We start from the raw sequence: 288,358 nt of genomic DNA, 5'->3' as shown, positions 1-288,358 counted from the left end.
ATGTTTTGAGCTGTATATTTCTTATTTTCCATTGAGGAAGATATTGGTTCTCCTTATAGCATGATTGATTTAAGCCTGTAGCTGGGAAATAATCTTTGAATCACTAATCAACATCTGTAGCATCTGCATATTAATTTATTGTAATGATTTGGAGGTGAAGAAATGAACTTGTCCATTATATTTCACAGAAGGCACGGGCGGGTCTGGCGTATGAATATAAGTACATACGTGTAGAACAGAGAGTGGCTTTATCGCCATTTTCCACATTTGCACTTTCTCCGGCTGAAAGCTCCGTCAGTTGGCAGCTGTCCCTTTCAGCCTCAGACATAATCGTCCTCGGCAGAATTTGAGGCCTCAATCAAAGAGCGGCATGCACGACATGCGCCGTCAGAGGAGCACTATACGAGACAGATCTACATGAAACACCTGGGGACAGTCATTACAGCCGCGCAGCCTATCAGATGCTGAATCCCAGAAATACTCCCAAGAGGAGAGAGAGTTGTCCCAACAAGGCTGCAGATTGTGGAGGAAGGAGGGACGCTAGCAGATGGGTATGATTGATGGATTTTTGATAGGTGCTATTGTCAGATGTTGAATTTTTTGGGGAAGAGACAGGGTGTCAACTATTCACAACTAAATAAAATGCTGTAAAGGGGAACTACAGCGATTTCACACATCAAAGTGTGTTTTTTTTTTTTTGTGGCCTTTAACCTGCATTCTTTCTCCTCTAGTTGCAGAAGGAAGTCGGATTGTATAGAAGTCTATGAGAAAATGACTCTCCTTCTCTCGTGATTTATTCCCTCAGTAAACATTGTAAACATGAGTTTATGGTCTCAATCTCTAGTTTCAAGTCTTCTTCAATCCAGCATGATGTTCATTTAGTAAATGATGGTCCATTTAGAGTCAAATAGACCATAAAGCAGAGTATGCTTTAGGGAGGGGCTACGGCTACCAGAGCAATGTATCCTCATACAACGGTTAGTTTGATATCTTAAGAAAAGTTACTTCTCATTTCTGTGTGTTTTCCTACGAAAGCCAGCAACACGTGTCAATTTCTGGTCGTTACGTGCATACATTCTTTGAAAATAAACTGCCATCTTCACAAGAAACAACTCAGTTACGTTTAGGCAACGAACTTACTTAGTTAGGTTTAGAGAACGATTGTGAAATACTTCATGATTATGTGGATAATATACAATGTTATTTCCGGGCGGTATAGCAGCGATCTTACAGCTTAGAGAGCGCTCTTCATTTCCCATGTGAAACGAGAAAGTCAGTGCTGATTTATCGTCACGTAACTTGCGTAGTTATTTTAACCCAAACAACAATCTTTTCCTAATCCAAACTAAGTATTTCTCGATCTTTTCCTAAACACTAATTGAGTGGTTTCCTGTGAAGACGTATATATTTATATAAATATATATATATATATATATATATATATTATATATTTCATAGGAAAAACGCATGAAAAATGAGAAGGACGTTTTTGTACGATATCATTCAAACCGTTGTACGAGGATACTCTGACTGCAATGCTAAATTGGACCAGGCTACTAATATTTTTTAATTCCTAAAGTAACTTCTCTGTAATTAGCATTTTGAGATTATTTTGTATTACCTTTAAATACATCCTCTTGCAGATGTATTTATCATATGATACCATGTTAGATGTTATAAGTACTGTCAGTCAAGTCCAGAAGCTCCTCCAGATAATGGACGAGAGGTTTGTTTGCCAGCTGACTGTCAAAGCTCTGAAAAAGATTGAAGGACCTGCTGACTGAATCTTTTTTGTGAGTAGTTTCTGATGCATCTCTCAAGGCCAATGCATCCAGCTTGAATTTCTTATTTTGGTCAAAATGCCAATAATTTGTCAAATGTATAAATTATCTTGATCTCACTTGGAATTCAAGACAATAGAAGGTTTTAAACATCAGTAACTATACCAGACTGTGTCCTGCCTGTCCCTTTACAACCACTGAAACATGTGCTCACAATCACCTGTGAGGCCAAATAGTGTTGATAAAGTTGTTAGTGTCCTCGCAGCCGGAGAGAGCCAGCAGAAGGAAGTTGTTTTTTCCACCTGACAGTCACCTGAAAGAGTGTGTATCCTGATAAAGACGGAGGTTAGGCTGAGTTACGGCAGGGGAGGTTAAATAGAAATAAGACGGTTCCCTTCTCGTCTGAAATCAAAGCCGGGAAACACAGTCTGACTTTCAATTAACATCCCGGCTGCCCTCCCATCGCTCCACATTTGCATCACGGCACTCACCTTGCCGGCCTCACACACACACGGTTGTTTACGAGGAAGGAAATTGGCAACTGAAGTGTGACTTGGACTTTTTGGAGGACATCCTGTTGGGGAAATGATCAGACTGCCGTTTCAGCCATCACTCTAAAAATACCCCTCCTCCTCCTCCTCCTCCTCCTCCTCCTCGCTAAAGAAGCCCCAGGGCACGGCAGATGTCACAGCCCACAGAGAGAGGGTTCACTCAGGGGTTAAAAATGAAGAGAAGGGTCACATATGTTACTGGAAGTACACTCTGAGATTCCACGACAGTTTGTGTCCTCGAAATAAAGGGACGAAATGATCACAAGTGTGGGCATTTTATTTAGCTTTAGCAATCCAAATTCATATCGTTTACTGAACTTATGACCTAAATATTACAAGATGTCAATCCGTTTCGGTCTGATGGTAATGATTATTATCATTATCCATCAATCTGACAATTATTTTCTTGACTGATTTTTTTCTTTAAAATATCAGAAAATATTGACCAACCAACAGGATCTGGAGACAAAAGGATGATTGCTATATTTGCTTGAAAAACTTACCTAAAAATTAAATGAACTACCAAATTATTTGCAGATTCATCTTGTTTCCATCAACTTATTTCATTAACTGAAATGACTAAATACCCTCTAAAGCCGACAGGTGTTGCAACAATGTAATTAGAATAAAAAAAAAAAGGTTTATTCTCTTTTGAGAGTATATTTGCTGATTAAACTTTGAGGATGAAATTAAATCAGACCATGCGTGCAAATTGACATTCTAAAAGTGGTGAAGAGGAAACTCATATGGGATCCAAAATGCAAATGGTTCATCCTCTGGAGAGAATGTTTCGTTGTGAAGTAAATGTCATGGTTTTTTGCTGATGTTTTATATTCTATGTGTACAAGTGATTTTGTAAATATATATAGCCAATATTCCTTTTGGGTCAAAACAACTGTCTTTGTGTTTTGTTGTTGTTTGATCGGCAAATAAATCCGGTACATTGGCCTATTGTCTTTTTTTTCTTAATTGACACTGGGCTGGCCCAATCACATCTTTAAACCCCTTCTCCTTTGGGCTTCTTCATTACAGTAGTAACATCACATATGCACACAGAAAACATTGCCCAAATGATGAGACAAAACCAGGCGGAAACCTCAAGGTCTAAAAAGTGAAGCTAATATGGAAAAGCCTTAAAAACTTGCATTCTCTCTAATTTCCATCAGTGGGTGAGTCCTCTGGTTGTAAAGAAGTCTATGAGAAAATGACTCTACTTCTCTCTTGATTTATTCCCTCAGTAAACATTGTAAACATTAGTTTGTGGTTAGTGTCAAATAGATCATAAAGGAGAGTATACTTTAGGGCGGGGCTACTGTGATTGACAGGGTCACTGCAAGAGCTATGTCACTCCACCGCAGTCCAAATATGGTCACTTCCGTTCACTGGTTGCACAAAATCAAGATGGCGACCGCCAAAATCCAAGATGGTGATGGCCAAAATGCCGAACAAAGATACGGGAGGTGCAGAGATATTGCAGGCCAAAAAATAAAAACATCCCTGTACTTTCCAGATCCTTTGTCAGCGGCTTGCAGCATCTCTCAATCTCCTTTCTTGATGTGCACATGCACCAAGGAATGAGTTACTATAGTAACGGTCATCGTCGTCACCAGGTCAGTGTGTGATAATGACAAAGCGTCCAGTTCCATGTGGAAAAAAAACAAATCAATCTTTTTCCAAAATAGAAGGAAGGATAAAACTTTGTAGTGATGTCAATAAAGTTGAAATTACCACATAGAAAAGTGGGCCAGTCAGAGCCAATGAAAACAAAATAAAATATAAAATATAGGCACTAACCTGTATGAAAGATACAAATAAAGTTTGATTGATTGATTTTATTTTTGGCTGCAGAGACATTAAGAGGACTACAAAAGAAACCTATGTCAGAGCCCTGCGAGGCATTAAAGGTTGTAATTACCAAACTGAAGGAAAACAACTGGATAACCTGATTGTCTATTGATTCTGTATGTTCTGCTGTGAACAGATTTAGCATTGCCAGGGGCAGAACAAGCAAACAGACATAGCTAGAAGTCTGTGGTTACATGCACTAAAAACACAACTGCTAGCATATCATATCCGGCGTGCGTCTCTGTGGCACTGATTTAAAATAAATCAGTTGAAAAAAACTTGTTGTGTGCCCAATAAAATGTTCCTGTCTGTCCCTTTGGCTGCTACATAATAAGCCGTGTATTCACTCCAAATGCAGATACAACATACTCCACTATCAGCAGGACTTTGATGTGAAGGCTTGGGTCGTAATTTCAAAAGAACATTCTTCTCCTCTTAGATGTCAGAAGATGAAACATAAGCCCGGGCTATTTATGCTCCATTATTTATTGGTGCATGAATCTGGTCCAGAAGAAACAACATTTGTCTTGGCTGCAGCGGCCTCTTACTATCGGCTATTGATCTAAACCCTCGTTCCAGCCTGTGGAGGAGATCGGTGTGTACCCAACAAACAGGCTGGCTTTGTTTACAAATCAGATTGATCACATTGGTTTCTTTTTTCAGCTGCAGACAGAAGGCATCCTCTGGATTTGAAACGCAGAGGGAAGAACACAGAGCTCAGCAATATTTACCTTTTTTTTTTTTTTTTTTTTCCTGACCTGAAGAGGAGCCGGAGACGCAGATTGATTTTGTTTTTCGCTGCGAGGCTGTGTGATAAGCAGAGGGAAAATAATGAGCATTGTCTCATTAATGGATAGAGAATGCATTATGGGTCATACATTTCAGATGAATTATGCATAAGAAATAAACAGCCACCATGGCAGCCGGCTGTATATCATCAAAAGAGGCCAAATTATTTGGTAGTGAATGTTTTGATCGCGTCTTCTGTGCCTGAATGACACGTAGTGACACTTCATTTAAAGCACTGCATTGCAAAGTGTGGGGTTGTTCCTCTTGTGTTGGAGTGTGGAAGACGTTTTGTCACCATGATGTTACAGCTGTTTCCATAACAACCTTACACGAGGAATCAGCTGAGGGTTGCCTTTTACAGCTTCAATAATACCAACTATTTTCTTCTTCTTCTTCTTCTCTTCTTTTAATAAAAGCAGTATATTGTCATGCATGTATTTCATCGCTTTTAAAAGAGTTTTTTGATGCCAAAGATTAATATTGATTTGAATCATATCAATCATTGTGCACTGAATCTCAAAAACACATGCTGGCACCGATCCATCACACGACTACAAGATATGAAAGTCACCCAGACGATTGAGGTCAAAAGCCTGCAGCTTCCACTGTGTCCTATCATTCAGAGAGCCCAAAAGCCACACTAACAGACCATTAAAGAAATAAAAAAGCATAATGAGTTTACAAATTGATGGTGCTAGATTGAAAAACCCTGTGATAAAAAAAATCAAAATGTTTAATTTTCCATTAAGCGTGAATATGCTGCTTACAATTTGCCTGTTTGACCAAAGTGTTTGATGGTCAGTCATTTCCATTGGCCCTGCAGCTAGTGGGTGGTGCTGTGAAATAATAATTCCTGCAATTAATATGCAGAAAAAGTCCCACTTGTGACAAGCCAGAATTACAAGGAAGGAGTTCATCAAACAATACACTTGTTCCAGTCAGTCTAATAAAGGTTCACCCAGCTGCTCTCAACTATCTGGACCTTTAATAGCTCAGTTAATTGCCTTTTTCTGCACACAAAAAAGCCCATAATAGTCCGTGAAGCACCAGTTACAGTGGCGGGGTTAAAGTCCAGGAAATCCATTTCTGAATACGCCGAGGCTCAAACTGAGAGAAGCCGTCAGAGGCTCTTATTGTTATTAGCTTTTGGTTTTATCTATTTACTGAACGAGGAAACAAAAGGACTGTCCCAACTTGAGCTGAGTACGGTTTCTAATAAAATATATCTTTGTTTACTGCAGCAGCTGTTTCCCTTAACCTGAGTGGACTGTTGATTAATATTTACTTCTGTAAGAGAATCAATGCATTTAATAATTCATTTAAATGCCCTTTTGCCAAGAATTTTGGTGCAGACATTCATGATCCCCAGCGGATGACTTTTAATCATTTTGAAGATACCCTGACTTTCCCTCTTGTCTCAACATGAGGTCACAATTTCTATTGGCCAAAAACTAAAAGTAATCACAATAGATTTGAGTGAAAATTGCAGTTATGATCATGGTCCTCAGATGATCAACTCTACTAATATGTCCCTTCCTTAGGCAACAGCCATTGTTAATAGAGAGATATCAAGATATCTCTAAACATACAGGATGGATTATCATAATATTTGCAGAATAAAATCATGCTCCCCAAATGATGAACCATTTTACTTTAGGTGCCAAATCAATTTGTTTGTGTAGCACAACTGATATTTATATTTTTTAATGATGTCCACATTAGAATACGTTGATGAAATTGAATAATCTTTTGTATTTTAGACAGAAAAAAATACAACTTAAAGCACATCTCTAAATGCCTACTAGAAGATAAACCCTTTTGTTTTTTATATATTATTTCATATATATATATATATATATATATATATATATATATATATATATATCTCAGCAATGTATCCAAACTGTGATCAATAAGTTGCTTTATGGAAACAAATCTTATGAGGATTTTATGATAAAGTGTTTCTTTCTTTAAGACCATAAAAAATACATTGAAAACCTCACAATCTTGGTCTTCATGATCTTCCATACACATCTGATGTTTTCTAATTACTAAGGGTACTCAATATGCTTTGGTGCACTGGCACTCTTAAATTGGGATTTGACAGCACTGCAGGGACAAAGTCAGCCTTATGAAGACAAATGTTTTGACATTTTGCCAGTTTATCGTAGCTCGCATTAGCGTTGGAGGACAATGAAAGGACAACAGTGAAAAGAAAGAGGAAAGCCTTGATTTGATTGGTATTTGGAGGGAAATCTTTAATCAGTTTAACCACAAAACCTGACATAAATGGTTGAAAAACTGGATACATGACGTCAGTGTAACTCTTCACAATGTCAGATGTGGTTCCATCCTAGAAAATGATATCTTCCACAAAAGCAGAACTGGCTATGATGGCCTGCAGAGTGAATAAATCCCAACATCTTTTTCACTGCAGAAAACCGCAGCACTGCAGCAGAAAGTATCTAACTTAATGTGACACTTGTGATACAGACACATTGGAATGCAATATTCATACAAGCTGTGACTTATATTGTGAAGCATAATCTCATCGTCCCAGCTGAATTATAAAACTGTCACCCGCCGATTATTTGCTGACAGACAGTAGGTGAGTGTGTTGGTGCAGAGAGTGAGTTTCAGAGAGGAGCTCTTCAGCTGAGGAGGAGGAACACTGCTCATCGGTGCTAGCAACACTTCTGCTTTCTGGACCAGAGAGCTTTAGTCCATCAAATCCTGTTTACAAGACATTTTGAAGGACAGAGATAAGGGGTTCACTCTTTCTTGCCTAAAAAAGAAAAAGTGTCCTATGATACAGGTGGATTGGGTGGATTGTTTTAACGCTGTAAGTGCAACAAGATGAAATGTGCAGGTTGTTACTTGGACTCTGGTCAGAAATGTACAGCATTGCGAGATAAACGGTAATTTGTCCTCTATACGATGTACTATAAAAAAATAATTTGACTTTATAATAACACAATTAGTAGTTTCAGTCTACTCTGCCTAATTCTTAATATTTTTCTAGCAAAATATTCATTCATGTCAGTTTCAGAAAAATCAATGTTGCCGAAGCAACAAAAATAAAAAATACGTCTGTTTACACATCTCTTCTCACGTGATTGGTGTAGGATATTATATTGATGAACGTGCACGGCCGTTGTTCCCTCTCCAGCTGCTTGACTTTGCACAAAAGAAAGCTAAACTACAACAAAAATGTAAAATAATAGCAGAGTATTTACCCTGTAGCAAAAAGAAGTTGTAGGCATATCAAAAAAAAAAGTTAAATATGTTTTTTGTGAAATTACACGTGTTTTTGTTCTTTTGGTTACAACTAGTGTACGGAAAAAATGCCAGAGACACATATGTAGTGAATGTATGACAACCACAGAATCTCAGAACCAAGAATTTAAACACTCATATGTGTACTAATGTAACTGTATACCATCATTGACTGTTTATAGGAAGTGGACGTAGTCAGCGTGACGTCACCCATTTGTTTGGGGACTGCCGTTTTGAAGCCTCGAGCTGTCCAGGTTTCATCGTGGTTTTGGCCGCACTATCTTGTTTTTTTAGAACTGACACAAGAAGTCGGGCTCAGTACAACAGAACGCTAAAACAACAAAAACATTTTAAGACGACCAAAATGTTACAATAACCTTTAACAAACTTAAAACACTCTGTGAAAGGGTTAAATTTGTAAGACAAAAACACAGAAACTCTCGGAATGGACATCGCCATGTTCGAGACCGTTCAATCACTAGCCCCGCCCTAAAGCATACCCTGCTTTATGGTCTATTTGACTCTAAATGGACCATCATTTACTAAATGAACATCATGCTGTATTGAAGAAGACTTGAAACTAGAGATTGAGACCATAAACTCATGTTTACAATGTTTGCTGAGTGAATAAATCAAGAGAGAAGTAGAGTCATTTTCTCATAGACTTCTATACAACCAGAGGAGTCGCCCCCTGCTGGTCAGTAGAGAGAATGCAGGTTTAAAGCACTTTTCAGAGGGTGCTGCCTGATCCCAGTTGTGCAGTTGTCACTGTAAACACATCATCCTTTCTGTCTCCCGCTGACTGCATGAACCGCTTTCTCTGATTTTCTTCGTTTCCTTGTTACCGTTGCCCGGAGATTGAGCGCTGATTGCCTGTCCCCTGCTGTCCTGCAGCATGGGAGTGATCTGCAGGCGCGAGGACAGCAGGCCATTATTCAGTCTTTAGATGTGCTGCTTCTTATCAGTGCTCAGGGTTGACTGAGGCAGCTGCTCTTGTCAACATGCCAGCATCCGAGCGTCCTCTAGGGCAGGGTGGGGAGGGTGGGGGGGGACGGCAGGATTTGACGGGAACGCTTGACAAACCCCTCCAAGAAAAAACACGTACAAGTACACAGCAAGTGTTGTGCTCTTGAAAGTGCACACATGTAACCCCCCCCCAAACACATACACCTCTCTCCATCTGACATCATCACCCATCTCCCGCTCTCAGTGGGAGCCGATGTCAGCGTGGAGGAGGTGGAGGAGGTGTTTGACAGGTGACGGCTGCAGAATGAGGGTGACAATCTTTTGGTCACTTCAAACAGAGAAAAGATGAGTATCTAAAATGAAAAGCGCTTCCTGCCGTGTTTTTTCCTCTCTGTTTTTTTGGTCGTTTGCCAGGTTGGATTAAAAGATATTGGCTGTGATTCCAGTGGGTGTATTTAACCCGCAGTGATTTACTCTGTTGTGATGTCCTTTAGTCGCTTCTTAGTTTAAAACAACAAGAACAATCGAGTAAGTTCTTATCGAGTGTGATAATAGTGAGCGACCGAACAAGGTCAAGGCGGGGAAACCCACGGAGAAAGTGGAAAAACCATAGAATGTATATAAGAAGTGGACTAAACGTGACATCACCCGTTGGTTTGTGGGCTGCAGTTAGGAAGCCTAAAGTTTGATTTATTTCGGCATTTTGGATTACGGCCATATTGTTTGTTTTTGCAGCCAATGAACATACGTTACCATATTTGGAATGGGGAGGAGTGACAGAGACGCAGTATACGACTCTGATAGGGCAGCTGCCTGTAAATCACAGTAGCCCCGCCCTAAATCATACCCTGCTTTATGGTCTGTTTGACTCTAAACGGACCGTAATTTACTAAATGAACATCATGCTGTATTGAAGAAGACTTGAAACTAGAGATTGAGACCATAAACTCATGTTTACAATGTTTACTGAGGGAATAAATCAAGAGAGAAGTAGAGTCATTTTCTCATAGACTTCTATACAACCAGAGGAGTCGCCCCCTGATGGACATTAGAGAGAATGCAGGTTTAAGACACAAACGGAGACTGACGCCTGGGAAGAAACCTTGGTACATTTAGACAGAATAGAAACAAGAATATTTGTTTGTGGCTCTACACAATATCAAACTATTCCTACTCTGTTCAAGCTGTTGTTTTCTCATATTGCATAAGATTTGCCAGGAGCAACATATTTAGTGATGCATTGGTGCAACAACAATGGTTCGGAACATACTGAACCTGTGGATGTGAACATTTTTACATTTTGTTCATTTTTTTATTTTTACATCTCTGGATCACCATTGGAATCATTTGGGCCAGCTGAATACAGACGCCATTCTCAACAAAATAAAGGAGGTTATAAACTTTTTTGAGCAGTCTAAAAATGTAAGTATTCGTTTCACACCAATCTCACCAACAAATATCAATGTTTATTGGCGCTCCACTATCTCTGATTGTGGCGCAAGACAACATGTCAGGCGGTAAAGTCAATAAATATATTTGATGATATATATTTAAAAATAAATTCCTGAATTTCTTAAAAAATCTCCTCTATTCACTAGTATTGGAGAGAAAGGGGGACAAACCAACATAGCTGGATTAAACTTGACTGCAGGCGAAAGGACGATCAAGATTTTTTTTTTTTCAATTTTCAGGTAGAAATCAAATTTGGGACAAACAGCAAGTCTGGAAGCAAAACCTGAGACCTTCTGCCTCCTCAGGTGGTCGACTCCTGACTAAAGTCTTTTCATCATCTACCTTTGAACCTCAGTTTCTGATTGAAACTGTTTCCAAATGATTCCATATATTCAGAAAATTGGAAATACTAAACCAGCCGGCTCAACGTTGTTTATAATGATGACGATTACCAGCAATACATTTCTTACTTCAACGTTCAAATTACTTTTATATCAGCCAGCAGGTAAAAATGATATTCTTCTGCTAAAATCGGCATCTGGAATCTTTGTTCCAGGGAGAATATGTAGAAAATGGTAACTGGAACAGCATGAGACTATTTAAGCCGAATATGATTTCCCTCTGCCATATACGCTACTCTCCAAATATACTGTGTTTATAAAAGTCCTGTGGGTGAATTAAAGCTGCTGATAGCAAGGAAATTACACATATTCTGGACAAAAAATCCCATTTAGGGTATTTGATTAGTTTCATTCTCTTGCAATTAAGTCCTTTTTGAGGAAAAATGAGGGGGTTTTTTTATTGGCTCACTGTCAAAAAACAACTGTCATGTGAGTATTTTCTGCAGTTTGTGGAAAACTATCTTATTAAAAACTCTAAATCGTATCATGAGCCTTTATGGCTGGCTTGTTTCTCAATTATTAACAAAAGTTTACCCCTACATGTGTATTTTTACCCCTCCATCTCCTCCTTTTCTTGGTGTATTATCATACTGTAACCGTATATTTATAAAAACCTCAGTGTTTATGTTTAATGCTGCAGGTTAATACAGAGGGACAGATGGACAGTCTCTTTTATGACCTTAATCCATCACATCTGTGTTGTAAAGTCTCAGAAAAGAATCATTAACATGGAGCCAAACATGAAACGCTGCACAAGAACTCTGCAGACCGTCTGCATGCAGGTGTGTTAAACATTCAGATTTTTTTTTTGTGGTTTGAGGAAATCTAAGCAGTGGGATCAAATTATTTCAGTCCTTCTGCAGGAAAATCATAAATAAGTCAAGTCTCTGACACGCAGAGAAATGTAGGAAATCAGAGGATCGCAGCAGAAATGGGGGAATGTTCTGAAATCACTGAGAGAACACCGAGTTTCTGCTTCATGATGATGATGATGTTCCTCTGAAGGTCTGTGAGACATTTTTAAGGAGGAAATACATGCTATGTGGAAGAATCGGGTGCAAATAAAATCTCCCAGTTGTTGGTCCAAATACTTGTCTTCAACATTTCCTCGTTAACACAAACAAAGCTGGCAATCGCTTCACTTTTTTCTCATCCTTCTTGTTTTTGTTGTTTTTCTACTCACTGAAAACATTTTTGACGTCGAATCAATTGTTATGATGCAAGTTTTCAGCCAGCATTGAAAACCTGTCTGGATTCACTGTCAGAAATGATTTTTAATTATTTCTGCTTCTACCTGCAACACTTTGTTTGTTTGTTTTTAAATCAGTTTCCTTCATGAGTTCCATGCATTTATTATCTGTTACTGCTTATCCTTTACAAGCCGGCGTACAACCTGGACTGTCTAAAGTTGTAATGTGTTAATGTTTTGTTTATTGTGGTGCCTCTAAGGAGCTAAAAATATTAAAAACACTCCTTTAATGTGCGATGATATATCGCAAAACCATAAAGAAAAAATGTAAACAATTGCAGAGTTTCCAGGGCGTTAACTTACCCTCCATTTTTTATCTTAAATTAAATTTTAATCTTTCTTTTGCTATTTTTGTATAACTTTTTATACTTTGAAGGTTTTTTAATATGTCTTAGTCAATCTTTGACCCTTGATAATATTGTGTTTGTGATACATTTCTATAAAATGTTAGTTTGGTTGGTGCTGCTTTTATTTTGTTGAGTTTGTTTTGGAGCTCTAGTCCTGCGACCGAGTTGTTTCAATACGTTGGTACCTGATAAAACATTGTTCTTTTCCTAATTATAATAAAGATAAAACATTCTTAAAGGTAACAATCTAGAGTGAATCAGAAATCCCTGCGTGTCTGTAAAGGCAAAAATTAAATGTACAGTGCAGTACAGACGTTGTCTTTTGGCCATGTTTTAATTGTTTTCTAAAAATGACAAAAAGTCAAAATGATTGAATAAAAACTGATTAATCTTTATTTACATAAAACCACAACTTGAACATAATAAATGGTCAACATGGACCTTTTGTCTCCACTTCACCTACCTCAGCTTTAATCGATACCCACGTGACCTAAAACATTTTCAAGTCCCTGTATGTATCACCGTCCTCTCCATCAGCGTATTTCACCGCGTTGACGTGGATATTTAAACCCGCCGAGGGTTTCATCGATCGATTTCCTCCAGCGTGAGTCACAGCCGGCTCCTAGTCAGGTGACTGTGGGTATTAACTGTGTCATTCACCAGTCATATATTCCTTCAGTCCGACAGAAGTTGGGGCCTAAAAATAGAAAGTACTCTTGTCAGAAAATCCAATCTAAAATTAAGCCCTGTTCAATCATACATAAGCCAAATTTCAAAGGAAGGCGTTTGAATAATGGAAGAAAAATGGGAAGCGGATTGTGTTTTACATCTGAGTTAACCCAGAATACAGCAGCCGCCTTCACTCTTTACATTTTGCATGCTGGGACACATAACTCTGCCTCTCATTCATCCGTTTGTCAATTCACACAAACATGTTGCAGCTCAACAGCGTTTCAAAACGCCACAAGAGGGGACTCTGAGGGTGGCGGTTATTCCTTTTATTATTTTATTTATTTTGTCTTCATCTCTCTTCGTCCTTTTTCAATTTCACTTCTCGCATGCCCGAGGAGGAAATATAACACCCAGGATGTCTATGATTCTTTATAGCATATTCTCAAATGTATGTGTGCAGGGTACAGTGTGCACAGGAAGGCTCTGAAAAATCATGTTTTTTCGCCTCTGAAAATGCAATTTCTCATGTCAGAAGGTGTAATGAAGCGGCAGGACGGAGACTCTGACTTCATTCAAATTAAATAAACATCAAACCAGCGACGTACAATCCTGACAACCTTGATTAGAACCTCAATATGTTAGAAAAAGGAGTTGTTTTCACTTGATGTTCTGCAGCTGAAACTGAATCACAACAATAAGAGTTTATTTAAAAAAAATGTTATTTTATCTCCTATAATAGTTATGATAACATGTCTGATTTTCTGAACATATTTCCTGGTCCATTGGAGATGTTTTCATGGACCTTGTAGCGTTTTATAATCTATTTATATATGCTGTAGATTCAGTGTACATAATACAGTATCTAATAGACCTGGTGCAGAATATTAACAGGCGTTATTGTTGTATTTTACATTATCCTGGTTTTTAGTTTTCAGTTTCTATTATTATGATTATTATGAGACAACGGGCCCAACCAGCTCTCCAGAGGAGCAAAAACACAGAGACTTGATAGTTGTTTAGCCTCTTTTGGTTGTTGTTTTATGTCTCTTTGAGGTTTGTTCTTCGCTTTGCTGTGATTTTGTGTTTTTTGGGGGTCTCTTTGTAGTTGTTTTGCCCCTTTTTGTAATTATTTTGAGTGTCTTTGCAGTTGTTTTGTTTCTCTTTGTGGGTTTTTTTGTCACTTTTTGGGACATTTTGTTTGTCATTTTGCTCCTTAATTCTACACACCTTGATTATTGCATCTCTTTGTGGTCATTTTGTTTTTCATTGTGGTTGTTCTACCTCTTATTCAACTTATGTTATGTGTCTTTGGGGTCTGTGCTTTGCTTTGCTTTTTTGTAGTTATTTGGCATCTCTTTGTAGTTGTTTTGTTTCTTTGTCGTCATTTTGTCATCTTCGTGGTGGGATTCACACTAAAGACACAGGCTTTAGAGTTATTTAGCCTCTTTTTGTGGTGTTAGACATATTTCATTTTTTTCTGTAGCTTTGTGGTTATTTTGCCCCCTTTTATAGTAATTCTTTGACTCTGCAGTATAGGCGTCTCATTGTGGACACATTGAGTCCCTTCGTGGTCAGTAGATGTAACACATATTGAGACAAATATGTGTAGTATATCCCCTTTTGTGTCTTTTCTTTGTTAGTTTGGTATCTCATTGTGGTTCTTTTTCCCCTTTGTGTAGTTAATTTGTGTGTCTTTGCTGTTGTTTTGAGTCTCTTTGTGGATTTTCGTGTCTCTTTGTGGTCATTGCTTTGACCCTTTTTGTTGTCATTTTGAGTCTCTTCATGGTGGGAGTCACACATACTGTAAGACACACAAACTTTATAGTTGTTAATCCCTTCTTTTTGTGGTCTTTCATATTTATTTGTGGTCGTTGCTTTGCTGCTTCTTGAAGTTATTTTGCATCTCTCTTTAGTTGTTTAATGTTTCTGTGTCAACATTTTGAGTATCTTTTTGTTTTTATGTTTGTGTCTCTTGTGGTCATTCTGTGTCGTTTTTTGCTTGTTTTGTGTGTCTTTGTGGTTGTTTTGCTCCTTTTTGTAGTTATTTATGTGTCTTTGCAGTTGATCACAGTTGATGTGTCTCTTTCTGCTCATTTTATGCCTCATTGTGGTTAATGTGTGTCTCTTTGTAGTAAGTTTGGATCCCTATAGTTGTTTTGTGTCTATTTGTAGTCTTTGTGTGTCTCTTTGCAGTCATTTTATGTTTCTTTGTGGTCATTTGGAGTCTCCTCGTGGTCGCTCAGTGTCTCATGATTGGCATTTTGGAGGTGAAGGCCAGGGGTGGCCATGACACTTTGGGGCCCTGTGCCTGAGCCCGGAGGGCCTGTTCAGTAAACCCATCCATGATGCACTCACAAGATGCCAGGAACTGTTTTCTGGTAAACACCCCTAACACACACACACACACACACACACACACACACACACACACACACACACACACACACACACACACACACACACACACACACACACACACACACACACACACACTGTGCAGCAGGACATGTCTCTGGCTCTCCGTCTGGCTCTCTGACAGCAGCATCTGTGAGAATCTGAGCGCTGCAGTGGATGACACTCGTCTCTGAACTGTCACGGGAGCAGATGGTTTATCAATTCAAAGCAAAAGAGGGAAAAATAGAGATTCACGCTTCAGAAAAGCAAACAAACAAACAAACCACTGAGCGATCAAAGTATCACCGGCCTTTGGATCCCTTTCCTCTTTGTGAAAAATGCATGAAAGGAAGACGATTTTATACATCCGGCAGTCTGGGAATCATACTTGGAATGTGAAGCCGTGTGTAGTGGGCAAATGTTTTATTCTCTTTCAGATTGATGGTTGGAATATTGCAATCGAGGGTATCTGCAGAGAAACACTTTAGCTTTTTTTCGTGTGTGCAGCATGGTGTTAGAGAAGAGCAGTAATGGAGGAGCTATTGAACAATAAAATCCATATTGACCTTAGTGGGGATTTAATGGGATAAAATAACAAGCCTGTTCAATGTAAAAACACACAAATGAGTGCTGGGTTTGTTTCCAAAGACAGTTTGAAAGTGAGCGTGTGATTTATAGGAACATTGTTATGGAGTTTATCCCTCCGGATCAATGTCTGGAGGACTAAACACAAACGACTGCCGGCTTTATATGTGAACGTATTCTGCCGGGCGTAACTGAAATGATAAATTTATTCCATGTGCTTCACATTTGCATCTCCAGTAATGAGTTTACAATCAGTCGGATCTAATGTGATATGTCACTCATGGCCATGCGGATTGTCACGGCGATTTGGAGTTTTTCCACGACCTGCCAAGACGAGAACGATGCCAATCCACACTTCAGAAATAATCTCCCATAATCCACATTTCAGCCTTACGATTTTTGGAAGCCTGACCGCTCCGAGTTTATCAGTCAGGTACTAACAAGCGCAGCTAAAGTCCTTCTTAAAGGTCAGCCGTCCGTTGAGAGGTGCAGACTTTCTGAATAATTCATCTCCACTGTCATCCTTTGGAAATTGAGAGCAGCAAATCAATTCCACATGCATGGCACCACTGTCTGTATTTACCGCCTCCATGTGTCAGGCAACATTTACTCTCTAATTAGTAGATAATCAACAAGTATTATGGATTTAACAAGGTGGAAGATCGTAGTGCAGAGTTTAGTTTCTGAAGACTGTTTTTTCAGATGATGAAGATACTTTTGACAGCATCTACAACGTTGGAAACAAGGTCAAAGTCAGTGCAAACATGATCAGTAGTGCTGCGTTTGAGTCTTTCGGGGATAAAGAGGAAAATCTTTCAGCTCTTAGACTGCTGACTGTAACGATGGTGCAGCGGTCGTTCAGCCGGATTTGATCGTTTTCCTTTCTCCTCCTCGTTCATCCCCAACGGTCTCGCTACCTTGTTGAAGAACAACAACATCAATATAGGACGTTGTTTTTTTATGTCCAAGACAAAGGTTCCTACAAATGTTTCTGCAGTATCTGTTCATGAAACTACCTTAAAGAACACATGAGAAGTAAGGTGTAGTTCACATTAGAGAAAGGCTGTGTTCAGAGAAAAAATGTCCATCTTAATTATTCAACTTTTATAAACAAATCCCACAGTTAAGCACAAGCACATGTTTGCCTTCAGCCTGCATACAGCATGGGTTTATAACTTTCAGGGCGCTACACAACTACTTGTAGTATAATGGCCGCTCCAACATTTTTTTCGGCAGCCTGATAAAATATATATCCCACAACATTTTAAGGAAAATTCGAGTGTCATGATATTGCATAACAGCTTTTGGCGTGTCATTTTACGCCTTATTGCTACCATGTTAGGCAACAAAACCACTGAGGTTTAGGAAAAACTTTATGGTTAGGTTTAAAATAAGTACTTAAACAAAGTAAAACACACGAATAGAAGTAAGAAGTATGGAGAACACGTCATAAACATCACTAACGTCACTTCAAAATATCACTTTGGGACACAACTCTGGTCTCTTGGTTGAAAGTCGTTTGACGGACTCACCATAGGTAGTCTTTCTTACTCTTTATATACTGCGTCACTTGAACTGAGGGTTGTATATTAACTCGTGTGCATTTACATTGCAGTCAGTAAAGACATATCGCAAGAATGGCGTTGCTATTGCTTTTGTTAATGACTTACAAATTATTACACCATTTGCCATATGGTTAGAACGTAGCCAATTCACTACAAGTGGTAGCGTATCTTAGCGATCTACTTGACATGTGTGGAACACGCCCTCAAAGCTGAGCCAAGATAAACACAGTCCACAGCAGCCCGTTGTACCCGTCCTTTTGGGAGTACGCCAAAGGCTTTATTGGCCATCTCACACTGTTTCTAAATTAGACTTTTAATTTATTGTTTATACCCCATTTTCTTCGTACAGCTCCTGTTGCACCTGCAAAGCCAGACCTCCATCTGAGGAGTGGAGATCTACCTTTCATTGCTCCTAATGAGGTTTGTCCTTGGGATGTAAATGTCTTTTACATTTCTATCTCTCTGAGCCTTCTATTATTTACCCAATCATTAAAATACATAAGGTGTCTGTTTGTTATATCAAGTTTCATGACGGACAAGTCAAAGTCAAGTCCCGGTTTTTATGACGACTTTCACATACCCAGCTCTGGATTCCAGCAGTGGTAAAACTGATTAACTTTTACTTTCTAAAAGCCTTCAAACATAATAATCCCTCCTACAATGACAGTTCCCACCAAAGTGTTGTACACATGAACAAAATGATCAGACTCTCTTTACCTCCTCAGCGAGCTCTCCACCCGTTTCCAGCATGTGCACTATTGTTCTTCTTCTTTTGTACTGAAATAACATTTGTATTGGAATGTACTTCTATTGGAGTTATTGAACAGGAGGCGGGCTGTCTGTTTACCTCCCAGTACTAGTAAACATTACTTATTCAAATGTGGTTGCCCTTAAAGACACAGACCAATAGAGGGATGGTTGAGAGAGCTAATAGATAAGAGAGAGAGAGAGAGAGAGTGTAAATGCATGCACACAAACAAAAAAGATAGTGTTTAAACACTATTCATATGGTGTAAATATTGTGATGAACAGGGATTCGCTCAAAATATCAGTGCTTTTTATTAGTTATTACATCACGCTTTACAAGCAGTAGAAACTCATTTGTGGATTTCTTTGCCTCTCAGGATTCATATAAACTCCACTTTTCTGTTAGTTGTATGCAGCTTGTGAGGAAGACTGCAGACACTACTCAGGGCTGAAGAAACATGCATCTCCTCTGAATTTATTGGTGAAAAAATATATGATAATTCAGCTTTTTTTACTTCCTGAAAGCATGTTAGAACATCATAATTCAAAGATAATGCAGTGAAAGACAGATCTCCTTTTAGAAAAGATATTAAAAAGCGATTATTTATTTAGTTTTATGGTTTATTATTGATATTACAAAAAGCAGCAATGTTTTTGAAAAAATATTTCATTTGTCTTTTTTATCCATTTTCAGATATTTTTATTTGATATAAAATGTTAACTTTTAATGTAATGTAGATTGTTTTATTTTTGTTGTATTTATCAAAGACTTTATCTTTGTCATTGTGTTGTGATATTACTCTTCTCACCTCTTTTATGCTTCAAGCATCATCCCAACAAAAGCTCTATTTGCTACTTAATATAAGTATTTTATGACTATTTGCAGCTGAAGTGACCCATTTTCCTCACAGCGATCATTAAAATTCATTAAACTTTCATTTCATCTGCCTCTAATTTAAGACACATGTGACAAATCACCTAGCAGTCCTGCCATATAGGCGTCACTACATCCTCTTGAGACGTATGAAAATCTGCTTTTCAAGCTCCATCCAGCTCCTGCATAGCAACCAGGCAGCCGGGCAGAGCCAATCAGAGGCTAGCAATCATCTTTTGGCCCTCGTGGGTGTCGTTATAAAGAGCCTGTCGTCACAGTGGAGGCAGAGGGATAATGGTGGGAGAGCTCTCCGTCGTGGCCTGTGGCAAACGGAGACATGATGCACAGAGGAGAGTGTCAGAGCTCCTGGTTACCTTGGGATGCCCTTGAAAATATCGTTGATGTCATTTTCCTCCCACACAACATCGGCTCCCTTTAGCCTCCCTCGTCTTCATTCTTCCTCGAGCAAAACACAGAGTCAAACGTACACAATGGACACACACACACACACACACACACACACCACACACACACACACACACACACACACACACACACACACACACACACACACACACACACACACACACAGAATACATCCGGTTCTCCGGTTTTATGCTCTTTCAAACTCACTAATGAATCAACACCAAACAGTTTATTTACGTTTTCAGTCCTGTCTGTCTGTTTGTTTACAGGTTTTCTAAAAAAAATACTCATATAAATTTGTTGAAAAGTCTGGCCAGAAAACCGAAGAATTGATTAGTCTTTGGTGCAGATAAACATTTTAAATCTTGTATAAATGTGTTCTACAACTGGTTGCAAAATTATTCCAGATGAAATAACTTTCATATAAACAACTAAAACTCTATGCACACATTGTGCGACTGCAAAAAAAACTGAAATCAGTTTTAAATTCTACAAAATGTGCAACAAGGCTGAGAATTTTTTTTAACTTCTTACGAGCGTTACAGATTTATCAGAACACACATTACTTCCTAATACTAGTGAAATATAGACCCATAAAAATGTTTTACACTGCTTATTTCTAGATCTCTTTCTTATAATTTCTCCGCTGCGGGACTAATAAAGGATTCTTTTATTTTATCTTATCTTATCTTATCTTATCTTATCTTAAAAGGCCTAAATAGTATATCTTATTTTGAGAAATCTTATCATTCCAAGTTTCACCTGTTACTTATTACAAGCAGAAAACACCCTGTATTCTTTTATCTTTATGCTTCTTTTTGTGCATTTTGTGTTTAGGTGCTACTACAGCAACATTTAAATGAAAGTTCTAACATTCTTAGTAAATAGTGAATTTAAATGAAGATCAAGATTCCAAATATTTTCTGTTATAACAGCTCTGTCAAAAGTTTGAGCTCTCTCAATGCTTCATGCTTGAAACTAACAGTGCTAACAGTGCAAACTACGGCAATGCATATATGCATCTATGGATTTATGTTTATGACTTAATATGTACAGATGTGCAGTGCTAATGAAAGTAATGCATATTTAAAATGTAGTGTTATTCTCTAGTGAAGAATGAAGGTAACAGTTGTTTGTTTAACATGACATACACCCTTTGTTTGTGTTGTTACAGCTGAATATGTTAACATATATCATTTTCTTAGCTTTAATTAATTCCCTAGTGAATACATTTTTACCTGAGCTGACAGTACGTGTGACAGTGTCATGCCGTGTTTAAAGATCACAAAATGAAAGATAATTGATAAAACAGTTTCTTTCACCTTTGCTGATTGTGCCGTTTATTTCTAAATCCAATCACCAATCAAACGTTGTGATGTTCAGACTTTAACAGATACCAGGGCTTTATTTTTTCGTTGTCCTGCTGTCATGTTGAAACTTCACCTGTTTTTTCTGGCATGCATCCATATAATTAATTGCCTTACAACCACTGAGAGCTGACCGCCGTCCCCTGGCAGCAGTAACTTCCTCATTGCTGAAAGTCTGAGCAGAACTGGACTTCACCTCCCCTCTCTCTCTCTCTCTCTCTCTCGGTCCCTCTCGCTCTGACGGCTCGCCTGATGAAGTTAACCTGAGGATTTAGGAGATAAATCAAGGCAGCTCGCTTGTCCACTTGATAACACCTCATACTCAGCAATTATCTGCGGAATCAGATTGGTCACCACAAAGTCTAGGGAGCCATAAATCTGCCGCACCGTCTGATCCCCCAGATATATCTGAGGGAAATGAGTACGGCGAGGAAGCTGCTGACTTGTCACTGTTTTTGTTTTAGTTTTTTTTTTTATTCCCCTCAGGAGAGAACAAAGAGAGGTTAAAGAGAGCAGGAAATGTTGACGGGAAATCATCTGAAATGTGAGATTTCAGGGTAAACACGATGCTGTGTAGGAGCAAAGAGCTGCTGAATATCAGGAAGAAATTGATAATAAAAAAAAATTATAGCAATAATAGTTATGTTCGGCTCCATACCAGAAGACTTAGATGACACAGATCTGAAGTAAATACTGTGGATACTTATGACAGCCAGGAAAATAATAACTGTGAACTAGGAGGATGCAAAACCAGAAAACATAAATCAGTGGTTTCAGAAACAGGTTCATGGGATGGAAAAACAACTTTTCAGTCTACAACTGAAAAATTATTATTTTTTTATATAAAGGTGGATTCGTGTTTGATTGTACCTCTAGGGGTTTAAACAATAAGAGATTGGTTGTTGCAACATAACTTTGATGTACTAGCAGGGGTACCATTACTATGTTCATCTCTAATGAATCCTGCACTGATACAAATGCATTTGTAAAACTCTGTTTCTTTTATTATTTTGCGTTTCATTTCTTATATTTTCTTTATTATATATTATTATTGATTATTTATTTAATTATACATATAATATATTTAATTATATATATATATGTATATTTATTTTCTCCCCTCTTAATATTCTTTTTGTTTACATTTGTATATGTGTATATCTGGGAAGGTATATGTATGGGTACACTGTTTGTATATATATTTTATTTGTATATATAAATATAAATTGTTTGTATATGTACGTGTATATATATTCAGATATGTATTCACTACTCGCCAAATTATTATTACTATTATTAATGCTATTATTTGTATCAAATGCATTGTCTATTGAGATTGTTCTGTTTTGTTATAAATGTAAAAATGCAAAGTAAAAAGCTGCTGAGTATGATTCTAAATAAGCAGATTACAAAAGAAACCACAGTGGGAATTAAATTTCCATGCTGATGACCTCCGAGAAAATAACTTTTGACACCTTCAGCTGCCTTAATTGAAACCAATTCCACTGCATCGCTGCTCGCCACAGCAAATTGGTTTCACTTAAGAGTGCTGACAATGGTACCAAGGCGTAAACCGGGATAAATATCCTTTACAAGGTGCTGCTGCAGTCAAATAACAGAGCACAACTGTAAGAAAATGTCAGTTTCCCCTTTTAGCCGTGCTGATCAGAAGTTCTTCAGATCTCCCATCAGCCCACGTCCCTTCATCTCAACGCCTGCCGCATAACCTTCATTTGAATCCCGACTCGTAGCCAGGCGCCTTCAAGTATCAGTCCAGCTCGGGCAGACTGGAGTTGTTTTTGTGCTCGGTGACAAAGTACTACCGGGGCCCACCTTCTCTATTTCACCGCCGCATGCTTCAGTGGTGCAGTTAGAGGTGATAAATGATTTATTTTCCTCTGCGTTCACCACAGTTGCTCAACTTTGCCCGAGCCGTTTGCACTCATAACGGCGTATGATTTATGTGGGAGAATTCAATTCTCTAACTTTGGGTCTTTTTTTTTTTCTTTTAATGCTCTGCTGCATGGAACCGACGACTTTGGCTACAGCAAAAAAACCAACAGTGAACACGTCGCTCCTCCTGAATAATGCAGCCGGGTCAATTTGACAGGAGCTGCCCTCTGATTTCTTTTTTTTATGACGAAGCTGCAGCCGCATCCCTCACGACAATCAGTGTGATTAGTGAGGTATTACGTTGCCATGGAGAGACGAATCATTCACAGCATTTTCTGAAAAATTGGATCAGCAGATTGGGCTACGTCGTTGTGACGAATCAAAAAAAATGAACGAGCAAAAAGTGTGGTGGGGATGATTAGAGTAATTTAGAGAATGGCAGAAAAGCGAGGTGACGTGTTCCCCGCTAATCTACCGGTAAAGGATCAGAGTCTCACCTCAGATGAACTCTAAGGACAACACAAAGGAATCATTTGTTCAGTTTGTCAAATAATTGAAGCTCTACAATATTTCTAGGCTGAAAATCAATCCCCCCACAAACACAAACAGTGTTGAACAGAATGCATTGACGGTCTTGCAGTTATTTGTACACAGGAAAAGTGTCAGTGGGGAAGTTTTCTCACCGACATTAACATGCGCCTATAGAAACATCTTAAGTAAGCACTTCCCTGCTCTATAGAGAGGCTAATGTTCCAGTGGCTTCTGTAGAAACATGGTGGCGCAACCAGGCAGCAAAACTCTGTTTAATAAATAAGAAGTTTCTTAAAACCTGCATTCTCTCTAATGTCCATCAGGGGGAGACTCCTCTGGTTGTATAGAAGTCTATGAGAAAATGACTCTACTTCTCTCTTGATTTATTCCCTCAGTAAACATTGTAAACATGAGTTTATGGTCTCAATCTCTAGTTTCAAGTCTTCTTCAATACAGCATGATGTTCATTTAGTAAATGATGGTCCAATTAGAGTCAAATAGACCATAAAGCAGAGTATATTTTAGGGCGGGGCTACTGTGATTGACAGGTCACTGCCGCTACCAGAGACGTACTCTGCTTCTCTATGTCAGTCCTCCTCAGTCCAAATATGATCACTTTCGTTCAGCAGAACATAGTGGACTCCGTGAAGAGGACCTACTCCTAGCTAACGGAAACACAACAGTGATTTAAGATCAATGAAAACATAGTTGTGAAAATACATTAAATCTGCTAATAGAACACCCAAAATGCTACACAGTGGCCCTTTTAATGCTAAACCAGTTTAGACAATTAATAGGAACTGAATCCTGGAGGGAGAAAAATGCAGACTGACGCTCTGTTATTTAGTGCTGAATGCTGAAATAATTAAAGACAGAAGAGTGTTATTAAATAACGATGAATAAGCTAAACAGTCTTGTAATTTCAAAAACATTAATTGCAGAGCTCTTGAGTTTGCTCATGCAGTCGGCCTAAATCTGCAACTAGACGTATTTCAGCTCCATTTTGCGGGCAGAATTTATATTATGATCCTGGTCACATGTTAAATCAGGTGAAACCTTGTATGAAAGACATTGTTTTGACCCAGTGAGTCGATCGATTTTGCTGGAAAACATTTTTCATGCAGCATTGAGATGAATATTTGTGCAGGTTTTGTCAGCATCACACTGATGTGATCCAGTTTGGAGTCTATTAAACTTCTGGACAACCAGCTCAGTATTCTGGTCCTCCTCCTCCTCCTCAGAGCCACACAGGACATCCTGCTGCAAGTTTCATCTCCCTGATACCAGTTCACATACCAGTACACACACACACACACACACACACACACACACACACACACACACACACACACACACACACACACACACACACACACACACACACACACACACACACACACACACACACACACACACACTCTCTCTGACGCAGCACAGTTTTGTGATTTCTCCTGATGCTGCTCAGATCTTGATGTTCTCTCCTTCTCCTCATTATGTACGACCCCTCCTCCCAGTTTGTCTGCACGCTGCCCTCCGCTGTCTGTCACGCAGCGTAATCATATTCACACAGTGGAAATCACATTACATATTTACTGCTTTCTGTGGAAGGGTTCAGGGCAGCGGCTGGACAAGACTAATGAATGCCTAACCATCAAGATGATGTCGTGAGAGGAGCGTTCCCGAAATATCCCTCAGCTCTGCTCCACCCGTCCTCCTGCTGCTTGTGCACAGTCAGGAAAAATCACAACACTGTCACTACAGGATTGTTTCTGTCCACCTTTGATGCTCAAAATGCTGATTATACCTTCAGAAGTTCTCAGCCTGACAGACTCTAATGTGACATTCAGTGTGAATTATTTTTATAAAGTGTAAAGCGTTAAAGCAGGATTTTATTATGTACTACATTCACACCCTAAAAGTAAATTAAGAAATGTGTTTTTTAAATGCTTGTTTGATTGTGCTGTTGATTCATGCTATTGTTTCATCATGAAGTGCACAAAAGAAATGGGGAGATAAACAAAAGGTATTAAATCTTTGGAGTTAAAAAAAACATTGCCTTCCCTTTTAGACATTTGATTAGAATCAGATTTATTGCTAAGTTGGTTTTCACAGACAAAGGGTATGCTTTGATGTGTTGCATAACATGAACATAAGAGAAATAAAAATGAACATAAAACATAAAAATAAATAAATATAGAAAATATAGAAGAAAATACAATAAAATGGGAAAATACTGAAATATAGAGAAGAGTAAAATACAATAAATCAGAAGAAAAAAAATACTATAAAAAAAATTGCCAGAGTTAAAGATATAAAATAGAATACAAATAAAAAAAACTATTAACTATTAAAAATATGTTATTTGTTTATTTATCTATTTATTTTTAATTGATAGCAGGTGTATTCCAAGGTCACAGATTGTTTAATGCTTTTCGTTGCATTGCGTGATTTCCCGTTGGTACATACAGTACTAGTTTTATAATATTTACTGTAAAACACATCTCGTCCTGCTGGTCTGTTTTGACACCCGTTCCTAATATGTAGGTGCCTTCATCAACAGCTCTTTGTACCTAAACAGCAAAAGGACATTTGTTGGTTGTTCCTTTAAAAAACGGTTCTAAAAACACCTCATCTGATCTGCCACCTTTAAGTTAAGTTGTGTTTACTTCGAGGCGACTAACCTGCTTAGTTAACGTTATGAACATTTCACCGTCCCGTTTAAAAAGAGGTCAACGTTGGTTCAGGAGCCGCGGTGACCTCCATCAAAGTCGTTCACACTTTGGCGACGCGACCAACCTCCTCCCTGGAGATGTTCTGCAACGGTATGACATCATGTGACTTCTGTCCTTGGTGCTCAGAGAAGGACATCCGTCACACTCGCCACTGCAAGAGGTCACATGTCAGAGAAAATGTTGAACAAAAACATGGTGTTTGTCAAGTTTTCCAACCTGTCCTCAACAGAAACTCGTTGTGTCTTTAGCATAAAAATAGCTGAATCAAACCGTATTAAATGCTTGTGGAAAAAAATATCAGTCGCTGACATCTTCAGAGTCACAGTTGCTGGATATCGGTTGAAACCAAAGTGTCACTGCAAAAACCCAGATCAATTAAGTCAGAAGGTCTTGGGTGTGAGCGGAGGGAGGGCTGAAGTGTGACGGGGTCAGAGTGATAACTAAAGCAGAGCTCACATCACCCCGACGACTTAAAGCACAGAGAATATTCATTAAACTCTCCACAATAAGAGGGAATTTAATCTGCCAATTTAATTACGAGGCCGGCGCACAGGAAGGCTTCGGTCTAGATTCTGTTTCCCCGAGAGATTCGCCCTCCATCGCCGGAGAGAGAGAGAGAGAGAGAGAGAGAGAGAGAGAGAGAGAGAGAGAGAGAGAGCAGCCATTTGACCAGCAGTGAACGGAGACTTGGCCTCGCTGCAAACACCAGAGACAGAATAATGAGTGACGGATGTGAAGAGAAGGAATGCAGCTCCACAGCAGCGTGGCCATTACTCCTCTGCTCGGCCTATTATGGTGAGAAAACAAGCAATATCCCCCAGACCGCAAATTAGGACACCAGAGAAAAGGGGAGTTATTGAGGATGGGAAATGATATTCCTGTGCGGGATGCGGTGTCAGTAATAGCTTTCAAATAGACCTTTTACAGCAAGGTTCAACCGGCTTCTCTTGGCTTCTTGTGTTTGTGGGATAAGAGGCGAGGCTGGCTCTGATTTGAGAATATGTAAACACGCGTATGACAAACAAATGAAGCAGCAGATGTCTGTCTTGTTAAGTCTCCTGCAAAGAAAAAGTAATAAAGGAAAGAAGAAGAAGAAGCAAGCGTGTTAAATGAAGCAATTTCACAACTCAGTGACGTTCTTTAAGCGCATCTTTACCATGAACTACACAGAGAAAAGACGAGCTGTATCATGATACTATAATATGCATCAGACTGATCCAGGTTGTGATCATAGCAGAAGATGCAAAAAATAAATCCCAGCGTGACCCTTCAGGGGCTCCGTAGGGAACAGATAAACGCTGCAGCAGCTCAGTGCAGCTTCTGTGTGATTATATGTGTTGAAACCGATGGAGCTGCTTTTCTCTGTCTAATTTCAGTTTAACTTTGGTCGTCGTTCTTACTGAGGACAAACTGTCCACAGACTGAAGAAGGAGTAAAGTTTGAATATTTACACCTTCTCAACATCTGGATAGAGACAGCGTGAGTTCTCTCCGGGTTCTCCGGCTTCCTCCATCAGTCCAAAGACATGCAGCTTAGGTTAATTGAAGACTCCAAATTGCCCGTAGGTGTGGATGTGAGCATGAATGGTTGTCTGTCTCTATGTGTGTCAGCCTTGAGATGCAGAGACATTTCTTCTTCATGTGCTGACTATTTCCTGCTCAAACTTAGACCTCGATCACAAACCCCTTACACGTCTCGACCCCAGCCGTCGGCCAGTCAGTTACTCCTTCTGGGCAGCCAAACTTTGTTCAAACACACTGATTCTAGTCAAATTCTAGTGGAGATCTCAAAGTTTCCAAAGATGCCACATATGTCAGGCTGAAAGAGGAATATTCGATGGAGTGGTGCAGCTGTAGAAACAGTCCAGGCCGGCCGTATCTCTCTGTGACACACATCTAACTGCATGGGGATGCGTTTTATTTTTTTCCACCTCCTCTCCTCTTCTTCTTCTTCTTCTTTTTGAACTCAGCTGCAATTTATCTCCAATGTGTCTGTCATATCCAGCCTCCAGGCTTCCCGTGCTTGGAGACAGTTCTGTGATTACACCGGACAGGCAATCCTGTGCGTGTGCCGGGCGGCTGATTGTGAGAGCCGAGAGGAAGACGTTGGAAGCAGAGGTGATTTACTTCAGTTGTCTGTGGATTTCCGTGGAAGTTGTTCTCTCGCTCGCTCATCTGGATCCGAGCGCTCTGCAGGAACCAAATCAGTGTTTCTAATCAACGGGCCTAAACAGCAACACACATGGCATTATATTAAATACACAGTGTCATTACAACTACAGCATCACCTGAGGAATGGAACACACTGTGGAGATGTAATGCTCGCTACATACCTGGAAACTTTGTGGTTCTTTTAGTCCCACCACTAGTGTGGCAATATTTATTGATGTGGTGTTATTTAAAGAGCACATTTAAAATATCCAAAGTGCTGTTAAAGAGGCATTTATAAGATGATGCTGTGTCCTTATTACACCCACAAATTAATTATTTTAATTGGAGACAAGCGTCAAGTACACTCAAACCATAAGCGACTAACCGAGATGGAAAAATATCAACTTTTTCAAATGCAAAAAGATCATCTCCACAAGACCTGCTCTGCACTTTCCGTCCAAGGACGTAATGGACGGTGTGTAGGTCAGCCAAACTGAAGGTGAAGAGAGACTGATTTCGTAAATTCTCTGGGCTCTATGAGCGATATAAAAAATATATAATGGAGACAATAATCATTTGTATAATGATTATTAGTTTCACCCCTATAAAAGTAACATCATTACCATCCCCAGAGAATCACTGCTTTGCCCTTTTTACACCTAAATTAGCATGTAATAGGCGATAGATTGTTGTACTTTAAACTGGTCTGTTATTTTTCTGTTGTTTCATGTTTGACTTCACGAAAACCCTAGAAAAAAAGCTACGGAATATTATGGTTATTTATTTATTTTTATATTTTTTTTTTATTTATAAATAATATTCATATACCTGTTGTATTTTTAACATGAGTCAAAAGGGGGGGAAATTTGCGTCTCCACCCAGATGTCATGTTTCCTTTACGGCCAATCGGAGCTGGATCGATACCATTTATTTCATTTCTCCTGGCACTGTAAACTGATTGTAACCCTTCCCACTGAAGACAAAAATCCACATGTTAGTCGGTTTTATTATAGAAAGGGGGTGTAGTTTAGTTTATACTAATACCAAGATTTTATTGTAATTTTGTTCAAACTTTTTTGCGAAAGCATCAAAATCAACGAGAGACGACTTGTCAAAATAAATCATCTACTCTTTCTTCTCTCTGTGTGAGAGGCTGGAGCATTAAGAGATGCAGAATGTTTCTATTTCAGCTCATTTTAAGTCTTCATCAAACCCAAGCAGGGAAACAGAGGAGCTAATGAGTTCAGATCCCAGGACGCTAATGCTTCAAACAACTGCATCACTGCTGTTGTGTCTCCAAGCTGTCGCCTCATGATATATACTTGTTTTCTGTTGATGGAGGGAGATTTAGACGACCTCCAGTCCGGTCTGCTGCTGCGACAACAAAGTTAAAGATCTTGTCCGGGGGTTACTCGTATAAATAGAACAACTGTGAGCTACTGGAGGGACATGAACGTCTCTGCTCGGACAAACTGAGGTTCATAAGGTCTCCCTCCACACTCACTGGAAATCTCCATAAATAATTAATAGTAAGAGAATCTATATCTGATTTGTCATGCAACTTTAAAAACAGAGTTTACAAAGTGCTTTGACGGACAAAGCAAAAAAATCAAGGCAATAAAACAACAGAAAGCTCAACAATGAGGCCCAAACCCGCATAAAACAGTACAATATTTAACATGATAAAACCAATCGATAGGATAGAAAGAACTAACAAATAAATCAAATACATGTAAAATAATATAGTAAAATAATTTAGTAAAACCACATAAAAGCCAGTCTGTAAAAATAGGTTTTCGGAAGTGATTTAAAATGATGAACTACCGGTCATCTCCAAGGATTAAACATGTGATTCCTCAATTTTAACAGCTAGAGACGAATCTTTGTTGCAGCTGCAAACAAGTAACCAAAAGAAGATCACGTCCGGCAGCAGAGAGACAAAACCACGTCTCTGTTCTGCCCCTTTGTCCGTCTCATCTCCCTGTTTTCTGGTTTGATTCTGTTTTTCTCGCTCGCTTCAGGGGCAAAAACAGAAACAACAACAACTTGGAGTGTAGCAATATCAAGGGTCTGCAATTTGATTTGGATCGTGAGGCAATGAGGCAGAACGATCATATTTATTCTGCAGGCTGTGCAGTGTGGAAACAGGAGGATTTTAATCAAATGCAATGAAACAGTTTTTTAGTTGTTTTTTTATGGCATGGCCTCTGGTCAGGAAAGAACAAATAGTGAGAGAAGGGGAAAAGAAAAACCACCAGTTTACTGTATGGAATTTAAACACTCTGTATTCTGAACCAAACGGCTTCTTCTTCCAACGCAGGAAACACGGCGGTGAAGTCTGTCCTGTGTCGAGCTGCCATGAGATGTTTAAGGAAACATTCTGCTGTCGATCAGCTCAGAAAGCTGCAGACGATTGATTCTGATTGTTTAACGTCTGGAGGCAAATTGTAGCCAATCAGAAGACAGAGTCCTGTGATGGTGGAGAGTCAACAAATCTGGACAAAAAACGCAAAGACGTGAAGGAACCCAAAATGGTCGGTTTGCTCAGGAAGGTGGGCGAATCTTGGCTTTGGCTCGACTGTTTTCAACACGATGGCCGGATGACAAACTCTCATTTTATAGCTAAACCTTAACTAAAGTTGTAAAGTTTCTGAAAACATATGAGGTGAGAAATGCAAATACAGAACCAGAATATAGACTGCCTAGTTCTACGAATCCTCATTTAATATCCTACAAAAAGTTACTATTTCTTGTGCATTTTCCTACAAAAGCCAACAACAAGAGTCAATTTACACTCGTTACATGAATACGTTCTTTTCAAAATAAACTTCCGTCTTCACAGGAAACTCAGTTAAGTTTAGGCAACAAAACCACTCAGTTAGTTTTTAGGAACAGATCATCGTTTCGGTTCAAATAAATCAGAAGAGTTAGTTTCCTCATGTGAAACGTCTTTTGGCTCAAACATCGCTGTTTGTTGGACCCGTCAACCTTCCCCCCGCCCGGTGTTTGATTCAGCGGCCTCTGTTCGTCCTCCTTCAACACTACGCCGAATATATACAAAAACATTTAATGGGAAATCTACAAATAATACAATACTATGACATTTTTTCACATTTCTAGACATACTGTACTACGACTATTTTAGACAAACTATACTGTGACTGTTTTTCACAAGATTTTTGGACTTATACTATACTATACTATGACTTTTACATTTTTGACATACTATACTATGACTTTTTTTTCTAAATATTTTAAAGGTATTACTACAAATGCTGCATGAGACAGTCTGCTTAGATTGACTGTTGGATCTGAGCTTTGTGAGCTCCCTGCTTTCTGATGGACGGACTTAATTTGCATAAAGTTGAGGTTGAGTTGTGATTATGCAAATGTCATACAGCGTATGGTCAGTCAACTCGCGGCCGGCTCTTGTGCTCTCCATAGAAAGTCCTCCTGTGACATGTTGACCTTTGTTATAGAGAACATGAACTCGCCTCCCGGCAGCAGAAACTATGTAAATATTGAGACAAGCCACATTTCACTGCTGCTTTGTGTGTTTCCTGCTTAAGACTATAAACATTTTTGGATATTTTACATTCATTTCTTTAAAAAAAAAATGTTGTTTTGAACACTGATATTTAATAATGACTTATTTATTCTTTTGTTTATTCATCATTATATTCACGCATTAAATTCTTATGCTTTTACAGATTTATTCTTCATCATGGCACAATTCATTTACACATATAAAAAAAAATCTAAGAAAAATACAAATTCATGGCAAAAACTCAAAATCTTACCAAATCACCTAACAAGTAACATTTCAGTGAGACATAGGGACTTGTTTTTAGAACATGCAATCCTTGAAAATTACTAAAACATTACTTGCTGTTTACATCCCATGCAGTACATTCAAAACAGCCTCTACGGCTCCTCATTGTTGTTCTCTGAACTTAAATGTTTTAGTAGCAGGTTTCTGTCTTTGAATAACGAAGTAGCAGAGTTGTGTTCAGAGGCCCTGTAAGGTGGAAAGATATTTTTGTAGTGGGAACAAAACCGTAACATATAGCGTACTCCTGCAGGTGGACGTTCACCTGTACTTCATCCAGTTTACTACACAATGAGAATACATCTTCAAGGATTCCCGGTGGCAGGTGTTTCCTCCTCGTGGTGTTTCTCAGACTGCTTTACTTTCCCCTTCTCTCTTAGTTTTTGCTTGTTATGTTTACTGCACTCAGCATATTTCCTGACGGTTTACTGTATATATATATATATATATATATATATATATATATATATATATATATATATATATATATAAGGTCGTCTCCAGTTCCACTGTGTTGCAAACAAAGAACATAAAGTCCTTGTTTGAGATCGGTGGCTTTGTTCCGTTGTGTCTGCGTTTTTTCCATCCAAACAGCGGCTGAAGTGCAAACAATCTGTGCATTGAGACGCAGTTTGTCTCCAGGCGTAAACCAAACTACTCAGGTTAAAGTCTTAAAAAATAAATATGTAGTCACTTTAACGAAAAGAAGACGTTGCAAAAAAACTTTCATAAAACAACAGCTTGTTTTCGCCTTATATTCCTGGACATCGTTTGAGGAGGAGGAAATGCTTCACAGGTTGCGTATAGTACAAGAGAGACGAACCAGAGTCGTCTAACTGCGGTTGCAGCAAATATTTATGTTTTCAATAATGTGACATGAGATTAAACGGGCTCCTCCGTCTGCATGCAGAAAATTGGGACGGTTTCCTGTTTGTCTAAATCCTCTAAAGCTTGGAGTCTCTTACAAACACAGTTTCTGAGCTCCACATAATCTCGTAGTTGTGGTTCTCGTGCTTGTTACTGCTGCTGCGTTTAAACAAGTGCAGCATCAGCAGCTTAAACAGGGATGTTTCCTCTGCAGATTTGTCACGTTTGATGTGGAGAGGTCAGATTCTGTGAATCAAGCAAACCAGTGGTAGCAGTTCACGTTTACATTAACACACACATTTTCTATGAGGAACTAACAACGTTGAATATGAAGATATCCCAAAACCTTAAAAACAAAACAATTTTCAAAGTAAACCCAGGAACGCTGACTTTATATGGCGATATAACATGAACATTTTCCATGCATCTATGCAACAATCTCTGCTTTGACCTCAGTTAACATTTTTCCTGTTCCCTACTTACATATGAAAATGTTCCCATACTTGTGAATTTCTTCTAAATCTTCTAAATCAAAATTTTTGCTCAAACCCACTGCTGAAACTCAACTGCAACTACTCAACTACTTGGGACCAAAAAGTACATGCCCAGAAATGAATGTATAATGCTGTAGAGGGGGGCTATATAGGCTCTTTGTGTACATAATTGGTATGTGCAGAATCCCCTCTGAATAAAAACCACAGTGAGTCGCTCTGCTGCACTAAAAGTTTCTGCAGCATATAGTAAATTTAAAACCAAGGACACAGCCAGGGATTTATGGAAAGGCTGAGATTCTATCACCTCGCTGTACGATGATAATAAGCCTCCACCGATTCATCACTACAGCCAGGAACGCTTACCTCAGCTAAAGTCTCCATTCAATAGAAACAGTCAGTTTTTTTTTTTTCATTCCTGATTCTCCCTCCTGATAAATCAAAACTTCCCCGGCTCTGAAACACTCGGCTTCCCCGAAGATTTGTGTCTTTTCAGACAACATCTGACTGGGTTTCATTCATTTGTATTGTAAACTGACATTTTCCATTCAGAAAAGAACACAAACAGCAAACTACGCTGTTCTGAATTTAATAAAAAAAGAGATGCGAATGCTGTTATCAGGCATTTGTCTTCATGCAGCGTGTTGGGTTTGTGAGAGCACACAACTTGTTCTGCTCAGTCACACGAGTGAAAGGTGAAGCCTGACAGATTAATGTTATATTAAATAAATAACTCAAAATCTCTTAATTTGTCAATGTGAATAACAGCAAGTCATCAAAAGGGCAAACAATCATGTAAATCCATCTATGAAATAGGACATTAGCCTGACAGTCAAAATGTACACCATGTAACTGAACAACGTATACCTCCATCGAAAAAGTTGTTTTGTTATTATCGTGCGTTTTCCTGCAAATGTCACGCAACATGACTGATCAGTGCCGGTCCGCTGTTTAGGCAACAAAAGATCGTGGGTTGGGTTAAAATAACTACAGAAGTGGAGTTACTTAAGTACGGAAGTTTTGTAACTAATATGTAAACATTGTAAAATTAACTACAGAAGTGGCGTTACTTAGATATATAGACGTTTTGTAATTAATAAGTCAAAGTTCTGGTTAAAAAAACAAAAAAGGGTGTTCCTTAAGTATTGAAATTATGTAACAAATAAGTAAACGTTATGATAAAAATAACTACATAAGTGAAGTTACTTTAGTACGTTTTTTATGTAACAAATAGGTCAATATTTAGGTTAAAATAACTACCGAAAAGGCATTACTTAAGTACAGAAGTTTTGTATCAAATAAGTCAACTTTTGGGTTGAAATAAGTGACTTTACTTTAATACAGAAGTTACATAACAAATAGGTTGACATTTACTTTTGGCTTCACACGAGACACAAACAGCGGTCTCCTGGATGAAAGTCCTGTATTTTTTTTTACCCATCCATCCACCCAAACCTCCTCCCTATGCAGAGTTTATCACTACTACCACCTGTCCTCGCTGGATTACATACAAAATGATTATGTAGGTTATATACGATTATAGTACGTTACATTTCATAGCTATAAGTACTAACCGGGTATAAAAACAGTTGAAAAAGTTGTGTATTACCATGAACTTTAAGGTGTCTTTAAAGCGTAGTGCCACAAAGAATTACATCTATGATCATCTTGAATATTCTTAACCTAAAATTTAATGATACAAATTTTATTGAATTCAATGAATTCCCAAACTGACATTTTTCTATTAAAACATAGATCTAAAAAAGTATTTTTAAAATTAAAGAACCTTCTGAAATCACTTCCTTATGTTCAGTATGTTTCAGTCATATATTGTTATATAGTGCCTTATATTTAACATTTATGAATTCTGATGTATCATAAATTAAATCATGGGCGAGTTAGAAGTAAAGATATCCACTTTAAATGTCATTTTTACTGTGATTTAGCAACAACCATCACCATTTTACTGTTTGGTTTTATAAAGCAGTTTTTTAAAGCCTTCCACGCTTCTGTTTTCACACTCGTTATCTCAAAACACTGGTTCACTAAATCCCTGTAGTAATCTGGTTTTGTCACAGCCTTTATTCTGAAAATGGTGTGTCAGATCACATTTGCAAACACACTCCAAAACAACTCGAGCACATTGTTGAATGATCCAGAACGCAGACATTTAATAAAGTGAGGATTGTTTTAGGTGCCTGACATCACGGCTGAGGTCTTCATCATTATCTCCTTAAATCAACCTCTCACATATGTCACCGTTAGAGGCAATAAGGTGAATCCATAATTTATCACCTCGCTGCATCTCCACACAGAAGCCACTGCAGAGATAGTTTTATCCCTTTTTTCTTTTCCCGCTCAGCAGTAGAGAGGTGCTGTCACTCACTTCACCGCTGATTAGCATTCGAGAAAGGATTCTTCCTCCAGGAGAGAAGAATTCAAGATCACAGCAGTCTTCTTTCAAAAAGATGGTAAAGGTTCCTCTAAAGACTATTTTCCAATTGGACGGAAAAAATACTAAGACATGCTAACATCTGGCTTTTATCTTTAGTGAGAAAGGTTACATTCTGCATTCATTCCCGGACAAATTAATGGAGTCGTCAACCAAATAAAGAGGGGTTTGGACAATTATTAATGTACAAATCATACCATTAATAGGAGTCCATTGAAGCCACCAGACTCCAGTCAAGGTAACTGTAATTTTGCCTCGCTGATCATCGAAACACACGGCAGAAACTAAATAAAATTAAACCATGTTGGTTAGTCTTCCACAGTTCCAACAATGACTACTTCTGGTTTGGTAGAAATAAATACTCCATGGACAGACACAGATTTTTACCTCGCTGATCGTTAAATTGAACTCTTTAATCAAACAAAATAAAACTCATCTGTCCCAACTCTGGTTTGTTCAAAAGAAAACCTTAATTCATCGAATTAGATGTGAATCAGTGGTTATATGCTCCCTTTCATTTAAACTCTAAACTTTAAATGTTCGAACAATCATCAACTCTGGTTTCAGACTTTGAAAGAGAAACTGAGAAGGAAACAGGTATAAAAAGAAATTAAACCACTGTAACATTTTCTAAACCTAGAAAACGCTAATATGTTTTCCTTAAAATGCAGAATTTACTGTCATATTCATTTTTAAATTGCATATAAAATACACAGACTGACAGCAGAGAAGTATATTATACTAGTTGTGCAACATAAACACTCATGGGACCCTTTGTATTTCCTGTTACAATGTTTGTTAATGCAGCTGACAGGAAGTAAAGTTGGACCAAAGTTGTTGCCTTAGCAACAGCATGGCAGGGTAAGAGTCCATAGTACTACTGGTTCAAGAAGTTTCTGTGGACGTTTTCATGCACGATGAATAACCACATTAAATAATATTTGCGGGAATAAAATCATTAAAGGACTTATTTATTCATATTTTACTCAACCCTGTCACATTGGGGCTCTAAGCAGGCAAAAGCTGACCACATGGCCAAAATGATAAAATGACAACAAATTAGCCATTTTAAAATAAATATATATATATAACTATGCTTTAAATTAACTTTGTTTATTGTAAATATATGTCCACTCATCTCTGGACTGAAGCAACACTTTAATAGGCTCATTTAGGCCTCTTAACTCTTGATAATGTCAAAACAGCTGTGTCATCCAATATAATAAGGAATAATTAATTAGTTCACAAAAAGAAAACATCTCTAGGCTAAATCAAACGCCTAAAATAAACATAGGATGAGACATGTTATCGTTTCAGTCAAGAATATCGTCTAGTACATTTTTGGTGAAGCTTAAACTTTACATCTACTGACGTTTTCCCCAGTTTTTCAAAAAAAGAAACATTTTGTAGATAAATCCTTTAGAAATATGTTGGAAACCTTCAAGATTTTCTCTGGGATAGAGTCTGTGTTTTCTTCTTACACGTGTCTTAAAATAGTTCCTTCTTGATGACGGAGTTCTGAATTTAACAAGGTTAAGCTCATGCACCTTTAGTCCTCGTTAGAGGGAGTTCATATATCAGCAGACTGACGCTGTAGTGGCTGACAGTCTGTGTTTAGTTGGAGTCACAGCAGTGAAACCAGACTCATTTAATCCGTGTGTGTGAAGATTGTCTCATAAACTGAGTGATGGAGGCTGAAGCTTTGTGTTCCCTCATGTCTTTAGTGACGTTCCTGCTAACAAGCCTGTCTACTGTTTAGCATTACGGATGTTTTCATTATATCATGTGGACTGATGGAAACTTTTGTTAAAATGCCCCCGATGACAGTTTTTACAGTAGTTTCTTTCTGCTGAGTCTCGTCTCAGTTTTTCCCTGTTGATCATCAGATGAACCTCGACAACAAGCGGAACGCTGGATTTAGTTTATTTTAAAAACACAATGAGGAAAGAACCAGAAAATACCTCCCATGTGACTCATTGTTGCCGGAGAGAACACAAAACTCAGGTGTTTCCTAATGAGTGCAGCAGGAAACAAATGCAGTTATCTGTCACGTTAATAACACACAATGACAGAGCAGACACTATTAAGAACTCTTTGATAAATGTGACTCAAAGCGTGCACTTTGCTTAACATTAAAAAATCTACTTTTTAAAAACATGAATTTCCCAGTCAGAGTTTAAAATAGGGCAGATTACCTGCAGTGATAGCGAACTGCTGCAGCTGGTGAGCTGACTGTTAGCTCCCAAAGCTTCTCAATATTTTCTTTCCACTGTTGTTTACTTCCTCCTGGTCTTTTGTTTATATATGCACACTGTTTTATTCAGCAAAAAGTTATTTAAGGGGGAAAATAAAGCTCTAAGAAGACAATAAGTCCACACAGTTTATTCAAAAGACTAATTTGACTTCTTAACTGTCTGCAAACCAAAATTGATGAATGGTGCAACACAGCTTATACCAAACAATTAGTTAATCAATCACTCCTTTCAAACTAATCAAATGCAATTCAAAGTGCTTTACAAATGATTGACATAAACAAAATTGGTGTTTAAAAAAAAGAAAATGAATAGAAGATGAAGAGACTAATGCACATTAAATAAAATAAAGTATGTTGGACTCTCCAGTTTGCACCTGTCCCACTCACCTGTTCCTCATTCCATAATTACCCCCCCACAGTATTCACACCAGACCGTCTGCAGCTGCTCTTTGCCAAATTGTCAGTGTGTCAAGAGCATTATCTTCCAAAAACTATTAAAAACACATCAATGAGCCTCACTGATCAGTGTAATGGTCCTTCATCACCAAGAACACACACACTGTTTATTTTGACTCAATCCCACACACACACACCGTCCTGCTGCCACAAATACTCACTAGAGCACCAAACGTGGATTAATCCGCCGCTGAAAGTAGACCCCAGTAAAAGCACTTTTTCCTCCTGTTTAAATAACATTTTCTAAAAACTACAGCTCAATAACTGAGCCTTTTTATCAAAAAGGAAACTATGAATTTATGGTTCAGTTTTAACAATCCTTCAGAAGGAACCAATGGGTTCCATTGTTGGAATTTGTTGACTTAAAATGACGAATTACACGCGTTATTGTTCTAAACAATGTCACATGCAGCAGGTGTAGCTGGTAAAACTTCCATTAAGCTGTGCCAGAAAGTTATTATGCACAAAAACACCCTTTTCCTTAATTCCACCTGTGCTTTTCCTGCTGTGACGATCTCAAAAAACATCTTTTGTTCTGCAGATGTTTTCTCTGTTTTCCCCCTTTCGCTCAGGATGGACAGACTGACATCTCTCTCTTCAGAGCGCCTGGATCGAGTGCAGATGGACTGAATGTTTTTTGATGTGCAATTTGCCATTATTCTGCTGCTGTCTGATTTCAGTTCAGAGATGTGTCTCTAGCTAATTGCTGCAAGCCAGCGGGCTGTCAGCGGCTGGCAGCTGTGTGCAGAAACGTCTTCATCCGGGTTTTCAAAGCACAGCAATTTACTGCAACCAAAATGCATCTTTTGTACTCCATTTTGTGTTACGTTCACCTGTGGTTTCTATAGGCTGTAACAAAAGCTGGTTGTGTTGCTCCATCACATTGATTTTCTACAGTTCAACTCGGAGTCAACATGGTGTGAAGACGTTTCACACATGATGCTCCGTCCTTCACACGTTTACTCAGAGATCCTGACTCTCCCGCAGGAATCTTTTCTGTGTGGGCTTAATGCACATTTCTTGTCCTGCTGTCTCTGTCGTCTATGTTCTCCAGAAAACGTACATGTATAAACATATATGAACAGAATGTATGATCACCTGTATGAAAGGTTCGACCCAAGGTTTGGTGCAGGTGGAAGAATTGGAAGTAAGAGACAACTGAGGCATAAATTAAAAGCTGTGTTTCAAATTGCATACTTTTTCTTTTTACTATAATACAAACTGCAATCAATTTTTTTGCAATCTGCTTTTTTTTTTGCAGCAGCAGCATTTTATTGCCTTCATTGATGGAGACAGACCTGAAACATTAACCACTAATTCATCATGACGTCCAAGTTATGTTTCCATAAATCCAATAATACATGTATACATAATATGCCACTACTTTGTTGTGTAGAAAGTCATTTGGAATGATACAAAAAAAATAGGTGAAATTGGGCTGCAAGTGCAGTTTAAGTGACAAATAATTACCTGAAAGGTCAAATTGGAATTGAAAAAGAGTCACTTAGGACCATTATAGATTTTTATAAAAAATTAATTAAAAGGTAAATGTGGAGATCAATAAATTGTAGCTGCTGAGTTGTTGCAAAAACGAAGACATGTTTCATTATAGGAGTGAGTCACTGTGGCCTGATTCAGCTTATATCACAACACATTTTATTAATTAGTACATGACTGACTCGCTGCAGCAGAGTCAATTTACTTCACAGACGTCTATGCACGATGCTCATTATTGTACCAATGCTTCAATAAATAGAATTAATCCTATATATGAGATCAGTGGGGTTTATTTTCAGTCAGTGCGCTTAAACAGGACATGTGACCTCAATGGATAATATCTGGAACCACTGAGATAAGTCAGAATGAAAGTAACTGTGAGGAACTTTTAACTGGTTCTGGATCAGTCTTGGTTTAGTCCTGATCCTCTATATGACCTCCATCAGTAAACGAGACCATCAGAGAGAAGATTGTCCGTTTCTATACAGTTATTCTTAAAGCTCGTCATCGGAGCCACCGGGTCGGATTCTGGTGAAATCAGATGACATCATGCAGGTTCACCAGAAACACTTTTAGGTCAGACTCCAGCAGAGACCAGTCCACGGTGGACAGACTCAGATCCGGCAGAGACCAGTCCACCGTGGACAGACCCAGATCCGGCTTCACTGCACCTTTCCACCTGCAGTCGGAGCTCCGGAGGGAGGAGGAGAGCTCAGCTCCCTGCAGCAGCAGCGTCTCCTCTTCCTCCTTCTCCTTTCTGCTCCTCTGGTCCCCGCTGGGAGTCAAGCTGCTGGAGACCCAGACCGTATTGCTGGACCTGCTGGAGTGAAGGGAGGCACGGGAGAACCAGAACCAGAATCAGGACTGAGCGGGGCAGACTGTCAGATAAACACTACCACTTTTGTCCACAGGGACGGCCAAAATGAACACTAAATGAAATTTCCTTCTAGCAACTTTAATGAGAGAAGTTTAATATCCATCCATCCATCCATCTTCCGTAACCGCTTATCCAGTTAAGGGTCGCGGGGGTGCTGGAGCCGATCCCAGCTGTCAATGGGCGAAGGCAGGGTACACCCTGGACAGCCTATCACAGGACAGACATATATAGAGAAACAACCATTCACGCTCACATCCACACCTATGGGCAATTTAGAGTCTTCAATGCACCTAAGCTGCATGTCTTTGGACTGTGGGAGGAAGCCGGAGAACCCGGAGAGAACCCACGCTGACACGGGGAGAACATGCAAACTCCACACAGAAGGTTGTCCAGCCCGGGAGTTGAACCCAGGCCCCTCTTGCTGTGAGGCGACAGTGCTAACCACTACACCACCGTGCAGCCCAGAAGTTTAATATGTTGAGCCAATAATATAGAGATCACTTAGTATATTCTGTTAAATTATCCAAGGCCTTTTTTCCTCCATCTGCAGCGAACGAGTGGCCGTAAGTGTGTTTAAGGAGGCAAAAGCGTTGTTCAAATTCATAATTCACATGTTTTTGTATCATAACAGACACTTTAAACACAAAGCAGCACCTCACCTTCCGGTCGAGCACCGTAAACTCCTCAGTTCTCCCCACAGAACAAAACCACACACCACATCTGTGTCACTCACACACTAAACACTGAGATTCTGGAGCAGCAGAAAAGGCATTAAAAAAAAAGAGAAGCTCAACCCAAGAAAAGCTGCTCTATAATCTTCTGTGGAGTGATATTCTGAGGAGAATTTCCCTGATCCACACACAAACTCTCATGGGAACTCTTATTACAGAAGTTTAAAAATAACGCATGTCAAGCATCTTTTTTACTGTCTCACTACGGCCTCCGTAATCCTCACTGAGTCCGAATGTCAAAATAATAAACAAACGAGAAAAAAATCAATGTGAGTTTAGGCTGCTCACCATGTAGAAACAAAGATTTCCAATGCTGCCTCTTCACTTTTCTCTGTCTTCTATGAAGCAGGTGTGATTTGTGATGTTTTTTTCTCGGGGGAAAGATTTTTACTTTATATACATTCATGTTCCTCTTTCAGACAGTCTGTTAATGGAGGAGAAAGAGAAAAGAGAGAGAGAGAGAGAGAGAGGCAGAACTAGATGGAATATTAATGCTTTGTGTCGCACCGCCTCTTCATTCCTTGAAGGAAAAGAAATAAAAAAAGCCATTTTCACAGTATTGTGGAAAAAAAGGTCTGACCCGGGTCTTTGATCTCAATTCTGCAGCAGATTGGTGTGTGTGTGTGTGTGTGTGTGTGTGTGTGTGTGTGTGTGTGTGTGTGTGTGTGTGTGTGTGTGTGTGTGTGTGTGTGTGTGTGTGTGTGTGTGTGTGTGTGTGTGTGTGTGTGTCCTGGATGAAGATCTAGATGCTGAAGGACAGGAATCCCCGTCAGATCTGCAGGGAAAGATTCTTCTGCCCACAAATTACCGACCCGTCCGTGTGACGGTGTTGGACTGTGACCTCCAATCTGATCGCCTCCTTTTTATTATTATGAATTATTTTTTCTGTCCCCTCAGATTATCTCACACTTTCATTCCTGCCAGAGCAGAACGGAGGAGCTGCTGCTCTCTGAATCAGCAGCCAGGCAGAAAATGCGAGGAGAGGCGATGCCGAGGCTGCATAATTGACTTTGGATGGCGGCTGGGAGGATTCAGGTGGAGGAGGAGGTGGAGGTGGAGGTGTATCTGATTGGTCTATGAGGAAATGACTCTACTTCTCTCTTGATTTATTCCCTCAGTAAACATTGTAAACATGAGTTTATGGTCTCAATCTCTAGTTTCAAGTCTTCTTCAATACAGCATGATGTTCATTTAGTAAATGATGGTCCATTTAGAGTCAAATAGACCAAAAAGCAGGGTATGCTTAAGGACGGGGCTACACACTGATTGACAGGTTGCTACCAGAGACGTATACGGCGTCTCTACGTCACTTCCTTTAATTAGTTGCGAAACAAACCAACATGGCGACGGCTGTTATCGAAGATGGCGACGGCAAAATCGCCAAAACAGGAGTCCGCAAACCAATGGATGACGTCACAATGACTACGTCCACTTCTTATACATACAGTCTATGTTTTTAACTATTTGAATTTCTTGTCACACTGGGCTTAGTTTTTATCATTGCAGTCCCAGAACTCAGCAGTTACTTTGGTGAGTACGATGTTAATATAACTTGTACAAATTATGGAACAAAATCACAAAAACAAAGCCCTACATTGTAAAAGTTTTTGCAATGCTTGACCCCAAAAAAGACTCTCGAGTCCAACAGCAAAAAAGCAGGTTGTGCCGCTCGCTGTGGTTCGTTGCTGGTTTAGTGATGATTACTATACAGAGGTGGCCTCGGTTGCAGCTAACAGCCTCCTTAAATGGACTCCAGGCTCAGGACCAATGCATCTTCATCTCACTCGTTCACACTCCAGAAGATAGGCTAATCGCCGGGCCACCGCTCGACCAGCTAATCTCCTAAAAAACTCACATTTACTGGCAGAGTTCTGGCACCTGTCTTATCTGAGGAGAGAGGAGGAGGAGGAGGAGGAGAGAGAGGAGGGATCATCTCAGAGTAGAAGTCGCCTTTGGCCCTGAATTTAGAGTAGAACCGCAGTTAATGCAGGAGAAATGCTGGAAAACAAGCCGGCGGTGAATGTTTTCTCCGAGGGGTTCTTCTTCTCTGTAATTTAAAGGTCGACGCCCAGGAATCAAAGTTCATTCATGACTGCAGATACCTTATGTGTCAAAATAAAAGCCTGCATAAATGAGGCACATTTACGATGTGTTAACGACCCCCCACGCTAAACCAATATCTTAAAATATCTCCTTGTGGTTTTAACAATCATACTCACCCGACCCCCTCTGATGGCAGAAATCCTCCGTTGTTGCAGTCAAAAGGAGGAGATTCCTGCAGCCAACGCTCCCTCAAGTGGCAACAATAAGTCACTCCTCATGAGCGTTATTACCATGTTGGCTGGTTTTACTCTCTCTGCTTTTAGGTCTAACTGGTGGATGTGAACTCTGGTGGCTCACTGAAGCCCCCATGTGGACTGAAATGGAAATATCTGAGGTCTCCGCTTTCTATTACACCTCAAGGATAGAAAAATGTTCCACAACCTGAATGGACACATATTTTACAAAATGATCGGAATCTAGAAAAGGTGCTACACCAGCCGTATAGATTTTTGTACAAAAAAGAAATATGGCATTTTCTTGCTTTCTATTAACTTGAAAGAAATACTACTCGTGGAGAAGATCAGCTGGTTTCAACAAAATACAAATGTGTGTTTAAGAGTCACATTAACTAAAGCTGCAAAAATTATTCAATTAATGGATCCATCAATCAAGAGAAAACTATTTTATAGTTTTTTATAGTCTGGAAAAACACATAAAACCCAGGTCTCACTGCAAAATACTGTTTTCACCCTCTCAAATATGAAAGTTCCTGCTTTTCTCTGTTTTAAATCATATCACTGAATATCTTTTGGGTTTTGGACTGAATTGAAGAAACTTTCTATGCTTTTAAGCTTTGTTTTCATTCTGAAACTGTTTTATCTAATTATTTGTTAAGCTGTTTTAACTTGAATTTAAAGCCAAACAACAACGGTTGCAAATTAACATAAGCTGCTGCTCCACCTTGTATAACAATGTTGATCTATACTGTTGTCCTTGCTACAGTAAATAGAGCCTCTTAAATCCTTTTTAAATGTACATTTATGGTTAAACATGTCTAGTGTGTGATGGACTTGATGACTATAAACTACAAACTGTGTGGTATCTTTTTATTCTGTTTAATGAAAAACAAACTAAATCTACAGCTCAGCTTTGTACACTGCAACGCAGGAAATATACAGGATTTATTTTCTTCAATGAAAACCACACGAGCCAAATGAAAAAAAAACTAATTTAAATAAAAAAAACTCATGATTCTCTCAGTTAAAAGTCTGTTTGTGTTTAAACAATGTTTTCGTCACTCTGTCTTCAGCTCGTCTTCATCCTCTTCGTCTCCTCGTTGTGCGTCCTCGTCTCCTCCTGGTCTCTCTTAGCACCTCGTCTCTCGTCGGTCGTCTCCTCCACGCTGTTCAGCTCAAAGCCGCCTCCTCTCGGGTTCCTCAGCTCCCTCCTCTCACGTCTCTCCTCCATCTCTCCGATCTCCTCGGCGAAAAGGGTTTTAAGAGCCGGGATGAGCCTGGGGAGGATTTTAAAGTCCCCAAACCCAATCTGAGCAAAGAGGAAATGGTTATTGTTAATGAATTATAACTCCTAAAAAGGAGAGAGGCTCATAAATACTGTGGTTCATCCAACAACTTCTGCTGAGACTTACATAAAAATGGAAGAATCAGATGTGAACTACAACAAAATAAAGCTCTTCAGGCTCATATTAACACATTCAGTGTGTGGAACTGTTGGCTTATGAACTTCTCTACTGTCTTAATTCTTCTTTTATTAAATCCTTTGTAGAACGATTCCCTCATATCTTGCACAATACTGTCATTTGTATTCTGTTTCTATCATTGATTTAAAAAGGCAACAATGAAAAACGCTATGGTTAAGTGACAACAACAATTCATATCTATATTGAATAAACAAAACATACTCAATTAAAGCCAATTATTGACCTTGGAACAAGAAAAATCCCAGCTCAAGGTCAATTTAGTAACTTTTTCCTGTGCTGTCAACCGCATCACTTGGCCTTCATCAACCACCTCAACAAATCAGCTGAAAGCTCAGGGTAAAAAAACAACTAGTAAATGTAACTTCAACTGGGATTGCTTTCCCAAATTAAAGTACTTTATATTCTTTTGGATGATTGTATTGTTTGCTAATTGATTTATGGCGCCTCATAGCCGCTGATTGGTTCAAATTAGTAAATTTATGCAGGTGAAATTGCGAAGCTTAAGAAAATGGAAGAGTGCATCCACAGTTTTTCATAAATATTGAATTCATTCATGTTCTTAGGTTGGGGATATAAATCCCAAAATGTGGATATTTAAATTCCTTATCATTTTAAGAGAGCAATTTTCCAGGAATTACTCGATTAAAAGAAAAAGTAATGTAAAAAAAAAGCATCTCAAGATTTGATACCAGCTTTTGATAGTTAGGCAAAGAACACATCCCATTCTCCTTAAAAAAAACCAACTTAAATGTATAAAAATCCAGCCCAAGTGTAGAACTACTGAAAACTTTTTAAAAATGGCGCCTTAAACGATGCATTCAGGTGCAATCGTATATACGATTATAAGAAAAAAAGGCTTCCCTATACAGCCATTTGTTTGTGTATGCAGTGCAGCAGCAAACGTCCCCCGTCGTGTGTCTTACCCTCATGTGGTCGAACGAGATCCCCACTCTGTCGTTGAAGTCCTCACTGAACAGAGGGATCTTGGCGTAGCGCTGGCTGAAGTGGTTCAGCATGATGAAGTCTGCGTTCATCCTCATGCCGATACCGATGGCCTGCGAGGTCGTGCTGTCAGGAAGAAAAACACAGAGATTCTATGATGACATCTCACTAAAGCCTGATTCTCAGTTTTATGGACATAAAATATGTTTTTGTGAAGACAGACTCTCACTCTGGCACCGTAAAATAATTGTGCAAAAAAAGAAAAATCAATATCAATATCTGTGGAGAGTGGAGATATTTAATAATGCACTCAGACATAAGTGCAACCTCAAACAGCCAATAAAGTGCTTTTATTTCATTAGATGTTCCTTACTGAATTAATTCACATAAAAGACAGTTTGGCGACTTGAGTTTATTCACCTGTGTCTTTTCTCCACAGCTTCCTCCTCCAGCCCGTCCTCCAGTGTCGCCTCGTGGATCAGCAGAGTTGCATTCTTTCCTGCAAAAAAACCCAAATAAACGATTCAATGCCCTGAATCACAGAGAAGCACTAACAGCCTCTTCCCGTCCCGCAGGAAATCAATCAGGTAGTCGGCGTAATCAAAAGAACCGGCACGCCCCGTTTTTGTCCGAGCGAGCCGATGCCATCTATAATGAACCGGCGTGGGATACACTCGCCGTCTCCTGTGGAAGATTTACTTGGACCGATTCCAGTCAAGCAATTTAAAAGGAGAGTCAATGAAGTGGGATCCCGCAGGAACCCTTTTAGAAGAGCCTGCCAGCTACGAGACTGATCGAAAGCATTAAGGAATATCTGATAAATTATTCAGATGCAGCTCCATGACCTTATGTGAAGCTCTGGGTTATTGAAAGCCTCCGCTCCATTTGCTCTGTGTAGATACACTGTCAGAGTTAAATGTGGAACTGACCGGTGTGTACGAAGTCGTCGCAGGGCATGGTGTCGCCGGAGAACGCCAGTTTCCAACCCGACCGGTGAGAGAAGCTGCAGGCGAAGGCGTTCTTACAGTGACGCACCATGCACGTCTGGAACTGAGACACACACACACACACACAGAGAATAATAATTAATATATATTTCAAAAGAAACTTCAATAACATAAGGATGAGACGTTTAAACACCTTCTCCAAATCGTTCTTCGTCAGCATCGCTTGGATGAACAACTTCGTTCTCTGCTTGGGCATTTCGGCGCCGTCGCACAGAACTTTGTTAGAGATGAAGCTGAAAAACACAGGATGGTAAAGACATCAAGACCAGAAAAATAAAGATCTGCAGCCATGTTGGCCGCCCATGTGTTGCTCAAACCGAAATTAACTTAATTAAAAAGGGACTATCTCTGTACACTCAGCGTGCTTTTCATTATGCTAACATGAGGACGAAGAAGCTGAAGGATTTCCATAGTGTCGATCTTAAGCAGGCCGGTTCTGAAACGTGAAGCCAAAGCTGAAGTGTCTTAAAACTGCATTCTCTCTAATGTCCATCAGGGGGCGACTCCTCTGGTTGTATAGAAGTCTATGAGAAAATGACTCTACTTCTCTCTTGATTTATTCCCTCAGTAAACATTGTAAACATGAGTTTATGGTCTCAATCTCTAGTTTCAAGTCTTCTTCAATACAGCATGATGTTCATTTAGTAAATGATGGTCCATTTAGAGTCAAATAGACCATAAAGGAGGAGTATGCTTTAGGGCGGGCCTACACAGTGATTGACAGGTCTCAACCAGAGACGTAAATTGTTGCAAAATAAATATATATAAATATATATATACACACACACACACACACACACACACATAGACTCTGAGCATAAATGTGGAGTTCACATACTTGATGTGGTTGAGGATCTCCTCGCAGTGATCGTGATACTGGTTGAGCCAGATCATAATCTGGAACGGAGCCACCAGGTAGACCGGGCTGAACGCCTTTCCTAAAGTTGCCTAGGAGACACAAATAATGACGTTATTTGTTTAATAAATAATTAATGCAAACATTAAATTACCAAAAGGTAGGACGGCGTATAAGAGTCATAACGGTTAGAAAGGGATGTCATATTCTGAGAAATTGAATTTGTAAATTCAGAGAAAAAAAAATCTAAATATACAAGAAATAAAAATTGTATTAAATATTAAGTTTGAGGGGGAAAAAAATTAATAAGTAATAAAATGTGTTTTTAAAGGTTTTTTTCTCGTAAATGTTTTCTAAAATATTACACCCCTCCCCCTATATCATTATTATTATTATGATCATCATTTTGTCCTACAGTGGCCCTAATATACCGTCATACCAGAGTAAACAATCGTGAAGGATTTACAAATTATTTTTCTTTACATACCAGTGCTCGTTTCCTCTGATACAGCAACATTAGTAGCCCCTGAGGAAAAAAATTAAAAATAACTGAAAATGATCTGCTATTTCACGTATTAAAACAAAACTTGGTCTCATCACATCGTGCACAGCTTCTTACCGTGTGGTGGTCGGCGTGCATGTGTGAGATGAAGACGGTGGAGATCTTGGACAGAGCGTCGTCCACGGCGTCTCCGTAGTGTCTGCAGAGCTGACCGAAGGTTCCCTCTCCACAGTCCAGCAGCAGAGACTGACTCGGGCTGCACCCAGACAACAAACAAACAAAAACAGAGTATTATTGTACTCATATGACAAAAAAGGTCCTGTTTGTGTGGGAAATATAGAAGAACGTTTTAAGTATCAGACGAGTTCAGGTTATTCTGGGGCTGATCAAAATGATAATCAAATTAAGATCCCAAATATTCATTGATTTTAGGGATAAAATCTTTTTAATACACTTTAAATTTCAACAATTTCAACATTCCTGCTAATTAACAAAACTTTGCATCAAAACAAGACCTTAAATAAGGTTCTTCTTCTTCACATGAATTCAGTGCATTTTATAATTATGTAATAAACAGAATATATCTCTTCTACTCCGAACTGCAGCCGCAACATTCAGGAACATTCTTACAAGCTGCAGCTGTAAGTTGCTCCTGCATCAGCATGATAACGCTCAAAAAATGAAGTCAGAACTTCTCTACCGCCCCCTGGTGGCTGGCTGCTTAATTTAAGAAGTGCTTGATTAGATATGCAAGAGATTTATACAAGCAGAGCCTTTTAAAAACGTCACTATCGCAGGTGATCATTATCATTTAATGGTGGGAAGCCAAAATCATGGACGCAATTAATATTCAAATTGTGTGGCCCTATGTTATTCCAGATGAGGAGAAAGAAAGTCATAAGATTTGTTCCTCATCTTATCTTCAACTAATATTTTGTGTAAAATGTTGCATTGGAAAGTGATCCAAATGAATAGTTAAATTAAATGAAAAATAAGTAAATTTAAAGTGATGATAAAACCAAGAACAAGCAATAAACTCCAGGTTGAGTAGTGCTGCAAACCAAAGTTTTATAATCAACTTTTCATTTAGTTTAGTTGGGACTAAACACACATTAAAAGCATTTTAAAAGTTCATCTTCCAGGGTTGAAAGCAGAGATCCATACCTGATGTTAACTAAAGTGCCACTGACGTTTCTGATCTTCATCGGTAGAGCTGATCCTGTTCCCAAGAAAACCACCTCCGGGTATTTCTCACCTTTCCCTGCAGCAGAAACAACAAAACTGTATTTCCACCATGATACATGCTCGTATACTTTTTCCTTCACACCACTGCAGGACCATCCACTTAAAAGTAAGAAACACTTTGTCAGGCTGTGAACTGAGAAAACATTCCCTCCAGAGGGGTTTTCAAAAAGAGGATAAAACTCACCAGAAAGTTCGGCGGCGTCAGTGGAGCAGATCTTCCTGCACTTGTCCACTTCTTCCAGAAAGTTTGGGACCTCAGAAGCCTCTTTCACAAACTCCTCGGTGTTGCAGGAAGGGATGGCATCTCTAACGAACGAGAAAACAAGAGTCAAGAAGACACACACCGCTGCCCCGAAACAAGAAAACAGGGATTATTTTCACAGCTGACCTTGATGCGCCGCTACAGAACTTGACAGAAACAGAGAAAAACCACTGACACTTTAAAGACGAGGTTAAAAAAAGAAGAGAGCGGCCGAGTGCAGTGGTGCGTTCCAGATTGTTTTCTGTGACGAGGCAGCTGCAGAGTAATGTTGGCTAAATTGGGGAGGAGGAGGATTGAAGGACAAACTAACCTTTGCCACTCCATTACGGGTCGGAGCTGGAACTTGAGAAGACACTCGGCTCTGACGTTTGGGACATCTAGTGCAGCCGGAGACTCCTGGGGAAAAAATAAAGACGCGTTTTTTTTTTTTTTTTTTATTGACCACGTTTGATTTATCACTCTGTGGAAATACAGCTTCTGAGAGATGCTGCAGTCGATACTGTGATAAAGGAAACATGAGATGAAGACATGGTAGAGGGGATGATTATAAAGTAATGTGATGAAATATTATATGTGTAAGATGACAGGAGATTTTGCTGTGAGGAAAACAAGCTACAGATATGTACCAAATATGTGAAATATTAATGTGATATAAACTTATTACACCTGCAACTACACCTGCAACTATCGATTTCTTTCATTTTCAATTAACAATACTTATTATTAATCAATTCATGTCGGGATAAAATGTAAAATGAAAATTGTAAAAAAAAAAAGTCCATTAAATCATTTGCAAATATCTTGTTTTGTATAAATAACTTTCTTTTGAAACTAAATTCTGAACTGAGCCATGTTGTTTTTTAAAAAGCAGATTTTTCAGAATGAAAAACCCAAAAATATTTATTGACAGAAAATGTGTGAAACAGTGAAAAGTAGTGCCCTTTTAGTTTAGATTCCTCTTCTCTCTTGCTCATCTTTAAAGGGGGATTCATTCCATTTTTTTTTTTATCTCTTCAAAAGTTTTCAGGTGCTGATGGTTTGTTTTAACGTCCTTTATATTTGTTTTATTAAACACAGATATTCATCTTCTTCCCTCTGCATTTCTAATGGGATGCTACATAAAACCTGATTAATGTTTGTGACTGGACAGATATAAAAAATGTGGTTAGTTTCCTGTTCTGCACATTTCCTCCAACATTCAATGATTTTTGGTGTTAAAGAGGGCCTTGTGTTCATTTTCCAGCCAACATTTCAATTGTGATGGCTTGAAATTTATTTTAAATGCTTCTTTGCGATCTTCTGTTTTCCTTTTCTCTTTGGTGTTTTCCATAGTTACATTTGATTCCTGTAGGATTTTATATAGTTTATAATTCTCGGTTCTCTGTTCTTCCATCTGCTCTTTCATGAGATAGCTCATTTGTAAATATTTAAAGAAATTATTGATATCTGTACTGAATTTAGTTGCTGATGTTTCAAATGAGTATCAGTGGTTTTGTGGATATACAGTAACCCCTTTACTGCCAATTCTTTTTTTGTCCATCTTATTAAAATTGCTCGCCCTCTCTTTAAAATGTGCGCATTTTTTGTCAATTTACAAATATATTTTGAAAATATCTCCAATTTATTCCTGTTTTTTTCCAAACCCATTACTTCTGTTGTGTCTTTGCATTTCCTTTAAAATTAAGAAAGGTAGAGCTCCAATCATTATTAGTGTTTCTATTAGTTTTCATTTAGTTCTTGTTTGTCCATTTTATTATTAGATCTAATTGAGTTTGCAGCACAAATAATGAGAAATACATAATAATACACTTGACACTTTAATAAAATACTTGTTTTAAACATACTCTTAATGTTTTGTTTATCATAATTTATTGTAAATTTTCATATTTTCTATTTTTAAATAATGTTTGTACTATTGTTTATTGTCACGCACCAATTACCAAGCCAAATTCCTTGTACGCATAAAATACTTAAACGATTTAGATTCTGATATGAAGAAAACTACAGAAAAGTTAAAGTTTATGTCCCGTAGAATCTTTAATTTAATTTAACGTGTAAAATCAGACATTTCACCATGTAGATATATTGAATTAACAGATATACGTTTTTTTGGGTATACCTTTGATTTGTAGGACTTGAGTTCAGGAAAGATGTCCGGGTGGATCACGTTCAGCTGGGCCTGAATCTTGTGACTCCTGACGTTGTGGAACGTAGAGACCTGTTCGTTCAGGATCAGGTGTTCTGTTGTGGACGGGAACCTGCAAACACACACACACGTACACACACACACACACACGTACACACACACAAACTCTCAGCCTTTTAAAATAAAAGCAGGAATCTCTATGGAGTCCGTTTTCAGAAGTGGGAGAACACAAACCTCTCCATCCACTGTTTGTATTGATCTGTTGACAGAACGGACTCTGGAGTCATGTGGACCACCAACGCAGCAGAGTCCTCCTCCTCTCCCGTTTGGTATCTAGAGATGAAACAACAAAGTCAACTTTAATACTTTTTATTACAGATAAAGAAACAAGTCTTTGAAATTAACGTCACAAGATTTATACAGAATTAGTGACTATATTATGGACAAAAACTTCATTTAATTGGGATGAACTCCTTTTGGGGAATTTTCTACATTTAAAATCCACAAACAATAAAACAAAACAAAGTGTAGCTGCTAGAAAAGCAATTACACTCCATCTATAGAAGACTGGTGTGATATTATTTATGAAATATTTACAATAGAAAGAATCAATTTCTTAATGAGGTTTTATTTGCCGCTTTTGTTTAAATTTGTTTCATTTATTTATTTTATTTTCCCTCAAATTAAACTTTGTTCTAGATTTGCATTGAAAACAAAAACTGGAAAGATGGATCATTCTGTCAAAGTACCGAACTCAAGAGGACTTGAAAAAATGTAACGTAAATCACAGTAAACTGAACTTTCTACCTTCTCAGCTGCTGATTGGTGCAAAGCGCTTCCACAAACTCCTCAGACGGACACTCGACGATGATAAACACTGGTCCTGGATCAGTGGGAGTACAAACCTGCTCCGGCCGGATCTACAAGACGAAGGACAGAAAAAACAAGTTCAGATCTGAAGCTTAAAAAACAAAAGCAGGTTAAATGAGACGGATCGTGTTTCTTCACTTCACCTCTTTGCCTTCGTACGTGACACTTTTCCCACTCTTCAAAGCCGCTATGAAAGGACCGATGGCTGCCGTGCCTCTGTGGAGAGAAATGTTTTATAATCGTTAGAATAGAGTTTATGAACTGCAGCTTTATAACAATGATCAAATCAAATAATGTTAAATAATGATAATACACATGCTGGTTCCAGCTTCTCCAATGTTATGTTATTTTGCTGCTTTTTTTCTGTTTTATATGATTAGAAATTCAATATTTTGGTTGTTTGAATACATAACTTGGGCTCTGAGACTTTGTGATTAAAAAAAATTCAAATAATAATACAAATTTTAATTTGTTGCAATTATATAATGGTTTATTCAGAAAGTAAGTCTTTAATAAACAATATGATAAAACAATTAAAAAAATAATAATAATAACAATATATAATATAAATTAAAACAGTCTTTAAATTTGACCATTTCCATCCCATATAATTAGGGGAATAAAGTTACAATGCACTTGTTCCACAGATAATCAATAATAATAATAATAATAATAATAATAATAATAATATATAGAGCTATAATTTGACCATTTGACTCGCATAAAATAAGGGAAAAAAGTCACGACGAAAGAAAAAAAACTGTTAAAACAAAAATAAAAAATATTATTATTATCTTAATAAGAATAACCAGACATTTATGTAACATATTGAATACGACAACTTTAGATTACTTTCTGAGCAGATAAAAAGGATACTACTTTTTATAAAGTTTGGTCTAAAGTATACTTTTTAGTTTGTATTGTGTGTTTTTTATTTTTGTTTATTTGGGTAAAAGGAAGTAATGACACATATGCATACATGTAAAAACATGTATGAATGTGATAAGAGTCAACTGATAGCTTGTGTAATAAAGTAAATCTGTGATAATGCAGCATATCAGACTTAATCTCATCCTGATCAACAGAAACTAAAGATCCACTCACACAGGCAAACCGAGCACTTTGGCTTGAGCCACTAAGAAGTTTCCTTTCTTTGGGTGAAGCTGTAAAAGGAGAGAAGAAAAAGAAGAAAGTGAGATACAAAGTGTGACATCACAAACAGAACTACAATGTTTTTACTAAAGTTTCCTACCTTGCATATGAAGGAAACCGCCAGAGAATTATCTCTAGTTGCTCTCCGTCTGTCAGCTGCAAGATATTAGAAAACAAACACTGAAAACACATTTAACACTTAATTACAGCTGAATGTTGTTCCTACGTTTCCACTGTGCAATGCATTGTGGGACAACAGCCTCCATCTACACCACTCTTAATTATTTGGGGATTTTAAACCTCTTTTTCAAATATTAAGTGACTTCAGACGTCTTATTATTTTAAATATAAGGATAATATAAGATAATCCTTTATTATTAAGTGATTTTAGACTTCTTTCAAATATTAAGTGATTTACTTTAAATATTAGGTGATTTGAGACTTTTTATTTAAAGTATTAGGTGATTTTAGATGTTTCATTTACACCTGACTTTGACTTTTTTTTAACAGCATGACATTTGTGATTTTGAGTGAAATGTTTTAACCATCTGATGGATTGATAGGAAGTTTGGTTTTGGACCCTCGTGTTCCCATCAGGATGAAATGTAATAACTTTAGTGTTTGAGAAAGAATCTCTTAACTCCTCGGAGTAGCAGAAAATATTCACAAACTGTGAAGATTCCCGCTTTTAGTTTGTGACTTATGCAAACTCCCCAAACTCACTTTGATCGTCTCTGTCTGTGTGGACGCCGTCTCTCCGGGGGGAGGGAGGACTACGAGAGGGGCTGCTTCCTCCCGACTTGGGGGAGAGTTTTCTGCCGTCACCCCTCAGATCAGCTTCGAGAGTGAAGACACAAAAGAGTCAGAAAACCAAAAGCTCTTTTAAAAAAAAAAAAAAAAAAATAAAAAAAAATTATATATATATATATATATATATATATATATTAGACTATAAAAAGACTCACCAAATATTGGCACTTGATCAACGGTCATCGTCTCGTCGGTGTACGACTCTTCAGTGTACGGTCGAACCGCTAGAAATATATGAAACAATCAACATCACATAAATGATACTGCACCAAAAGAAATTAAATGATAAATCAGCTCAGAACATTTAACTTACACAGCTTGATGTCTTCCAGCGGTCCAGAAAAAGTCTTGATGGCGTTCAGATAGTTCTCCTTTTAATTAAAAAAGAAGAAGAAAGGATGTTACATTAAAAACCAAACATAAAAGTATTTCATTTGTATATATAGTTTGGTTGAGTTTCTCACCAGCTGTGGTGGTCCAGAGAGGACACACTCTGGAACACCGGTGTCCTTCAGGGTCAATATCATCCCTGCAGAGGAAACATTTAAATATCCCCATAATGTATCGATTCTATTCATCAAAATCATCTTCAGTCGCTTCCAAAAATAAGACTGTGTGTAAAAACTTGCTTAATAAGTGTGGTTATATTGGAATTTGTACTAAAATCTATTAAAAACTGATTTTATGATATACTTATAAATCTGCTAATGTTTTATGCAATATGTCTAAATGCAGGAAGTGTTCTTTTAAACATAAACTGAAAACCAATCCAGCCAGGGTTTTGATAAGGATTTATTTTATTCATTTACTTTATTTCTATTTAAGTTGAAACATTTAATTCTTTTTTATTTATATATTTTGTTATTTTGTTAATTATATATTTTATTGTATAGTTAAGATATAAATCAGCTGCAAGAGTTCTAACCAGGACAAAAACATCCAACCATTTACCTCCAGTCTTCCATAATGATTTGATTTGTTACCTGTGGCTTTCAAAATACAATTCAAAAATCATCCTTTTTGTTTTAGAAAACATTGAATGGTCTGACTCCTCAGTAAATCTCAAAAAAGCTGTCAGTTTATAACCATTCTTTTGAGTTTAAAGTTTTCTTTAATCAACACATCGTATTTGTACAGTATGCTGGTTTTTATGTATCTATGTTTTTGTGTAAAGCACTCTGAACTTTTTTGTATGATGTGGGGCTGTACAAATACATTTGAATTTTTATATTTTTTACTTTTTTCATCAGACGAATGTTACTGACCTGATAAACCTCCCACATTCTCCCAGCTCAGTCTGGTCAGGAAGATGTTGTCCAGTCGAGCAGCTTTCAGTCTGTCAAAAGGAAAACATGAGGATATTAAAGTTCTCCGTCTTTGTCTATCAGACTGACTACAATTATAAAAAATATAAAACATATTTGATAAAAACCTTAAACCAGCTTACTTGTGCTCCTGCATGAGTCTCTGTGTTCCTTCACCACAGTTGAACAGATATCTGCAGCAGAGAGGAGGAGAGTTTGTCAGATGTATAAAACAACTGTTTGACATTATTACTGTTGGATAACAGCGTGATAAGTTAAGATTTAATTATTTTATGTAAAAACAGTGTTTCTTCTAAAACTACAGTTGCTTATAGGCCCTAAACATTTAGATTTTTGTTGTTGCACATGTGTGTCTACATTGCGAGGAAAATATCAAAACCCTAGATACAATTAATCTAAACCTCAGAGCAGCATTGACTAGAAGAATGCATTGTCCATTCAGGATTCTGTGTTTCTGATGATATATCTAACAAAACAAAACAAGCAAGCAAACGAAAGAACAAAGAAAATCCTATTTTTGCATCTCATGTTTTGGTAAAAAAAAACAAAGGCCGTCCCTGGTGCATGCTGGTCCTGTACCTGCCTACTCTTATATTAAGTATACTAAACAACAAAAAAATTAAACGAATGACTACAAAATGAAAGAGCTATCTAAATATATATATAAAAAAACTAATCTAGAATAGTTAAACAATACTACTTATGAATAAAATAACTAAATACTAGCATCAAATAAATAGCTCCTACAATATCTATATGCAACCCACCTGGACGGATCATAACAGTTAACCTTATATCTTATGACCCATACTGTTAATCTGATTGTATATATTTTGGATTTGCACCTTACTGTTATTTAATCATTGCACTCTGCACACTTTTTATTGCATCAGCTGCACAACAACGTCCCTCTGGATGAATAAGGCTGCATGCTATCTTACTGTCACACCCTGACATGGAGTACACTTGTGCATCACTGCAGCAAAGTGAGAAGTTAAACCACTGGAGGTCAGCAAAAACAAGATTCTCAGCTTCTCTTAAAGAAACCACATTTACTATATTGTTTTTAATACTAGTGACAAGTCATGCCATCTTTTCTTTAAAGAGCAGTACTTTAATTTTACCTGCAACACTTTGTACCTTAAATATGTATGTCACATGTGACTTTGGGAGGCTTACACAGCCCTGGTTTTCAAAGTAAAAGCATGGGCTACTGATGACTCGTCACACATGTGTGTATAGCTTACCTGTTGTACTCGGAGAAGACGTACAGTGACGCAGAATTGTCTCTGCTCCCAGCACCGACCACCTGCAGGTACACCGTGGACGGTCCGTGAACCTCCCCCCGTCTGCCCCGGTTCTCTTTGGTCTTCACCCGCCGCAGAGGCTCCTTCTGCTTGGCCTTCTTCGGACCCAGCGGCTGTCTCGTCTCCGGGGTGTTTGTGTTAAAAGTCGCCATTGTTCGGAGACACTGGAAAACAGTCCGGCGGAGAGGAGAATGACAGCTTGTGACAGCCGGAGGAGCAGCAGAGAGAGCTCTGCCTTGAATCAACAGAAGTGTAAAGGACCTGAGCTTCAAACGGACCGTATTCATAATAAATACGCGACAATGATTTAAATAACCAGCTCCAATTATTCAGTTAATGCTCGTTTATACATTTTTTTTTTTTAAAAAGAACAAGTTACCTAAAGATAGCTGGCTGCACATTCAGCAGGATTTTTTTTAGAGGTTGGTTAACACATGTGACACTTCTTCCGGCATCTAATGATGACGTTTTGCGACTCTTGACGCTCATTGGTGTTTGGAATTATTTACCGTGTCTGTGGACCAATCACAGCGGCGCTTTAAGAGAGGGAGGCGGGGATAACACCAATAGTTTATTGCTGTTGTTTAGGTTACTGCTATTGAGTTAGTTGTTTATAAACATTATATACTGTATGTAAGAAGATTAATATGCAAATTAACTAGTATATATTGTGTATAGTTTGTATACATATATATCATTATGCAACAATTTTAATGTGTTAATGTTCATATTTATATTAATATTATTGTGTACTTTTTATTTTGATGCTTTGGCAACATTAATTCTTTCTATGCCAATAAAGTCACATTGAATTAAGTGGAAAATGTTCAACTGCAGTACATTATTTTCAATTTGAAGCCATCAGGTGAAGGTTTCGGCCCATCACTTTTAGATTTAAAACATTTAAAAGGGAACTCACCCAATTTCAAAATACATACAGTTATTCCTATTGTCTAAGTAAGTCCAATGTGCTTTAAACAACAAAATAGATAATTAATTATGCAGCATCAAAGTTTAATCACATCCAAACAGATATAAAACACTCATTCTCTTAAAATTAGCATGCAAGATTTGGTGGCATCTAGTGGTGAGGTAGCAGACTGCAACCAACTGGAACTTCTTCCATGTGTCAAGCGTGTAGGGGAGCTACAGCGGCAGGCACAAAACATGAATGGCCTTTTCTCATCTCATTCTAAGCTAACAAAAACACAATTATTCTTAGTTTCCAGTGATTATACACAATTTAAATCAGATTTATTCATATTATATTCCTTTTTGCCAATAGAGCCCCCTTAAATGCTACACACTGACCCCTTTAAGTTCAACCCGTTCAAAGAACAGAGACACACACAAACACACTTTCCTTCCTCCTCCTTTATTCATATATCAGCATATAGTCCACTGTACAGCGAGGACGGGACAGCAGCCTCTCAGCACCGACTGGACTGCAGATCTAACAAGATTCGGACCACCGACACTTTTTTTTTTTTTTTTTTTTAAACTGCTTTATACCCAGAGAAGCAAAGTTCCATTAAGATACCAAACACGATGCTTTTCAGTTACGTACATGGAAGAGGTGGGACAATTCACAAAGAGCATGATTCCAGTATGTTGGAGAATTGTTTTGTTTTTTTTGGTGCTATAAATACAAGTTCCACGTTATTATTATTATTCTTTTTAAATCACTGTACTAACGACTGAGATGTGTCCTCGTTAAGATGAGTCAAGACCATATGATTGATTCAGTTTCTACTTTACTTACATGACTGTGCGTCCGTGTGTGTGTGTGTGTGTGTGTGTGTTTGTGAATAAGAGAGAAACAGAAGTGTTGCTATATTTATACAGACATGACTGAAATAAACACCACTTTTATTGCAAATGGTGTTTTTCTTTTCTTTTCTTTTTTAGGCTTTACAATTCTCTTTTTAACACTGCAATAAGGGGACCAAGCAAATTTACACAAGGATTCGTTTTGTTCACTTTCTTGTAGTTTTTTTTTTTTTTCTTTAAATGTATTTACTGTTGCAGACTGGTGAATAATTATTGGTGTGTTTCCGTCTCGTCCTGCTATCAGTCCATGTACATCGGGGAGCTGGGAGACGTCGGCATCTGATCCATGAGCCGGCACACGTAGCTGGCCACGTCGACCGAGCGCTCCTCGTACATCTGGATGAACGGATCTCTCTGGAGTGGACGAAGAGAAAAGTCGAGTTATAAAATCAATTCATATGCCAACAAATTAATACCAACTGAATGTAAGACAAATAAAAGGGTATTTTCTCATGTTTTTGTGTCCAAGAGACTACATTACATTACATTACAGTCATTTAGCAGACGCTTTTATCCAAAGAGACTTACAATCAGTAGTATATTACATATATTACATATATGACTAATTTGCAATTAAATAATTCTGTCACTTAGAATAACAACCTGAGCCTCACAGCGGCAAAAGCATGCACTTGTAGTGGACAAAAATAGTTGCACATATAAACTCATTATAATAATGGACCAGTTTCAAAAGTTGGTGTCCCCATTAGTAGATACAAAAAGATTAGAAAATAGGGTTGAAAAACACCAACGTTGCCCTTTAACTGCGTTTGAAACATCTTAAGCTGACACTTAATGAGTGTAAACAGAACTCACCAGTAGCTCTTTGTACTTTGGCCTTTTTGACTCGTCCTTTGTAAGGCTTGAGAGAGAATGAAAAATAAAAGTGTTAAGACGGTGGAAACTGCAGTTCAGCCATTTGTCCACCAGAGGGACAGCTGGAGTTTAGTCACCATAAAACAACTGGACACAGGTTTGATTTCATGACACATGAACATCATTTAAATTCATTTAAAGCAGATTTATTCCCAGCAGTGTTTCCTCACCACACGTTGACAAAGGAGATGAATTTGGGGGAGAAGCGCCTCTCCTCTGAGTTGCTGAGCTGCGGCGGGTCTCCTCTCACCACCTGGGTCAACTGGTCGAACACACTGTTCCACTTCGGGTAGGGGAACCTCCCAGTGGCCAGCTCGTACTGAAACACAGCACACAACATGGTCAGGAAAACTGCTTCTGCTTTATAACCACAAATCAGGTGTGAAGTAACAATAGAAGGACTCAAACACCAAATGAAATCACTTATCAAAGTGCATTTTCAAGCTTTTCCAGCAACTAACAGCTGTGGTGAATTACATATTTATATACAGTACATACATTTTACTGATTATTTCACTTCTTCATCACATTAAATCAGATGTTACTGTGCTGTAAACAACCAAAATAATGCAGCATTAAACGAGTTTCATGTTTCAAAATGTGCCACCTGTTTGTAAGTAGACCTGACATCCCATAATAACCAGGCAGAGCCAATATAAAACAATCAACCCTTATCAATTAAACGTGAAGAAAATATTGTGAAAGTCATGACACGTCAGTTAACGTGGTAAGAGCTCCTGATCTGCTTAAAGAGTGTTTTATAGTAAAGGAAATAAAGAGATGATCTTTATTTCCGTTACTATAAAACACTCTTTAAGCACTAACATCATTAAAAAAATATATACAAAAACATTAAACTTCTAGGGAAAAAAGCAAAGGTGCAATTTCTCTCAGCTAATTTCATGAAGTATTCATTCATAACTGAATGTGTAGTGTCACACTTTCATAAGAGAAACCATGCGATGTGCGTAAAAAAAACATGCAATATCAAAACGCAAATGTGAATCCTGAAAAATGAGGACAGTTAAATAAACACATCTGTATACCTTCTATGAATATATGAAGTTTATGTCATTTTTTTTAACCTTCAGTGTGAAGGTTCAGACTCACCAGTGTGATTCCCAAACTCCAAACGTCTGAGCGGACGTCGTAGCCCTGCCTGGACGCACTGGGGTCTATCCGCTCCGGCTGGAAAAGTCAAACAGGAAAAAGATTCTTGAGTTTCAAAACAAAAGTAGACGGAAAAGTACAATCCCTAGTGGATTTCAAAGAAAGATAGTGTGTTTTTTTTATATACAGACCACCAATATGTTATTGTTGCAGAAAAACGCTTTAAATCAACATTTACAGCAAGTTAGCATGAACATTATTACTGAAATGGTGCTTCAGACAGATTTTCAGTGCTCTAATGATACACGCAATAATGAGATTTATAACATATATTAAAATAATAAGAGAATAATAGTGGTGATATTCACTAGAAAGACAAAAGAATGAAAACATTTCCACCTATTAAGTAAAAGTAATATTTTAATGGATACCAACGCCAGGCGAATATTGAAAAGTAATACAGAATAAAATATTCTGTATGTAGGCTTAACGGGCAATGCATAACTATTTATTAAATATAATGGTTGCTTTTTATTGTCACATGTGAGAGTAAATCATTTGTGCTTCCAGTCTGCGGTGAGCTTTGTAAACCACCAGATGTCCCTGTGTGTATTGAAATCTTTTCTCAGCACTAAAGACAGACACTGCAGACATTCAGTGATACTTTCAGATTTTTTCAACTATCTTGCTTCCATCACGTTTTCTTTCAGACTAGAGGAAAGAAAACATCATAAATACGCAGTTAGGTGTTATTTTACTTCTTTGTCTATTTGTCTCTGTAGATTTCTTCTAAATTCACTAGATAATGCCTAATTTACATATTTAAACATAACATTTCACAAAACTTGTAATAGAAAAAAGAATCATCTTAATGTCAGTAATCAACTGGAGAAGTTTCATGTTAATATCCATAAGTTAATTTTGTTTCCCTATTCACCTGTGGTGTCTTCAAAATGTATGTCATTTTACAAAACATATCTTTAAAGGTCGTTTTCTCTAAATATTTTATTTCTCAGACTCTGATCCAGAAATCTCCACTTCAGTAGCTCTTACATACACCACACTTTACAGTTTCATTCCTCTCTATATTCTGAATGTCTTTACAGAGGGGTCTGTTCATACATCATTCATAAACTGATTTATACAACATTGTATTCCTAAAAACAAGGAGAAAATAGTTTATTGTGTGTTGACAGTATTTTATGATTTATGGAGTAACACAAAGAGATATCCGAATTCACCTCTGTAAAAAGCTTTTACTGTAATATGTTGACAAAATTAAACAAGAATTTTGAACCTAGCTTTATTCAATGTTCAGATTTATGTTCTGGGCATGAATGCAAATTAGCACATATTAAATAAGATAATAGCCTTATTTGCATATTGAAACATACAATTTCAGAAAGCGCGAAATACAAATGAATTAATGAATTATTGTAAGTCAAGTTTAATGGTGACATTAATTAGTTAAATATTAAATTCATCTGTAGTTTCTCCCAGTATTAGAGAGAAAGTCAGACTAGAAAACTCAAACACTTGGACAGTATGAAGCTGTTTGTAACCAACGCATCACGAATGAGCTGTGAACTGGAGTTTTATGACGTGAAAAGTGTTTTTAAAGCCCATGTGGGTACCTCAAATCTATATTTAATGTCAGTCTTTCAGTTCCAGACTCCACTAAAAGAAGGAAACAAAGTGTTCACAACCAAACTGGGTCAAAACCAATCCACCGCTCCTCAAACTCCCCCCCCGAAGAATACCGAGACAGCTCATCACCTCTGGGCATGTTTTCACCTGCTCGACGAGAACGCCATCGGCATCCGGCTCCGCACTGACTCACATTTTCACTCCCCCCATTTTTTAAAACATTGACGAAGTGGGATCGAAAAAGGCTGCAGAAAAAAACAAAAACCCATCTCTCCCGCTGCTGTGTGAGGAGAGAAAAAGGAAAAAGCACCTCTCTGGCCCATTTACAGGCCAGATTTAGATGCTGATGTCACCCAGCGGAGCCGGGACGGTCTCTGCTGCAGTGCATGATGGGGTTTTAACGGAACTGCAGTAGACTTGCTGCAGAGAGTCTCGCTCACATCTGCCAAAGACTGGAAGTGTTTAGTCTCCGCAAGCACAGCGAACAAATTAGGGGGATTAGAAGGCGTTTTTTTTTTATCATCAATTACCTTGTGAATGTTGAATACTTGTGAGTTCAGGCTTCTCAAATGTGAGGATTTGCCTCTTTTTGGTCTCTTATCAGTATAAACTTATTTTTATTTTTTTTTACACTCTGGGCTCTTGAGGCTTCTGATGAGTGTTTGTCCTCATTTTATACACTAAATAATGAATCAAAAATAATGCAAATGATCATTGTTTGCAGCCCAAAACAGCCAAACAACAACACAAAGATTTGTAAATAAGAGCTACTGGTCCTGTAAAATCTAAATTCCTCATGTTTCCTGAGCTAAAGAGTCATGTTGTGTATATTCTATCAAAACCACATATCCAAACAATCAAGTCGGGCTCCACCAGCTGTCCTGAGGTCAGTGTTTCTACGTCATTAAAACCTGCTGCAACCAGCAGCGTCGCGATCAAACACCTGGACGGAAGAACGAAACCAGAGCTGAGATTCCTGCCGTTGAGCTCACAGCCGTGGGAAGCTCTACGTCACCAACGAGGCTCCCTGCGTCTGTCTGTGTGTGTGTGTGTGTGTGTGTGTGTGTGTGTGTGTGTGTGTGTGTGTGTGTGCTGTGGGTTGCCGCTGGGGTCGTGATAGCGCCTCACCAAATTTAGAATGGAAACTGCTGTGGAGGAAGGAGGAAGGGGGATGAAACCCCACGACAGAAAAAGACCCGGAGTGATGACGACACGCTGAGATCACCTCTCTGAACCGACAAACATTCAGTGCACCTCAATTATGTTGTGTGTATTTACACACACACACACACACACACACACACACACACACACACAACACACACACACACACACACGGCGGCTGCAGCAGAGATAGTGAAACCAAACTGATCATTTCATAATTTCACTGTTGATGAATTTCATTCAGCTTCTAAAATGTGAGGATTTGCGGCTTTTTAGCATTTTATGCCTTTGTAATTAAATACATCTGGATGTTGGACAAAACTGGAATTTAATCAATGAATCTATTGATAATTAATATTATTATTAACCAATTTCATCTTTATTACACATCAAGTCTAACCGTCATGGCTCTTAAATTGAAAGAATAATGTATTCTGTGGCTCTGGAGGAGCTTTTTTAAAACCAGACAACATATTGATGACAACCCTGATGATGTCATCGTGATGTCATCAGGGTTATGTCGGTTAGGGCTCGGACATTTCCAATTTCTCTGGAGTACGAAGAATTTACCAGACACAGAAAGACTCTGATGAAAAGCCTCTGTCAAGTTGCACTGTGGGAAATGTAGGATCAACTGTTATGGGAGGCTGGCCCATATCAGGGACAACAAATCTGGATATTTCAACTCTGCTGCGGCAACTTTGACCATGATTTGTCTCTCACGAGCTCTAAACCAATATGGAAATCCTCCTTTAATCAAAACGATCATAGTTGCAGCCCTAAATAAAGACTGGAATAACTGGAAATATTCTCAAATAGCACCCGTCATGAATTCGGTTTCCATTTCCAGTGAAATATAAGTCAGTTGAAGGAATTTTCCTCCTCTTTTGAGTATCACATCAACAGAGGAGGTCCAAAAAAAACACAACTTGATGTTTTCCTTTTCTACCAGCTCTCAGACAAGTTTTTACTGATTCATCAGGATTTATCTTTTACACACACGTGCACACACCCACGCCCGCACCAACACATGCACGCACACACACGAAGTGTATGTGCTGTCTGCTGACGAAGAGAGGCCCTGATTCATGTCCATATCCTGTTTTACTGAATTATGGGATATAGACACAGAATACAGCTGCAGAGGGAACATTCAAGAGAGTCTCCTGCTTTGATCAAACCTCTACCACTGTCCTTTTGCACCACAAGATAACAAGTAAGATGATGAAACCGAGTTCTGTGTAGGTGTAACTCACTGCCATGTACGGCCTGCAGCCTGCATCTCTGGTTTTGGCGATGGAGTCCACCAGCTGTCCGCTGATGCCGAAGTCACACAGCTTGATGTTTCCGTTCCTGTCCAGGAGGATGTTTGACGGCTTAATGTCTGACGGGAGAGCGAGGAAGAAGAATGGTTGCGAGTGTTAAGAAACAGCTTAAGGTTGAACACGGTAAGGATGATACGATCAGGGCGTCGGCCTCACCTCTGTGTATTATTTTCAAGTTTTCTTTTAAGTGGTTAAGTGCCTTCACAGTCTGCGGAACACAAGAGAAGGTTTAGCAGCAGGAGTCATACAAATGTATCCTCTTTATAGGTTTTTAAAAAAGTGGGACAGAAGAACTTACAGCTAAAGTTATTTTCCCTAATATTTCCTCTGGAATCACGTCGTCTAATGAGCAATATACAAACTTGTAAAATTTGTCTAACGAGGTAGCCATAAGTTCCATACAAATCCAACAGTCGCCCTGAAACACACAAGAAGAGAAGTAGTGAGTTTGAGAGTTAACAGACCGAACACTTCTATAATAATAATAATAATAATAATAATAATAATAATAATAATAATGATAATGAGAATAAGTCAGGATGTCACCTCTCTGAACAGAGCGCCATAAAACTGGACGATGTACGGACAGTCGCTGCTTCTCATCACCACGTCCAGGTCCATCAGCAGCTGCTTCTGCTCCTTCTCGTCCACCGTTGACCGAATTCTCTGGAAGAAAACAAACGTACGAAACAATCAAGACATGCATAGTCGACCTAGAAATCTAAAACCGGGTTGTCCGTGTGTCGCAGAAAGGTAAAAATCACCTTGACCGCCATGATCTGGTTGCTCGGCTTGTGCACCATCTTATTGACGGAGCCGTACGCTCCTCGGCCGATCTCGCCCAGATCCTTGAGATCCTCGGCGGTGAAGTCCCAGTGCTGCTCCGGGGAGATCTTCAGCTTTCCCGACGACTCGATGCTGTGTGTCCTCAGCCTCTCTCTGACAGAAACAAGACAAGAGAACACATCTAAATGTAGGAGTTTTATTCTGCAGGAATGAGAAGTGGTAATAAAGTTTTACTCACATGTGCGGGTTTTGAAAGGGCGGCCCGGCCGTGTTCAGTGTGAATCTAGTCGTGGGTTTGATCGGAGGGTTGGCGAAGTTCAGCTTCAGGGCTTTGCGTTTACCTGAACAGGAAAAAATAAATAAAGGAAGAACATCAACGTGATCTAAAATGAAGCGGCTCGAGTTGAGGGTTGAGACCAAAAGGAAGAAACGCTCCCCACGTGAAAGGAAAACAACGAGAGAGAGGAAAACAACAAACCATGAAATGAGATAGAGGGAGTGAGGAGAAGAGTACATTTATACAGATTTACTCAAAAGCCATGGATGTCATGCTTTCAAAAAAAAAAACAAGGGGATAAGAAAATGCAACTTCTGCATCACCACATTTCAAATTTCCCAAAATATACTCACCTAGAAGCCTGGGATAAGTCTGGTGATATTCTTTATTTAATATCATTGTTGACAGTTCTCATAAAAAAACCAAAAGCAACAGCGAATGTATCTATTAAAGTATTATCTGGGTTTCTGTATCTTTTGTATCCAACATTCATTTAAAACTACACACTGTAGTTTATTTTGACACAAATCTTCCTGTTGCCACAAATACTCACTGGATCACCAAATGGGGATTAATCCGCCGCTGAAAATAGTCCCCAATAAAAGCACTATTTCCTCCTGCTTGTTTGATAATTACTGAGCTTTTTTTTTTTCTTTAATATGTGTGTGCAGTGCTTATTTATATTTATGACTTCAGGAGGAACCAGTGAGTCTTTAGTTTTGGTATTTTTATGGGACTTGTTAACAATAAGAAAAATGTAGAATAACACATTTTAACATGTATTTCTATCATACTTCTCATTACTCAGCATTTTGAGCTGGTCAGCCTTCAAAATAAGCTTTATATGCTAATTTCATTTACAGTCATTAAGGTCAAACGTACCACCTTAATGTTAAATTGATGGTATCGGGTTGTCTTTAAGAGTGGTCAATCCACTTTTACCTTTCTTTATTTCTTAATGCTTTTTTTTTTTTTAACATTTGAGAGACTTTTTGAATACTTACCACTATTAATCCTGCTACTAAATTTTCAATATGACTACGACAGTTAAAAATGTACATCATCTCAGTGTATAAGTTACCAAATCTCCTTAATATATCTGGAGTATATATATATTAGGAAATATAAACTGGAGTCTCCTGTTCAGCAGCAGCCAAACACTTTCAGCTATCGGTAAAATAAAACCACTTTCTTTATCCTAGATTTGATGCAGAAACAGAAACATAGCATGCTGCTAAACACACCTACACACACCTACACAAACACGCCAACCCACAGATGAACATAAAATAACAGGGAAAAAGAAAACACACTGACACACGACATGCTTCTCAAGGCCAACTGCTTTGATTTCACCTCCGATGGTAGAGCAGCCGCTCTACTCGGCCCCAAAAAACACCACAAGAATGCGAGCGCTTGGATTCCCGTCGGCTTGAATGCAAAACATCCCTCCAAATGACAACGTGTGTGTACCTTGTCCCGACAAGCAAGTGCTATGCTGAGGTGCACCCATGCCAAAAAAAAAAAAAAAAAAAAAAAAAAAAAAAAAAAGAGACAAACCGGTTGAAAACAAAAGTAATGTGACAACACCACAGGCACTACTTTTGCTTGTTAGTTTCACACTGAAAACCAGTAAGGTAGAGCTTCCATTATGGTATTTAATGGGGGGGGATTTGATTGATTAATGAAAACAGTGTTTATTTGGTTGGGGGAACTTTTCTATCACACTGAGGAGTGACAGACGGGGAAAAAACTGTTAAGAAGATCTTAAAATATCAATGGAAGCTCTGAATTTTAGGCTTGTGCCGATGAGAACAAATAAAACTCACCTGTTTTTTGCTTAAATCAGTAGGAATGAAGCTAAACTGCACTTTTTTAGGCCAAACATTAATGCTGCAGTTGATGTAAAAATAAACGTAGTGATTTATATAAACTTAAAAAAATCCATAAATGTCTGACAAGCTGCAGCGTTACTCCTCTTATCTGAGCTCGTCATGTTAAAGCACAGAGCCATCAGCTACCGGCACAAGCCTACGTGAACCCGTCAGAGGTCTGGACGTGGATTAGTTGAGAACAGCAGGACAGACTCCCCCCAAAACCAGACCGTCAGGCGGAAAACCAAATAAAAAAAGGGTGAGAACTGTTGGTGCTGAAGCAACAAAAAAAAAAAAAAAAAAAAAAAGGAGGTTTGGCTTACTTGGGGGAGCTCCAGAGAGGTTTATCTGAAACCCTACAGAGGTGAGAAGACAGCTTTTATTTTTCTTCACATTTCACCTTCCCGGCTCGTTACGTCGTCGTCACGAGACCGCTTTGTTAGTTGGACCCTAATGTTACTGCCCTCCTTCTAAAAAACACCTCCTGCCCCATAAAAAAAAAAAAAAAAAAAAAACAGGAATCCTGCTAGTTTCAGGGTTGACAAATAATCCCAGAAATTGGCCTTGCTTTGATGACACGTGGAGCTTTTCTATCACAGGTTGAATGCATCATCAGGAGGGTGATGCATCAGCATGCACACGCATTTACGAAACAACTACGAGTGTGTCAGTCAGTGTAAAAGGGCAAATGGAAGAGGTAAAATAATAGATGAAATAAAAAAAAAAAGAGTATGAATTACCATCACGAAAGACATATGACAGTTTATTAAACGTTTTCTCGGGACAGCTCACCATCATTCAGCATCATGTCAGGAGTTAGGAATCATTAGTTAGCAGCAGTAAGGTGAAAAAAGGTGACATTTGGTCAGAGAAATGTGAATTAAAGCACAGGATTTACACAACAGGGCTTCACACCAGCTAGCTGATTAATTATGATTATTACATCAATTAAATCAAATCAGTTAAAGCCTGGATTACTATTACTGTTAGGATTCATTACGGTGGCTTTACCTTCTTTATAAAGAGGGGTAGCAGGGATATGAAATCAACATGCATCTCTGTTATAAGTCAATTTATATTGATTAATTAAACCATTAGGTGACAGTTAAATCAGAAGATAAATCAACCAAAGTTCTAACTGTACAAACTATGTTTTACATCATCATTCAGGCGTGAACTAGAAGATAAGAACTTGATCACAATCACAGCCGGTTATGTTACTTTCTACGTATATTTTTCGCTTCCCAGCTCCTGTCATCTCGTATCGAGACTGAAAACTTTCAACTGGATTTCTAATCAAACTGCGCATTCTACTATATGAGGTCAATGAAGTGTGTAGCTACCTGTTTCACTCTGACATCTCCAGCAGGTGTTGGACTCTGAAAGTTAAAATGAGACATTGGTTCAACAAAAACACAGAGTTGTGATGAGCGTTTAGGTTTTGGTGTGTTGGGGAAGCAAGAGACTGTTTTTTGTTCACAAGCTCTGAAAAGCACAGAGCAGCTCGTGCACGACAGTGTTGCATCAATTAATAAGAACCCCATCAGACTTTACAATCAATGTAATGTATTAGTGCATATTGCCAACCTCATGCACCCAATGCAACATAACGTGATATGCTGTCTTATCTGTGAAGGGGTTTTAATAAATGAACAGGTAGTGCAATCCACTTTATTTAAATGGCTGTCAAGGAAGCTGCAGTTCAATTACATCAATGCGGAATTTTTGCTTTTTTTTTTTTTTTTTTTTTTTTTTTTTAAATGACATCTGCTGCAATAGATGCGATTCAGAATTGCCATTTTTTTTTTTTTTTTTTAACCCCCAGACCAAAAAAAAAAAAAAAAAGGGGAGAATTGAATGAAAATGAGATTGCATTTGTATTTATTTGCATTAAATGTGCTGACAGATGGGGAAAAACACTGGTTCTCTCCCTTGGGAATGTATTATTATTTTTTTCTTCTTCTTCTTCTTCTCCTCCCCAGTCCTGGGAGTAGCCTCCCACGGCTAGCCCTGCTACCATTAACCTTCACTGCAGCAGGATGGTTTCTGCCTCCTACCTCCCGTGCTGAGCTCTTACCCTGCATGCTGCTCATGGTGGTGATGTGCTGGGACTGGGACTGGTGGTGGTGGGACGCTGCGGATCCTGCGCTGCTGCTGCTGCTGCTGCTGTTGTGGCTGCTCTGTGTTGTTGAGTTGTTCGGACTGGGAGTCGCCATTGTTGTGTGTTTGAATTCCATCAGCAGCAAACCGGGGCTGCAATGCAGATACACGGAGAGCAACTTCACCCGTCCCCTCCCAGCCGCAGCGATCACACCGCACCGACGGCGACTTCAGGGGAAACACAACGAGTGGATGTTTTAAAATATGTTAAATTATGACGGATTTATGTGGTGTTTTTTAAGGTTTCGGGCAACGTTAACACAAACAAACATCCAGCTAAGGCTAAGGCTACTAGCCGAGAAGCTTTAAGACCCGCAATCAGCTGACCAAGTGACACTGACATGTCAACACCCACCGCGTCCCCGGAGCGAGCGGCAAGCTAGGGGAGGGTAGCCGAGGGGAGGCAGGAAGTGACGTGTGTTTGTTTCAAAATAAAATAAAGAACGTGTCCGTAAAGATGTATTTAGCGCCTTTAGTTTTACTTACCCTGAGCCTTCCACTTAGCACTTATTGTATTCGTGTTAGTTTGTTGCACTTATTGTATTCGTGTTAGTTTGTTTCTGCACTTATTGTATTCGTATTAGTTTGTTGCACTTATTGTATTCGTATTATTAGTTTGTTGCACTTATTGTATTCGTTTGTTGCACTTAGTTTGTTGCACTTATTGTATTTGTTTAGTCTGTTGCACTTATTGTTGTTAGTTTGTTGCACTTATTGTATTCGTATTATTTTTGTTGCACTTATTGTAGTTTGTTGCATTTATTGTATTCGTTATTATTAGTTTGTTGCACTTTTGTTTGTTGCACTTATTGTATTAGTTGTTTGTTGCACTTATTGTTTGTTGCAGTTTAGTCTGTTGCACTTTTTGTTTATTGTACTTATTGTATTCGTATTAGTTTGTTGCACTTATTGTATTCGTATTAGTTTGTTGCACTTATTGTATTCGTATTAGTTTGTTTCTGTACTTTTGCTCTGGTTTATGCTCTTAGATGCTTGTTTAAGAAAGGAGATGCACTTATGACTTCTGGTGACTAGTAGTTCTCTTGAATACCTTTGTTGAATACACTTATTGGAAGTCGCTTTGGATAAAAGCGTCTGCTAAATGACTGTAATGTAATGTAATGTAACTTAAAGGACATTTATTTAGAATGCCAATTTTTTTTTTTGTGTACAGTACCAGTCAAAAGTTTGGACACACTTTCTCATTCAACTACTTTGAAGAATGTAAAATATAAAACATATTCTGGTTTGTTTAGCATTTGTTTGTTTACCACATAATTCCATATGTGTTCCTTCATAGTTTGGATGTCTTCAATATTAATCTACAATGTAGAAAAAAATAAAAAAATAAAAATAAAGAAAAACCATTGAATGAGAAGGTGTGTCCAAACGTTTGTCTGGTACTGTATTTAATGGGGAAAAACTGTAATATTTTTGTAGGATTTTTCTGGAATGTCACTCACACACCGTTTTTTATACTGTAAATGCTTAATAAATATTGCATATTTTCATCATTGGGCCATCGGCTCAATCACCATTGTGTTACCTCCTTTCGCAATAGATTGTGAGTTAACAGGCATTTATTAAAATGAAAATATTTGAGAATGCGACTTTAAGTAAATGTAGTAGTACTACAGAGTACAAATACACTTTTACTTAAGTAAAAGTGTAAAAGTATTGTTGTTCACATATTCGTTAAAGTAGTAGTAGTAGTATCATTTGGACCATAAACCAAAAAATAAATAACTTAAAATGTATGTAACACTACAATACTTTTATAGATTTATTTTTCTTCTTTTTGTTTTCAGCCAAGTGACATTGCGTAATAATAATGAAATAAAACAATAAAAAAAATAAAACACATTTCTCATGTTTGGTATTATATTGATTGTCCATTAACCATTTATATCACAAGCCATAAACACACCTTCAAAGATTATTATTTTTTTTTTGTCAATAATGATTTTATTTTTTAAGGAACTATCGGAAGTTGTATCTCTGCCTCTTGGGTACCTTGACGTCACTGCGGAGAATGTGTGCTCGTTTTGTTCTACGGGGCAGCCGGGACGGAAAACCTCCAAGATTTAATCCAACGTAGTGCAATGAAACGAACCCTGCTGTTTGAGATCTTTTTTCACATTCTGTTAGAGAACATGTAATAAAACAGTATTTTCATTATATTACTGTATAACAGTGTTAGCTCTGACGTGTGTTGACAGTTATACAACCCAAAACACACAAATAAAAGAACACCCGCTTTAATTCAGCCGACTGTGGGCTTATATCTCCTCTAAAAGGAGCGTTTGTTCTCGTGTGGAGATAAGGACATTCACTAGGTTGTGAACTGTGGTTAATGTCCAAACATTTTTAGGTCAATATGCAGAAGTCGTAGTGAATATCAAACGCACTCCTCGCCGGTGTATCACACTAGAAGGAGACCTCCAGTGTGCTTGATTTGCTATGTATTCACGTCCCGCAGGCCCGGGCGGGGAGGTGAAAGGTTCCAAAACAGCAATGGGCGAAGTTTGTAAGTCATGGCTTTCTGTCATCTGGAGACTCTGCAACTTTTTCATGTCTTTCTTCTTCGCTCTTGCAACTTATGTCCAGGTGAGCTTTTACTTAATCATAAATATATCTGTATATATATATATATATATATATATATATATATATATATATATATATATATATATATACACACACACACACACACACAGATACATATATATATATATACAGATATATATCATTACTCATTAACTTAACATTGTGTGTTCTTACTTCAGATCAATGATCCAGACGCAGGGGTGTGGATGGTAAGTTTCAGCTATGTCACATATGATTTTGTCATTAATTTTCTGCATGTAATTTCCTATTAATTTATATATTTCTGTTGCAGGTTGGTTATGGAGTACCTGCAGTCCTGTGTGCATGCATTGGCTTTAAACCCCACGTGGCAGGTAGACAGATAACTCTGGATCTGAAGTGGTGTACTTGTTTAGTAAATGCATCACCTATTGAGAGTTAAACCCTTAATAAAAGAGGTTGAACTCAGTTACTTTCTAAGAATTTCCAGTTTGCATGTTCCTGTTTTCCACACTGAATGCCTCTTTTTTCCCCCTCCAGTGCTGACAGCGCCCCCACGTGGCTCCATCGTGGCGGTGCAGCTCAGTGCAAGAAGCTGCAGAGCATGATGAGAACATGTGTTTTATGTCCTCTTTGCAGAGACTTTGCCCTGGAGGCGCGTTGCTGATCTCCACGTGATGATCTCCAGCGCTGTTGTTGCCATGTTGGGATGGAGACTTTACAGAGAGCGAATCACAGAGATCCTCCAGCAGGAGGAGGGCAGGTAGACTCACACTGCTGGCCTGTTTGCTTAGAATAGAAGAGACTGCAGCACTGTGGTGATCTACAGTACCAGTCAAAAGTTAGGACACACCTTCTCATTCAACTACTTTGAAGAATGTAAAATATAAAACATATTCTGGTTTGTTGAGCATTTGTTTGTTTACTACATAATTCCATATGTGTTCCTTCATAGTTTGGATGTCTTCAATATTAATCTACAATGTAGGAAAAAAAAGTGTCCAAACTTTTGACTGGTACTGTAAGTATGCCAGATTTGTATTTTTTTTTTCATGTCAAAAAAATTACATTATGGGTACATTAAGAAAAAAAAAACATTTCTTTCATGTGATTTGTCCAAAGCCAAGGGAATATTTTGTCACCTCTACTCTCATGGCAATATGGCATTTCATAAATTGTTTTTTTTTAACTTAATTCTTTTTAAAGGTTATTCTTACTTTGCAGTCTATGTAAGATGTTAAGGATCAACTAATCATGATTTTTTTTCTAATCATGCAAAATGTTTAAAAATACGTTTTGAATGGTGTTAAAAGGGGAATTGTTACTTATTTTTATGTGTGCATAAGATTATACATAAAAAAATCTAATTGAATTGTAAGCAGAATTGATTCAGGTAAATTGATGAAGTGAAATTAATATAATCTTTCCTCCTTTTAGAGAATTTTCTGGTCTCATGTTGACGGCTGTTTGGCTTCTCCTGTGTCGCCACTCTGGAAGGTAAAATAATGATGTAACCAGATGTTTTTCAAATCTTTGTTTTGTATGTTTCTTTTGTTTTTATATCCAGTATGTGTTTTTTTCCCTAATCTTTACTCCACTCTTCTCCATCAGGGCTCCAGTCGGGATGCTCAGAGTCTCAACAGCTGCTGCCATCACAGTCTTCCCCTTTGTGGCCTGGCTTTACTACTACATCAATAAGGAGCTGAGATCAAACTGGCCTTCACATTGTCAAACTGCTATTTAGAAATCCACTTCTTACTCTCTTTTTGGACTGATTTAAATATTCCTTTTGTATTACGTTCTTTGACTGAAAATCCTGGACCAAGAATGCTGCTTAAGTAAAACCTTTTTATAGTATCATTAATTACAAACGTGTCAGCTTAATGGTGCCACTTAAAGAAGGAATATTATTTTTTTTCATCCAATGTTTACCTACATGTTGTGTCTTTTAAGTTCAATTTAATTTTGTTTGTTATATCATTTTTTATAATTTTTATATGAGACTCTATTACAACTATGATTTATTTTTTTGATCTTGGAGTGTCCAGACCTTGATGTTCTGTCAAATTAAATGTAATGTATAAATAATGTAAAATATTAAAAAAACAAGTGATATAATTTATATATTATTTATTATTTATATATGTTTTTTTATATAAAAAAAATTTCAATTTACAGTACCAGTCAAAAGTTTGGACACACCTTCTCATTCAATGGTTTTTCTTTATTTTTTTTTTTTTTTCGACATTGTAGATTAATATTGAAGACATCCAAACTATGAAGACACATATGGAATTATGTGGTAAACAAACAAATGCTCAACAAACCAGAATATGTTTTATATTTTAGATTCTTCAAAGTAGTTGAATGAGAAGGTGTGTCCAAACTTTTGACTGGTACTGTATTTATTTATAATTTATATTTATATATTAATATATTTTTTAATCTATTTATTTATTTTACAATGTTCTACACATTTTTCGCCCTCCAGGGGGCAGCAGAGAGCGCTATGACTAACCGGATGATAGAAGAAGATGTAAAACACGTCACTTCCTGTCTTAAGTAACAGCGACCTGTACGCTGATCTGAGACCAGCCTTTTCACTTTCGAATCAGCCATTCTTACTCAACACTAACATGTAGAACTGACTCCAGAACAGCAGTGTGTACGGCCCCATCTCCTCTTCACTTCTCACGTTTTGTAAACTTGTAACCGCTTCCTCGTTGGAGCAGCGGTTCTCTCAAGGTGCAAACATGGCCCTGAGTGTCTTATATCACGGACTGGGATGCCGGTTGTTTCACAGTAATGTTAAACTCCTGCAAAACGGGACCAGGACACTGAATGTGAGACTCTCGCACAGCCTTTCACGGAGAGAACCCGGAGTTCACTGCTACCTGGTAGGTCAAAGCTCGCCTTGGTGTCAGGTGTGTCCCCAGACTCCATTTGGGAAATTGGCAATTAAACGTCTCCACTTCCGCATCTTGTTTTCCCATCATGCAACAGGGCGTTAAATTAGCAAATATGTGAATGGAGTTTGTCACAACACCTTTATTTGTGTTTTATTACCAATTAAAGGCTATATATTGTAATGTAAGGCTTTTAACTCTAACCACATAGCTTACAAATACACTGTGCAATTATAGTTATAATAGTTTTCTATGTGTATATATAATATTTCAGTTATTGTGGATTCTTTACTGTTTTTATTGCTTATTTATAATACTTGTTTTTTTCCATCTTGTTTTTCTTTTATTATATCTCTTGTTTGCACTAAACCTATGCTGCTGTAATCCTGTAAATTTCCCCGCTGCGGGACTAATAAAGGATTATCTTATCTTATCTTATCTTATCTTCTCCTGTATGTTTGCTCATTAACAGGTGAACGCCAGTCAGCGGTACACCTGCAGAGCAGCTCAACAGCTTCATCAACACTCCTCGAGGACACTTTCCTCACTGCCTCCACCGCCTTCATCAGAAGAGAAGAAGAATAAGAAGTCTGGGGTGAGGTTAAGATGCAAAAGATTATGTTAAAGCTGCATCCCCCTCGGTGTAACATGACTTTACTCAAATCAAATGTGAATTAACTGAGAAGTAATGATTTCTGGTTTAAATGCAGCACCTGTAATGCTTCTGGTGCCTTGTTGTGCCAGTGTTATTGGGCTGAATGGTTGACAAAGACTAATGCAAATATTTTAAACTAAGGTTTTTTTGTGCTAACCTTGTATGCAATGCTTTCCTTGTATCACAATTAACTGTGCATGACTCCGAGGGTAAAACTTTAAGCACTTAATGCGACTCACATTAAGACAACAATGACATCGACTAATAGAAAGGTGAGACATTACAAACAATTCGAGCAGAGTATGTCTTTAAAGTTTCAAAATTCTCCCCCAAACATATTTAGGAAATAACAGCGTGTCAATGGAATGTTTTTGGAGTTCAATAAGACCATTTTCAAGGCCTTTAAAATATCATGAAACTTGTTAAATCTTCACTCATCCTCTTGTTTTATGACGACATTGAACACATGGGACCCATTTCACTTTTTAATAATGATTTAATATTAGACAATTACATGAAAAGCAGTCAGATTTCTTTCTGATGACAGACAGAATATTTACAGTTCATTCTAACGCATGAAATGAGATCATTGTAATCCATCAGAGTTTGTTAGAGAAGAGAATCTCTGAACATCTGGGAAGAACAGATCAAACTGATTGATTACCAGAGTTTAGCATAAATGTTCCATCCTTTTGAAATGTAAGGATTCCTCTATGATTTTTATTTTGTCATTGTCTCCTCTTTAAAGCCTGTTACATGGAAATCTTTAGCAATCACATTTGCTATCGGAGGAACTCTGCTCGCAGGGATGAAATATTTAAAGAAAGAAAAGGAAGAACGTAAGTATTTTACTACTTAAATCTGTAAAACAAGTGAAAAAATAATAGTTTTTCATTAAGATCAAGCTTTTCTGGTCTAAATCTTTATTTGTTGACTGTTTGCAGAGATTGAAAAGGAGCGGACCAAATCGATCGGCCGACCGGCGCTGGGCGGTCCGTTCTCGCTCATCGATCACAACAACAAGCCCACCAAGAGTGAGGACTTCCTGGGCCAGTGGGTCCTCATCTATTTTGGGTTTACTCACTGCCCTGACATCTGCCCGGATGAAATAGAGAAAATGATTGAAGTGGTGGATGAAATAGGTGATTAAAAACATCAGGAATTATGATAAACTACAGGGTTAATGTTGAGTATCCTCCTCTTCCTAAAACAGCATGTTCTTGTTTTGTTCCTCTCAGATAGAATAAAGTCTCTTCCAAACCTGACGCCGATCCTCATCACCATTGATCCTGACAGGGACACAACGGAGGCCATGGGTGCTTATGTGAAAGGTACAAAAACATCTTTTTTGTTTTCTATATATGGAGTAAGACGTGGTTTAACAATAAGGGGAAATGAGATCGACCTGTTTTTTATGAATTTTCACCAAAATACCGATCTGAGTTTTAGTGTCTAAAGATAATCATATGTACTGCAACTAAGACACCTTCTCCAAACCTCACTAACACTGTTATCCAACTGTAGCTAAGTGCTGAAGTAAGACTTGGAAATGTTGTAGTGCAAAGAGCAAAATCTGTAACATGGCAGTTATTTATTTCAGGCCTCCATCGAGCATCAAATGCAGAAGATTTCCCCATAGTTAAAACAAAATGTCAAATAACATTACCAGAAAACAGCATGCTGAAATTGCTGCATGTGATGAATTTTTCCTCTTTGACGCTGCCGCTCATTTTAAAAGTGATGAGACAATAAGAGTATACGATTTAATAAAAAAAAGTATCAAACAACTCTGTAAGGTGGCATTGTTTGTTTCCATCTCAAAGATAGAGCAATTTTTTAAAGTATTTCTGTCAAATTGATAATATTGTACATAATCTGATGAATATGAAAGAATAACAACAGAAAAGAAAATGATATGCCATTTCATGAACAATTATTTGCATTTCAATGTTAAAATTATTATTAAGAGATCCCAGTTTTGCCAGAAAAAAATTGACATTTTCATAGGAACTTATAATTTAAAAGAAAAACGTAAGAGTATATATGTTAATAAAATATATTATTTTTTATAATATATATAAACATACAAAAATGTATTGATTAGTTCAACTATTAAATTAATCCCTAACTATTTTGTGAAAAAATTATATTTTTTAAGAAAAAACAAAATTCAGAACTCAGATTTGATAGGACAATAAATTCTAATCGTTTCTTCACTCCTCTGTGACAGTAAACTGAATATTTCAGAAGACATTTGAGGACTTCATATTGGGTTTTGGGAAACACTGATCAACATTTTCTGACATTTTGAAGACCTAACTAAATAATCGATAAGTCAGGATTAGTTGCCTCCCTTATGCATGATATATGTTATGTCTGTTTCAGAGTTTTCACCAAAGCTGATCGGCCTGACGGGAACAAAGGATCAGATTGATCAGGTTTCCAGAGCCTACAGAGTTTATTACAGTCAGGGACCAAAGGACGAAGACAACGACTACATCGTGAGTTCAAACCTGCTAAGTTGTTTTTTAAACTACACATCATCAAATGCAGAGATGATATATATATATATATATATATATATATATATATATATATATATATAAAAAAAAAAAAAAGTCCACTTAGCCTGATTTCCTTTTCTTGCTGCGTTCAGGTCGATCACACCATCATCATGTACCTCGTTGCACCCGACGGAGAGTTTGCGGAGTATTTCGGACAAAACAAAAGAAGTGGGGAGATCAGCAGCTCGATAGCGTCACACATGAAGAAGTACAAGAAGGCAAAGGGAGCAGCAGCCAATTAAAAGACCCACTACGGACCGACAGGTTTAATCACTACTGACACTTCATATTGCTATTTATTCTGAACACGCTGTTGTACGAAATCTCTGCAGTAACATTCCTTTTAAACGAGTGATGTGCAGCAGAAAACAGATCAGATGTCTGGTTCTGTTCTCCATCGTACATACAGTTCACACTGCTGCCGAATTGACTTGATTTGAAAAAATGGCTTCAACAAGTGCCTCCTGCTTTAAAATAAATGTGCACAAATCAGCCCCAATAAGATCAATATCTCTGATTTATGATTCAAAGAATGAGGAAAAAATCTGGTTGTGAATGAAGTGATTTGATTTTGTGATAAAAATACAAAATATAACTATGCTTTGAATATTTTATTTGTGTTTGATTGACAACTTTTTTCCAAATGCATTAATGGCAAACTATTGATTAGGACCCACCGAAAGTATGTGTTGGATTTTAAAATGTGTTTCTCTGGAGAAAAACCACCAATTTTCATCCTTATTTTTTCACTTTTCTAAAAACGTTTGACATTCAAATATTTTATCTAGTGTTAAACTTTATCTCTGGAGAGATAATTCTGACTGAACAAATACAATGTAGGAGAAAAAGAGCTTTGAAGAGAGCAATAAAAAAAGAAATCGTGTTTAATGCTGTTAAAGGTGAAATTTGGAAACAAGAAATTGGATCTCCCAGGGAAACTCTTTTTACAGTCCAATAAGAAGAAACATCAAATGAGATATGGAAAATATAATTCCTTATTAAGGAAATCAATGCCCTAAAACTGTAACTATGAAACTGAGTTGCAGGAAGACGACCTGAACATTAAACCTCATATGTTACTGATATCATATCGTATAACACTGACACTGAAACTGCCTTCAGTGTCAGTATTGACGGGTTTATCAGTATTTCTCCATCCGTAAAAGATCAAATATCTAAAACATACAAATCCAGTGTTCACTTTTTAAGAGAATTTGGTGTTTGGTGTGAACATTTTGATGGTGAGTATTTGTTTGTATCGATAGGATGATATGGGATTTTGTGGTGGATTACAGTAAAATAGTTGATGGTACTGAATTTTCATGATTTGAAAAAAAGTTGTCTACCCCCCTATTATGTACAGAAGTGGAAAATAGAACCTGATTTAAAAATACCAAAAAACTGAAATGATCATTTAAGAAAGAACAGATTCACACAATTATTTCTTTATCCATCTTTATTTATTTATTATTTACAATTTCCTTATTTGGGTTTTTTGGGTTTTGTGAACTAAAAGTTATATCTGATGCAATAAACTTAGAAATGTCTTAACCAAATGGACGGTAAAGTGATTATTTTTTGTTTTAGTGCCATTTTCAGAGGAATATATCATGATTATTTTGACCAGAATGATTGTGATTGTAATCGTCCCGTAACTATTTGAATAAAAGAGTGAAAACATAGCCTTGACCACATTTTCCACTCTAGCTTTAAAAACATACAGTTTGATTCTGTTCTGATTCTGTTCTGAATTTCTTGTGTGGTTCATCCTCAGTGAAATACACAAAAAGTCTCAACCAGAAGCACCAGGTTCTACCATCTTTTTGTGAGGATTCCTGCAAAAATCCTTCTCCGTTGGACGGAATATTTAATGCAAAACGCTGCTATTTCAGCTTTTTAAGTGTTGACAGGAAGACCGAGCTCATCGTAGTGCGTAATTGCTTTCAGATGGAGGTTAACCTCTGATTGATGATATCATTAAAAGCCTCAATTTAATGGAGGAGGCGACTTCCAGTTATAGTTAAATGGAATTTGTTCCAATATTTAAGAGCTGCATTCAGAGCAACAGTACATTTATTCTGACCCAAACTTGCCAGCAGCCAGTATTGATTTATTAATATCTGTTCTGGCTGAACACCTGTCACGTTCCTTTTAGAAAGGGGATTAGAAAAGCAAACACAGCAGTTGTTTCAGCTCTCAGCAGCCAGACACCACCGGGATCAATCCTGTTAGAGAGACTCCAGCGTCACGCAGAGCGCTCAGAATGGAACAGATTCATTTACGGATTGATCATTTTGTTGTTTTTATTAACCCTAAAAACTTTATTCAATTTTATTCTAAGCCTTTAACCAGGAGAAGGCCTGTTTCAGACCACTAAATACACTAAAGCGGATGTAAGAACAAAACGTAGACTGTTATTTTCTGATTCATTTTAAAGTCAGAGTAGCTCTTGACTTTGAAATCCTAAGAAAAGTACAAGTGCAACTGGGACATACTACGTTGTCATGACATTTCATCTTGAACTCTGACCCTCTTGTTCATATAGCGGTTGCAGCCCGTTCATATAGCGGTTGACAGCAAATCAGGCTGTCGTTCTTGTTTCTCTTCTGCTGAGCAGAGGATTGGTGGTCAGAATATCCAGAAAAGTCCGCTGGCCCGCATTCTGCAAAATGCAACTGGTTGCAGTAGAACATCCTGGTATATACACATCCACAGTTTGATTTACAACTGTGGTGCAAATCTCCCGTTCATTTTTTATTTCGATGTTATTGTCAATAAAATAATTTACTTCTCACATAAAACACCTCTCAGTCACAGCTTCTGCTCTGTTTAATTTCTTTCGACTTGTAAACATAAATTTCCCCAGCAGAGAACGCAGGAAGTAAACTGCATTTAGATTGACAGGACGATTGATCTCCCACAGTCAGTGCTCTCGTGGGCCGATCAATCGCACCGTCAATCCAAATGTCGTTCTCTCTTTCTCTGTTTTTAGCAGTTTAGATTCAAACATGACACAGATCGGTGAAGAAGCCAGATTTAAACCCTGTGCAGGAAAACATGTATGTTTTTTGATTCACAGACAACAGACATGCTTAAACGTTTTTTATTTTTTGACACATTCGTCATGGGAGTGGTTCTCAGTAGCTTTACTCCCCAGCAAGTCCTTGTCTCCCCAGTTGACCCCCTAATCCTGTGCAGATGCACCCGTCCTCAGATCTATTTTCCCCCTCGACCTCTCTGCAGCACCACCAGCTCACGAGAGGATTTTCTTCCCTTTCTTGTCCCCTGACCCTTGTATTGACATCTCGCGGCCTCCTCGCTGTCAAACGTCCACGCAGACATTTGTTGTCGCGTGGGGAGGTGGCAGAGGCGGTTGGCGTGCTGTAAGTCTGTCTGCTCGGGCCGCGCTCGTCTGCCCGGAGCCAATTATAATCGCAGCTGTTGCCAGACCTTCAAGTGACATTAAGGGGCTATTAAATCAGCACCAATTAGAGCGTCTGTGATGCACTGCCAGACCAATACTACAGCTCTTTCCCCTCCTGAATACCACATCATTTCCTCTGCTATGAGGAGGAATTTAGAAAGTTTTTTTGTGTGCAAAAGTAAATAATTCCTTTTGTTGTTTTTAGTGTAGCTGTTGAGAAAGTGCTTTTTAAAGTGCCATAACAAGCAACAGTGAAAAAAAAATCGATTTGATTTTAATGCCTCAGAGATGTCAGGTATGGAAGGATGTGTAGATGTTCGTCATGGAGGTTTTACATTTTTGTAAGCAAGATAAATAAGATGCAGTAGTTGGATCGAGGCTTGATAGTAAGGCATTGCAGTGGTAAAGAGAGGAGAAATTAAAGGCTTTATATTATAGTATGTTCTTGTAGTATTTCTAAGTTAGATTAAATATTTTCCTCCAGAAATGTACTGCCATAAAGTTTGGAGACAGATAATTAAAAGATTGGTCTAAAATCGATGAAGCATTGGCCAGGATATCCAGATTTTTATTGATAAGTTTCAAAAGCAATCGATCCTACAGTTCCCATAATGCAGCATGACAGAGTTTTTGTTTGGGCCGAGGAACGCTCGATCATAACTAGTTCGTACGATGGGATCTTCAACAGATACTTTACTTATGGCAGATTTGATTTGCAGACAACAAAGACAATAGACAAACGTGATAAAGATTCTCCAATGAGGCTGCACAAAATCCCTAAAACCACTTAAATAACCTTAATAAATACGCATAGCCTCTATAGCATCTCCACAATGTAGCTCGGACTCGTCCATCCGTCTGGAATGTGCTAAATGTTGCCCGGCTGCCTTCAACCCAAAACCCCAAACAGACCCCAGCCATCAGCTCGGCTCTCCAGACAGACGACGCCCTAACGGACCTAATCTTCCCTGATCCCAGAAAATGAGTCCCACCATGTCGGGACCGTAAGCCCCCTAAAGCTGCCGACCTTAGCATTCATTGCTTTTTAAATGGACAGTCTGAAGGGGGTTACAATTGAAACCGTTGAAAAAAAGTGACACAATACAGCTAAACATAGACCGGTTCCAAATACAAAATGGACATACTTGATCTCCAAATATAGGAGAAGAAGGCGATGGGAGAACTTATAAAAGCTGCTAAAGTCTTGTTCAGTTGAGGGATGTCTGTCCTGTTCTTCTGAAACAGAAGAGAGCGGGAATCTTCATTTTGCTCTGCAGCATTCTGGTGAGTACGACGCCACAATTTTCTTTAATTCTGACCAATATCTGTTTGGTTTTAAATATATGTTGAATGCATTTTTATTTTCCCGCTCATGCAGCCAGGTTAAAAAATGAGCGATGCCGAGATGGAAATATTCGGGGTGGCCGCCCGTACCTCCGCAAATCAGAGCGGGAGAGGATCGCGGCGCAGAACACGCCGTTCGATGCCAAAACGACCATCTTTGTGCCCGACCCCAAGCAGGAGTACGTGAAGGGGAAAATCAGAAACCAAGATGGCGCCAAGGTCACCGTGGAGACAGAGGACGGGAAGGTGGGTCGACATTTAAACATCTCTTATTATGTCCTTGAATTGTATATTTTTACATTTTCTTGATAATGTATTGTTATTGTTTTTATATCGTATCTGGTTTAAAATAATTTTGAATATTAATTTTGTGTTCTCTATAATATTGTGAAGTTTTTATATTATATGTGAAGGCTTCAAATAAGCCCAGTGAGTTTTCCGCCTCTTCTTGCACTGCGATATGTGCGATATATTTTTTTAATCGTACAAACTAAACGAAAGATAAAAAACTATAATTCCCTCCTCAGCTCGTCATAGTCCACCTGGACGACATTCGCCCCATGAACCCTCCGAAGTTCGACAAGTTGGAGGACATGGCCCTGCTGACACACCTGCACGAACCGGCCGTGCTCTTTAACCTCAAGGAGCGCTACGCCGCCTGGATGATCTATGTAACTACAACCTCCAATCAAACATGGCGTCGTACTTAAAGTCATGATTTCTTCATCCTGGTGTTTTTTGGCCCCTCCTCCTCTCGTTGATTCACAGACCTACTCCGGGCTCTTCTGCGTGACCGTGAACCCATATAAGTGGCTTCCGGTCTACAACCCCGAGGTGGTGGCCGGGTACCGCGGGAAGAAACGTCAGGAGGCCCCCCCACACATCTTCGCCATCTCTGACAGCGGCTACCAGTACATGCTGACAGGTCCAGTCCAACCATCAGCACCGGACTAACTGGTTCTGTTATCGTCATGTGCACACTAATGATAAATAAAATATCATCAGACATTTTATAATTACCATTGTTAGTAAATGGTGAATTGATAGTTAATTCAACTTTAGTTATTTTACTTTTAACAAAAGATTAAATGACAATTTATTTATGTTATTCTTACAGTTTATGTTTCCACAAGTGATACAATTTAGTAATTATTTAAAAATGATATGAATTATTTGTTAATGGTTACCAAATGATTTGTACACCTTTAAGAGACATTACATTATGGTCCAGATATTTGTAACACTTAAATAATCCAGAAACTTATTTGGATGGCTTTTATAAAGTTGCACCTAATGATTATAATACTTAAATATTAATAATTATGTAATATAATTATTTGTTAATAATTACTAAATAAATAATAAAAAATATATGTTTTTGACACATAACAGTACGACTTGATCATTTCTTTTTACATTATTTTATTCCTGACTAAAACTACACCAAGTGTAACTTAAATTAGATAAAATATGATGAAATAACTACAATTCAAAGTTGGAATAAAAAACTGAAAATATATAAAAAATAAATACAGATTGATGCCCCAAATAAAAAAGAACTACACCAGTATCATTCCGTTTCTTTCCCTTTAACAGATCGAGAGAACCAGTCCATCCTGATCACGTAAGTGACACTTGTGATGTTGAAACTAAAGATCCTCAATTATTTTCCTGTCACTCATCTCGAGTTGTTCTTCTGTCAGCGGAGAATCTGGAGCCGGGAAAACGGTCAACACAAAGCGAGTCATCCAGTACTTTGCAACAATTGCATCACTCGGAGACTCGAGCAAGAAAGAACAACTTCCCAGCAAGATGCAGGTTCAGAGCGTTTATCTCACATCCTGACATTTATTGATTAGATATAAACCGTGTTGCTGGTTTTCACTCATGATTTGAGTTCACAGGGGAATCTGGAGGATCAAATCATCCAGGCCAACCCTCTGCTGGAGGCTTTCGGCAACGCCAAGACTGTGAGGAACGACAACTCCTCTAGATTTGTAAGTTCAAATTTGATTAATACAGAAGCTCAGAGCATTTAATTTAATTTTATTTTATTTCATTTTATTTTTTTAACCTTTATAATAATTTGATATCTGTTTTTAGGGAAAATTCATCCGCATCCACTTTGGAACAAAGGGGAAGTTGGCATCAGCTGATATTGAAACATGTAAGTTTGCTCACATCAGTGTCATCGATATTCCACTGCTATTTATATATATTATCTGACATATTCACTGCTATAAATATTAAAATCTGTTTGTACTTATTTATTTTCCTTAGACCTTTTGGAAAAATCCAGAGTGACCTTCCAGCTGCCGGCGGAGAGGAGTTATCACATCTTCTATCAGATCTTGTCAAACAAGAAGCCTGATTTAATAGGTGAATATGTACTTTTTAACCAGTTGTGATCAGATGCTGCTCCTTCACACTGTATCTGCCGACCCTGAACAGAGAAATCAATACTTTTATTGTTTCGTTTCAGAAATGATGCTGATCACCACCAACCCGTACGACTACCCTTTCATCAGCCAGGGGGAGATCAGTGTGCTGAGCATCAACGACACCGAGGAGCTGATGGCCACCGATGTGAGTACACATGTTTATAGATCAAATTCCACTTCAATTTTATTTTTAATTTACTTTGTTGAATATTGTATAATGGCCAGGGGTGAACTTGACATATTAGATTCTAGTGTATGAGGAGGGAGGTACCAAATTCCGTTTTTTAATTTTCAAAGTATACTTATTTTAGGAATTATACATGACTGGCATTTATTTTACTTTGTTAAATGTTAAAGAAATCTCTTGTACCCCCAAGTACCCCCTGCAGGGTGAGACATTACTCCAAAGTACCACTAGGGTAGTGTTTTGGAGTACTGAAATACTTTTGGGAAACACTTGTGTATACTTTACACTTAAGTATGTATGTGGTTATTTATAACCACATACATACTTGTGTGTGTGTGTGAGAGACAACAATATGCAATTCTATTCTATAATGATTATCTATTATTATGAAAATTGCTATTGTTCTTTTTAATCTTAATTATTTTTAATATACTCACTACTATTATTATTTTTATTAGTAGTATTTTGTATATAATTTGAGTGGAGGGAGGGTTTGTTGACACATAAAGATAATGAGGAAAAAAATAATATTATGTACTGTTGCAAAACTAAGACAAAAAAACGCTAAACATGATGCTTCAACATGTGCGTCTGTTCCTCAGAGAGCCATCGACATCCTGGGGTTCAACACGGAGGAGAAGGTCGGCATCTATAAGCTGACCGGCGCCGTGATGCATTATGGGAACATGAAGTTCAAGCAGAAGCAGCGGGAGGAGCAGGCGGAGCCCGATGGCACCGAGGGTGAGACGTCTGAGGCAAATTTACACCAAGTTATGGCTTCACTATGGCAACATAATGCTTAAACATACACTGGATGTGTGTTTTCTGTCTCTCAGTGGCGGACAAAGTGGCTTACCTCATGGGGATGAACTCTGCAGACCTGCTGAAAGCGCTCTGTTATCCCCGAGTGAAGGTTGGGAATGAGTACGTCACCAAAGGTCAGACTCCTCAGCAGGTACAGTTTCTACTTCTGAATATGTGTGATAAGCATGTTCAGTCTTAATGTAAATAAACATTAAAAGATTACGCCAAAACCAACACGAAATGAAAGTTTCTTGTGGTAGCTTTCAGTACTGTACCTACAGTTTTGAAGTACTTGTACTTTGCTTCCATTTTATGCTACTTTTGTAGTAAATATGATTTTTGATTATGAGTTTTTACTACATTTATCTGACAGCTTTAGTTACGTTATAGATGACAGTTTTTCATCTCCTTCTCGTCCAGGTAAAACCAGAAACATCAGATGTTATCGTACTTAAACAACTTTAAGTACATTTGTACATACTTTAACGTGATTATTTTTTAAATGCAGGACTTTTAATTGTAGTGGAGTATTTTCAGAGTGCACTATTAGTATTTTTACTGTAGTAAAGTATCTTAAGACTTCCTCCCTCACCGATTATAGGTGAACAATGCCATGGGCGCTCTGTCTAAGGCCGTCTATGAGAAGCTGTTCCTGTGGATGGTCACCAGGATCAACCAGCAGCTCGACACCAAACTCCCAAGACAGCATTTCATCGGCGTCCTGGACATCGCCGGGTTTGAGATTTTCGAGGTGATTAAAATAACCGTAATAAAACAAATCCTCTTTCTAAAAATCTCGATGTTAATTTAATCAATGTTTGATCCAGATGAACAGCCTGGAGCAACTCTGCATCAACTTCACCAACGAGAAGCTGCAACAGTTTTTCAACCACCACATGTTCGTGTTGGAGCAAGAAGAGTACAAGAAAGAGGGGATCGTGTGGGAGTTCATCGACTTCGGCATGGACCTGGCAGCCTGCATCGAGCTCATTGAAAAGGTGCATCATCTTTTTATGAACACAAATATTTACATCAAACAATAGACACGCATTCCAACACTTTTATTCTTTCTGTCCTGCAGCCGATGGGCATTTTCTCCATTCTGGAAGAGGAGTGCATGTTTCCGAAGGCGACGGACGGCTCCTTCAAGAACAAGCTGTACGACCAACACCTGGGGAAGAACAGCATCTTCCAGAAGCCCAAGCCGTCCAAAGGAAAGGCCGAGGCCCACTTCTCTCTCATGCACTACGCCGGCACCGTGGACTACAACCTCAGCGGCTGGCTGGAGAAGAACAAAGACCCGCTCAACGACACCGTGGTGCAGCTCTACCAGAAAGCCTCCCTGAAGCTGCTCTCTCAGCTCTTCGCCACCTACTCCACAGCTGACGGTCAGTTCACTTTTAATGATGCATTACAATGAGATTTTATCAAACTATATAGTTTATTATATTAGTTATGTTGCTTTTCTTTTGTGTTTCTGTAGCTGCTGGTGGAAGTAAGAGAAGTGCCAAGAAAAAGGGCTCTTCTTTCCAGACGGTTTCTGCACTTTTCAGGGTAATAATCAATAATAAGATCGAAGCTGAAGGAATTTCTTTGATGGTTTTCTTTTGTGTTGCCAAGATTATTTTATTATTTTGGATATTATTCCATTTTGTTATTTATTTATATTTTATGTTAAAATGCTTTTTCATGTAAAAACAGTTAGCTAGCTTTAATATATATATCTTCACTTTTCTTTTCTTAAATCAAGACATTAAAGCACACACATTTTAACATATATATATATATATATATATATATATATATATATATATATATATATATATATATATATATATATATGCCTTTTAAAATCCCAAAACTAACTAAGTTATTTAAACTGTAAATCAAGAAAGAAACAGACAACATGACATCACTGTCCCTCGTTAGATCGTACCTACAGCTCTAATGCATTTGAAGAAATAACAACATGAACAGATTTAACCTTTTTACTGCAGAAAACATCTTTGTTGATCCAAGATGTGTTGGAGGAAACAGAGGAACCTTTGTCACATATTATGGTGCTGAATAAACAATGACCTGCCAGATAAACTGAGCAGCAATGACTCTAACTGTAACTTATGCCAACTCGTATTAAAAACACAACACCATACCTTTAAATGTATCTGAAGACTAATTGCATGTGAAGCGACTATAATCTGTTCATCTCCTGCAGGAGAACCTGAATAAACTGATGTCCAACCTCCGGTCCACACATCCACACTTTGTAAGATGCATCATCCCGAACGAAACCAAAACACCAGGTGAGAAGAAATATTTTTATACTTAAGCTAAAGAAAGAAGATTCATCGATACCACTCTTTACATCGGCTAACCTGAAACATCACACACACTCATGGATAAAGATGCTGAAAAACACATGTTGACTTTAAAAAAATAGAAGGTAATAAAAGACAATAGTTTAAAATAATAAAACAACATAATAGATGATCAAGTCAATTGATCTTAGTCCCCAATAAAACATAATTTATACTATACTACTTGTTTAATATTTAAATGGACGATGGTATATATCTATTTTTGTAGCGATTTAGCCTGGAGATTGTCATTCTGAACCAGGTCAAGTACATGTGTATTTCTGAGTATTTATTCAATGAAAGCAGAGCAAAGAACGACTCTGAAGGCTTTTCTCGATCCGTTTTCGCTCTTCTACCCGACCGGCTTTAGATAAGAGTTTGATTGACAGATGGTTCAGCCAATCAACTGCAAATCCACAAAAGTATTTTTTGATAGTGCGTGCCCTTTTATCCAAACATTTTCCAATGACGACTCCTCAGATGTTTCTGGGTAACAAACCATCTGAAGCGTCAGGTTTAATATTCCACCAATATTCAAGAAAAGTAGTTTTTCTTTCATCCTGCTGACAAACAAACCGAACTAAAAACATAAAAAAACTGATTGAAGTTACTTTAACATGTGTCGAACTCTTCCTTTAACCAAACTGTAATCTCCACGTAGGGGTCATGGATCACCATCTGGTTCTTCACCAGCTGCGTTGTAACGGCGTGCTGGAAGGGATCCGGATTTGCAGAAAGGGATTCCCCAGCAGGATCCTCTACGGGGATTTCAAACAGAGGTAAACAAACAACAACCCACTATATTTGTGTTGTTACACCACAAAACACACAAAACTCACCACGTTTGAACATCAACTCTCTCTGTGACAGATACAGGATCCTGAACGCCAGTGCGATCCCAGAGGGGCAGTTTATCGACAGCAAGAAGGCTTCAGAGAAACTGCTCTCCTCCATCGACGTGGACCATGCTCAGTATCGATTCGGATACACAAAGGTATTTTCTCACAAAACAGCTGACGTCCTAGGTATCTGTGAACGTATTGTTACTTAGTATTCATTAAATCATTAAAATAGCAGCAGCCACTTTGAATATGTTTTATCACAGAGTCCAGCTACTTAAAGTAAAACTGTGAAAACATATACTGTGACAATGTTGAAATGTATAATGTGAGGTACTACTACTTAACTTTAATGTAATACTACTTTATTCTTCTACTCCACTACATTTTGGAAGCAAATACTTTATTTTTACTACTACTACTACATTTATTTGACAACATTAGCTCCTTTGCAGATACAGATTATTTATTCAAAATATAAATAATTAATGGATTATGATGTATTATCACAGATTAAGTTACACAGCCGTATTTAAAGTTATAGCATATTGCAACATTTACCAGCTGCAACATCAAAGGGAAGAACATATTAATGCATCAATAATTGAATGTGTCATTCTGCAGGATAAGTACTTTTACTTTTTTTACTTTAATTATATTTTGGTGCTAATACATTTGTACTTTTGCAAAAGTAATGTAATGAAAGCATGACTTTTACCAGAGTATATTTTACACTTGAGGTATTACTACTTTTATTAAAGGGATGTTGGTACTTCTTCCACCACTGAAAGTTGAATTGTTCCATTAAGTGACACGTAAATAAACTGAATTAACTCATTAATTCATCAGCTGTTGATTTTATCACAGACATTATTTCATTCAAAAAGAATCAGAAAAAAAATACTGAAATTATATTAACTCCCTTTCCATTAAAACGTTGTGTCTTCACAACATACAGGTGTTTTTCAAAGCCGGCCTGCTGGGTGTGCTGGAGGAGATGAGGGATGAACGTCTGGCTGTTCTGATGACTCGTATTCAGGCCGTTTCCAGGGGTTACGTCACACGGCAACGGCTCAAAGAGATGATGAAGAAAAGGTCTGTTGAACCTAACAACTTTACAGTAATATAACTTATAACTTGTATCTCATTTTTTATTTATTTGAAGTCTATTAGTAGTGGAAAATCTGCTGCACTTTCCATGAAATAAGTAGTTTTAGCCATATCGGTCGGTTGGTCCACAATTTAGGTCCAGATTGAAATATCTCAACAACTATTTGATGGATTGACACGATATTTTCTACAAACATTAATGTTCTTCTCAGGATGAATCCTACTGACTTTGATGATCATCTTAAATTAGTGTGGAAATATAATTGAATATATCAAAATGGGAAATTATAATTATAAGCTTTTTCCTTTATTTTCACATTTATTTGTCAATTTATATATTTTAATATATATATATATATATATATATATATATTTTTTTTTTTTAAATATATTTTGATATAATATCTTTGATTTATTTTTATCCCTTTATTCCTATTCTTTACCCTATTCGTTAGAGCCAAGCTGTCCTGTCCTGTGTTAAAAAAATACATATATATATGCATAAATATAAAATTAGGAAATGCTCAAATTTATTTACAATATTTTATTATTTGTCTTTTTATTTCCACTTTTCTTTCAGTATTATTTTACAGAAAGGTCATTCAAAGTATAGTAGAATCCTGTCAATAGTCTCTTCTATTTTGCTTTTACCCTCCATAGAGAATCCATTTTCATCATCCAGTACAACATCCGCTCCTTCATGAATGTGAAGAACTGGCCTTGGATGAGACTCTTCTTCAAGATAAAGCCTCTGCTACGCAGTGCGGAGGCCGAGAAGGAGATGCAGAACATAAAAGAGGAGTTCTCACGACTCAAAGAGGAGTTTGCAAAGTCGCAAGCCAGGAGGAAGGAGCTGGAGGAGAAAATGGTGATGCTCCTCCAGGAGAAGAATGACCTTTACCTTCAAATCCAAGCGGTACGTAAACAACAACAAAGTGGTCTGTTTGTATTGATTTCATTCTGTCGGATAAAGAGATCAGGAGGGAAAAGAGTTTTCTTTATGTATATTTAACTACATAATCAATAATAATGGGAGATAAGAGGAAGTGTCATTGATCTCTGCAGGGAAATTAGTTATGGCAGGAGCAAAATACAGGAAAGTTAAAGTAAAATATCAATAGGAACATAGAGGTGTTACACCAAACTCAACGAGATGATAACACTACAAAAAGGAGAGAAATATAATAAATATTAATAATTATGAAGACACACATGATGTGTTCGATGACCGTCGAAAAGATGAAAATCTGATGATATTGACGTTTTTTTACAGCTTCTGGCTGTGATAAACGGTGCAGTTTTGGCGATTGTTTGAAGAGAACATGCTTTTCAATCTTGCCGGCGCGTCTTGGGGTTCAGAGAGTTAATAATAAAGCTGCATTAATTATCAAGATGAACGACCATCATCTCTTCCCTTTAACTCCACTCCTCTAATGCACCATTGTGCCCCTGCTCTCCAGGAGAGGGAGAACCTGTGCGATGCCGAGGAAAGGTGCGAAGGCCTGATAAAGAGCAAGATCCACCTGGAGGCCAAAGTCAAAGAGTTCTCCGAAAGGATGGAGGAAGAGGAGGAGATCAACGCCGAGATCACCTCGAAGAAGAGGAAGCTGGAGGACGAATGTTCGGAGCTCAAGAGGGACATCGACGACCTGGAACTCACCATCGCCAAAGTGGAGAAGGAGAAATACGCCACAGAGAATAAGGTGAAGGAAGTATTCAGTGTAAAAGTGCTTATACCACCCTGTGAAAATACTCCAGTACAAGTCAAAGATGTAGTGGAATAGAAGTATAAAGTTGCATAACTTAACCTGTTTGGAATGATTCTCTCCGTAGGTGAAGAACTTGGTAGAGGAGCTCACGACTCTGGAGGAGAAACTGCTGAAGTCCTCAAAGGAGATCAAAGCTTTGCAGGAGGTGCACCAACGGACGTTAGATGACCTGCAGGCCGAGGAGGACAAAGTGAACTCTCTGATGAAGACCAAAATCAAGCTGGAGCAGCAGGTTGATGACGTAAGTAATAGTTCTCTTTTAATTGGATGGTCAGGGTAAATTTGCATAATGTTCCCTGGTTTGGTTTCCTTGTTTTACTGGTTGACGTACTGGTTTTTGAACTGGTCCCCTGCAGCTGGAGGGCTCACTGGAGCAGGAGAAGAAGGTGACCACAGACTTGGAGAGATCCAGAAGGAAGCTGGAGGGGGATCTGAAGCTATCGCAGGAAACCATCATGGACCTGGAGAACGAAAGGCAGCAAATGGAGGAGAGACTGAAAAAGTAAGTTGTTAGTCTAATGATTCATTTCCGCTTAATGTCTATGGATACAATTAAGTTTAATTATTACCAATGAAGATTTAAGTGTGTTAAGTAAGTACGCTCGGTTTCTGTCGGACAGTTTGATGTGAAAATCAATCTTCTCATCAGCAATAAAGCGAATCAGTGTAATTTCCCAAAATGTTGAACTGTACCTTCTAAGTTGTTGGTGAAAAAAACTCTAAAAACTTGCATTTTCAGCAGTTCAATTGTAAAAAAAACTAAAGTGCACTCAGTAGTGTGCAAATCTCCAGCAGCTATGTTTGTAATGAGCAAACTGAAGCCGTTGTTGATCGGAGTGCGAAATCAGCAGTCAATAACAATATAAAACAGTCAATAAAATTTGTTTTTCAAAAAGTGTGAATCACCGCGACCACAAGAAGTTCTTGAGCACATTGTCATAAATGAGCACAAAAAATATGAGGCTGATGGATCCAGCAGTATGAGAGATTAGCAGTGGACAGACGGACGCAGAGATGCACACTTACACACGACCAAAAACATGATCTCCTGGCGCTAATAAAAAAACAATGTAAATGTTTATCTTTACAAATCGTTTCTAGAAAGGACTTTGAAATCAGCAGCCTGCAGTGTAAAATCGATGACGAGCAAGTCCTCAACACTCAACTACAGAAGAAGATTAAAGAGCTTCAGGTAAAACCATAGTGGACTTATTTTACTACAGTTTCTTTATCATCCTTTGAATTTACATTTAAACATTTTACAATCTTACTCTAGGCTCGCACCGAAGAGCTGGAGGAGGAGATCGAGTCCGAGCGCTCGGCTCGAGCCAAAGTGGAGAAGCAGCGGTGTGACCTCTCCAGAGAGCTGGACGAGATCAGCGAGCGTCTGGAGGAGGCCGGAGGAGCCACCGTCGCTCAGGCCGAGATCAACAAGAAGCGCGACGCCGAGTTCCAGCGCCTTCGTCGGGACCTGGAGGAGTCCACGCTGCAGCACGAATCCATCGCCGCGGCTCTGCGCAAGAAGCAGGCCGACGGCGTTGCTGAGCTCGGAGACCAGATAGACAACCTTCAGAGGGTCAAGCAGAAGCTGGAGAAGGAGAAAAGTGAGCTGAAGATGGAAATCGACGACATGGTCAGCAACACGGAGAGCGTCCTGAAGAGCAAGGTAAGAGACAGAGAGGGCATGGTGAACAATGTTTAGTTGTTAGGAGGCGGACTCTGTGTTTACATCATGATGCTTGGTGCTCAAACACAGTCAAAGTTGACGAACCAGGTTTTCTTGTTATCTTTTGCTCGTGACTCTGGTGGGACAAGAGGAGGCGGACTCTGTGTTTACATCATGATGCTTGGTGCTCAAACACAGTCAAAGTTGATGAACAATGTGTTGCTGTTAGGAGGCGGACTCTGTGTTTACATCATGATGCTCGGTGCTCAAACACAGTCAAAGTTGATGGATAATGTTTCTTTTCCTCATGTTGAATTTTTTATTTGAAGATGTTGGCCATATTATCTGCCCAGATAATTGTTTTAGTTGCTGCTGTTTATATTCCTTATGATGTATATTAAAAAAAAATGCACTGCCGGAATGTACTACTGTTTTTGTTTTGTTTGTCATGTGTTTGTTGTGTTACAAATGGGCTACAACTGAATTTTGTTGTGCACCCCTGTGTTGCATAATGACAATAAATGATCCTTGAATCCTTGAATCCGTGGTTAACGATGCTTAATGTTTCAGGCTAATCTGGAGAAACTGTGCCGGAGCCTTGAAGATCAAATGAATGAATATAAAACCAAAGCAGATGAAGCTCAGAGGTCCCTCAGCGATTACACCACACTCTGTGCCCGTCAACAAACAGAAAACGGTACGTTTCTGAATGCAAAAAAATTGAATAACAGGAATTTAAGATAAGTTAGTTTGCATCATCTTTATTTTTTTTTTTTTTTTTATTGTGTTGAAAAGTGATTCCAAAACAAGTGCAGACAAGTACATGAACACACATACGACCCATTTCAATATACATATAAATACACAAAAATATTCACCATCTTTATGTGAACAGGTGAGCTCTCCCGTCTGCTGGAGGAGAAAGAGATCACACTGTCCCAGCTGAGCAGAGTGAAAACTGTTGGGAGTCAACAAATCGAAGAGTTGAAGAGACGTCTGGACGAAGAAATAAAGGTCTGAAGGACACAATTAAGTCTGATGTTCAGTCTGTTACATCCTCAAACAATGATTTAAACCCTCACTGAGGAACTCTGCAGAGAAGCAGCTTGGAACTTGTGATTTCAAAGGAAATGTTAAGAATTAGATTGACAGAAAATGAATCTGCAAACTAGAGCTGCACAATTTGGATGGTATAACTAAAATCAATAAATAATCCTGATAAATAATGAGGATCTCAATATTAATCAAAATAATTATGATTATCATTCTGGCCATAAGTGTGCATAAAGTTTATTAAACATTTTAGTAAAACATTATCTGGTTCCAGCTTCTCCAAAATGAGAATTTGATGCTTTCCTTTGATTCATCATCTTAATCTTGATCTTAACAGGCAAAATTTGCTTAAATCAAAGGGTGATTCGAGACAATTATTGGCAGATTATTGCTTAAATAAATTAATAAATTGTTAGTTGCAGCTTTGGTATCAGGGTTAGTTCAGATTTTTGTCTCAACAAAGATGCCCTGCAGACTTTTCTTCGTCTAACAAGATACAAAACTTAATATCGTTGGGTTTTGGGTTGTTGATTGAACAAAACAAGCAATTTAAAGATGTCACATTGGGCTTTAGGAATTTGTAACTATTTTTTTTAATATAATATTTTAGACCAAAAGATTAATCCATTAATTGAGAAAATAATCATGTTAATCGATAATGAAAATAATTGGTGTTTGCAGCATTAGACAAAATGTGTGTATCCCAAGGCCATAATAAAATATAAACATAAATGCTTAATGGTTTTCCTTCTCCATGAAACCTCTAAAATTGAAAACGTTTTTACATCCCTGTTTAACCAGCCTGCTGTCGTCTTTTTCTTTGCTTTATAACTACTAAAAATCAAGGGAACAGCGTCAAACCGGCGACAGGATTCTGTGTTGCGTTGCCAGCGTTCTCACATGCTTGCAAACCTTTAAGCTACATCTTCACATGTTGCTAAAACAGTTTTAATAAAGGCAATAAACCACTGTTGTGCATGTTCTCACTTCTCCAGGCAAGAAGCGCCCTGGCCCACAATCTTCAGTCGTCTCGTCATGACTGCGAGCTGCTGAGAGAGCAGTACGAGGAGGAGCAGGAGGCCAAAGCCGAGCTGCAGCGCTGTTTATCCAAGGCCAACAGCGAGGTGGCTCAGTGGAGAACCAAATATGAGACGGACGCCATCCAACGCACGGAGGAGCTGGAGGAGGCAAAGTAAGAACTGTGTTTTTTTTTTACTACAAAGGTTTTTTTTCTCTCACTTTAACACAGTTTTTGTTCACAGGAAGAGGCTGGCCCAGAGGCTCCAGGAGTCCGAGGAAATGACGGAGGCAGCGAACGTCAAATGTGCATCTCTGGATAAAACCAAGCAGCGGCTGCAGGCGGAGGTGGAGGATCTCATGGTGGAGCTGGAAAGGTCCAACGCATCCAACGCCAGCTTGGACAAGAGACAGAGGAACTTTGACAAGGTATGTTCTGTTTTTAATCTTCTTCAGAAACATTTGCAGTCGCCTTGGTTACACACCGTTGTCCTCCTCTGTTAGGTTCTGGCTGAATGGAAACAAAAATATGAGGAGAGTCAATCAGATCTGGAAGTTTCCCAGAGAGAGTCTCGGGTGCTCAGCACAGAACTCTTCAAGCTGAAGAATTCCTACGAGGAGGCTCTGGATCATCTGGAGACCATGAAAAGAGAGAATAAAAACCTCCAGCGTAAGCTGCAAAACACATCGTCCAATTTGGTGATGTTTGTTTTATTTAAAACGCAATTATATGTTTTTTTTCTTTACATTTTCAGAGGAGATTACAGAAATCACAGAGCAAGTTGGACAATCTGCTAAAACTATCCACGAGCTGGAGAAAGTTGCGAAGCAAGCTGAGCAGGAGAAGAGAGAAACCCAGGCAGCTCTCGAGGAAGTAGAGGTTTGTGTTTTTGTCCCTAAATGACATTATAAGATGACTTTTTATTAAAATAACAACAATCAAGTGGGTTTTCTCTGTAGTCATCCCTGGAGCACCAAGAGGCCAAAATCCTGCACCTTCAGCTGGAGCTGAATCAGATCCAGTCCGAAGTGGACCGAAAAGTGTCGGAGAAAGATGAGGAAATCGAGCAGCTCAAGAGGAACAACCAGAGAACCGTGGACATGCTGCAGAACACGCTGGACACCGAGACGCGCGCCAGGAACGACGCCGTCCGGACAAAGAAGAAGATGGAGGGCGACCTGAACGAGATGGAGATCCAGCTGGGTCACGCCAACCACCAGGCGGCCGAGTCCACCAAGCAGCTGAGGAACCTGCAGACTCAGTTGAAGGTTTGTGAACGCACCACTCGTAGAATAGTAGTTCACATGAAAACGTTGGACTGATATATGTATATTTTGTCCCAGGATGCCCAGGTCCACCTGGACGAGGCGCTCCACTGTCAGGAGGACCTCAGGGAACAGCTGGCGATCACGGAGCGACGCCACAACCTGATGACGGCCGAGAACGAGGAGATCCGGGCGGCGCTGGAGCAGTCGGAGAGGAGCCGCAAGCTGGCAGAGCAGGAGCTGATCGACGTCAGCGAGAGGATTCAGCTGCTGCACTCTCAGGTTAGGAGACGAGATGTAGGACGTTACAGGAGGAAAGGACAGGACAAAGGTTAAAGTAACAGACACACTAGGACAGGACAGGAAGGACGAGACACAATAGTAAAGGTCATGCTGTGGTCAAGTAATGCAGGATAGGAATGTCACGAAGTGCAATTACTCAAGTATTTCCATTTCATGCCACTTTATATGTCAGAGGTACATATTGTAGTTTTTACTCTGCTACATTTCAGAGGTAAATATTGTACTTTTTACTTTACTACATCTCAGAGGTAAATATTGTACTTTTTACAATTTTTCCGGATAGCTTTAGGTATTTTTCGTATTTTTCATCCCCTTCCTTTTTAGGTAAAACCACGTTATTTACACCAATAACTCAGATTTATTTAAAGAGTGCTTTTCAAAAGTGTTGACCAAAGTAAAAAACGTGGATAAGGAATTATTAGAAACTACATACTGTATATTATTCAAAATGTTCTTTATGTATCGCAATTAGAAAGCAAACATTTCTAAAACAGCAGCTGAGGGAACAATCTTACCAGAGAGTGGAACTAAATGATCTTGTATTCTCAACAGCAATTGTAAATAAATATGCATATATGTGAAAAAATATCAACACTTGTCTGTAGCTATGAACTACTAACACTTTTAATTAATCTAAATGTTATTTAAATGATCAGAACTCCAGCCTGCTGAACACGAAAAAGAAGATGGAGTCTGATTTAGCTCAGCTGCAGTCAGAGATGGAGGACTCCGCCCAGGAGGCGAGAAACGCCGATGAGAAGGCCAAAAAAGCCATCATGGATGTGAGTCAAATACCCTAAAACACGCACACACACACTTTCATCCAATCCACTGCAGAGCGTCAACTAAATGAGGTCATGCAGATTCAAATTTCACAGTGAGCTAACGTTTGCACGCAGGCCGCCATGATGGCCGAGGAGCTGAAGAAGGAGCAGGACACCAGCGCTCACCTGGAGAGGATGAAGAAGAACCTGGAGGTGACGGTGAAGGACCTGCAGCAGCGTCTGGATGAGGCCGAGCAGCTGGCTCTGAAGGGGGGGAAGAAAGAGCTCCAGAAACTTGAGAACAAGGTATGAATCTAACAAATCTGTGGAGAGAAATATTAGAATGAAAAGTGATTTAAAATGAGTTGTTTTTTTTAAGGTGCGTGAGCTGGAAAATGAATTGGATTCGGAGCAGAAACGCAGCAGCGAGGCCATGAAAGGTGTTCGCAAATATGAGAGGAAAATTAAAGAGCTCACTTATCAGGTAATAGTTTTATCCCATTATATAACCGAGAGTTTAATTTGTAGTTCAAATATGCAAAAATGTAATGTGAGAGTGACGACTCGAATGTTTTAGGGCGAGGAGGAAAAGAAGAGCGCGGCAAGGCTTCAGGATTTGGTGAACAAACTGCAACTGAAGGTGAAAGCGTACAAGTGTCAGTTAGAGGAGGCGGTGAGTTTAAAAAAATAAATACATTAATACAGTGTGAAATGTTTACTTCATGTGTATCCTTTCTTATATTGCTTTTTTCTGTGACGCTTCAGGAGGAACAAACCAGCATCCATTCGGCTAAAGCCCGGAAGGTGCAACATGAGCTGGAGGAGGCTGAGGAGCGAGCCGACATCGCAGAATCACAGTTGAATAAATTACGAGCAAAGAGCCGCGACGTTGTGGGTAAAGGGGAATAGAATTATGTGAAAACCATGTATGTTTAACATTTTACTTAGCTTTGTGCATGTTGCAGCTAAGGCCTTCACGCACTGAGATTTTTTCATGCGATTCATTCTCACCTCAGTATATTTAACTGTTGGTTTTGTCATGAACGCCTATATTACGCTACAAGAATTGACATAATTACATTTTTCAGAGTTTTCTCAACAATAGTTGTTGAAATGTTTCAGTCTGAATCAGAGTGGTGGACAGACTTTGCCGTCTATAGAGCCGTACAGCTTTTTCTCTATATCTATACTGACTAGTCAGAGTTGTTAAATCAATATGCACAAAACATAGTTTCCTCTCTGGGATCAGTCAGGACCGAGCAAAGTTAACAGTGAAAGCTCGACATGTTAGAGGAATAGTGTGTCTACTATTATACTAAAAAATCATTCTTACACAGAAAAAATGCCTTTCTAAAAGTAATTGTGCCTGTTAAGCACTGTGAAATGTATCTGAACTACATGGGATATAAATAATGTTGATAAATTAATATTCCCTCCAGTCTGAAAACCATCACATAAAAACATATTTAATCAATAAAAGTGACAACAATGCACAGACACTCACATTCTTTTAAGAAAAATCACAGTTTTGTGTGTAAAAAGCTCAATAAAGAGAAACATTTATCTTTGATTTCTGAGATTTTTTTCTTGGTACCTGCACTAAAAACAGATCTCCAAAAGATGGAGACACTTGATCCACATTCAACATTATGCCTTAAGCATTTTTTTTTTTGTCTTTTGAACCAATAAAAACAAAATATCTGAAGTTTTTTATGTCGAAGCACATTTTCATCCTGAATCCTGAAGTGCCTTTTTTTTTTTTTTTTTTTTTTTTTAAATCGACTAACAACAAAAATTACAACTACTTTTCCGGAAACTGACATCTATGATCCCTAATCAAATATGTAGTTGTTAAACAGAAGTTATAAAATGTTTCTATGTGCAGTTAGTTTTAAGAATACAGACCCACAACCGAGTCACAGTCGCTTAAATGCAGAAAAATGATTGCGTTAAATAAGCTTGATACACTACAATGCCACTATCACACTGTTTAATTTAATGTGCTCCTTCATCCACCAATTCTGTAGTAGTTCAACTGTAGTAAAAACATTGGCATCAACTCAAAGCTTCAGCAGAAAACCATAAGATAAAATAAATAGCAGAATAACACAGGGCTGATATTTATGCATTGAAGAAAAGCAGTGAGTTTAAAATGGACCGCGTCAAAATCCGCGTTTTCCCACTCCTGTCATCGGTGCAGTAATCAGCAGCAGCTGGTATGTTCATGGTTTAGAGTTACTGCGGTTCACGAGTGACTTTGAGCAGGGGAGGCTTACGCATTGAGGAGCTGAAGGTAACCTCCAAGAGGGGAGAAAGTACGGCTGGTTCTTGAGGAGGTGACAGGTTGTTGTTTTAACAGGACACTAAGTAGACGGGAAGGGACAAACACACATATATAGACAGAACAGTGCACAAACAGGACACAAAACAAGCAGAGCAGCAACTGGCATCTTTGCAGCCTTTGACTCAAGTGGATTTTTTACACCTATTTAATATTTGCTACAGAAATGTGTAGTTTTAAAAACAAGGAACAATCAAAAATATGCCAGAGCTAGATATCATAGATAAACCTATAACCCAAACCAATTACCCTAACTGAAGCAACCTCACTCCAGCTAGGTGAAGCCAGCTGGTGAGATAGCATTAGCCAAAGCTAAGTCCCCCACTTTCTACTGTTTACTAAATTAAATAATAATTTTCAGGTTTCAACATCTTAGTAATTGAGTTTATGCCACATAAATAATGCAGTTGCTAAAATCGAATGATCTATAAGAAGTAACACCAGATTAATAGCAGAGTAGCAGAAACTGCCCTCTGTAGCTTCTGACTCGTATGGAGATCAAGCATGTAACAGTATTTGATCAGAGATTGATTTAATGAACTCGCTTATTTGTTAAATTGGACAAGAAAGACGATGTATAAATGAGAACTTATGTTAGGTGAACTTATGTCAGCCTAAAAAGTAGGCTCTAAAAGAGTATAAAGGGTCTTTCTACTTTGTTAAAGTGTAAATGTCAAGTTAAAACCATGTATATGCAAATGTGATCATTTTGGATTTTTCAGATAAAGGATTAAATGTTCATTTATTTTTAGATAATACCACTTCATATGTTAGATAAACCATTAAAAAATGGCATTGGACTTTATGAAAAAGTCACAAATACTCTCGAAAATTAACGAACTAACACCTTTTATTTTATGGACTTACTACAAGCAGCACAAACAGCAAAGTTCTTATCAAATTTAAAATGATATATATTCAAGAAAAACACCTCATCTATCATATCAAATATAAAAATAATTACTTGGTCTTCACCAGTTGGTAAAAGAAACATGCTAGGCATACATGAGGAATTTACTCCCATATAAATAGGATGCTGTTAATTGTATTGCTATAATTCTCCTTGTTACAGAGCCTACATACACTCTGTCTTATTTCTGGATATTAAGAGATGATTTGATGAATTTTTAAGATGACAACCTGCTGTTCACACTTGCTCCCCCTAATATGATGAGAACTCAAGTTACAGACGCTCCCCTCTGCTTATTCTAAATGTGGTAACAAAGCTGTCGTCATGTGTTTCTACACACGAACAAGCCGAGCGCCGCCATGTGTTAACTTGTAAACAAACAGACAAACCAGACGACGTGCCCCAAAGTTGCTGGCTATCGCTAACCTTGGCATGGAATCAATGTCATGAGATATGTTGCAGACTAATGAGTTATGGTTTGAAAACCAATTGAAAAGCAGCAGAGAAAAGTACTATTTGTTGTAAATAAATGTGTGTGCCACTAGGTTTTAGTCTTTGTCCACTATTAAAAATCTCTATTATCAAGGTCAGCGTCTTTTTATATTACTTTAAGTGGTGGTGTGCCACAGGGTTCGATCCTTGGCCCATTCCTGTTCTGTGTACAACTTACATTTAAGCCATTTTAGTCATCTTTTTATGTTATCTAATCCTTATGTTGATGATGCGCCACTATTTATCTTATTTAAATGCAGTGACTGTTTGAAGCCTTTTGAATTTAGAAAATAATTTGATACTAATTGAATTAAGTAAACAGCTGTGAAATCTTTTAGTAGCCAATTAAGATGACATTTTAAAGAAATGGAATAAATGAAACAATATAAAACAATCCTGAGCCTCATTGCCTTTGTTGCAGGATAACAACCTAAAGACAATTTCGGTTGAGCTCCCCAATAAGAAATATTCTGATTTGTACACAGAACAAAAAGTTATTTTTCTCATGAAGCGTTCCAAAAAAAGTAATGTTGACATTGTACCGACATCTGTCTTGAGTTTAATCCAGTTAATCCAAGCAAGGTGCCTTGGAGGCGAATGAGCAGGTGGTCATCGAGTCCAGGATGAACATAAAGGTCATGATGCAACATGGAGACACTGAGTTACGTATGGTTTGTACCCATAAAAACACACGATAACACGTTTCTGTCTCTAAGTCAACAATATCACACTAAAAACAGCAGCTCATTATACATTAAACATGAGCTGTAGTCCCACTGAGCAGCAAATACTAAACATACGTTAAGTAGCTAATGACAGTATGGAAGGCATGTAAAAATAGTGCCTGAGGATCATCACCTGTCCGTGCTGACATGTTCCTATTACCACTTCAAGATCCTGTGCCATATTTAAGTGTAGAGCTAATGCGACTTGATTGACATTTGAATGGAGTGACATTGCCAAGTTTAGAGTGTCCGGTTGGCTTCAGCAGGACATTCGTCTTGATAAAAGGAGCCTCAACCTCCTGCTGGTGTTCATTTAGAGTCCTGACACTTACTGACCATTGGTGAGATCATTTTTTTAACTCTCTGGCCTCTTTAACGTTGGTGGCTTTGATTCAATTCTACTGGGGTGTAAAAACCCGGTAAGTAAAATACAAATTACATTAGAAATCTTTTGAAATGTTAAATTAATTGCACTTACTTACTCACTTTGTTGCTTTTTCTTACCTTCAGGTATCAACATGAGCTCTGATGCCGAGATGGCCCAGTATGGGCCGGCGTCCATCTTTCTCCGCAAACCTGAGAAGGAGAGGGTTGAGGCTCAGAACCGGCCGTTCGATGCCAGAACAGCCTGCTTTGTGCCCGATGCCAAGGAGCTGTACATCAAAGGTCTCATCCAGAACAGAGATGGTGACCAAGTCACCGTGAAGACTGAAGCTGAGGAGGTAAATATGTCTGCATGCAACTGAATTAGTGCAAAAATATAACTCAAAACATTAAAACTAATTTGTTCCAGAAATAAACTAGAACCAGTCACTGCTTAGAGGTATGAAAAAAACACTATGGAACCTTTTACAGCCAATATCATAAAAACAAAAGCATGCACGTTTTGCACCAGCCATCTAGACGAATAAGCAAGCTTTAAACATTGAATTAAAACTCTTAGCAGCATCAAAATGTCTGGGTGTATTCCAACAGCAAACTCAAGTTCTACAGAATTCCAACAGGTTCACGAACATTATAGAGCAACAGTTGTTTCAGTTTAACCAGTGACCATGTTAACTGGTAACCTCCAAATGATTGCATCTTTGATTGCTCGTAGTAACTTTCGTAAATGTTTGGTGTGAAAAATAAACACGAATTAGTATGTATTTAAAACAGTTTGAAGCCTTTTTTTCAGAGGTCAACAACATTATTTCAACGTGTTGACGACTGGACTGTTTGAGGCGCCAATTTTAAAACTTGAGACCTCTGATTTGATGTCAGGGTGTTTTTACGTTCTGTACATGAACACAGATAACAGAGTTGGATCATCTAGTGACTTGTAGCTCGTAATGTCTCTCTGGTGTAACGTTAAACACTAGGTTTCTCCACCAGATACATGTTTATATCTGGACAGTAAATATCGGACTTCTTGCTAATGTATTCTACCCATTCACTAATAGCAAACAGATCTGAAAAGTCACTTTGTTTAGGTTGCTTTCACAGGTAATGGTCTTACGTAGATTGACAAGGTGTTGCATAACTTCCGCACACTTGCGTACATGGTTTTTACTGTAAAAAGGTCTATTGCATGCTTTAAAACTGGTTAGTGTGACTTAAAGAATACATGATTTTTGGTAAATGGGCTGTAACATTCAAAAACACCAGTATGTGACTTTAAGCCTCAGCTGGTTTGGTGCTTTTTTGTTTAAGGGAGCCTACTTATGAGAAGTCTACCTTCTCATATGCTATTTTTTTCTTTCCTTACTGATGGATCCCATTAGTTCTGCAGCAGGAACATCCTTTTTTTTTTTCTCCATTCAATATAATTTCATCTTCTCTTCTCACTTTTTTTTCTTGCAGACTGTAACAGTCAAGGAGGAAGATTGCCATCCCATGAATCCCCCAAAGTACGACAAGATTGAGGACATGGTCATGATGACGCACCTCAATGAGCCCTCTGTGCTATTTAACCTCAAAGATCGTTATGCAGCGTGGATGATTTATGTACGTAGTCAGAGGGACATTTTCTACCTCTCTGTTTGATGCTCACTTTCTTTCCTCACCTACAATATATTCTCATCTGCAGACGTACTCTGGGCTCTTCTGTGTCACTGTAAACCCCTACAAGTGGCTGCCGGTCTACGACCAAAAGGTGGTGTCGGCCTACAGAGGGAAGAAGAGGATGGAGGCCCCGCCGCATATTTTCTCCGTCTCTGATAATGCATATCAAAATATGCTTACAGGTAAGAAAGAGTGTGGAGTTTTTGAGCCTCTTGCAGAATTTCAGAGCCGTGAGACTTTGACTTTAAAAGGTCAACGTCTGGATTTGTTTAAACAAATTTACAGACATATCAGTACTAAAGATACGATGGAAATCTCTCACAACTGTGTTAAAACAATTAGTTGAAACTATATTTCTATATTTATTTAATTGGGCTGCAGTGTTACTATGTGTTAGATTTGAAAGCATACATTTTAATTGTGTTTAATCAATATTCTGGGGCAAATACTCAATGCAATTATTATAATGCAATTAAGTCTTCAGCTTAAGTCCTTGAGTCACTTTTGTCACATTAGACACTTTGAGACAAAAACATCACTAAAATCACTGAAGCTTATCTTTTATTACCAACAGATCGTGAGAACCAGTCTGTCCTGATCACGTGAGTCGGGTTGCATGCTATTTTAAAAAATGTGTTCAGTTCAATTCAGTCAATATTAAATCTGTTTTCTATTCATGTGTACTTAGTAGTTAAATGTTTATGCTTATCATTATTCTTATTTGTTGTCCATGTTTTTTGTCTATTTCTGTGTATGTATGTCGAGAGTGGAAGAACTGGAAACAAATTCCTTTGTACATAGAGGTACATGGCCAAAAAAGGTGATTCTGATTCTGATCTTCCGTATGTTTTTCTTTTTGATGTGTTTTCACAGCGGAGAATCTGGTGCAGGGAAGACTGTCAACACCAAGCGTGTCATCCAGTACTTTGCGACAATCGCAGTGGCTGGTGGCGACAAGAAGGAGCAATCGTCTGGCAAAATACAGGTAATCCCCCAACAAGATATGAGGCTGAGAAAGAAAAACAACATAAAACTACAATGAGATTGTGATTCAGCTGGCTGTGTTCTGCAGGGGACACTGGAAGATCAAATCATTTCAGCCAACCCTCTGCTGGAGGCTTTCGGGAATGCCAAGACTGTGAGGAATGACAACTCCTCTCGATTTGTAAGTGTGAGATCTCAAGATTTGATCTTTGAACCAGAGAGAGTTGGTCCAGTAGTGCAGGAACTGTGTGAACTGTGTCTTTAGATAAACCCTTAAATCTTTATAATAAACTTTTCTTGTGCAAATTCACAGAGGATTTGATGTATTTCACAGGGTAAATTCATCAGAATTCACTTTGGAAGCACAGGAAAACTGGCTTCTGCTGATATTGAAACCTGTAAGTTTGTTTTTCCACATTAATAATGCTCCATATCTGCATACTTGACAACCAAAAATCGTAATTTGCTGTGTAATTAAATGCAGATTTGCTGGAGAAGTCAAGAGTGACGTTCCAGCTGTCTGAAGAGAGGAGCTACCACATCTTCTATCAGATCATGACCGGACACAAAGCAGAGCTTATAGGTACGGCGAGGATGTCATATCTATGGCAGATATTTTGAAGGATAAACAAATGAATTATGTTTTTGTGTCTCTCCTCAGAAATGCTCCTCATAACAACAAACCCATATGACTTCCCCATGATCAGTCAGGGGCAGATCACTGTGGCCAGCATCGACGACAAAGAAGAGCTGATGGCCACAGATGTGAGCTTCCTCTTATCAATCACTTTAATGCATTTTGTTGACTTTAGCTAACTCTGAATTTAACGTAACAGTCCGCCACTGATGTCTTGGGCTTCACCAACGATGAGAAACTGTCCATCTACAAGCTGACTGGCGCCGTGTTGCATTATGGGAACATGAAATTCAAGCAGAAGCAGCGGGAGGAGCAGGCGGAGCCCGATGGCATAGAGGGTGAAGCTTCTCACTTTAAGTCTTCTTGTTGTCCAAGAAAAAACTGCAGAAGATATTAAAGGAAATGTCTTGTTTGTCTCTCAGTGGCGGACAAAGTGGCGTTCCTCATGGCTCTGAACTCTGCTGACTTGTTGAAAGGCCTCTGCTACCCACGAGTGAAAGTGGGGAATGAATACGTCACCAAGGGTCAGACTGTCCCCCAGGTACTGAGACTGCTCCAGGATTTAAAGAGTGATAATGCACAATGAGGTGAACTTATATAAGAAAAGAATGCACAAGATGATGCTGAAAAGAGATACTTTTAATACCGGGACACCTTGTCATGAACGGTTACAAAAGTAATGTTGAATTTATCCCTGGTGTTTGGGTCAGGTTGGGTTATCAAAGCTAAGAATTTAAGTTCTCACGTTATCTGGAAACATTTCATCAGTTGCTAACTAAACCAGTGTGTCAAATGGTCCACTGTGTTTTTAACAGGTAACCTGGTTCCTGACATTTGTTCAGCAAATCATACACTGTAGGTCTGTGTGCTGTTACTGTCTCCAAGTGTTGTAGATCTGATTAAGAATGTTGAAGTCATCTTCTCGAATAGTTTGCTATATACATTTATTAAAATAGCGCCAGAAAAATGGCCACAAAGCAACTTTATAACATAGAAAATCAGTTGGATACAGTGAGAAATTGAAGTACAATTCAGTTAGGACGAATGTTATTTACAGGTGAATGTTGCTGCCGCAAGAAATTGTGGGACTGCATTATCTCTTTTTCATAAGAAACACTGGATTGTCCAGTGTTTCCTATGCTAAAGGATGCAAGAAATTCTTTAAATGCTTTCCTTAGCATTTAAAGAATTTCAACCAGCTTTTATCGTTGACGTCACTGAATACTTAATTTTACTGAATTAGGAATCTGCCTGAGTCTTTTAGAGCCTTAAAGTCTTTAGATATTTCACTCAATACTGATTGGTTAAGGCTAAACCTTACAAACCACCTAAACTCCTCAAATCATGTCCAGTTTGGACACGTTTAATAACCTAATTTTCATTTTTTTAAAATCTAGATTTTGTGTTACTGATTCATGCATCCTCAAAATCTCCCGATCAGGTCACCAATGCAGTTGGTGCTCTGGCCAAGTCTGTCTATGAGAAGATGTTCTTATGGATGGTTATACGGATCAATGAGATGCTGGACACCAAGCAGCCGAGGCAGTTCTACATCGGGGTGCTGGACATCGCTGGATTTGAAATATTTGATGTGAGTTTGGACTCTTTAAATTCATTTTGGTCGGTCGATGGTGATGATTCTCAGTTTTAAAGTTGACGTGTCATGAGTTGATTCTTGTCTTCAGTACAACAGCATGGAGCAACTCTGCATCAACTTCACCAACGAGAAGCTGCAACAGTTTTTCAACCATCACATGTTTGTTTTGGAGCAAGAGGAGTACAAGAAAGAGGGGATCGACTGGGAGTTTATTGACTTCGGTATGGATCTAGCAGCCTGCATCGAGCTCATTGAAAAGGTAGGATGAATCTACTGCACATCTCTTTAGATGTTATGTAATTTTAGACAACATGTATAATGTATGTCTGTGATACATTCAACAGCCAATGGGGATCTTCTCCATCCTCGAAGAGGAGTGTATGTTCCCCAAGGCCTCAGACACTTCTTTTAAGAACAAACTCTACGACCAGCATCTTGGAAAAAACAATGCTTTCCAAAAGCCAAAGGTGGTGAAAGGGAAACCCGAGGCTCACTTCACTCTGCTGCACTACGCCGGCACCGTGGACTACAACATCACCGGCTGGCTGGAGAAGAACAAAGACCCTCTGAATGAGTCGGTGGTGCAGCTCTACCAGAAGTCATCAATGAAACTGCTGTCTTTCTTGTACGCTTCATTTTCTGGCACTGAAGGAGGTAAAACATTAGCAAAGATTTGGAATAATTAACGTCATAGGGAATGATTATTAAAAGATCCCCCCAACACAAACCAGGCTTCATTCGCTGGCAAATATAAAATAATTCTTCTGTCTGCTTTGTAGAATCGGGTGGAGATGCTGGTGGCAAAAGTGCAAAAAAGGAGCGAAGAAGAAGGGCGGCTCGTTTCAGACGGTGTCTGCAGTTTTCAGGGTAAAGAAGTGATGATAATCTGCTTTAGATGTGACTTTCCAGTCCTGCAAAGATCTAATCACAATCAATCTCCTGCAGGAAAATCTCGGAAAACTAATGACCAACTTGAGGAGCACCCACCCTCACTTTGTGCGCTGCCTGATCCCAAATGAGATCAAAACACCAGGTACAAATTCACGATAGAAACTTCAAATACAAAGGCTCCTGTTGGTGTAAGTGTTGAAATTCTCTGATGCGAATCCGTTCATGTTGACTTCATTGTAGGTATCATGGAAAATCACTTGGTCATCCACCAGCTGCGCTGTAACGGTGTGCTGGAGGGTATCAGGATCTGCAGGAAGGGATTCCCCAGCAGGATTATTTACGCTGACTTCAAGCAGAGGTCGGCATTGATTCCTAAATTAATTTATACTAAGAGCTATTCCAGTTTGTGATAATCTATCTTTCTCCAACTCTGAACAGATACAAAATCCTGAATGCCAGTGCCTTCCCAGAGGGACAGTTCATCGATGGAAAGAAAGCTTGCGAGAAGCTTCTGGGTTCGATTGACCTCGACCACACTCAGTACAGATTTGGGGCAACAAAGGTATGTGTCCAAATACCTCATAGGTTTATCTTCTAAAAGCTTTTGGCAACACAGCGTAATGACTTTAGCATTTACAAGAAACACATTGATTCATTTCATGCAGCTTCACCACACCTTATTGTTGCAGGTGTTCTTCAAAGCGGGCTTACTCGGCACTCTGGAGGAGCTACGAGATGAAAAACTAGTTTCTCTCGTGACCCAGACACAAGCAGTGTGTCGAGGTTATCTCACGAGGAAAGAAATCTCCAACTTAATTGTTCAGAAGTAAGATCAGCACCAAGAATTCTCTTCTACTACGATTGAAACTAAACCAATGCCACTAAAACTTGTTACTGCCTATCTCACAGAGACTGCGTCTGGGTTCTGCAGTACAACCTGCGCTCCTTCATGAATGTGAAACACTGGCCGTGGATGAAGCTGTTCTTTAAAATAAAGCCACTTCTGAAGAGCGCAGAGAGCGAAAAGGAGATGGTGACGATGAAAGTGGACTTCGTCAAATGTAAAGAGGATCTGGGGAAGGCAGAGTCCAAGAGGAAGGATCTTGAAGAGAAGATGGTTTCTCTTTTGCAGGAGAAAAATAACCTCCTTCTGCAAGTACAGTCTGTGAGTGACATCGCAAATGAAAGCCACTGATCAGTTAAATCATCCAAACCATCAAACATTAGTGGTGCTCTCTCTGTGTTTTCTCTTCTTCTTAGGACTCAGAAAATCTTTGCGATGCAGAGGAGAGGTGCGAAGGCTTGATCAAGAGCAAAATCCAGCTGGAGGCCAAACTCAAAGAGGTGACCGAGAGGCTGGAGGATGAGGAGGAAACCAACGGCGAGCTGACCGCCAAGAAGCGGAAGCTAGAGGACGAATGCTCCGAACTCAAAAAAGACATCGACGACCTGGAGATAACTCTGGCTAAAGTGGAGAAGGAGAAACATGCCACGGAAAACAAGGTTTGTGATTTGGCCTGTACTGTTTGGTTGTTACCTCCATGTATCTCAAAAACAACGAAACAATACAATAGAAGTTGGTTATTGCATGCTCTTTGCATTTTTGTTTACAACCTCTACTCTACATTTCTAGTTGATGTGTTAGATTTTAACACTTATTTCAAAATTTTCATCCAAACTTGGAAACTCCTGAAGAATTGATTGTCAGATTAGTATGTAACAGTTAATTCCAGCACCAAGCCCAATTTTTTTTTCTTCAGTCTTGGTATTCTCCAACAATTCTAATTAATTTGTTGCAATGTTAAAATGGCCGTGGGCTGATTTACATAAATTGTCATAATTGCACCTGAAACCACAATTATTTTTATCTTTATTTATTGTATATTTACCATTTGGAATGCAGGACTTTTACTTCTGTATTTTTCATTGCAAAATTTATTTTCATTCTTTTTTAAATACCCACATTTATTTTATTTATTTATTAATCTATTTATTGATATTTGGTTACTTTTTATTCTAAATTAATTGGTGGTCAAGAATATTTTTTTGACATTTAAACCGAGTACCAAGGCCTTTCATTTTCCTGATCAGATTTGGTATTGGCATCTCTGAATGCTTTCTGGTTGTACTTTGTGTTTTTTCTCTATAATGACTGTGTAATAAAGCATACTATTTATTACAGGTTAAAAACCTGATGGAGGAGCTGGCTGGTCAGGATGAAAACATTGGGAAACTGACCAAAGAGAAGAGAGCCCTTCAGGAGGCTCATCAACAGGCTCTGGATGATCTCCAAGTCGAGGAAGACAAAGTCAACACTCTGACCAAAGCCAAGACTAAACTGGAACAACAAGTAGACGACGTGAGTTTCTGTAAACAATAACACACTTGTGTCACTTGACATCCTAATTAACGTTCTCCAATTTCCTTTTCAAGCTCGAGGGTTCACTGGAGCAAGAAAAGAAGATCCGCATGGACCTGGAAAGAGCCAAGAGGAAGCTCGAGGGGGATCTGAAGCTCGCTCAAGAATCCCTGATGGACCTAGAAAATGACAAGCAACAATCTGAGGAGAAGATTAAGAAGTAGGTTCGATGCACCGATCATGCACAGCTTGTGTGAGGATAAAACATCTTGTGTTTGAGCTGACATCTTGTGTCTTCTTTTCCCTGCAGGAAAGAATTTGAAAACAACCAGATGCTCAGCAAAATAGCAGACGAGCAAACAATTAATAACCAGCTTCAGAAGAAGATGAAGGAGCTCCATGTAATAAAACTCACATTAAAGTTGTGCATTAATCAGACTGATGACAAATCTCATGGTATGTTTTTTTTTTTTTTTTTGCTTTAAGGCTCGCATTGAGGAGCTGGAGGAGGAAATCGAGGCTGAGCGAGCCGTCCGGGCGAAGATCGAGAAGCAGAGGTCCGACCTCTCCAGAGAGCTGGAGGAGATCAGCGAGCGGCTGGAGGAGGCCGGAGGAGCCACCGCCGCTCAGGTGGAGATGAACAAGAAGCGAGAGGCCGAGTTCCTCAAGCTGCGGCGCGACCTGGAGGAGTCCACGCTGCACCACGAGGCCACGACCGCCGCGCTGCGCAAGAAGCAGGCGGACAGCATGGCGGAGCTCGGGGAGCAGATCGACAACCTCCAGAGAATCAAGCAGAAACTAGAGAAGGAAAAGAGCGAGATGAAGATGGAGATCGACGATCTGTACGTTAATATGGAAACAGTTGCGAAAACCAAGGTAAGTTATTTTAAATCCTGAAATACTATCAGCATAATGGCTACCAATTTATAGAAGACTTTGAAAAGACTTTGGAAAGACTAAAGTCTGACACTTTCTTACATTTTAAGACATAAATCCCAGAGTTTTTTGTCAAAGATTACAAGATTTTGCATAACTAACTTTCTTTTGAGATTATTTCCCATCCTGGCGCTTGTGGAAAATTTGTAAGAAGGAAAACTGTTGAGAAAAAAGTAGACAGACATTGCTGCAGTCCTGAAACCCCCTTCCAGTATGCTATATGCTATAGCTAGCTAGCTAACCATCGTCCCTAACGTGATGAATCAAATCCATAAACTGGATATGAGAAGTGGACAATCAATCACAGTAAGCCCCGCCCTAAAGCATACTGTGCTTTATGGTCTATTTTACTCTAAATGGACCATAATTTACTAAATGAACATCATGCTGTATTGAAGAAGACTTGAAATTAGAGATTGAGACCATAAACTGATGTTTACAATGTTTACTGAGGGAATAAATCAAGAGAGAAATAGAGTCATTTTCTCATAGACTTCTATACATCTGTCGCCCTCTGATGGTCATTAATTGAACTTCACTATTTCCCTGAGCGAAGACTAAAAACTTACGATAATATTAAACATGTAATTTTATCGGAAAGTCAAGGCAAGAAAGGGATTTGAGAAAGCTCAGTTTTATTACAACCTTAAACATATTCATATGACTTTGAGAGAACGTCACAACTCTAGAAAAACCCAATGATTTAAACCCAATTAACAGTGAAATTGGTTGTAAATTAACTTGCTGTTTAGCCGACAAAACAGAGTCCAGAACTGACTTACCTTCACACACTTTTAGTTGAACCTGGAGAAGATGTGTCGCTCTATTGAAGATCAGCTCATGGAGCTGAAGACCAAGAGCGACGAAAACATGCGTCAGATTTCTGACCTCACCAATCAGAGAGCTCGTTTTCAAACTGAGAATGGTAATTATGTTTCTCTTCTTGTTGAAATTCATAAAATTCATAGAGTTAATAATGTAGATCCTTTTACTCAAGTAAAAGTACAAACACTTTGTTACAAGTAAAAGTCCTGCATTGAAAAATGTTATCTAAGTAAAAGTAATCTGGAATATGTACTTAAAGTGTAATAAGTATAAAATATCTCCTGTGAATGTCTACTATTGTATATTCTATCATTAGTTTATTATAATTATAACTTATGAATGAATGTAAAAGCAGGATTTTATTGTTTACAGTGACTAATGATTGATTTGATTATGAATTAATCAGCTGGTTCATTTCTCCATTGAAGGACTGCTTGTTTGGTTTGTAAAATAGTGTAAAAAAAAGCGAAATGCATTTGTTATTACTTTAACATTAACATTTTTAACATTATTTAAAGGAAAAACAGCAAAATCTTTAAATGTACAATTCTTATCAAACTACTTAATTTTCTGTCAATCGACTAATTGATTAATGGACTTATTTTTTTCAGCTCTACTTGTATAAAGTGTTGGGTAGTTACATTTTTTTTAAACTACATATTTTTAAAACTGCTTTATATGTTTTGTGTGCACATTTATTGAACTACACTTATCAAATAAATGTAGTGGAGATAAATGTGCATCTTAGATGAAGTATAACTTCTTTCTTGTTTGACTCATCGTAGCTGAATATTCTCGACAAATTGAAGAGAGAGAGAGTCTCATCTCCCAGCTGACAAGAGGAAAACAGGGATTCACCACAAAGATCGACGAGTTAAAACGACTCATCGAGGAGGAAACAAAGGTAATCGAAGGTTTCCAAACATTGCTCTTCTTTTTCTTGGCTTTTCTTCCTCATGAAGCTCCTGATTGGTTGTCTTCCTCGACAGGCTAAAAACGCCCTGGCTCACAGTCTTCAGTCGGCCCGTCACGACTGTGATCTCCTCAGAGAGCAGTACGAGGAGGAGCAGGAGGCCAAAGCCGAGCTGCAGCGCAGTTTGTCCAAAGCCAACACGGAGGTGGCTCAGTGGAGAACCAAGTACGAGACGGACGCCATCCAACGCAACGAGGAGCTGGAGGAGGCAAAGTAATCACACACTGATGTTAAATCAATAGATCAGGCTTTAACATGAGACATCAAATGGTCCCTATATGGGAGGAAGAGGAAAAGAGTGCACATATTATTTCTTCATTTATTTTTATTACTTATACATTGAAAAATATATTGCTTGCTTTTTCATGTTGGTTTTATTGCAAGACTTTATTTTTCAGGTCCATAATTTCCTAATAATCTTCTAATAAATTTAAATGATGTCTGAGGATGTTTCTTGTAAAGTACGCTGCATTTCTTTTCTTATAATAAGAAAAATATAGGGTGTTTATTTGGTACACAAATTAATTAATTCCAATTAATTGCTTGCACAATCTAGTCTTGTAATCAACTCAAGATAGTAAAATATAAAACATTTGACAAGGCAAGCATTCAGTTCAACATAAATGTAAGAAGGATGGAGTTCTTACTGGAATTCACCTACACAACAAATGAAACTGAAACTATTGTGATAATAATTTAAAAAAAAAATTCTCTATTACATATAATATTTTAAATTGTTGTTTTCAGCAAAACTGGAAAGAAAATGAAAAAAATAAAATTATGAATGTATTATTTATTATTATTGTAAAATAAAGCATAAACTTGCAAAACCATTAATATCTATAATATCTGTTGTATTCAAAGTACGTCTTTCCTCGACCAGAGAAATTCTTAGTCTACTAAGAACGATACTGTTACGATTTTGTCTTTTTTTATGCATGAAAAAGCATTAAAAAAAATGACCAACCAAAACACCCAAAAGACAAATTAAATAGTATTTCTGGTTATACTTTTGTTCTCTTAACAAACGTTAACAATTCTAATAACAGTGGTTTAATTTTTTGACAGGAAAAAGCTGGCTCAGCGCCTCCAAGAGGCCGAAGAACAAATCGAGGCGGTGAACTCAAAGTGCGCCTCGCTGGAGAAAACCAAACAGAGGCTTCAGAACGAGATGGAGGACCTGATGGTGGACGTGCAGCGGTCCAACAGTGTAGCAGCCACCCTCGACAAGAAGCAGAGGAGCTTTGACAAGGTAATTTATTGTCCTACCAACCACATCAATCTTTTTACATCCCATCAGTTATTAAGAGGAGCTGACGTTTAACCTGAATTCAGATTATAGCCGAGTGGAAGCAGAAGTACGAGGAGACTCAGGCGGAGCTGGAAAGTTCTCAGAAAGACTCTCGATCTCTGAACACCGAGCTCTTCAAACTGAAGAACTCCTACGAGGAAGCGCTGGATCATCTGGAGACGATGAAGAGGGAAAATAAAAACCTGCAACGTAAATTAAATCTCATCGAGGTAAAACATTTTGTTTGAGAGAAGCATTTTATCTTAAACGGTAATTGTTTTTTTAAAACACAGAGGAGGTCTCAGATCTCACGGAACAACTCGGCGAAGGCGGGAAGATGATTCATGAGCTGGAGAAGTTCAAGAAGCAGGTGGAGACGGAGAAATACGACATGCAAACATGTCTGGAAGAATCTGAGGTACGTGTGATAACAACCTTAGCCTTCAGATATTTATTTTGCATTGGTTTAAGTGACAATCTGTGTTTTTTAAAAGGCAACCCTGGAACAAGAGGAGTCCAAGATCCTGCATGCGCAGATGGAGCTGAACCAGCTGAAGGCGGAGGTCGACAGAAAAGTGGCGGAGAAGGACGAGGAGATCGACCAGCTAAAGAGGAACAGCCAGCGGGTGATGGAGTCCATGCAGGCCACGCTGGACGCCGAGGTGCGGAGCAGGAACGACGCACTGAGGGTGAAGAAGAAGATGGAGGGCGACCTGAACGAGATGGAGATCCAGCTGAGCCACTCAAACAGGCAGGCGGCCGAGTCCCAGAAACATCTGAGGAACCTCCAGGGGCAGTTCAAGGTACGACAACGTGGAGTTCATGCGTTCAGACTCTGCGTAGGGTGAATTAAAACAATGGTTTTTGGCGAGAAACTTGAACAAATACAGTATTTTTGAATGAGATGTTTTTCATAGCAATACAAAAAATAGATACTGGGAATTATGACCTTTAGCTCCTTAAACTAGCTCTTAGCATCTTGTATTAACTTGTATTAAGATTTGTTTTTAACCAAAAACTGAGGAACATATTGGGGAAACTCAAGGTACAGAGAGTTCATGCGTTCACACTCTGTGGTAAATTCAAACTAGATGAGTTCAAATGTAACTTTGTAAAATGTTAGTGGTGGTTTCAAAGATAGTGTAGTAAAAAGTACCATATTTTTCTCTAGAAAATAGTGGAGTAAACGTATAAATTGGCATGTGAAGAAAATACTAAAGTAAAAGTTCCTCAAAATTGTACTTTAATAAAAATACTTTTTTCAGGACGCCCAAATCCACCTGGATGATTCGCTCAGAGGACAGGACAACATGAAGGAGCAGGTCGGCATGATGGAGCGACGGACGGCTCTGATGCAGGCGGAGATCGAGGAGCTCCGAGTCGTCATGGAGCAAACGGAGCGGAGCCGCAAAACATCTGAGCAGGAGCTGGTCGACGCCAGCGAGCGTTCAGGACTCCTACACTCTCAGGTGAACTAACATAACTTATAGGACAAACACTTTTTTGGGGGGGGATCTGCAGAAGTTACATTTGTTTTATCTTTTTTTTCCAGAACACCAGTCTTATGAACACCAAAAAGAAGCTGGAGGCCGACGTCACTCGTCTCCACTCTGAGATCGAGGAAGCCGTTCAAGAGGCGAGAAACGCAGAGGAGAAGGCCAAGAAAGCCATCACCGATGTACGGCGCTCTGACAAGTTCTCATTCTGCTTATAACACAAACTTTAGGACATTTTATAAATCTATGTTGTGTCATCTTTAGGCCGCCATGATGACCGAGGAGCTGAGGAAGGAGCAGGACACCAGCACTCACCTGGAGAGGATGAAGAAGAACCTGGAGGTGACCGTGAAGGACCTGCAGCACCGACTGGACGAGGCCGAGAACTTGGCCATGAAGGGCGGGAAGAAACAGCTTCAGAAACTGGAGGCTCGGGTATGTTTACTGCTTCTACTGCCACGTTATGTAATTATAATAATGATAATGTGAAATATTTTTATATCTGTAATCTGCACTAAAAGAGACATGAGGTTAGAAAATAATGATCGTATCAGGGAGATCGAATTATGAAAAATTCAGAGATTTTATGACTTTTAAGTTTCTTAAATACTTATACTTATATTCAATATATTTATTTATTAAATGCTATAATTCTTTCTGGGTGGCTTTAAATGAATATGTGCACTCATAATAAAAAGGGCCAATCCTTTAAAAATGTGACTACTGCCATTCATATAGAAAAAACATGAGATTCTTATTTTCTCGCTTATACATATGACTTAGGTACCAATAATTGTTAAAGTTGACTAAAAAACAGCAGAGGAGATGATGAGAAAAACTGCTGCACACAATTTTACAACAGATATAATTTTGTTGAAATGGGCAATACTTATGGATTTACTTTGTACGTGAAGTGGCCACTAAGAAATAGTTTAAAGTTATTTATTGCCATACGCATAAAATTACAGAGAACCATTCTTTGGCAATAAAAATGTTCCCACTCCATCAGGGCTCAATAAAGTTACTACAAAGAACTCTCATCTTGCAAGTAAAGAAAAGAAAATATAAGATATTATATAGTCAAGAAGTTAAAATATAATGAAGTCCAACAGCGTGGGAAGATCATTAACATAACACTTCATGGCCAGTTAAATTTCCTCACAGTACCTTTAAGCAAATGACTAATAAAGGACATTATAGTCTTATTTTATCTTATAAAATAAATAAAATAAAATGTAAAATATATATTAAAGTACATGTAGCACAGAGTAAAATACTTCATCTACAAAAATGTTACCACATGTTCAACCATTGAAGGTAAAAAGGGATCTTGCATCTGTCTCAGAACACTGTGTATTTCTTTATATTATTTGAGTAATATTTCTGACCTCAACAGTTCAACAAAAGTCCTTATAAAAATCCTGGAGGCTCACTCTAACATTTAAAATTCCTTAAATCATACAAACGATCCTGAATTTTGCTCCTCAGGTCCGTGAGCTGGAAAGCGAGCTTGAAGCCGAGCAGAAACGCTTGACGGAGGCCATCAAAGGAGTCCGTAAATATGAGAAAAAAGTCAAGGAGCTAAGCTACCAGGTAATTTATTGAGCCTAAACGAGCATTTCAGTGCTGTATAAAGATCAAATGCTGAAAGACAGAATCCAGAAGTTTGTCTCGACTTCTTTCAGTCGGAGGAAGACAAGAAAAACATCACCCGACTGCAGGATTTAGTCGACAAGCTCCAGAACAAAATGAAGGCCTACAAACGACACGCAGAAGAAGCTGTGAGTGAATCTCAATCTGCAGAAATATATGTGCAGTAATGTGTCAGATTCAAGGTACTTGTACTTTACTTAAGTATTTACATTTTATGCTACTTTATACTACATCTCAGAGGTAAATAATGTACTTGTCTGACAGCTTTAGTTAAATAAACTCTTTAAAAACCTCTTGGATCAGCTGGAAATGCATCATCACAAAGCTGAAAATAGACTGTTTGTTCTTTTTAGAGATACGTGGTTTTCACAGGACAGAGACGCTACAAACTGATGATCTTATAGAATATGATACATTGACGTAGATTAAACTAGTTAAAAACATGCAACATACGCAATAATGCAGCAGTAATATTAATTTCAGGAACATCAGATATGATACTTTTTACATTTTACTGCACTATGAATGCATTTAGCTAAAAGTACTTACATTCTTTTACTTAAGGTTCAAATGCAGGACTTTTTCTTAAATTGGAGTATTATTATAGTGCAGTATTAGTACTTTTATTTCAGTAATGGATCTGAATACTTCCTCCCTCGCTGACTAATACAGGAGGAGCAGTCGAACCTGCAAATTGCCAGATTCAGGAAAGCTCAACACGAGCTGGAGGAGTCCGAAGAGAGAGCCGACGTGGCCGAATCTCTGGCCAATAAGATGCGGGCAAAGAGCCGCGAAATAGGGACAAAGGTACTGAGTGTTTTTTTTTATTTTATATGCAAAGTAAATATACTAATAATTAGCTGTTATTTATGCCTGTATGATTGGAACTCACAGTAGTAGTTGAGAAGAAATGATCACGTTTTTTCTCCCATAAATATACGTTTTTGTCTTCTACAATTAAAGCTGATGATATTTATAAACTTCTTTATTTAATCATGAATTAATATAAACTGTTTTTGCATCTTTTGCAGGCACAAGAAGGACAGGGCGAGTAGATGAATGTGCATGACAGAAATGTTGAAGAGCAAATTATTTAAAAAGTAGTTTACCATATTAACATCACAGAATTAACTCTGTGGTAACTCATTCATAAATATTTAGTTTCATAATAAATCTAGTTGTGAGGCAGATGATCTGTAGCTACAATATTTGTCCCAAAATAATGAAATTACATTAAATCTCCTCTAAAATAAAATACTAATGTGACTTTTAATTGGAGCATAAATAAAATTAAAGAAATGTCTTTTTGTTTTACAAGACTTCTGTTATGAATAATAATGTTCTATACAGGTATCATATTAGTTATTCATTGTGTTTTAGCGGCTGCAGGTTTACTGTAACACAGCTGGTTGCTGGTTATTAAAATATATAACATACTAAAACATGTTACATATTCCTTAATTAGCACGTTTAATTAAATAACTAAGCAGTATTGCAGCATGTTAATCCATTATATTTATTAGCCTTTTATTATTCTGGTTAAATTAATCTTTGTTCAATCATAGTCATAGTTTAGTTTTTTGTCTTTTGCTGTTGTTCTTAGTTTTAGAAAAATAATAAATGTTTGTAAAATTTAAGTTATTTGTCCTGTGTTCACTCACTTAACAGGTAAACATATGTACTTCCCTTCTATATACAGCAATAAATAAATAAATAAAAATGATAACAATCATAGTAATGATAATACTCTCTCTGGATTAATACAAGAATTCAGGAGTGGGATTTTTATTTTATTTTATTGAAATTAAGGCAACATACATCCACTACCACACTGCAAACAAACCCTGGTGCTCATTCATTATTTAGCACCATTTTTATATTTAAAGCCACTATGTGTAGAACTTAAACGTAAGTGTGTTTCGATGTTGTATCATAATTTCAATTTGTGCAAAAAAATTAATAAATGCAAATTTAGTTTTTTATGCTTGTCTGAGGTGAAAGCGTTGCTGTATCTATAAAATACAAATTGTAAAGTAAACGTCCACTCAAGTTTAAACTGAAGAGCTGAAAACATCAGATCTGTTATCTGAAGATAACCTTCCTCACATTAATGCTCAGAAACACTTCCACTTTTGTCGCTGGGAAGTTTTATTTAAAATAATTATGCTTTGTACTTGAAATCTGAATCTGTAAAGTAACTAATGTCTTCGAATAAATGTGGTGGAGTAAAAAGTACAACATATTCCTCTGAGATCTAGTGGAGTAGATGTCAAAAGTGGCATAAAATGTAGTACAAGTACCTCACAATTGTACTTAAGTACAGTACTTGAGTAAGCGTACTTAGTTTTTTCCCACATTTGAGGTTTGACTGGAGCTCTTTATTCCATCATCTTGCTCCACCTTGTTCTTCTTCTGCAACACTTTAAACGCACCACCTAATACTCAGCAGCAATGGATGGACCTTGATTTGCATTTTATTTTGCTGATTTTCTGGAAATTTGACTAAATCTGCACTTAATTTGTTAGGAAACTTGAAAACTGTGTGCCAACAATTAACACAGGGATTTTATTTTTCTACAAATCAAAAACTTGGGCCATCGAAATTATTAAAAAAGACGCCGTGATGTCATACCAACACACACATAATGGCTTTAAAATAAAGAAATAAACACTTAAGAGTATGTTGAACACTATCTCATCATCTTCAGAGACTTCTATGCGTCGTCTCCATGGCGATCAGAGTTCACTCTCCACTGTCTTTCGCCTGCTGAATGAGACAAAGAGAGAAAGACATCATGAGTGTTGATCAGATTCAGAAAGTAACTAGAAAGCCGACCGACTCACCTTCCCCATGTCGCGACTCTTCACTTTCATCTTATTGATCTGAGACTCGGCGATGTCGGCTCGCTCTTCGGCCTCCTCCAGCTCGTGCTGCACCTTCCTCAGCTTCGTCAGGTGAGCGTTGGCCTGCTCCTCCTGTCCGACACCAAACCACTGATTCATTAAAAAAAAGCTCCAAATGTGACGTTAAACATCTTCTCAATAAAAATTTTAAAAAAGAATCACTCACAGCTTCTTCAGCCTGCCTCTTGTACGCTTTGACCTTCAGCTGGAATTTGTCCACCAGCTCCTGCAGCCTCGTCGCGTTCTTCTTGTCCTCATCACACTGATGTTCAACAACAGGAGACAAATACTTTACAAATGATTGACAAGTAAGAAGGGACGGTATCGGTAGGATTTTAGCGATACTAGCACTCTTATCGGTTCCTTTTGATTATTTTGTGAGCAAAAAAGCAAATTAATTAAGAAAATAATCAACATTTCTCTATCATTCTTGTATGTAAACAAACTGTCTTTCTTGAGCAACAATACAAGAAGTTCCAAAATCTTTAAAATACATTCACAGCTAAACAATTAGCTAAGTGATTAGCTTTCATTAGCATCGTTAACGTTACCTGCAGTGGACGAGGATGGACGGCTGATCTCCAAACAGTAGAACACTGATCATTTGTGCAGACTGATGTTCTGCTTGTTGTCCAGATGTTGCGATAAACTGCTGCTGTTTCCTCCCTTAACTTGTGAGGTTTTATTGAGTTTTAGTGGTTATGTTGGTTTACCTGATAGCTGAGCTCTTTAATCCGGCGCTCAAGTTTGCGAACTCCTTTCACAGAGTCTGATCCGTGTCTTTGCTCCGTTTCCAGCTCGTTCTCCAGCTCTCGAACCTGCAAAAGAGCATTTAAAATCAATTTAATTGATTGTAAAAAGATAAAACAAGCTCTGGGTATCCAACCAGGACACGTCAATAACGCATTCAAAAACTCTTTTTCCAGAAGTAAATGTTTTTTAAAGTAGTAGGTTTAGCAGATCGATCAATCAAGCAGGATTTATCAGTGATTAATGTTCAATTCTTCACCCTTGCTTCCAGTTTTTGGAGTTGTTTCTTCCCGCCCTTCATGGCCAGCTGCTCGGCCTCGTCCAGACGCTGCTGCAGGTCCTTCACCGTCACCTCCAGGTTCTTCTTCATCCTCTCCAGGTGAGCGCTGGTGTCCTGCTCCTTCTTCAGCTCCTCCACCATCATGGCGGCCTAAACAATGTAGTTAAAGTAGCTATTTGATTGCTGTTTTGTTCAGGTGAGAATTAAAAGTTAAATACAGACACTCACGTCAGTGATTGCCTTCTTGGCTCGTTCCTCTGCGTTCCTGGATGCCTGAACGCTGTCGTCCATCTCCGCCTGAATGTGAGAAAGATCAGCCTCCAGCTTCTTCCGGCTGTTGAGCAGACTGGAGTTCTGTAATAATGTTATTATAGGACAGAGTAATGCTGAAGTACGTACATCAAATATTGTCTCATAATAGCAGCATATTAAAGCCAAATGAATTATGATAGTCCTGGTTGTGGTAAGAAAAGACATTAATTAGTTTGAGACAAACGTTATTTTGAGATGATTTATGTTTAGCTGGTTGAATGCAACACTCACTGGGCTGTGATTTGTCTTTTTCTGAATTATTTCAACTTATTTTAACTTTTTTAAACTGTGTATTATCTGTCAAAATCAAGTTCTGAATACATTTAAACGTGAAACAGATGAAGTACTTGGGGGAATAATTATTCATTTTACACTAACATGCTTGGGGAGAAAGGAAATGCAGCTAGTTTCGTTATAACCTGATACGAGCACAAGCTGCAAAAAACATGTCGTACGGCAGCACAGTTCTGTTTGATAACAGCTGACGTAAACGGAGGTTACATTATAATGCGTTCAAGCTCCATTCAGCAAAGAAAAGTATTGGGGCAAAGCCAAATTATAACGTTATCATGATGTTTTCACATGAAATCTTTTAAAATTCAGCATGCTTTGAACCTTGATTGAGGTGATCCCAAAAAAGACCAGATACGATAGATATAAACCACAAAAATAGCGAGTCGAGTTGAGTTTAGTCGTACTGTAGCATGCAGTGGAAAATGAGACATAAGAGGCTTAAATTGCTGATAAACTGAATGTAGTTCTGAACCTGCGAGTGGAGCAGCTGCACCCTCTCGCTGGCGTCCAGCAGCTCTTGCTCCACCAGCTTCCTGCTCCTCTCCGTCTGCTCCAGAGCCGCTCGGATCTCCTCCATCTCGGCCTGCATGAGGTTGCTCCTGCGCTCCGACATGGCGACCTGCTCCTTGGCGTCCTCGCTGTTTCTCAGAGCGTCGTCCAGTCGGATCTGGACTTCCTGTACGGAAGAATGAAAGTCTTTCTACTGTTCTACAACCAAAAGCTGGACTCTAAAGACGAACCTCACCTTCAGTTGGACCTGGAGGTTCCTCAGCTGTTTCTGGGGCTCGGCCGCCTGCCTGTTGGCGTGGCTCAGCTGGACCTCCATCTCGTTCAGGTCGCCCTCCATCTTCTTCTTCACCCTCAGCGCGTCGTTCCGGCTCCGCACCTCGGCGTCGAAGTTGTTCTGCATGGTGTCGATGACGCGCTGGCTGCTCCTCTTCAGCTGCTCGATCTCCTCGTCCTTCTCCGCCAGCTTCTTGTCCACCTCGGACTTCACTTGGTTCAGCTCCAGCTGGACTCGCAGGACCTTGGATTCGTTGTGCTCCAGGGAGGCCTGAGTCCAGATGTGACACGGAGTCATATTAAACCACAACCGTTCAAACATTTGTAATCATGTAATCAGCAGTTATTCCGATTTCTTTCTTCTGTTTCTCAGCTCTGCAGTCTACTCTTTTAGATTGACGAGGTTTAAAATGTGTTTTGTTCCGCTGATGTAGTGCTGACCATAGACCAGGTTAGATTTAAGGTTGCCTACCTGGTCAACGATCCTCATTTAACCATTCTTATGATATCTTGTTTTTTGTGTGTTTTTCCTATGAGAGTCCATCAACACGTGTCAATTTCACAGGAAACAATTCAGTTAAGATTAGGTAACAAAACTAAATTTGTGAAATACTTACTTATGTTTAAGAAAAGATCGTGAAATACGTAGTAAGGTTTAGGAAAAGATGGTGAAATACTTGATTAGGTTTAGGAAAAGATCGTCGTTTGGGTTAAAATAACAACAGAAGTGCCGTTACTTCAGTATGCATGTGAAAAATAAAAAACAAACAAAAACTTTGACTTCCCCATGAGACAAACTGCAGTCTCCTGGGTCAAAGATCCAAATTTCCTTTTTTATATGTTAATCTTCATGATGATATGGCACACTGATTAACAAGCAAATAAAAAAAAATCATATCTAAGGGGTTGAAGACCCCTTCCTCAGACTATCCTTTTGTTTCTATCGTGAAGTGTGAAGAAGTTTTACTTTCTGCATCATTTTGATGACAAGCTTCCAGTTTCTTTTCCCACTGACTGCTAATTTCTTCTATTCTTATTCTACTATTGCTCAGAGGGATCTTTGTCTCTTTCAGTTGTCAGTTTGGTTGAACCATTGTTCAGCGTTTTGTTCTCCATGTTCTAAACTAAATAACATATATTAGTAAAGAGACTTTCTGTAAGATAAAAGCTTCAGAGACCATTTTCACACAAAGACTTTTCCTCTCAGACATCTGACGGGACACAATCGAGCTTTTGAGGCAGATTACAAAATTTAAATGTTACATATTTAAGATGTTTCCTCTTCTCACCTCGGCCTCCTCCAGAGCAGTCTGGGCCTCCAGCTTCTCCTGCTCAGCCTGTTTCTTTGATTTCTCCAGCTCGTGGATGGTTTTGCCCGTCTCTGCCAGCTGCTCAGTCAGATCCATTATTTCCTCTGGAAAAGACGAAAACACAATAAGTTCATTTCTCTGCATTTAAAACATCGACTGTGCACAGCTTTATGAGCATGCGGACGTACGTTGCAGGTTTTTGTTTTCCCGTTTGAGGGTCTCCAGATGTTCCAGACATTCTTCGAAGGCGTTCTTCATCTTGAAGTTCTCGGTGCCCAAAGAACGCACCTCTTTTATAGCCGACTCCAGCTCCGCCTGACCCTCCTCGTATTTCTGCTTCCACTCAGAAACAACCTGCAGGAGACATGAACTACTGTAACTATTTTGAAGTTTACTTGAAAGTGTACTTTATTGTCTAACAGTCTGATCCATTGTAAACTACTGAACATTTTTGTTAAATTGATTTTTAGCCTCCACATTGTCTTGTTATTTCTCAAGTGATGCCCGGCCAATACGGCAACACAAACATAAAAACAATATAAAATCAGGAAATAGAGGAAACAACAATAAAAAGCAGTTAATAATACTGCAATTATTCTAAAAAAAGACACAATAAAATGATTTGAAACTACATTGTCAAAGTAGAAGTTCTGTAAAAGTTGATGGCAATTTTAAGGACATTTTGTGTGTCATGCCCACGAATTTGATGCTTATCACGGTTGCAGTTTTTAGGAGGTCTCAAGGTCCAAACCTTATCAAAATTTCTCTGCTTCTTGTCCAGGACAGCAGCAGCAGAATTCGACCTCTCGACATCCATCATTAAGTCCTCCACCTCTCCTTGCAGCCGCTGCTTAGTCTTCTCCAGAGACGAGCACTTGGAGTTGACGGCCTCCACGGCTTCTTCTGCGTCCTGCAGACGCAGCGCCAGTTTCTTCCTGCAGGAGAACCACAGTCATTTTCTCATAGACTTCTATACAAAGAGAGGAGTCGCCCCCTGATGGACATTAGAGAGAATGCAGGTTTTAAGACACTTCCGTATCGGCTTCACTGTTTAGAACCTGAGGACGTGCCTGAGTAGAACACACATCACAAGATGACTATCATGGTAATATATTTTGAGCTGGCGGGAAGGCTTTTCTTACTTTGCCTCCTCCAGCTCCTCGGTGCGTTGGATGGCGTCCGTCTCGTATTTGGTTCTCCACTGAGCCACCTCGCTGTTGGCCTTGGACAAACAGCGGTGCAGCTCGGCTTTGGCCTCCTGCTCCTCCTCGTACTGCTCTCTCAGCAGCTCGCAGTCATGACGAGAGGACTGCAGACCGTGAGCCAGGGCGTTCTTCACCTGCAAGGAAAACGAACATCAACACACGGCTACGTCTTCAAACTTTGAAAACCTTTAATGGTGCTCGTCTCTCACCTTGACCTCCTCCTCGTGAAGCCTTTTCAGCTCCTCGATCTGCTGGATATAAGCTTGCTTTCCCCGAGTTAGCTGTGACATTAGCGATTCTTTTTCTTCAAGCTGGCGAGACATTTCAGCTGGATGATGAAGAGCAAACAACCATTAGCTCCGCCTCATCTGCAAATGTTTACTGCTTGAATATATGATCAAACGTTTTTCACCGTTTTCCGTCTGCAGCCGAGCTTTCTGAGTCGACAGGTCGTTTATGAGCCTCTGATGCTCCTCCTCTTTGGTTTTCACCTCATTCAGTTGATCTTCCAGCGAACGGCACACTTTCTCCAAATTAATCTTGACATTTAAAAAAAAGAAAACATGCACTTCTTACATCTTTACATGGAACTGAACATAAAAACTCATGAGGGGATTTGAGAGCCGACCTTTGCTTTGGCCGTGGTCTCCATGTTGCTCCCCAAGTCGTCCATCTCCAGGCTCATCTCGCTCTTCTCCTTCTCCAGTTTCTGCCGGACCCTCTGGATGTTGTCCAGTTGCTCTCCGAGCTCGGCCACGCTGTCGGCATGTTTCTTGCGCAGAGTGGCGGACGTGGCGTCATGCTGCAGCGAACTCTCCTCCAGCTCTCTGCGCAGCTTGAGGAACTCGGCCTCGCGCTTCTTGTTCATCTCGGCCTGAGCGGCGGTGGCTCCTCCGGCCTCCTCCAGCCGCTCGCTGATCTCGTCCAGCTCTCTGGAGAGGTCGCATCGCTGCTTCTCCACTTTGGCTCGAGCCGAGCGCTCGGACTCGATCTCCTCCTCCAGCTCCTCATTTCGGACCTGCAAAAGAAGAATTCAACCACTGAAATAATTTAGCTTTGTGTTATCACCTCAAACCAAAGCTGGTGATTGACTTCTTCACCTGCAGCTCTTTTATTTTCTTCTGCAGCTGAGAACCAAGAGCTTGTTCATCTTCTACCTTCGTCTGCAGCTGAGACAACTCAAAGTCTTTCCTGTGAAATGAAGTGAAGCTGTTAGTTTATATATACAATTTATAAAATGCATCAGCTAGCAAAGAGTGAGATGGTACTTTTTAAATAATGTTAAAATGTATTGGCGTTATCAAACCAGACAGGGGCAACCTGAGAAGCTGGAACCAAAACTTTTGACAGTAAAACTTTTTTTTGCACTTAAACAATTTGAATGCAAAATTAATCATAATAATAATCATACATTTATTTCCTAAAGCGCTTTAAAAGGTACTCAAAGGCACGTTACATGTAAAAAACTGAAACAGTAAAAGCAATAACATTAAAAACTACATTTTAATGATGATTAAAAAAAGTACACATCATATAAATTGATGTCAATTTACCTTAAAATTACTAAACAATCATGTTATTTTACATCAAATAAATAAACGAAAATGTCTAAAATAAAAGATAATTGCTGAAATTTTTGTTATTTTTTATGTAAATATAAAATTACAATTCAACACTTATTTGTTGAAAAAATGTATACAGTAAAACCACAGTAACTATGCCACTTCAGACCACAATGCACATGGATAGTTTCTAATTTATTTGATAACATTTTTGTGGTGACCGACTCACTTTTTCAGCTTTTCGTCCAGCTGTTGCTTCTCGTTCTCCAAATCCATGATGGACTCGTGGGCCAGTTTCAGATCCCCCTCCAGCTTCCTCTTCGCTCGCTCCAGATCCATACGGACCTTCTTCTCTTGTTCCAGTGAACCCTCCAGCTGAAAACCACACACACTGTCATTACATCTTAACAAACTGCAATATACTAGAGATTTTCAGCTTAACCTGAGGTACAGCAGTGATGGAATGTAGCTAGATACCACTTCCTGCTTCTACTCCACTGCATCTCACAGGGAAATATTGTACTTTTTACTTTACTATATTAATCTGACAGATTTAGTTACTCAATAAATGAACATTTCTGCAATGCAAAACATAAGAAGAACTTATAAAATATGATGTTTTGTTTTAAATTAAACAGTTTACAGCTGAAGCAATTAGTCAATTAATTATTTAGTTGAGGGTTCAAGCTTCACAAATGTACACATTTGCTGCTTTCCCTTTGAATAAAGTTAATAATGTTAATTATTCGTCTAATAATGTTGAGGTTTAGACTAAATAAACATTTTGAAGGTTTCACTTTGGTTTCTGGGTCAGTGTGACGGCATTTCTCACTTTTTTTAAAACTATTTTTACAAACCAAACAATCAATCGATAAATGGAGAAAATAAACAGTAGAATAATGAAAATAATCATAATTAGTTAATAGTTCAAAATGAGCTTCAGCTTAGTAATAACAATCTTATTATAGAATATATAAAAGTCGAGCAGTCACTGTTTAAATACTTAACATTTTCAATGCACGTAATACTTACAAATGTTTACTTGAGTAACATTTTCAATGCAGCACTTGTAGTATTTTCACAATGTGGTATTTTCTTAAAGGTACAGTGTGTAGAATATGGCGCCATCTAGTGTTGTGTTTGTAGATTGCAACCAACTGAATACCCCTCTGCTCACTCCTCACTTTCAAAAACTGCAGTTATGTGAGCCTCCGAGTGCAGAAAAACTGGGTAATGCCGTTTGCCTCACTCAGAGAACAACCTCACCATAAAAACACACTTCAGGAGCATCAGAAGGTTGCTTGCGGTATATCAACTTTAAGATAAGATAAGATAAAATAATCCTTTATTAGTCCTGCAGCGGGGAAATTTACAGGATTACAGCAGCAAAGAGGATAGTGCAAACAAGAGACATAGTAAATAAAAAAAACACAAGGTCAAAATAAGTATTATAAATACACTCTGCAGCTCACATTACTGCAGTTTAAAAAACGTGTCACAGAACTACAATGGCCTTCAAGTAAGTAAAAACTCTGCAGTAACTCACCTCGTCCACCTGCTGCTCTAGTTTGGTTTTAGCTTTGGTCAGAGTGTTTATCTTGTCCTCCTCTGACTGCAGGTCGTCCAGCGTTTGCTGATGAGCCTCCTCCAGCTCTCTCTTCTCCTTTGACAGCTTGGTGATGTTTTCATCTTGGCTCATGATTTCTTCCGTCAGGTTTTTCACCTAAAGACGTATTATTGACTTGCTGACGTGGCAAATTCCTCCTTAAAAACATGACAATGTTGTGAAATAGTTCACTTCGGTACCTTGTTTTCTACGGCGTGTTTCTCCTTCTCCACTTTGGCTAAAGTGAGCTCCAAGTCGTCGATGTCCCTCTTCAGCTCGGAGCACTCGTCCTCCAGCTTCCTCTTCTTTGCCGTCAGCTCAGCGTTCACCTCCTCCTCATCCTCCAGTCGCTCCGTCACCTCCTTCAGCTTGGCCTCCAGCTGGATCTTGCTTTTGATGAGGCCTTCACACCGCTCCTCTGCATCCAGGAGGTTGTCTGCCTCCTGAAATCAAGCTCCAATGTTAAGAGCTACACACTTCAAAAAGCAATAATCATGCCGACTGGTGGTCTAACTTACCGACTGGACCTGTAGGAGGAGGTCATTCTTCTCCTGAACGACGGAGACCATTTTCTCCTCCAGTTCCTTCCGCCGGTGTTCAGATTTGGATAAATCCTCTTTGAGTTTTGTGAAATCCACTTTCATCTGGGCCATTTCCTTCTCGGCTTCAGCGCTCATCAGGAGAGGTTTGAGCTTGAAATACAGCTTCATCCATGGCCAGTGTTTCACATTCATGAAGGAGCGGAAGTTGTACTGGATGGTGTAGATCGCCTCCCTGTCAGAGTAGAAGATAGGTTAGTTTACTCTGCAGGTTTCAGCCTCTGTTGTGCTATTTCTACTCAAAACTAAATAAGATAACAATTTTTTAATGTTTTGTTTTTTCATCAAGCGAAAGGAAAAATGTATTTGCAAGTTTCTGCATGTTGTAGCCCATTTAAAGAAAGTGTCTACGTTTGAGATTATTGCTGTAACATTTTACAAGACACATCAAAGTGTTTCAGATTCTCGCACAACAGGCACACAATATTATAAATGTTTGATTTTAAGGTTGATTACAATATTTTTTTTGACAAAATTTAGCTGTTTTAGTCGGGAAAACTAATTAAATTTAACAAAAATGAAACTAGTGAGTAGTGAATGTAGAAGTAGAAGTAGAACTAATGAAGCCGCTCTCAATGGATCAAAGATACATTTGACTCATTATTTCTAGAAGCCAATACATTAAACAGACCCTATTATGCTATTTTCCGGGTGCATATTTTTTATCTAAAGTTACAGTTACAACATGTTACCATGCATTAATGCTCATAATTTCGCTTTGTTTTTCTCATCCTGGCTGTCCTGCATCACTTCTTCTCACCCTCTCTCTGAAATACGCCGTTGTAAATCTTGCTCCTCCCTCCAGAAAGCAAAGTCTGCCCTGATTGGTCAGCTAGCCCGCTCTGTTGTGATTGGTCAACGTTTCACATTTCAAAAAACTCTCCCTCTGGAGCATGACAAATGAACGACAGGTCACAACAGGATTCAAACCCAGGTCACCAGGGTGAGAGACTGATTTCATAGCCGCTACACCATGGGAGATGAGAGCTTAAACTCCGTCTCTCTATTTTGTTGTTTGAGGGCCAAACTAGCCGGAGAGTTTTACGTGACTTCCATAACATTGTGACCTAATAAAGTTACGGAAGTGAAGGAGATAATTCAATCGAGCCGTTTCAGTCAGCTCAGGAGCAGTGTTTCTGAGGGGGAGGGTAACTTCTTTTAGGCGTGGACTTCAGGTTATACACTCTACGGACCTTTTAAATGTACAAAAATAAATATAACACACTGAAGAAGAGGGAAAAAGTGGAAAATCATAAAAGGGCCACTTTAAGTTAAAGCTTTCAGTTTCTTTACTTTCTGGCCATCATCTTCTGGTACTCCAGTCGAACGATGAAACCGCGACACAGAGCCTGAGTTGACGTCACCACCTGGGCTAATCGCTCATCCCTCATCTCTTCCAGAGCGCCCAGCAGACCAGCTTTAAAGAACACCTGGAATTAAAGGTAAATATTAACCAGTGCAGCTCATTAACTCTTAATATCTCGACCATTTATAACATCAACAAACCTTCGTGTGTCCAAACTTGTACTGCGTGTGATCCACGTCGATGGAGCCCAGCAGCTTCTCTGCAGCCTTTTTGTTATCCATAAACTGTCTCTCTGGAACAGCGCTGGCATTCAGGATTCTGTATCTGTAGAAGAGAAATAATAGATCTGAGTATGACACCAAACACTGTGAAATATTTAAATGCAAAGCTTTATTCACCTCTGCTTAAAATCCCCGTAGAGGATCCTGCTTGGGAATCCTTTCCTGCAGATGCGGATTCCCTCCAGAACGCCGTTGCAGCGCAGTTGATGAATAACCAGCTGGTTTTCCATCGCACCTACGATGAAGGTAATAATTTAGTTTATCAATGTTGTTTTATTGTATATCAGTGTCGTAATGAGATTATCAAAGCTACCTGGTGTCTTGGTCTCATTTGGTATCAAGCAGCGCACAAAGTGAGGATGGGTAGTTCTCAGATTAGTCATGAGCTTCCCCAGATTCTCCTGTAAGAAAGGGGACATATGATTTTGTGTAAATGTCAATTTACGCTTGTTACATACATACAGTCTTTTCAAAATAAACTTTTGTCTCCACAAAAAGCAAGTTAGTTAGGATTAGGAAAAGATGGTTGTCCATGTAAAATAACTACGGAAGTGGAGTTACTTTAGGAGTGAAAGATCTGTTTGTTGATCTTTTCTCTATAACATGGGAACTTAAAAGTTTATTTTTTACTTTCTAAATTCACTTTAAGAGAATGTTTTTATGACAGTTTTTTGGACATTTAATAATGTTGGACAACAAATTTTAGCATGCTACCATGCTTAACTAAGATGGTAAACATTACTCTTGTTTAACATCAGCATGTTAGCATTGTTTTTGTGAAGGTTAGCATGTAGCTTTAAGTGCAGACTCATTGAGCTGCTAGCATGGCTAAGAAGTGTTTTTAAATGTTGTGGTTTGAGAAACATTTTCCCTGAGTGTAATGTATATTTCCCAAAAATAGCTTGGGGCGTCTCACTCTGAACAGCGCTGATACAGTTTGGAAAGAAGCCCCCTTCTTCTTGGATCCTTTCTTGGTTCCTCCTGCAGCCGCTTCTGCTTTAATAATGACACATTTTAAACTAACACAGAGTAATAACTTTCAATTTGCACGTACAATATTGCTCTGTTTGCACCCATATACAGAAATCACCACTCAACTTGCTTTTCTTCAGTGTATTTACTTTATATTTCTGTATTTCCACAATTATTCAGAAGAAATTAGATTAAAGATTAATGATAATATGATGATGGTTATGGAAATTATGAGGATGGTTGCTCTAGAACTCTAAAACAATAAGAAATAATTAAATTAATATATGGGTTCAGAACTTCTCTGGAGCCACAATACTGTGTACAATGCAATGTGGTGGAGAATGAAAGGTACATAACAGAATACTCAGGAAAACCTACAATGTTTAAAAACCTGGATTTACCATCTGATCCAGGGAAGCTTGCGTATAACATGGCTAATATCTTCACCGATGACTTCTGGTAGAGCTGCACCACCGACTCGCTCAGAGGGTCTTTGTTCTTCTCCAGCCAGCCGGAGACGTTGTAGTCCACGGCGCCGGCGTAGTGCATCAGCGTGAAGTGAGCCTCGGGCTTCCCTTTCACTGTTTTGGGCTTCAAGAAGCAGCTGTTCTTTCCGAGGTGTTGGTCGTACAGTTTGTTCTTGAAAGAAGTGTCTGATGATTTGGGGAACATGCACTCTTCTTCAAGGATGGAGAAGATCCCCATTGGCTAGAAAACGAACAAATATTTACTGTACTAGTGCAAAATCAAGGTACTTGTACTTTTTCCAACTTGATTTCAGAGTTAAATATTGTACTTTTTACTACATTTGTATGACAGCCTTAGTTACTTTACAGATGACAGTTCTTCATCCCCTTCCTGTCCAATGAAAACCTTGTATCTCCAGATGTGTCGATGTTGAATGTTTGTGACAAACTGAAGGATGAAGTGTTTCCTTTATGTGTTGAGAAAATCCTCCTACTTTTTCAGATAAATAAACTTTCCATCACAAAGCTGAAAACAGGCTGTTCATTTTAGAGGACTTTTAGTTATAGTGGAGTGTTTTCACAGTATTTTTACTGATGACTAGGAACTGAACACTTCTTCTACTACTGAACATTGCAACACATACTTTCATTTAGGATAACTTTAAAAAAAAACATAGTATACGATACCTTTTCAATGAGCTCAATGCAGGCTGCTAGATCCATACCGAAGTCAATAAACTCCCACTCGATCCCCTCTTTCTTATATTCTTCTTGCTCCAACACGAACATGTGATGGTTGAAAAACTGTTGCAGCTTCTCGTTGGTGAAGTTGATGCAGAGTTGCTCCATGCTGTTGTACTGCAGACAAAAACGTGAAGAACCATATTTGAGCATCCTATTTAGTGAACGTCTGGTGGAAAAAATTAATGACAAAACACATACTTTGAATACTCACATCAAAGATTTCGAAGCCGGCGATGTCGAGGACACCAATGAAATGTTGTCTGGGTTGTTTAGTGTCGAGCTGCTGGTTGATTCTCATCACCATCCACATGAACATCTTCTCGTAGACGGATTTTGCGAGAGCACCGATGGAGTTGTAAACCTGGAAAGATAAAGATTGAGATGTTTCTTCATCAGTGTTTTGACAGTAACAGATTTTTGAGGGTGTTTAGATGAAGAGAAAATAAATGATGGAACGTTTTAAAGAAATTAATCTTTTTTTTTTTTTAGGGGATGGAAAATTACATAATTGTCCTATTTTAGTGTTCTCCAGCAGTAAAACATGCAGGTCGACTGAATTAAGATCATGTGACTGAGTTGGCAATTCAAATTCAAAAACTACTTATTTTTTGGTTTCTTGTCTGTATGTTTGTGATAATTGTCCTGTTACTTTGTACACTCAATATGTAAATACAATGAAAAAGGCTTTAAAAACTGTTAAATAAAGAATCATTTCTAATCCTGATGATTTTTCTGTATTTTTATTCCTAAATCTGTCTTTTTTCTCTTCTCGTGAAATATCCATAAACTACCCTGCATATAAAGTGCAAAAAATAAGCCCCAACTTTACAAGATGCAACATTAATGTGATAAATAACAAAAATTCATGCCATATTTAAAATCCAAAAATCCAAATATTTATTAATCTGAAATGGACCATTCTGCAAAATGAGAACTTTTACTTGTCGAACTTCATGTATGCCTTTTGAACTTTTACTAACATTTTAAATGTAGGACTTTTACTTGTAACAGAGTCTTTTTATACACTGTATGTGGTATTGGAGAACAAATAAAGCGATAAACAGCTATCATCTATGTAAAGATATAGTGGAGTATTGTCTTCCTGAGCAGAGAATGCTGAGAGGACCAATGCTACGCTAACTTCTTTACCTGCTGCACATTTTGACCTTTGGTGACGTACTCATTTCCAACCTTCACTCTGGGATAACAGAGACTTTTCAGCAGATCAGCAGAGTTCAGGCCCATCAGATACGCTGCTTTATCCGCTTCTGCAAAATTAAATAAAAATTTTTTTTTTCCCGCTCCCTTTATTTGCATGAGAGTATTTATTTGTAAGTGTGATCCCCACCCTCGGTGCCATCGGGCTCCGCCTGCTCCTCCCGCTGCTTCTGCTTGAACTTCATGTTCCCATAATGCATCACGGCTCCGGTCAGCTTGTAAATAGACACTTTCTGTTCGGCGGTGAAACCCAGAATATCGAAGGCCTCCTGCATCGTCGAAAAATGAACAAAGTCAGATTGATAAGAAGCTTAAAAGACAGGACGAGCTTTTTGAGCTTTAACGATGTTGACTCACGTCTGTAGCCATCAACTCGTCAGCGTCGTTTATGCTTTTGACGCTTACTTCTCCCTGACTGACGAAGGCAAAGTCATAGGGGTTGGTGGTGATGAGGAGCAGATCTGAAGGGAACGAAAACAAGCTGAAATCTCTTTGTCTGAATAAAAATGAGAATAATGATGACTTAAAATGATTAATAATCAGATTACCGATCAGTTCAGGCTTCTTGTTGCAAGTAAGCTGATAGAAAATATGATAACTCCTCTCTGCTGACAGCTGAAATGTCACTCTTGATTTCTCCAGCAGATCTTTAGTAAAGAAAATGCTTAATTCACTTTCTTTCTTTTTTATTTGCAGCAGTATTATTTGTTAATATTTTGCACAAAATGTGTAAAACCTCACATGTTTCAATATCTGCAGATGCCAGTTTTCCAGTCGTTCCAAAGTGAATTCGGATGAATTTACCCTGTTGAACAAAACAGTAGAATCTTTACTCTTTTATGTTGGACAAATATTCTTCGTATTTAAAGTCAAAGTCCTACAGGTTCGGACGGACTCACAAAACGAGAGGAGTTGTCGTTCCTCATGGTCTTGGCGTTCCCAAAAGCTTCTAGCAGAGGGTTGGCCTGGATGATCTGATCCTCCAGAGTCCCCTGTTGAAAAAAAGCAAAGCTGTGAATCTGACACCAGTAAAAAAACAGTAACTTACATGAACAACTTGTCCGAAGTCGTCCTGAGCTCACCTTCATTTTACTGTTTGCCTCCTTTTTCTTGTCCGCTGACACAGCGATTGTTGCAAAATACTGAATGACCCGTTTGGTGTTGACAGTCTTTCCTGCACCGGATTCTCCACTTCACAAAAAACAAATATTTCATCAATAATTATAACTGTTTATGTGTCAATAAAATGCTGCAGGGATTATGTATATTTGTAGGCCAACATGAAGTTAGCATTGAACTTGCTCCCTCGACAAAAAAACAATTATATTTTTTACAGGATTTTGGATTACTGCAGAAAATAAGATCTGTGGAAGTTTATGATATTTCCGACCGTTCTCATTCCAAATACTGACGTTTTTATTCCGCCCCTCTGCGTATTATACCGTCGTATAATACAAACCTAGAGTGGGTGGAAAGGAAGGTGGATTAGTCGAACAAACAGGACTTTCAACCAGGACACCGGTGTTCGAGTCAAAGTATTTTGAAGTTTCATTTGTAATGTGTTTTCTGTACTTTTGTTTTGCGTTTAACTTAGTTTATGTAATTATTTTAAGCCCAACTGTGATGTTTTTCCTAAACCTAACTAAGTGATTTTGTGGCTTAAAATCTAAACCAGTATTTGTGTTTGAATTCACAACGTTAACCACATGTTTACTGCCGCAACGATAAGAATGATGTTTAATGGCACTTTTGGTTTTCCTTAGATAGCAACCGCCTTTTTAAAGACACGTAAAAGCTTCACAATTCATATCATAGAACAAAACTTTAAAGTCTTTTCAACTTGTGACCACCTTAGACCTTATTTCAGGCAATTAACCAAAACATATTCATAAAATACATTGACTTTGAGATAGGGAAACAGGAAGTTCAAAAAATCACTGACTCATTTCCTTGTTTCAGGACTCATTAGTCCGTTAATAATAGATCTCAGCTACTTACGTGATGAGGATCGACTGATTTTCACGATCTGAGGACATGAAAGAAGAAACATGGTGAAAATAATTAATTGGATTATTCGGCGTTGATATTTGTTGAGCATGAACTGGTAGGTGTTAACGTACCGGTGAGCATGAACTGGTAGGCGCTGTCCGACAGGCCGAAGATGTGAGGGGGAACCTCCATCCTTTTCTTGCCTCTGTAGGCCCGAACCACCTCCGGGTTGTAGACCGGCAGCCACTTGTAGGGATTCACAGTCACACAGAACAACCCAGAGTACGTCTGCATGGAGGAGACGGAAACATCTCCAAAACTAGTGGATGGATCGGATTCAAAGACATTCGTGTTCCTCAGAGGATGAATCCTACTGACTTAAATCAGTATACTCAATAACTAAGTAAAAAAATAAAATAATTGTGTCAAACCCAAGTTATGAATTCAAGTTTAAATCTGAGTTGGGTGTATTTTGTTTTTCTACTATTTATATGCAATTTAGAGGGTTTACTGAGTTTAATTTTAGCTTTCATGAGACAGTAAAAGCATGATATATATTTGCCCAATTATTCTGAATGTTTAACAACATTAATATTAGCAAATATGCAAAAGAGATTTCTTAAAATAAACCACTAAGTGAAGAAATCTGTATTAATAACATTTCTTTTTACAATAAACTTGAAATTATGAAGGCACTTGCAAATTAAATTAATACAAAATGTAAACCAAACTTTGATGTGTTATTTACTTAAGATTTCATTAAACTTTTTTTTTTGTCTTTTTACAAAATAAACCAAGACACTGGCGGCAATGTGGAAGATCTTGGGTAGATAATAAAAGAAAAGAAAATTAAAGAAAATGTAAAGCATATCCTCCAAACTTAAAATAAAGACTATTAATAAGCTTGTTTAAAGGATATTTAATTGTGGAACTGCACTGGAAACAAGTGGAACAGTCTCACGTCACATATTTTAAAGACCAAACTTAACTTTCAGTATTAAAGCTTCTCCCAGTTTGTTCTATTTGCAGAGAGACTCACGTAGATCATCCACGCTGCGTATCTCTCCTTCAGGTTGAACAGCACGGCCGGCTCGTGGAGGTGTGTCATCATCACCATGTCCTCGATCTTATCAAACTTTGGGGGGTTCATGGGAAACACTTGGTCCTCCCTGACGGTTAAAGTCTGGAAAACATAAACGTCTGTCTGTTTAAATGTTTAAAAGACAAATGTGGAACTCAGAAACTTGATATTCAATTAGCTCATGAGCTTAAATACCAATAACATGTTCCTTGTCTGTGTTCAGTGTCTAAATAAAAGGTCACTTCATGAGCACTACCCACTCTGTCATCCAGGGTCTTGACGGTGACTTTTCCGTCCTCCTTGTCCTGGATCTCGGCCTTGGCATACAGCTCCTTCTCGTCACTGACAAAGCACGCCGTCTTGTTGTCAAACGGCCGAGCCTGGGCCTCCGTCCTCTCCCTGTCAGACTTGCGGAGGAACTGGGCAGCCGGCCCGAAGATTGACATTTCCCCATCTGTGCTCATTTTCTCCTCCTGAATCAAATACAAAAAAATAAAACACCATCTGCATCTCTTCAGTTCTTTAAAGCTGTGGATGATAATTTAAACATACTCACCTACTTACTGCTCGAACACAGGAAGACTGAAGTTTGAATTCTATTCAGGAGACATAAACACATTAAGTCTGAACTTTTACCAAAAAATACAACAATCCTGCTGTCAAAGAACTGAGGACCGACTCACCTTCTTGATTAATCTAGAAGAACAACAATAACCAGTTGCACTGGTCCTTTTTATATCTCAGCATTGTCCTTGGTGTGAAGCCTCCGTCCTTTAAATGGGCATGCAGTGGTAGAGTTACACAAACCTGTTCGCTCATCATAGACAAGGATGGATCATTAATTAAGAACAAGATGCAGCAAGGTTATAAATAGAGGACACAGTGACACCATAAAAACATTTTCAGAATACTGAATGCATTTTGAAGAACATTTTTGTATTGATTTATAAAAGAGAGACCTTCGTTAGTGGAGATTTTGAAATTAAAAATTAAAGAAAATAATTAAAAATAGAATGAAATAAGTAATAATAATATTAATAATAATAAAAATAATAACAATTGTACTACTACTAATAATAAAAATAATAATAAAAAGAAGAAGAAGAATCATAATCATACTCATAACCACAATCATTATAATATAGAGTTTGTGTGGTTAAAACAAAAGATTATAAAGTGATTTAAGTGGAATTTAAGAAAAGAAAAACTACATTATCCTGTACATGTTGTATATATATTTCATACAAACTAAATCAAACTGAATACACAGATAAATAAACAAACAAGTCTATTTTTTTAGTATAGCACCTTTAAACTAGAAGGCAATTGAAAGTGCTCTACATACGACATTAAAGGCATTGAGACAAGATATTCGAGAAATACAAGGAAATATGAAACGTCGCATACAAACAGATAAAGTAAACCAAATGGATTTTAAAAAATCTTACTTAATAAATCATTTTCAAAGCAACCTAAAAGATAAAAAGTGTAAACGTGGCTGTTAAAAAAAACATGAGAACTGATTGCTGAACCCTTTTTTCTTAGAGACATGCACTTTTCTATTGTTCATTGATAATCAATCAATAAGACAGATTGATGCACTAGAAACGATTAAAATATATATTTTTAAAAGCTAATATGTATTGAAAATAAGTGAACTAATTTAAATGTTTTCTAAGACACAATGAACTACATGTCGTGTTTTGCAAAACACAGATATTTGCGTTTTTTTTCCTCATACTTTCTATATTTTTTCATATTCTTTACAATAAAATCACATTGCACTACAATACTGCCCGGTGCATTGTGGTTGTTTTGTGGTTTTCTACTAACGCAGCCTGCAAATTAAAACAGGATCAACTTCCCTATTAACAGAGTTGACATGAGGCTTCAGGTTATTTATACTTTGTGTCAGATCTCCTCCACATTCATGCAGAAGTGAGCTGAATATAACCTCAGATTCCCCCAACATGTTTCCAGGGTCTTACAAATGCTATTTTGGTGGATAAAGCAGACCGAGGTGATTAGCGACCAGACACCAACGGGCAGACAACCTTTAAAAGTGGATTTGAAGAGGATTGATTCTGTTTCTTTTGGAGGATTATTGAAGCCAGCTGGTGCGGAAATAAAAGCCTTGAAAAGCCTGAGTGGGTTTCAGTTGTTTTAACAATGAGGTGGTGGCGGCGCTCCAAAGCAAACAGAGGTGCATTGTTATTCATGTGTGAGGTCGTCCGTGATCTTCTCAGTAACAGGGTTATAACGTTACAAGAGATGCTTCTGTTGTTGTCAGGTCATGAAGCTGTAATGTCACAGCAAGGTGGGATAAGGACACGATTCTAACAAAGCATCTGAGTGGCTTCTTCTGCAGGTTTTAGGTTTCACTTTCATTGTTGGGAGTCTCATGTATCGCCTCAGTTTTTCCTTCTCGGAGATGCTTCTAAATCTTTTTATTTAGGGATAGCTTGAAGGTTTCAGGAAAGGAGAGAAGGAGGCTGGGAAGGATAGTAGTTGGTGAGTAATGCAATTATTGTGAAGTGATAAATAAAAGTGGATGACATTTTGTTTATTATTAAAATCAAGATTAAGAGTCTGCAGAATGCTAGCGGGTCTATGAGGCTGCATTAAGCATGCTGGTGCTTTGAGCTACATGCTAGCGTGATGATGCTAAGCAGGTATGATACTTTTGTAGTCCAACAGGAAGTTAGCATTGCACTGGTTCCCTACACAAAAATTGCAAAAAAGTCTGCTCTGAGATAAACAATTATTTATCATACTTAAAAGATTTGTTCAGCAACATCATTTTCATGAATATGTCAAGTGAATTTCATGGTAATCCAACCAAAAGCTGTTGAAATATTTCGCTCAAAAACCACACATGTTGACCTCATGGTGGCGCAAAAGGCAAAGTCAGAGGATCACCAAAATCACTATGATTTATCCTCTGGGGACAATGAATGTTTGTATAAAATTAAATAACAATCCATCTAATAGTTGTTGAGATATTTACGACTGGACAGCATCATAGTCAGGTTGCTAAAAACTGAAAATAGAAGACGATCAATACTAATTTGATTAAATCTGAATTTATAGTGCAAAAAAGGTATTAATTATTGATCCGTGGTAGTAAATTAACTGCAACACAAAGAACAGAACAATGCATATTGTTTTTGACATTTTTACTGCATCAGATGGTATTGTCTCTTTTCCTGATAAACCAGAGAGGAATGACCTTTGACCCTCATCACTCCCTGTGAATGCTGAACGCTTTACATTCTCACCTTTTGACAGAGCATCGAACGCAAAACGTCTAGAAGATGCTTCAGGGTGATATATTACAAATTATAATACACTACACTGTTGTATTCCTCGAGGGGCCTCAGCAGGAAAATAATGCAGGCAGAAATGAAGCCTGTAAAATAAACATCTGAATCATAATGAAGTCATATTGATGTGATTTATTTTCCGTACAAGTAAAGCAAGAGATAAACTGAATCTTGTATTTGGTTGTTTCCCTCGCTTCATTTTGGTCTTTTTAGTCGTTTGAAGTTTGAAGTCATTAATTTTAGATCCCGTCTTGGATTTTTCTTTTTTGCTTTCCAGTGAGACATCAAACTGCTTTTGATCCAGTGTGACAAAAATAACCTAGTTTTTTTTTTTTTTTTACTAGATTTTTTATTTAGAACAAAGCTGCTTTGTGCAGCAGTGACAGAATGAGGAGGAGAACATATTAGAGACACATAAAGATGTTTTGATTTATTTATTAAACCCGGAAAAAACTGAGACCACCAGGCATAAAAACGGTTAGAGATAAGCTGTATAAACAAGACATTTTTCAAATATTTATAGCCTCAAATCTTGGTAGACTGATCATTTACAGATTATTCATTTAATGCTGAATTCAATATTTGTGCACTGATTTTAGTGGATTGGTAATGCTTCCAAGATAATTGTATAAAATCTAATAAAATACAATAATACACTATTTAATAGTTTAATGTTGTCATAATTAAAATTCTAATAGATGTGTTGTTGCTTTAAATATGTTTTGCATTGTGATTTTAGGAGCATAACAACATATCTTTGCTATATCAAAGTTGGGGTCTATTACAAATAGTAAATATTTATTAAAAATAAATTGTAAGGTGGCCGAAATTAAGGTCTTATAGCAGCGTGTGACCAGTATAAAATGTGCTACTGGCAGCTGTTTTTAGAAATTACTACAAATATTTTGGAGACAATTTGACAACAAAGCGCCACCTGGTGGCAGCAGAACAAACTGTGTTTTTTATTGGCACAGTACTTTAATTTAGTAATTAATACATTCCTGGATTGATGCATGATAAACAATTCCTGCTGTTATTAAGCATTATTCAACAAAATAAAAGTACATTTCGTGTGGGGAAATCAACAATGCGCATGTGCAAAGCCGTTGGCCATCGCAAGGGGTGGCACAAACCTGATGCCACGTGGTGCGGATTATCTGTTGACTCGCTGCCATCTGATTGGCTGTTTGCCAAGTACTCCTGTTGTCATGGGACCATAGCTGTCAGTAAAAAGTACTTCTTTTAGAGAGGTAACTAAGTTAAAGTGGTCACCATGAACTATGAGAATTATCTTCTACATCACACATTTGAAACTCTATTTTATGAAGAAAATTTAAAATGAAACATCTCGTTGCCCACCAGCAGCAGCATGTTGATATGAACCAAACTTCCGGTAGAAAATTATCAGATTTAAAATCGGGCGCTTATCTGGGACAAAATGGCTAACTGCTAGCTAGCCTGTTGGAGAGGACCGTTTTTTAAAAGGATTTTCAAACATGGAAACAGCAGGACAACTCTGTGAAATTGGGCTGAACATGGCTAACGTTAAAACGTTAGGTTACCCAAACTGACAGTTTATCAGCACCTTGAGGAGATCAGTTAACGTTATGAACCCAGTCAGATAATCACCTCTGTTTCAACTGTGTGAGAAAAATGGCACCTGTCCACCTGGACTCCTGGTGTATTGCTATACAATCCTGTATACATTTATAATTGGGAAATAACGTTACCATACTTGTTTTACTTTTATTAAGTTTATTTAATCAGTTCTTTTTGTTTTTGGGTGATTTAATTGCCATAAATTGAAGTTAAAATCCATTAATTTCATTCTTTTTTTGTAATTAGGTATAAAACAAATACATTTGGAGATGATTTTTCAAAAATGTGGCACTTGTGACTCATTAGACATTGTATACAGTAAATGTATTTATCTATTTTTGCTAAGTACATTTTTGAATTATTACAAATTCATTTATAAGGCCCTATTCCTGAATTTGGCAAGATATGGAGACTTGTAACTCCTGTAAACACTGTTTTAACAAATAATTGTTGAGATTGCCACACCAAATTGGGGGAACAATAACAAAATCCTAAAGCATTATTCATATAGGTTTGTTGCGCTTTTATTTTTAATTGTTTTTTAGCTCGTCTTTTAATCTTTGACTGATGTAAATTGCCAAACATTTTAGCTGTTGTTGTGAACATCCGCCCACTAGAAAATAACCAGTAACAATTAAATCTTGCATATGTTCCCAAAAGGCCCAGCAGTGGAATCACAAATGGCTTCATTCTCCTGTGAGAGAGAGAGAGAGAGAGAGAGAGAGAGAGAGAAACAGACCTCATCTGTGTGAACTGAATAAGACCAGACTGTCGCTCACTTTATTCAGAGTCAATTTGATTTAACAGAAGAGAACGAGCAGAGGGGACAGAAAAGTCCTTGTTGTGTCCCTGTACATCACAGCTCCGTCTTACAGTGTCCTCTTTTGTGTTTCTCACACAGAGTGAGGACCACTGGACATTTCTGCTCAACAAAGACTCGTAGAAAATGTCTTGATCTGAACCAAAGCACGTCTCTCTCTCTGCCAGGCCCTTTTTACTTTTTAATAAGTGGAAAAAAGAGCTTGAAAGATATTCAGTGTGTCTCCATTCCCTCTGAGCTGAGGCCCTCCAGGACAGAAATGACATCTAATAATCTTTTCTGTCTCTTCCTCCTTCTTTCCAGTGTTAGGTTGACTGTTCTGCAGCACAGCAGCGTAGCAGCATGGTAAGAACTTCTTTTAATTGTCTTAAATGCTATTTAAAGAACTGAGGGGCTTGTTTCTTTATCACATAAAACAATTATAGGCAAAACTCTAATAGACTAAGAGTATATCCTCTTAGCTTATATCCTAATGTGATACTCTGTATTTAGTTTGCATCTTCACCAGTATTTATAGCAGACATGTTAATACATCAAAGGAGGTTTACAATCCCTCTCTTTTTAAGCTCATTTCTGCGTTATGTAACACGTTCACAATAGAGAACTTAAATATCACCCCACATTGCTCCAGAAGTTTTTGGTGAACAGCACATTTTTGCTTTCAGCTTCATTCATGATTCAGTTTTGTTAAGTGAACACAAAGAGTCTGGATATGAAATGAGTTGTTGGCTCCCTAACACTCTTATCTGATGCAGATGTAAAGAGTGATTGAGATATATGAATCCTACAAACAGTGGTAAATAAACTATTCAGATATGCAGTGTTTGGAAAAGTATTAGGATCCTTTACTTAACTAAAGGTATCGGCAGTATCGACATTACTCTACTACAAGTAAAAGTACTGCATTCAAAACCTTACTAAAGTGAAAAATAGTCATTGTGCAGTAAAATGTTCCCAGTCAGTGTTTTTGGATTACCGCTGCATTCATTAATGTGCATGTTGCATTGTAACTCCTTTATATCCTGTTGGCTGGTTTAATCCTAATTAATGCATCATATTCTATGAGATGATCATTTGTTTGTTGCGTCTCTGTCCTGTGACGTATCTCTAAAAAGAACAAACAGCCTGTTTTCAGCTTTGTGACGATCTCAACACATAAAGGAAACACTGCATCCTTAAGTTTGTCACAAACATTCAACATCAACACATCTGGAGATAGGTGGTTTTACCTGAATATGAAGGGGATGAAAACTTTCATCTGAAAAGAAACTAAAGCTGTCAGACAAATGTAGTACATACTTCTGACATGTAGCAGAGTATAAAGAACAACAATAATGTTTGAGATGTAGTGGAGTAAAAAGTACAATGTTTACATCGGAGATGTAGCATGGAATGGAAAAACTCAAGTAAAGGACAAGTAGCTAAAAATTGTACTCATGTGCAGTACATGACAGTACATGGTAAACATTACATATTTAAGCAACGTTAGCCCAGAGCTTCATGTGCCTAAGTAGCCTCACAGAGCTGCTGGCTTGGCTGAAGATTCATGTGTCCCTTTCCCCTAAAAAAGCAGCATTTTCTCCGTCACTCACTGCCTGACTGTCAGAGTATTTCCAACAGTTTAAGATGCCAAAAGCTTCTGAGGCTCCATGTTGTCTCTTCTCATTTGCATCCTCACCAAAAGCTCTGCGTCCCTCGGAGGAACAAAAGCCAACCTCAGTAATGTGCTGCTCTATGCTCATTTAGTCTCTGAGAGAATAAAGGCCTCAATGCTTTTTAATGCCCTCTGCTTTATTCAAATGTATCAGTATCCAGTACTGTGTGACGGTATATTTCTCTATAAGCCTTCCCCTTGTGTTTTTTTGTTTTTTGTTTCAATATTTTATAGAATTATATATAGAATTGTTGCTGGTTGAAACCCTCAGCAGCTGCCTCGAGACACAGAAACAAAACATGTGAAAATGTGTGCTTTTCGCTTTTCTTTCCTATCTTTGATTACACACAGAAGCTCTTCTGTCTTTTCGGTAATTTAAGATTGTGCACAGTTCAGATCCTGAATATGTTGATGATAATGAAATATTTAGTTTTACTTTGATATGCCCCATTTTTTACTTATTTTAAACTCGTATTTTCTGGTCCATGTCATTGTGTTTTTTCTACAGTACAAAGACGACCTTTTTTTATTCTTCTTGTATAAAATGGACCTCTGTGAACCATTCAAAACTATATAACTCTGAGTTAGGTGAAATGGTGGAAAAGAAGCACAAAAAATGTAAACATCAGCTTCTCTCTTTTACCACCATAAGAGGGTTGAAGTTCATTAGTCTCATTTTCCAGGTAGAAGAGAGAGCTCAGTGATTTCTTCCTTTCCCTGTCAGACCTCATGAAGTAGCGAGAGGCATCCTTCCTTCTGACACAGCCTGTCTCCTTAGTTTCCTCCTATTCAGAGAGAAGTGACCTAACACAAGTGGAGTGGAGATTCTGGTTTCAGGGTTACATTGAGAGCAGAACCCCAGAGGATTGTGGGATTTGGCAGTGATATCTTACAGATCTGTTTGAGTTTCCATAAAAGCTCAGATACCATTCAGCTGCACTTCTTCTTGTTGAAAGCCAGAGGATGTGTGGAAACTCACGATAAGAGTTTATCTTTAAACCTTCGGCGCATTCAGTCACAATACGGGAATTCTTAGACTTTTGCTTGCAAGTGGAAATAAATGTAGTATGGATGGGGTTTTTTTTGTGGTCAAGTCTCATTTTTGGGGTTTTCATATCACTCTGTAGCTCTCTTTCTTATGTATTCAAATCCAAACATACAGATTTCTGTCAAAGGATGTATGTTTTAGCATCAAAATGCTACTATTCCCAAGCCCTTCAAATAAAAGTATTCCAATGTTTCTTCATGATGACGCTGCTACATATACAATATATATATATATACAACCTTATACTCAGTGTGTTACTTGGATGGCAGTCAGCACGCTCTCAGTTTGGAGAAGCAAACAGGGTCACCCACACAGAAGCTCAGCAATGTACGTCTTAGTTCTGATCCAAAAGTTACACAGAAACACTAACAAACTAACCGATCGAGGCAGCGTTAGACCAGCAACTGTTGTTGTTTATGGAGTCTGGCAGCTTTGAAGAGAGCGTGGTAACGGTTGTCAGACAGCCGTTTTTGACGTGGAACTGAAGCCGTTCTATCGCTTTCTTCAAAGCTACCAGAGTATACATACAACCACACTTCAAAAAAACTTACCCTTTCAGGTTTTTCCAAATGTTGCACAGCTAGTGCTAGAGTTCCCATTATTTATAACCTTATTGATGAGCTTTGTTAACCTATGTCACTGCTTTTTGCTAACGGCTGAGTGTTTCCGTTTGAAATCCCTGGGAAAAAGAACACAGATGGACCTCCCCTTCTGCTGGTTTAATATACAGTTTAAAATGTCAGATTTTTTTTTAATGACCAGAGGAAGTTTGCAGAGCTCCCGGGAGGTCGCACTGGGAGTTTCTTAGCTTGGTTTTTACTGGAGCCATGCTGCTGAGATTAGCATTTAACTAAGTGTTGTATTAGGACATATTCCTATTTTTAAGGCAATTACAAATTACCTATTTTGTCACCTAATTAGGAAGATTTGTCGTGTGATAAGAAAAGCTCAACATCATGGCAGCATCTTTCTAATTCAACACATGAAGGTTTATTCTTCCACTAAAGGTGGCACGTTTGTTTTCCCATTTAGGAGATGGATCATAGAATGACCTGACAGTACATGGGCCAATGTTAACTGTCAGGAGAGGATGTCACTTATCTTATCTGTGCAGCAAACGTCCCCTCAGCAGCTGAAATACTGCAGCACAACATAGCCGAACCTATCTGCTGCTCTCACTGCAAACTTAAATCAGGAGCAGAGATAGAAAGAGTCCCCTTTTTAATGCCACACATCAATCGGCTTTATCCGCCCACTCTGCCCTGCTGCCCATGAAGAACATGATACGACTCCTTTATCATCCTGCTAATAATCTCCCCATTTATATATATCTGTCCCATCCCGTACGCCCACCTCCCCTTTTAGATGTCTGACTGGAGCGCACCGGCCTGAAGTTCAGCAGAGAGATCTGAGCAGGCCATGCACCGTTGAGTCTGAAAATGAACAGCCAGCAAACGATCGCTGCAGATTAAAAGCAGCTTTTTTCCTTGTACGGCACACTGCAGTCATTTCTGGCCCTGTATTCAGTGAGTGCAGCGTCTGTGGTGGAGGCTCCTGGGGACTGCTGATAAGGTGGAGGAGCCAGCATTTATCATTATTTATCCATTTAGCGGATCATATTTCAGCATATGAATAACCCCATTATGAGAGAACTGCTGAAGAGCAAAATGGGGATTTGATGATAATAACGTCACTTATTGCAGAGGCTGTTATGATTTACATCATCTACTGCATATGCAAGCTAGTGGAAATACACATACACTTTAATAGAGCAGCAGCATCACATTATAGGCTTCCTTACTCAATGTTCCCTTCTCAGGATGACTTAAAGCATCCATTTTCACTAGAGACGTTCACATACCATATTTTCCTTTCCTGAACTTGTGTATCTGTTGATACAATTACCGATCAGAGATATTTATAGAAATAAAAATGTAGTTTTAGTTATGTATAATAAGCTGCTTGTAAATGTGTAGCTACTGTTATTAAGTTTTCTGCTATTCTAGTTTATATCTATATCAAATATAAAACAGTTGTTCAGTATTGGTATTGTGCACATAAACGGGTAGTAATATGTATATAATCACAGATGTGAACAGGTTGTAAACAGTAACCAGGTGGAGCCAGTTCAGAAGAATATGTATGTGCAGTACCAGTAAGTAGAGTTTAAGTATGTCAGTAGTATTAAGTGGAGACATTCAAAGTGTTTTTTTACAGAAGCCAGCGGCTGTGAGTTCTGCTGCACCCAGAGAGGAGACTGACAGCCGGCCTCTTCCTCCAGGATGGAGGAGCTACACGTCACCCGAGGGACAACGGTACTACGTCAACAGCTGCAGCAAAGGTGAGAGCAACGCCTGAAAACATCATTCTTAATAGCACAGGTTTGGTTTCCATAAAGGCAAAGATGGTTGAGACTATGTTTTCATGTCAGAGTCGGACAAAATACATTGAAAAATACTTGATCTAAAGAGATTTTCACCCGTTTTTAACATCCAAACGTATTCAAAATACACAGTTTTCTGCTGCAGGACGACTTGATTAAAGTGAAAAGAAAAAATTAAAAGAAAATGAAAGTGTTTTCTATAATCAGATTTTCATTCTGTCGTCACACTGTCCATCCACTGGTTTGGTCCGGACTGAAATATCACAACACTTATTGAAAGTATTGCAATGCATCTTTTTACAGACATTCATGATCCCCAGAGGATTAATGCTACTGACTTTGGTGATCCTCTGACTTTTCCTCTAGCGCCACCATGAGGTTGACATTTCTGATCAAAGTGAAATGTCTAAACAATTTCTTGTAAAAAAACTATACTGTTATACTTTAAATGTAGATCATTTTAGATGTTTCAAAATAAAGACGTTTCCCCTGTAGAGCAAAACCGTGGGAAGTGAAAATTTGACTGGATGCCATCACTAAGCCAACACAACACATTAAGTTTTTTGGCAACAACACCTCCCTCCATCGAACATAGAAGTCGTGTATTTCTATTCAGTGGCCATGCATCAAACTGTTATCACCTCCTCCTGTGTTTTAGTTTTCTTATCATGTCATTCAGCCCTCACCGCCTCAACACTGTGAACTACGAGGACTCATTATCATTCCTCCCCATCGTCGTGTCTCAGCGGTCCATTCATGTGGACACAGGCCTGCAGATTGGATCCACTTTAATCTGATTATCTTAAACGTGTTGCACAGCCAGAATCTCAGCAGTGAGATACTGTGGATTCATGTGAGGCGGAGGGATATTTGTCTTCTGCTCTAATACGCTGCTAAAGTCTGAAGAGGTGTAGAGGGCAGGCGACCTTTCACAAACATCTGCTCTGGTGTGTGTTAGTGTGTGTGTATTTGTGTGTGTTTTTACACCTGATTTGGGAATGAATCCTGTTGGGGATAAAACAAACTCCTACGGGACTGACGAAAGGCTGCATCAACAACATCTCTGGCACCGATATCACTGTGGCTCACAGCACACACACACACACACACACACACACACACACACACACACACACACACACACACACACACACACACACACACACACACACACACACACACACACACACACACACACACAAAATAGAACACCCAAAAGCTATTTTTACATTCCGCAGCCATATGCTGCAGCAGTCACTTTTAATTTTGTTACAGTTTGTTGTTCTTGTTTCGTGTCTGAACAAGGAAAAGGAATAGAAAGCAGCTTCTGAGAGAGAATGTGTGTGTGTGTGTGTGTTGTGTGTGTGTGTGTGTCAAAGAGATGCCAACAGTGTTTATTAGAAAGCTGTTGTTTTTGTCATTTAACGGAGGAAGTACACAATTGAGGATCAGTTGAAATCCTTCCATTTAATCCCTTTTGGGGTTGCAAGTTTGACAGTGGGATTTGGAAGGATGAGGAAAAAATGGCAAAGGAAGAACTGAGGCTTGAAAAATGTAATTGTGTATGGTGACATTTGTTATAATTTGTTAGCAATAAGTAGCAGTTGATATGATAGAAACAATTAACTATTTACAACAGCACATTAGAAAAGATTAGCCTTTCTTGATCTCCAGAAGGGGAATTTCGGTTGTCGCTGCAGCACAAGGACAGAAATAGTGTATATACAGATAGAGTAAAAATTAAACAGGAGTATTTAAAACGAAATATGAGAAGCAAAAGTGACAGTGATGTGATGTGATTAGTAGTAGATCAACATGTCTTAATTGATATGGAAATGTAATAAAAATAAAACATTAACATAAAAGAGTTTAGGATATAGCATTTAGTACGAGGTGAAATTTAAAACTGTACACATAATGCATAATAAAGTATATCGTAGTATAACAGATGAAGTAAGTGTGTTTTCAGATGCAGCTAAAATAGTTAGATTTGAATCATTATTTCACATATTAATGCTCATCATAGCTCATTTAGTTTTCTTAAAGCTGCCTGATTCGAGATTGGGAGCATTTCGACTGCCTCTCAATGTCTCTCAACATGGCGACAGCATTTAGCTAACAGTACATCATTCTTGCATCAACTGCAAATAGTTGTTTGATGCTTTAATAATGCTTTGAATGTCATATATTGGTCCTTTTAATTAAAATAGTAACAAATGTGCACAATTTTTGACTGTCATCTTTTCATCCAATCGCACACATTTTGACATTTGTACTTTGAGTTTGCACTAAAGGAACCACAGAGGAACAATGATTTACCTGCAGCTATAACAGCGCAAAGGACTTCTTGCTCTACTAAGTGGAATGATTCCTGATCACTGTGTGTGATAGACGGCTAAAACACAGGAGGAGAGCTGGAAATCATGCAGGAGGCAATACAAACATGGAGCTTCCCGTTTTAGTTTTCAGGAAATAAAGTTGACCGTGACTTTACCTGAGATGCTGGCACAACAAGGTTAAACAGTTTTAATTTTCAATGAAAGATATTTTAGAATTTAAGGGTAACTTTAAGCTTTCCTGTCCTTAAATTGAACTAGCAAGAAGCACACAATAAGTAAAATCCCAATAAAAGGACAAAATATCCTGCAGTTAGCACAAGGAGTCTGTGGGCGCGTTTTATGTCATAAAAATGATAAAGGTTTTTCCCGTTTGGATGAATGTGCCCAGAACATTTGGTTTTAATCAGATTGATTTTGACAAAATTTGTGTGCAAAGATGACTTTTTGCCCTGAAATTGGAGCTAGAAAACGTCTCACAGAGCATCCACAATGGAGAAGGTTTATCCCCTGAGGATCATGAATCAGTTTGTTTTTAACATTATTTAGAACAAGCGCCTTGACAATAAATCTCACTCAACTGTAAAACATAAATAATGAAGGAAAAACAAAATGAACATATAAGACAAGTAAATTAACTTTTCCATTCACCCCAAACAAGCTAAGAACATTTAACAGCATTCACATAAAAAATCTCTACATGAGTGTACTACCTTTTTTCAAAAGTGTAGATGAAGGTTGTGCAGGGAAACATCAAAATGCAGGAGGAGCTGTTGATGGCACATTCTCTTTTTCAGCTGTCATCCTTTCCTGTTGTTTGTCTCGTTCCAGAAACAACATGGCGGCGTCCCTCCTCGTCTGCTGAGGCCCCACAGAGACCGCTGGCACGACAGAACGCCTCACCATATGGTAAAACTGAGCCTCCATCTCCTCAGACACCTGCTTTTTCATACAATTTCTCTCAAAGACACTAACATGTAGAAAACTAAAGAAAAGCACGAGAAGCATTACATTTTATAGAGATTTAACAGATTTGGAGTGACAATAACTAGAATATCTGTTCTCTTCATTGGGTTAATTGCTGTTTCCATGACGATTGTTTCCATTTGGAGCCACAGGTTATAACTTAATTTCTCGACAGATTAATCCGTTTGGCATCAGCAGAAGTAAATCTTCTTATTATCCTAAAACCAGATTCCTTCAGCTGAGCAGTCTAACTGACACAATACAAGTATTTCCAAGAGACTTACACACATTTCCCCTCAAGGTTTTTTTGTTGTGTTTTACAAAACCTTTGATAAATCCCCTGTAATACGTTTCTCTGCTGTGTCCTGCATTATGACGAGCCTCCCTACTGGAGGAAATCCTACATTTTCTTAATGACTGGCTTATTATGTTCCATCGCTGCCAGCATCCTCACTAACGACGTCTCAGCAGATAGCAGATGGTTTTCTTCTTTCTGCTGGCACGTGGCCTAAACACACTTAGAGGAAAAAAAAACGAGTTTGGCTGCAGGGGAGTTTTGTCAGCATTCAACCAGACAACCGTGATCCTCCTTAGAGAGAAAGAGGTTTAATGAAGTCCAGGTTTAGAGGTGAGCAGTCTGGACGTCTGCTCCAACCTCTGGAAAGGAAACGAACCGGGGATTTAACCAACTGGTCAATAGAGACAGAAATAGTGAGGCAGCATCCAAGGATGGTAGATGAGACTGAAATGCGGAATCACAAGTATATGATGGTATACATGGTATATATTGAGCACAAGTATAAATATGCACAAATACTCAAAGTATTACACAATGCAAATATGCTAGTTAGCTTTTGTTAGCAAGAAAACATCTTCCTAGTAAGCTTTACAATATTTTTGAAGACTCATGTTAAACTCAGCGTTGTTTACATAAATGTATCCATCATATACGATTAGCTAACCCTGTTTGAAAGTCAGTCTCTATTTAATATACATTTTTTTCACTTTCCACTTGTGGTTTTTAGTCATGAGATGGTTTCACTATTATGTGCCGCGAGTTCCTAATAGTATGTGGAATCAAATTGTTTTTGTGATGTTGAAAATTAAAAAAAATATATATATATATTCCAAAAGCCATTCCTCGATAGTTCAGTATTGTGGGAAACACTTATTCACTGTCTTTCTGTAAATTAATCTGTAAAGATTGATACCACCTTTCTGAGCGTTGGGTACAGAGCTGGATCCAGATGGGGATTAACCTTCTGTTCCTGATGGATCCCTGCTCTCTCTTGTGCAAATGTCACTTACTGTTTTTCACGTGTCAGCGTGGTGAGTAACGGAGGTCAACAAGAGGTCGTGGATTTTTTTATTGCCCCTTTTAGCAAAAGGACAGCAATTGTTATTTTTGGAATTGGCCTGGTTTATGTGGTTTATGGCGTCCACGGCTGTGTCGTGTGTCCTCGGGGGTCTCACTCTGCCGGGCTCACGTGTTTACCTTCAGCTGGAGATGGAACGATTTGATATGCAACAAGCAGGCAGCTCATGAATCACAGGGGATGCAGGACCATTGAATGGCCTAAAGGATGAAACCGGGGACGTTTCCTCAGAGCTGTGAACCCCTCGGGACCAGGCTCATTAATGACAGTCATTCAATATGTGGTTAAATGGATCTGGGAACAGAATGTATTCTGTGCAAAGTGAAAAATGTGCGTTAAAATCACCATTAAATGTAACAAAAGCTGCATGAAATAGTCATTATTCTGGTGGGAGGGAGGACAAATCGGTGTCTCCTCTGAAAATGCTAAACGAACTCACCAAAATTACCAAAATTTCTTCCCACCTGTTCATTTATATGAAGTTATTGAACAAAAGTAAGACTATATGTTTATAATCTGCTTTGTCTTCAGCCAATGGATGCCACAGCAGCACAAAGACCGGTCAGCAGTCAGAGGCCGCTGATGTTGCTCTGAGGAAACCCACCATGAACAAACAGGTGAGCCAAACGAGACTATTCAGCAGTATGAACGGTCCACTCTGTTTGCACACAAAGAGGTCCAGACTGTCTTCAGATATTGATGAAGCAGGTGTTCATTGTCTGTTTCCCTTTATAGTTTGTTGATTCATTGATTTGGACATCAACCAACAAGTCCATCAAATGAAACTGCAAATACATTTGAAAAATGATTGCTTTCATGCTGTAAAAAAAATATAACTAGGTTTAATATGCAAAACAAAAACTGGTCTGCCCCCTTAATGTCTGATGTTTAATTTATCCATCCATCCACCTCAAACCTCCTCCTTCTGGGGTTAGGGGTTATTGCGTCACCTTACTTCCTCTTTTCTTTTCGTCAAAATTACTTAGACCGCCAGAGAAGTTGCCACTTAAACGTCAATGCATAATTTTTGGGAATTGCTGGAACAACTGATGCTGTCGTTCTTTATCTGAGGACAGTATTGTATTTGTGTTGTTTAACTGAGATCTGTTACATAAAGGGATGCTGGTGTCGGTCCTTCACAAATTGGTTGTAATGGTTTGGAAGACGGCTCTTCAGATGGGTAATTAAATTTGAATGTTGAAGGAATGTGATTTTGGCTTCTCCTGGCATGACAGAATCTGAGCATCATTGCCTGATTCCTCAACAGATGTGCATACGCCTCATCTTATCGGCCCGTCATAGTGGAGGAAATGTTGAACTTCGATAATATAGATAGTTTTAAGACTTCTCAGTTTTTGGAATTGTTGTAATTTGAATATCTTTAGGATATGACATGTTGGTCTGACAAAAACAATCTGAAGACGTCACCTTGGACTCTGGGAACTTTGAATACATTTTCTCACAATATTTTATAAACAATAATTTGAAAGAATAACTGATAGCAAATCCACACTTCCTCCCATGTAAACAACGCCTTCAGTTCACAGTCTGGAGTTTTTCCACGATATAAAGCAGCTCTGTCCACTGAAAGCAGGGCCGCTCCCGCAGCTCTGATGGACCTGGGCCAACGTCGCTTACATGCCAACCCACGTGACCGATTCCGAATCAGATGAGGGCATAACGAGTCATGATCAAACAGGAGAGTATAGATGGACAGTTGGCGCCATATGGGCAGCTGAGATTTGGATTCCACTTGGGTTTGTCAGTTTTGGAAAAGAGGCCAGCCAAGACGGTAGCGTCTCACACTGGGAGTGCTGGGAGCCCGCGGATCACGAAAACCTGGACCGGGATTTGTGCTGGTCGGAGCTGCCCGCCGCCATGTTCTGTGCAGCGAAGGTGAGAAGGTGGGGCCCGTCTGTGGGGCTTTGTTGTTCTGGCTGTGATGGTGTTGTTGGACCAGGTGGTTGTTGTGTGAGGGCTGCAGCGATCACGTGAGCCGTCGTGGCCGCTCCGCTCCGCCATGCAGCTCGTGTTTGACGCCTCAGGGTGAAGCGCTGTCGTACGAGAGAGATGTAGCTGGTGTCGTCTTGCACACATACTTACTGTAAACACGAGCATCGCTAGCACACAGAAATACACATTTTTTGTGCTGTACGTTGACACACACTCCCTGATTTGTCTCCTCACACACTTTTATAGCGATCGAACACACAATCAGAGAGGCTTCGTCTCATTGGTTCCCTGCTCTCCCACCTCTCTCCCCCTCTCCTCCAGTTTCCCCTCCCCATCGTAATGAGTCTTTTTAACGATCATCATTCAACCATTTCCATCAAACCAACCCCCATCACCATCGCCTCCACCTCCTCACTCCTCCCTCACTCTCTGCCTCTCTCTGGGGACGGAGGTGTGGCAGGGGATCGTGTAATTATTCCCCCTCCTCCTCCTTCTTCTCCTCCTCCTCCTCGTCTTACTATTTATTTACCATCCAGCTTCTCCATCCATCCTCTCTCTCTCTTTGCATGGACATCTGTTGGGTGAGGGGTGGAGGTGAGGCGGGTGTAGGGGGGGGGGGGGGGTCCCTCGCAGGCAGCATCCATCCCCTCACAGCCTTCAACCTTAAGACTTGTGTGACAGCAGCTTAACCGGAGGCTAGACTCCGCCACGCTCCCGCTGCCGCCACAGATTCCCCCTACGACCCTCCCCCTCCCTCCTCCCCTCCTCACCCCTAACGCTTCCCACATCTCCCTCCCCTCCCCCCTCTCTTTGCAAACGCGACTCCCCTCCACTCGCTCCGCAGCTTGTGAGACTGGAGGCAGCCTCGGTGCGTGGAGAGCGAGATAGAGAGAGAGAGAGAGAGAGAGTGAGGAGAGAGTGAGGCTTTCCCAGAATAGAGAAGCAGGAGGAGGTGAGAGGGATGATGATGGAAGCCAGCTTTGACACTGAGGAGAGTTTTGACGATCCCTCCTGTCTCGCCCCGCAGCCCCCCGGCTCCATATCGCCGGCCAAGAGGCAGTTCAAGGAGGTCAAGGAGACCAAGATCACGGTGAGTACCCAGGAGCTCCAACTTAATCCTCCTTCTTCTTCATCCCCCATCTCTATATCTCCATCCTCTGAGTCTCCTCGTGTGGCAGAAATAAGTTCATCTTTTTACTATCATCTGTTGACATCGTCTTCAAGCCCAAGGCATAATGCATTGTGGGTACTCGTTGGAGTATCGTGGGTTCTCCCTGCATATTGGAAACCACATTAGTCTGAATGAAGAAGCCGTCGGGGAGCCTTGTACTCATTTGTGTCTCACTGACTGACTGGCCTCGATCCATTATATTGATTTAACGCCTGTCAGGGAGAAATGAATGCTCTGCTCTCGAGACACTGAAATGTGTTTCCTTTCTCTTTGCCAATTTTCACCGGATTTAAATGTAAAGTGAAAAGTATGCGGCTGATTAGGAGACGGCTGTTGGTATTTTTAGAACCGAATTATTGCTCGGTGTGATTCTGTATCCATCTCAAAGGGCTCCACATGTAATCTGCAGGGCAGTGCAGGTCACACAGCAGCATTTGGGGAAGCGAACACTCTGTACGCTAGACTATGAGGAACTCCCCCTTTTTGGCTTACAGTAGTATTTGTGCTGCAGAGTCTGTGATGAGGCTCATTACAGAACACTGAGGAGGATTACATGTCAAAGTGTATTTGTCTAAAGAAGCCCAGACAGAAGCTGTGGTTATGTAATCTCTTATAATGATGACTGTGGGAGGGAAGGGGGACATGGGAGGCGTCCGTGTGATGATGATGATGATGATGATGATGATGATGATGATGATGATGATGATGATGATGATGATGATGATGGTGTTGGTGATGATGAGACAGACGCTCAGAGGTGGTTTTGTGTCTCGCAGGGTCTGATTTTTGCACTCGGCGAGCTCGCTGACCTGCTGCAGCCACGGGAGCCGTCAGTCTGGCTATTGTGAGGAAAAAAAGCAGATGAAAAAAAATAACACGCCAGACCTGCGTGAGATGCAGCAAGTCCAGTTTCCATGGTGACAAAAGCAATAGCACTGATTAATGGGTGTTGAAATGGAAAACAGTGGCATAGGAAGGGGGGGGGGGCATTCAGAGATTCACTGAAGACATACGCTTCGACATACGGTTTCTCCTTTCTAGGGGCCTTTTCAAAGATTATACCACTCAGAAATCTGTTTTTGATGCTTTGCTTTATGAGTTTCAAGTCAAATTCTCATGAAGAGCAGTTTTCAAACAAATTTTAACATATTCATTATTTACCAGTAAACAGTGTATATTTCTGAAAGTACAGCCTTTTAAATTGGGAGAAAATATTGTTCAGTGCAACGATGTAACCAAGAGTCACGCATGAATATTAAATATTTACACCGCAGGTCATGGAGATAAAATAAACACAAAACGAGGAGGTGATGGCAGTGGCCGGATGACGTCAGTCAACAAACGGTGTCTTTCTTGTTCGCCACGGTGCACCTCGCATTACACAACCCCATCCACAGTTGTCATGGAGACGCACACATCCGTGACTGTTGTTGGCAAAATGGACCCTCGCAGGAGGCCGAGGCTTCCAACACATCAGATAGGAGACACCGCTGTAACCTTGTTTTCACCTTCAGCGAGTGTGACCAATCAGGACAAACGCATTTTGATGCTGTTGTTGATTTTTCTTTTTCAGCTTAATAAATGTTCGTTCACGTGCAGTGACTTGTTGCTATGCTGCATATGTGAGACACTTTGGGGGGGGAAACGGTAGCTCGTCAAAGAGAGTCATATGGCCTCGTTGGCGGGACTCTGATGGGGATTTATGATTGGTTATTGAAGAAGAGAAAGGAGGAATGGAGTCTGAGATTGTTTTGTTATGTGAAGGGGTGTGTGTGTGTGTGTGTGTGTGTGTGTGTGTGTGTGTGTGTGTGTGTGTGTGTGTGTGTGTGTGTGTGTGTGTGTGTGTGTGTGTGTGTGTGTGTGGAGAGATGGGATTGGGGGGTGGGCTTTTACAGCAAAAGTAATTTGTCGCTTAGCAACAGCAGCAGAGCATCCTACAGTCACATTTGCTGAAACATGCTGCTCAGGAGAAATGGATGTTAGAGAGAGAGGAAGTGTATCAGTCCTTTGTTCAACAGCCAAACAGTTCATATTTCTACATGTCCCTCGAGCCGTTTCCTCTTCCACTGTGTCATGGGTTTTGTATTTTTTTCTGTATTCAGCAGAGCAAAATTAAATAAATTAGTAAAAACATTAAAATGTGTAATGAAACAGCCATTGCCTGCCACACAAACACATTTTGGGGCCATAAGTCAAGAATTCTTATGCTACTCATGACAATTATCTATCTTATCAAATGTCTTATCTTAAGAATGAAAATAATCTTATGCTACTCATGACAATTTCACACAAATGTCTAATTCAAGTGATGTTTGCGTAAAGTATGGATACATGTCATCTCATATGCCTATCAACACAGAGGAAATGTTTATTTCTGACCGATGCAGTTATTTAATGTCAGCGCCTTTATCTGCCAAGACAAGTTACAGGCTGATATCACCCTTCGTCCCTAATTCTTACTAATCTCTTTACATGGCAAATTAAAATGAATATACCACCTTTAATCTGGTTTCCATGCAGCTGTGCATACTGCGGATAACGTAATTCCCCCCCACGATTTATGTTCTACAGCTGCTGTAAATTTAATAACTTAAATTTCCCTTCTTTTATAATGTATAAAAGCTGGTGTGATTCTTCTTCCAACCAGAAATGGGGGATTTTCTTTTGAGCTTGCATCTGTTTTTGTTCAACCCACAGACCTTGTGATCTGTTGGAAAGAGGCCTTGTGTCGTTAACTGGGGAAAAAACCCAGATAGAAGTCCAGAGAATGCTCCTAAAACTAGAATAATATCGGCATTTCCAACATATCTTAATCAGAAAAGCTCCATTATTCTAACTCAGAATATCCAAATGGTGAATGTTGTTTACAAGACCCGTATCACATCTAGAATATTGTCGTTTAATATATTAGTGTGCATATAAATTTAGTCCTTCAAGGAAGAAATATGGCGGAACAGCGTGCTGCAACATTCCTGAAAGCTGGACTTCAGATCCCTCAGAAGGATTTATCACCTGCTGTGTAAGAAAGATAATCTATATTAATATTTTATGACCGAACCCCGGAGCAGCTCACTAAGCGGCTATGAAGAAGGAGAAACTTAGCCAGACAGCCGTCTTTTAGATGAATGGTCTCATTTTGTGCTGGATGTGAGAGGCAGATAAACAACAGTCATGATAGATGTGGAGTCGGTGTAATGGAAAATCTGGTGCCCATGACAATCAGTATGACCTCTGAGGCAGAAAATGAACACAGTGACTGGTCGGCAATCAATCAAATCACACTGTTGTTCCTTTAAATTGTGAAGTGTTCCTGTGAGTTAATGAGCCTCTCGTTTATGCACGTTTCAGCTGTTTCCTGTCGTATCGGTATGCCCGTTTGGCAAGTAGCCACATCAGTATTTCCTCTGGATCTGTGATTATATAACGGAGAAAGAGTATTACTCATCTGTTTTTGAAGTTTGTTTATTGGAAGCTGTTCAGATCAAGTGCTGCGGTGGCGATGCAGAGAATGAAGAGGTCAATGTCGAGTGTTTATTGGAAGTTCAGCTTCTAAGCTCAATATTTGTGATGTGTAAAGCTGCAGAGTTTTATGCAAAACTCACACCTAACTTATCATCATAGATCGCACAGTGAGGCTGCAACAGAGAAGAGAACCTCAGAGACAGAGATGTTGTACATTAATGTAATATTTAAAAGAATAAATCAGGTGTCTGCAGTGTGAAAGGAGTCCTCAAAATGATTATCACCAGCTCTTTTAGCTTTTTGTTTTGGTTCTCCATCTACACACTCATCAACTCAAACATATAGAATTATAGGCAACCATTTCCATCAAAAGAGCAGAATGTACAGTACACTTCCTGCTCAGCACCAAACAACACCTGACAAAGTGAGTGATTATAAATGGATAGTAAATATTAGATATTTGATGGTTCAGATAAGGAAAGAAACATGAGGATGATAGCAGATGATTGATAATGTTGCAGTTCTATGTCACACCTGTGTTTCTGAGTTTTTTTTTCTGTCTCTGACTAATTTAAATCAATATGTTTATAATAGCAATAAAAGAAAAAGGTACAAAACGACTCCAAATTGAAGTTACTCTGTGTCTGTTGGATAAACACAGGAAACTGTTTGCTAACACGTAAGCAATATTACATTTATAAGGTGTTATAAGGTTTACAGCTTGATGTGCTGCTTTTTAATAAAAAATGTATCAACACAGAGCTTTGTAGTGAGTTTCCGCATCACAACTTCACTGTTTTGCTTTCACTGTACTCTACCTGCTCAGCAGCAAACAGCAGACACCTGCAATTTCTACTGCAACCACGTCACCAAAACCTGCCATTCTCATCATGAGCCTCTTGCTTCCCTTCAGTATTCTTTATAAAGCATCACCCGACACATAAACATGAACTGACACCATGTTGTTCAGACGATTTAAAGTCTTCACATCACACCTCTTTTTTTTTTTTTTTTTTTTTTTTTTTTTTGGAAAGTTAAAAGAATGCAGCCGTTCTTTGGCTCCAGCCGGTGAACGCTCTCTGTTTTTTCCCTCGGTCTGTGTGACAGCAGCACAGCGGTGATCTCATGCAGTAAACACAGTGACTCAGTGTGTGCTTCTCTGTGTGTTTGTGTGGATGAAGCAGCCTGTCTGGATGCCCGTGTGTTTCTGCAGCAGAGGCTGACATGGCACAGAGGGTTTCTCGCGTTGCCAGGAGGGAGGGCTCACAGATGGTGAACATTACATAATTGCAGCCCCCCCAAGAGTAATTGAGGACGCTGTGGACCGTGGAGTCTGTATTCAGGCCGAGTGTTGGGTGTGTTTATCTGCAGCGCCACAGAGACTCAAGTGTATAAAGTTCGTTTATTCGTAGTAATGAAGGTTTCTCTGTGTTCTGGAGAGAACAGAGTCGTCTCTCTCTTTCCCCCTGAAGCCTCATGGGTCACCTTCTGGATCGTATGTTTAGTCACGCCTGACCTTTTATCCTCTCATCTGCATGTTCCAAATGCAGTGGTGGAAGAAGTACTGCATACCCTAATGTATAAGTACTCCATTTCTTTCTCATATCTGGCTTCTTTGCTTGTTGTATCATTTTCAAGCTGTTTTTTATCATTGTTTGTCTGCCATTTCTGCTTGTAAAGCCCTTCGTAACCTTTGTTTTAAAAAGTGCCACATAAATACAGTTTATTGTTATTATTAAAAGTAAAAGTAATTTATCTTTCTCATGGAAAATGTGATCTCTTTTGGATTCAAACAGTTATTTAAATGAAACCATCTAAATAGTTTAGTCTCAGCAACAGCTCTTATAGACATCTTTGTTTTTATAGCTAGTAATTATATCTGTTGGATAAATGAAGTAGAGTGAAAGTACAACATTTCCCTCTGAAATGTTGTAGAGTAGAAGTTCAACATAGCAGGAAATTTAAATGCTAAAGTAAAGTACAAGTACCTCAAAATTTACTTACATTTTCCAACACTGTCCAAATGAAACACAGGTCTGTTCCCACATTATCAAAGTCAAGATGAGATAAAAAAAAAGTTTCACTCCTTTAAATCACATCATTGGTAAAATGCATTCCTTTGAGCCACAGATAAATGAGCAAGAGGGTCAAAGATCAAGGTGCAATATTATGAGGAAGAAGTATTCTTGCAGTATGTACTAAAAGAAAAAGTATGCAATGTCCTGTGCTACACTCTAAGCCCCTCCCACTTTCTAGCCATCCAATCAAATGCGAAGGATTTGATTTAAATCTCTTGAATCGTTTAAATATTCAGTTTCAAAGTTAAATACTTCACAGTACAAAGAATAAAGCTCTAACTTCTGTTTCACTGAGACTTTAAGGACGTCATTTCAACTCCTCTTGTCTTCTTCTCTGTCACAGATCTGTTGTTGGTTGTATTTCTTATATTATAATATAACGTTATATGTTCTAATCATCTGTGTATTTCTTCTGTGTTTGCTTCAGATCAACTGTGTGACCTTCCCTCTGCCTGGAGAAGGTCCGGAGCAGCAGCTCCTGAAGCCCACCGAATGGAGCTACTGCGATTACTTCTGGGTGAGTTCAGCTGAAAAGCACAAGAACGAATGACGCTAGTGATATTTCAAAATCTTACATAAGTAAATGTTGAAAAGTATTTACATTAAAATATACAATTAAAAGTACTTTTTCTTAATTTCAGAAAAATTGTTTTTTATTGGATTGTTTGAATGTGTTCATCTCATTAATCTTGCAGCTGGTAAAGGTGGAGCTAATTTGAATAACTTTATATACAGCTGGGTTACTGAATCTATAATAATGTATCATTATTTATTAGTTTATTTATATTGTGTATCAATAAAGTGAATCTGTAAAGTAACTGAAGCTTGTCAGATAAATGTAGTTAAAAGGACAACATTCCTCTGAGTTGTAGCCTAGTAGAAGCATAAAGTAGCATTAAATCAAAATACCCAAGTAAAGTACCTCAACATTTTACTAAACTATAGTACTTGAGTTAATGTACTTATTTACATTCCAACACACAATACAATGTATGTTAATAATGAACAAGACAAAAAGATGTGATCCTTTACAGAATTGTGAAATATTTTGGAGGTACTTTGTCCTGCTCAGTACAGATCAGTCACAATTTAAATAAAAAATAATGACAAATGTAAGGGATCATTATCAAAGGTGTTTATTATGTAAAAAAACTATAAAATATTTTGCATACATACACTATAATCAGACCTTATAACTCATTTTTCACCATAAGATGAAACATTGACTTTCACTGTTCTCATACAAGATGATTGTATTTCCTGAGCTTTCTGTAGACACATTTTGTTAAACAAATCTTTGCTGTTCAGTGCAAAGTGCAGTTAAAAGCATCTAATGCTTATATTGAATTATGAGACTACAAATGGCCACGTGAATAGAAAACAAATGGATCCTTTAACATAAAGACACAATCGCTTTCACGTTGGAGTCGTCATATCGACCGGTTTCTCTGTAAACACACTGATCATCCTGCTTCAAGTGTCTCCCCAGTGTCATTTTCAGTTTCCATACATTTCCATCCTGAATTAGATTTGTATTGAAAAAACCTTCAGCCTGCATAATTGAGTGAAATCCGACCCGTTTCCTCCTCCATTGTTGTTGTTTGGCTTCTTGTTTGCGTCCCGTCGTGTCCTGATGTCTGGTACCGACCCGCTGTGTGGAATCAATCTGGCACCTCTGATCATCATCAGTCCTGTCACAAAGAGCTGCACCCTGCTCTGGTGCTCACAAACACACACATGATAACACATCCAGCCCTCAGTGATTGACTCACACACACACACACACACACACACACACACACACACACACACACACACACACACACACACACACACACACACACACACACACCAACGCATGTCCTCCTTGACATGCATGTGTGAGTCACACATTCAGAGCTCTTTCTCACAAACCCCCTACACGCTCTCAAAACATCTTTACTGCATGCTCTGTCCGTGAACTCATCGTTGTGGCAGTTTATGGGTTAAATGATGCTCTCCTCCTCCTCCTCCTCCTCCTCCTCCTCCTCCTCTTCCTCTTGCTCATCATCATCCTCTTCCTCCTCAGACGGACAAGAAGGACCCCCAGGGGACCACCTCGGTGGCCGGCTTCGAGGTCCTCTTGCAGAAGCAGCTGAAGGGCAAACAGATGCAGAAAGAGATGTCCGAGTTCATCCACGAGAGGTAAAGCTTTCATTTCAGATCAGACTGTTATCACAACAAAAACAGACACCGCAGTTCTTTCGACAGCAGTTTTAATTAACTAATAATCAAGAGAGGCAGAGTGTGAAAGGAGCCAGAGATTCTTTTGTTAGAGTAGAAGTTGTTAGATGAACTGACCTCAGCTAAAATAAGAATGTTTTGAAGTTGGAAGATCAGTAATTATGTCAGTGACCTCTTTCTAATTAAGTCAGGTTTACTTTTTATATTTCTCTTGAAAACACCAAAAACCCTAAACAAGTATTGTGTGAGTATCAAAGAATAATATGTCATCTCCCTGTTAAAAACACATCAATAAGACAAACTTTCTAATCAATTATGAAGCTAATTTTAACCAAAATTGTTTTTGAAATAACGCAAAAAAGGAAATGAGAATTTCTTGTTTCTTGTTTCCATCAAATGTTTGGAGTGAATAAAGCCTGCTACTGCGTAGTTTTGTCAGAAGTTGGCGCTATAGGCTCATTTGTTTTTTAACCTGCCGGTAAACAGAGAAGAAGAAGTAGCAGTAGAGGTTGTTAGAGAGGTCTTCAGGAAATTAAATAATTTGGGCACGTTTTTTAATTGTTCTTGCTCATCAGCTAGTTTTGGCCGTGCTTCGTGTTGTTTTGGAGACAAAGAAAATATAAATATTTATCCAGGAATACGCTGACAGCAAAAAAAAAGTGAATTAAATGTGAAGAGTTTATTCTGGCAAATGCTGTTTCCATAAATCCATTAAGCGCTTCAACTCTTTGTCCACAAAGACAAAAACCAGGGATCCATAGGGATCAAAGCCTTTTGTCTCCCAGTTGCATTCAATGCTTGAACCCAGTAATTAAAGGGGCGTTAGATCTCAGCTGAGCAAACAGGAGATGCATCGATTATTTTGGCTCCCACTGAATCTGCAGCAGGATGTCAATAAACGACATGAATAATTAGGAGTTGAGTTGTCTACATCCGCTCTCACGACTCTCTGCATCATTAGCTCCCTTTAATTCTTCAAAAGCTCTTTTCACTTTGGTGGGAAGTTAACGACGATTCTTCTCTGAATAAATTCAAGAGGCCACCGACTCCCAAACCCCTCAGTTTGGTTTCTGTTCAGCGCCGACCTTTCTGTGTTTTGCTGTGTTGCCCGGTGCTGCTGAGAATCTGAAACATTAAGTCAAAGAATGGGCCTCTCGACCTTCTGCAGGTGACAGATTTACTCAGGTGTTGATGGTGGATGTGAGACCGGTGCAGGAAGAGAATGTCACACAAAGTACAGCAGGGATTTATGATGTTCAGGGTTCACGGATGGATTTCAGCCTTTGCAGCTAATTGAAGTGGAAGTTTCTGTCTGCAGTGCATCTCTGAAATGATCTGTGTTAGTGGTGAAACAGGTCATAAAAGTCAAAGGTTCTGATTTATATCCCAGATCGGAACAAAATAAATAAGGGAGCAGATATAACTTTTAGAGATCGCTGACCACCGTCTCTGAATTCTGTATTCTTCATAAAAACACACAATTCAAATGATCAGGAAATAAAAGATTGTATTTGTTAAAACAAATCTTGTCATTAGTAGTTTTAATAATGTCTTATAGGCTGCTTAGAGGTTTTGTAAACAGGTCATAATTCATCTCTAATATCTATTTATTTGAAAGAAATCTCTTTCAAACAACGTAGTTTCTCAACAAAAATAAATGTTGCATGATTACATGTGAACACACTAAGATGGTACTCCTTTTCACTGAACAGAGCCCAAACGCATCATTATGTAACTTTATGGAACCTCCGTTTGTTGGCCGTTTGCGGTGCTGCTAACGTTACTAGCTCTCCTCCTGTTGATTTAAACACAAATTGGTTGTTTACAATGTAACATTATCAGAGATCAGACACTAGAAAAGCATTAATGATGACATGATCACATATTTTGCTGAATATTGGCTGTACAATCGTCAGTAAAACTTTATTTCACACTGTGATGGTTAACGTTATTCTGAGGCAGCTCAGGTTTTCACATATCGATCTTTGTGTTTCAGGATAAAGATTGAAGAAGAATATGCCAAGAACCTCTCCAAGCTGTCTCTGAGCCCGCTGGCAGCGCAGGAGGAAGGGTGAGCGAAGTCAACAGAAGCTCTGAGAACCAAGCACAGCGATATGTCGGTTTAGTGATTACAGAACTGTCTAAAGATAGGAGCTTTTAAGGTAGACTCATACCCACACTGCTTTTTGTGTTGATGGACAATGTAACTCTCATCAAAGAGTGGATGTTTTTTCATGTTTGTCAGCAATATAACCTAAATCATTTAGCAGAGCCCATAATCAGTAGACAGAAAAGAGGCTTGGCTCAAGAAACTGTGTATTTTGGTTGCTATCCATTTCTGGAGATTCCTCGATTACAGAACAATTTTGTTTTGGCAATAAGAATGAGACCAATGGAGACACAAACCCAGGGCTGAACTCCCCAGAGAAACTCTTATTTGTCAGCAAATCAATTAGTTGTTTTTTTGTAAAACGGAGTATCTCCACAAAGAGTCACAACAAAATCACCACTTTAAATCTTGTTAAAGTTTCTGGGAGGTGAGTCAATCAGCATGAAAAGAAGACTAATCCATTAAAGAAATCTTGGTCCACTCAGGCCAAAACGAGCCATGAGTCGCCCAGTAGATTAAGAGGAGGCCCTTCACAAACCAGAGTCCAGATATCAAGTTCTCAGGGTCAGAGAATCTGAAAACTTCCATCACAATTTTACAGACTGATCAAAATAAAGTGGTTTACTCCTTGTCTGAACTGACTGCTCATGAATGTTTACGATTGTATTATATCCAGCTGTGACAGTATTGAGATCTGTATTACAAGTACAGTTCTAAATCCAAGTTTTATTTGCAGCAAATGTGCTTAAAGTATCAAAAGTAAAAGTACTAAATATGCAAAAAGGCATCAATCAGAGTTTTCTTTTTTAATCTTTTATTCTTAATATTTATTCTAATTTATAATTGTTGTTAGGTGATACCTTAATGTGTAAGAATTTTTTAATGCTGTCTCTTTTTATAGATTGTTGGATGGTCTATACTGTAAAAATGCATCTGACTTTATAAACATATCTATGTGTTTTGTGTGTAGAATATTAAACTGTACTGTAACTAGTAAAAAGTACAATGAAATGTAGTGGACTAAAAGTATTGAGTATCGTAAAATGGGAACACTCAAATAAAGTACTTAAAAATATACTGAAGTGCAGTACTTGAGTAAATGTACTTATTTTGTTAATTGAAGCTCTAAAATGAATCTGCTCCTTTGTATCTGAGTATTACCTTCCAGTGTTCACGTCAGTAGATAAAATAACTACATTATTTTGTGTGGTTACAGATTTTATTTAAAAAGCCCTCTTCATGACTAGAACATCCACTGTGTCGCATTTCCCCACTTTTTTTGTTAAATTGTAAACGATATCAAAGATTTCCAGGATTTATTTGACAGTGGTCCTTTTTTTCTTAGGACTCTCGGAGAAGCCTGGACTCAGCTGAAGAAGAGTCTTCATGACGAGGCTGAAGTTCACCTAAAGTTCTCCAACAAGGTAAAAACCGATGAGGACACTAATGGAAAGGAAAGAGTTTATTGTGGAGTCTCATTTTGAGCTGAACACTTTTCATTAATGGATTGAAAGGAATATTAATCTGCAACTATTTGGATGCTCAATTAATTGTTTCAGCCCTTTTTCAAAGCTAAAATGAATGAAATTTTTTTTAAATTGAGAATATTTTGTTTTCTATTTGTCAGATAAAGCAAAGAAATATATGAAGAATCCATCTTCAGCTGTGGTATATTAGTCTCCGACTACTTTTTCCCGTTTCGTAGAGAAAACTATCAATAGATTTGTAAAGATTTAAGGTGTAAAAATGCCTCAAGTTAAGAACACTTTACTGTGCGTGTTGGGCTCTTTGGTGAGCATCTCTCTTCACCTTCAGGTCAACTGTTTAATGTTTTCAATCATCTGAAGTAATGGATACTTGATCTGACCGCATCCTGAGGCGACAGGGGGTTTGTTTACCTCGACCTCGTCAGCACCGACCGAAGAAAATGACCTGAGCGTGGTCCGATTACCGGCCACGCAGAAACCGCACGCCGGGGCCTCAGATGAAGCCTAAAATAACGCAGCGGCGGCCTCTGAGCTCTTTCGTGGCCCTCTGTTGTCTAATTAATTAGCTCCGTATTCTGACAAGCCCCCAGCTCGGGGCCACGACCGCTCCCTTCTCCACCGGTGCTCTGACACTCCATGCCTCATTATGAGACGGGTGAGGGGAAGGTAATGCGTCGGCCAGGCAGCGAGTATACGCCTTATCGAGCCTGCAGAAGCTCTGGCTCATTTTCTAATAAGCTACATTTCATCTATATCTTCCAGCTTTGGCATTTGGGCTAGATTAGCATTCTGCGAGGAGAGCCAACACTGCAGACGAGCTCTTTGTAGCTTATTGAATTTACTTATTTCACATTATTGGACAAGTGTTTGTTGGGATAAATAAGAAACAGACTTAAAATGTAATCATGTCCCTTTATGGTGATGGATGTGACTTTGTAGAAGAGGAAACCGGTTTTATTAATAATAAGAAGCGATGCTTTACATGGGTTTTAATCCTCGACTCCCGTTGGTTTGTGTCAAAGTTTGGTATTTTGGCTGCCGCAATCTTGTTTTTTTTGCAAGCAGTGAATGGAAGTGACCATATTTGGACTGAGGAGGAGTGATGTAGAAACGCCGTATACGGCCCTGGCAGCAACCTGTCAATCAAAGTTAGCCCCGCCCTAAAGCATACCCTGCTTTATGGTCTATTTGACTCTAAATGGACCATCATTTACTAAATGAACATCATGCTGTATTGAAGAAGACTTGAAACTAGAGATTGAGACCATAAACTCATGTTTACAATGTTAACTGAGGGAATAAATCAAGAGAGAAGTAGAGTCATTTTCTCATAGACTTCTATCTTTTAATTATTTTAATATTTTAATTTACCTTCTTCACTTGACACAACAAGAACTATTAAATTACTAACACTTGAGTTCTTGTCTTCACAGCTCCACAGTGAGGTAGAGAAACCCTTGCTGACGTTCAGGGGCGACAACTTCAAGAAAGACCTGAAGAAGTACGACCATCACATCGCCGACCTCAGGAAGCAACTGGCGAGCCGCTACGCAAGTGTGGAGAAGGTATGGAGTTCTAAGTTTCGCTCCAAATAGTGTTAGACTAGTTTCATAAGAAAGCACACTTCAGTGTTTGTCTACCACAGAAAGTTACATAATAAGAGGAGCTTCAGTAACTCCTACGCATGGAACATATTGGTATTTTGTTACAGCTTCCCATCTGCTCAAATCAGTCCATGAATGAATTCCTAATGCACAGACACACACACACACACATGTATTTTTTGGGCATTCTCTCCTATTTAGTGGACAATGTGTCTTATCAGAAATAAGACAAGAAGAAGTGGAAGCAACATTTCCACCTCAGCCGAAAGTTAAAACAAGTTTATGATATTCTGGCTTTTTGACAAATGTATGGTGTTTCTATTTTGTATGGTGATATTTTAATATCACTCTTAACAGTGTAAAGTTGATAATATCTTTAAATGTTAGTTTGCCGTATTTCTTATTCCATCACTGGAGTTTATCTCTGCTATAAAAAGTGTTTCCAGCCTAAAACAAACATTTGGCTCCGTCTCTGCTCCGATGCTTTAAGTGACCTGATCAGTGGGTTTTAGTTTGACTCCGTCCCACATGTTTCCTTTCAGTTGTTGTCTCTTGAAAACAAAAAGATTTTCTTAGCATCACTGTTCAACGTTTGTTTACCTTTCAAACACGATTACGCTATGACCTTTGTAGAGGAGCCTCAGTAAAAAAAAAAAAAAAAGGAAACACTCAATGAAATGGATTAAAAACAGATTAAAGGATGAGGATCTGGGAGCAAACATCAGTAGACAACATGAAAAGTCCAAAATGATTCCTGTAATGTAAGGTACAGTAAATCTGAGGATTATGCTGAATGACTCATTGTGTCTGCGTTCACACATCCCACTAAAAAGGTGTGAATTTGTGTGTGTGTGTGTTTGTGTGGCGCAGGCCCGTAAAGCCCTGGCGGACCGGCAGAAAGATCTGGAGGTGAAGACCCAGCAGTTGGAGATCAAACTCAGCAACAAGACGGAGGAGGACATCAAGAAGGCCCGGCGGAAATCCACACAAGCAGGTCAGGAGTCACGGAGTCGGGAGCTTTGAATAAGAGCCGGTCACAGCGGTTTATTTGGACTTAACGTGTCACCAAATAACTGATCTGAGACACAAGGAATACTGCAGGATATAAACTGGATCGCAAGGTTTTAAAAACACAAGGAGACAGATCTTAAACCATCTGTTTCCTTGTGTTTTTAAGATATGGAGTTTAAACTTGGATATCTTCCATATTTCTCTGCAGTGTTTTTTAAGGTAAAAAGGGTGAATCACAGCTAAAAGTAACTGTCAACTGTTTACAATCTGGTTAATTTTTTTCTGTTTTGAATGCCTCTCTGCCTCTTTTATTGTGGTTTTGCAAAAATGTGTTATTATGAATAGCTTGATATTTAGGAAAAATATGCCTTTTTTCGGTTTCTTGCCAAGTGTTCAATGACAGTGTTGATACCACTTCTCACGTCTGAACGGTGAAAGTGTAGCTGAAGCCAATAGCCAGTTATCTTAGCTTAGCATAAAGACTGGAAACAGGGGGAAACAGCTAGCCAGGCTCTTTTCATAAGTAACAAAATCCACCTATCAGCACTTCTAAAGCTCACCATTAAAATAGTAAGATTCGTTCAAAAACACCAATGTAAAAATGACAATTCACAGTTTTGTGCTGCACTATATCTTTGTTAGAAACCAGTAACTTCCTCTGGAGGCTCTGTTGGTTTCGTGGAAATTCAGGTTAATCAAACAAAGCGAAAAATAATTAACTTCACATCACAACAAACACAAGATTCTGCAAGATTTCAACATTGTTGTTTAAATCATTGAAAGAATTCCTGGAAATCTGGATTAGATTATAAATGTATATATGTTTTGTGTTACTGGCTCTTCAGAGACTAGAGGCGACACTTTACTGAACTTTTCTTGCATGTGACATAAAATTGAATTAAGGTGGAGGTAATTTTGTTTTGTATTATTTCATTATTTGAAACCTTAGAAGGTACAAGGACGAGCTCATCAAAACACAGTTGTCCTACCTGACATCCTCTGTGTTTGACATTTTAATAAGATAGAAGACGAGTTCATGTTCAGTCCTCAGCAGAGAGAGAAGCTCTGCACCAACGTCTCCACTCAGTAGATTAGTCACAGTCCACAGCACTAATCAACAGCGCTCTGAGTAGAGGTTAAATTATGTCGGCCTGGTGTCGGTGATGAACGCTGCCGCCTCAAGGTCGGAGCAAAGGCCATCACGGCTCGCTGCCAAACACGGGGACGTGATTTTACCTTCACTGAGAGAATATTAATGAGCTTCAGTCGTGTTTCCGTTTCACTTTCTGACACTTTGTCATGTTTTATGTTACAGTGAGCTGCAATGTTTGACCAATACGCAAATAAATTAAAAGAAGAATTATTCATTTAGATTTGGACAAGAGACATGAAAGAAGTGAATTAATTACTTTGATCTTTTACTGAATTTTAAATTAAAGTTGATTTTCAAAGCAAATGTTAGCAGTTCAGGTTTTAAACGATGATTTGAAAATAGGAGTTGTCAACAAAATCTTTGATCCGTTTCATTTTTGTCCCAGAAATGTGCTGCGTTGAGGGCAAAAGGGGGTTTTAGCTGTCTGTCAAAATAAAAAAAGATTATTTTAGTTCAGTTTTTATTCAATTTAGGAAACAGTTTGGCACATTTGGCCCAAGATATTAGAGGAGAACTTATCCAACCGTCTTTAGAGCTGAATTCATACTTTAAAACAGCCATAATAACAGATTCATGTCCACATTAAATGACTGACCTGTGGATGATTATTTGTGAGCGCCCTCTGCTGGTGCTCAAAGGTTTTGCCCCACACATGTGAACCACAGATTAAACCACTAATAACAGACAACTGAAAAAAAGATGATTTTCAAAGTTTAGAGAAAGAAAGAAATGACCTTGTGTGTGCTGATTGGTGTTTTCTTGTGGACTGACCTTTGACCTCTCTCTATGTTCTCCAGGAGACGACCTGATGCGCTGCGTTGATCTCTACAACCAAACGCAGTGCAAGTGGTTTGAAGAAATGGTCACAACCAGCATGGTGAGAGAGGATTAACCCTTTCCTTCTGTTTGGAGCTTTGTATTACCAGCTTGATTCTTTCTCCAATTTTATAAGATTAATTCTGAAATAACACAAACACATTATTTCTGTTTCTGTCAGAGACCTCAGCTGTAAAATAACAGTGGATTTTTCATCCTAGAACAATGTTGAAAATACTTTTTATGCAGCACTACCTCTCCTAAATACACAAATGATTGTATTTGTATTTCTGTTATTGGAGTTCAATAACACAAAGAGATCAAACAAGGAATTTACCCCCCAAAAAGCAACACTGATAATGTATTTGTGTGTAAATTAGTTATTGTGAAAAAGAATAGTTGTTCATGGATATTCAATCAATATAAAGCATGAAGTATTTGATATTATAAGAAATGATGATAATTTCTGGATTTTATAATCTTCATCAAATCAGAAGGGAATTTAAATACTTTTCTTTTTTTGTTCTTTGTTTATGTAAAGATTCAAAATATTTATTATCACTCTGTTTGAGTACAATCGTGTGAAATGCTTTTTCTGGGAGGCTTCATAAAATAAATAAATCGTAAATATAAAAAGACAATTAAATTATAATACAATAAATATATATATATATATTTTTTTTTTTTTTTTTTGTTATATACAATATAATAAAAAAAAATCTAAGAAGCAATAAAAAAAATCCATCGGGTGATAAGAAAAATAAAATTTAAACATGAAAAATTGGTTAATTTTATTACATACTGTTAGTAGTAGTAGTAGTTAGTACCCAAACATCAGTCGGATTCAACAATGAGGAAGTAATGTTACAAGGTTTAACAGTTTTTTCTGTTATTGAATGAGACCTTTTTGTCTTCTTCTCACTTCAGGAGCTGGAGAAACTGGAGGTTGAACGGATCGAGTGGATTCAGCAGCATTTACGTCAGTACACGACTCTGCGACACGAAACGGACATGTTCAACCAGAGCGTGAGTCAGAGCTCCTTCCTGCTGTTTTGAAATGTGCTGACTCTGAAGATATAACTACATTACATTACATTACAGTCATTTAGCAGGCGCTTTCATCCAAAGCGACTTACAATAAGTGTATTCAACATAGGTATTAATAAATGAGTCTGAAAACAGGCTTTTAAACATTCTGGATTTCTGTTGGGCTTTGAGCTTTTATTGCATTTTTCTACTTGGCCATCCTCGTCAACGCAGTGATTTAAACTGGCTTTGACATGAATCCCGTGCCACTTCATGCGAGTGTAGCTGCTTTGACAGATTGAGCCCTACAGTCGTTGTTTCCTCCGTCAGCCTTTCATCAAACACTCTCGCTGTCATCACTCTGAGACGCTCTGCTCGTTTAGGAGGTGAAGACAAAACCTGGTTAATCTAATGAGACGGAGACAAACTCCTCAAGGTGTTAGAAACAGTAGAGATCAACCTGATAGAATGATCTGTAGGCAGAATGTACATTTAAAGTTATACATTGTTTGAATAGAGGACATTTTATAATTAAACTCGAAAAAAAAACACCGAAACAATACACTCAAAATTTTGCTCATCAGGATGGAAAATGATTTAAACTGCAGGAGTAATTTTATTTTAATTTTAAATGTTTATAACAGGTTTAACTCTTCTAAAATTAAACTAACTGACAACAGCTACCTGTATGTAACCCTTCTAATGAATTTAAAAACCTTTATTTTGTAACATTGATTGATTTATTAATTGCATCTCATTTGTTTAATTTGGGAGAAATAAAAAGAGAAGTCACCGTCAATTGCTAGGCTAGCTGTTTCCCCCTGTTTGCAGTCTTTGTGCTAAGCTACGCTAACTGGCTGCTCCCTGTGGCCTTATATTTAATGTGCAGATATGAGTGTGTTATCCAGTGGTGGAATTGAAAAGTACTGTTGAGGAGTCGCCCCCTGCTGGACATTAGAGAGAATGCAGGTTTAATGCACTTCCGTATTGGATTCACTTTATTTCAGAACTGGAGATTTGCCACTTCTTTTTCAGACGGTTGGTTTATTACAGTTGCTTCGTCTGGTTGTGATAAAAAGTATGTCAAACCTGTTCGTGTGTGTGTGTGTGTGTGTGTGTGTGTGTGTGTGTGTGTGTGTGTGTGTGTGTGTGTGTGTGTGTGTGTGTGTGTGTGATGGTGGAGCCGGTGGACCAGCTGCTGCAGAACGTGGATCCAGCCAAAGACAGGGAGCTGTGGGTGAAGGAGAACAACACCGGCGAGGTCCGACCCGTGGATATGGACATATAGACCGCCCTGACCTGGGTCCTCAATATTACGACACACCCTCAGAGTCCCAGCTGATAACACTGATCCAGGGACAGTGCATGTCCAGACTACCGAGGTCTGCTCATGGAACAACAGCAGGAAAGATTCACACGTACCAGTAACAGTCAGGAAACGTGATAACGGATCAAAGTACCAGCATGTTCCTCCTAAATTTAACCCTTTCATAACCAACATTAGCTTATCGAATGCCATTTAACATATTCTGCTGTTTACCTGTTGTAAAGTTGACACTATTAGAAAAACTACATGTATTTTGAATCGTTTAGTTTAGCTTCAATCTACACTTTTCACAGTTTGAGTGAACCAAACAAAAACAAGAAAAAAAAAAAGTCTAATTATTGATATTACCTTTATTTTAGATACGGATATTGAGATCTTAGACTGAATATGATATATTTTCATATTTTGCTGGTTCATTTTTTGGTGGAATTGCATGTTTTGAATATCTTGCTTTTTCTGTATATGAAGAGCTGCACAATTTGTGGAACCATGATGGTTGTTTTTTGGTATCGTTCATCGAAGTGACACAAGGTATCCTGCATCTTGTTAAGTGACAGAATTTAGGAGCTTTCTCTCTCAAACACACAACAAAAACAAAAGCGTGTATAGCATTAATAGCCAATAACCTCAGTTGTTTAAAAAAATATATATAAAACAACACATACAGTGTTTTTTGGAATGTGATTTTGATTCTGCTCGTCACAAATCAAAACCGCGTGGTCGATCAGATTTAGGCCAGGGTCTATTTTGGATCAGTCCGGAGGGAAAAGGTGGTCCAAGTTACACTGAAACACCTTTTAGTGCCTAACGGTTAAATACCTGGAATGTCCTTGACATACTCTACTCTACTGCATCCGTGTACATTTGTACAGGCTAGATGTATTTTGCTGTCAGATGTTTTAACGGGCCAGATGTGGCCGACGAGGTGTTTGTACTGTACGTCGTTGTTTCGGGTTTTTTTCCTTGGTAAATGTACGGAGAATATCTTTGCTTGAACGCGAAAAATTCAACATTTAAAACGTTCACTGGTTAGAACGTTACTGATCTGAAGTCAGCTGACTCGTCCCAGTTGCCCAAATGAAAAAACGCATTTTTATCAGAGACTGCATGAACAGTTTGTGTTTACATGTGTGTATGTGTGTGTGTGTGTGTGTGTCTGTCTGTCTGTCTGTCTGTCTGTTGTCTTTTACATTTGACTGTGGTCTTCCTGCTCTGGATTTATTTGGATTATTACTTTTCTGTGGGCCGTCTTCTTTAAATTTCTCAAAAGCACGAAGCCAATCAGATAAAGATTAAAGTCATAATCCAGCTTCTGAGCACAAGAAAATGATTGCTATTAAAAAATATATAAATACGCTTACCTGCCTTATCAGCAACATTCACAATGCGTAGTGCATTACATTATTCTTGTGTTAAATGAAGAGAAGTCGTTCACATGCAGGTTTAAATAGCATTTCTGTCGTAGAGGTTTTTATCAGTGTGTCTCAATGTTGTGCTCTAAATGTAACAAAGTTATTACGTTCAAACTAAATGTCCAAACGGTTTCACGATGACGTGACGGTCGAGTGTACTACCCCTCCTGTGATTTAACATTTTTCATAAAGTGCATTCAAATCCCGATGTTCCCGATGTTTAACGAATGTTTGATCATAGGTGACCTCTGTCCAGACGGTGTGCTGTGGAATGCAATGTCCAAAATAAATCTCTTCTCGGAAGAAATTGAATATCACGGTGTGTTGTTGTGTAACGGTGATGGGAAGCAGGAATGTTTTATTTATTTTTTGTGGTTTAATCAGTTGAAACTTTTGATATTTAGGTTTACAAAAGCAACTGGATCCAGTCCAGTAAGACAGGTGGACACTGGTACTGTGTTTATTCTGCTCGGTATTTAACCCGAAGCCAAAGATCAGCAAATAATTCTGATGAAGAAGCTTGACCATCTGGGCTCAGATTCTTTATTTTAATCAGCAATTTAACCTGTATTTCAAAGAAAAATTACAAAACCTTTGCTTTTTTTTTGTTTCCCTCTTTTTGCCCCAAATAATTTAAGTACAAACCCTATAACAGTTTTGCAAATGTTTATTGAGGACATGCATTCAACAGGTTCATAGGCCTCAAGGAAACACACAAAGCAGTAGAAAACTACATAGGGTACCATTTTAAGACATTAAGTATATATGAATCTACAATGTTTTTCATAAATTACACTACTTTTGTGCACATGAGACTTTGATTAACCCATTTCAAGCACCAAATCAATTTGGTTCACATAAGTAAAGAACATTGTAAACAAGAGATTTGAAAAATTTCAAAAAATCTGCCTGCAGCGTTTCAGCTTTAGGGCTAAATTATGTTTTTAAACAGTCATCAAGGACAAATGTGACATATTGTACATATTGTTGAGCAAATTTTGATATGAAACATATCGGTGAGTATATTAGAAAGGTGAATTTAAGAAAATATTCAAAATCAGTTGATACATCTATTATATTATTAATTATTTAATTTAATTATTATTATTAATTCTCTTACAGCTTGACTAGGAAAATTGTATAACTTAAGTATTCTTCACTGTGCCAAGACAACATTATCTTAACTCACTTGAGTAAGTGAGTCTGTGTGTCTCAATTGACCTTCAGCTCTTAATAGGATTAGTTTATACACGCAGCTTTTTAACCTGAGCCTAATTCCTCTGATAAGGAGCTTGTGTCTCAACTTTCTTGCTCTCAACCTAATGAATCAATTCAAAGTGTGTTAAAAACTTCACTGGTACGCTGCCTGACATGAGAGAGTAAATTGGCTTTCAAGCAAAGGCTGGCGAGCAAACATGAAGGGGAGTTGCGGCAGGAAGTAGGGTCCTGATTTAAGCGCTGTAAGAAATATAGGTGTAAAACAGATATAAGTTGGAAATTGAGTGCCTTTTTTTGCTTATTATTGAAAATTGTCACTGTCCTTGCATAAAAACTAAAAAACAACATAAAGGGTGTAGGGACATAAAGGGTGTAGGGAAAACACAGTGTTTACAAACAGAAATCCTTATTTCTTCTTCATCTCTCTTTTCCATATGAGCTAATAAGCTAATACATGTATGTTTAACTAAACACAAAAATGTGATGAAGAAGAAATCCAACCACAGGAAATTGCACAGATGGCAGTTACTCCTAAAGGACTAGCAAGGCTTAGCAAGCTTAGCATTTAGCTAGAGTAGTTTGGTGATACTTTTTTCTCTCAATTATATTTTAATATTTAGCTGTTGTCTGATTTATGTGGTGTAACGAACACAATAATATGTTATTATGCCAAAATAGTTTCAATCAGGAAACAGGAGGGAAGTTGCTGAAGTTTGTAAAGCCTTTGTGCTGATTAGTCACTGAGCTAATACCTAAAAAAAAATGTAAAATATAATATTGTTTCTTCCTCAGTTTTTTTGTCCATTTAAGCATAAATTCATGTTTAATTCATTACAAAATGTGTGATTTAAAAGCATCTTAGCTGCACCAATTTCCCTTGAGATGGCAGTTACTCCTACCCTGCTAGCTAGCTAGTTAGCATTTAGTTTATCTGTAATTTTCTCTCCATTACAATTTGAGATTCAGCAATTGTCAAATTTATGTGGAATTACAAACTAATTTACTAAAATGTTAGAGCATCAACTTTACTTATTTTGTGGGTAAATTAGCTTTGACTAGCTTGTGAAATAGCCACAACTAGCTGGAGTGAAGTCGCCGCAGTTTTTTATGCCTTTTGTGCTGATTAGTCGCTGACCTTAAATAACAAAAGAAATAATTAATACTACAATCTTTTGGGACAATCGCAGGACACAAAAAAAGATCTGATTGTTTCTTCCTCAGCTTTCCTGTCCATTTGAGCTATACATTTATGTTTAATTCAATACAACATATGTAATTACAAAGTATCTTAGCCACACTAATTTCAGTTGAGATGGCAGTTACTGCTACCCTGCTATCTAGCTAGTTAGCGCCTAGCTGGACTAGTTTATCTTTTTCTTTCCATTATGGTTTGAGATTTGGCCATTGTCTTACTTATGTAGAATAAAACACTTAGTTACTAAGATGTTAGAGAATACTGGGTAAATTAGAAGGCTATCTGTAAATAGCAGGAGTGCATTCACTGCAGTTTATTTATGACTTTAATGCTGATTATTAAACATTGACATAAAACCTTGAAAAACATCCAGATACTACATCCTAAAGGGCACAGGAAAAATACACAAACAACATATCAACATATGTTCTTCCTCTTGTCCAATTAAGCTAATAAATTCATGTATAATTATAAATAATATGTGATTTAAAGTTAGATTAACCACATGAAATCTCGTGAAATTCACTAGGGTCAGATGCCGAAGAGATGGCAGTTACTGCTACTCTGGTAGCTAGGCTAGTTAGCATTTAGCTGGACAATTTATCTGGTAATACTTGACTGTTTTTCCATTATAATTCAAGATAGTTGTTTAATTAACGTGGTGTAAAAAGCTCAATACTGAGATGTTAGAGCTACAGAATTTATTTATTTTTTTAAGTTCTAGGTAAAGGAATAAGTGGTTGTCAAAATATGACAATTAGCCTTAACTTGCCAGAAAGCAGTCACTGCAGTTTGGTTTTTACCTCTGTTTTCTAGTTCTTATGACCATTTCATGCATTGTTTAATAATATATATTTATATAAAATTGTAATTGCCATGGTAAGGTAGTTGTATCTTGGTCCGTATTGACCAACTATGTTTAAGTTACTGCGTTTTGGCTTTGAAGGGAAGTATAACGTTGATGTTTACTACATTACTAACACAATGTCTGCACAAAGTTTCAAACTCAAGTTGTAAATTGTCATTTCAAGAGTTTCCCAGATTTTGTTTTCTGGTATGAAATCCAATTATTTAATAGCTTTATGGGTGCAAAGACAAAAATGCAGAACTGTTTGGCTGGTTACTAGACCAAAAGAGTAAAATAAAAAAGAAATAAATGTGGTTGAGGAGGACAAGCAGCAAGAACATGAAAATTAAACAGAAAAACAAAAGTCTTGAAATCACATGAAGAGGCTTTTGCAATATATTATTGCTTTTTCTCTTTCAGCTTGTCTTTAATTTTCTGAGGCTCATCGTATTGTATCAACCGCAGGATGTCCTTGTTGTCCATCACACCCTGAATGAATTCTCCCTCTGAGATTTTATCTGGGAAAGGATTTTTAAAAAAAGAAACAGCGTCAACGTATGTGGGTGTTTGTGAAAGTAGAGAGTCTTTAAAGCAGCTGTTTAAAAAGGTAGTTAATGAATTATTAGTTACCGTTGTCCTTCTTCCCGAAGAATTCCCAGATTTTCTCCGCCCTCTTCTCCGGCGTGTCTTCATCCTCGGGGAGGGTCTTCTGGTCGTCAGCAGGAATCATGTTGAATATTGACTGCGTGAGAGTAAATTTTGAATGCGTTTTTTGCAGTGCATGCTTAGTTTCATCATAAAATAAACACGAAATAATATAAAGAATCTGCGTACTATACAATTAATTCAATTAGTTCTGGAAAAAATCTGAAAATTAATCAATTAAAGATTTGCTGGTCCAAGCTTCTGAAATATGACAATTTGCTGTTTCTCCTTGCTTTGTATGACTGTATATTTATTATTTTCTGCTGTTTGTCCATCTTAAAGAGCAATCTAAAATAGGGAAATTATGATGGCAATTTACACCACCAGGAATTATTTCCTATTGACTAATTAACCACTTACTTACAATCACTCTAGTTTCCATTATAGACATTTTTCATGGGAATAAAGGTGTAAAGAGGGCTGATAAATTATCTGCTTAACAGAATAATAGTAAATGAAACTAAATTATGGAACAATATACCATCTTGTTTTCAACGTTTACCCATGTTAAAGGCTTTTGGAAAGACGCTTAATTTAGGTCTTATATCAAATACGTCAGCTTGTGAGTAGAAACTACTGTTTTCTACACCATCATAATGAAAAAAAAGTTATTAGTACCCTAACAATCTCTAGGATTTCATTCTTGCTAATGGTTCCATTCCCGTCCACGTCGTACAGGTCAAAGGCCCACTCCAGCTTCTGCAGAGTCTTCCCCCCGGATGTGAGGTGCAGAGCGACGATGTACTCCTTAAAGTCCAAAGTGCCGTCCGCGTTGGTGTCGAAACTCCTGAACACGTGCCTCGCGTACTCCGTAGGGTCGGCGTTGGGGAAGAAGCTGGCGTAGATGCCCTCAAACTGCTGTTTGCTGATCTTCCCGCCGGGACACTCCTTCAGGAAGGACTGGTACCAGGTGCAGAGCTCGGACTCAGAGTATTTCGTGTTGGACTTTAGTTCCTCCAGGAGCTCCTTGGACAAAGCGCTGCTCTTAGTATTCCCCATTTCACAAAAAAGTCAAACTTCTTCTTCTTCCGTCCTCTTGTGTTTGGGGTTAAAAACCTCAGCGGCGCTCCGTTAGAGTTCACTCTGCCTCGTATTCAGCCTGGCTGCCCCTCAAGGTGCCAAATGAGATTATGGTTATCACTACCTAAATCCAGACAGCTGTCTCTGAAGATTAAGGGGATAACCACGTCACACCACTATGACACCTTTTTTACTGGAGACACAGTTAAATACTGGAGATATAAGCAGAGGATTAAACGCAACAGGTGGCTTACACTTTAAAGGTCAACATCTGGTGACCTTAAACGCCCTTTTTGCAGAGTTATTTCTTAAACTGCAATCCCATCTGCCGACCCCGGGCTTAATAAGTCTCTGTGTTATTGAGTTCAGGCTACAAATTATTGGTAATAGAAGTATCAAGCTAGGTATGATTTTAATTGGGCCACTATTCTACTGTAAACCCTGCTTTTTATCCATCCAGCAACACTACCCAGGATATATTTGATCTAAGTTTAAATATTTGTTTGTTTAAACATAGTCCATGAAGGCAGCCCGTGGTATTACTAACTTGATTTTGATGTTTGTCTATTTGCACCAAAATATTATCAACTTTACATATACCTGTACCTGGTAACATGTATTCTATGTTCTGAAAAATATAAAAATATTAGCTTTTGCAGTTTTTTTGGTATTTTTAACAAAATCGAATAAAGTTATTTATGAGCTAAAATCGGTGACAATAGAAAATTACTGATTCCAGCAAAAATAATGTACATTTTTATGCATAGTATAAAGTAAATAAATTATCTTTTCACTTTTCCAGTAATCTTTTTAAATTCTTATTCAATAACAACAATGATTGATTACGTAATTTATGAAGAATATGCAGATTTTAAAGAGTTAAAACTACTTTTAAACTGTTAAAATAAAGTTACCTGTTTAAGGATAAACACGTGTTACCTAAGAGAATCCAGGTTGTTATATGATGAATAATATTGAGCTTTAAGGGTAATTTTCCAAATGAACTGAAAAGCTTTTTTTTAAATGGAAAAAGGATTTTTTTGATTTAGGATGATCACAGTCACAGAACTGTTTTTATTTTCACCATACTGTCAATAAAAGTTGTTGGACAACCCAACAACTGAGCTACTTTCTGAATCTAAAGCAGATCCCCAAGGTTCTACCTTGGGTCCTGTTCTGTTTACGTTACACATAAATTAAATTGTAACACACGGTTACTGGTAGCATCCGTCCCTACGCTGATGACACAACCTTATATTGTAAAGGTCAAACTACAAGCCTAGCTATTGGAAAAACTGCAGCTTGCTTTTAACAATCACCAACAGAGCACTGTAAGGATAAACTTGTTTAAAAAGCAGTAAAACTTAATTAATGTTAGACTTATGATCCTAAATAGCGTAACTAGATCGATGATAAACTTTTCACTCTTATTACCATTACGTACGTTTGTAACCTACTACTGTAATCTTTTATTGTTAGCTTTTTATGTGTCTATATGTATGTATATATTATATAAAAGTGACATAAGATAGCAGTAACAGGGCAGTAAGGGATTCAAACAAGGCCGACCGGCAGGACGCTGGGGGTCGCGGTAAATCCCTTCGAGGGTAGTGGGCTGCTCCTCCACAATAAATGGAATCAGATTATCTGTGTCTCCAGTGTAATAGTCTCAGGCCAGATTACAAGACCATCTGCTGAAGTGGTGCCAAAATCACAGAGAGTGAGGGCAATTAATGAATTGGGATAAGTGGACTATGCTGTGTAATTGCAGTGTTTGAGTGGTTGATAATCCATTTGTGTATCACTCAGCTACTACACCTCCACTGCTGATGCCTTTAGATGTACTGCTTTAAAGTATTCAGGAAAAACGTGAGAGGAAACCAGTATTCTCTGATGAGTGTTTTGCAGATATTGTGGGGGGCAACTGGTTTTTCTCAACTGGTGAATGGATATTTTACTTTTTTGTCTTTGTTTGGAGCATCTATCTGAAATGTCGCCCTTTACCGAATCAGATTATGAATCCCCAGATCTCTCTTTGGTCTTTCAAATATCATCATGTACTTTTACACAATCGCATAACATTTAGTTTTTGTTATGAAAATACACAGAATGTGGAGCATCTCTGTGTCAGGGGAAAAGGCTCACATCTGCTGGTCGTAAAAACTCTGATATTACGGCTTTTACACAGAATTAGTCCCCCCCCCCAACAGGTATTTATTATGTAAGAAAGGGATGAGTCCAGGAAATATTCACTGTACAACAGGCTTACTACTTCATCAACTGTAACGCTGGACTTATTCTCCCTGTGTTTACATTTTTATGACATGGAAGCTAATGTTCAGAATAATCTCTTTGTATTCTGGGGAATTACTCGGTGAGATGCTGGCTACGACTCAAAGTACTGCTCTCAAGTTTAAAACTGAATTTACCTGAGAATCAATCAACGTTTATGGATGCAAAACTCTAAAACCTTTTTTTGTATGTTCACACACATTAGACCTTCATATATTTCTGAATAGTGGTAGCTATTTTGAACACATCGGATACACAAAAAGCATTACATTTATTTTCTTGCTTAATTGACTACGACGGAAACCTTGACAAAGGCAACACATACCAGATTCTGTTCTTACCTTTCATAATAAAAGCCCTGGACATATACCCTAATATTCGCAGGCAAGTGTTTCACATTTTCTTTTATTTGTCTTGCCCCTGTTGGCCTTTAGTTTTTTTTTTTTTAAACCTGCAACACAGCAGTTTATAGTGTCGAACACAAAAACAATTGCCAAAAATTCCCATTTAAAAGGTTTGCAGTTGTCTTGTTATTTAAAGTGGCCTTAGGCTCTAAAATTAAGGACTATAGTGGGTCATAGTGGACCATGGTTGGGGTTGTCTTGGGTAAAACGTGTTCAGAGTACATGGTTTCTCAACTAGAGGATTTCAATCAATAATCCTGAAGTCAGGATCTCTTTAAGCTTGATGTTTTAGTTGTTGTTTTTTTACCTTTATTCAGTGTATTTTGGATTTAGCTCTGAAAACATGAAACGGATGCTGTGATTGAGGGAATATTAATGTTAGCATGCTAAACTTAGAAGGGGAACAACGGCATGGTAGTGTTGTCATTGGGGAGCATGCTAGCATAGCCCGAAGGGCTGTTTCTTGTTAGCATCTTCAACCGGTCCAATTTATCTTGCCAAAGTTGGGAACAATAGTCTTAATGCCTCAGATCATTTATGTGCTCATCCATTTGCTCCATTTAAAAAAGATATCTGCACACTTAAACAGGATTTATAAGCCATTAACTAAATGATACGACTGAACTGTGATGTTAATATTGACATTTCTTACCCAATTTATAAAATCATTAATTTCAAGGTTGAGAATGGCTCAAAACGCCATTTCAACTGTAATCGTTGAGGCCAATTCTGAGATAGAGTCGACAGTTTGGGATTTAACTACGTCATCTATGCCGAAATAAAAGAATGTTAACACCCTCTAAACAGACTCCCCTCCTCACCTCTCCTGACAGCATCCATCGTTTTTACTTTTTCAGTAAACACTGTGATGTTGATTTACAATCACAGCACATTACAACATCTGGTGAATCAGTTTTAATGATAATGTTATCTGGTGATAGCAACGTTTTCTATGCTTTGACAAGAGTGTGTAGATGAAGCATTAAAATTGTTAATTTGTCTCATTTAGCAGTTGGCTAGATAGTTAGCTACCGTTAGCTATCTTATACAATGTTTTCATGCTTACATTACACTTGTTGCAGAAAATGAGCAGATCAGCGAGCTGATGGTCAGCGGCAGCTCTGGGCCCCAACTTCCTCTCGACGCTAGGAGACTAAAGCCAAGAGGCAGGCGGCAACCCGGTTGTGCTAAGTGAAGCCAATGTTGAAGTATCTAAGAACTTGCATTCTCTTAACTGAACATCAGGGGGCGACTCCTCGTTGCAAAAAGAAGTCTGGTTGTATAGAAGTCTATGAGGAAATGACTCTACTTCTTACTTGATTTATTCCCTCAGTAAACATTGTAAACATGAGTTTATGGTCTCAATCTCTAGTTTCAAGTCTTCTTCAATACAGCATGATGTTCATTTAGAAAATGATGGTCCATTTAGAGTCGGGCGGGCTTACTGTGATTGACAGGTCGCTGCCGCTACCCGAGGCATATACGGCGTCTCTACATCACTCCTCCGCATTTCAGATATGGTAACTTCGTTCATTGGTTGCAAACGTCATGGTGACGGCGGTATTCCAAGATGGCGTCCGTCTTCACAATGTCAGTCCACAAACCAAAGGGTGACGTCACGATCCAACCCAGTCTCACGGCAATTTGTGAAATACTCACAAAAATAAACCAGAAATGTATTGATGTTCAGGGACACATATTGGGAGGTTTGTTGGTGTCACATGGCACAACTTTCTTTTTGTGACGACTTAAGTTTAGGCAAGAAAAAATGCTTTGTTAAGGAAAAAGATCATGGTTAACGATTAGGTTAAGGAAACTACAAGGTGTCGAACGTTGGTCTCCTGGTCAAACCAAAGGTGACACGATTGTTACTGAAAGTCTGAGCTGCAGAATCCCATGAACAACATTAATGTTGTGATGGAAAATCATCTAGAGGAAAAGACAAATGAATCATAGTAGACAGCAGATGTTTCTTTTTGTGCGAACATCTGTCATCCCTCACATACTTTCTGTAAGTAATTTGTCTTTATTTGACCTGCGTAACCGGCATCAGCAGGCTTTTCGACATGAGGAGATTTGTCCTGCGTGCACACACACATTATGGATGGATTTTCATGTGAGACTGTACACATTATGTCACGGCTCACCGGCACTTGATCTTACGCCTGCGGCTGCTGTTGCTTTGAGAAACGCTTCGACATGCAATGCAGGAAAAATCAGGGGAAATGTAAATTGTCCTGGATTATAATTTAATCTCATAGTAATCTTTTTTTTTTTATCTTTATGACTCTGCTCAAAGGAAATCTGGAACATAATTTGCCATTTGTAATGGATGATATTGCGAGAAAAGATTTGTAGAAGGGGAGGAGCGACGATGGGGCCGGACGAGCAGCAACGACTGAAAGAGTTCAAATGAAGCCGAGAAAAAGCAAAGACTGCCATGGGTTTCTATTGTTTCTGTGGAAGTGGAGAGAATGAATCCTTCAATCAAGGTGGTAGCACTTCATTAGCGCCGGCGGAAGGATGCACAGGATTCTCGCCCAAGGAGCCCCAAACAAGATTATGAAGATTTGACACATCTGCTGGGAGGCGAAACACGGCGGCTACATATCGAAAGCCGGGATTAGTTGCCTTTTCATTTCATCTCCTCGGGCCTGGCCTCGAACCATGAGGCTAGAGCGCGGCCGGCGGGCTTCCCTGGCGATCACCCTCAACTTGGTGGCGTTTGCCTTTGCCTTATCCGCAGTGACCACCAACTACTGGTGCGAGGGGACCAGGAAGGTGCCCAAGCCGTTCTGCACGGGGCCGCCGGTGAAGGTGAAGCAGTGGTTCTGCATCCGCTTCAACAGCTCCAACATCAACGACAGCCGGCTGGTGCAGTACATCTTCGAGAGCGGAGAGGAGAAGTTCCTCCTGAGGAAGTTCCACACGGGGATATTCTTCTCCTGCGAGCAGGCTGCCGACATGAACGGTGAGCAAGGTGTTTAAAAACAGGAAGTGAGTGACGGAGGACTCTTTAGTCGATCTACAGGTTAATGAGAGTAATTGCAGAGTCCATCTGTTCATCTGTGAATACACTGAACATGTTTTATTTACAGCAACATAACTTTATTTATATACCACGAAAGGCCTTCACATAGTATCTCATTTAATGTCTGTGGAACAGCGAACATTTTTAAAACTGTTTATTATTAATCTTTTCCATGATTTAAAGGCATAAATCGACTTTAAAAAAATATATAAAAATATATATATTTGGGATAAATTACTTAACATGTGCAACAATTAGACTGCACTTATGCAGAAAAAAAGGGACAGCATGCATGTGAGGTAAAGACAGACTGAAGGTGCTAATGAATTCATGAAAAGGCATCAAAGATTAACCAGGATTAACCAGGAGTCAAGTTGATTTGATGCCGTTAGATGTTTCAGCATGTAAAAACAAAAAATGTGTCAAAGTCAAAGCTGAATATCATCAAACAGAACTGTAAACTTAATAATTTGAACTGAAAATGATAACAACAGGTAAAGATGCTCCAGAACAAACCAAAGTCAGATCTTAAGTCCTCAGATATTTTACTCAGTTGTAGAAGAAATACTAAAAGTTCCTGCATTCAAAATGAGGTAAAAAAAAAAAAAAAAAAAACCTACAAAAGTATTAGCCTAAAATATAGTTGAAATACAAAAAAATAAAAGTTCTCATTTTGCAGAATCTCCAATTTCAAAATAATACATATGTTAATGAATTAGTGTTGCATACATGTGTTCATCACTTTAATGTTGCAGCTGGTAAAAGTGGAGCTAATTTAACTGATCTGTCCACCATGTAAAGGTAGGGGAATCTGCAGAGTAACTACTAACTAAAACTGTCAAATAAATGTAGTAGAATGAGAGAAATATCTGCCTCTGAGATAAAGTAAAAAGTAGTATACAATGGAACTACTGATATAAAGTAAAATCACCTTAAGGGCTGTGCTTGAGTAAATGTATTGAGTTACGTTACACTACTTTAAGCCTCAAGAAGAATCTTTATCTCAGATCAGAAAGTTGCTTTAAGAACTTTTTTGCTGACGGCGGTGAAATTGATGATCGGAGAACTTGAAAACTTTGTTTCACACCTCAGTTTTATCTTGATGACATAACATATTCATGACTAAATAAGCAACAACCTCTTTCTGGAAAATGCATTAGTAGTTTTAATTTATTAAGTGTCTAACACTCAAAAATTGCTTCATCCTGATTGGTTCAAAACTACAGATGTTCATTTAAGCAATTCACTTAACACTACCGAAAACTTAAACTAAAATCCTCCAAAACTATGTGTAATTCTGAGCAAAATAAAAGTGAAACATCGCTACAGTGTCTCAGGAAGTGCTATTAATATCAATATGCAGAAAAAAGCAGCCTTCTTTCTCATCACACTGAGTAAGATTCTGTTTTCTAAACATCAGCAGAGCTCCTGTGAGTCACAACCGGATTAAAAACATTTCTCTTAGCGCTGCATGCAACCCGTCCCATCTGTTTTCATAAGCTCTGGTAATAAGAAAGAGTAAACAATAGGTTTTAGGATTTATTTGCATGCATTTGAGAGACAAATTGTTTAATGTGCCAACTTCCAACGATATGACAAGTAAATGTTAATCAGTTTCCCAGGAACACAAACTGAAAATGATGAAGCTCATCATTTGATCTCCAGCTGGTCTCTGAAATTATTGGAATTATGATGTTTTAAATTTGTTTTGCCCCAAAACGCAGGTTAAGTTAGTACAATATAGTATTAATGTTATTGTTAGAAAACAAAACCAAACTGAAATTTTAAGAATTGTGCTTTCCAGAGAAAATGAATAATAATATTTAAAAAATATCTTAATGCTTCGACGGAAAAAACCTCAATATTTCTTGCATTAAAGTCAGAATATTTCCCCCCCAAAAAGCATAATTTCCTGAAATACAAGCATAATATTTCCAGAAAAATATATAAATATTTCCGGGAAAAAGTCAGACTATTTCCAGGAGAAAAAGTCTGAATATGTCCAGAAAAAACATATAATATTCTAGAAAAAAGTCAAAATATTCCCAGAAACTTTTGAGACAAAAATGATGAATGTATGCATGTTTTAACATTTCCTGACCACTACTTGTAGAAGACTTGTTTGGAACAATATCAATTTGAACACTTCCAATTTATTAATATCCATTAACCTTTAACATAACCACTGCAAAGCAGCTCAGATGAATATCCCAAACATTTGCCAATAAATCGATGATGCATGAATATTTACTTAACTAATCAAAACTTTCAAGAAAGTCTTATTTTCTCTCTAATTTGGGACCCGTAAAATACTGAAAGTGTCTCTTCATTCTACAACAATAACATTCATTTTAATGCATTTTTTTCTTTTGATCACAGGATTTGACTGTCGAGACTTCTTCGAGATTGCACCAGAACATGAAAGAGGTAAACTGGTTGAAGTTTTACATTCTTAACAATGAGTTTATGTTTCGTTTTAAGGCTTTGAGGGGGGAAAATTGTGTGATGTGTTCCTGAACACAGATAACATTATTAACAACATATTTCGGTACAATCATGGCTTCCTAAATTCAATATTTCAACATTGTTAGTGTCAACTTTCAAAATTAGACTATATAACTTGCCCATTACAAACATTTAAAATGATGATAGAAAAGTAAATTTACGACTACATTTTGGATCAGAATGAAATTTCCACGGTTAAATCGTCATAATAATAATAATAATAATAATAATAATAATAATAATAATAATAATAATAATAATAATAATAAACGATTAATACAACTATTACAATTCCCATGGTGCATTTGGGCAAGAAACATCCAATCATTGAACTTAAAAGTGTTTTGTTTGGAAAGTTTGAATTTAAGTGTCTCGAATTTGCTAACACTCGGATTCATGGCCCGTCAACGATCAATTTAGGTTTCAGATAGATGAATTGATGATGGAAGGATGGATGGATAGATTGACAGATGCCTACAAAGTGTGCAAATTGCAGTAAAATGTGCTAAACGAATATAATTAAAAGATGTTTTGCTTTTTGCCAGATCTCAAAAAAAGTGTAACTGCTGTCGGTCGTGTCAGAATCCTACCAGTCCACTAATGTCCAAACTGTGACAGAACAATAACAATAACAATTAACCTGAAAGAAAAAATCACCTGTCCTGTTATACCTCACCTTTACAAGCATGCTATGAAAAACTAGCATCAGTAGCAGCTGCTGCTCTGATTCTATTAATCCGTCTGGACGACCGGATTCAGATCTCCAGACCTGAAAGGAGCAGACCTGAGGTTCCCACATGACCTGCGTGGGATTATTCCTCATGGACGGGGTATTATGAGGACAACACAACTCAATTATCCCCCTCCCCCTCCTCTGTTTGTATTGTGTTAACAGGAGTGCTGTGGTTGTGCATCGTGGCTGAGAGTCTGTACCTCACCCTGCTCTTCACAGGCGGGGCTCTGATGACCCTGGAGCAATGTCCCTGCTTCAGCATCATGAACAAGCTGAAGATCAGTGCCTTCGCTGCCTTGTGCACCGCCCTGTCAGGTAACACAGATGATTTGTGCACAAGTGGAAACCTGAGTGAAGCCAATGCGGAAGTGTCTTTAAACGTGCATTCTCTCTACTGACCAGCAGGGGGCGACTCCTCTGGTTGTATAGAAGTCGATGAGAAAATGACTCTACTTCTCTCTTGATTTATTTCCTCAGTTATGCCTCACTTTTGTTTTCCTAAAGGCTCCGTTTTTCGATTTAGTTTTGGTAGTGAACCATCCTACCAAACAGCAACTTTTAGCCATTTTTCTGGTCTTTGTTAGCCGGTAGAAAAGTGACAATGAGGCACCGTTCCACAATACAAAGTCAATGACATGTAAATTATTTAGAGGGGAATTAAACAACCTGTTTTATGTTGTAAAACAGAACGTTTGAATCTCTTCAGCTTGCGTTAACTATATACCTTTTTTAGGCATTTAACCAAAAACATTAAAAGAACACATTGACTTAGAGATGAGGGTACAGGAAGTGAAAAATGCTGACTCATTTCTGGGTTTGAGGACTGATTCCTGCAGCACCCTATACTGTTTGGTTCAGTCATAACCAATCAATGCTTTAATATTGTGTAATTACCTCTCTATACAGTAGTTTGCATTGTTGGTGGCAGAGTCCGCCATTCCTGCATTGGATTCAAATTACCTTCACACTCGGGAGAGAAACAATGCGGCACGATTTTATCTCCCCGATCTCAGCATCTGTGATGGCTGTTACTGCTACCACACACTCAAATAAACACAGGGCAGCTTTTATTGTGAAGGAGTCACAGGAAATAGGATTTGTCACTGAAACGATTAAAAAGGGAACATGAGAAAAATGTATTTTTAGGTGCAATAGGATTTTAAAAAACAAAACCTTTTTAAATGGGATAACAGAAAATGCATTTCAAAATGACATTGAAAAAAGATCTAATTTATCCATTTAAAACTGTTTATTAATGATCACAGCCAAATAAATAATGTTACTCTGATTATCACATTATGATTTAGTTTTACAATACTATAATCAGAAAATAAAATAAAAATATTTATTCTGGTAGCACACTTGAGCCTCCATACATTAATCTCTTTTGATCAGATTTAAACAAACTTTTAAATCCTTCAGTTCAGTCTAAACTAAATCCAGCTGCTGTGAACCAATCACAGAGGTGAACCACAGCGGGACGGCCAGTCACATGATGACCGTTTAACTGTACGCATAAGAACACAGTTTGATAGATTCATGCCATAAATCTGGATTAATTCATTGGGTTTCCTGTTTTGGGAACAATGTCGGGATTCCAAAAAGCTTCAGTTTAATCCCTTTTTTATTAGTGCAGAAAGAAAGTATATTTATTTTTTATCTTTGAAATAGTGTGCATGAAACAAGCCTCAACTCTGTAAGAGCATTTTCAATTAACTCCCCCAAACTAAATATTACAGAAAGATGAGAGAAACTCTCTTTATGGTTATGTTTTATTAATAAAAGAAATGTAAACTTAAAAATGTCTCCTTAATAGTAATTTGTTCTGTGTTTTAGCACACTATAATGTTGTTTTATACTGATATAAGGACATTTAAAGTGTTCATGAAGGAACATTTTATATTAATGACAAAGTCAGCTGAATATATGACAGGTGTGTCAGAGGAAAAAACTCAGGTAACATGTCTCACAATCAGCTGGATTGATTATTAACTCACAGGTACGATTATTTTCATCGTTGCTTAATCTGTTGAATATTTTCACAATAAATCAATTAGTTGTTTTGTTTATAAGATGTCAGAAAATGGTGATCAGTATTTCGTAAAGCCAATGTCTTGAAAGAAATTCAGTAAAGAATAAAGAAACACATTCACATTAAAGAAACTGGGAGCAGAGAATTTTTCCTTTTTACTTACAAAATTAATAAAACCGATAGATGATCAAAAAATATATATATTTATAAATATATATTGTCAGTTAATAAATCATCAACTATTTTGAATATTTATTTACTAATTAAGCACAATCAAGCACAAGTTTATTCATTATTAAAAAGTTAACCATTAACACAAATTCGAAATGTTCCTTTTTCCCCCAGTAAACAAGATGACAACAAAAATAACATCTGTACAACTTTTAAAGCAGGAATGAATGAGCTGAAGCATTTAGATATTGATGCTACCCAAGTCCAACAACTGGAAAATATATAAATAAATAAATAAACATCATAGTAAAAATAAGGAAAATATTGTTACAGCGGTTTTACTGTATTAATATGTCTGTTGACATGCACATAAGAAGAACTATAGTTATTGACAAATACATAAATAAACCTTTCTATCTGCCACATTATAGTGTGTTAAAACCATTCATTAGATATTTTTTGACTGCTTATAAATGCTAAACAGTGAGAGTAGAAGCTTTGCCGTTACTGTATCTCAGGAGCAGATAACTGTAAATGAGTCGGAGCAGGGCAGCAGGTCATCAGCAGCACAGAGCGCCGTCCTGCCTCCTCCACTACCTCGGAGGATTTGCTGGTTTGTGGACTAATCGGATTGGAGCCGGGGCAGCGGTTTTTGGGCTGTGCCAAGACCTGCCCAGAGGAGCTCCCTCTACTCCCCCACGTTACTCCCCTGACTCCCATCCCCCTCTGTTGTTACGAGTTAATCCCAAGAAAAGCAGCTGTGGAGAGGCAGGCTGCTGGAAGAGGGAGGGTCAGGATCTGACAGGGAGATAACAGAGAGGCCAGTTCACCTCAACCCGAGTGTGTCTGAATACATCATACATCCAAATACAACACAGTTTAACTGTCAGTAAATATTTGTTCCTAAAAGATCTCTCTTTACGTTTTATTTGCAACAACCTTTTGTAACAAGGTGCATTAGCGGACACTATAAAAGAGATAATTCAGTGTGATGGAATCAACTTTAGTCACCAACTAAAGGTAAAATTGTTAAGTTTGTCAATTTTAAGCAGGCGTCAACCTCCGTTTCTGCCAAGTGAAGCCGATGCGGAAGTGTCTTAAAACTTGCATTCTCTCTACTGACCAGCAGGGGGCGACTCCTCGCAGATGGCGACTCCTCGCAGGGGCAACTCCTCTGGTTGCAAAAAGAAGTCAGATTGTATAGAGGTCTATGAGAAAATGACCCTACCTTCACTTGATTTATTACCTCAGTAAACATTGTAAACATGAGTTTATGGTCTCAATCTCTAGTTTCAAGTCTTCTTCAATACAGCATGATGTTCATTTAGTAAATTATGCTCCATTTAGAGTCAAATAGACCATAAAGCAGAGTATGCTTTAGGGCGGGGCTACTGTGATTGACAGGTCGCTGCTGTCATGTTTGAAAAGCTCCATGAAATAGACAGAGATGTGGTGGAGACCAAAAACAAAGCTAAAAGAGAGAAAAAGAAAGAAAAAAACATTTACAAACATTTTCTTGTAGATCTCTTATTCTGCTTATTTGCAAGAAAACTGCAACTGGGGCTCCTAATTTTGCTTAACAAAATTAAGTGTTTCCCATAATGCATTGTGCTTAGCTGAGCTCTATGTTAACGGTTCCTTTTGTTTAGTTTAAATAAAGTAACATGAAGTTCTTTTTATGCCTTTAATGTTGAGTCTTGGTGATCAGGAAGATTGATATCAGTCATTAATCAATATTCTGTTCAACCCACTCATTACTAAAGTAGTAACTTGTGTTAGTTGTTCAGATGTTTCTTCTTCTCACACACTGATTTGCTCTCGTCCTCAGGCCTTTGTGGGATGGTGGCCCACATGATGTTCACCACCATATTCCAGCTGGCTGTCGCTATGGGACCAGAAGACTGGAGGCCCAAGACCTGGGACTACAGCTGGTCTTATATGTAAGCTCATTTTTAAATCCACTGAAAAATATTTATATATTTGTATAAATATACACCACTGTTAAAAAGTTTGGAACAACTGTTATATTTATGTTTGTAGTGTCTCCAGGAACATTTCTGTCCAACATTTTCGGTCAAGTGCTCGTAGCAATATTTATGGAAAATAATGCATCATAATTCGTAGATATCCCACAAAAAAAAATTGTATGTTATACACATAATCTTGAACGAAGAAGTACAAAGACAGCTAAAGCACACACAGGCGGGCTGAAGGTGGGAAGGTGGATGGGTCCAACAAACAAAAATATTTTAATCAGGGACCTCTGTTTGTCAATTTTGATTTATTTGTTGCGAACTTTCATACTTTGGTGAAGGCAACTTCTGAATTTATTTCAACCCAAACAAAGGTATTTTCCTTAACCTAACTAGGTAGTTTTGTTGTCTAAACCTAATTGAGTATTTCACGATCTTATCCTTAACCTAGCTGAGTTGTTTCCTGTGAAGGTGGACGTTTGGTAGACTATATGCATCTATGAAGTGTAACTTTTACAAGCACTTTTGGACTTTTGTAAGGAAAACACGAAAAATGATCATTTTTCGTGGGTTGACCTCCAAATCCCACAACCTGTATATAGAGTTTAAAGTCTATACTTCTACATCGAACAGGTCTCTTTGCCAGTCAGTCTCTCTCTTTATTTCTTTGGTCTTTTTTTAAATGTAAATTATCAACTATGTCTGGTCGTCAATGGTCGTCTAGGGAAACCAGACTTGATATCAACCTGTTTTGTTTTCCACAGACGTCGCCTACCCAGTGGGTTCCTTCTTTTAGTAATAACTATCTTAATATACATAAAAACAGTATAATTCAGACACCAAATGTTTTATTGTCATCTGAATGGACACAGTCTAGCTTTGGTGACAGTAAATTCATAACAATTGAACGTTGATGTATAATATTGGTGTGTTTTGACTTGTGAACACATTTGATCAAAATTTTCTTCACAAAAAAAGAAGAAACATACGTTTTTAGCCTATTTAGTTAGAGTTCGTACATTTGCATCAGTGTGACTTCCTGTTTCTCGAACCTTCTCCTCAGCTTAGCATGGGGCTCTTTCGGCACCTGCATGGGCTCTGCGGTGACGGCGCTCAACAGGTACACGAAGACCATCGTGGAGTTCAAATACAAGCGGCGGAACATCGAGAAGAGCCTGATGATCAAGCAGAAGATGCTGGAGCAGGACCTCCCCGACCAGATGTGGGACATGTACCTGACCGCCGTCCCGGTCGACGCCGAGGCTCAGCTAGGACGGCCGGTCAACGGCCACAAACCCTCGACAGGAACAACGTATGTGGTGGAAATGGGCGGAGAACGAGAACCACAAGGGGAGGTGTATTGTTAAAAATGGAGTCCCAGACTCCGTGACCCACTGGAACAGTTTTAAGACTGATTTCCTGGACCCAGATTGGGATTTAAATTCATAATACAGGAGACATATTTGTTTATTTTTTTCCGGAAATAATGTCGGCTTTGACACAACATGCATTTCATCAAATATTACGGGAGGAAGAGGGCTGCAATTTCAACGACTTCACACTAATCTGAGGAAAGCTGCAGGATGTGCAGGCGGCTGCTGTTGCTGCAGGTCCCTTTGTGTGTCATGTTGTGATGTTTCAACCTCAAAGATCTGTCTCTGTTTTGGCCTTTTTCTTAATTCAAGTTGCTCTTGTTGCTCTCTGGGATGACGTTCGGTGACGTACTCATTAAGATGAACAAAGACTCTCAGTTGGAACATTACTGTTCTCTGAAAGGACGACTGAGCAACAGCACAAAGGCCAAAATGAACTGTCTACGGTTGTTAATGGAAAGTCAATCAAACGACTACATATAGACACAGCTACAGAGACACAAAATGACCATAAAGAGACAAAAAATGACCACGATGAGAGGCAAATCGTTTGAAAAACGTAAAATGACAACAAATTTGCACAAAATCACACAGAAAAACACCAATAGACCCAAAATGTCCACAAAAAGACAGAAAACACAATAACAAAACACACGAAATTACCAGAAAGACGCAAAATAACCACAAAACTACCACAAAAAGATGAGCAAGAAAAGATACAAAACACCCCCAAAAAAGTACTCAAAATTACCGCAAAGAGCCTAAATAACATCAGAGAGACACAAAACAACCAGACACAAATACTACAAATAGGCACCAAACTACAACAAAATGACCACAAGACGTAAAAAACAATAACCAAAAACACACTAAATGATCACAATGACCCAAAAGACGACCACAAGAAAATACAAAACACCCACAAAGGCACACAAATACCCGAAAGGATACAAAGCGACCACAAAGACACCGAAAAATACTACAAATAGACACAAAACAACCACAAAGACACAGAATAATACCACAAAATGAACAAAATGACTACAAGTAGAACTAAATGACAAAAAAGACGAAAAACAGCCACACAGACACAAAAAATACTACAAAGAAACATAAAAATATCACAAAACAACCACAAAAAACTGCCCAACAGACCAAAGAGAGAAACTACGAACAGCGCAGCTGTTAAGAGTCTCTTCCTGTCTGTTAGTCTCGTCTCTTACATGGAGGACGAGGCGAGAGGCCTTTTTTCATTGTCTCATAATCCGTCCATGTGGAACCATAATACATCTGAGGAGAGAGATTATTCCTGTTGGCTAAAAGTACATCTTCTCCGTGTCTGGAGCCGCCGCTGCCGCCGCAAGCGTTTGTGGTTCAGGGGCAGATGGGTTGAGAGCCGACAGTTTATCTCACGAGGGGATCAGTCGGATGTATTATCTCTGCTTGGTATTCATTAACACTCTGTTTTTCATATGCAATGACGTCTGCAAATATGTGACTCTAAAAAGGGCGTTAAATGCATTTTTGTCACACTTTCAATGGTGATACATTAACAAAAATGCCTGCATGTGGTTGATTTTTAAACATCACTTATTAAGCATTTATTCACGCTTTAATTCTGTCGTTGATTGTTAAAAAGAAAGCAGAAATTTGCTTTTCAATAACTTCCCCTTGAAACATTTTCTACAAACATTGACTCAACAAAAAAGAGGAGTGAAGGGACTTTTCTATGACGGAGTGAGACTGACATCTATTGGACTAAAAGTATTTTGTCTTAGGATCAACTAGAGGGATGATCTGTTTGTATTTCCAGCACAGGAATGTTTCATGAAAATAAAACATGATGAATGCTTTTCAGTTGAGGAGGAAAAAACTGAAATAAAACCTTGATGATTTAGTCACGTCTGTTTAATGTGCTGCTGATCTCTTATATAGTTTGTTCTTTCTGACGCTGAGTTTTTTTTTATTCCTGCTGATGTAATTTATCTAATAATTATCTTATTACGTGTTTAAATCCAACCTATACTGCGTTCGACCAACATGTGAGTTCATCTTAGATTCTGAACTCATGTGGAGGAAAAAAACAGAACCGTTTCTTATGAAATGTACAATATATATTAATATTTATACTTTTTTTTTGCAGTTTTTTCTTTCAGGTATATGATCTTGTGATATATATATAATTATTTATATTTAAAAATATATATATATCAATATACTCAGAGAAGACATTTCCAAAAATTTGCACTTTAATTATCAACAAATACATCTTAGAAAGACAAAGGCTTTTTTTTTTTTTTAAAGTATGCAGACTTTATCAATAACCAAACATTATGCCTTGATAAACATGTCATTAATTAATAAATATTGATACCTCGTGAGAACAAATTTAAACAGTCTGATTACAGACACAAAATTTAAGAAAGTTCAAGCTTATATATATATATATATATTTTTTTTTAAAAGATCATTTTACTTATTTAAGGTTGACAAACATCTTCAAACCCGGAATTCCTTCGGGAGATTTTAAGTATCTTTACTCATAATTACCATGAATTAAATGCATGTCTCTTTAAAATCATTATTAAAGATGGTTATAGATCCATTTGGCCTCAATAGCAATGATTGATGAGGTTGTGGTTGATTTGAGGTAGAATCTCAGTCTGTACTGAACAAACAGACTTCAGTCAAGTGATGAGACGTTGCTTATAACTTTGTAGAGGGTTTTCCTCGATGTATTTCTTTATATACCAACAGGAGACATGAGCCTTGAGGTTTTCTTCAACCAGGAAGTCCATGGCAGCCTGTAAAAAGAGATATTTAATACATTATAGACAGCATTTCAAATCCGACTGATGCCCCGATGAGTTTAAGTTACCTGAGACAGAAGAGCAGCAACACCTTGGCCTCTGAATGTCTCTGGTACAAATGTCGACATCAGATCCACCTCCTTCTCCCCGGTGAATCTGTAGAGCAGCACTGCACAGTCTGTAGAGAGAGGAGGAGGAAGACTTAACACCACATTTTGAATTATTGGGGATCCAAGTAACCACAACACAGCTCATAAAAGGGAACGAGGAATCCCAGAAAAAGCTAATAAACATGTAAAATCAACATTTTACTTTGAATTATACAAGTATTTATTGCATTAACTCATGTTTTAAAATGAGGCAGCAATCTTTTGTTTAACATTAATTGGGTGAGGGACATTTGGTGGAAGTAAAATCATGTATGGGCCCCCCAAAAAGCTATTTTTCAGGCCCTGGATTAACCATTTCATAGACATTTTGTCGGACAGACTTGTGCATTCTAGCAGGCCCCGCGTGTTGACGCCGGGCTCCCCTCCAGGATCTCACCCGGTTACCGGTGCTTCAAACCCGGCTCCCTCTGCTTACCAGCCCCGCTGCCCGGAGCGACGGTGAAGCGCCGGTTCTGTCGGTCATGTTCCACCGTTAGACTGCAGCCGGAGCTCAACGCACTGGACACGGCTGCAGGATGAGACTTCAGTCGGAGAGTTACCCCGGTGAGTCTGGAAAATACTTTAAAGGCCATTTACACACTAAAAGGACACGTAATACTACTACTAGCAGCATGTAGTAGTAGTATTACAGACTGAGCACTAGAGGGCGCCTTCGCTCTTAAGATAATGATTAACTTCTTTATGACCTTTTTGACCTTTACATAACAACAGGGGTTTCATTTTTATAAATGTGATTTAATGATGAAAAACTTAAGAAATTAGGTGCATGCTTTTTAAAAATGTTTTCACAATTAATTCCACTATAACTTAATTTACAGAATATTTTCTTCAGTTGAAATTGAGCTTTTCTTTTGAAAATAATCTACACAATTAGTGTCAAATTAAATGAAAAGCTCTATTATTTTGATTAAATAATGAGCATTTTTAAAATTTGGGTGTACAAATTGTTTTATACATTTTCAAAGGTTATTACACTATAACTTAACTTACAGTTCTTTTATTTCTGTATGATTTGCTGAGAAAGATCGATATAATTTGTTAGATAAGAAAAAACCTAAAGAAGTACTCAAAAAATTATTATCCTTCTAGTTGTTTACAGGCAAGTATACAATTCAACAATTATGGAGAGTATTATTTCCTAATAATAAATTAATATTTACTTAAATTTAAATTGCGCTCTTCTTTAAAAAAAATCTACATAATTAGTGTAATTACATGAAATTCTCTGGAAATCACCAACATGTTAAATAAACTGTTAATGTTTTCTTTAAGAATGTGTGGTCAATAAACTGTTGTAAATTTTTTATTAAAATAAATCATTTTTTTAAATGATTAAAAGAAAAGGAAAACAACTTTTAAATGACAAGGGCTTACACGTAAATACTTTTTATTTCTATTCCAAAGCCACAAATACAAGAGTATTTTCTTTATAATAACCATATTTATGTTAATGCTGCTCCTTGATGGGACGGAAGATACAACATAAAACATGTCCTCAGTGATTAGAGTGTTTGCATCCTGTAAAAACCAGCAGCTCTACATGTTTTCTTCGGCTGCTGCGCTCTTCACTCCTGCAGCCATGACAGCGAAGAATATGTTGGGGAAGAAGGACCTGGTGTAGAGCGCCACCTTCGGCAGCGAGGGAGCGATCATCACCTCCCTCCTCTTGTTGCTCAAAGTCTTCACGATCTCAGTCGTCGCCTCATCCGGAGAAACACCGAGAGGTTTCTTGGTGTACAACACTGCAAAGAGAAGAGAGATAAAATGATACAGTTTTTATTTATTAAAGTCTTAAAAACATAGTCTAACTACAAACCTAACCAAAGTTTACTTTTTATATATCTTTATTCAATACATTTATTGTATACCAGTCTTGGAATTTAACAAAGTATATTATCTTAAGTATTTAAGTGGAAGTTTGATGTACTTGCACTTGTATATTTCTATTTTAATCAACTTTTATACTTCTACATTCATTTCAACAGCTACTTTAAAGATCAAGATTTTATACATAAACGTAAGATCAGTATATGAAATATGCAGTTATATTGATGCTGCTAATACATTAATGCATCAGTACTAATAATCTAATAATATATACATAAATTATAAACATGACAATTTGATTAGGGCCATTTTTGGTAATGAGTACTTTTAGTTTTGATACCTTAAGTACATTTTGCTGGTACTAATTGTTTGCTTTTACGTGAGTATAATTTTGAAAGCAGGACTTTTTATAATTTAACTTGTAATGAAGTATTTTTTATATTGTGGTATTACTACTTTTACTCAAGTAATTAGCTCAATACTTTGTCATTCCAATGTTATTTGTTTATCCCAAAGGTAATATGCAATAAAAAAAATGTATCTGCCAATAAATGTTAGACATAATAGTTGTGGTATGTGTCGTTTATATAATATATATATATATATGTTTTTTTCCTGTAAAGGATGGACAATAAAATAAACGTTGTCTTAATCCCAAACCAAGTACTACTAGATTAAAAATCTATTATTCCATTTTGAGGACATGCTCCATATACGTATGATATCACCTAAAATATTAGAGAAAAAAACTCTCAACAAGCTAAACAAGTCACGGCCTCAAAGATCAGTTAGATGCAGAAGTCCCCTTTTCATTTAAGTTTATATTAATAAGCATATTAAATACCTGGAATGTAATTGTCATACAGTAAACCATTAGGGCCTCATAAAAAGGTCACGTATTCACTAATAATTCATCCACTGTGAGCCTTAAATATCCAGGGAATGGGAATCAAAAGTGCTGCAAAGCTGAAAATCAATCAGGATCATCCTCTGGGGACAAATAATATATACGACAGTTGTCATGACTCTTTATGTTTCCCTGCAGTGGTTAAAAAATAAAACGTTTGATAGAACTTTGTCCTCTGATTTTCCTCACATGACCAGATGGATTTGGAGGCCTCTGTGATGTCGGAAGAGGAGGAGCGGCTGATGAAGGTGTGGTTGATGGTGCTGATGGAGATGCCGAACTCTTCCACTTCAGCTCTCAGGCAGTCAAAGAAGGCCAGGACCGCGTGTTTAGACGCTGCGTCTGGAATAAATACACAACACAGTAAAAATTGTTACTTTTACCTCATATTGATTATTTTATAATAATAATAATAATAATGAATAATTATAATAATCTTTATTTCATAGTACATTTCATGAAGACTATGTAGCTCAAAGTGCTGTACATTTAAAAATACATAAAAACAGAAAACCTTACTTTTAGAAATAAAAATAAATGAAAGTCGTAGGAATAAAACATGCACTTACATTTAAAGTGGCATTTAAAGAATTTCAACATATGATAAGATCTGGAAAACATTTTACATTTTAAATAAATAAAAAAAGTTTAGACATAAATGTGTTTAAAGGCGATGAATTGTTTTACCCTCCGGTGTGGGCGGTAATTTAACGTGCTAAGTCTCTAGCTTAGATTCGTTTACTAGCATGCTAATATTTGCTAATTAGCTTTAAACAGAAAGTACAGCTGAGGCTGATTGGAAAGTCAGGAGTTTCACAGTGTTGGACACGATACATGATGACCTCATGATGGCGCTAGATGAAAAGTCATAGGCTCACCAAAGTTTTTACAAATGTGTGCGCCAAATTTCATGGCAATAAATCCTAAAGTTGTCATCCAAAACCACAATTGTAACCTCATAATGGCGCTACACGACCAATGGGGACCATTCCTTCTAATATTTGTTAAGAATACTTTAGTGCTTTAAGTACAATAGCGCCCAAAATAAGGGTTTAATAAAACTCACATGCGGTGCGAAAAGGCACAGCTATTTTCCCCTGGATGCTGTTGACGAGGAGCAGGTGACCGGTTCTCCTTGAGATCATTGAGGGCAGCAAACCTGAAACCGAAATGTTTAAACAAACTGCAAAGCAACAAAAACAACATCATCGTCTACTTCTACAGACTGAAATGTGTTTCCATCGTGTACCTTTGGCCAGCGTGGCCGGTCCAAAGTAGTTGTTGTCCATCAGTAACCTGTCCATCTCCAGAGACACACTCTGTGCCGGAGCTTTGACCTTCATGCTGCTGTTGAAGATGAGGATGTCCAGGCAGCCGTAACACTCCAGGATCTCAGAGATAACCTCGGGCATGCTGTCCATGTCTCCAAAGTCCAGCAGCACCAGTTTAGCAGGAAACGTCTGAGAAACAGGGATTACAAGTAGAACATTTACTAAAAGATAGTTTTTATAATTTATATTTTTAATGCTACTTTATGCTTTTTATCCACTACAGTTTTTATGTGAACAATTTTCATAAAAACATATAATACGTTTATAAAATGCAACACATTGTTTAAGATAAAACCAGTAGTTTCCAATCTTTTTCGCTTACAAAGTAATAATAGTCTTGTCTTGGCCTCAAGTCACATTTCAGATGTCTGTGAGTAACAGTTTGAGTCTCAAAGAGGTGAAATTATAAAACACGTCAAAAGATTAGAGAAAAGTCCAAAAATGTAAAGTCAATTTGTGTATAAGAAGTTTCTTCTTTTCCATTAATCACCTAACGACCCCTCTGATTTATTTGGTGACCTTTCAAGGGATGCAACCCCTAGGTTGGGAACCACTGGACTAAATTGTCCACCTACAGCAGCTATAACAGTAACATGCTGCTCTATTAAGCATGTAATAATGTCATATATATTAATATATCAGTTACAGGAGAAACTCTACTGCAGAACGAGTACTTTTACTTTTGATTCTTTGAATACATTTAGCTGATAATATTCTTCTACTTGTGGGATCCTAAATGCAGGACTTCTACTTGTAACGGAGTATTTAAATATACACCACTGTCTGTTTCCTGTTTCAGAGCTGGTATTCTTACCAAAGTTGGGTCTGAGGCGTTCGCCAAATCATCGGCCAGTTCTTCAAGATTCTCCCAACTCTTCCCACAGAGGATCAGCCTCGCTCCTCCTTTGTGAAACACACCTGCACATTCTGCATTAAAAAATAAAGTTCACTGTAAAATTTTAATGGATGACCTGAATCTTAGGACAATCTTCTCTCTGATGATCTCGTTTACTGATGGAGGTCATATAGAGGATCAGGACTAAACTGAGACTGATTCAGAACCAGATAAAAGTTCCTCACAGTAACTTTAAAGCATCGTTACCTTTTCCAAGCCCGGATAAAGCGTTGGTTATAACCACCACTTTATTGCGAACTGACGTTTTGGACAGCAGACCTGTAATGAAGCTATAGAGGTAGAAAAATCCAGCTGTGAGCACGACTGCACATGGCACCAGGAGAACCGTGGTGGTCCAAACCGAGTCCATCTCCTGCACGATATCCTGAAAAAGGTTTTATTTATATATTTAATATGCAGAATTAAAACAAAACAAAAGTATTTATATCTTTGTAAATCCTCGCAGGAAATATTAAATGAATAGTTTGACGTTCTGAGACGCTTATTCACTTTCTGACGGAGAGTTAAATATAAGATTTCACCCAGCAGCTGGTTAGCTTAGCTTAGCACAAAGACTGGAAACAGAGGGAAATAGCTAGCTTACACATAAATCTCTGTAAAATCATTGTAACATTTTGGTTTCTGTACAAAATAAACAAATAAGATGCAACATAATAATTGGTGAACTTTAGAGTAAGGCTAGCTGTTTCCCACTGTTTCCAGTCTTTGTGCTAAGCTATGCTAACTAGCTGACTGTAGCTTCATACTTATCATACAGACATAACATTGGTGTCAATCTTCTCATTTAAATCTAAGGAAGAAAGTGAATAAGTATATGAGCGTTAGCTGATACGTTGTTTCTTTTGGTTTTTAAAGTATGTTTGATGTTTTAAACATACTTTTTTAGATGGAAAATTATTTTTCTGAAGATGCAGATGAGATGGGATGGGATGTCCATTTAAGATCTAGTGAACATTAATAAAATTAAAAAGGAGCGTTTCATACCCAAAAGCTCTCCGGCTCCGTAACATTGGAATCCATCTCACCTGCTACAAACATTTATTAATCTATAACTATTCTTATAACTCTGAAATAAAAACAAAGAAGACATGTTTTTAACCGTGTTCTTACATTGGACATCAAAACAAAGAATAAATGATAAAAAACCACATCCTTAAGATTTGTGCCTACTACATATACATTTTTGGGGATATTTTGATATTTAAATACAATATACAGACGATCAGTGCTGCATGAGGAATAATCACATTCACAATCATTAACTGAAAATAAGATTTGTTGAATCTTAATTTTGAACTATCAACTTTTCAAACTATAATGTAGCCCTTTTTTCATTCGGCCAGATCTGAGTTTCATTTCTATGAATTGTGAATGTGATTATATCTCAAACATCAGTTGATTACTGAACCGGGCCCAACATTAAAAGGATCAGTGACCCAAAAGGGCAGGAGGCTCCTTACTTTTGAAGTGTCTGTCTGCATTTCTTGTGACTCAAGCGATCAATCGCACAATAAAACGAGTACAAAGAGTTACAAAAGTGCCAAAAAGAGACACAATAGGACCACAAATTAGATGCTAAATGGCTAGAAAGACACAAAACAAGCACAAAAAGACAAAGAGACACAAAACCAATAAAAAGAGACACAAAACAACCACAAAGAAACAAAAAAATCCATAAAAAGACACAAGATGTCCACAAAAGACAAACAAACAGCTAAAGAGAGATACTTAAAAAAAACAGCACAAATCAACACAAAACAACAAAAGGACTACAAAGAGACACAAACTCACAACAAAGAGACACAAAACAACCCCAAACAGACAAAGAGACACAAAATGTCAAAACACAAATGAATGGCTAAAAAGAGATACTAAATTAGCATGAAAAGCCCCAAACAACCACAAAAAGACACAACACAACCAAAGAGACGCAGAACGACTTTAGATGTACACAAAACATCTACAAAAAGGTGCAAAACAACCACATAGAGGTAGAAAAAGGACAACAAAGAGACACAAAACAACTACATACGGAGATACCTAAAATAACGTCAAAGAGACCGAACAACTGGACAAAGAGAAGTGAAAAACATTTTGGTTTGTTGTTCCAACGTAAGATGTCTTTAAATGTCTGTGTCCTATTGCTCTTAATCTGAACATGACCTCATAGAGTTATATTTTACAGTCAACCTTTCCTTTCACATTAAGTGTAATCCGATAGAAAACATTTGAAAAGGCCACTTTTTGTCCGCAGATAATAAAGACCAACATTTACATGTTCTAGATTAGTCCAACAGGGAATCTGAAGATAACCTTTTGGTTTAGGTTTACCGTGCCGAGCCCCGGCTGTTTGTCTAAATATAAACATGCCCTAGAAATAGATACTGTATCTCAATGCCACAGAGAACCAGCCACATTATTCCTGAACAGAGTCAAGAGATACATGAACACAATCAAAAACTGAACAGCACAAAAAGGAAATATTCACTTTGTATTCCAAGTAGCAGCTGTTTAGATTAAAAGTTTGTTGACAAAGTGTCTCTGAGTGACTCAAAGAGAGCTGGTCACGTCTAACTGACCTGGATCCTGCAAGAAAAGAGTTATGGGCCCACACTTACTGCTTCTGAGGCCTCTGCAGGTGTTCTGGGTGTTTTTATTCGTATCCTGAGGAGCAGCTCGCCTCAGCAGCTCATCCACAGAGTTCCTCCGACCGGACCGGCTGCAGCACTGCCACAGCAATACTTTGGGATTTGAGCTCTTTTAATAGCAGCACAGCTGAGTCAGCTATTTTCAACGTATGTTGTCGACATGTTATGTTTAGAGTGACAGGGGAGAGGACGAGGAGGGGCTGATAGGTGAGAGAGGTGTTTCTACTGGCTTCTGTTAAGTGACATTTCTAATGTTCTGTACATTGCAAAGATTAATTATACATAGGGTTAGTGTTATATATAGAGCAAAACTGATTTAAGAATAAAACAAAGTCATTCATTTTAAAATAATCTATGTATTGAGCAGCCAGAGGGAGAGATGTGGTGTTGAGGTCTTCATGATGAGATGTTAGGGACTAAAGTCAAGTTTATTTATTTAGCACTTTTAATTCAATAGCAGTAGAGCCAGTGTGCTTCAAAATAAAAAGCAAAAATAGGCAAAAAATCTTATGTAACAAAACATGTAAAATAATAACAGATAAGATAAGAGGGTATTACAAGAAAAACGGAAATATAAATGTAGAATAAAAAATAAATAAAAAATACATTTTATAATAATAATAAATATTATAAGTTTTACCCCTTTATATGAAAACATGTCCTTAAAAAATAAGAGTAAGCTTTATGCACGATGGCCATTCAGAAAGTTAAATATTACATTATATTGCAGGATTGTTATTAACATGTAGCTTTTAAAAAAAATGTTAGGTTCTGTTCTGGGTTGTGTCCTCTGCAAAAAGGTTATCTATTTTATATTTATATGTTTTTCATGTTTATTCCTAATCTGTTCAAGCAGATAAATGTAGTGGAATAAAAAACGGACACAAAGTGAACTACCTCAAAAATTGTCCCAAATACAAGTACACTTAGTAACATTTCACCATATAAGTATTTATGAGGTTGTTTTCGCACAAAAATTACTTCTTAGATATAGTGCAAACAAGGTACATAGTAAAAAAACAAACAAGTATTTTAAATAAGTAAATAAGAAAAATAAAAATCCACAGTAACTAAAAAAAAGTAGTTGTAGTTTACGTATATACAGTACCAGTCAAAAGTTTTGGACACACCTTCTCATTCAATGTTTTTTTTTTTTCTTTTTCTACATTGTATTGAATACATCCAAACTATGAAGGAACACATATGGAATTATTACATTACATTACAGTCATTTAGCAGACGCTTTTATCCAAAGCGACTTAGAGTCAGTAGTATATTACATATCATTCACCCATTCACACACTGATGACAGGCTACCATGCAAGGTGCCACCATCATACTCTAACTAACATTCATGCAACATCCAGTCCACACCGATGGCAAGCCTTCGGGAGCAACTTGGGGTTAAGTGTCATGCCCAAGGACACATCGACTGCCAAAGCCGGGTATCGAACCACCGACCCTCTGATTGGAGAACTACCTTGGATACACCACAGCCGCTGTGGTAAACAAACAAATGCTCAACAAACCAGAATATGTTTAATATTTTACATTCTTCAAAGTAGTTGAATGAGAAGGTGTGTCCAATCTTTTGACTGTTACTGTACATGTTAAATATAATATAAATATTAAATACTTAATATTTATGTTTTTTAGGTCTGATGCATATGATAGTTTATTCTCTGGGTTTATTCATTTTTAGGGATTGAACTCCTTAAACATACAGTACCAGTCAAAACATTGGACACACCTTCTTATTCAATGTTTTTTCTTTATTGTTATTTTTTTCTCCATTGAAGATTAATATTGAAGACATCCAAACTATGAAGGAACACATATGGAATTAGGTGGTAAACAAACAAATGCTCAACAAACCAGAATATGTTTTATATTTTACATTCTTCAAAGTAGTTGAATGAGAAGGTGTGTCCAAACTTTTGACTGGTACTGTATATATTTTTTATTTCTATTTCTATTTCATTTTACGGTTTAACTGATAAATAAAAGTGATGAAACATCTTAAGCTTAAAACCCCGGTTCGTCTGAGTGCTTTTATTTTGACGGGTTTGACCGGATGTGGTCCACACATATATATAGACTAGACTTCAGTGGGTTTTGCTGCACTGACACTCATCGGTCCCCTCAGACCGGCTGTGTTTGCCTTTTTTGACACCGAAACAACCGGAAGAATGTCTGATTTCGAGGAATTTGAGAAGCAGCTGAGTGAGAATCGACAGGGTGAGTATTGACGGTCTTTTGTGCCCCGGTGTGGTCTCCAGGCTAGCATAGTGCGTAACATTAGTGATGCCGGAAACCTCATCCCCTCAGCCGGAGCTAAACGTAACGTACACGTGAACGCAGTCTGGCACCGGTGAGAGTGCACGTTCAACTCACCTGACGCTCTAGTGCGCGACGCCGCTACACGCGAAACCCAATGAAAATAATGACCCTTTTAAGTTGTTTCCTCTCCTGCAAAGACACATTTGGGTGGAATGGACTCATTATGGTATTTTATGAATCATTATGATGTGCTTTTTAATTCGGCTTGCATTATTAATTGTTGCAACACATTATTAATAAGATTAAACAAAACTCTATAACTAATATGTGTCTTTTTGCGTTTTGATTTACCTGACCACAAAAACAAAGCAATAATAATAAGGATATTATTATTATAATAATAATTATTATTATTATCAAAAGCATATTTTCCATCATAACGTTGATTTGTGTAGCACGTGTAAAAAAAAAAAAAAATAATAACAATGATGATAATAATAGTAATAATACTAACAATGATAACAATAATAATAAGGATATTATTATTAATAATAATAATAATAATAATCATCAAAAATAATGCATCTTTTCCATCATAACGTTGATTTGTGTAGCACGTATAAAACAAAGTAAAAATAATAACAATATGAATAATTAACAATGATAAGATAATAATAGTAATAATACTAACAATGATAACAATAATAATAAGGATATTATTAATATAACAAAAATAATAATTATCAAAAGCATCTTTTCCATCATAACGTTGATTTGTGTAGCACGTGTAAAAAAAAAAAAGCAATAATAATAAGGCTATTAATAAATAATAATAATAATAATTATCAAAAGCATCTTTTCCATCATAACGTTGATTTGTGTAGCACGTATAAAACAAAGTAAAAATAATAATGATGATAATTATGATGATAATAGTAATAATACTAACAATGATAACAATAATAATAAGGATATTATTAATAATAATAATAATAATTGTCAAAAGCATATTTTCCATCATAACGTTATGATTTGTAATAATACGTAAAAAAACAATAATAATAAGGATATTAATGATAATAATAATAATAATAATAATTATCAAAAGCATCTTTTCCATCATAACGTTGATTTGTGTAGCACGTATAAAACAAAGTAAAAATAATAACAATGATGATAATTATGATAATAATAGTAATAATACTAACAATGATACCAATAATAATAAGGATATTATTAATATAATAATAATAATAATTATCAAAAGCATCTTTTCCATTATAACGTTGATTTGTGTATATAAAAAAGTAATAATAATAACAATGATGAACAATGATGATCATTATGATAATAATACTAACAATGATAAAAATAATGATAATAAACAGCATCGTTCACATCTTAACTTTGATTTGTGTAGCATGTGTAAAAAAAGTAATAATAATAATAACAATTATGATGATAATAGCAATAATACTAACAATGATACAAATAAAAATAATAAACAGCATCGTTCACATCTTAACTTTGATTTGTGTTTCACAAGGCTTCACAATCATGAGAAAACATTTATCAGGTAAATACAGCTCATGTAGAGCTGAACTGATAAGTTGATTAATTGATAGTTGTAAAAGTAGTTGGCAACTAAAAGATTTAAAAAAAAAAAAATTAAGCTAAAATCTCAAACATTCCCCAGTTCCATGTCTTCCAATGTGAGGGTCCTGCATTTATTTTGTTTAATGTGATTCAACAAGACATTATGATTGGGAATTATGATGGGAATGTTTCACTATTTTATGATATGTTGAAGTCCAAACAATCAAACTATTAAATCGCTCAATAATAAACTGAAGTAAATTGAGGCTAAGAGGTCACCTAAAACACCAATCATTTTCCCAGACACACAAAGAAATAAAGTAATAAAAAGGAACCCAACACATTTCAAACTTTTTAATCATCGTAGAGCTAATGTTGGATCAGATCTGAACAGAAATGAAAAGTACCTCCATTGATTTGGTAAAAGGTCTTAAGTCATGTTCTGCCTGACGTTCCCCCTTTTGCCCAGAAGAACAGCCACATTAAACTGTCAGAAATATGATGTGTTGGTCCGTCTTTTCCACAGAGGAGACTGGAGGGGATCAGAGCATGTTATTAATAAACAGAAGAGAGGAGACGTTCGTGTTTTATGGCAGCACCTTATTTTACCTTCTGTTATATTTGTTTTAAGAAAAATGTAATCAACTTCAGTTAGTCCCATGAAATAACTTCAGGTACAGTAATTAAAGTAGGAGTCATTTTAGTAATTATAAAAATTATTTAGGCACATTAATGTAATATTTATGATGTAATTATGCAGACAATATTTGTTTAATAATCTAAATTGCCTGTAAAGAGGATGAGTAATGCAGTAATAAAACATAATAGGGCTACATCTAACAGTTGTTTTTCATTTTTACATTCAGTCTGCAGATTTTGTTTGATAGAAATGAAGCCAAATCAATAAATAACTCTAAAGATATTCAGGAAAATATTGTGTAAAAGCTGTACTCGCTCACTTAAGTATTAGTAGCTGTACAACACTGTGAAAGTTCTTTGTTTCAAATAAAAGTCCTGCATTATTATTAGCAGCAAAATGTACTTAAAGTATCAAAAGTAAATAAATAACAATTTAAAATGCTCACTTTCACTGTGTTGCATTTTAGAGCATTCAAGGTCCCACATTGAATTACATTTTTTTTAACTGTATGAGCACAAGATATTAATATGTGTGAACGAGAAACTATTTTTAGTTATTACTTTATTTTGTTAGTTTTGTTGTGGGACAGATTACAACTTTATCTTGTCGACCTCATGTTAACTTCAACATGCCACATAACTGAAAACCCATTTATAAATGTATTAAATGTTTTGTTTGTAAAATCAAAGATACTATGGCTGTTAAATAAATGGAAAAAAGTACAATGTTTCCCTCCGAGATGTTGTGGAGTAAAAGTACAAAGTATAATACTTTGGAAATACTCAAGTAAGGGCAAGTACTTCTGAGTTGTACTTAAATACGGTACATGAGTAAAGGTGTTAAGTTGGACGCTGGAACCAGAAAATGTTTTTGCTCAAAAAATGAGTTGATTATCAAAAAAGTTAACTTGTGCATCTCTATTACATCCAGTGTTATTAATACATGTAAAGTATTTAATGGCAGACACACATATAGTAGTAATCATTGCTTGTTGCTGCACAGAGAGAGAGAGAGAAAGACACAAGAAGAGGAGTCGCAGTGGATCTCCCGCCCGAGGCGACAAGCATCGCAGCTGGAGTAAAGACCGGGGGAGTCGCAGCCGAGAGAAGAGGAGCCGCAGCCGGGACCGGAAGAGCCGGGACCGCCGGAGCTCCTCCAGGGACCACAAGAAGCACAGGTCAGTGGGGGATAGCTGCAGGTACTTGTGCTCTACCTGAGTCTTTTCTTTCTGTAGTACTTCATACTTCTACTACGCTCTATCTCAGAGGGAAATATTCTCCATTTTACTCCACCACATGTATTTAACAGCTTTAGTTACTTTACATTTTAAGATTTTCTTCACACAAATCTTCTAACAATGTTAATATTGTAAATGTATTGGTAATAATTATTAAGGTTTGGACTAAACAAACATTGTGAAGGAGTCCTTTTCAACTCTGGGTAATTGTGACAATAATTTCTCACTATTGTCATTATCTTTTACAAACCAAACAATGAATTGATTAATGGAGAAAATAATCAGCAGATAAGTAAATAATCTTGATCAGATAATTGCTCGAAATGAGCGCCACCTCAACTAACTACAGTAAAATCATGATTTTACATTAAAACATGAGTGATAATAATCCAATAAAGAATATGTAATAGGAGAACAGTCACAGTTTTAATACTTGATCTACATTTTCGTGATTATACTTGCATACTTTCCAATGCAAGACTTTTACTTGTTACAGAGTATTTTCTGTAGTGTGATATTAGTACTTTTACTTCAGTAAAGAATCTGAAAACGTCCTCATCCACCTTGTAAATCCCGTAGTCCCCAATGCAGATCTTAGTCCATTATCTTTTAGCTCTGTTTTTGGTCTCCACCACCTCCTGAGGCAAATATCTGTCTCTTTATCAGCTAAATGCTTCAATATGTTCACATGTTTCTGTCTGCTGTTTGCTGGTGAGAAAAGAATGTACAGCGTCTATATAGAGCTTTTTTTTAAAGAATTGATTGCATATAAATTTCACTCTGTAAATATAGTACATGAGCTTTTATTTTGTAGTTTCTCTGGTTCCAGCCACTCTCCGAGGCGAACGAGGAAGAAAAGGACCTGCAAGTATTGGGATGTGCCTCCTCCTGGCTTTGAACACATCACACCAATGCAATACAAAGCTATGCAAGGTACTTATCATGTTCTCCTTTTGCTCGTTTAATCCCACAAGATCTTCCGAAGAATATTGAAGAGAAAATGTGTTACTTATATCTTCAGAACTTCTTTTAATTTTTCTTCAGTATCAAAGTGATCCAGTGATAGTTGTCTTTATATTCATGTGTACACTTCAAACAGTAACTCCTGATAGATTATTCTGCATAATTTTAATGGTGCCTCAATGAATACTTGTATAAGACCATAGTGCACAATGATGAAAATCAACATAGCATCGTGGCAATATATTCAATATATTCAATTCAATTCAATTCAATTTATTTTGTTAAACCCAAAATACAAATTTGTCTTAGAGGGCTTTACAATCTGTAAACATATATATGTTTTTTATATGATTATTTAATCAATATGATGAATTTATTTTCCTTTATCTGATCGTTTATTTTCTGGATTAGCTAGAATCAGATTGTCCTGTCTGGTGATTTTATTCATGAAAAATGTGTTCATATATAAAAATGAAAGAAAAAATAAAAGAATAAATCATAATAGATACAATAAATTACATGTATAATTTTTATACATTGAAAGAAGGTTTTGCAAGTGTTTTTTTGTAGAGAAAATAAAGCAACCATAATTAAAAGTCGAGATTTTTAGAGACCAAAAAAAAAGTTTTAAAAAGTCATAAACCAGTTTTTGGAACCGGACTCGAGGTAGAAACACATTTTCTCACACAGCCTAAAAAGCTCTATGTTTGTCTTTTACAGCTATTTCATTTTCATCTTTAAATGAGTCGTTCTCGTTTGCAGAAGGTAACAGTTGTAGTTGAAGTTCCTCACATTCCCCTCTGTCCTCCAGCGGCCGGTCAGATACCAACGATAGCTCTTCTGGCGACGTCCACCACCACCGGAGTGGCTGCAGCTCCGACACAAGTGCCCATAGTCGGCAGTCAGATGACGAGACAAGCCCGACGCCTCTATGTCGGAAATATTCCCTTTGGAGTCACTGAGGTGAACCTTCTCTCGTTACTCATCTCTTTGACTTCCTGTTTGTTTTGTGATATTTCTATGAAACACTGATATCTTCATGTTGTTTCCAGCCATGCTGTTTGTTGTCTTCCTCCTCAGGAGTCCATGGCCGAGTTCTTCAACGCTCAGATGAGGCTCGCAGGCCTTTCACAAGCCCCGAGCAACCCCGTGCTCGCTGTGCAGATAAATCAGGATAAAAACTTTGCTTTCTTAGAGGTGCGTGTTGTAATGTAGAGTAGAAGTACATTCACTAAGTCTGTATTTAAATCAATACTTTTTTTTATTTTGGGGTTAAATGCTTCTCTTTTTGCCGAGAGATGAGAAGGTTGATGTCAATCTCAAGTCTGTTAGTGTTGAAGAACAAACGTAGTTGTTGGGACAGCGACAGCAGAAGTCTTGAAAACATTTTTCCTCTCCAGTTTCGGTCCGTAGACGAGACGACGCAGGCGATGGCCTTCGATGGAATCATCTTTCAGGGTCAGTCTCTGAAGATCAGACGACCTCATGACTATCGGCCTCTACCTGGTATCTCAGAGCAGCCCGCTTTCCACGTCCCAGGTTTGTCTCTGAGTAACATTAAGCCATGACATATTCTATTATACGATATAATAAATGTTTTGTTGTTGTTTTGTTCTCTGTAGGCGTCGTCTCCACAGTCGTACCCGACTCCCCCCACAAACTGTTTATAGGAGGTCTACCCAACTACCTGAACGATGACCAGGTATTTAACTGAAAACAGACCGAACAGGTGCACTCACATTTCCTCATTTTCCTCTCACCTGCTGACATTTTTTGTCACACTTTTAAACATGCACAAAATATATTTTTTCTTAATGACATTAAAAAATATATATCTTTGTTGTGGTAGAAAGAAAACAGAAGTCTACCTATAAAAGGAGAAATAAATGTTTACAAGTGGCAGAAACAGAATGTGAACCCGCAACATAAATACAAAAAACACTAAAAACAACAATTTAACATTAACACAATATAGGAAAAATAAAAATAGGTTCATTATTCACAATGTACAACTTCTTTATATAAAACAAACATTAATCATATCATGTCATAAATAATTCATAAAAAGGCGTTTTGTTACTCAGTAAACTGCTTATACTTTTTCATGTTAAGCATACTGATTAAAGAAAGGTAAGCAAAGTCCAATATATTTACATAAGAGGCTAATAAACAGATAAGTATTTATTTCTGTGTGGTATTTAGAGCTGAGTGTTGCTCCTGATTCATTTGAGTTCATATTGTCAAAGAAAAAGTCCACCTTAAGAAAACAGGATGTTTTATTTTGAAAAAGAGTGGCTGTCACACATACTATAGTTCTGTAGCTGTAGCTGATTCAATTGCTTGAACATAAAAGTATTGACACCATCATAATTAATAACTTTAAGAATTCAGACAAAATTATCGCGGTTGGAAATTTTATGGGTATTTTTCACAATTTTCTTAAGTTTTAAAGACCAAATGACAAATTGATTTATTGGAAAAAAGATAAATTGACAAACAAAAGTAATTATTAATTTCAACACTGATGGATTTGTTGTTTTAAGCAGCTTATCAAAGCAAAGTTGACAGAGATTTTCTGGTTTTAGCTCCTCAAACATAATAATTTGTTGCTTTGTGGGTAACATCAGTTGGTTGAGAAGAGTGGGAACACCCAAAAAAGTCACAAAAAAATTCAATAAAATTCAAATAAATTATATTCTCAAATAATTTTCTTTGAGAATATAAAAAGTTTGGCTTCACTCATAACTGAGTCTAAAACTTTGAAGCACTAAACAGTTTCACGGCTCCATCTTTGCTCTCAGATGAGCAGATGGTTTAAACTTTCTCTGTTACACGGCAACTTAACTGTCCGTTCTGTCTCATTTACTCTAACTAGCTTACAGAGCACATGAAGCCTGATGTATACGATGGTGTTTTAGGACTATTTTAGGTAAAAAAAATTAATATGATTTTAGGGCCGGAGGAGGGGGGCGATATTCACAGAAACGTTCACATTCTCTGAGATTGAAGTGGTAAATGTATGTGAAAAAGAATAGCAAACTTTTCCAAGAAAAAACCTTGATATTCTCTAAGATTATAAAGTGCAAAATTTAAAAATAAAACAATAAAACAATGTCTGAGATTAAATTAACGATAAACAACTGCGGATAAATTGTGTATTTACTTTAGTTTTTAGTTCAAGGTCGGATCAACCTCATCACGCCACATTGCTATTGTTAAACACTGCCTTAGTGTGAAAAATAAAAAATGTGTGTGTGTATATATATATACACACACATTTTTTATTTTTTATTACTGTTGTCAGTATTATGTTCATAAAATATCACAGCATGACAGAAACAAGTTTATATATACTGTATATATCTTTCATGTCTTGTGGTGTGATGAGGTTGATCCAACCTTGCAAAGTGAAGCAGTGTGGTTCCTTGACAAGTGAATTTGTGACTTTAATTTCAGAGAATATCCAAGTTCTTTTTTTGTAAATGTATTACTTTAATTTTGGAAATTTGGAAACTTTTTTCTCTGAATATTTACTGCCTCCCCTCCCTCTGTAATTTTCATTTATTTTAACCTACAATGGCCCTAATAGGCCGTCGTAGATGTATATAACTCACTGACTTCTTTTATTTTTTACTTCTTGCAGTCACTTGCCACTGCGTTGATACTCACAGCTCTTTCATTTTTGTTCCCCCACTTTGTCCCCAGCTAGGGACCTGTAAGATCGTTAAGTCTGCGCTCATAATTTGTTCAGTAGTACTCATCTACTGCTGCCATGCCAACATGTAACACAAGGCAAGTAAGACATTCTGGTCCTCACACGGATTCACTGCCAGCCAGCAGGTTGCCCTCCTTTCTGTCTCCCATCATGCTTTTGGAGCGCGTTTAGGACCCGGGGATTTTTAGGGGGTTTAAGGCCCGAGGATTTTGGGGGGGGGGTTAATGTTAAGGTAAGAAAATATATTGTCCAACTGTTATTAACTGTACTTTGCCTCTAGCTGGAAAAATACAAAAGAACCTAGAAAAATAATTCAATTTTTATTTTAACAGCTCAGCTTGTCGTAAAAAAAAAAAACAGTTCCATCTTTGACTGTGAGATTACATATATATATTACAGATTTATTACTATGTCTCAATAATATTTTAGATGGTCTCAGGAAGTTATTTGGCGCTCAGATCCACATCCTCATCTCTTCATAAACCTTCAAAAGACATTAACATCATCTCTTCCTCCTTCTATTTATAGCAATGCAAAATCTGTAAAAACACAAAATGTACAAACGACCAAAGCCATTTCTATTTACCTACGCACCTTTTGTTTTACGGTAATCATGTTATCAGACATAGACAGTGATTTATTATTCACTCTGTAGGTTTCTGCGTGAATTTTCAGTCTCATATCTCGTCTCCTGACTCTTCTTCGCAGGTGAAGGAGCTCTTGACATCGTTCGGGCCTCTCAAAGCGTTCAATCTGGTGAAGGACAGTGCCACGTCACTGTCCAAAGGTTACGCCTTTTGTGAATACGTAGACGTCAGCGCCACCGATCAGGTAATGTTGTGACGAGTTTCATGAGATCAATAGCCTTGTTGTTTAAGGTGTTACTTTGAGGTCTGTGTGTTTTTTTTTCTGTCAGGCAGTTGCTGGGCTCAACGGGATGCAACTAGGCGACAAGAAGCTGATCGTCCAAAGGGCGAGTGTGGGAGCTAAGAACGCCAATCCTGTGAGTCCTTTTTACCTTTTCAAGTTAGATTAGAAAAGCACAGGTGTGACAGTGAGCCGGCATTCTGAGAAATAACATCCTGGTTATTTCCTTGTCACGTCTGTTTTTTCCGGGACAAATAACAGCAGGAAAAAGTTTTATGTATTTTTTTGGAACACCTCATTTATTCATTTTCACCATTTAATAAAACAATGTTAACAGTTTAAACAACAGCGACGAAAGAGACAAAGAGAACAGGCTATTGATGTTGATTCATTCATTTTAATGACAAGCCTATCACATTAAAATATACCCTTTATATTATAAATATAAGATAAAATAAGATAATCCTTTATTAGTCCTGCAGCGGGGAAATTTGCAGGCTTATATGTTGGTATGGGAGTGATCTGAACCCAGGATCTTTAAATGTGTGTTTGTGTGTTAGAGACCAAAGTAAGAGGTGAAACAGTGCTCCCCTCTCTGATTGGAGTGCAGTAATAAAATTGGCTCATCCGTCTCCATGCCTAATGCCAACATGCTGTTCACCATGTGGCAAAATATTGTTAGAATTCATGTCAACGGAGAATAATTTAAAACAAAAAGATTAAAATCAAAGTGTACAGGCTACTGAGTGCAGATGATAGCCTCCTCTTTGCAACAAAAAGTCTAAAAACAATGATTCCAAACCTCAAACTGAAGAAACAACTTGAACATAACAAAACTGTCGAGAGACAACGCTGCGATAAGCAAACTCTTTTGGAAATTAAGGTGATTGTAAAATGTTTTATGTATTTTTTTTAATGACGCATATATTCCATCAAAATATGTTTAAAAATCTGACTTATTTTAAGGTTATAATTACAAGGTTCATTTTTCTAGAGAGCAATATTTTTATTTATTTATTTTTATTTATTTGATATATCTTATTTTTTTATTTAAAAAATGTTTTACACAATAATACTTAATAAATTAGTTTACTTGCATTTTTCCAACTGCTAAAACTACAAACATTCTGCTGTTAAAAAGGCTTTTGAGTATAAAACTGTTAACAAACAAGGTCATCTCTGCAGCGTTTACACTTCAGCAAAATAAAGACTCAGCGGCAGATGGAGGGAGTGAAAGGTCAACAGAAAAATGACTTCCAACACGTTCACACACTGCAGGATGACAAACATACAGTAACAGGCAGAGGGAGGGAAAGCAGGAAGCAGCAGGGTTTATGGGAAATGTATTTGTTATGAAAGTCTGGATCTTATTTGTAAAAACGGATTCTAAGCTGATGAGTACAACTCTTACCTCCCACCCCCCAGACCTCCATCATAGAAACCCCGGTGACGCTGCAGGTCCCCGGGCTTCAGAGGCTGCAGAACTCGGGCATGCCCACGGAGGTGCTGTGCCTCCTCAACATGGTGATGCCAGAGGAGCTGGTGGACGACGAGGACTACGAGGAGATCCTGGAAGACATCCGCGAGGAGTGCTGCAAGTACGGCAGCGTCCGCTCCATCGAGATCCCCCGACCCGTCGACGGTGTGGAAGTCCCTGGCTGCGGAAAGGTACGAGTTTAGACCATCATTTACTAAATGAACATCATGCTGTATTGAAGGAGACTTGAAACTAGAGATTGAGACCATAAACTCATGTTTACAATGTTTACTGAGGGAATAAATCAAGAGAGAAGTAGAGTCATTTTCTCATAGACTTCTATACAACCAGAGGAGTCGCCCCCTGCTGGTCATTAGAGGCAATGCAAGTTTACAACACTTCCGCAATGGCTTCACTCGGCAGAACCGGAGGTTGCCGCCTGGATGTGGAATGGCACTTGTATGTATTTGCTGCCCTCCAGCCTCAGGGGGGCAGTAATGAGCCACTAGAGAACTAACTTGGACAAGCGACACAAAGTTCAGATTAATGCTTGATTGAAAGGGTTTTGTGGCACCGTGTTCCAGTTTTAAATCAAGAAAGATTTCAAATGTTTAATGATTTTTATCACATATAAAGGAGCTCTTGAATGAGTCACTGATCTGATATCCTCCTCTCATCTTCATTACATTCAGGACCTGACTGAAAATGTTTCCTCTCCAGATCTTTGTGGAGTACGATTCTGCTGCCGACTGTCAGAAAGCCATGCAAGCTCTCACTGGCCGCAAGTTCGCCAACAGAGTGGTCGTCACCAAATACTACGATCCGGACATGTATCACAGACACGAGTTCTGAAAGAACAGACAAGTCCCTGCTTTCTTTTTTTGTGAGCTCGGGGTTCAGTCGGTTTCTTTACTCCTCTGAATGTCGTGAACGCGTCAAGGGGAAAGACTCGTTTTAATACGTCTTCTACTTAACAAACTGGACTGCAGCTGTGTTTCTTCACTGAATATCTAACTCCCAGCTTTAGCTTGAACACTCACACAGTGAACATTCTGACTCTAAAAAGTTCTCCATTAGATTTGTAGTAGAATGATTGTGACATGTATCTTACCTAAACTAATACTGCCTGACGATGCCAGAGTAGCTGTCTTATCGAGTATGCACTATATGAGAAAAAAACAAACAGTCAAATGTTTAGATTTCACTCCTGAGCACAAACATTCATTTATCTGTTTTAGATTTAAGGAGCCATCATTCATGTTTATTGTGGGGCTATGAGAGTTAAAAAAATATTTTATTTATTTATTTTTCCAAATTAATATTTTATTCTATATGTGACATATTAATGTTCCTTAACCAAATATAATGCTATTTACCTGCACTGCTTACATACACAAATGTCCATGTTTTTCTTGTCAGAACGGCCTCAAAAGTTATTTTGTAAATATGAAATATCAAAGTAATAATCTTGAAGACAAACAATGTGGGTTGAGCCAATTGCAAGTCTTTGAATTTGCAGTTTTTACGAACTGGGTGTCTGTTGCGACATTCCCAGGAAAAATCACAAGCAGCTATTTCTGGGAAGTGAGATTGCTATAGATACCGCTTATCGCCATAGATACCGCCAAAGAGAACGAAAGCAGAGATCTTTGAGATTGTAACTTTAAAATCTAGAAAAAGAAGAAGAAATGTATTAAATTGGCCATGCACACTGAAAGCTCCTTGAATTATAAAATTATAAAAATGTCCCAATTGAAAATGTTTTATCAAACACTGGGACTGTTATCAGCTTGTTAAACCCCTCCCCCCAGAACAGAGATTGTCCAATCGTAGCTTAGCAACCGTAACTAGGGCTGAAGTAAGAATGACACTGGACACAAAACCAAAACAGTAGAACTAAAGTATAAAGAATCAGTTTCTGATATAAAGAATAAAGTATAAAGAATCAGTTTCTGATATAAAGTATAAAGAATCAGTTTCTGATATAAAGAATAAAGTATAAAGAATCAGTTTCTGATATAAAGAATAAAGTATAAAGAATCAGTTTCTGATATAAAGAATAAAGTATAAAGTATCAGTTTCTGATATAAATGATTTTATTGGTTTTGAGGACATTCAAACAAACACATCTAACATTACTTGAGATAACATTTACATAATACTTCTGTTACTCCTCTTCCTAAAAGTAAAGTTTGAAAAATAATAACAAGCAAGTAAGTAAAGCAGCCAGACATTTTTAATGCTAAAACAAAATTTGCTGAGTTATAATTTTCCCTATCATACATATTTCTTGTCCTAACTTTGCTAGCTAACACGACAATGCAATACAATGCTGTTTCTTTATTCTTTGTCTTCCACATGGATTATCAACTGGTGAGGATGGTAATTTAGCATGGGACCTGTTAGCTTTATTCTTTTGGCACATCATCATGTATGTATCCATTAAGTGTGTTTTTAAGAACCCTTTCACAGGATTCTTATTTTGAGACAAGTCAGCAGAAAACATTAAACATCAGTGTGTTTTTAACCAATGAGCCAGCTTTCGAGCTAAAGCTGGCAAAATCTGCAAAAAATTGACGGTCACTGGCTTTAAATGAGAAGTTGCGTTTGTCTTCCTCTGTCTCAAATCAATGACTCATTCATTAATAAATGACTTTAGATTTAGATAGTAAATCTGCCATAATTAGCTTAACTGACATAGCAACAGTAACCAAGGGGGCGGGTCTTTATGAGCGGTCAATTGTGTCCATCTAACCAGCAATAGTAGACGATTTGTCGTAAAAATATGAATAACAGAATAAAATCCGTCTTCTTGGTCACATTTTAAAAAAATGCCGCAGATTTGCACATGTCAAGAAATGCACCTTTTGAGTTTTGTATATAAAATGAATTATTTTTACTTTAAGCTTTATTCTTTGTGTGATCTGTCAGAGAAAATTTATTAAATTAAAGCATTAATTTATTATGAAATAGTCAATAAATATCCAAACAAATATGTCCAACATTGAGATCTGAAAAAAATGTGTATGGAGGTCACCTGGTTTGAATATATAGCAAACAGTCTGCTCTGTTTCAAATTGTATTTTAGTGTAATCAGCCACTGTATTTTATACATTTTTGGATGGCCGAAAATTTCAAAAATCTTTTTAGTTTGTGCAATCTTTGCCACTGCCATTACCCTTGAATAAATGCTTGCATCCACTGTCAGTATATCTGTGGAATCCATTTCTATGTGACTTTGTGTCAGTTATGTGTTGATACAGATATTTTAAATGTATTTACTTCAAATTTTTAGCAGTTGTGTTGTTTCTGTCTTTAGATCAGTTGTTGTGTTTATAAACATGAGTGTTCACTGCCCTCTAATGGCCACAGTGAGAAACTGCAACACTATGTTTAACCCATGGCTAACACACAGAGTTAAACCTGTATGTATAAAATGATTTTGGTCATGAAATTTAAAGTATGTGAAACATAACAACAGTAACATCAGTATTGGTAATAATCATGCATTGGTAAAAACGCCACAGCCTCTATATTATACTATCTTTGGGCACATAGGACTGCTGATTTTTTTTAATTTATTTTATTTTATGAAGAAAACGCCCTAAATTAATCATTAAAAATGTGGGGTGTTTTTAATATTCTCAGTACACATATATGCAAGCGGCTCTTATTTATAAGTTCCATATAAATCAAAGAACCTTTTCTTCAAGCCATGAGAAGCCAGTTGATTAGAAGTAAAAAGACATACTTCCTGAATTTTTTATTTATGTGGGATATATATTTAGGAGCCCCCCTTGCATGTGTGTACTGGAAATACAAAATATTAAATTTTGACTTTAATTATTAATAAAAGTAGGATTTTTTATGTTGCATAAAAAGTTCAAGGTTGTACCGTTAGATATTTGCCTTATGTATTTACATATCAGATTTCAAAACTTTTGACCAATCAGAACAAAGGATGTGTCATGTGGCCTTATCATACTTAATGTAGTCTTTGGGCACACATGGGTTAAATTACAAATGTCTTGTCCAGAGATCAAATGTCAAGATAGATATAATACAATCCCTTCACTTCCGGGTATTATTTTCAAAATAAATAGTAAATAAGAACTGATCTAGAGATGTCTGTTTCAAACATCTCCAAAGAAGCTGTCAAGCAAAATCTGACCTTGATATTTTATTTTCTCTTTTTGTGGACTTGATGGTGAAACAAACTTAAACTTGTTTTGGAGCTCTCAAATCAGTTTGAAGGGCCTTTTTGTCATGTTATTGTTATTGCTCATGAACACTGAATTGTTTGATTCACTAAATATGTTATTTTATGCTATTTCACCTTCACTTTTATATATGATTCTGGTGTATGTTGTCATAATAGATGGTATAATACTTTTAAATACAGTACTACTATATCTAGTAGTAATGACACCCCTATGTAACTTCACTGAAGACAGAATTTGCAATATTAGTGCAATTATTGCTAGTGTATCTACTACACTATACTTGCCACTATACTATACTTCATTTTTTTTCTTATTATTTTTATGTCAAATATGTTTAATTAATCATTTTCTTCTATTTCTGTTCTGGATTTTTTCCCTCTGGATCAAGCTGGATCTTATCTTATTTTGTTTAAGTATATTGGTTATATGTATAATTACTTGCTGTCCCATACTTTTTATGTACAGTACCAGTCAAAAGTTTGGACACACCTTCTCATTCAATGGTTTTTCTTTATTTTTATTTTTATTTTTTTCTACATTGTAGATTAATATTGAAGACATCCAAACTATGAAGGAACACATATGGAATAATGTGGTAAACAAACAAATGCTAAACAAACCAGAATATGTTTTATATTTTACATTCTTCAAAGTAGTTGAATGAGAAAGTGTGTCCAATCTTTTGACTGGTACTGTATCTTATTTTTTTATTTTTAAGGAATAAATATATAAGATTGTCGGCGGTTTTATTTTGGAGGTTGTGACCGGATGTTGTTCGGAGGAGGATGCCGCGTCACGTGACGTGTCCATGACGACAGAGCGTCAACAGCTCCGTGTTTGAGGGTTTGACAGATGTTGGTCCGGGATAAACCGCTCCATTCAAAGCCGACTACCGGAGGAGGGAGAGCGGGGCTGAGTCTGGGCTACTCACCGGCGGAGGACTGAAGCATGTCGGGGGAAAAGGCGACGAATCCTTGCAGCAAATTTCAAGCCAACATTTTTAATAAAAGTAAATGTCAAAACTGCTTCAAGTCCCGCGAGCTGCATCTCTTGACCGACAATGGCATGGAGCAGGTACCGTTAAACTACCTTTTATTTGTATTATTATTATTATTATTATTATTTGTATTTCTAACCCGAACATATAATTATGGATCAAAAAAAATGGAAGTTCTGACGTCATTTTTTTTCATCCAGAAAACATCTTTTTGTAACTCATTTCTTCGATGACGTCAGTTGTCCGCTCCTTCTTGTTATGAGCCTCCTAAAGCTCCCGGATGTTGACGTCAGCAACCCTCAATTAACTTCACACCTCACTTATCAAAAGTTTGGACACACCTTCTCATTCAATGGTTTTTCTTTATTATTATTTTTTTCTACATTGTAGATTAATATTGAAGACATCCAAACTATGAAGGAACACATATGGAATTATGTGGTAAACAAACAAATGCTCAACAAACCAGAATATGTTTTATATTTTAGATCCATCAAAGTAGTTGAATGAGAAGGTGTGTCCAAACTTTTGACTGGTACTGTACAGTTAATGTGGCAGCTAGGTAGTTCAACTCAAAGAGTAAAGTGGTTTTACCCTGAAGAATATTAACATTATTGGAAAAATAAACTGCTAACCCTTTTTTTTAATGCAGAATAACTCCTTTAAGTCACTGATATTTGACGTCATTGTCCACTCCTTTTTGTTATTCAGTCCTAAAATGAGCGGAGTTTAGTTTTCAATTAAAGTTAAACTATTCAGTTATTGTGACAATTAATAAATGTAAGGAGTAAAGTTCTTTATAAATTAACTGTGAAAAATGTTTAACTGTCAAATTAACTATAAATTAACTGTCAAAAATGCCATCCCTAAAGCTGCTCTTTATTCTATGAGAGTTTCTGAGTGCGTTCATCTTCTCCAGAGGATGAACCATTTTCCGGTTTAGCTTGTTTTCAATTAAAGTTAAACTATTCAGTTATTGTGACAATTAATAAATATAAGGAGTAAAGTTCTTTATAAATTAACTGTGAAAAATGTTTACATGTGACACTTATTCAACTTAGGCTTGTTAGTTATGGTCTCCTATCTGTTATTATCATCCTAACCTGACCTAACCTGACCTGATAAGTAGATATAAAGAAAATATATAAAAATCACATTAAATGTTATTGTGACCAAATCTCCTTTTCTTCTGCATTATTGCAAAAGATAAACTTAAAGGTGTCATAAAAGTTAAACCTGTTGTTATTTTTGCTGTAAATGTAAAAATTGCTCTTTTTTGTGTGAAAACTATTATTCAATATTCAATTTAAAAACACCTGATATGAATCAGAGACAATCTAAAACGTGTCATATATGCTTTTTCCTTCATGTATGACAAATAGTTAATTAAATATCCTCATATACCAGCTATTTGTTTACTATGTGTTCTCAAATAGTGTCCATGCACTTGGTTCACTGCCTTTGAAAACATGGTCTGTCATGTGGAGGTGATGTGAGAAGACGGCCATGAAGGCTTCCTGCATGCCTCACATTGTTAAAATATGTTATTACTCTCCGTCCACCTTCCTGGTTTCACTGTCCCCTGTAATTTCAGCGCTGTTGCTCAACCTGCAAACACTACACATGTCAATGTACATGCCAACTGTGCTCACAGAGAAAAAGCTGTTGTGGAGTGATTTTGACAGTTTTTAACATGTTTTTAAATACTACATACTGTGCAAACAATACTTTGGTGAAAAAGCGTACACAAGCAATATTTCATTTACTATCACATAAGAAAAAAAGCATTAAATCGTAACACTACTGAACAACTAAAAATACATTAACGATTAATGATTATATAAACAGTTGCTAATAACTCCACTTTTCTCCACTTTCAGGCAAAGCCCCTGTATGGAGGCTGGTTGTGTTTGGCTCCTGAGGGGACAGATTTTCACAACCCGATGCAGAGGTCAAGGGTAGGACATGATGAAACTGAGCTGAAATACTCACTTCTTTAATTGTGACTGTTTCCTCAAGAAAAATGGTTTTGTTTATTGTGTCTAAATGGCAGAAATGGCAGCGGCGCTTCTTTATCCTGTATGAAGACGGCAGTCTGAGCTTCGCCCTGGATGAACTGGTAAGAAACTGCTCGTTGAATTTCAGCAAAAACATACACAAGGTAGCAGTGTGCAGTAAATCATGCTCTGTACATGCATCTGCATTCACAGTATATGGGATCAAGCAGTCATCTTTAGGCCAGATGTCGTGTGCAGAACCACAGCAGATGATTTGGGCTTAGCTTGTCCTCTAATGCTCACATCCCCCTCTCTCTGTGATCCCCTCAAATCTCTTTCATTGCACACTCAACACCACAAACTGCTCTCAGTTTAACTGTCAGTCATCTGCGTTCTGGGGATCAGTCCTCTCAGTAAGCTGATTTAGTAACTAGCTTGCCAGAATAATTTAGATGCTCTGATTCCCCTCCAGCCAAGCACTTTGCCGCAGGGGACAGTGAACTTGAATCTGTGTACGGACATCACTGATGCAGAGCCCAGGACCGGCCAGAGAAATGCCCTCTGCATCGTCACGCCGGAGCAGGAAATATTCATCCGTGGTGACAATAAAGAGATCATTAATGGGTCAGTATAGAACTGTAGAGACAAATTACAGGAGCAGTAAGTAAAAGGGTTTCTCTGAAACCAATGTCTTGTCTCTGATGCTCCTATCTTTGTTTACCAGGTGGACTGAACAGCTCGCCGTCTATATGCGGACTAACAAGCAGAATCAGAAGAAAAAACGCAAAGTGGAGCCAGTTGCCACCCAGGTAGCAAAGCAAATGTCCATCAAATCCTTCAGTAAAGCACAGATTGTGTTTTTCCTGTCAGCTGTAGGGCCAAATGATACTTCAACTACTGGTCTGATTGCTATTAAATCCCATATAGATATTCATGGTTGTTGTTGAGATACTTCAGTTAGGACCAAAGTGGTGGACCAACCGTTGCCATCCCTAAAGCTGCTCTTTATTCTATGAGAGTTTCTGAGTGCGTTCATCTTCTCCAGAGGACAAACCATTTTCCATTTTGGCTTTTTATTTTTAATTTTTTGGCTTCCAGCGAGCGTTTCTTTAAATGTGTGGAATTGTGCTTTTCTGTGCTTGTATATTTGTAAATTTTATAAGGACAACAACTCCTCATAACTAAGGAGCTAGGACAAGATAATATGGGGCTGTAACTTTAAACTGTAACAATTTTACTCAAATGTATCTAAAATGATTAACCCTAACCCTAACCCTATCAACTAATAAATAAATGAATGAATAATCTTAGCTCTAAATTTAATATCTTTTTGTTTTGGACTGTTGAATAAACATCATCTTGGGCTTTGGTAAATTGAGATAAAGAGTTTAAATTAATAATACATGAATAGAAAAATACACAAGTTACTGAATGTTTTTCTTTGTTTTTCTAACAAACCATAAGGAACCCAGTCCAGCAAAAATGGCTGCAACTGATTCAAGTTTTCCTTCCTCGGAGAACGCTGCAGAGTCCGGCTGCGGTCGGTGGCAGGAAGACCCACAGCAGGGACCTGGACCGGGTGAAACCCCCATGTGGACTGTCCCAGACTCAGATCCCCGGGGCCTGGAGAAGACCCCTGCAGGTGCAGTAGAAGCAAAACACACACACACACACACACACACACACACACACACACACACACACACACACACACACACACACACACACACACACACACAGGCTTTTATGTCCGTTAGCCAATCACAGCCACTTCCTGCCCACTCTCTCACTGTCCTAACGTCCTGCAGATGTTCTCACACTTTCAGCTTTTTGTTTATACATTTCATTTAACCCTTGTTTAACCAGGCATGTTGACCCAGCACTGACTTATAATCATGGGAACGGGCCGGAGGAGTTTAAGCAAGAAGTTACATAAACATAGACGGACAGACAGAAACACACCATGAGATGTGCGTCTTTAACCTTCAGGCATCTTAAAAGCCAAACATGAACCATAAAGGAGCTCTTAAACACGACCTAATTAGCTCAGGACAGGTATTCCTCCTTAGTGGAGCTTTGTGCTGCGACAAAGTGGACAGAAGCACCCGTCTGGCGTCAGACTTATTGCAGGGTCTGGACAGGTCCTGTAATAAAGGCCTGAATTAGATCCTGCTGACTGTGCCTATAGGCTGCTTCATTAGAGTGACGGAAGCTGTACATGAAGGACCCTCTGAGAGCCGAACAGAGAAGCTGTCTCATGAAAGATGCTTTGTCAGGGTTCCCTCCTCTCGTTGGATTCATGGAACATCGTTGATATCTCTAAGATTACTTTTTTTTTAGCAGCATTGCAGTAGAAACCAAACCGCCCTTTTTAGACAATCGAGTGTTTTAGCATCTTTCAGCTCATTGTTTTGGTTTAAGGGCACATTAACTGTATTGTTAACATGTGTAAATTAGATGTACATTAAATCTTGTAGGGCTGTGCTGAAAAGCTTATTGCCTTATTCATTATGATGAGATTCAAATTCTAAATTAACATTCAAATGCTGCACAGATTTCCTTTCTTTGGATGTTTTCGTGGTATTTCTGCACAGTGGCAGATATAGATCAAACTGCAACAATATTAGTAGTTATATACTATGTGTAGAATTATATTCTAGTGGTGGATGGTTAGGATTTACAATTTCCGATTACTCCGGAACGTCTAGAAATCCAAAAGTCAAAATGGAAAAAGGAAAGATTTTATCATTTTCAAAAGTTTTTATCTATCGTAATATTCTGCTTCAATCCATTTTGAATATTAAACCACTTTAAACCACTTAGTGTTTTATGTCATTATCCAGAAAACAGATTGAGCTGCTTCATTTAAATTTAAGGTAATTTTCTAATCTTGATCGAAATACTGTAATCATAAAGTAAAGTTTTAAGAGGGGAAACTCTGGAGGTTTTGAGCCACTGGACTCAGTGTGAACCGTGACGTAGTGTTGTATGATTAAAAAAAAGAATGATTTCATCCAGCTTGTTGGCTGCTGGCTGTTTAAAGAGAGTCATCGTGGAATTAAACCAAACTATGTTCCTGCTCTCGGTATGTTTAACAGTCTGAAACCCTTTTGTGTTGTTCTCTATATCCAGGCAACACATCTAGCTACCTGAGCCCTGTCTCCTTGGATTTGGTGACCAGTGGAAACACCGATCCCACCAGTAGAAACCAGCTGCCTGAGTCAAACAACGTCCAAACACCAGCAAACAACAAGAACCAAAGCCAGGCCAAAAGGTTAGCAATATATCGGGAGGTAGATTTCCGGCCAATTTTGATGCTAATATGTATAAATAACTTTTATATATGTTGTGTTTGGCCGCATTCTGGTGTTTATTTTCTTATGTACATGTATTCTGTTGGTAACAGCCATTGAAAGTGCTTTGGCAGAGGAAAAGGGGGTAAATGTGCAAGCAATTAGCACAAAGGACATCTAATGCTTCTCTGCTTCCCCCCAGTATAAAGCCGAACAGCCATCACACACCGCTAAACACCAGATCAAAGGCTCACGCTCTACCCTTCCATTAGAGATCTGACTGCCGCATTTTTAAATTTAGCTTAAAGAATCCCTCCCAGTTTGTGCCCCAGCAGCATGTAAACTGGTCACGTGAAGAGAGCACATCTCGTTTCTTCCCTCACTGCCTTTTTGGGAAACAAAAACACAAAATGCTTAATGGCCCCCAAATAAGGCCAGAAATTCCAAAACGCTGGTGTAATTGGATATCTGCGGCATTGTTTCTCAGGACCTTTAATACTGACTGTCTGCCCGGCTGACAGAGGAAGTCGACTTCAGCTAAAAGCTCAGATTCAGAGCAAGAAGCTGTCTGGACCCACCAGAGGCAGAGGGGGCAACAAAACATCAGGCTTGGGAAAAGTTACAACCTATAAAGTACTGAATAAACTCTTTGTCACGTACTGAACAAGGTACACAGAGTTCATCATGTGCTGAAACACATTTTTAAAGACTGTTAAAGGTTGTGTTTCATTGTGACAAAGAAAACTCATCATTATTATTTTATAATATTCCTACATTAATGCCACACACAACACGTGTGCTAACAAGAACAAGGTCTTAAGTGACATCTCTTGAAAACTGTTGGATGGATTGCTATCAAATCTGGTTCAGTCATTCATGTTCTCCACAGTATATTTCGTAATAACTTTGATGATCTCTTTTTATTGCGTCAACATTTTAGTTTGTTCAATATGTTCGATTTTTGACCAAATTCCTGCAAAACTAATGACTTTTTCATCAGCTGTACTTAGTTTTTGATGCTAATAAGCAAATGTCAGCATGCTAACACACTGCACAAAGATGATAAACAACATTACCTCTGCTGATTTTAGAATGTAGCTATCTTGTTTTATTGTTTTCACTATCAGTTAATCTACTGATTACTTTTTTCCAATTAAAGAATAAATTATGTGTCAAAATTCTAAAAAATACCATCTTAGAATAATTTATTTTGTCGACCAGTTGTATAAAAAAACCTCAAATAGTAATTTTGGATCATTGTACAAAAAAGAAATGTAAAATCATCATGAGCTATACTCATATGTTTTGGTATTTTTATTTGATTAACAATAAAGATATGATTAAGAGTTCAGAATTAGCCAATAGATTAGCCAAATAAATCTCACTAGATTCAGATGTTTCCATTTTTTTGATGCTGATGGAATAAGAAACGGCCCACAAAACTAACTATTAACTGACAGCACTGCTTTTCTTCACTTGACAGTTGTGTTTACATTATATCAGGTTACTTTGGGGTTTTCATCCTGTGTAATTCCTTCTCTACTTCTACTCAAAACACCTCTGACACCAGTGGAAGGACGTCTCTTATTTAGCCTCTTAATAGCAACAATAACAGTTTCACTCATTCGTTTTTCTTGTTTTCCAGCAATGGCTGTTCAACAGAGAGGCTTCTGGGATTGGAGGCCACAGAGAAAGAGCAGGAAGCAGGAACAGCTGTTTCCAGGATGGGCAGGAGTGAAGCTCGCACCAACAAGCGAGAGGTAACCACACCTAGTACACGTTAAGCACTACAGTATACCTTTAATACTACGCAGGTCAAACTATCTTCTGACACTCACTGTGTCCAAGTTATTTGAAGTCCCCAAGTTCTTCCTGAGGTCAAGTAGGAAACGGTTCCTGTTGCTTCAGGATTTTAAATTTAGCTTAATGACTCACTACAACCACAAATCCTGTTAGAACCTCCCTTTTTAGCATAATTAAAAGATGTAACAGTTGAGTGGTGGGTGCCTCGTGGTTTCTTAGTTAGCAATGTGGGGGGTTAGAGGACAACGAGGACACGGACTATCTTTTGGTAAAAATGTATTTATGGTAATTGGTCCAACACATGAGCCAATGCAGCACCAGCAATCAACGTTCTTAAAAACCCTTTAGCTGTGTAAACAACAGACAACACAAAAAATGGTAGAAAACACGGAAAAATGGAGCGACAGTGAAGTCCAGAAGTGAACTCATTCATAAGATCACACCCAATGAGCCAAAGAACAAGTGGGAACCGCTGCTCAGCAAGCTAAACTTGTTGCACAAAGGCTAAACCAGTTGCACAAAGGCTAACCCAGTTGCTCAAAGGCTAACCCAGTAGCACAAAGGCTAACCCAATAATGTTAGCACATAGGCTAACCCAGCAGCAGTAGCGCGATAGCTGTTTTGAACTGAAATTGCAAAATGTACTTGCATGACGCCTATATTAAATTATTTCACATGATTGTGGCTGTAACAGAATTGTTAATATATTCTTTATGTTACGCATTTCTACAAAGCTAAGAGAGCTTGAGGAACGTTGCAAACTAGCCGTTCTCCCAGATGGAGATTTGCCGGCCGTCTTTCTTCACTTCATTGTTTCTATTAGAAGGAAATAGATGGGAAGTCATCAGATCAGTTTGGTCCAAAAACGCCTCATGTGATTTTGTGTACAGCACAAAAAATAAATGATTTAATGTGGAATTCCACTTAAAGACCCATAAAAGATCTCCTTCTGCTCCTTTTCGATTGGAAATCACCAAATTTGGACACACATGGTTTTCATTGGACAGCGTTCATATGTAATCCCTCCAACGTGTTCTGGGTCTGTCACGGGGTCTCCTCCCAAAATACCTTCAAGGTTAGTCACAGAGGAGGCGTGTTTTGTTTAAGAACATACAATGAATACTTTCAAATCACCAAAGCTACACCTTTGTATAATTTCTGCAAGTTTCTGCACGTTGCATACATTTTTGGCATCACTGTGAAAAACACCAGTTAATGTCATCCAGTGTATCTTAAAGGAGCAGTTCTACTTTCTCTTACATTTGTTTGGTACAAATGAAGCTACAGCTTACATTTTGTTTTAGAGGCAAATGGAAGAAAAATAAAGGGCAAACCAAATGAAATAGGAGAGAAAAAAAGTTTGTTATAACTAAATGCTGACAGGTTTTATGTCTCTCATGTTTATGAGGTACTTATGTGATGAAGGGGTACCTGACGTCAATTTATCATTTCAACCAGGTGAGAAAAGCATAAATATCCCTTATGAAATGACTATTATTATGGTAGTAAATAGTGTGTTGGTAGCATTTCGTAGGAACATCAAAAAATAAAACAAGTTTTCAGGGCCACATCATCAAACGATTAAAAAAACCATTTCCTGAATGTGTTGTTCGCGACCATTGTTCGCTAGATTTGCTGATTAATCTCAAAGTCGGATTGTCATGATCAAGACCAGTCCCTGTTCCCAGCTGTACTCAGCCTGCAGTGGGCTCGGCCGTGGGCTCGACTGGTTTCAACATGATTCACACAACCAGGTGTTACTCAGAGATCAACGTCACCTTAACGACAAAGCTCTGACCTAATCAAACACTCGGCCGGAACGAAGTTGATCTCTGTTTGTGTCAGTCATCAACCAACACGTGTAAAACATCAGGTCGTCTGCTTTGTAACAACCAAGTTCACTTTGAAGCGAAGAGAAGAAGGTGATGAGAGTTTGGCATGAGACGCGTGGACAAGTCGATGCTGCCGTGTCAAGGCTTGTGTGTTCCCTCCGAGCGTGTGTGTGTGTGTGTGTGTGTGTGTGTGTGTGTGTGTGTGTGTGTGTGTGTGTGTGTGTGTGTGTGTGTGTGTGTGAGGGGCTGCATGTGTCAGCAGGTGAGAGAGAGAAGTGGTGATTCACTCAGAGCTGCATTTTGTTTGCGAACAGAACTGGTTTTGATGCCCTGAAGGTGTTAAACCAGCTTTGTTTGTGTGTGTGTGTGTGTTGTAATCTAGGAGACGGCGTTCCTCTCCCTCTCACACACCTCTTCCCTGGATTCCTCAGACATAAAACAAGACACAGCGTAATGTTGGGAACACTCTCACTTTTACGAGAATCTAAAAAAACTCACATGACGGTCCATATTTACTGAACCTGATGAACTCACACAAAGTCGTGCCTCCTCTCCAAGAGCACATCTGTTTGAGACTGATAGTCACTGTGTGTTGTCGGGCTAGACCCTAGTGATTAAGGAGGTGAGGAGACGTTAACGGGTCTGTGTGTGACGGTAATAACAAAACACAAACATGAAGCAGAAACAGACCACATGAAGCTTTAAGTAAAACCAGGTTTAATTCAGTAAACCAGGCTTATTTTCAAGAAACAAGACCTTTGATCTACCTTCATTTCCACTTCAACCTCTTTTTGCAACATAATTTGCATATTTTATTAATATTGCACGTCATTTTTTTTATTTGTAATTTCATCACAAAACAGGACAATTGCTGTCAAAGGACCTAAATAAGTATAAAAATAGATTAATACATTAAAAAACAATAATTACATAAAAGTTGATAATGTAGGGCATTAATTGCAGAGCAAGGTCAATTACAGATTAAGATATTTCACATATGTACTTATATACGTAAATGTGAATATTTTTACAATTTAGTTTCCCTTTTTATTCCTTCCTTTTTAGCTTCTTTCATTTACTTTTATTACCTGTTTTCATTTTATTGTAATTCATATATTTTAATTTCTGTTTATAGATTTTCTGGGCTGCAGCTGCATTTCATTGTGCAATCCTGTATTGCATAATGTCAATTAAGCTAAGATAAGATAAGATAAGATAAGATAAGATAAGATAATCCTTTATTAGTCCCGCAGCGGGGAAATTTGCAGACTTACAACAGCGCAGAGTAAAGTGCACACAAGAGACATAGCAGAAGAAGACAAGCTAAAAATAAAAATAAAAATAAAAAATAAATAAAATAAAAAATGAAAATAAAAAATTGAAAAATAAAAATAAAATAAAACAAGTATTATAAATAAGCAATAAAAAAAACAGTAGAAAAAACAACAATAACTGAAATACTATATTTACAGACAGAGAAAAAAACAACAACTATTTCAACTACTTTTAACTTTTTTAACCATTATTGCACAGTGCAATGTGCAATGTATTGCACAGGTTTCTATTGTCATGTTATTATGTTATTATTGTCCTGTGGTGTTCAAGCTGAACCTTGAACCTTGATTAGTGGGTAAATCGGCTATCTTTGAGCTTAACTCAGTTTAATGTGCAGAACAAAATCACATGCCAGGAACAAACTACAAGAAAACATTTGGCAGCGAGTTGTGGGTCAAGACTCAGACTCTCAGAGGTAAAGATGAACTCAAGTCAGCTGTTATCTCTGGTGTTTGGTGTGATAACGAAGATGAAAACTTTCTTCCTATAATTAGTGATGAAAATTAAAGATGAAGAAGATCACTCTTCTTAAACAACTTAATTAAGTAAAAGTAAAATGAAGTAAACAATAAGCCTTTAATCTCGTTAATTTCTGTGTTACTTGATCTTTACAAGCCACATCACAGCGTCCATATTGTGTATATAAAGTGTAAATCAATTGATTCCTTGTTTATGGTTCTTTAATTTGATGTAGTGACATTTAAAGAGAGACCAAATGGTGGAAATGTTTCTTACATCGAGGCTGAAGCATTAAGTCATGGTTTGTTACACAGAACCATCTGAGAAGTCTTCCTTGGAAACTGTCTGGAAAAGGCAAAGCGCTTTAAAAAATACCAATCAGGTCATTGGATGAACCACCTGTCAATCAAACTCTTGTTGAAGCCAGCTGGGAGAAGAGCAAAACACATCTTTGTTCTTTGTTCTTCTTTCAATGAAGAAATACTCTCCACTTCTGATATAACTGATGCTATTGCAGCATCCATGCTATTCTCTTCAGGAGATGCAACTTTTGTTTTGGACAAACAGATGCCTCTGTGTCTCGTCACAAACACCTGAACCAGTCAGTAGTTTCCAGTAGCCTTTCAATGGACACTGATCTCTCAGAACACTGTGGTTTTCTCCCAAATACATTCCCAGAAGCCTGACAAGATGGGTTTTTCCCACAATACTCATGCGATCTTGTGATATTGTGAGAATCAGGCTGCCTTGCAAAGTATTAAAACGCCCCTCATTTTTGAGAAATCCAGTTATCCAAGATCACCAAGCTCACTGCTGACCTAAAAGATAATGACAAAAGTTATTTTGGGCTTTAATTTAATGTTTTATTCTCCATTTTATGTCTTTAAATATGCAGTTTTTGTCCGAACAAGTCTGTTTTGTTTATGATGAATTCATGTGATCAGTGCTTGATGTTTCAGGTCTGTGTTTCAAGTAAGGAAACAAAACAACCCAGACTTCAGTTAAGAGTTAAGAGGTTTAGTTTTTTAGGCTCACTTACAGTAAACACACAGTAAACACTGCTCTCCTTCAACCACCTTCCTGAGATGAGAGCCCTCAACAGTTGTAAAAGTAAGAACACAGCCCATTTTATTTTGACACAGATGGTCATCACTGTGGCAGCTGCTAATCTTTGATTAAACAGAGGAGCTCATTCCAGAGGATTTGCCCTTTAAATACACTCTGCAGCACATTTTATCCCATGTGAGGATTTATGTGTCTTTGGGAGCGTTTGTTTTGGTAGCCAGGAGAAGGTCAAAAGAGCCTGTCCGGAGTTCATTCAGGCCTCAGAGCTGAGATTCACAAGACGGCCTCCTCTTCCTCCCCCAAATCCCCCCTCCCCCCCCCGCTCCCTCCCTCTCTCCAGCTTTGGGAGGCTTCTTCACCAAACAGAGGACAGGCTCTGTCTGCAGCGGTCAGCGATTGTTTGAGAAGGAGAAAGAAGAAAAAAAAGATCAGTGCAGCCCGGAGCGCCGTGTTCCTCCGTCTGTTGTGTCCTTGGAGAGTTTTCAATGTAAATGCCAAGAAAAGAAAAACACAAAGAATGTTCTGTAACGTTCAAAGTGGTCATTTTTTCCCCCGTTGAAGTGATTATATAAGAGGGAAGAATGGATCTTTGCAACTAAACGAACCCCTTGTTTCCTTTATTGGTGTGTAATTCAGACTTGAAAGAGATACGTGCAGCATGAGACACGATCACAAGAAGCACGTTCTGTGTTTCCTGACTTGAAGCATCATTTTTTAAAACAAAAGGCCTAAAAGTATCAGCGATAATGCAGCGTCTCAAAGCCTTTTCATGCATTCCACATAGCCCAATGCAGTCATCCGTGTGCAGCTGAGTGTCCATGTGAGTGAGAGTTTAACAGGCAGTGTAGAAAAGCCTGTTGGGCTCCCCGCGGTGCTCTACAGCGAGGCCTAATCCCTACAGCTGACGTCTCTGCCAAGGATCCAGACTATCGGTTACTCTGCTTGATGGAATGCAGGCCGCGCACTCAAGCTGCCACCGTCCGGATTCAGAAAGCGCCTCACGTCTTCAGATGAAAAACAAAACAAACTTTACTAATGAAAGGAGTTGTTATCATTCCATTTTTTTGTTGCCTTCCACAGAAGCTGCTGTCGAGCGGAGACATAGTCCAGCTCACCGCACCCCCACCCCAGAGAAGAGCCAAGTCTCTAGACCGCAGGACGACCGACACCGTCATGACGGTGAGACGCCAGACAGATTTTTTTATGTTTAGTCGTGATTTGTGTTTCAACAAACTTTAAACTAAATACTTATTGAAGTGGCTGCTTCAGGAGAGAAAGCATTGAGACTTAACCCCTCTGAACCACAGTGTAGATAAAAAACAAGGCTGCCTCGATTGTGACCCCTAGAGGCCGTACAGCTCCTTACACACTCAGTATTTCAGAGAACCCATCAAATCTGACTCTGGATCAGTGGTGGAGGAAGTATCCAGATCCTTTTACTTTAGTAAGTAAGTAATAATACCACACTGTGAAAACAAAAATACACTGTCAAAAATAAAAAGTCCTGCATTGAAAATGTAGTTAAAATATTAAAACTGTGTCTGTTGTATTATTTTATAGTCTACCATTAGATTATTTTTACTCATGCATTAATGTAAAAGCAGTATAAATGAAATATATATATATATATATTAAATTAATCTGCTGATTATTCTCTCCATTAATTGATTGATCGTTTGGTTTGTAGAAATTGTAACCTTGAAGAAAATATAGGTTAGTACAAATACAATATTTCTCAGTAAAAGTATAACTGAGCCTAGAATACTAAATTATAAATACCATAAAATTGCGATTAAGTAAATACTTTTTCTCAACTGCTTGCAAACATGTAAACCAGTCCTTAACCTGAAAAGATGAAAAGACTTGAAACTCTACTATATATTAACTACAATTATAGACATTATACATACTTTCTCGTTACAAACATAACCTTACATTATTTAGATCACATTTGTTTCTCATTAAACACGCTTAAGTTTCGTTTAACAATGAACCACTTAAATACAAAGTAACACAAATCAACAAAAGTGTGTTACACATAAGTCTGATTATTGTTGTTAATAGCAAATGTATTTTCTTTGTGTTTTCTTTACAGCCAGATTTATTAAACTTCAAAAAAGGCTGGATGGTCAAGTTGGATGAAAATGAGCAGGTAAACCATTTCAAGTGTCCTTAATAAAACTGAAGTTCTAGATTTGTATTATTTCTAAACAGTTAGGTTGTTTTTGTTTCATTTGTCTTTTGGTTTCCTCCAGTGGAAGAAATATTGGTTTGTGTTGTCGACGGACAGTCTGAGGTGCTACAAGGACTCAGGAGCTGAGGAGGTATTTTTATATTAGATTTTCTTATTGATTCTAAATAAGAAGTGTTTAATTTAAAATGTTTAAATGTCTTTTGCTTTCCTCCCTTCAGGCTTCAGATCTCGAAGGAGAAATCGACCTGACAAAGTGTTTTAATGTGTCTGAGTATCAGGTGCAGAGGAACTACGGCTTTCAGATCCATGTAAGAAAAACAGTTCCTACACTGAACAGTCATATCTGTATCTTCTGCATTAACATTAAATAAAGTAAAATGTTTTTTTTAGACCCCAAAGGGTGTCTTCACGTTGTCAGCGATGACTTCAGGGATACGCAAGAACTGGATCCAGGCTCTGATGAAGAACGTACGACCAGCCAAAGCTCCTGATGTGGCCAGGTAAATTAAAATACTATTATGGGATGGTGTTGTGATGAAATGTAAAGTCTTAAAGTAGTTATTAATGTCGCTGGTCATTTAAAACCAATATATAGTCTTATATATAAGTTGCATTGAACCTTAAGACATTTAATCTTTTTTTCTGTAATAAAAAGGAAAAATAAATCATACTTTTATTACCCAACAAATTCATTTCTCTACATTTCCATATCTTCGTATCTTCCATCTAAACATACGTGTTTTGTGCAGTTTACCTGGCCACCACGTTCCATGCAGCCCACCTGAAGCTCTCCCCAAACCAGACGTGACTCAGGACTCCGCTGACGTCTCCACAGAGAGAGACGCTCACCCCAAACACAGGAGCGTGATGGACAGACGGCGGGAGGGTCGCTACAAAACCTTCGACTGGGCCGAGTTCAGGCCGCATAACAAACGGACTCCGGATCCTCAGAGGACCAAAGCTCTGGTCTCGCTGGAGTTAGGGGAGCTGGAGAGGAGGAAGAGGAGGGAGGAGAGGAGGAGGAGGTACGAGGGCATGCTGGGCTTCCCTCTGGGTTGGGAGGTGATTGGAGATAAAACAGCAGGCGGCGCTGTCAGAGCACTGAGTCCCAAATCACAGCAGAAAGTGGAAGAAGAGATCGAAGAGTGCTGGAAGCTGGTGGAGACGACGATGTTCAGACTGGAGAGAAATGTCCCGCTGATCACCGAAGACAAAGACTCTGTGGAGGTGGAGAAGCTGCTGGACGGCTACAGGAAGGGGGTGAGTGCTGAAAATCTGGGTTTAAACTTATAACAATATATGTAGGGCGGTACCGAATAGTTTTAAGCTTCATTCATGACATTGACATTTGAATTTAAAATCAACAAACGAATGCTATGCAGTTTTTTTCTGCACAGTTGCAGATAAGGAGCAGGACACATTAATTATATTAGTATTATTCCATTTTTAGAATTATATTAGACTGGTTGCTGCGTAGGGTTGTTTGAAAAACGTATTGTAAATTCAAAAGGTCAAAATGTATTGTAAAAATATAGATGTCATTCACTTCATGATTTCAGCGTGTTTTTATCCAACGAAATATTCCTCTTAAATCCATTTGTTACCGTTTAGCCTTTCAAAAATATTTTCACTGTGGTCAAAAAACAGTTGGCTCTACAACTTATCACACAAAAAGGAAGGCATGTACAGATGAGCTTTATTCATTTAAAAAACTTTAGGGTGATGACGTCATAAAATATGAAATTTAAAGCATTTGAAAACCTCAATAGAAGCTTTGAATGTACAAAAAATTACATTTGGTACAGCCCTAAATGTATTTATAACTTTATTTGTATTAATAGGTTTTATTTTTGGGGGGGTTATTAACAGATATTCACTGTCCCCAGAGGATGAATCCTACTGACCTATCATCAAGTTTTTAATTTAACAAGTGAAATATTTCAACATGGAATATTGTAGCTAGAGATTTGGGATGTGAGAAACTTTATATATGAACTGGTCTTCTATTGAAGGTGGAGGATCTGAAGACTCAGCTCGCCGAGTCAGAGCGTCACAGACTGGAGCTGGAGGCTCAGCTGAGTACAGCAGGAGATTATACGCAGCAGGTTTGCCACATGTTGCACCTCAGCTTCTTGTTTTTCTCAGTCTTTGATACCTGTGTGGTCGCTAACGCTTCTTTATGTCACCTTTTCTCCGTTGTCTTTCTTAGCTGGACCCTCCTCTAACTTCAGAAGCAGATTTTTGCCCATCGGACACGAATGAAAAGCCGTTGAAAAGCAGCACACAGACCCTGACGGATTTGAGCGACGGAACCAGAGAGCTTTTAGAACAGCAGAACTTTATCAACATGCAGGAGCAGCTCAGCTTTGAGTCGCCTTCAATAACACCTGAGACGCCCAGCATCTGGCTGCACGACACAGAGGGAAACCTCCAGGAACTGGGAGATTTGCTTCCTGAGACAGAAGATGCACCTCTATTATTATCACCTGCATCAGAGAAACAACTCTTATTTTCTCAGAGCGACGAACAAACAGATTTAAACGTTAGAGTCAACAACCAGAATCAGCTGGACAGAGGCGACTGTGAGCGAGTTCCCAGCTCGAAAACACAAATAAATAACAGTGAGTTTAGTCCATTAATTCTGGAGACGCATGCAGAGGGAGATGACGACTCGCTAGGCTGCTGTGTCGAACTACATCTACCTCCGGACCAGGCGATGGTGGGGAGGCTTTCCCAAGAGGTGGAGGTGCTCACCAGCCAGAACGAGGCTCTCAACCAGCGCAACCAGGAGATGCTGAACCAACTGACGGAGGCAGACCGCGAGATAGAGAGGCTAAAAGCGGAGCTCAGCAGCAGGTACACTGAACCCCATCACCTCCCTGAAGTGGAGCAGCTGGGACAAACACGGGTGGAGGATCTGGAGAACGAGCTGAGCTCCAGAGACCAGCAGCTCCTGGAGGCCCAGACCATGATCGCCTCCCTGGAGGAGAATCTGAAGGAGATGGAGGCGGTGCTGCAGCTGAACGTCCCGAGAGAAATAGAAGAAAAAGGACAGGAGAACAAGGGATACCTGCTCCGGTGCTTCGAGATCACCGAGGCCAAGCTGACGGAGCTGGAGAGGAGGCTCGACCAATCAGAGCTGACCTGCATGGAGCTCCGGATGCAGAACGAAGAGCTGATGGAAGCTGAGAAATGTTACAGCCAAACAGCTGCAGAGGCGGAGGCCGACATCAGGAGGCTGAATCAAGAGTTGGAGACGGAGAAGTTGAAAGATGGAGACAGCGACGGATGTGTTTCTGGTGAAGAAAGGATCCGGCAAGTGATAGACGGGATGGTCATGAGGCTGAAGGCTTTGGAGAAGTTACTGGAGGTGATAAACAAGTTTGATTTTGGTTTGAGAGAAGAGAAAGAGACGACGCCCACAGTGGAGGGCCAGTTGAGGTCTGAGGAAGAGTTTTGGGGTTTTCTGCTCGACAAACTGAAGGTTGATCCGTCAGAACAAAATGAGGAGAAAACTGTAGAAGAGCTTGTTAGCGAGGTGACAGAACGTATGATGAAGGAGAAACAAATGCTGCTTTTAGGGCATCGTCTTCTCTTTGAGACGAGCAACGATGAATGTTTGAAAGAACTGGACATTAATTGGAATATTGCAAGTGAGACAGAAACCAAGAAGATTGATGAAAGCAGGATATTTGAGATGGAATATTTCAGAAGTGCAACACAGGTGAAAATCTCTTTGCTAAACCGCCTCGCCTCCTCCGTCGGCACCTCGGCCCTCGACAAACTCCAGCTGACGGCCAACAGGCTCTCCGACCGGCATCCCTGGTCTGGTTTCATTCACTCTGCAGCAACGGAGGCGTTACACTGCTGTCGTTTAAGCAGACTTCAGTCTAAATACGAGAGGCGCCTTGAAGAAACCAAACAGAAACTGCTCGCTTCTTCTCTCGTCTGCAGCAGATGTGTCGCCTTGACGGAAGAAAACAACGAGCTGAGAGCAAGATTGTCAAACCTAGAAGCACAACAGTCGTTGTCGTCGTCGTCGTTGGGCGATATGATTAGCAGGTGTTGCCAGAGAGAAGAAGTTTTCCGACAGGACACAGATATTATGTTACAGGTTGCAGAAGGAAGTATAACAGATGAAGCTGGGAAGGAAGAGCAGATGGTGGAGAGCCTGGAAACCCCACTTTCATGTGTTGAAGATCAGTCGGGGATCCAGGAGACAGCAGATGGAAACACAGAGGAAAGTGAAGCATCGTACAAGGAAACAGATACTTTGGACTTGGAGACGGAGAAAGTTTTAGTGCTGAGAAGAAGAGTGGAGGAGCTGGAGGAGCAGCTGGCCGTCATGGAGGAGGAGATGAAAAAAGAGCTTGATGGGAAACTGAGTTCTGTCCGGACGCAACATGAGATGGAGATGGAAAAGCTGAAGGTAAGCGGAGCTGAAGGGGTTAACATGAGCGTATGACTTTAGATAGAAGCTGCCTGTAGTTGAGTCATTTTGTCTGTACTTTTGATCTTTTTCATACAAGACAAAATGGTTTTATTACAGTGGAACTGTTTACACATCATAGAAAAACCTAATAAATTCAGTGTCATTGAATTTATTTTAATACTACAGAGAAAAGTAATGGAAACCATGACAGCCTGAAACAAAAAGATAAAAGAGCTAAATATGGATACAGTTCTCTATCACGGTTTATGTTATTTCATATTGTCAGTATATATCTTTATATAGTATCATTTCTGTCAAATAAATGGAGAAACTGTTAAAATAAACAGACAGAAATGAGGAAATCTGTAAATTAAATGTCTGAAAATCAATCAATACATCTAGCCTACAAAAGTCAAATTCATTATGAGATATTAGATTTATGTCGCCATACTATCAGAAGTCTTAAAAGGTCTTTTAACTATTTTAATGTAGTTTAATTTTGATATTTAAGGTCTTAAATTGTCTGGAATTGTTGGAGGGGAGTCTTTAATTCTGGGTCAGGGTCTTCATGGTCTGGATTATTGAGTTCCCCCGTCGGCCTCTGGGCGCTCAGACCTCGACCTTTGTGGTTGCCTGCCAGAATCTGATATAGACAACAACTCCCATGATCCCACACTACTCATTGACATCACCAAACTCTTTCTTTTGTTAATGTTTTGATTGAGAGACCTATAGCGTGTGTTTATTTTCATTTTCTTGAGTGGTGGCTTTCACCAAATAGCTTTTATAGATATTTGAAAGTAAAACACTTCCGTGTTACATGCTGGAGGTTTTAAGTATGTGAGTCATGTGATCGTCTCCAGGTCACGTGTGAGCGCGGCTTCGCCTCCATGGAGGAGTCTCACCTGAAGGTCGTGGAGGAACTGCAGCATCGACACCAACAGGAAGTGGAGCGCCTCCTGGTGGAGAGAGACGCCCTGCTGGAGGAGGAGAGCGCTGCTACGGCAACGGGTGAGGAGACACTCTCATCAGTCCTGACCAAAACTTGTTATTATTAATTTCTTATTAGTAGCAGTAGTAGTTTAAATCGTTGCTATATTATCAGAAAGTTGATGAACAATTTAGAGTTTGACATTTTTATCATCATTAAACTTTAAAATCATAGCTTAGACACGTCAAACTTTACAGAATGTGTGGACATGTCAAGCTGATTTTGATGTTCAACATATAATCCTTAATAATCTCATAAAATCTTCACGTTTTCTCTTAAATATTCTTTCAGCAATCGAAGCCATCAAGAACGCTCACCGTCTGGAGCTGGAGAAGGAGGTGCAGAAGAGATGTCAGTCAGAGAACAGCACAGGAAACTCACACCTGGACGAGGTTTACAGACAGCACAGGTACGTCTTGTATGTAGGAGCCATTGTTCAAACAAACTTTATAATTTAGGCATCTTGTGGGGTATAAAATGTTCTTATGGAGAGCTGACGTTTATGTTGAAAATCTCTGTGTTTGTGAAGTGAGGAGCTGGCGTCGTACCAGCGGGAGCTCGAGGTTTTGTCCCAGCAGTTCTCTCTGAAGTGTCTGGAGAACGGACATCTTGTTCAGGCTCTGGATGCTGAGAGGAAGGCCTTGTGTCAGTGCCAGCAGGAGAACCAGGACCTGAGGACCAGAAACCAGGTGAGAGCTCCGATACGCCCTCTTTAACACATCATATACATCTTCTTCTACACAGTTAATACCCATAGAGATCCAGGGTCTAAAAATACTCCCAGTGTTTTGATTTAAACCCTTTATATGAAGAATTGTTCTCTAAAATGAATATTGTCATTAAGTAAGAATCCTCACTGTTGTTTTGTTTTTGACTTTGTCCTCCAGGAGTTGAGCGGTCACCTCGCAGCAGAGATCACCAGACTCTGTTCTCTGGCGAAGCAGGACGCCCTTCCTCTCAGTCAGGGGATGGACGTGTATGAAATGGAGGTAAGTCTTCTTCTAAGTCAATAATATTACAATAATAACCACATCATGTGCAAAAGTACTTTTATCAACATCTTGCAGTATTACATTTCAAACTCATGTGCAATATTGTTTTCATTAATCTTTGTGAAATACAACTTTCTACTACTTTTTCAGTATCATTGACAATATCTCTCTCAAGCTATGTGAATGGATAGAAAGTAAATAAATAAAAGAGCAAATACCACCAATTATAAAATAATAAAATGTCTTGAAACAAACAGCACAGAAATGTGATCTGAATGGACGGGTGGTACGCTCTCCTCTAAGACAGTTTCACTTTCTTTTATGGGCCTCAAGATTAGCTTTACATGAAGTACTGAACACCATCAACCCTCTCAAAAGACGTGTTTGTGTCATTTCAGTGTGAAGAAGTTGTCTGATTCTAAAAATGTGAAGCTGATTATTTGAAGTTTTTGTCTCAGATCACCCTGCGAGTGAAGGAGTCTGAGGTCCAGTGTCTAAAGCAGGAGATCACATCTCTGAGGGAGGACCTGCAGTCTGCACAGAGGGTGAGAATCACACAATCATAAATCATATCTGTGAATCAAAGAATAGAAGTGAACGTGTTGTTTCTAACATTACAGGACAAGAGGAACGCCACAAAGAAGTGCAAAGACATGTACACGGAGCTGAGCATCACGAGAGCCAAAACTGAGAGGCAGATGGACGAGCTGAGAGAAAACCTGAGGCTGGCTCATCACGCTCTGGACCAGACTTCACCCTGAAAATGTCCTTTTTTACGTTTGTATTTACTGTAACACGCAGAACTTATCATGTAGCTTTACCCACAAGAAATAATATTTAAAACAAAATAATCTGACCGTGTGTCTTATTTAATAAGTACAGGAACTCTTATCTCATTTCACACTCCTTTGTTACATTTGGTTGTTGTTTATATTGTCTGTCTGTTATGTTTAGATCAGTTATTAACCTTTTTGTCATTTACAGTTATTTTTACTTCAAAGGTCCTGTGAAAGTGTTTATTTTGAATATATGTGTTTCCCAAAAATGATCTCTATGTTTCGTGTTATGTATATATTTTATCTGTACAGTCATTTTGTTATTGTAACACTTCAATCTGACGTTTGTTCGTTGCTCTCGCTCTCGTAACCTCTGCTGTATGTGTGTCGTCATTAAACTGGTCAAGTATTTTCCTTTTTTATCAATTAAATAATTTAAATTAAACTCACTTTAAAAAAACATCTTGCAGGCAAATTTACTTGTAATTTATGTTTATAAACTGCAGTATTAATAATGTTTTTTATTAATTAAATCAAATTGGCAGATTTAACTGACTGTTATTTAGAGTTGTTCACAGGTTGAAATTTAGAGTCATTATTTTGTTAATAAGCCAAAGTTTATACATGAAAGATTAAAATCACACCTATTACTGTTCATTTATATTATATAATTATATTCAGGCTATCTTTGACAGTATTCAGCACTATTTCTGGAGGAAGACGAAGAGCGTCAAGTCATCCTGAAAAATAAAGTTAAGCACTGAAACGGTCTGTGGTTGAGAGTGGTTATTTCAAAATAAAAGCCCTAATTGACATTCTTCTCACAGTCGGACAGAACTAGTGGAAGAAATAGACTAAAATGAAGTGAATCAGATTTAACAATAAATAAAAACATCTTAACATCTATTGTGAAATCTAGTGTGGAGTACTGCTTTTATACGTTGCTGGTAAAAATGACTGATGTTGACCTTTATAGCTAAAATGTTACATTTGTAGCAGGGGTATTTTGTTTTGCTTTTTTTTTTGGACTGGTGCTTTAATTTAAGAAAAACATCTGCATATGTCTCCACCACTGACATTAGCTCAAATTAAATGTGTTGTTTAACTAAAATATAAAAAAATATAAACCAGTCTGATCAGAGATGTCACTTCCTATAAGAATTCAGAAATTAATCAAGCAGCAATCTTTAAAACATTTTTTATTTTTTTATTTTAAACAAAATAACATAATACGGGTTCAATATAACCAAAGAAAAGAAGACCTTTTAAAATAATATTATATTTCATAATGATTATGGTAATATACTAAAAAAAGGCTTCCAAGACACTTCATATCTGTTTATTTTATATATTTTGTCAAATACCCCAGGCTCTTTTGTTATTGTTCTATTTGCATACTAGTGAAGAAACCAAACATCACATAGTCATTAAAGAATGAGAAATCTGCAGAGTATCTTGGTGTGTGATTTCATGTCTTCTACTATATATTATTTACAAACCAATTCTAATAGGCCACGCATGCCGCTGTCAGGTTGCACAACCAACTCTGCTCCCAGCAGACCACATGACACATGACAATAATAACATGACAATAAAAACCTGTGCAATACATTACACTGTGCAATAATAGTTAAATAATAGTTAAAATAGTTTTTTCTGTCTGTAAATATAATATTTCAGTTATTGTTGATTTTCTACAGTTTTTTATTGCTTATTTATAATACTTTTTTTATTTTTTATTTTCATTTTTTATTTTTATCTTGTCTTTCTTCTACTATGTCTCTTGTGTGCACTTTACTCTTTGCTGCTGTAAGCCTGCAAATTTCCCCGCTGCGGGACTAATAACTTATCTTATGCCTCTATTGTTATTTAGGAGATTTAGTGAGAAACATTTTCTTTCCTTCTTGGTTGAGGGGATACTTTTACTTTGAAAGGACGCCGTTCTTTTTCCGGTGTTATACTCTTTATGAAACTTGACGCTTAAAGGAAGATGGTCTCCATGATGACAACTTTAAAATACCAACACTAGCCGGAGGGGCTGTGACTGCCTGACAACAATTATTTAACAACAAAAAAAAAAAAAAAAAAAAAAAAAAAAAAAAAAATGTATCTAAATTTAGCGTCGAGCCACGTGTTGTGAATTAGCTTAGCGTGCTAACGTTAGCTAGCCAGCTAGCATGGAGTCGCTGCTTTTGTTTACATCCAGACCCGACGATGGGCCCGGAGAGGCGCGTTAGCTAACCCGGCTACCAGGCGTGTGTGAGCGGGGAGAGCGTCCTCCTGAAGACCGGGGGTCGTCCGTCAGAACTGCCTCCACCTCGGGGAGGGAGGGGGGGTAAGACCACCAGCAGGGCAACAACGAGAAACGCACATCACGGTGCTGTGAGTCTAATGTGGAGTGACGTCACGTGTTATTATTTAAAGCAGGTGACCTTTTACATCACTACTGCACGGGCCTACCTGTTAGAAAGCTCAGTGGAATACTTGATATTAATGTATAGATGAATAATATCATTTATAAAGAGTCTAGTATTTACAAACAAAACCCAATCCTATGTTAGATTAGGTTACAGCTGCACATGATATTATTGCTGTAATGTTTAATTTAAATACACTAAAGTTAGTTTATTATGTAAATAAACATAATAAAAAAAAATGATAAGAAACATTTTTACAGACTTGCCTTGTTTTTACTTATTTGTTAACATAATACAACTCTGTTGTGCAACCAAGTGGTTTTGAATTTATTTGAACAGTTTCAGTTATTCTGTCTTTTTGTTGTTGTTGATGATTTGTTTATTTATTTTAATTGTTTGCTGGTATTTTGCAGTTCTTTAGTTTTTACACTTGTTTTTTTTCTTTTCATGTTGTCTAAGCACAGTGTGCTCCAGCATGAAAACTGCTACACAAATAAAATTATAAAAAATATTAATAGTACATTACATTACATTACAGTCATTTAGCAGACGCTTTTATCCAAAGCGACTTACAATAAGTGTGTTCAACATAGGTATTCAAGAGAACTACTAGTCACCAGAAGTCATAAGTGCATCTCCTTTCTTAAACAAGCATCTAAGAGCATAAACCAGAGCAAAAGTACAGAAACAAACTAATACGAATACAATAAGTGCAACAGACTAATACGAATACAATAAGTGCAACAGACTAATACGAATACAATAAGTGCAACAGACTAATACGAATACAATAAGTGGAAGGCTCAGGGTAGTACTTGTTGACTACTACAGCACACAATACAATGTGTTTATCAGTTTATAATGTGTTATGACCATGAAAAGCAGCAATTTCTGACATTTGAGAAGCTGAAACAAGAGAATGATTTGCATGTTGTTTTTTTTGTTATTGTGTTATCTGACTGGTTCACCTTTAGTATGCCACTGAAAAAGACACAAAACAACTTCTAATAACATGGCGGCATCTCTTTCAGTCTGGGGATCTTGCTGCTATAGAGACAAAATGATAAGTTGAGAAGTCGATTAACAAAAAAATATTTTTAGTTCAAAATAGGCAATATTTTCTGGTTTCAGCTTCTCAAATGAGATGATTTGCTGCTTTCCATCATCATGATTAACTGTGAACTGAATATCTTATAGATTTAGACGTTTTAATCACTTTGAAAAATAATCTGCAGATAATGGAAAATGAAAATAGTTGTTATATATGCATCACATACACATTAGTTCTCCCCATCACTTGCAAACAGACTCTAATTTCTTTTGAAGAATTGTTAAGAACCTGGTATAAAATGATACAGTTCACGGATGTACATATGTGTTTGTTTGTTGCAGTGATGGAAGTGTCCCCTCAGGATCCTCCTCTCATGGCTATGGACCTGTCGAAGGGCTACTCCGTCAACCCTCTGACCCGCAGCCACACCGAGGCCATGGACCTGGCCAAGAAGCCCGAGTGGTACCACAGACGCCCGTCGAGCTGCAGCACCGACATCAGCTCCCCGTACAGATCCAGAGCCTCGTCCTCCTTCAACGCACCGCTGCACCCTGAGCCGGGGACGCCGGTCCACTGCAGAGACGTGGAGCAGGGCCCCGAGTCCTTAGGTAACTACATGAGTTCAACTCTGGCTCCTGGTTTGGATCTTTACCGCGACGGAGTTCACGGCAGCCTGTGGCATCCGGGTTTCTACGGGCCCGACCAAACCAGCGGTCCAGTTCTCGAGAGCAGCGGCGGAGAGGAGAGCGACAGCGGCAGCGGATCAGACGTTATTTTCCTCGTCTCCTCCGCTAAGGAGCCACTCCTATGCAGTTCTTTCCTCCAGGACGACGTGAGGCACATCGTGGAGCCTCTGTCCCCGGCCGTTTCCTCACTGGATGAAGGGAGAGGCTGCTATCACCTACCTCAGCCTCTGAGCTCACCCAGTCCCGACAGCTCGTACTCAGAGGACTCCTCGGACAGCTCAGCGGACATTCCTGTCCATCACACCAGACCCGTGGTGCTCCTGTCCGACCTCAGCACCGTTTACCCCGCTGGATCACCTGTGGATATTTCAAGCGACGACAGCGACGTCGTCGAAGTTTCAGTCACTAACGAAAAGAAGAAAACATTTGCCGTTAAAAAAAGTGTTCCTCATAAGAAGAGTCTGGTGAGAGAAACTCCTCCTCAGAGCGAGGATGAAAAAACTCCACCTAGAGAAGTACGACGTAGCACCAGAATCAGGAGATCTGTGTCCGAAACGCCTCCGTTTACCTGCAGTGGGTCTCGGCACAGTTTGAGGAGACAAGCTAAAAACGAAGCGGTGGGTATCTACAACGAAAGTTGTGACTCTGACGACGTGATGAACTACGCGGCGAGGTTGTTCGTCTCGGATGCTGACGAGGAGTCGACCTCGCAGCCGAACGTGTCACAAAGAGTGGGCAGCAACTCAGAGGAGTCCGATGTGGAGGTTCAGACGGAGAGGAAGTCGCCGCAGAGAGAGTCGAAAGAGCAGCAGCAGCAGCCTCACTGCAAAGTCTCAAACGCCAAATGCGTCAATCGTAAACGAAAGAAGCCCCTCACCCTTTGTAAAACCAAAAAGTTAAGGACTAAACAGAAACAAAACTGCAGCTCCACAACGGAGCAGCCTGAAAAGAAAACAAAGAAAAGACCTGTTGCAAGACGGAGGAAAAGAGTTCGCCCACAGACCGGACCTTCTGCTCTGTTTGCTCCCAGAGAGCCAGAAATCAAGCTCAAGTATGCAACCATGAAAGTAGAGAAGAAGAACAAGAAAGTGGGAAGTTTTTCCCCTTTTGTTCACGTGAGGAAGAAGACGTGTACCGTTGTGAACTACCAGGAGGAGGAGGAGACGGTCAAGAGCAGCAGAGGCCGGCAGCAGAAAGCCACCGGCTCTCTGTCCGGGTTCGTTCCCAGTACTTCCTGTTTCCAGTTGGGTCGGTTCGTCGCGGACAGCAGGTGTCCGGTGACGCCGCTGTGCTGCCTGTGCGGTCAGACGGCCAACGCCACGGCCCTCGGGGACCTCCACGGCCCGTATTACCCCACCAACCCGTCTGCAGACTACAAGGCCGAGCAGAAAGAGGAAGAACCTTTACCCGTCAGTAGACGTTCAGTGAATTCCTCTGAGGACAGTTGTGGAGGTTACGACTGTTCTGCTGTCAAGAGTCTGCTCGAGAGTGACGACCGCTCTCCCTCAAAGGTTCCTCTTCGTCTGGACGAGGGCTGGATCCACGAGGACTGCGGCGTCTGGTCCGCAAGCATCTTCCTGGTCAGAGGGAAGCTGTACGGGTTGGAGGAGGCGGCCCGGCTCGCACAAGAAACAGTCAGTGACACACAAAACAACGTCTTTACCATCATGATTAAAATCATTATTTTGAGTAGAAATTTGTTATTTAAGTTCTTGTTTTAGACGGGCATTAAGTTTTGCCTGATGCAATGTCAACTTTAATATTTTCTATGTGATTCTGCATACATATAGAGATTTTTATCAATATAGATAAATACTCTTATTAATATTGGGATATTAATAAGAGTAATAAAGGTTTAAACTGGCCATTATAAGATCTCTTCCATTATAAGATCAAAATCCAAAGTCAACCAGAAGTCAGAAATAGTCAAATCAAGAGTATCAGGGCAACTATAGTGATTATTTTCATCATTTATTAATCGTTTAGTCTATTAAATGTCACAAAATAGTGAAACTTTGCTGAGCACAACTTCCTGAACGCCGAAGTTGACGTCTTCAAATGTCTTGTTTTTTTCTGATCAAAGTTCAAAACCCCAAATTATTCAGTTTACAATAATATATGATAAAGAAAACAGGAAATGTTCACATTTCAGAAGCTGAAACCAGAAATTGTTTAGCATTTTTCACTATTGTTTTGCCTGAAAACTGACTGACACAATTAACAGATTATTTTTTCAGAACAGCATTTCTTTGTCTAGCGATCTACAAATTGATAATTAGATTAACCGTTTTAGGAATACAGTTAAATGTTTTGGGTGTGAAAATCCTCACACAATTACCCAGAACTGAAGCAAAGAGGGAATTTCAAACTAAAAGCAAACTTTCGAGGATACCACCATTATTTGACTGAATTATTTACTTGCTTCAAATGGATTTTTACACAAAATGAGGACTAAAATGTCTGTAGCGGATCAGTTCCCAGCCAGTATGAAGAGGACAATTAACTTTAGCAACCAATAACTATTAAATAATTCATATGAAGATATGAAGATTTTATTGAAATAGATTTAAAAGACAGTAAACCTATCCTAAGATGAAACATTACATATTTAAGTTAATTTGTTACATGTGCAGAGAGTTTTGTCTAATGTAACGCTGCATTAAATATCATTATTAATGTGTTTTTTTGTGATTCTGCATCACATAAAGTGCCGAACGTGTTTTTTCATTTTCAGATATGTTCAGCGTGCAAACAAACTGGTGCAATAATGGGATGTTTCCAGAAGGGCTGTCCCAGAAACTATCACTACAGATGTGCCATTCAATCAGGTAAAGTATCTTATATGTGTCAGTAAAGTATTCCAGCTGTGAAGGGAGGAATACTTCAGAGTATAAAAGCTTATTCTGTTTGTTTTTCAGGCTGTGTCTTAAATGAGGAGAACTTCTCCGTTAGGTGTCCAGAGCACAAGGTCAGTTTAAACCTTTTGATGGTTCAAAGTCTGTGTGAGGAGCTGATTGGCCTCTGGGGGTCACTGGTGATTTATTCAGGCTGTTTCTAAATACTTTCATAAGACATGTTAGTGTGATTTACTGCATGTGAATATTGAAATTTATAGAATAAAATATGAGAAATAGTTTAGTGCCCTAAAGTGGACAAAAGTATGTGGAAACCTCTCTACATACTTTGTTTTCATGCACTTTGCTTGACACCCTTAATCTTTATACTATATATATATATATATATATATATATACTATATATATATATATAGTATATATATATATATATATTTATTATATATATATATATATTTTCTATATATATATATATATTTTATTTTTTTTTTTTTTATTATATATATATATATATATATATATATATGCTTTTTTTGTCCTGCCTTTGGAAAGAAACATTTTGGTAAGTTTATTTATTTGTTTGTTATTCGTGTTAATAATGTGTGTTTGTATCCAACAGAACAAACTGTTGACAGTTGTAACCAGACAACACAAGAGATGACGCAAAAGAGATTTGGGGGAAATGGAGGTTTGTAACATTTTAACAGTTGATGAGCTGCAACTAACTGACGATTAACCGATTGGGAGAAAATTGATTTGCAACTTTTTTAGAAATTAAATAATCCTTTGACTTGGCTGCTTGTCTTGGTCTTGCGATATAATTCATTTGAATAATATTTTTGGATTGTTGGTCAAACAAAACAAGACATTTGAAGGTTCCACCTTGTGCTTTAGGAAGGATGAACAGTTGAATGGATAAATTGTACCATTCAACTTGAGTTTATGGTGGAAGAACGCTCTGGAGTATTTTTCATTATACACAGTAAATATATATTATTTACATATTATATATGTTACATTGTATCCCTATATTTTAACTTCTGCACTGTGTTTTGTCATGGCAAGTTTCTGTAATTAAAAGGAACAACTTTTTATTTTAAGCAGATTTCATTGAGCCACTTTAATTAGCCAACATTTGTTAAAATATTTGGCAAATTAGCTCAATTAAAAGTAAACAGAATTAGCTATTAACAGTTGTTTTTTTCAGTGTTCAAATAGATGTACAGACAACTGTCACTGTATTACTTTCATACATAAGAAAACTGAAAAACAAGCTGATTCTCAGGCAAGTTCTGGGTTTAAGATGTTTCTTTTTTTCTAACTGCATTTATGGACATTTATTCGACCCACTTTCTTTCCATTTTTACTTTTACGTGATTTTCTTTTTACAACATATTTATTGAGCATTATCGGAGTGAGCTTTTCTGTAATTGTGCATATGACAATAAATAACTTGAAACTTGTAATTCTTTCATTTTTTTCTTATATTTTATAGAACAAACGTACAATTGATCAAACAAAAATTTCAGATTATCTTAAATTGCAATCATTTTATGTCCAGAAATACATTTCTTCCTCTTTAATGTCATTTTTAATGTCTTTTTTTTTCTTATTCCAGAATGATCCTCAGATCTCCTCAGGGTTCGACGTGATCCGTCTGATTTCTCCTCGGCTGTTTTTTTAACACTAACTAACGTGAGTTAACGAGTGTTTGCTCGAGCAGAAGGAAAAGCCTTCTGGTAAGATTTCACATCAGAGTCGGATCAATCAGGGGGCCACTTTAGGATTTTTTTATAAGATGTGTCTTTGTCTCTTAAACACATTTAAACCAATCAGACAAGATGCTGTGTGTGTGTGTGTGTGTGTGTGTGTGTGTGTGTGTGTGTGTGTGTGTGTGTGTGTGTGTGTGTGTGTGTGTGTGTGTGTGTGTGTGTGTGTGTGTGTGTGTGTGTGTGTGTGTGTGTGTGTTCGTTTGTTTATGTGTGTGAATGGATATTTATTTCTCTTCCACACAAATGCAGTTTATTATTGGAAAATAATAATTATATAAGAGTTTAAATGAGCTTTATTGATTTGTTGTATAGGATGAAATCTTTATATACGGACACTTTTTTTCTTTCTACATGTTTTTTGTACTACTTTTTAAATTACTGCCATGCTTCAGTCATCACATAACAAAACGTTATTTATTTTCATCGAGCTTCATGCACAGGTGATGTTTTGCTACGATGCACTTTATAGGTTGTTATTTATGTTTATTTGTAGACTTTAATCTTCCCTTTTTACTTATATTATTTAAATTTAATGTAAAGCTGCGCTAAGCTAGATTTATATATAAAAATATGAGATTCCTGTTTAAAGCCTCTGACTTCGACCACCAACTGAACATTCAACTTATTTGAAGCACATTTACTTCTGGAGTCAGGTTTGGATCCTTCTGTGCTCACAGGATGGAGGAATTTAAGATTGACAAACAGAAAAAGATCTCTTATAAACGGCAGCGTTCAATGTTTAGTGTTCAAGTCTGTAAAGTCTGCTTTTATTGTTTTGTTACAAGACTTAAGAAAGTGTAAAATGAAAGGGTCAGTTCAACAAAATCAGAAAATAATGAGATTACCCTGGAGTGGTGTAACTCCGATTGGAAAGGTTTTTGGAGCTGAAACAATAAGTAATTTGACAGAAAATTAATTCACAACTATTTTATTTGTGATTTTAATGATAAATTAAAAATGCCAAACACAGATACACATTCCAGCTTCTTAAATCTGAGGATTGCTTCCGATCTCTGTTTTATATCATTTTGAATTTAATATTTAGTGGTTGTAGACTGTTTGTCAGACAAAACAAACTAATTTGTTGGGCTTTGTAGATTGTAAACAGAAAACATTTTTTTGCCTATATTTGTTTACATTTTTGGCCAATTTGGACCATTACAAAAATGCAGAATTAGTTTTCTGTATACTCATGGATGTAAACACAACCACTTGATAATTCAACTTAAAAACATGCTGATTCTCAGGCAAGTCCTGAAATAATAAGCGGCTTTTTATTGTAAGGGGATTTACTTAAAACCCGTTTTATTTAGCATACATTTGTTAATATTTTTTGGCAATTTAGCTAAATGAAAAGAATGTTAAATTAGCTATTAATAGCTATTGTTATCAGTGTACACATGGATGTACAGACCACTCTCACTGGATTACTTTAATACAGAAGAAAACTTAAAAACAAGCGTATTCTCAAGTTCTAGAGTTTTATTGACATTTATTCAACCAAATGTAAAAGAAAATTGTAATTCTCCACACTAAGTTCAGTGAAAAATCCCTCAGCAAAGGAGCGTATTAAAAAAAAAAGCTTTTTTGTGATTTGGGTGAATTGACCCTTTAATATATTTCTGCTGCCATTTAGAGCTGAAGTCGCCTCGTGCAGCTTTACGTACACATCTGTGTTTGAGCTCTTTTATTTCAGTTCACATGATATGACAGATGAATAATTCATTGTTTAAAAACAGAGGGGTTCACTTTTTATTATTTGAGGAATGAAAAAGACAATGTTATTTAATAAAAGTCAATAAACTGAACTCTTGTCTTTCTCTCTCTTGAAACGGACAAATAGATTTAGAAACACTGATTTATGCCGTGTTTGTTTGTTTTATATGTAGTTTGAGCAGAAATTGGGATCAACAATGGTTACTGCTGCTCCTACACACACAAACAAAATGTTCTCGCAACTGCAAGAAGTGAAGTGTGTCCGTGTTTTTGGCAAATCACCAAATATCTGGAAGGGATTTATTCTCAAATGTTTTCTAAACAAGTGAAAATATCTGCCAGCTGTGTGTGATAACCAGCAGAATTACTTTTCCAAAGAAAATATTTTAATCCTTTATTTTAAGCAAGCGAGATCCAACAATTTTTGCAGTTTTAACTTTTCCTTTTATGCCTTTAAGATGCAGTTCTGATTGAAATGTTTCCTCATTGATGCAGTTTGTTTTTGGTGTCAGAGGAGCAAGATCTGGTTAAATGTTTGTTTACATGTGTCCGTCTCTCAGAGTCTCATTATTGCTTCAAATGCAGATATATTTCACATTTTTCAGGATAACCAGGGCTATTTGAAAATGAAAATCTATATATTTGATTTGAATAATTGCCTTCAAGATTAAAGATGGATGAAATTGAACATGTTTTATAAAACAATCTGGGAAAAAAGCATCTGATTAGACTTCAAGGTGACAAATATGATATCTCATTAATTATAATAATCCAATAATAGGTGAAATCTGTACCTGTGTAACTGACAGAAACATGAACAGCCTCAAAACTAATTAATACAAAATAAAGAAAACTCTATCATATGTTGATAGATACGTCGTTGTGATGAAACCAAGAATTATTTAAATACAGTATTTGTGATTTAAAGAGCAGACGTGTTTGCTGTAGCAGACAAATTCAAAAAGATGTACTTTTCATTTGTACTTTAAGCTGCAGCAGAACGGTTAATATCTGAGTATTTTAAGTCAGACTTTCACACTGATCTCTGCTTTTAGAATCACTTGGATGGAAATGGCTTCAACATGTTCGTTGTAGTGTTAAAATCTATCTCTGGAAACATGTCTCAGCTCTTCTCCGTCACATCATTATCAGGCTGCTGTGTGTGGAGGCTGGTTCTCACCTCGCTGCACTCAGAATAGACTCGCTGCTCTCACCTGCTGAAATAATCTCAGACTGTGTGAGTGAACAGACCGTCGCTGTTACTGTGATGTGTTGTTTAGTGCAGTGATTCAGCAGCTGGTGTGACTCACTACAGCTGAAGAACAGTGCAATACAAATCTAAATCAGCATGAAGTTAAAGGACGAAGAAGAGCGTGTACTTACTTGAAGGCAATAAACATTTATTTTGATGGTCTGTCTTCAGAGGGAGTTGATAAAAACTGGGATCAGATGATCAATTAGACTGAATATTCCTGTAAATTTCTCTTTCTGTAAATGACATTTACTCTACGCTGCTGTAAGCCTGCAAATTTCCCCGCTGCGGGACTAATAAAGGATTATCTTATCTTATCTTATCTTACATCCTGAAATTTGCACCAATTTATTTGGATCTGGTATTTTTACATGTGAGCTGTGGAAAGATATTAACAATTTTAAAGTTGACATTTAGCTTTTTACTAGAAATATTATATTTTATTGCTATAGTGGAAAAGAAATGAATGCACTTTTTTATCATTAACCTTATTTTAATTCTTGCTAAATTCCACATCCACAAATGTAAATTTACAAACAAATAATTGTGTCAACAATTTCTTTCCTCACAAAACTAAAAAACAATTGATGTGTGCAATATCTTTAAGAATTGTTAATGTTTTTATTTGAATTTATTGTCATACACTTCCGTCTTCATTTCTAATTAAATAATACATTTTGCGTTAGATTTGTTAATTTTCTGTTTGGCACTGCTTCTCTGTTCCTCCTCTCCATACGTCATCTGTGCGTGATTGATGTTTTCAATTCATACTATGTATGTTGACAGTTTAAAATTAATATATTTTATTCTAACTCCTATTTTTTGTGTCCTTAAATGACTAACAAGCTCACAACAACAATGCTAACATGCTGAAATTTGGGCGCTATTATGATTACCATCTTAGTTCAGCATATTAGCATGCTAATGTTTGTTAGCACTAAACACAAAGTACAGCTGAGGCTGATGGTAATGTCATTAGTGTTGCAGTAACCTATTTGGTCATTAATTCAATGTAAACCCACTTGTAATTAACTTGAGGATTTCCATTTAATGAAACTTCTACCCCACTACACCTCAGAGGGAAATATTGTACTTTTTAGCTAAATAAACTCTTTAAAAAGCAGGAAATCAGCTGGAAAATGCATCGTCATAAAGCTTTTTCTCACAGGAAAATGAGGCTACAAATATATGATGATCTTACAGTATATGATTGATGTATTGATGTAGATTAAACCAGCAAACAGGATATAAAGAAGTTACAATGCAATATACACATTAATGCAGCAGTTATATTAATCCAGAAACATTAGATTTAATAGTAAAACACTGATTGGGAACATTTTACTGTCCTATCAATACTTTTACTTTTCAAACTGAAAGTATTTTGCTGATAAAAACTACCATCATTTTATGTAAGAAAGGTTTTGAATGCAGGACTTATACTTGTAGTGTATTGACAGTGTGGTATTCTGAATACTTCTACTAACAAAAGTCAAACGTGCAAGATAACTCACTGTTTTCTGCTGTGAATCGTGTTTTGTTGCATGAAATAAAGAAACATCAGCAGAACACACAGCGCACAAAGAACATGCATCATTGTGGGAACATTCAGTTCATGCTGTCGATCAAATTCTGGATCATGTTTGTGAGTTCACATAGATCATCATGATTTATGGCCTCATGCTGTGTCAGCACAGAAAAAACGTCTCAACAGCACAAATCCACAGTCGGTTTGCTACTATGTTATTACCAGAGGTGGAAGAAGTACTCAGATGTTTTACTAGCTGTACCACAGTGTAGAAATACTCCAGTAATACTATATATTATTGGATTATAATACATCAATGTGTTCATAACATCACTAACATCAGTAATTCAAATTAACTCCATCTTTACCAGCTGCAACATTAAAGTGATGAACACATGAATGTATTATTAATTATAATCCAATGATATAATGTATATTAAATCATATTATTATAATGTTTTGGTCATATAATTCTAAAATGGATCATTCTGCAAATGAGAACTTCTTATTTTTGTTACGTTGATGAGAAAACTTTTGAATATTTACTGAAGTAAGATTTTGAATACATGTATACAAATATCTGAGTACTTCTTCCTCCTCTGAACAGCAGACACAGAAACACAGCAGATGAACATTCCTTGTTTTTACTCTCCCGTCTGCCTCCTTCCTGCTGGTGAATCTGTAAACATGGTGGTGTTAGAAACACTGAGATCAGTGAGTGCAGCTGTAATTGCTATGCTGAACATGCTCAGCTGCACTTAGCTGGGTTTTTTTCTCCCTTTGCCGTCCTTTATATGCAAGCAGACTTGAGTTTATTTTGTTTAACTGACACTGGAAAGACCAATTTAATCTTTCTCTTTTGTATCAGTCTATAAGAACACCCAGATGTTCCCAATCTCTTGCTCTGCTGCATCAGAAACAAGTGTTTTTAGCCTCAGATCTGCTGTTAATGTGTGTATATATATATATATATATATATTTCTTTTTAACTGTAACATTAAATCAGATTCTGTAGCTCAGTGGGCGTGTTATGTAATTCAGCTTCCAGCGAGGCTTTTGGAGGCAGACGCTGCTCGTTACAGTCAAGCCAGAATCATGCCCCAGTGGTTTTACAGCTTCGTGAGGCGGTGTGTGTTTATTGGGGCATAATTATGTGACCGACATATAGCAAAGCTTGATGTGATGCGGAAAAAATCTAGATATAAAAAAAATGCTGTAGCAGGAATGCAATTCTTCACATCAATTGGCTTTAATCTGCAGTTTGATCAATTAAAAAGAGAAGTTGGTAAAGTATTAAATGTACTCAATGCAGAAAAAGGTAATACTACTATATTTTACTGCTGTAGTTTGTTTAGGTGGAGCTCATTTATATGCTGGTGGTTGTCATTGGCATTTTTTGAATTTTATTCGACATACAATGCTATTTGTTTTTTTAATAACATACAATACTATGACTTTTTTTGACATATAATACTTTGACTTTTTTATTTTTTTTCGACATATAATACTATGACTTTTTTTCGACATACTATACTATGACTTTTTTCGACATACAATACTATGACTTTTTGGTGATTTATTTTCGACATCCTATACTATGACTTTTTTCGACATACTATTCTCTGACTTTTTCTCATTTTTTCGACATACAATACTATGACTTTTTCATTTTTTCAACATACTATACTAGGACTTTCTTTTCTTTTTTGCGACATACAATACTATGACTTTTTGATGATTTTTTTTCGACATTACTATACTATGACTTTTTTTTGGACATACTATACTGTGACTTTTTAAATTTTTGGACATACAATACTATGATTTATTTTTCATTTTTTTGGACATACAATACTATCACTTTTTTGACATACAATACTAAATAAGTCTTTTCTTTTTCAACATACAATACTATGACCTTTTGGTGATGTTTTTTTGACATACTATACTATGACTTTTTTTTCTTTTTACGACATACTTTACTATGACTTTATTCATGACATTTCACCACAAGAGGTACTTGTAGGTTGTCTCCTGTTAAGCAATGCCTGCTGTTTCCCTTTATATTTGCTAGCTAAGCGGTCGCTTGCTGTAGCTTCTTATTAACTGTCTAGACATAAGTAGTATAGAATCTTCCAGAAATGTCAAAAGAAAGATAGAAATAAGAAAAATAAAAAAGGGTCCACTCTTAATTCTCTGGGTGTTTATTTCAACAAATGTTCACCACAGTAATAATCACGTCATACAATACTTTTGAAAAACACAGAGAAATTTCCGTAACATTTCTACCCCGAAGTGTTCTCGAAATAAACATTTGTCAATCTCTCTCACATTTTCAGGGTTTAACTCCATCAACATCAAAAAAAGAATAAAAAGTTAAGGGTTTCCCCAAATACTTTCATTTTATTCTTCAATCAGGATTTGCAATTTTAAGGATAATTCCCTGACCTTGCCCATTTTTCAGAAAAAGACAAATTTATCATTTCAATGAAATGTACAATTTCCATTTTCTTTAACAACCATGCATATTGAAAAACTAAGGTTATTCATGATACTTCACTATTTCTTTCTCATACGTGTCATGTCACCAAATAGATAATTATTATGTGATTTTTACCGTAAAAGGGAAATTGGCTGCAGCCATATCTAGTTAAGGTCCTGCTGTGCTGCAGTCTCATGGGGGGGGGATTGGCTAGAAGAGTAAGAAGATACCCAATTAACACTAGAGCTGAACATGAGGTGCTTTTTCAGCCGCTCATATTGGTGGTTGCTACCTCACAATTGGTTTAGGCATCACAGGTAAACATGAAAAAGGACATTTTGGATGAGAAATAACAGTCTGTTTACTTATTTTTATGAGAGATTACGACAACGTGATGACAAACATTTAAAGAAAGCCACCTGCTTCTATAGTAATTCAAGTTCCTCTGGTAAAACAAATCCTAAATATATGAATCTGATATAAATAAATAATTTAACTCCAAAAAAAACACTTTACAGAAACATATCTACCACATAAACACACAATAGTACCATCAACAAATCGTCTTGAAAGTCGATCAAATCTTTTCTTTACAGATTATTTTTGCACTTTGTAGACTATTCCAAACATATTGCTTGTGGATTACGACTGTTTTTGTTCATTTTTTTCCCCATTATCCTTCAGTTTTATTTTTCTTTACAGGTTGTCCAGTGAGTTCATTTCAGTATCTGACCAATAAACCACAAACAACAGGCTTGTGATCGTCCCACTGCTCATTTCCTCAGAGCTCGTCTTCATCAGAAATGAGTAAATCCGCAGTGAAGCTACAACGTTTGTCAGGTTGTTGACCCTGACGCTAAGCACCAGTCGCCACACTTTCCTCTATTTTTCCATCCTCTGGAAGAAATCTTCCTCCTCAGCTCACATCAGCCTCACATGTGTGAGCAGTCAGCCTCAACCACCAACACAAACATCCCCTTATACGCAGATCTCAATGGGCGTTGCCACCAAGATGCGTCCTCTTTCGTTGTTATCTCTGTTGGCCCTCTCGTAGCTGCCGGTGGAAGATGGCGAGCTGTTCGTGGACATGGAGGAGTAGTGGGTGTCCATCATGATGCTCCCCTTGGCTGCTGCAAAAGCTGGCGACAAGCTCTGCTGCTTCAGCCTGTCCACTAAAACGTCCTCCTCAGATGAAGACGAGCTGATGTCCAGAGGGGGCGCGCTGCTCGCCAAGCTGCTGTTCCCGTTCTCCGTGTCCAACATCCAGCACTGGTTGAAGTAGCTGAAGACTTCTTTGACGGAGCAGCGGCGCTCCTGCTCGACGGAGAGGAGCCTTCGAAACATTCGAAGGGCCTCAACGGTGAAGCGGCGCCACTGCGAGGGCACCGTGCCCGTACGGCGACACTGCCAGCGCACGAACTCCTCGTAGAAGTTGTCATTGGGCATGGCCTTCTCCCAAGGGAAGTTTCCTGTCAGCATGCAGAAGAGCAGCACGCCAAACGCCCACACGTCCGTGCTGTAGTCCACGCAGAAGCCCTCGTGCCGCGTGGTGTCGCACAACTCGGGCGCCGTGTACGGGATCGTGCCGCTCACGCGCTTCACCGGAGAGCCGGCGCGCCGCGTCATGCCGAAGTCGGACAGCTTGACCTTCCGGCACTCTTTGTCAAAAATGAGGATGTTCTCGGGTTTGATGTCTCTGTGGACCAGCTTCTTACAGTGCAGGAAGTCCAGGGCGATGGCCACCTGGTGGACGCAGCGCTTGGCCACCGCCTCAGGTAGCCCCACCTGAGCAGAGAGGAAGAAAAATAAAGTTATGACATCACATTAGTACTCCATCAGTTCAAGAACAACTCCAACTTCTACATTGTTCTCTATGGGTTACGATTTTTAAGTCTGTATATACATTTACTACATAACTGCAAACCCTGTTTACATTACATTTTACTATTATTGTACCCTTGTCTACTATAATACTATAATTGAATCATGTATTGTATTCACTGTATTTTTGTTGTTGTCAACTAGCCACCTGCCAAATAATATAAGAGCTGATATAAAGTCCCCAAAAGTCATAGTAGTGTAATGAAAATCATGAAAATGTCGCAAATTAAGTCACAGTAGTATGTCATAAAACACTAAATAAAAAGTCATAGTATAGTATGACAAAAAGGATCCATAAAAAGGGGGTAGTATATCATAAAAAAACATAGAAAATTGAAGCATAGTATGTAATGAAAAAAATCATCAAAAAATTCACAATATCACTTAAAAGTCTTGACAGATTTCATAAAAAGTATAGTATGCGAATGATAAAATGTTATACTAATGTAAAATGACTCAAAATTCCCCAAAAGTCATAGTTGTTTCATGAGCATTAAGAAAAATGTCACAATATCACAAAAAGTCACTTTTTTCAAGATTAAATAAAAAGTCTGAGTATAGTATGCCATAGAAAAGAATTACATTAATTTCACAAATATAATAAAAAATAATATTATAGTAAGTCATAAAAAATGTCATTAAAAAAGTCCATAACAAGAGTCATAGTATATTTTGTCATTAAAAAAAAAAGAATAGAATAGGTTGCCAAAAAAATCACAAGAAACCATATATAGTATGGCTACGTCATAAAAAATTTATAAGGAAAATGTTGTAAAACAAATCATAGTATAGCAATGTCTTAAAACTAATCATTCAGCTGCACAATCTGCCTTATCTGGGTTTGGGTGCTTTCCCTACTGCCTGCTCTCTAGAAAACTTGACGCAGTGATAAAAAGTCATAGTTTAGTTTGTCGTAAAAAAAACACTAAACAAATAAATGAATAAAGTATAGTATAAAGTGAAGTAAAGTATGGGTATAATGTGTCGTAAAAGAAAGTCTTTCTATAGTACACGATCAAAAAAATCATAAAGTCAGAGTACAGTATGTAATAAAGAAATTCATCAAAAGTATTTGCCATGAAACCAGTAGCTTTAACATAGTAGAGAAGTGTATTAAATGTAAGCTATTTAAAGTGAAAGCAATTAAATGGGCCGTTGATTATTATTAAAATGCACGTTATAAATATGTAGAATTAGCTTTTAGCAGCTCCTGTTTTCAGTGTACCCATGGATGTACAGAACTATCACTGGATTACTTTGATACACAAGATTCTTAGGCAAATTCTGGATTCATAATGTGCATTGTGTTTTCCAAGACGATTAACTTAAATTTTTGGCAAATTAGCTCAATGAAAAATATGCTGAATTGGTTACAAGCAGTTCCTTTTTTCAGTGCACTCATGGATGTACCGACAAATATCACTGGATAGTGACAAACATTGATTCTGAAGCACACTTAAAAACATGATGATTCTTAGTCAGGTTCTGGATTTCTTACGAACATGATTTCGAAGCAGATTTATGGACGTTTCTCTCTCAAAAAGTCTCCCAGCTTATCTTTATTTTTGTTCCTCACCTGTGGAGGGATGATGTCAAACAGATCTCCTGCCAGAGCGTACTCCTGAGCGAAGATGTAGTACTCGTCTGTTTCGAAGGCGATGCCGTACATGTTGATGATGAAGGTGCAAGGTGACAGGTAGAGGGAGATGCTGTACTCCCTCAGGAAACTCTTCAGCTTCGTGGTTTTCTTCCTCAGAAACTTCAGAGCCATTTTTGTGCCTGAAAAAAAAATAAAGAGGACAGAAAAGTGTTACATAACGTAAAAAAAAAAAAAATCTAATTCCTCCCTTCTTCTTGATCTGTTCCCAACATATTAAAGTGTTTGGGGGATTTATTTCACGGCCGCCTAATTGGGTGAATGAAACTTAATTAAAATTCTCAAAAAGTTGATTAATAATTAAAATTCATTTCTGCAGTTTCTCAAATCCTCTGCCAGACTGCTTATTTTCCCACAGAGTGAACAGGATGTTGAGCTGCTCTCATGCAGTAGTGAAGGAAGTATACACATATTTTACTTAAAAGTACTAGTACAACATTGTGAAAATACTCCACTACGAGTAAAAAGTTGAATATATACCTCCGACATGTAGTGGAGTAAAAGTACAATATTTACCCCTGAGATGTAGTCGAGGGAAAGTATAAAGATGCAAAGAATGGAAATACTGAAGTACAAGAACCTTGAATCTGTACTAAGTGTAGTTAGTTAAACCATTGCTTTCATGTTGGGGATTTGAACAGATCTGGCTGCAGACATTTTAAACATTATATTGGAAAGCCAAAGAAGAGGAGCCTGTTTCTCTTGATTTAAAAATGTATAAAAGATGCACAAAAACACATTTAGTCGTCTGGAGGTAAACACATGAAGGTACTTTGGGAGGTTCAGATGGCTTCTGCAGACACTTTACTTTTCTGCAGACACTTTACTGCAACGAGAGGAGAGAGAAAAACTACCAGAGCTAAATCTGAAATATCCCAGACAGGATAAACCTGGAGAGCAGCCACGTCTGCCTCTCTCTCTGCACCAACAGTCAGTGTGTCAGCGAGGACGAGAGGGAACGTCTCCAATACCAGCGGGTCAGCTCTGCAAAGTGCTCTGTGCTGTTTTACAGTGAGCACTTTGGAAAAAGGTCAAGAGGTTCGCTTGTTCTTAACGCCATGATGAGGACTTTTTCCTTCATGTTAAATAAATAAAAAAAGTATTGTTCATGTCTTTCTTTTTTGCGACATTTCTCATAACGCTAAAGGATAGAAGATATGATATGTTGTTCAGATTGTAAAGCCCTCTGATGCAAATTTGTGACATTGGGCAATACAAATAAATAATTTGACGTGAAAATTGAATTGAAATAGAAACTGGATATTATAAATTAGCATTTTGATGTGAAGTGGCTACAACTTGAGCCCTGTTTCAATTTAGTCTGCATTTGTTTGGACCATTAAAAATATGCTGACTCATCGATTAGCAGTTCTTGTTTGCACTGTACCTCTGGATGTACAGACAAATATCACTGAGTTACTTTTATACTAAAGAAAACTTTAAAACGTGATGATTCTAAAGCAAGTCCTGGTGTTATAAAGAGTGTTTTTCCTCTCTATGATTTCTAAACTAAGGACTTGTACTTTACTTGTGCATTGCCCTTTTATCCGTCATTATACTACTCCATATTTCAGAGGTGAATATTGTAGTTTTTACTCCATTTATTTGATAGCAATAGTCACTTTCAGATTTAGATTAATACAAAAGATAATTCAACTAATAACTTTATGATTTAATATTATACGTAAAGATACACAGCAGTAAGAAATTAGCTCCACACTTACAAGCTGGAACATTAAATTACTATATTCAATAATATGTAATCCTGTTATATAATATGCATTATTCTGAAAGAGACCATTCTACATAGGAAGTACTTTCACTTTTGGTACTTTGTTTGATGATAATAATACTACTTTTAACAGAGTATTTATACACCGTGTTATTGCTTCTTTTACTTAATTAAAAGATCTGAATACTTCCTTGACTACCAGAAAATATATTTTTTCAATAAAACATTGGATTAGTGTAGTAATACCAAACTTACTCAACTATATTCTGCATATACAGCACAGCTGCTCTGTGATGCTAACTTGACTTGGATATTTTCCTGAATCCAGAAACATTAATGTATTAGTTTCCAAACATGCAGCATATCAGCTCTAAACGGAGTAAATAACTAGTTTTCCTGCAGCATCATTTGATTTCTGCAGCAGCTTGTGTTACAGTACTTTCATGTTTACATGGAAAATGTGTGGCTTTGTTCAAAATCAGCCTGCTGCAAAGATAAACGAAATCTGTTTAGAGGAAAAATAAATAACTGTGAGTGTTTCAGGGCAGAAACTAAATCCATGACTGATTTTCATTTAAGTTCCCTTCTTCACTAAAATGAATTTGCACACAACTATGATTCAAAAAGGTCAGAACATTATTCTCTTAGTTAACATGACATTTATACAGAGCAGCAGACGATTAAAGCTACACTGGCTCTCTGATGGAAGACGTTGGTGAAAAAGCAGGAGATAATGAAACCAGGTACACATGGGTTTATTTCTAATACATCCTCCAACTGAGCACTTTACAGGCTAGAAAAGGTCAAAATTTATCTCGGTGACGGACTGCAGCCGCTCTGAAATGGGCTTTGTGCTCCATAAAGGAGACGATTAAGAAGCTTGCGGCAGATGGGCAACATTTTGGGCTTTTAATGTGAAAAGGTTAAACTGATTTTCTATTAGTTAAGTAGAGACTTTAGGCAGTCTGGGTACCACATGTGTTCTTAAGCTCTGCAATAAAAGGGTGGCTCGAATTAGATTTTTAAAGTTGACACTTAAGAGATAAATAAAAGCTTTACTTATAATTTTTTTATCCTGTTGTTGCTGCAGCAATACCAAAGTAAGTCAGTTTGTTAAACGGCCCCGTCTCGTCACTCTGAATCACAAAGAAGGGCCACAAAAGAGAACAACATCCCATTTCCTCCAACTGCAGCCCCGACGATTTACTCTCTCTGGACAACATTTCTTCTTCTCACACACAAGGTGATGAATTCAAACTTAAATCTGTCTCCTGCTTCGTCTAAAAGAAAGATCGACTCACAAATGTTTGATCTTTTGGTTTTCTTTTGGAAATAAAGCATCAAACACCAGGCGGGTTGGTGAACATTTACTGTGGGCCGTTTCGTAGTGGCGGAAAGTAACAAAGTACATTTAAAATGGATTTGAAATACTGTACGTATGTACAATTTTGAGGTATTTTCACTTTACTTTAATTTTCTGCTGCTTTATACTTCTACTCCACTACGTTTTGGAGACAAATATCGTACTTTTTACTGCACTACCTTTATCTATTACTTTACAGATTCAGATTATTAGTACAAAAATATACATCAACTAATAAATTATGATGTATTGTTATAGTTTAAACTACCCATCAGTATATAAAGTATTAAAATGAGCTGCATCTTTACCAGCTGCAACAGTGAAGGGATGAACACTTTAATGCATAAATGATACAATAATTAAATATTCTGACAGGGCTCATTCTGCATATTGTGTACTTTTGTTACTTTAAGTATATTCTGATTGTCATACTTTTGTACATTTACTTAAGTAAAATTATGAATGCAGGACTTTTATTTGAGTATTTCTGGACTGTGGTATTGTTCATTTTATATAAGAACTTACGTCTTCCTGATCATTAAATAATAAATGTGTTCATTCATTCATTCATTTATTCTTTCGAAAATAAGCGTAACATAATTATTTTCCTTCGGTTCTATGAATTCTGGATGATCGTCCGTTGTTACATCTAGGTGTGTCTGAAAGTTTAGCTTCGAATGCATTTTTGTATCATGTTTTAAACTCCAAATATTGTTTTTACTGCAGCCCGAGTTTACAGCTCTTAAACATTGGAGAAATCCAAAGCCATCTTCAAAAAAGCATCCAACATTCAGCTCCAACACGCAGCAGTTACCTCTGATTTTGTGGACCACCAGATCCACTTTCCCGTAGGTGCCCTTCCCCAACTCGCAGACGACCTCATAGTATTTGTTGATGTCCAGCTTTTCCAGGTTCTGTGCGGCGATCAGCTGGAGTTCCTCCAGGATGTCGATGGAGGCGCGGGAGCCGTGGGGCGAGGAGCTCATTGTTGTGGAGGGTCGGGCTGGAGCCGAGGGTCTGGTCTGGAGAAGGATGTTCCTGTAGGACGGGAGGAGCAGGAAGGAAGAGAAAGGGTTCACTATGTGACCGGCATCCACCCACATCGACCCCCCCATTGTAAACACAGCTACTGTATTGTATGTGCATATGTATGGACAGAATGCTTTGTGTTCAGGCCAAATGAACTGATATACAACCTTTGAATTGTCACTTTGTACTCATGAGAAAGTTATTTTTGGAAAGATTACAGGGTCACAGATCACAGTCAATTGTCAAGCAAATTTTAAGCAAACTATTTAAATTTGTAATCCACCAATATACAGCGTAGAATAAAAAGTAGAGGTTGTGAACCAGATTCAAAACAAGTGGCCTGGACCACTTTACCATCTACGAGAGAAAAATGGGGATCGTTTTCAGGATTTTGTTTCATGTCAGATAGTATCGGCCATGTTTCATGTCGTCTGAAGACGAAGACAATATAAATATATATATATATATATATATATATATATATATATATATATATATATATATATATATATATATATATATATATATATATATATACCCAGGGAGACTCAGACAGCAGAAACAGCTGATAAGTCATGTGAGTTAAATGTTTGAGAATTAATTCTGCAAAACTTTCCATTATTAATTTAGTTCTTCTTTAAACAAAATCAAAAGCACCTCAAGAGAGGGTGAAAACTTTGCAATTGAGGAAGAATTATCAAATTTTGAAGTTTCCAAATAGCTTTTCTGATGAGATTAAATGAAAATGAGCATAAAAATACGTGGATGGAAACACGGCTAATGACAATGCTAAAAAGTTCACCATCTTAGTTTCATTGCTAACATTTGCTAATTAGCGGAATGCCATTAGTTTTGCACATATTTCATCACGTACAACTTATAGATTTAAGCTCATTGTGGCGCTAGTGGAAAAGTCAGAGGATAATGAAAGTTAAAACAATTAATCCTGATGGGATCGTGAATGTCGGAACCAAATTTCAAGGCAATCCATCAAATAGTTTCGATTTTTCCGGTGACATTTCCATCGCTGGAGTCTGGAGCCTCTCTGCTAGCACGACTAAAACCTTCTTGAAAAGGAAAAGTTGTCTCTAGTTTGAACGAAAAAGTAGTAGCTTTCTGCAAAAAAAAAAATCTGCATTGTGAAGTGAATCCCTGGCTTTAAGTCGTCGTTGTTCCAACACGATTGCAGCAACATGAAGTTTAAATGTTCTCCTCCTCAGATGTGAATGTCGGTAAGTCAGTGATAAAACTCTCCAAAGTGTCAAAGACAAACTGGATGTGAGACAAGAAACATTTTGCTATCTGTGCAGCTGATCCTCTGCAGCTGACTAATGATCCTCCTGCTTAAATGAAAGTCTAATTCTGATTCGACGTCTTTCCACTCCGTAGCGCCTGCTGGCTTCCAATCTCAGCAAATCTGTCTCACCTTCCTCCGTCTGCTTCAACGAGAAGCCAAGCAACACCCGTCTGCTGTATCACTCACAGCGAGCAGACATCCCAATGACTGGAGAGACTTTCACGGCCCTGATGGCGCTGCAGAATTCAACCATCTCTCATTAATAAGGATGAGAAAGTGTTGAAGCAGACAGGATGCTAGCCTCATCCTGTGCATCAAGCCCATCTGTGTTCCCGTCTACAGTGACATGGGAATGTGCGCTAAAAATTCATATACAAAAAATGTGTGAAACAATAAAACCAAACACTGGATTTCTTTCTAGTGAAACATACTGAATTTTTTTGTGACATTAAAAACTGTGTTTGGTGTTATTTACTGTTGAAACAAGTACTCAGGCCTTTTAGTTCAATAAAAGTAGTAATACCACAGTGTAGAAATACTCTGTTACATGTCAAAGTTCTGCATTCAAAACTTTACTCATAAGATAGATATTATCTTATTGGATCCAATTATTGATGCATTCATGTTTTTATCACTTTAATGTTGCAGCTGGTTAAGGTGAGGCTTATTTAACTACTTATGCTACTTAAAACAAGTTTTGCATGTTACTATACATTATATTTAGTATCAGTGATCTAAATCTGTTCCGTATCCAAAGCTTTAAAATGTATTTAGTGAAGTAGAAAGTACAATATTTGCCTCGGAGATTGAAGAGAGTCTAGTAGAAGTATAAAGTAACTTTAAAGTAAATACTCAAGTAAGTACCTCCAATTAGTACTTCAAGTGACGATTAAAAAAGATAACATCCCTGGTCATATATTATTTCATATATATAATTAACAATATACGCAAACAAAATTATTAGTATTTTTATATCACAATCCAATCATCTTTTCTAGCTGTATAACTAAATATGAAGTGTGCTACCAAATGCAACCAATAATATCATGATATACCATCCATCAAATCAATCAAAAGCAACTTTAAGCGACAAGGGAGGTGTGTGTGGAACAAGAGTCCTCTGAGGCAAAGGATTTCATTTAAATCCCTCTTGTAACTGTATACAGTACTGCAACTGTGAAATACTTCACAGTACAGAAGATAAAGACGCTCTAAGTTTAGGACTTTCAGTACAGAACTTTAGTAAATGTACTTAGTTACTTTCCACTGCTGCTGATTCCTTCATTTTCTATTGCTGTACTATTTTATTTACTAGTATTATCTACTAACTTGGCTGCACTGTGAACAGATACACTGTTGCTATGGTTTTATTTCTGACAAAGAAGCTCCCATGTTATTAAACCACATTTGCTGTTACCACATAAACCCCAGGTGCAACCAAATCCACCAGGACTGAAATATTAAGGCTTAAAACACATTGATTGATTTAACCGTCTTCACGTATCGTATTGATAATATAGAAAATACATACAAATCAGTCACACAGGCTTGAAATCACAACAGAAAATTGGGTTGTCTTGCAGAGACAGAGGAGGGTGAAAATGGCTCCTGACTCAAACAGTATGTGCTGAGCATAAAAGTACGACAAGCAGATAAAAATGAGGAGTCAGCTGAACCCAAAGGAGCCGACCGGCTGTCCGTCACCGGTCCACTCAGCATCCGTCTGACAAGGTCAATAAAACAAACACACAGTGGACGAAGCAGCCAGAATAACCAACACGCTTTTCATTTACGGGTTCTGTGATTCGATTATAATGAGAATTCATGTTCTTTTCTAAATAGGGGTGTTGTCCAGTTTATCTTCATCACAGTCACATTATCAACACAATCAAAGGAAATGGGTTTTGTTTCTGCATGCTTTAAAATATATACAACAGGTCCAAGAGGAGGCAATTTGAAGCCTGATACTTTGTTCTTGTATCACGCATCATTGTTAACGAATACTCAAATACAGGAGCAGATTGGTTTAAACAGATTTTCACACCGTTTTTGTGTTCCCACACATTCAAGTTGTTCAAACAGTAAAGAAAGCCATTTGTGATACAACTAAGAATATCTTATGATAATACACAATTAGTCTGTTTCTATTCACCTGTTTTTTCTGTCAATGCATTTTCCATTTGTGCATCAAAACATTCGAGGGGAAATGCTGGAAATTTGAAGGAAAAAGGCCCATAAAAATCATAAAATCATCTACGCGTGTATGAGGAGAACAAGTTGGTGCATCAATAAAAACAAAATGTGACTAACTGCAATGGATGAAACAAACATTAATGTCTAAATTTCAAAAAAATGAAAAAAATGGTTTGTTTAGATTCTAAACAAACCATTTTCAGATTATTTACAAATCCCTGTGCTGGGAAAGCATTTTTTTTGCGATAGTTTTGTGGAAAAAGTTGTCTTATGATTTCTATGAGCCCATGAATGGTTACAAGACACTTAGATAATACTGCATAGGAATTTTCAGAAAGTGTTTCAGATGTTTTATAATCTTTATTGCTGTCTTTTGAGGTCTGCTTGTACTGATACGTTTTAATTTTTTTTTGCTATCCTTAACAACATTAGATAGAGACCTTTCTTAGGAGGTGATTATTATATACAATTTACTTTTTTTTGCCATTTCTTTATTATTAAAACTAGCAGTTATGGATGGAAAGGTGCATTAACTTATAGTTTATTTTGCAAATTTTAAATAAAAATTTGTTTCAAATTTGAGCTGCATCCAGACGTAACCTTGACTTGTTTTGTAAACGAGTATCTTCTGCCTGTTTTTATCGATTTAACAAATGTAAAATAAGGGTTACATTGTTGGCATTAACTTAAGTTTCCATTAGGCTTTGATTGTTCTTCCAATTCAATGGCTCATGTGAGATTATTGCACTTCTGGTTAGATAAACTGCATTTCGTTGTCTTAGTACTTGTTAAATGATAATAAAGTTGAACTTAATCTTTAATGTTACGAAACTTTGTGAAATTATGACTTTCAACAGTGGGACAACATGTTCACTTGCTGCCTTGTTTTATTCTTAGCTTCCCTTCACCATAACCTTGACATGTATGCATGCAGTTTGCACAGTTTCACGCTAATATTCTCTCTCTCAACCATAAAACCTCCTGAGCATAAGCATACATATTCTCTGTGCTCTCATACTGCCGTCATATCAAAGGGCCTGCAGATGAAAGAAGTCACAACCAGCACTAATTAGGAGCATCTTCTGTTCGCGCCAGCTCTCAGTAGCCCCGGCACTCCTTCTCAGGGTAACGGTGCCACGGTGGCTCCCCAGAGGGCCTCAAGGACCGCCAAGCCCTGTTAGCCTCCCAGATAAAAAAGGAGAAAAGAGACCGCCCTGCTGTCTTTCTTTTCAGTGAAATTCTCATCTGTAATCAAAGCTGGAACTCTGCCAATCTGCTTTGCGTCATTGCTGCTTTTCTCTCCGTCTGGACCTCCCAGCTAATGTTACTGGCAGATTGCACCAAACAGAACGGGAGGTGAATGGCTTGGTCTTACACCTGGACGGGGAACAAGCTGCAGGTCATCTTCCTGCATAACCAGCAGCAATCTGTCATGGCCTGCTTTGTGTCTCCTTGTAGACTTAATACTGTTGTTCTTTAACAATTTTTCTACTGTAAAACGTCCAGCTTAGAATCAATTTTGAAAAAAACAATAAAAACTACAAAAGGGAACAATAGTACATTAGCAAAAATGTGTACATTTGTGTAACATGTCTATTTCTTTGATTAATGTGTGTGTTTAAATGCATCAGTCTAAATAATAATGTATATAAAAACATTTTACTACTACACAATGTCCCAGTTCCATGTGGGTCACAATTACATAAAAAGCACAAGAAGGTTAACTATGAAGATTGTTTATTTAATGTGTTTATATAAGAAAATAAAAATAATAAAATCACTATTGTTGGAGATATATTATTATCAGATTATATATGTATCAACCTCAAAAATCCAGTATTGGTTGGGTAATAAAAGGTTAAAAGAATTAGGTAGGCACAAATTAGTCAGCATTTTTTCTGAAAAGTAGCTTCTTGCCCATACAAAATAATCCCATATATAACATTATCCTTTCAGTTTATACCCACATAGCATCATGGGAACTTTAGTAACAAAAGTACAAATTAAGACAAATTCTAATGATAATCAAAGTGTCTTCCAATAATTTAGGTGACCTTTCTTCATGTTGACATGGCTCTTACATTCCTGCAACACTGACACTTTCTTCTATCCATTCAGATATTTACCTTGTTGTGTTGAACAACTTTGGACATACAGACAAAAACTTTAATATTTCATTCAAAGTACAACGAATATCCAAAGAGGTGGCATTTGGGAGTAGACCAACTATAAATAAAGAGAGAGAAAAAGCCTAGACATTACACCAAAGGCAAGAATTGTATGCATGACTGACTCTGGTCTAATTTTCTAGTCGCAGTAAATTAACATAACTAAAAAGGTCAGAACGTTTATTTTTTCCCCTCGACACAGAAGCCTGTGCAAGCTTTAATTTCAAGCATGTTTCAAATACTGCAATTCAATGCTCTCAGGTCTCCCAAGAAAGTCAGTTAATCAATGCAGCTTGTACAGAACGATACTGCAGGAGTTTTAACTGGAACAAAGAGAGGAGATCACATTGCTGTTGTAAAGTCCTTGCAGTGACCTTCAGTTAGTTTCAGGATAGATTTTACGATCATAGTACTTCTAGAAATCTATATATAATCCTGGTCCCTCAGATCACTGGAACAAAACTAAACAAAGACCAACAGAGGATCTGCCGTCTATATGTTCACAACATCAAACCTGATCATTTACGACTACATATCATCAGTACATGCAAATGTACATAAAACCTGACAAAAGTGCTGAGTAATGGTCTCTCTGTTGTAAAAGTAGACACACATTAAGCACTGCAGAAAAACTGCCTCTGCCACCTCATTTGTGTTCAGGCCAACATCGACTTGTAAAACATCAGCACCCAATTAATCATTTGTAAAGCTAAATCAATATGTCAGCCAACTAAAAAATACTTAAGGAACAAATGCTTTCAGTTTATGCAAGCAAAAGTCTGTTACATCTCAAAAGGGTTTCAGAAAGAGGAGAACACAACGCCTCATTAACTGTACAGTATATATCAGCAGGAATTTGGTCTTTGGTAAAGACTAAAACATCTCAACAACTATTGAATGGATTGTCATTAAAGTTTGGACATACATTCATGATCCCAAGAGGATAAACCCCAATGACTTTGGTGATCCTGAGACTATTCCTCTAGCGCCACCATGAGGTTGAAATCTGTGGTTTTGAATTGCCATTAAATTTGGCCCAAGCATTCACGGTCCCCTCAGGATAAACTAGAAGAACTTTGGTGACCTCTTTAAACTTTTCATCTAGCACCACCATGAGGTCAAAATCTTACATTGTCCGATTCACAATCAACTAAACTAAAATTAGTAACATCATAAACATAACACCAGCTTACCATCAGCATGTTAGCATAGCCAATATTAGCATTTCATTAGCCTTTGGCTCAAGTACAAATCTAAAAATGATGTATTTTTCTTTTCTAGTAAATGTAATAATTCATGAGAAACAGAAAAAACGCTCAACAAAGACTTGCAAGATTGGGAATTTTTACAAAGAGCAAATCACCCATCTGTCACCCAAATCTGATCAACTATGTCAATATGTTTTTGAGAAATTCTGCTACCACACAAACAGGACTGAACACAAACCCCCTATGGACTTACAAATTTGATCCACAATCCGTTGGTTTTGACAGAAGCTCACAACCCATTCAGTCCACTTAGGTACAATCAACTAATTAAATCCTATCTGTGTAAAAACACCAAAGTAGGATGGAAAGCATTGGTTTCAATGATTTCAAAACATAACGACAAGAAGCGGTTTGATTTATAAACTCTGACCTCTCAAGTCATTATAAAGTGGAGCAGACACTGCTCTCCATCTTATTAAATGAAGACTTACACTTGATTCATTACCTCAATAAACATCTAAAGTTGATTTTATGGTCTCAATAATCTCTTTCGTTACACTTAAAGTAACTGCACAACTTAATTTCCTTCTCAGGGACTAATTCAACAAACCTGATTTAGTTTTAGTTGCTTTTTTTGCTAGTGGTTATTATTATGTACTGTCTGTTTAAACAGACTAAATGAGATATACCAAGTTAATGTTCATTAGTGAGCGGATTACCTTTCGACAGAGCAAGGCTAGCTGTTTCTGCCTGTTTCCAGTCTTTATGCTAAGCTACGCTAATAGCTTCATATTCATCATATTGACTCCAACTCCCGGCATGAGGGTGAATAACCTTTTTTCCCCCAAGATGTCTATGAACTATTCCTCTACAACAAAAAAAAAGCTTTCCATCAAAAGTTTCCCTGCACTACTGTAACGTGAATATTACAGTGCCATTAAAAACCCCAAAACGATGGGCAATAAAGTGGAAAACATTATAGAAATATGATATATCTATTTGTTTCAAGTATTATTGTGAGGAAGGTCTTCTAATTGATCCACTCAGATCTGATCTTTTCAGCTCATTACTGACATTTAAGTCATAAGCTTCATCATTTATTCACCAAGTCTCCATCTATTGCACCTTGGTGCATTTAGTTGTTATAGAAACTCAAACCTTTTCTACGTCATACAAGCTGTTTTTAGCTGTTTTATGCAAACATTTCGTCATTCCGCTATGGTGTTTTTAAAGCAATTTTTTTTCATTTATAATGCATATAAAGACGGGTGGATTACAACGTACTGACTGTCTCTTTTCAGTTTCAGCTGCAATTGAACTAAAAGTCTTTACATTTACAGGCTTCCCCTCTGGTTCCAGTCTCTGTGGGCCTTTTGGTCTTATCTTTTAGTCATTCTCACCTATTCAAGTGCTCCAGCATGTGTAAAATGTCATCCTCTGAATCTGCCCGTTGAGATAACAAAAACCCAGGAGATTATTTCTGCACCACGAGCAGCTCTTTCCCTCCAGAAATGTTTGCAGAGCTAAAACTCCCCTCAGTCCCTCTGACTGAATGTGGCGGGCCGGCCTGCAGCTCGGCCCTCCGGTGGCGCTCGGCGGTCGGCTCCCACAGCACATCAAAGCAGCGAGGCTTTAACGGCGGCTCGGCCCACAGCATCTGCGAACACACTGGGGCTTTTGTGCCTGCGCGCTCGCCGGCACATCACTGGGCGCCCTCCTTTAATGCCAACCCGTTTCTGCTGCTGTGAACCCCACGCTACAGTAGGTAACGTTACCCCCTTTGTCTGCTTTAATCTCTCTGCCTCCCTTTCTTCTTCTTTTTCTCCAAATGTCTTTCTCTGCCCTGAATGTGTGATCCTCTGTCTGCTGGATGGCTGTGTGTACACATGTATTAATGTGCAAAGAACACCAGACACCAATCTCAGTGTGTCAGCTGTACGGCTGCAACCATAGACTGTAAATAAGAAGTAGACATTGTTATCTTGACGCCCCCCCCATTGGTTTGTGGACTGCAGTTTTGAAGCCTTGACTTCGGCGACTTCGCCTTCGCCATCTTTGATTACAGCCGTTGCCATGTGGTTTTTTTACGCAACCAATGAACAAAAGTGACAATATTTAGAACCCCGAGGAGTGACGTAGAGACGCCTGATACGGCTCTGGTAGTGACCTGTCAATCACAGTGTAGCCCCGCCCTAAAGCATTCTCTGCTTTATGGTCTATTTGACTCTAAATGGACCATTATTTACTAAATGAACATCATGCTGTATTGAAGAAGACTTGAAAGAGAGTCTTCTTCAGATTGAGACCATAAACTCATGTGTTCAATGTTTACTGAGGGAATAAATCAAGAGAGAAGTAGAGTCATTTTCTCATAGACTTCTATACAATCTGACTTCTTTTTGCAACCAGAGGAGTCGCCCCCTGCTGGTCAGTAAATAGAGTGCAGGTAACATAACCGGAGGTTGACGTCTTGCTGCAACTAGGGTGACTTGACGTTTCGAAAAAGTCGAGACTGTCCAGAAAAAAACATTAAACACTGATTCTTGTAAACTATTATCTTGATGTTGCCCTCAGATGAGCACTGTCATGTCAGTAGACTACATGAATTATGGCTGTTGTAGTTTTTTTTGCACATAATTGTTAGGGGCGGTGTCGGGGCGATAATGTGATGTGACAGGTTAAGGGCTTGATTTTAGGTATTGATATACCACTTATATTGCGCTGTCGCTTTTTGCACCATGATCTCATCAATTTGAAATATATGAACCTCCTTGAGTGCCAACATATTAATTGTTAACATCATGGAAATCTGGATTTTCTACTTGGTCTGAGTTCTCTGGTAAATGGACTTGCATTTTCAGAGCCATTTACACATGTCATCATTCATACATTGATGTCCAGGGAGCCACCAGCTCAGACTTGGAATCGAACCATGAATCTTCCGATTAGTGGACAATGCTATAGTTATATGCGTACACATAGGCAAGTAAGTGAACAATGACGTCAATGACATGAATATCATAACTGATCGTTGACACTTGATTCGATGTACTGGAGGCCACGCCCACCGTGGCCTTGGGGCTGCGCCCACATCCAATTGTTATTTTCATTATCCTTTCATATACAGTTTAAGATTATTTGATTAGGCGAGTACACAACAAAACTTCCCAAAGCCCGAGGGGATGTCTTCAAAAGTCTTTCTGTATTCAAACAAAAGACCAAATCCTGAAGTTAATGGAGGTCAATGTTGGTAAAGTTGCCTCTCGAAAGCTTAAGTTAACTACCTTCTTTTTCGAAAACGCCGTCTCTCGCTGACTCATGGCTGCATACAAAGGATCATGCTTAAAGAACCTGCATGTCCCTGCAGGAAAATATTAAGGCTGCAACAAACGACTGTTTTTATTATGAATATATTTCACAATTGTTTCTGGAGTGTCAGATCAGCTTACTCTTCCCTACATGATAACAAGCTAAAAGACTGCTAAAGCTGCATGTCCCTGCAGGTAGATATGCAGTAGGGCTGCAACACATTATTGATTAATCATATAGTCTATTTAATTTAAAAAAAATTGAGATACAATAAACCACAGCTTCCCAGAGCTCAAGTAGAAATTATCGAACCATTTCTTTTGTTCAATCAGAAATCAAGTTTTCAGTGAATTGTGACAATGAAAACCAGCAAATCATCTCATTTGAGAAGCTGAAACCAGAGAATTTTGAGCATTTGTTTCGCTCTGTGCTTGGAAATTGCTAAAACGATTAATTAAGTATCAAAACAGTTGTAGATTATTTTTATGCTGATCAAATAATGGATTAATGGATGCATCATTTCAGATATAGAAGAGACCCAATGGAATAATCTCTGCAGCTCAATTTGAGGGTCCAAATTGCTTTTTGTTGCCATTTCCCCCAAAATAAAGAGAGTTCCCATCAATACAAAACAATTCAAATAAAAAATGAAGGTTTTTAAAGTGTATCATTCTTCACAAGACTCATGGCGGAATGATGTCAGTATCATTGTTTACAGTCTGGGAGTCATAAAAACCAGCCACACAAACTGCAGCACAAAGACATGGAGTGTGAACCAGCTCTGCAGACACAAAGCATGCATTATAATAAATACAACGTGTAGCACACCTGAAGCCAGGTAGTGCAGGAGTGTGTGCACGTTAACAGAAAATGTAGAAATTAATAATGTGATCAATAAATGTACAAATCACAAATATATAGTGGTGTACAGATGTGCAGCTGGGACACAATAGCGTGACAGCAGCTCCATTGTTCTGCTCAGTCTGTGTTTGCTCACAAGGAGTCTGACTTTTGTGTTTATAAATAATTTAAAATATGATTTATAATTAAAAAACAGCAGTTCAGATGAGAATAATTAACATTAGATGAGAGTAAATACAACATTAGTCAAGTGTTCTGATTTGCAGCACAAAGACATGCAACGAGACAAAACAGAATCTGAGCTGTCAGTGAATAAAAAGCACAATTAAAGACACAAACGAGCATTTATTAATTACATTTCTCTAAACTGGTCTGGAAATGATCAGATCTGATTTTACCTTTCACAATATGCTGCATGCAATCTGTCAATCCGTTCAGACAGCTGACTGTTTTGCAGAAAAAACGAGGAAACAGATCCTTGAATTGTTTGTTTCCTCTCCTTCACGGTGAAGAACGACCCTCCGCTTCTCTGCACCGCCGCTGTCCGTCACAGTCTCCCCGCTGCCGGTTCACCATCGAGCCGCTCCGTCTCTCTATTGTCTCCGCTCTCCTGCAGACAGGCCCCGCCCACCGCCGCTAACGTCCAATCAGAGCGCAGAGCGGCGGTGCGCTCCTCTGCGACGATGCTGCATTTAGGTAATGTAGGAATTTAAGGTCTCATTTGAAACCCGACGACAACTGTGTTGTTGTGATTTGGCTCATCAGACTGGAAGCTTTTTTTTTTTTTTTTAGCAATGATCCTTCAGGTTTGGAGCTCTATAGGGTTAGATGAGACATGAAGAAACAAGACAAGATAAAAAATAAGATACAATAAAGTAAGATGAGATTTATTAAGTTGTAATGTTTCTAATCCACGGAGAGAAAGAGAAAAAATTGATATATTTTATTAAAAGTATGATGTGGGGTTAAAGAACAAAACGAAATGCTCCAAAATGAACACCATATTTAAACTGTGGCATGGCTCTATGGATGGATATAGACACTAAATTGTGATTTCAGTAATTTTTTTAATCATTATTATACTGTATTGTGGGATTGTTAGCAGAAAGCCGTGAACATCTTCTTCTATTTCTCTATTGTAGTAATTCCCTCTCTCTCTCTCTCTCTCTCTCTCTCTCTCTCTCTCTCTCTCATATATATATATATATATATATATATATATATATATATATATATATATGGTATAACAATGCACACAAAAAGTGATGTTTATTTGTGAAGATCATCTTGCCGTACAAAACGTGAAAGTATCATAAACAGTTGTTTGCCAAAGAGTTTATCTTCTGCAATAATACGAAATCAAATTGAAAAATCCCAGTTTTTTTGTGAAGAGACTCAGTGTGATGCTCACTTCCAGTTGACCTAAAAAAAATACATCATAGCTGCAGCTCTATGTTAGGTGTGATTTAGGACTCATCCTTAGTCTGCTGTGTTACCCAGTGTAAATAACAGTAGGCTAATAAGTATATATATATATCATTTTGATTTATAAACAGTAAAAGCAGGTAGATAATAGATAGATGGATCAAATATAGCAAGAAAAATATGTAAGGATTTAGGTTTATTTATATAAGAACATGTAGGATAAGGAGGTTTTATATCAAATAAATATTAAATGCAGTAATTTCAGTGCACTGCAAATATTTCCTTTAACATTTTGTTAACAAAATCCATGAAGGAGTATGTAATTAAATATTTAGTTTGCCTTGTAGTCTATTTTTAAACAGGGAAGTCGTTTTTTTTCCCTTCCCCCTCATAATTCCCACGTCCTTGAATGCAGCATGAGGACAGGCAGAAAGCAAAGCACACCATGTTCTGGATGAAATGTGAATCTGATGAGACACTTACATTTAAATCAATAGTTTCATGTGAACGTCTGTTTGCAACTGAATGAATGTGAATGAAAAGGTGTGAGTGAGATCAGACGAGTGTGATGAATAAAAAGTGGTGAAAGCTAATTCAAAGAGACTCCATGACGCTGCTGTTTGGAGTATTGATTAGCTGTATGGTGTATTGATTTGTGTCTGTGATGGGAAACCTAACGATCATGAGGATTATGTTGAAGGCCTCAGGCTATGAGGTTTGGACTCTGAGGCATGAAAGAGAGGGTAAAATATGCCTTTGTTGTGATTATTGTTTAATTATATCCATTGAAAGGAACATCAAATCTGCGGGATCATAATGTGATTAAAGAATAAAAAGAATTAAATATGACAGATTTTACCACAATATAATGCAACAAAAATGTTGTAGTTGTGATTCTTCCGTTAACGGTTCAGATGAATAAAAACACACCTAATGCATTTTTAAATCACATGAGGTCTCCTGAGGCGGCTGTGGAGCGAGTCGTCCTTTAACCAGAAGGTTGGGAGTTCGATACCCGAGCTCTTCACAGCAACAAATGCTTAGTATGGATTACAAGCAGAGGTCAAATGTCATTATAATGTATAGAACCATTATAATTCACAATATATAAAAGCGACTCGTCAACAACGCACAGGATTGTTCTGCTTTATTTAACATCAAAATATCAAACCACATAACAGGAAAACGTCGTTTTTTTTCTTTAAACAATATCCCAAATGTTACTTAAAGGAGCAGTGTGTAGGATTTAGTGGCATCTAGTGTTGAAGTTGCAGATTGCTGCTCACTCTTCCCTTTCATTCTACTCTAATGAAACAAAGTATCCTCATACTAATTAGTTTGATGTCTTAAGAAAAGTTACTCTTTTTCATGCATTTCCCGCTCGGTACATGCAAACTGTCTTTTTAAAATAAACTTCCTTCTTCTCAGGAAACAACTCAGTTAGGTTGAGGCAACACCACTACTTACATAGGTTTAGGCAAAGATCGTGGTCTGGGTTTAAATAACTATGAAAGTGCCGGCTTTCTGCAGTCTTTATATTTCCTGGTTTATGATCACATGGATTACATACGATTTGCTTTCGAGGGATATCTACAAATGACAGCGCATTCATTTCTTAGGTATAACTATGAACGCTGTATAAGAACTGCCTGAAAAAATAGTCAAGTTTCTGGATAAAAGCAAGTTGAAAAGATACTATATTCAAACTATAACAGTTAATACCCCTTTAAAATATATATAAACAAAAAGGTCAGAGTTGTAGCTTTTTGTGAAGGATATGATAAATACTTAATAATGAGCAGGAGTCCAGACCAGAATAAAGAGCAGCATCATTGATCTTTTGTCATTTGATTATTCAGCGAGCGTCTTCACCTCTCGATGGCAGAAACATGATGTCAGAGGATCGTTTTAATTCATGGCGTCCAGAGTCATTGGCTGTGTCACCGGAGCTGATTGTTATTCTGCAGGCGAAGGAATTAAGTCTCAGGGGAGACGCAAGGAAACAAGCAGCAGAGAGGAGGGAACACATATTGATTAATTTTCATTTTTTTTTAACTATGAAATCACTGCTGAATTAATTCAGTTTTCACCATGTAAATCTGTCTGAGAGCCTCTCTGAGCATCTTAAATCACAGCACTCATTTTAAATGTTAGAAGCAGACAAAGTGTCGTCGTCTCGCTGTCTGGGAAGAGAGCTCCTTTAAAAATTGACTATCTGACAGAAACCTTAAATCAGACCGGAGGAGGTAAATCCCAGAAGAAGATGAAGAGGTGACTCTGGCATTCGTGTATTTCTCCAGAGACAAATGTTTCCTCACTTTGTAATTATGGGAGAGTGTTTGAGTGAGGACAGAAAGAGAGGATATGTTCACAAATAGCCTTAACATTTAAGGAAAAGTGGGACATTTTGGGAATAACTTTTATTCGTATTCCTGCCGACAGTTAAATGAGAAAATTGATACCACTGTTATTTCTGCATGATAAATATAAAGCTACAACCAGCTGAATTTATCTTAGCTTGCTTGGAAACAGAAACAGTCTGGCTTTGTAAAAAAAAGCTTTTGGTTTTGCTTAATTTTTGTTTTTATGTGATTAAACAACCGTAAGAAGAGTGACATTTTTTTCTTGTTTTCAGTCCCGATAAGAAAAAAGAAAAGCTCCACATTAACCAGCTGCAACATTAAAGTGATGAACACATTAAAGCTTCAATTATTATAATCCAATAATATGATAAACAGTATATGATTCTGAAATGGGTATTTTGACGGTTCACCAGGAACTCCTTCAGCTCAGACTCCAGCAGAGACCAGTCCACCGTGGACAGACCCAGATCCAGTAGGGACCAGTCCACCGTGGACAGACCAGATCCAGTAGGGACAGACCCAGATCAGACCCAGATTTACTTTACTGCAGCCTTCAGCCTGCAGTCATTATCGGCCTCGTAGCACTTATTGCATTCGTATTAGTTGTTGCACTTACTGTATTCGTATCAGTTCGCTGCACTTATTGAATTCGTATTCGTTTACTGCACTTATCCTATTCGTAGTAGTTTGTAGCACTTATTATATTCGTATTAGTCTGTTGCAATTATTGTTTTCGTAGTAATTTGTTTCTGCACTGTACTTTTGCTCTGGTTTATGCTTTAAGATGCTTGTTTAAGAAAGGAGATGCACTTATGACTTCTGGTGACGAGTAGTTCTCTTGAATACCTATGTTGAATACACTTCCTGTAAGTCGCTTTGGATAAAAGCGTCTGCTAAATGACTGTAATGTAATGTAATGTAATGGTCATCAGGTGAAACAAACCTGAAAACACTTGATTATGTTTTTCATTTAAAAGTGCAGCATTAAGTGCCTCACACATTTGTCCTCACTTGCAATTTGTTTTACACCAGACAAATAAACAAAAAACAACAGCTGGGACTCAATCAAGGTTATGTCGGCAATCTCCCAGAATGCCATGCAGCGCCATGAATCCCGTCCTTTGGGCCGACATCCAGTGCTTTTAATCTCTTAGAAGTCAGACGTAGAGGGGAGCCAGTTAGTTCCCCGTCTGTTAGAGTTTCTCCTCAGATAAACAGACTCAATTTCCCAGCCTGATGCCAATCTCTGTGAGGGAGAAGATCAGGTGAAAGATGTCCGGTGTCACGGTGAATGTTTGTGTTTGCAAAGCGAGAGGAACGACACGACGGCCCTCGAGCTGCTGCAGAGATCCGTCCTCGAAATTAAAGCTGCTGTATCCAAAATAAATCTGAAGCATTGTTCATTAAAACTTCTAATATTGTTCTGGTAATTGTTCTGCATTATGGGACCAGTGTGGATACAGCACATGTGTGTGTACAGTTAATACGATGCTACAGCCAACTGTCAGTCAACTTATCATGGCATAAAAGACTGTAAACAGAGAGAAAAAGCTAGCTCGGCTCTGCGAAAAAAACAAAAACACAAACGTTTTGACACTTTGCTTTTAAATGGACTCAAAAAAGACGAACTTATTTCCCTCAGACAGAGCCAGACTAGTTATTTCCCTGTTTCGACTCTTTGCTAAGCTAAGCTAATCAGCTAACTTTGTATTTAGCGTACGCAAGAAATTTCCCAAAATGTTGAATTGTTGCTTTAAGGCCACATCTTTGTTTCGCTGTAACTTAAATAGAGAGATATGGTTTTATTGTACATTAGTATATGTACTTGTTATTAATCCACATTTTTTATTTGCGCATAAAAAACAAATCTTAAAATGTTGCAAACATTTTTTACATTTAGCTGAAGTGGAAAACTTGATGTGTCCATAAAAACAAAATGCAACAAAGTGCAACGGAAACAGATTTAGCGAATAAATGATGACGTGCATGAAGCACGTGACTTCATCGTCCACTGAAGCTTTTGCTCAAAAAATAGGAGCAAATGAAGACCGCTCCACACCTTCCTTCCATTAATACACAAAACCAAACGTCACATTAAGTTCCAGTTATCTACATTGATTTCTTACAGTTTGATGTTTGACTGCCGCTTGTTAAATCACGTCATCTTGTTTCTCCCTCTACTTCTGAAATTGTTTGTCTGTTTTTTTCTAAATGCGTAATTGTCGCCATCTACAGTTTTTCTCAATTAATTTACTCCTTGCTAATCACGTAACGGTAGAGGATGGTGACAAACATTAATTAGAATTTTCTTTTACAGATTTTCTGTTAAATCTATGTGATACATTTGGAT

General features: G+C 37.9%; 14 protein-coding genes and 2 pseudogenes across 22 annotated transcripts; 9 read left to right on the top strand and 7 right to left on the bottom strand.

Moving 5' to 3' along the window:
• Positions 1-45,182: 45,182 nt before the first annotated feature.
• Positions 45,183-58,636, bottom strand: elac2 (elaC ribonuclease Z 2). The gene is made up of 24 exons (XM_054607340.1): positions 58,175-58,636; positions 57,050-57,100; positions 56,868-56,938; positions 56,067-56,131; positions 55,916-55,973; positions 55,758-55,826; positions 55,516-55,629; positions 54,893-54,948; positions 54,745-54,803; positions 53,784-53,856; positions 53,578-53,690; positions 53,005-53,103; positions 52,744-52,882; positions 50,935-51,020; positions 50,547-50,668; positions 50,282-50,378; positions 49,235-49,373; positions 49,103-49,141; positions 48,598-48,707; positions 47,893-47,992; positions 47,682-47,802; positions 47,173-47,251; positions 46,734-46,878; positions 45,183-45,635 (listed from the first exon to the last, which is right to left on the bottom strand). Exons 1-24 carry the CDS (start codon positions 58,519-58,521, stop codon positions 45,396-45,398), a joined length of 2,592 nt encoding a protein of 863 aa, XP_054463315.1. The 5' UTR covers positions 58,522-58,636; the 3' UTR covers positions 45,183-45,395.
• A 1,560-nt stretch (positions 58,637-60,196) lies between these two features.
• Positions 60,197-71,597, bottom strand: map2k4a (mitogen-activated protein kinase kinase 4a). Of its 2 annotated transcripts, XM_054607500.1 has the most exons (13): positions 71,201-71,597; positions 70,467-70,502; positions 69,447-69,479; positions 67,211-67,313; positions 66,951-67,125; positions 66,733-66,852; positions 66,485-66,604; positions 66,343-66,394; positions 66,118-66,245; positions 62,051-62,128; positions 61,111-61,259; positions 60,881-60,926; positions 60,197-60,418 (listed from the first exon to the last, which is right to left on the bottom strand). In XM_054607500.1, the coding sequence occupies exons 1-13, from the start codon at positions 71,358-71,360 to the stop codon at positions 60,305-60,307; spliced, it is 1,314 nt and encodes a 437-aa protein (XP_054463475.1). In that variant the 5' UTR covers positions 71,361-71,597; the 3' UTR covers positions 60,197-60,304. The 2 variants fall into 2 exon arrangements, with proteins under 2 accessions (XP_054463475.1, XP_054463476.1); XM_054607501.1 differs by lacking the exon at positions 69,447-69,479.
• A 1,745-nt stretch (positions 71,598-73,342) lies between these two features.
• On the top strand, positions 73,343-75,990 carry tmem220 (transmembrane protein 220). Of its 2 annotated transcripts, XM_054608037.1 has the most exons (7): positions 73,343-73,619; positions 73,763-73,890; positions 74,070-74,099; positions 74,183-74,243; positions 74,509-74,632; positions 75,307-75,366; positions 75,481-75,924. In XM_054608037.1, exons 2-7 carry the CDS (start codon positions 73,798-73,800, stop codon positions 75,611-75,613), a joined length of 501 nt encoding a protein of 166 aa, XP_054464012.1. In that variant the 5' UTR covers positions 73,343-73,619; positions 73,763-73,797; the 3' UTR covers positions 75,614-75,924. The 2 variants fall into 2 exon arrangements, with proteins under 2 accessions (XP_054464012.1, XP_054464011.1); XM_054608036.1 differs by having other exon boundaries at positions 73,575-73,890; positions 75,481-75,990.
• A 447-nt stretch (positions 75,991-76,437) lies between these two features.
• LOC129098631 (protein SCO1 homolog, mitochondrial) lies at positions 76,438-81,665 on the top strand. The gene is made up of 7 exons (XM_054607690.1): positions 76,438-76,766; positions 77,248-77,370; positions 78,179-78,269; positions 78,375-78,572; positions 78,669-78,761; positions 79,816-79,931; positions 80,087-81,665. Exons 1-7 carry the CDS (start codon positions 76,623-76,625, stop codon positions 80,234-80,236), a joined length of 915 nt encoding a protein of 304 aa, XP_054463665.1. The 5' UTR covers positions 76,438-76,622; the 3' UTR covers positions 80,237-81,665.
• A 3,143-nt stretch (positions 81,666-84,808) lies between these two features.
• LOC129099112 (myosin heavy chain, skeletal muscle, adult-like) lies at positions 84,809-101,631 on the top strand (annotated as a pseudogene).
• Positions 101,632-105,324: 3,693 nt separating this feature from the next.
• On the top strand, positions 105,325-121,546 carry LOC129098273 (myosin heavy chain, fast skeletal muscle-like; annotated as a pseudogene).
• A 1,546-nt stretch (positions 121,547-123,092) lies between these two features.
• Positions 123,093-140,618, bottom strand: LOC129099113 (myosin-1B-like). Its single transcript, XM_054608281.1, has 39 exons — positions 140,415-140,618; positions 140,113-140,256; positions 139,205-139,361; positions 139,083-139,110; positions 138,167-138,275; positions 137,984-138,076; positions 137,826-137,889; positions 137,633-137,731; positions 137,442-137,545; positions 137,215-137,353; positions 137,016-137,134; positions 136,078-136,227; positions 135,810-135,980; positions 135,057-135,363; positions 134,600-134,679; positions 133,997-134,084; positions 133,801-133,918; positions 133,603-133,726; positions 133,390-133,526; positions 132,016-132,271; positions 131,698-131,940; positions 131,438-131,614; positions 130,121-130,266; positions 129,430-129,520; positions 128,958-129,347; positions 128,742-128,868; positions 128,539-128,657; positions 128,267-128,463; positions 127,876-128,059; positions 127,313-127,478; positions 127,104-127,228; positions 125,777-126,085; positions 125,504-125,707; positions 124,654-124,779; positions 124,405-124,575; positions 124,109-124,213; positions 123,562-123,657; positions 123,336-123,467; positions 123,093-123,258 (listed from the first exon to the last, which is right to left on the bottom strand). The coding sequence occupies exons 1-39, from the start codon at positions 140,616-140,618 to the stop codon at positions 123,235-123,237; spliced, it is 5,823 nt and encodes a 1,940-aa protein (XP_054464256.1). The 3' UTR covers positions 123,093-123,234.
• Positions 140,619-158,573: 17,955 nt separating this feature from the next.
• Positions 158,574-177,041, top strand: gas7a (growth arrest-specific 7a). The gene is made up of 10 exons (XM_054608190.1): positions 158,574-158,702; positions 164,751-164,840; positions 166,392-166,507; positions 168,543-168,617; positions 170,002-170,080; positions 171,577-171,708; positions 172,618-172,741; positions 174,709-174,788; positions 175,655-175,757; positions 176,932-177,041. The coding sequence occupies exons 1-10, from the start codon at positions 158,574-158,576 to the stop codon at positions 177,039-177,041; spliced, it is 1,038 nt and encodes a 345-aa protein (XP_054464165.1).
• Positions 177,042-182,151: 5,110 nt separating this feature from the next.
• rcvrna (recoverin a) lies at positions 182,152-183,456 on the bottom strand. The gene is made up of 3 exons (XM_054608075.1): positions 183,076-183,456; positions 182,383-182,494; positions 182,152-182,270 (listed from the first exon to the last, which is right to left on the bottom strand). Exons 1-3 carry the CDS (start codon positions 183,454-183,456, stop codon positions 182,152-182,154), a joined length of 612 nt encoding a protein of 203 aa, XP_054464050.1.
• Positions 183,457-188,840: 5,384 nt separating this feature from the next.
• Positions 188,841-197,985, top strand: LOC129098271 (germ cell-specific gene 1-like protein). The gene is made up of 5 exons (XM_054607255.1): positions 188,841-189,144; positions 191,584-191,631; positions 192,605-192,757; positions 196,474-196,585; positions 197,682-197,985. The coding sequence occupies exons 1-5, from the start codon at positions 188,841-188,843 to the stop codon at positions 197,983-197,985; spliced, it is 921 nt and encodes a 306-aa protein (XP_054463230.1).
• A 2,499-nt stretch (positions 197,986-200,484) lies between these two features.
• LOC129098995 (protein NATD1-like) lies at positions 200,485-201,589 on the bottom strand. Its single transcript, XM_054608143.1, has 3 exons — positions 201,387-201,589; positions 200,870-200,979; positions 200,485-200,795 (listed from the first exon to the last, which is right to left on the bottom strand). The coding sequence occupies exons 1-3, from the start codon at positions 201,541-201,543 to the stop codon at positions 200,679-200,681; spliced, it is 384 nt and encodes a 127-aa protein (XP_054464118.1). The 5' UTR covers positions 201,544-201,589; the 3' UTR covers positions 200,485-200,678.
• Positions 201,590-202,507: 918 nt separating this feature from the next.
• Positions 202,508-206,301, bottom strand: LOC129098997 (dehydrogenase/reductase SDR family member 7C-B-like). The gene is made up of 6 exons (XM_054608146.1): positions 206,139-206,301; positions 205,851-205,963; positions 204,955-205,165; positions 204,772-204,864; positions 203,895-204,047; positions 202,508-202,713 (listed from the first exon to the last, which is right to left on the bottom strand). The coding sequence occupies exons 1-6, from the start codon at positions 206,299-206,301 to the stop codon at positions 202,508-202,510; spliced, it is 939 nt and encodes a 312-aa protein (XP_054464121.1).
• A 4,414-nt stretch (positions 206,302-210,715) lies between these two features.
• Positions 210,716-222,642, top strand: LOC129098642 (splicing factor U2AF 65 kDa subunit-like). Of its 4 annotated transcripts, none has more exons than XM_054607710.1 (11): positions 210,716-210,838; positions 214,119-214,293; positions 215,183-215,286; positions 216,128-216,279; positions 216,397-216,513; positions 216,717-216,855; positions 216,939-217,018; positions 219,740-219,862; positions 219,948-220,034; positions 221,324-221,566; positions 222,096-222,642. In XM_054607710.1, exons 1-11 carry the CDS (start codon positions 210,790-210,792, stop codon positions 222,225-222,227), a joined length of 1,401 nt encoding a protein of 466 aa, XP_054463685.1. In that variant the 5' UTR covers positions 210,716-210,789; the 3' UTR covers positions 222,228-222,642. The 4 variants fall into 4 exon arrangements, with proteins under 4 accessions (XP_054463685.1, XP_054463683.1, XP_054463684.1 ...); XM_054607708.1 differs by having other exon boundaries at positions 222,068-222,642; XM_054607709.1 differs by having other exon boundaries at positions 215,168-215,286.
• Positions 222,643-226,453: 3,811 nt separating this feature from the next.
• Positions 226,454-248,530, top strand: LOC129098375 (myosin phosphatase Rho-interacting protein-like). The gene is made up of 22 exons (XM_054607365.1): positions 226,454-226,672; positions 228,476-228,553; positions 228,649-228,714; positions 229,065-229,216; positions 229,317-229,401; positions 230,057-230,234; positions 231,725-231,866; positions 233,531-233,645; positions 239,460-239,558; positions 240,475-240,531; positions 240,635-240,703; positions 240,792-240,881; positions 240,964-241,073; positions 241,323-241,833; positions 242,586-242,678; positions 242,783-245,002; positions 245,869-246,016; positions 246,288-246,405; positions 246,526-246,685; positions 246,884-246,985; positions 247,447-247,533; positions 247,609-248,530. The coding sequence occupies exons 1-22, from the start codon at positions 226,547-226,549 to the stop codon at positions 247,747-247,749; spliced, it is 4,947 nt and encodes a 1,648-aa protein (XP_054463340.1). The 5' UTR covers positions 226,454-226,546; the 3' UTR covers positions 247,750-248,530.
• A 1,328-nt stretch (positions 248,531-249,858) lies between these two features.
• On the top strand, positions 249,859-258,703 carry LOC129098572 (uncharacterized). 4 transcript variants are annotated; one of them, XM_054607614.1, is made up of 7 exons: positions 249,859-250,146; positions 251,574-253,327; positions 253,430-253,552; positions 254,653-254,746; positions 254,837-254,886; positions 255,392-255,460; positions 256,391-258,703. In XM_054607614.1, exons 2-6 carry the CDS (start codon positions 251,576-251,578, stop codon positions 255,431-255,433), a joined length of 2,061 nt encoding a protein of 686 aa, XP_054463589.1. In that variant the 5' UTR covers positions 249,859-250,146; positions 251,574-251,575; the 3' UTR covers positions 255,434-255,460; positions 256,391-258,703. The 4 variants fall into 4 exon arrangements, with proteins under 4 accessions (XP_054463589.1, XP_054463588.1, XP_054463586.1 ...); XM_054607613.1 differs by having other exon boundaries at positions 249,859-250,099; positions 251,574-253,552; XM_054607611.1 differs by having other exon boundaries at positions 251,574-253,552.
• A 4,610-nt stretch (positions 258,704-263,313) lies between these two features.
• Positions 263,314-282,775, bottom strand: LOC129098844 (serine/threonine-protein kinase SBK1-like). Its single transcript, XM_054607962.1, has 4 exons — positions 282,619-282,775; positions 270,970-271,193; positions 266,980-267,182; positions 263,314-265,307 (listed from the first exon to the last, which is right to left on the bottom strand). Exons 2-4 carry the CDS (start codon positions 271,139-271,141, stop codon positions 264,501-264,503), a joined length of 1,182 nt encoding a protein of 393 aa, XP_054463937.1. The 5' UTR covers positions 271,142-271,193; positions 282,619-282,775; the 3' UTR covers positions 263,314-264,500.
• Positions 282,776-288,358: the final 5,583 nt, after the last annotated feature.

Source organism: Anoplopoma fimbria, chromosome 11, assembly GCF_027596085.1.
Source record: "Anoplopoma fimbria isolate UVic2021 breed Golden Eagle Sablefish chromosome 11, Afim_UVic_2022, whole genome shotgun sequence".
Classification (NCBI taxonomy): domain Eukaryota; kingdom Metazoa; phylum Chordata; class Actinopteri; order Perciformes; family Anoplopomatidae; genus Anoplopoma; species Anoplopoma fimbria.
Note: the sequence above shows the minus strand (reverse complement) of the source record. Positions and strands in the feature narration are given on the sequence as shown.

Bases quoted from the DNA above. Each gene is read 5' to 3' on its own strand.
- elac2 (XM_054607340.1), bottom strand. From the start codon at position 58,521: ATGAATACGGTCCGTTTGAAGCTCAGGTCCTTTACACTTCTGTTGATT. The intron at 54,804-54,892 runs GTAGGAAACTTT...CTCCTTTTACAG, and splicing joins CGGTTTCCTTCATATGCAAG to CTTCACCCAAAGAAAGGAAA. The intron at 47,993-48,597 runs GTATGTGAACTC...TGTGTTTTTCAG, and splicing joins GAGATCCTCAACCACATCAA to CTTCATCTCTAACAAAGTTC.
- map2k4a (XM_054607500.1), bottom strand. From the start codon at position 71,360: ATGGAATTCAAACACACAACAATGGCGACTCCCAGTCCGAACAACTCA. The intron at 69,480-70,466 runs GTAGCTACACAC...TCACCTCTGTAG, and splicing joins GAGATGTCAGAGTGAAACAG to GGTTTCAGATAAACCTCTCT. The intron at 66,246-66,342 runs GTGAGGCCGACG...CTCTCCCGTCAG, and splicing joins CTTGAAAATAATACACAGAG to ACATTAAGCCGTCAAACATC.
- tmem220 (XM_054608036.1), top strand. From the start codon at position 73,744: ATGTATTCACGTCCCGCAGGCCCGGGCGGGGAGGTGAAAGGTTCCAAA. The intron at 74,244-74,508 runs GTAGACAGATAA...TCCTCTTTGCAG, and splicing joins CTTTAAACCCCACGTGGCAG to AGACTTTGCCCTGGAGGCGC. The intron at 75,367-75,480 runs GTAAAATAATGA...CTTCTCCATCAG, and splicing joins CTGTGTCGCCACTCTGGAAG to GGCTCCAGTCGGGATGCTCA.
- LOC129098631 (XM_054607690.1), top strand. From the start codon at position 76,623: ATGGCCCTGAGTGTCTTATATCACGGACTGGGATGCCGGTTGTTTCAC. The intron at 76,767-77,247 runs GTAGGTCAAAGC...GCTCATTAACAG, and splicing joins CCGGAGTTCACTGCTACCTG to GTGAACGCCAGTCAGCGGTA. The intron at 78,270-78,374 runs GTAAGTATTTTA...GACTGTTTGCAG, and splicing joins AAAGAAAGAAAAGGAAGAAC to AGATTGAAAAGGAGCGGACC.
- LOC129099113 (XM_054608281.1), bottom strand. From the start codon at position 140,618: ATGAGCACAGATGGGGAAATGTCAATCTTCGGGCCGGCTGCCCAGTTC. The intron at 136,228-137,015 runs GTAAAGAAGTTA...TTATCTTTCCAG, and splicing joins AAGGTCAAAATGTGCAGCAG to GTTTACAACTCCATCGGTGC. The intron at 124,780-125,503 runs GTTCAGAACTAC...ACATTATTACAG, and splicing joins TGCAGCTGCTCCACTCGCAG to AACTCCAGTCTGCTCAACAG.
- gas7a (XM_054608190.1), top strand. From the start codon at position 158,574: ATGATGATGGAAGCCAGCTTTGACACTGAGGAGAGTTTTGACGATCCC. The intron at 171,709-172,617 runs GTATGGAGTTCT...TGTGTGGCGCAG, and splicing joins GCTACGCAAGTGTGGAGAAG to GCCCGTAAAGCCCTGGCGGA. The intron at 174,789-175,654 runs GTGAGAGAGGAT...TTCTCACTTCAG, and splicing joins AAATGGTCACAACCAGCATG to GAGCTGGAGAAACTGGAGGT.
- rcvrna (XM_054608075.1), bottom strand. From the start codon at position 183,456: ATGGGGAATACTAAGAGCAGCGCTTTGTCCAAGGAGCTCCTGGAGGAA. The intron at 182,495-183,075 runs GTACTAATAACT...ACTCTCACGCAG, and splicing joins AAATCCTAGAGATTGTTAGG to TCAATATTCAACATGATTCC. The intron at 182,271-182,382 runs GTAACTAATAAT...ATCCTTTCCCAG, and splicing joins CTTCGGGAAGAAGGACAACG to ATAAAATCTCAGAGGGAGAA.
- LOC129098271 (XM_054607255.1), top strand. From the start codon at position 188,841: ATGAGGCTAGAGCGCGGCCGGCGGGCTTCCCTGGCGATCACCCTCAAC. The intron at 192,758-196,473 runs GTAACACAGATG...TCTCGTCCTCAG, and splicing joins CTTGTGCACCGCCCTGTCAG to GCCTTTGTGGGATGGTGGCC. The intron at 196,586-197,681 runs GTAAGCTCATTT...CCTTCTCCTCAG, and splicing joins GACTACAGCTGGTCTTATAT to CTTAGCATGGGGCTCTTTCG.
- LOC129098995 (XM_054608143.1), bottom strand. From the start codon at position 201,543: ATGGCCTTTAAAGTATTTTCCAGACTCACCGGGGTAACTCTCCGACTG. The intron at 200,980-201,386 runs GTAAGCAGAGGG...CTCTCTCTACAG, and splicing joins CGCTCCGGGCAGCGGGGCTG to ACTGTGCAGTGCTGCTCTAC. The intron at 200,796-200,869 runs GTAACTTAAACT...CTCTTTTTACAG, and splicing joins TTGCTGCTCTTCTGTCTCAG to GCTGCCATGGACTTCCTGGT.
- LOC129098997 (XM_054608146.1), bottom strand. From the start codon at position 206,301: ATGGACTCGGTTTGGACCACCACGGTTCTCCTGGTGCCATGTGCAGTC. The intron at 204,865-204,954 runs GTACACGATGGA...TTTCGGTTTCAG, and splicing joins ACCGGCCACGCTGGCCAAAG to GTTTGCTGCCCTCAATGATC. The intron at 204,048-204,771 runs GTGAGTTTTATT...TATTTATTCCAG, and splicing joins TGTGCCTTTTCGCACCGCAT to ACGCAGCGTCTAAACACGCG.
- LOC129098642 (XM_054607707.1), top strand. From the start codon at position 210,790: ATGTCTGATTTCGAGGAATTTGAGAAGCAGCTGAGTGAGAATCGACAG. The intron at 210,839-214,118 runs GTGAGTATTGAC...GTTGCTGCACAG, and splicing joins GCTGAGTGAGAATCGACAGG to AGAGAGAGAGAGAAAGACAC. The intron at 219,863-219,947 runs GTAATGTTGTGA...TTTTTCTGTCAG, and splicing joins ACGTCAGCGCCACCGATCAG to GCAGTTGCTGGGCTCAACGG.
- LOC129098375 (XM_054607365.1), top strand. From the start codon at position 226,547: ATGTCGGGGGAAAAGGCGACGAATCCTTGCAGCAAATTTCAAGCCAAC. The intron at 229,402-230,056 runs GTAGCAAAGCAA...ACAAACCATAAG, and splicing joins TGGAGCCAGTTGCCACCCAG to GAACCCAGTCCAGCAAAAAT. The intron at 245,003-245,868 runs GTAAGCGGAGCT...GATCGTCTCCAG, and splicing joins TGGAGATGGAAAAGCTGAAG to GTCACGTGTGAGCGCGGCTT.
- LOC129098572 (XM_054607613.1), top strand. From the start codon at position 251,576: ATGGAAGTGTCCCCTCAGGATCCTCCTCTCATGGCTATGGACCTGTCG. The intron at 253,553-254,652 runs GTCAGTGACACA...TTTCATTTTCAG, and splicing joins CCCGGCTCGCACAAGAAACA to ATATGTTCAGCGTGCAAACA. The intron at 254,887-255,391 runs GTCAGTTTAAAC...TGTATCCAACAG, and splicing joins TTAGGTGTCCAGAGCACAAG to AACAAACTGTTGACAGTTGT.
- LOC129098844 (XM_054607962.1), bottom strand. From the start codon at position 271,141: ATGAGCTCCTCGCCCCACGGCTCCCGCGCCTCCATCGACATCCTGGAG. The intron at 267,183-270,969 runs GTAACTGCTGCG...TTTTTTTTTCAG, and splicing joins GGTGGTCCACAAAATCAGAG to GCACAAAAATGGCTCTGAAG. The intron at 265,308-266,979 runs GTGAGGAACAAA...CTCTCTGCTCAG, and splicing joins TTGACATCATCCCTCCACAG to GTGGGGCTACCTGAGGCGGT.